Source organism: Poromitra crassiceps (genome assembly GCF_964638095.1).
Source record: "Poromitra crassiceps genome assembly, chromosome: 17".
Lineage (NCBI taxonomy): Eukaryota > Metazoa > Chordata > Actinopteri > Beryciformes > Melamphaidae > Poromitra > Poromitra crassiceps.
The window spans coordinates 36,684,092-36,954,091 of NC_139635.1; the positions used below are offsets into that span (position 1 = coordinate 36,684,092).

General features: G+C 43.2%; 11 protein-coding genes across 13 annotated transcripts in view; 5 read left to right on the forward strand and 6 right to left on the reverse strand.

Moving 5' to 3' along the window:
* LOC310792387 (cytosolic phospholipase A2 zeta-like) overlaps positions 1-21,419 on the reverse strand; it is a gene marked incomplete at both ends in the record, with an annotated part of 42,984 nt that extends 21,565 nt beyond the window's left edge. The window contains 11 exons of the mRNA XM_083654103.1: positions 281-323; positions 448-488; positions 1,615-1,743; positions 10,845-10,981; positions 12,209-12,281; positions 13,365-13,395; positions 13,524-13,564; positions 16,889-17,020; positions 20,051-20,187; positions 20,371-20,443; positions 21,366-21,419. Coding sequence (XP_083510229.1) covers positions 281-323; positions 448-488; positions 1,615-1,743; positions 10,845-10,981; positions 12,209-12,281; positions 13,365-13,395; positions 13,524-13,564; positions 16,889-17,020; positions 20,051-20,187; positions 20,371-20,443; positions 21,366-21,419 — 891 coding nt within the window. The remainder of the gene's footprint in view (positions 1-280; positions 324-447; positions 489-1,614; positions 1,744-10,844; positions 10,982-12,208; positions 12,282-13,364; positions 13,396-13,523; positions 13,565-16,888; positions 17,021-20,050; positions 20,188-20,370; positions 20,444-21,365) is intronic.
* A 12,246-nt stretch (positions 21,420-33,665) lies between these two features.
* LOC310792388 (uncharacterized protein) lies at positions 33,666-62,552 on the forward strand (the record flags this gene model as incomplete). Its single annotated transcript, XM_083654104.1, has 5 exons — positions 33,666-34,069; positions 34,756-34,865; positions 39,122-39,236; positions 41,491-41,725; positions 62,343-62,552. 5 exons carry the CDS (start codon positions 33,666-33,668, stop codon positions 62,550-62,552), a joined length of 1,074 nt encoding a protein of 357 aa, XP_083510230.1.
* A 15,987-nt stretch (positions 62,553-78,539) lies between these two features.
* Positions 78,540-110,220, forward strand: LOC310792389 (cytosolic phospholipase A2 zeta-like). The gene is made up of 21 exons (XM_083654105.1): positions 78,540-78,566; positions 82,621-82,681; positions 85,212-85,284; positions 85,485-85,621; positions 86,866-86,997; positions 88,487-88,527; positions 88,650-88,692; positions 90,847-90,901; positions 95,867-95,994; positions 97,621-97,710; positions 98,062-98,087; positions 98,239-98,377; positions 98,615-98,751; positions 100,953-101,175; positions 102,834-102,951; positions 104,388-104,525; positions 104,673-104,780; positions 105,634-105,813; positions 107,317-107,489; positions 107,812-107,998; positions 109,758-110,220. Exons 2-21 carry the CDS (start codon positions 82,652-82,654, stop codon positions 109,955-109,957), a joined length of 2,358 nt encoding a protein of 785 aa, XP_083510231.1. The 5' UTR covers positions 78,540-78,566; positions 82,621-82,651; the 3' UTR covers positions 109,958-110,220.
* A 4,717-nt stretch (positions 110,221-114,937) lies between these two features.
* mplkip (M-phase specific PLK1 interacting protein) lies at positions 114,938-117,203 on the reverse strand. Its single transcript, XM_083653750.1, has 3 exons — positions 116,882-117,203; positions 115,916-116,037; positions 114,938-115,476 (listed from the first exon to the last, which is right to left on the reverse strand). The coding sequence occupies exons 1-3, from the start codon at positions 117,144-117,146 to the stop codon at positions 115,348-115,350; spliced, it is 516 nt and encodes a 171-aa protein (XP_083509876.1). The 5' UTR covers positions 117,147-117,203; the 3' UTR covers positions 114,938-115,347.
* Positions 117,204-132,682: 15,479 nt separating this feature from the next.
* Positions 132,683-182,232, forward strand: LOC310792390 (uncharacterized protein; the record flags this gene model as incomplete). The annotated part of the gene is made up of 6 exons (XM_083654106.1): positions 132,683-133,027; positions 134,949-135,104; positions 135,473-135,565; positions 136,991-137,168; positions 181,015-181,108; positions 182,162-182,232. The coding sequence occupies 6 exons, from the start codon at positions 132,683-132,685 to the stop codon at positions 182,175-182,177; spliced, it is 882 nt and encodes a 293-aa protein (XP_083510232.1). The 3' UTR covers positions 182,178-182,232.
* On the forward strand, positions 154,781-175,427 carry LOC310791889 (uncharacterized protein; the record flags this gene model as incomplete). The annotated part of the gene is made up of 10 exons (XM_083653567.1): positions 154,781-154,900; positions 155,054-155,162; positions 155,442-155,505; positions 159,770-159,810; positions 160,059-160,237; positions 161,034-161,123; positions 170,985-171,145; positions 172,543-172,689; positions 172,812-172,916; positions 175,251-175,427. 10 exons carry the CDS (start codon positions 154,781-154,783, stop codon positions 175,297-175,299), a joined length of 1,065 nt encoding a protein of 354 aa, XP_083509693.1. The 3' UTR covers positions 175,300-175,427.
* LOC310791985 (interferon-induced protein with tetratricopeptide repeats 2-like) lies at positions 176,955-179,780 on the reverse strand (the record flags this gene model as incomplete). Its single annotated transcript, XM_083653667.1, has 4 exons — positions 179,648-179,780; positions 178,982-179,150; positions 177,690-178,488; positions 176,955-176,965 (listed from the first exon to the last, which is right to left on the reverse strand). The coding sequence occupies exons 1-4, from the start codon at positions 179,650-179,652 to the stop codon at positions 176,955-176,957; spliced, it is 984 nt and encodes a 327-aa protein (XP_083509793.1). The 5' UTR covers positions 179,653-179,780.
* A 1,979-nt stretch (positions 182,233-184,211) lies between the features above and the next one.
* LOC310791745 (arylsulfatase I-like) lies at positions 184,212-200,774 on the reverse strand. Of its 2 annotated transcripts, none has more exons than XM_083653402.1 (11): positions 200,635-200,774; positions 198,102-198,267; positions 196,741-196,880; positions 195,771-195,920; positions 195,282-195,356; positions 194,884-195,058; positions 193,906-194,142; positions 192,944-193,090; positions 190,417-190,582; positions 187,350-187,918; positions 184,212-186,910 (listed from the first exon to the last, which is right to left on the reverse strand). In XM_083653402.1, exons 2-11 carry the CDS (start codon positions 198,249-198,251, stop codon positions 186,503-186,505), a joined length of 2,217 nt encoding a protein of 738 aa, XP_083509528.1. In that variant the 5' UTR covers positions 198,252-198,267; positions 200,635-200,774; the 3' UTR covers positions 184,212-186,502. The 2 variants fall into 2 exon arrangements, with proteins under 2 accessions (XP_083509528.1, XP_083509527.1); XM_083653401.1 differs by having other exon boundaries at positions 187,350-187,921.
* A 3,754-nt stretch (positions 200,775-204,528) lies between these two features.
* LOC310791910 (uncharacterized protein) lies at positions 204,529-241,010 on the forward strand. 2 transcript variants are annotated; one of them, XM_083653590.1, is made up of 19 exons: positions 204,529-204,734; positions 206,620-206,675; positions 213,696-213,850; positions 218,445-218,668; positions 222,218-222,433; positions 223,940-224,089; positions 224,955-225,045; positions 226,924-226,997; positions 227,264-227,375; positions 229,748-229,857; positions 232,304-232,420; positions 233,985-234,176; positions 234,829-235,000; positions 236,222-236,372; positions 237,071-237,294; positions 237,659-237,865; positions 238,314-238,399; positions 238,646-238,691; positions 239,884-241,010. In XM_083653590.1, the coding sequence occupies exons 1-18, from the start codon at positions 204,630-204,632 to the stop codon at positions 238,679-238,681; spliced, it is 2,478 nt and encodes an 825-aa protein (XP_083509716.1). In that variant the 5' UTR covers positions 204,529-204,629; the 3' UTR covers positions 238,682-238,691; positions 239,884-241,010. The 2 variants fall into 2 exon arrangements, with proteins under 2 accessions (XP_083509716.1, XP_083509717.1); XM_083653591.1 differs by lacking the exon at positions 223,940-224,089.
* On the reverse strand, positions 240,063-255,580 carry LOC310792391 (uncharacterized protein; the record flags this gene model as incomplete). The annotated part of the gene is made up of 9 exons (XM_083654107.1): positions 240,063-242,716; positions 243,676-243,885; positions 245,014-245,121; positions 246,617-246,741; positions 248,583-248,635; positions 249,297-249,424; positions 250,799-250,937; positions 253,071-253,286; positions 255,552-255,580. The coding sequence occupies 9 exons, from the start codon at positions 255,578-255,580 to the stop codon at positions 242,405-242,407; spliced, it is 1,320 nt and encodes a 439-aa protein (XP_083510233.1). The 3' UTR covers positions 240,063-242,404.
* A 10,489-nt stretch (positions 255,581-266,069) lies between these two features.
* On the reverse strand, positions 266,070-267,059 carry LOC310792393 (uncharacterized protein; the record flags this gene model as incomplete). The annotated part of the gene is made up of 1 exon (XM_083654109.1): positions 266,070-267,059. One exon carries the CDS (start codon positions 267,057-267,059, stop codon positions 266,070-266,072), a length of 990 nt encoding a protein of 329 aa, XP_083510235.1.
* Between the last annotated feature and the right edge of the window lie 2,941 nt (positions 267,060-270,000).

Below are 270,000 nucleotides of genomic sequence, written 5' to 3' on the forward strand. Positions count from 1 at the left end.
ATGGGGAATAACATCATAAAACATGAATACAATTGGGCTCATTTGATCCACAATAGTCTCTTAGGGACCCTAACATATAGAAATATTCAAATAGAATAATAACACATTTATATTTCATGATTTCTATTTATTATTTATTTATTATATTTTATTATTATTTTCTAACAATGCATGGAATCTAATAAATTCCAAGTTTTCTGGGATTTTGGTGCTTTGGGCATAAAGGGGTTAATATCTGACCACCATGACTCCCAGACTAGGCTAACATGAGAAAACTCACCACGAGGATGCCGTTTGAGTGGTATACGTGACTGGTGTCCCCACTACAAAAAGACAAATTAATTTGGTTGGATCTGTTTCTTTAGAGTCCAGAAAGCTATAGAAAAACAAATCACTGTAAATATAGCATAATGTGCATGAAAACAGGAACAAATAAAAACCAATTACCTCTCCTGTAGCTCAAAATCAACCCAGAGTTGACCATTTGTCTGTAGAGAAGAGGGCATCAAAATAATATGTGAATTCTATCCATGTATGTCAAGTAGTTGTTCAAGAACACTGGCTAGATACTTGCCTTGCCACAATAATTTTCATGGAAATTTAATAGGTGCAACAAATAATGACTAACATTTCAACACTAAACGTGTCTTCCTCAGAGTCAAAGGTCAGGTTTGACTCTGAGGAAGACACGTTTAGTGTTGAAACGTTAGTCATTATTTGTTGCACCTATTAAATTTGCTAAAATTGACTGTTTGCTCCAGATCTCATCTCTCAATTGGAATCATTTGTCCCTGGTCTGAGAAGCACCAGTCTGCAACGTTCGTTGGCTGAGGCGCGGATTTTCCCTTTATGTTCTACAATAATTTTCATATTCAGGTCTGTATTCATCTAACTTATCAAAACAGCAGTACAGATCTACTCTGATATCAGATTGAATTGTTAACTCATTACACTCCATTTCCTACCAGATGTGACCAGATATTCTTTTGATATTTCAATTGATAATCCTAAATTGAAAAAAAACAAAAACAAAGAATTATTTCGTTTTTCAGTCTTTTTAATTTTACAACAAAACAAACAAATGAATTTAACACCTTTTGGCTATTATGGGATGATCAGAACAACATCCCAATCACTATTGCTCCCCCCCCCCCTTCTTCCCCCCTGTGCGGACCAAATCAAGTGATAAAACCATTTGAAATGATCACTATCAAAGTTTAACCTGAAGGTTACTACCAAAGTTTGATTTGAAGTGCTGCATATTCAGCAGCTGACTGAGATTACTCTGATATAAAAGAAAAGCTCGATGCTGCTAATAAGTAACTTTTTTGTATCCCAATCCTGTGCCGATTATATCATTTTTTCGACACTTGTACAGTAAGAGGAGCATATTAACATTTTCCGCTGCTTGGGACTTTTCTTGGGGGCAGCTGCTTTCCAAGCAGTGACGACACAGTTCCAAAAGGGGCTAGAGTCAGGTTACGTTATTTACCATCACTAAACTTATTGAATAAATATATCCGAAGAATTACAACTGGTCCCAGATCAATGCTAAATAATATTTAGAATGAAAGCAGATGCTTATTTATTCATATGCCTTCTTGATATTTTCACCTCAGGGTTTGTGGTGAAGACCATGTTCTCCTTCTTCCCTGGGGTGAGGTTGCAAGTGTCAAACATCAGGATGGAAATCTGGTCGTCTCTAATGGTGTCGTCGTCATACAGCTTTAACTCCAGAATATTCTGGAAAGACAGCAGAGGAGCTGACTGTTAAAGGAGAACTTCACCAAAAGACAATGCTGATTTATTTGTGCATAATGATCTCACACATATCAGAAAACATTTTTGCAGACCTTCATTTATTTTGACAGTTATTGAGAGTTGATTTGAGTTAAGTTGATGCCAGTGATGTCATAAACAGGACTGGACTGCAGAGAAAAGGTTTTCTATCGTCGTACAGGCGCTATCGTTTGTGCAGCACTTATGCCATCTTCCCTGCGTCTTATGCTATCGTCTGCCTCCACCATAGGGTTTTGCGTTGGGATCTAAAGCGCAGACACAGGTGTAGGCATGGCCCAGGCGTGTCCGTGCAAAATACTGGCCTTTGCGCGCCTCTTATGCTATCGTCTGCCTCCCGCAAGTGTCATTTTGCACTCTGGCGAAGATACCATCACCATGTTCCGAGCGTAAACACATGTTTGGGCGTCGCCCATGCCAAACCAGGCGTGTCGGCGCTAAATGTTGGCCACAAAGTCCTTGGGCTCTATCGTTGCATCGGCGTATAAACTGCGTTTAGTGCCAGGCGCAGCCTAGATTAGTGGGTGTGGGTGTGCGCACTTGATATCTTGGTGTCGGCGCAACGGGTGGCCTTAATCATTATAACCACGCCTTTTAAACGTAAAATTATGAACTATCTGCTCATTGGGGAACTGCAGTAAACGAATCACATGCTTCACTTTTCAGCTCCAATTCCACGGAGCGATCCAGTCCGGCTTCAGAAAAGCCTTTTATCCCCTCTGTCTGTCTGGCTATTATTCCATATTATTCTCAAACCAATCTAACTGCAGTTTAATTACTGCAAGCATGTAAATACGCTACACTATAGCAAGATCAAAGTGAAAAGAATGTTCTAAACGCATCAGCTAGAAAAATATAGCCTATCATGATGAGATTAATTAGATTGGTGAAAGTTTGTCCAGAATATCTTTTCTCTCCCCTGCTGCACAGGTAGGATGATGCACATAAATATAGCCTACATTATGTAAAGTCATTGCAGAAATGAGTTTTTATTGTAAAACTAAATGTGAAGTAGGGCCAATTTATTGGAGCAGACATCACAGTATAGCACATGACAGTAGAAGCGCGTTACGCTGTCACTTATCTAAATCACATTAAATCGACAAGGGATATATATATGCCCAGGATGACATATATGTTTTACATAGGGTTGTGTTTGGATTTTGCGATTCTATTTTGTCCAATATTGAAATGTTCTACAATAACATGTTGTGGGAACATTACACATTATTTAGATCTATTTCAATGTACCTTTCTATCTATTTAGGCTAATTTCGATGAGATTTATTATCGAAATGGATTAGCCCAATGCATGCTGGGAGATTTCACATGTCTGGCTGTTGCAGGGAAGGCAGGCAGTGAATGTTTGCCCAGAATGATCTCGTTCCTTCACTGCACAGGTAGGATGATGCAATAGCCTCTGAATGTCACGGGCTCAGTCAAAACTGTCATGTTAGAAAAAACTGTCATGTTGTTAAAAATATGTACTCTAGAACAACTTGTTTTTTCTGAGAGAGAGAGAGAGAACCGGCTAACTTTTTTTCAAGCAGTCCGTATTGTGCCTGTCAGACTGATGAGTAAGAGAGAGGGAGTGACACAGAGGAAGGGGCAGAGGGGCGCTTCGCGCAACCAGCGCACTGAATAGGCCTGGTTTTCAAAAGCGCAAAGCGCTAAATTTACGCCAGGTGGGAAGATATCATTAGGCCGGTATTTAAGGCCGAAACGCCCATTCTCGCCCATTCTGGGACTGCGCCACGCCCATTCCGCCTAAAGCGCATTTGGCGGCCTACCATGTTGATATCTTCCCGAGGCAGGCGCAAGGCACGTTTTTTTGCGTTTAAGGCCAGTTTTTGCGCCGAATGCCTGTGGGAGAATAGGGCCCCTTGTGTGCGTGCAATTTTAAGGCCACCTAATAGCAGGTCTTAGCGCTAAAAACCCCACTGCGCTAGAGCACACACAGTGGTCTCTGCGCAGTAAAGTGCAACTTCTGGCTTGGATACATTATGCACGCCATAGATGTCCCTCTCTCTCCAAACCCCACACGTGCACACACTCCCCCCCTCAGAAAAAACACACACCTTGATTTAAAATTTTTAATTAGTTTGTCATGGTTTTATTAGGCTACATAATTCCCGACCATACAGGTCTGTGGTGTTGTTAGGTGTATAACGTTAGGGTTGTACTACAACCCGGGTTTTACGAGTGAGAACGAGAGCTCTCACTCTAGTGCCTAGTTCGCTGCGCACGCAGCCCTATGGAAGACTGTCATTTTGCTCTGAAAAATTACTTTTCATTAAAACCGACCACCCACCCGTAGGTGGCGTGGTGCCCCCCTGGGGCTGACGTGGCCACCCACCTCACCCACTTGACTACGTCACGTCCTGTCAGCCCCAGGGTCCGCCACTCATTTCTTCCAGCCAGCTGAGATCCGACGCACCCAACGACGCATCAACGCAGCAAGGCTGGGTAGTGAGAGCTCTCGTTCTCACTCGTAAATCCCGGGTTGTAGTACAACCCTAACGTTTTACTTCGTTTCGAACTCAAGCTCTCACTCTAGTGCCTAAAGGGGGAATTATGCTCACCCTGCCGTGAAGGGCGCGTGGGTGGAGCGAGGGGCGGGCGCGTCAAATGACGTAAATTTGTTGGGCGTGGTTATTCGCTAGCTCCTTCGGGCACTCGCGTGGTGCGACATTTTTTCCTCACAGCGCGAGCAGCGCACGGCTTCTCTCCAAACATGTCCGCTTTCGAGCCACTGAGCCCTGAACACTGAGCTGTGTTTTCGCCACATTTCTTGACCCATGTGGTAGGCTATAAACTTAGATTTGCAACTGTTCGTTTTTAGTCATTTCACCAAGTAAATGTGTTGTGTTGAGAGCATTATTGAGAGAGATTAAAAGCAGCACAGAGTAGTAGGCTATCAGGGCTGAGAAGTAAAAACGGCTTTCAGTAAAAACAAGTTTGGTGAGTCCTTCATGTGCTGATGTGCGGTCGTTTGAGAGTGAAAGCGCATTCAGTACTGCACAGAGTTTCATTGCGACTTTTCACGGGCTGTTCTCACCATTGTACAATACATGCTGATCACTTTCTGAGTATAATGGCATCGCCCCCAGCGCGAGGTCTACACGGTGACTCGCGGAGACTCGCGGGGCCCCACCCCCACGGAGCTTTGCTCGAGTATAAGAACACCTTAATTCAAGTCAATGTGACTGCACCGAGAGGGCAATCAGGTCACCAACTCTCTTTCCTGACGACAAGGCCAGCAGCAGTGCGGTCTTTAAGGACAGAACCTTTAAATCGGCGGAGTTCAAGGGCTCAAACGGATGACCCGTCCAGCACCGTAACCAGGTCCCATTTGGGAAAAACGCACCGCGACGGCGGGCGCAGTTTACGCGCCCCCTTCATGAAGCGCGAGACCAAAGGGCACGCCCCCACGGGGCTCCCTTCAATTCCCATGTGGCAAGCAGAAATCGCGGCTACGTACACCTTAAGCGACTGCGGGGACTGACCCGCGTCAAGCAGGCTCTGAAGGAAACAGAGAACTGGTCGCACACTGCAGTTCACTGGATCCACACCCTTACTTGTGCACCAACGCGAAAAGACCTGCCACTTGTACGTGTACTGAGTGCGGGTCGAAGCAGCCCTAGCACTCTGAATAGTGCATACCACATTATCGGGCAAGCCCTGGGCTAGCAACTGGTCCCGTTCAGGAGCCAGACTGCTAGCTTCCACCTGCCTGGGGAGGGGTGCAACACCTCCCCCTCTGCCTGGGATAGGAGATCGGCCCGTACCGGTAACGCCCAGGGCGGGCCCTGCGCCAGGGAGACCAGGTCCCAAACCATGTCTGCCTGGGCCAGAACGGGGCCACTAGAATGAGCCGGAGGCGCTGTTCCTTCACCCCTGTCCAACACCTGACGGATCAGGGGGATCGGTGGAAACGCATAGAGCCCCTCCCGTGGCCACGCGTTCGCTAGTGCGTCGTGTCCCAACGGGGGGCTGTCCTCCTGGATCGAGAACCACAATGGGCAGTGCGTCGCGCGCCACGATGCGAAGAGATCGACGCGGGCACGACCGAACCTGGCCCAAATCTGTTCCACCACCTGAGGGTGGAGGCACCACTCTGTATGACGGGGATAGCCTCGAGACAGCAGGTCGGCGCCGTAATTCAGCCGTCCCGGCAGATAAACCGCCGACACTGACAGGAGACGGGGATACGCCCACAGGTGAATCCCTGAAGTAAGCCTTCCCTAGGAAGGAGAACCTCAGGTATTTCCTGTGCCTCTTGACCACGTGGACATGGAAGAATGCATCTTTCAGATCCACGGAAGTAAAGAAATCCCCCTGTCTCAACGCGTTGAACAGGCGGGGAAAAGAGAGCATTCGGAACGGGAACTTCCTCAGTGTCTTGTTGAGACGCCGAAGGTCCAGAATTGGACGCATGGAGCCGTCCTTCTTGGGCACGACAAAGTACCTGTGGTAGAAACCCGAGCGCACATCTGCCGTGGGAACCGAGCGAATCGCCCCTTTGGCGAGGAGCGAAATAACCTCCTTGTGGAGTATGTCCATGGACTCCCCTTCCACGGCCGAATCGGGGATCCCGTCGAACCTGGGCGGGGGCCTGGCAAATTGCAGGGCGTATCCCTTCTGGAGGGTGTGCCGTAACCATGGGGATGGGGAACATAGACGCTCCCAGGCATCGAGCCTGTTGGACAAAGATGGTCTCTTGTGGCCAAAGTGGGCGGAACCCGCCCCCTTGGTCATGAGTATATTGTTGGGCACCGGGACCTGACCCGGTACCCTGGTGGGGGAAGAAAATGGGGGGGGCAGGACGTAAGAGGCTATGCCCCCTTGTCGGTTTCTTACGCAGGCTCCGCCTACTGACGTGCCCTGTGAGCGTGTCGAACCGACGTAACCCCCCCGCCGTGCGGCTTTCGCAGGCTGGGGGGACCAAGGAGGCAACGTTCTCTTTCGACCGCCGCACGCGGACTTGTCCGCTCGTGCGGTCCCCAGGAGAGCTCCCGACCAACAATGGGCCCATGGCACCATTGATGGTGGGCTTGTCCCAGGGGCCTCTTGATGGCGGGTATGAGACCCTGGGAGAGCTCCCGACCGAACTCGGGCCCTGGGCACCGAGGACGGTGGGCTTGTACCTAAAGCTACAAGCCGAAGGCTGGCTCTGAGGCCAAGCCTTGGCGAGCTGCCGTCCCCACCGGGCGTACCGCACCAGCGAGTGACGGGCTGGGCAGGTCCCTGCTGAGTCCCGGACCGAAGTTGAGCGCTGAGCTCCAACGACGGTGGGCTCATAGCCCCCCCCCCCCTTCCCCAAGGAGGTGACTAAGTACGGGACTGGTCACCCGCTCCCCGCGCACCCCCTCGCTTTGGGGGGCGGGGGCCGCGTACCCTGGCCTGCCGTGGGACCCAGGACGGGCCCACTGCGGCTGGGGCGCCTCCATTACAGGTGCCCTAGGCTGTGGGGCTCGTATCCGCGGGCGTGGCTCGCGGCGCTGGAGCCCCCGGAGGGCGACTCTGCGCGCGCGCTTGCACCTGAAACCGTCCTCCCCTTTCCGCCTAGGCATGAGGGTACTGACCGCCACAGAGTCCCGCTGCCGCTTCTCCAACCACTGGGCCAAATCCTCCACGGAAGGACTGAACAGGCCCTCCGGAGAGATCTGGACCCCCAGCAGCCTCCTCTTATCCTGCTCCGGGAGCTGGGTGAGGTTCAGCCACAGGTGACGGTGAGTCAGAACGGAGAAGGCCATGACCTGACCGCTGTTCTGCGCCAGCCCCGCCGACTGTACCAGGAATTAGCTGGAGTTATACCGTGTAAGCTAACTAGCAGTAGCTTGCAACGGTGAAGATAGCTGGAGTGCTACAACACTAGATGCTAGCTGCACTGAGCAAACTAGCTAACTATCTACCTAACGTTACTCTAGCCGGAGTCCAGCTGGAGTAACGCGCGCGCTCTTACACAAGTAGCTGGCGCCTAAAAGTACCTAGCACACGGACGCTAACCGCACGGGTGCACGCTAGCTTATCTGCAACAAACTGGGCTAATTAGCCTATTCTTGTGCTACAGTACCAAGCTATTTCGCACGTATGCAACCTAGCCTTAACAGTTTTGAGCGCGGACCTTAGCCAGCCCTCAAGCCGATACACGCTACCCCAGCCGGGGAAACGTTTCACATGAGCTACACGGCGGTAGCTATTATACAGTTAACTGTAAGAAGACACTCTTAGCTTTTAGATGACTTGATCCGACGCCGCTGGTGAAGAGAACAGGTTCGGGTCCCCGAAGCCTGCTTTACCTCGTCCACGCAAACCTCTTCAAGGTGGGCAAGTTTAGACGGAACGAGCCTATTTTCTAGAGCTATGTTAGAGCGCTAACTTTGAGTTAACAACGGAGCTTTAGAAGACACGTCCTCTCACTGGCTGGAAGAAGCGATGAGTGGCAGACCCTGGGGCTGACAGGACGTGACGTAGTCACGTGGGTGAGGTGGGTGGCCACGTCAGCCCCAGGGGGGCACCACGCCACCTACGGGTGGGTGGTCGGTTTTAATGAAAAGTAATTTTTCGGAGCAAAATAACAGTCTTCCATATGGCTGCGTGCGCAGCGAACTAGGCACTAGAGTGAGAGCTTGAGTTTGAAACGAAGTAAAACAGTAGATTACTTTTGAGAAAGTTGTGTTGGCCAGTACAGTAACCTCTTTCCCTGCAATTGCACGCATGCAAGACCAGCTTCTCCACAACACGAATGGCGTGACCGCAGTCAATAGCTTAACCCAAGTGGACAATTCTGCTATTGAAATAGGCTACAATTAAATTCTCACACATCCCTACCCAATTAAAGAAACAATTATTTGTATGTGTGTATTTAGCCTATATGAACGAAACATCTAATTACAGTAAGCGCACGCTTTGGGACATAATAACACCATGGGGATATCCACTGCGTAACTACGCGGCAGCCCTTTGATGTGTTTCAAATGGAATATCGTTTATGGATATTGAATCTGAACTTGTTCATTATTGGGGGGGGTTTTCACTTGCCCAGAATTGCCTTCCCCCAGATGGATTCTTTTCACTGTCATTGTAGCATTGTGCTTTAGAAAACTATTGGCCTGCTTGTCATGTAGCCTATCAAGTCTACCTTTATCTCTAATTCCCCTTGCCCTATGTGTCATTCAGTTAAAGCACCCTGCACTCAACGTGTTGGAAGCTGCGTCTCATCCGCCAGCCTGTCGGGCCCGGCGCCACGAGGGGGCCTAAGGGGGCTTAGCCCCCTCAGTTCAATTTTCTGCCCCCTCACTTAAAAAAAAATAAAAGAATAGTTCATCTATAAAGGCCAGTTAGGCAATGTTTGTACCTGACATGTTTCGGCTGCTGTTTGTGCAGTCTTCATCAAATTTGATCAGTTTAAGTTGATGTAGGCTACCCCCTGTAAACATAGCTCTGTTGTTTCAGAATTGGCAGGAAAGCGCTATTTGCTGTGCTTTGGTTGTCACAAGGTGTCAGAGATGTAGCTATTTATTAAATTTGAACCTCACTGCATGTTGTAGTGATCATGACGTGATTAAAACAGACACACACACACACACGCACACACGCACACACACACACACACACACACACACACACACACACACACACACACACACACACACACACACACAGAGAAATCAGCTGCACCCAAGCACACAGCATGCCATGAGCAGAAAGATGGAGACAATGCATCTGATCACTTAATTTCTTTAATTTAATGAACCTGGCACTGACTGGCTATTATTTTGTTTATTTTTTTGTCGATTTTTGCAGCAATTGTTTATTCTATGACTTTTCATATAGACATATATGTTCAGAGTGCTCCAGACAGGTCCCGCATTTCACGTTATGCAAAGCTCAGCTCTATTAATGCCTTAATCTGCTGCTGTGAAATAAATGTTTTATTTGATTTTGAATAGTAGTCTTTCTGGTGTTGTTATTGCGCTTTTCAGAGGTTATTGTGGTTAAAAAGTCCAGAAATAGGCATAGCGGGTATATAACCTATGTTTTACGATATAAAAATATCATAAAAAAAAAAAAAAAAAAAAAAAATCAGCCCCCTCCCCAGTTATAACTGCCCCCTCAGTCATTTCAGCCTGGCGCCGGCCCTGCAGCCTGTCACAGACGTGACGCTGTGGCTAAGCTGTGGCTAAGGGGGATGGACATGATCACACCTGTGAATACTTTTGGGCATAAACACGCCTATATGGAGGTTTGCGCTGAGGTGACGCCAAGCGCAGCGGGGCAACACAGCCACTATTAGCATTGCACGCGGCGCTATTCAGGCGCGAAACGTGTGCGAACGCAAAATCCAATGCGATATTTCATTTTAAAGCTTTTATCGGCCGATACCGATGATGTGCCGATATCATCATGCATCCCTAGTTATTACTTTGTAATATATATTTCACATTGACTAAATGTTAGTATACGGTTGTAATATCTATTTCACATTGACTGAATGTCAGTATATAGTTACTTTGTAATATCCATTTCACATTGACTAAATGTCAGTATACAGTTACTTTGTAATATCCATTTCACATTGACTAAATGTCAGTATACTGTTACTTTGTAATATCCATTTCACATTGACTAAATGTCAGTATACAGTTACTTTGTAATATCCATTTCACATTGACTAAATGTCAGTATACAGTTACTTTGTAATATCCATTTCACATTGACTAAATGTCAGTATATACTTTGTAATATCCATTTCACATTGACTAAATGTCAGTATATACTTTGTAATATCCATTTCACATTGACTAAATGTCAGTATATACTTTGTAATATCCATTTCACATTGACTGAATGTCAGTATATACTTTGTAATATCCATTTCACATTGACTAAATGTCAGTATATACTTTGTAATATCCATTTCACATTGACTAAATGTCAGTATATACTTTGTAATATCCATTTCACATTGACTAAATGTCAGTATACAGTTACTTTGTAATATCCATTTCACATTGACTGAATGTCAGATACAGTGGGCTTACTTTCACGTTGCTGGGGAGCTGGAAGTGAAACGTTTCATTCCACACTGGGTTTTTGCTGTCCGACACCACTTTTGTCTGGTAGGTCTTTGCTGATGCCGTTGGGAGGCGCAGGGTGACATAGCAGTCTGATTCAGAGACTGTAGTGAAACAGGGGGGAAAACAGGGACAGCAGTATAAGTTATGCAACACAACACTGACAAACACTCCTTGGGGCCCTATCTTCCGACAGGCGGGCGCTATCCCCTAATAGCGCTTGCGCACCTGTTTGCGCGTGCCTTAAGGCAGGGAAGATAGCAGTCCGCCTTGCGCTGTCCGCCAGGTGTTATGCCGGGTTTTGCACCCCAGCGCCGGCAGCATCCTGCACCTCACGGGAGCATATTGTAATGATTTATACAGAAATGTAACTGTTTAAAAGTGATATAATTGTCTGGTAGACGTGACCTCCCTGATTTCTAAGTTAAAACAGCCCCGAAATATGTTGGGGATGCAATTCTCGGCGGGCATGCGGAAACGTTCACGGCACCTGTCGCAGACGCAAATTAGAGCCGTGCATCTGTGCGCCCAAATACCTGCGCAAACGGGATTTGGGCGGTCTTAACTACCAGAATTATTCACAGGCGTGGCCAGGCAATGCTGGGCATTACATCAATCAAAACCAATCAGATTCCCGTCTCGCAATGGCTGTTTGCACGAGGCATGCAATATGCTGTAATTATCTGCATGCGTAATAGTGTACTCACTCGTGCGAGGACAGAGAGAGCTTATTGACAGATCATCTGATGTGCCAACGACCCTCCGGGCTATGAAGGTAAATAGCCTATGTCCATTGTCCAACAAGTTTTCTCAATTAATTTCCCTCTTTGCGATGTGATAAAAGTTTCTCAGTGAGTTATAGTTGATTGCCTCACTGAATTATCTGCTAATACCCAATTTTAGCAGCATAATTTGATGTCTAGGCTGTGTGTAATGACATCTCCAAAAGGAATTCTACTTTGCACTGCATGGAGATGCGGGTGCGCTGCCAGCGCAGAGAGGTATTTGCGCGTAAGAGGCCCTTTTCAAAGCTCTTAGTGCAAAGTAATTGCGCGCTCCTGACGATAGGGTAATGCCATCTATCCCACATTTTAGCGCTGAAACGCCTGCTTTGCCATGTGGCAGCCAATGCCCAGTACAATTATCACAGGCATGCGCTTGTGTCCACCACCAATTTGCATTGTGCACAGCGTTAAACGAGCGCAAACGCTAAATTAGCGCTTTTGGGAAGATAGGGCCCCTTGTATCCAATGAATATGAAAAGGTGCTATAATGGACTGAGTGAAAATGATTTAAAAAGTGACAATGTGAAGCATTAACTATATACTTACAGTAATCTTTCTTTGGAATGTTTGATGCTTTTAATATGGTGATACTCAAGGCCGAGGCGGAGATATGCTCTTTCTGTTGAATGAGGCAAAACAAGGAATCATGTCTTGTAATCCTCCATGTACCTGGAATATGTAGTTTACAGAGTCTGGCTTTGGATTTTGAAGCTACATTCCCACATAGCAGGGGCCAACTCTGTGTATAACTAACTGAAATCCCTTAGTGCCTATATTCTGAGCCAACGGCTATTTCTCTGGATGATCCAGAGAAAGAAAACGTGGGGTGGCGCCAGGGGTGCCATCGGGAGTACAGGGAGTTTTCCCGGTGGGCCGCTGGAGAATTGGGCTGGCCGCACACAGAAAAAAAAGAAGAAAAAAAGAAAAAATATATATATATTATATATAATAAGCGTCAGACTAATGGCTCAACACTTTTATGACTTTTAGACGTGATTTTTTTAATGTGATTTAAAAAAAACACTTCAAAAGTCATAAAAGTGATTCATATTTTGAAGATTATCCTGCTGAACACAAATTACCACTCCCATAAACTTTTGTTAACCACAAACCTTATTGTATGCATTTAAGCGAAATCCCCATTCTAAAACCCTATTCACTTTCCCCCTGAGGATCCAACATGTCCAGGACTTCCGGAAGCCTTCCGCCTACAAAAATACGTGATCCCTGTGGTACTCTAGTTAGGTTTACTATACAGTAAACCTAATGAGATCATCTAGCAGCGCCCTAGTTGATGAAAAGGTGAACTGTTGATCTTATTAGCAAATCTAGGTAAATTTCAGACTTGAAAGCAGTGTCCTGTCTTGTCTATGGTGAAATGCAAATGACCTATAGAGTCATATGATCAAATGTTTCATGTCCTCTTTAACTTTGGAGCGTTGTTTAGCCCCTTTAGCTACAGTAGCATGACCTGCCTTGTACCAAACGATGCCTTAATTCTTCAAGTTTCATATGATACCATATCACTCTAGCTTTGAAACTGAGCCCACTACAGCCCCTGAAAGGGGTGATATTCATTAATTTGGAATCAAATACTGTACATTGTACATAACCTCCTTTATGAATAAACATAAACATGAATAAACACACAACAAACAAATTTGGTACATTTGATTTGTATATTTTGCATGAGAGAACTCACCATGAGGCTAGGTTGAGGACTGGGGTCACTACTGTATAAAAAGACAAATTATTTTTGTTGGATCGAGTTCAGAAAGCTATAGAAAAACTAAACACTGTAAATATTATAATAGTATAATAATTTACATGAAAACAGGAATACATAAATAAAACCAATTACCACTCCTGTAGCTCAAAATCAACCCAGAGTTGACCATTTGTCTATAGAGAAGAGGGCAGGGAAATAATGTGTGAATTCTATCCATGTACAGTATGTCAAGTAGTTGTTCAAGAACACTGGCTAGATAGTTGCCTTGCCACAATCATTTTCATATTCAGGTCTGTACTCATCAAACTTATCAAAACAGCAGTACGGATCCAACCTGGGCCCTATACCACGAATGTTGTATAAGAAGATCCAGGATCTGTCCCTTGATCTGTTTGTCTAAACCAGATAAGCTCGTTTGTAGTTAACTTGTACTACGAACGTTGATTGCCACTCGTTAACTCGAACCAGGTTTTTCTAATCAAGCTGAGAGCTCGTGCACATGAAAATGCCCGTGCACTGGAGCTCGTGCCCGCAAAAGAGGCGTGGTTTTTAACAACTGCCAATCACAATGCAATATGGACTGCCCCAACTCCTACAGCGCCAGACACGTCTATTTCCTCATTGAATGAAACCGCAAATAAAAATCCGCTTGGATATTATTACTGTTCCCGAATGACTGTCTAAAGTGACCACTTTTATCCACACCAGTAATTTCTTTGAACAGCGGTTTCTACCTCCACGTAGGCTATCTACAGCAGCTCAATTCACTCTCTCAATAAACTCAAAACCGGCATGTCTTTTGTGGAAGCAATGTGTAATCTATCTCAGTCCAAAATCCGTATGTATAGACCATTTAGGCTCAATGAATAATAATGATCTCATGATGTGTTTAGTCGCACTGATTGAATAATTCCTATAGGCTAATCAATAAAAAAAGAATGATAATAAAATAAAAAAATGCTTCTGAACTGAATCAACACGGTACGTTGCGGGCATAGATTTCATTTATAAAAAATAGCCTATTTTGTGGTCACATATATAGGCTATTGTTAGCAGAGTCGCATATCTCCATATTTCATATAATGATGCTGGAAATATGAAGTTCAATCACATCATACAGGCCAAAAGCAACACAGTTGCAGCTGCAAAATGCAGGAGTAGCCTAGATATGAATCATCTTAATATGGGATTGCCATGTGTGCAGGTGATCCCATATTAAATTGCTTAGATGTAGTAGGCTATTCTAGCATGTATGACCATTTCAATTCCAACCCAACGTCAGTCTCAGCTCCGTTGCGCACACGGCACCGTGCGCTTTGGAGACGTTTATGTAACCTTTTTATGCCGGTTTAGTGATATTTCTCCACTCACTATTCAGCTGCAATCGATCAGCGGGGTCAAACAACGTATCTAGGCTACTTGAGAGCACAAAAATGAATATTTAAGCAATATAGCATGAGAGCTAGTGCGTTGTGGCAAATATATCCCGCTGATCAGTTGTTATCCCACGAGGCCTCGTGGGATAACAACTGATCAGCGGGATATATGCCACAACACATGCTGCTCGTGTGCTATATTGCTTTTATAAAACGGTTTCCAAGTATGATAATATAAATATAATAATAATACTATAAGTCCGACTGGCATGGTATTCTGATAGAGTCAGTTGAAACACTACTGTAAGGCGGGACCTCTAGCAAGAAGATAGACGTGCGGGTGATTTGATTGGATCGTTCTGGAGACTGAAGTTGACATTGGCCAATCCTGGCGCTTGCTGAGAAGCTGAGAGCTTTCTGGAAAGCCCAACAGGCAGCTCGAGCGCAGCGCTGCATCCTCAGCGCTTGCTGAGAAGCTGAGTGCTTTCTGCAAACCCCGACACCAACTAACGTTACGGGGTTAAATGCGGGGTTAAATGCGGGGTTAACAGCCTTTTTTTTGCAAAGAAGACATTAGCCCGCATCTATTCTTGTAAAGTTGTAAAGTTGTAAAGTTATAAGCGAAGATCGATTCACAAGGATCTGACAGCTGTCTCCGCCATTTGTTTTTTTTTAGGTAACCAAAGGCTTTTAGTAAGAGAGTTGCCATGGCAACCAATAACCCATGGCCATGGGTTATTGGAGTGGGTTATTGGATGTATACAATGGCTGTGAACCAATCAGATTGCTTCATTTGAGAGAGCCGTTTTATAAATAAAAACATATTCCAAAGTGGTAAGTAGGGCCTAATTAAAATGTAGCCTGCAACAAGTGCAAGGCTTTAGTAGTTGATTAATTCAACAGGAGCCTTTTTTTTTTCTTTTTTCTTTTTTCTTTTTCATTTGAATGCAATGTATTTCTCATATGGGGACCATGTGAATGGTGACTCGCTGTTTCCAGAGAGCTGATTGATAAGCAGGTGGGTCTTTCATGGGTTTTGATCTTATCCCCGACACTATACATGAAAGCCCCAGACGCGAAAAAGCGTAGGGCGATGCAAACCATCTGTGGCACAGACAGGGCATGGCTACGGAGGGTCACGTTAGCAAGATAGGGCTGCACAAATATCTTAATCCGTCACTGGAGAAGCGATATCTCTCGTACAGATAATCCTCTGAATGATCAAATGGATCCTGCCGGTCGCGAAACACTCTTTCTCTCCTCAGAGCCCCCCTTATTACAATTCGTGCTCCTTCCTCGATGGGAAACTCGTCCAGAAAGGGGTTGGCCATTTTTCCAAACTGCTGATTCGATTGGTTCGTGGGCGGTGCATTTAAGGTCTAATCCTTGCAACTTAACCTGCTGCAGACCAGGTTAAGTGTGAAGCATAAGTTGCTATGGAAATATATGTCGGTAAGAAGTTAACTAGCTTTGTAGCACGGCCAAACCAGGGTTAAAAGTTACCTCGCTAAACCACTAATCGAGCTTCGTGGTACAGGGCTCTGATATCAGATTGAATTGTTAACTTGTTACACTCCCTTTCCTACCAGATATTACCAGATGTTACCAGATTTTTTTTTATATATCAATTGATAATCCAAAATTGAAAAATTAAAAAATTATTGGTTTTTCAGTTTTTTCATTTTACAACAAAACAAAGAAACAAACGGGACCCCCCAGCCCCCCCAATTGTTAATTTTTAATCAAAGAAATGAAATTATTGTCAGAAAACCCCCCACAGAAGGGTATATTAAAGTTATTTATTAGCAGCATCGAGCCCCAGCGGACCTAATCAAGGAACCTTTCTGCTTTGGTGAGAGCCTTTGAAATGTCTCTGTGACACTTGTAAGTATTCTCGTATTAACATTTTCCGCTGCTTGGGACTTTTCTAGGGGGGAGCTGCTTACCAAGCAGTGATGACACAGTTCCAAAAGGGGCTAGAGTCAGGTTACGTTATTTACCATCAATAAACTTATTCAATAAATAAATCTGAAGAAGTACAACTGGTCCCAGATCAATGCTAAATATGCTTAGAATGACAGCAGATGCTTATTTATTCATATGCTTTCTTGATATTTTCACCTCAGGGTTTGTGGTGAAGACCTTGTTCTCCTTCTTCCCTAGGGTGAGGTTGCAAATGTCAAACATCAGCGTGGAAATCAGGTCGTCGCTCTTCATGGTGTCCTCGTCATACAGCTTTAACTCCAGAATATTCTGGAAAGACAGCAGAGGAGCTCACTGTTACAGGAGAACACCAAAAAACAATGCTGATTTATTTTGCAAATGATCTCACACATATTCGAAAACTGTAAACATTTTTTGCAGACCTTCATTTAGTTTGACAGTTATTGAGAGTTGTTTTGAGTTAGGTTGATGCCAGTGATGTCATCAAACAGGACTGAACTGTCACACAACTGCACACTGTTTTCTTTCGACGACGTGAGGTAGGCTGGCTCATCCAAGACACAGCGTCACTAAGCACAGGGTGCCATCTGTCATGTTGTGCCAAAAAGTGATTGCCGCTGTATTGCGCACATTATATAATGTTACATCTAATGTTGCTTTGATCTGGTTCAAACACACAATAGCAAAGACCTTTTGTGAGACTTTAGCCTCTCTTGTATTAACTGAATCAAGTTGTGTAAAACCCAAGTGTGAGGGAGGACTGGCCTTACCCCTGGTTCTCACTATACAAAATTATATACGGTTGTTACTGGGGAATTAGTCTCTTAGAACAGACGGTTGGCTCTCGCAATTTGTAAATGCTTCCACCTAAACGTCTGTAATTCGAGCACGCAAAACTTGCTCAAAATGGAAAGAGAAGCTCAAAGAAAAAAATTAGTGATGATAGGGGGATGTCCCTTATGCTATGCCTAAAGGCAGTTGACTGGAGAAATACAAGCCCGCCTAAAGGCGGGACATCCGCTCGTATTTCTCCACTCGCCTGCATCGGTTCGAACTTCCTCCGGTCTTGGCACGCCTCCAATTTGCGCCTGCGCCTGGTGTTATGCCGAATACTGCATCCCCACCGAGATTTGCATCCCCACCATATCCATATTTTAGGGCTGTTTTAACTTAAAAACAGGGAAGTCACGTCTACCCAGACAATTATATAATTTTTAAACAGTTAAGTTTCTGTATAAATCATTACAATATGCTCCCGTGAAGCGGGGATGCGTTTGGCGGCGGGGGTGCAAAACTCAGCATAACACCTGGAACACAAATTGACACTTGCGCAAGGCAGACTGCTATCGTCCCTTCCTTAGGAGGCAGGGGAGATAGCATAAGGTGCGCAAACCAGTGCGTAAGCGATAGCTCCTGTATGACGATAGGGGCCCAAGTCTCTCCTGTAGTGGAATTAACACATTATTATGCCTACTCTTATCGTGATGGCCCACTGGCAGATGCAGACATAAATACAATGCTTTTCAAAATGTACACAAGTAAGAAAACTACTTCAACTTAGGTTATGTAAAACATGTCATATTTGGGCATAATTAAAGCAGCAGAAATGCTCGTTTTGGTCCAATGCAATATTTCATTAGCCTTTATCGGCCGATACCGATGATGTGCCGATATCATCGTGCATCCCTAGTTGTTACTTTGTAATATCCATTTCACATTGACTAAATGTCAGTATATCAGTATACAGTTACTTTGTAATATCCATTTCACATTGACTAAATGTCAGTATAGTTACTTTGTAATATCCATTTCACATTGACTAAATGTCAGTATAGTTACTTTGTAATATCCATTTCACATTGACTAAATGTCAGTATGCAGTTACTTTGTAATATATATTTCACATTGACTAAATGTCAGTATAGTTACTTTGTAATATCCATTTCACATTGACTAAATGTCAGTATGCAGTTACTTTGTAATATCCATTTCACATTGACTAAATGTCAGTATAGTTACTTTGTAATATCCATTTCACATTGACTAAATGTCAGTATGCAGTTACTTTGTAATATCCATTTCACATTGACTAAATGTCAGTGTGCAGTTACTTTGTAATATCCATTTCACATTGACTAAATGTCAGTATACAGTTACTTTGTAATATCCATTTCACATTGACTAAATGTCAGTATACAGTTACTTTGTAATATCCATTTCACATTGACTAAATGTCAGTATACAGTTACTTTGTAATATATATTTCACATTGACTAAATGTCAGTATAGTTACTTTGTAATATCCATTTCACATTGACTGAATGTCAGTATATAGTTACTTTGTAATATCCATTTCACATTGACTAAATGTCAGTATACAGTTACTAATATCCATTTCACATTGACTAAATGTCAGTATACACACAGTTACTTTGTATTATAAAATGGCTCTCTCAAATCAAGCAATCTGATTGGTTCACAGCCATTGTATAATTCCAGTAACCGAGTTCAATAACCCATGGCCATGGGTTATTGGTTGCCATGGCAACTCTCTTACTAAAAGGCAGCGCTGCACTCGAGCCAAACAGCTTTCTCCTGATCTGCTGTATGGAGGGTCACTAGTCGGACGCATGATGGCGCAACTCTCTTACTAAAAGTACCTCAAAAACAAAATGGCGGAGACAGCTTTTCAGATCCTTGTGAATCGATCTTCGCTTATAACTTTACTAATACTTCGCAGAAAATGATGTTTTGTACAAGAATAGACGCGGGCTAATGTCTTAACCCCTCTCTCGCGCGCCCTCACTCTTAACCCCGCATTTCTAAATAAGACGTAACGTTACTTGGTGTGGGCATATGGCTCTGGTGTCGGGCTTTGTAAAAAGTCCAGGCAAGCGCCAGGATTGGCCAATGTCGACTTCAGTCTCCAGAACGATCCAATCAAATCACCCGCACGTCTATCTTCTTGCTAGAGGTCCCGCCTTACAGTAGTGTTTCAACTGACTCTCAGAATACCATGCCAGTCGGACTTATAGTGTTATTATTATTATATTATTATACTTGGAACCCTTTTATAAAAGCAATATAGCACTCGAGCAGCGTGTGTTGTGGAATATATCCCCCTGCTCAGTTGTTATCCCACTCGGCCGATCAGGGGGATATATTCACCACAACACACTTGCTCTCGTGATATATTGCTTAAATATCCATTTCACATTGACTAATTGTCAGTATACAGTTACTTTGTAATATCCATTTCACATTGACTAAATGTCAGTATACAGTTACTTTGTAATATCCATTTCACATTTTCTAAATGTCAGTATACAGTGGGCTCACTTTCACGTTGCTGGCGACCCGGAAGTGAAACGTTTCATTCCACACTGGGTTTTTGCTGTCCGGCACCACTTTTGTCTGGTAGGTCTTTCCCGATGCCGTGGGGAGACGCAGGGTGACATAGCAGTCTGATTCAGAGACTGTAGTGAAACAGGGGGGAAAACAGGGACAGCAGTATAAGTTATGCAACACAACACTCCTTAAGCTTGTATCCCATGAATACACTATAATTAACTGAGTGAAAATTATTTAAAAAAGTGACAATATTTCAATGTTTTTAATTGTTTTTGTTTAAGAGCAAGTGATGCATTAGCTATACTTACAGTAATCTAGCGAGGGGATGATTGATGCTTTTACTATGGTGATACTCAATGCCCAGGCGGAGATATGCTCTTCCTGTTGAATGAGGCAAAACAAGGAATCATGTCTTGTAATCCTCCATGTACCTGGAATATGTAGTTTACAGAGTCTGGCTTTGGATTTTGAAGCTACATTCCCACATAGCAGGGGCCAACTCTGTGTATAACTAACTGAAATCCCTTAGTACCTATATTCTGAGCCATAGCCAAACGGCTATTTCTCTGGATGATCCAGAGAAAGAAAACGTGGGGTGGCGCCAGGGGCGCCATCAGGAGGACAGGGAGTTTTCCCGGTGGGCCGCTGGAGAATTGGGCTGGCCGCACACAGAAAAAAAAGAAGAAAAAAAGAAAATATATATATATATATTGCGTCAGACTAATATATATATATATATATATATATATATATATATTGGTATTGGAATGGTATAATGTGGTTTTGTGCTGCTGGATTGACTGTGGTGATGTTTATTGGCTCACCTTTGTCTTGTTTTCATGTAAAGTGTCTTTGAGCACTCAGAAAAACGCTATATAAGTCCTATCTATTATTATTATTATTACCTGGAATATGTTGTTTACAGAGTCTGGCTTTGAATTTTCAAGCTACATTCCCAAATAGTGGCACATGTGTATAACTGAGTGTGAAATCCCTTATTGCCTTTATTCTGAGCCATAGCCAAGCGGCTAGTTTCTCTGGTCTCACCAACTCCGTAAGACATGCTTCTAAATATATTTTTTGCTATTTCCAATATGAAGTTCTAATGGAGGGTCAGTCAGGAAGACTATAATCTGCACTTTACTCAGTTCACTTCTTATTTCTCCACCCATTCAAATCTGCTCACATGCTAAAAATAAGCCTCTCAACTTCCGGGATTCAATTGAATAATCAACTGTATGCCGCCTGGTCTCTTTTAACCAATAGCATAGTGTCACATCACCTCTCACATCACATCTCTCACTTGCTGGCGGCGTGTCTGCGACTGTGTTCCCATGCTTTGAAGCGCAGCACCCATACCGTCTATGTTAAAATAATTACAAAATACGTAACCAAAATTTACAAAAATATGTAACTGTTTTCCTTTAATGTCGATACAAAGGATCACGGTGCCGGGTATATGTGCCGACAGCCCGCAATGCCGATAGCCCACAAGCAGAACCAGCTGAGCGAGGCGGTGTGCAGCGTGTCGGTGGACCGGCTGGAGCTAACCTCTCCCATCCCCCACGCCTAAACCTAACCTCTCCCAGCCCCCACGCCTAAACCTAACCTCCCCCAGACCCTAACCCTAACCTCTCCCACCCCCGACGCCTAAACCTAACCTCTCCCACCCCCACGCCTAAACCTAACCTCCCCCAGACCCTAACCCTAACCTCTCCCACCCCCCACGCCTAAACCTAAGCTCTCCTACACCTAACCCTAAACCTAACCTCCCCCAGACCCTAACCCTAAACCTAAAATCTCCCACCCTCCACGCCTAAACTTAACCTCTCCCAACCCCACGCCTAAACCTAACCCCCCCAGACCCTAAACCTAACCTCTCCCTCCCCCCACACCTAAACCTAACGTCGGTCGGACGTTTGGCGAGTTGGGAGTGAGAATGTGTTAGGCTGTCAGCATTGTGGGCTGTCGGCACTGCAGGTGGTCGGCATAGCAAACGGACCCCAGAATCACTATGTTGAAACATGCATTTCATAACTCAATATTTGCAAAGATCGTGGTTTCTCCTCTTGCAGGGCAATCACTGTCATGCAGAGCCTGTACCCCGCTGCCTCGGCTCAGAGGCCAGGGAGCCGCGGTGAAAATGTGAACTACATGTATTGAACTACATAGTTTAACTACATTTTGCAGTATAGCTTGATGGTAGTTCAACTACATTCGGTAACGCTTTAGAATACAGCCCGCAAATAAGCATGTAGTTATAGTATAACAACAGGGTTTAGGGCTGTAGTTATAGTCTAACTACGGGGTTTAAGGAGTGAATTAATACTTTAACTAGAGCGTAACAAGATCTGTACTTATAGTCTAACTACGGGGTCGCGGGATGTATTATGAAGCAGGGGACCAATGTTTGTACTTATAGGCTAATTACGGGGTACCACACTGTACTTACAGGGTAACTACAGGGTTTAAGGAGTGTAGTTATAGTATAACTACGGGGTTTAAGGAGTGTAGTTATAGTATAACAACAGGGTTTAAGGAGTGTAGTTATACTATAACTACACTCCTTAAACCCTGTTGTTATACTATATAAGTACAGTGTGGTATCCCGTAATTAGCCTATAAGTACAAACATTGGTCCCCTGCTTCATAATACAGCAACCGCGACCCCATAGTTAGACTATAAGTACAGATCTTGTTACCCTCTAGTTAAAGTATTAATTCACTCCTTAAACCCCGTAGTTATACTATAACTACACTCCTTAAACCCCGTAGTTATACTATAAGTACAGATCTTGTTACCCTCTAGTTAAAGTATTAATTCACTCCTTAAACCCCGTAGTTATACTATAACTACACTCCTTAAACCCCGTAGTTATACCATAAGTACAGATCTTGTTACCCTCTAGTTAAAGTATTAATTCACTCCTTAAACCCCGTAGTTAAACTATAACTACAGCCCTAAACCCCGTTGTTATACTATAACTACATGCTTATTTGCGGGCTGTATTCTAAAGCGTTACCCTACATTCATATTTGTGTAGTGAGTCAAGTAGTTAAATTACTTTTTTGTCATTTTTGAGTATTTTAACTCCTCAAACTACGAACATAATAAATAATAAATAAAATAATAAATAAAATGAAAGGAATATATATACATGTTTATTTAATTTGACCATTAATGTTGAACCAGAACCCCCTTTGACAGGACTGCCCCTTTTTCTTTCATCCTGATCGCTTTGAAGGCAGCATAAAGTGCCAAAGGCCACGATGGTGCACTTCTACACCCCCGTCGTTGAGTCCATCCTCACCTCCTCCATCACCGTCTGGTATGCTGCTGCCACTCTCAAAGACATCAACAGACTTCAGCGCATCATCCGCTGCACTGAGAGGATAATCGGATGCAACCTGCCATCCCTCCAGGACCTGCATGCAGCCAGGACACTAAAGCGGTCTTGCAAGATCATGGCTGACCCCTCCCACCCTGGCCACAAACTCTTTAAGACACTCACCCACGACAAGAGACTGAGGTCTGCCAAGACCAGAACCACCCGCCACAAGACCAGCTTCTTCCCAACCACCATCAGCCTCACCAACAAGGCCCGGAAACCCCTTCCACCAAGGGCCTCACCAACAACCCCCCCCCCCCCACACACACACACACACACACACACACACACACACACACAAACTCACTACCTCCTCCTAAACAGGGGCGGTTCTAGGCCTTTTTTGGGTGGGCTTTAGCTTGTAAAATGTGATTTTACAAGAGGCATTCAAGTGATATCTGAACCAGTTTTCAATTGATTTCTCCCCACAAAAGTCATCTCTCGAATAGGCTATATAGCCTTATGGAGCACATGATATATCTTATTGCATTTTCAGATTTTTCACGATTCAAATTTTTCACGAGGAAAAGAAACGATTCAACTTTTACTTGTTTACTCACCAATTTGGCTCGCTTCCAAATAATTCAGCCACTACGTCCATTCATAAAAGAGACAACTCTCCAATGTTTTTAATTTGGACTGCAGTACCCATTTCAAACGCTGGTGTCATTATTTTGCAGAGGATTTACATAATAGTTCCTTTAAATACATAAATAAATGACAACTGTGAAGGATCAGCCGCGGTATTCGTAATAGTGAATGGTTAGGCAATGATTGTGTACTGTAACTCCTTTGGTCATTACAGTGAGATGGGTTGGGCCTTGGTTGAGAACAGATCTTATGCAGAACTCTCTCTCTGGACCCGACCGACTTTAATGCTCCTAAAAAAGGAAGTGGATCGAGGAGGAGGGACACGAGAAATGGGTGAACTGAGAAGAAAAGGTAAGTACCTCAGATGTATTATATACAGTATATGTATAGGTGGGAAGTTCTGATGGGTGGAGTGATTGGTTGGTAGAATGGCACTCTACCACCTAGTTGTGCCCTAAGGAGCTGCAGGTATTTAAAGATGGTGTAGTGGTATAGGTGGCATATAGAACATAATAGAATGTCTCCTGCCAAACCTCTGCAATCAACCCCATAAAATGTTGCCCCAATATCAAGATGAATTCTGTGAGGACTGTAGCAATTTACCTGGGAACTGCGGGTATGTCCTTCTGCCATGTTTTGAGGATTGATCGAAGTCAGCTCTGTCCTGTACAAAGAATTGACATGTTCAGTACCCACAAGATATTTAAGTATAGTAGTACTGTAGTAGTAGTAGTAGTAGTAGTAGTAGTAGTAGTAGTAGTAGTAGTGTAAATAAATGTGCATTAAGGGCTGACATACGCCTGTGTCATTTACAACTTTTTATCAGACATATTCTCGGTTATAAGTATTACGAAACCGTGAGCGAAATGGTAGGCAAATGCTGCTTTCTATTTAATGTTCCATGAATCCGGTCTCATACAGGCACAGAACGTACGTGCTAGCTGCTCGTCAGAACGTACAGTACGTGCTATCTGCTCGTCTGAACGCACAGTATACGTGCTAGCTGCTCGTCAGAACGTACAGTACGTGCTAGCTGCTCGTCAGAACGTACAGTACGTGCTAGCTGCTCGTCAGAACGTACAGTACATGCTACAGTAGCTGCTCGTCAGAACGTACAGTACATGCTAGCTGCTCGTCAGAACGTACAGTACATGCTACAGTAGCTGCTCGTCAGAACGTACAGTACATGCTAGCTGCTCGTCAGAACGTACAGTACGTGCTAGCTGCCCGTCGGCTGCTGTGTTTGCGGTGTGTTCAAATGCAACTTATTGGCCGTGACACAGGAGACGTGAGGTGAAGCATCAGTTGGCATTTAGTTGCCGGGAGTCCTTTCAAGTGTTTTCAGTGCACCTTAAAGCTGAGAAAATGTGTTTTGGGTTTAGTTACCCTTTACGTTATAAACACAGGAGAGAAAACAATTTATATTTGGATCAGCAGATTTTCTTTCTCACATGCCTCTCAGGGCTTCCATAGTTTAATTTCTATGGATAAACCCCACGATAAACACAGTCAATGACAATTCTTACTAAATGTTTTGTGTGTACAAAGACGTTTAAAGGTTTGAAGTGAATGGCTTACAATAGTGGGGCAGCTTAGCTAAATATTCCATAGCAATTGTGCATTTTGCAATAAAAGCATATCATTTGGTACACGTATAATAGCCAAAGGCATTCCAAAAATATTGATATGGGGTGGGCACCCCCCCCCCCTTTTTTTTGCAGCCACAGACTGGCAGCCTATGGAAAGTGCAATAAAGTTGTGTAGACTAATCTGATATGGATGTTATTGGTGTCAAATCATGCATGTACTTCTTTTTTTTTACGATTCAAATTTGGAACTTTAGAATTGGTTATTTTTACCTCACAATTCAAGACGTTAAGTTTGGGCAGTTACATCATTTTGAGTCTTCAATTGTGAGATAGAAAGCTTCTGAGCAGTTCTAAAGTTCCAAATTTGAATTCTCATCATAAGAAATGTCTGATTTGATTTGACAGAAGATCATCCATAGGCTGAAGCCGCAAAAAATCTGTCTTTTTTAATTCATGATCAATTAATATCAAATCAAATTATTTTTGGAATGGCTTTGGCAATTATATGCTTTTATCGCAAAATGCACAATTGTTATGGTTAACTGCCCCACTACAACACTAAATAGTCATTCCTTACTTTTTTAAATTGCAGATATGTGGAATACTTTCATTAATAATTCTCATCAAACTTTTGAACACCCTGAACATAGATCAACAATCTGCATAAATAAAAACTTACCTGCAGTCAGACGTTACCTGTTAGTGGTGCAGATAGCCTACTTGTCTCTCGGATCACAGTGGTACAGAGGGTTTGAGAGAAGTCTCTGTGTGGCTTAGAGAGTAAGTACAGTCATTTATCTTTATAGGAACATGAGACTGCAGGTGAGACCCGCCTCTTCATGCTAGATTCCACCCACAAGCCAGCTCTTCCAGTCATTACATGACAGTGACCAGTCCACACTGGTGTCATTTACACTAGCGACATGTCCCCACCACTTTTTAAATGACCCATTTTGAACCCATCACTTTTTAAAAGCATGCAGCAAGAAATGTTAACTAATAAAATGAATTGTCCAAAGTAATGTAGCCTACTGCGTCGGGGTCAGGAGATGGCAAGTTAGTCAAGACACTCATCTCATGGATGTTTATTGAGGCTAGGTGATAGGTAAAATTTTAATCATATTAGCCTTTATTTGGACAATCACTAGTTATTAATATATTCATATACATTTTCATTTAAGTTACATTTACCCAGGGGGTTCCTCCGTATATAACCCCCCACTAAAAACATGCAGAAGATCAGATCGTCATCGTCATCCGACCAGTGACGACAACATCCGAAGTTGGTCGCCCGGCGCTGTACGAGAAAGCGACCACTGCTCCTGGCCTGCCCCCCGGAGGAAAGGACATGCCTGGAGGGGTTAAATGCAGAGGACACTTTTCACCAGCCACCGTCAGCATGAGTGTGTTGTGGCCGCATGCATATATTGTGGTGTTCGTGTGACAATAAAAGACGGGCTTGTCCGTTACGAGAGTTTTTTTTTTTTAGATAACCTGTGTACATACACAGACAGACATCATATTTAGATAACCCGTGTACATACACAGACAGACAGACATCATATTTAGATAACCTGTACCTTACATGTGCAGCTCCTATCTCACAACCGTGCCACGGTGCCCTCTACAGGGCCAGAATAACAGATAGGTTGAGTCTACAGAGTAGCCTTCAAGTGTGCGTCAAGACTGATGTAATCTGATGTGTGTCCTATAAGTATGTCTGAATTTCTGTTTAATGTATGTAAGCCTGTGTATCCATTCGTGAATATACATGTAAGAGTGCATCTCTTGGCCAAGATATATGTCAAATACATCATATCAGATGACTTCTTCTGACTCTTGGCTCCATCTTTTGATCACAAGTGGTTTTCTTCAAGTGGTTCACTGTTTACCGGCTTTTGGCTGTCAATTTCTACAACACTAGGGAAAAGGGACCATAGAAGGATAGGAAGGTGGTAGAGAGTCAGCATTCGAGGGGTGGCTAGGGGGAGTGGCTAGGGGGATAAGCGGGCATGGTGCCATAAAGCTGAATGGCCACACCACTGTGCCATATGGGCATAAAGAGTTGCGCTTGTTATTTAGCTGTGGCATCATATTATTGGAGGTGGAAACACTGACTGAATTGTAACTAATATTTTCTAAAATATTGACAAAGAATATATAGACCACCCTATGTGTTACCTATCTGCTAGTTACCAAGACAAACTGTGCTGTTGTGGAGTGTGCAGGAAGGATGAGGCGATAAGCTGTATCCAACGGGATTTATTCCAACACTCCACTAAATACATTTACATGTTATGCATGTGGCTAACAACATGTTTGCTTGTAGCTTGCTGAACAGGACTGAGCTACCCCGGAAACTACGGCAACTCTCAAGGTACGCAAGGCGCGTTCACTAAACCTCTTGAAGGGCCCGCGGCAACAAGGTGAATGTATCTTAGTCTCTAGTGGTACCGCCACACAGTTTAAGGAAGCTATGGGGAAATATAGAGATGAGTAGAGAAAATGCCATGACAATGTTTGGCCTGTTTGATAAACATCTGGTCATGATGACACTGTCATTCCATTGACGACAACAGGAAGGAGGGAAAGGTGCACTGCTCATTGTAGCATGAAATCAGTCATGAAGCTGTGCAGATAAACCCTCTCAGTGTGTCTGAGGGCAGGTGTGCAGATAAACCCTCTCAGTGTGTCTGAGAGCACGTGTGCAGATAAACCCTCGCAGTGTGTCTGAGGGCAGGTGTGCAGATAAACCCTCTGTGTGTATGAGGGCAGGTATGCAGATAAACCCTCTCAGTGTGTCTGAGAGCATGTATGCAGATAAACCCTCGCAGTGTGTCTGAGGTCATGTATGCAGATAAACCCTCGCAGTGTGTCTGAGGGCAGGTATGCAGATAAACCCTCGCAGTGTGTCTGAGGGCAGGTATGCAGATAAACCCTTGCAGTGTGTCTGAGGGCAGGTATGCAGATAAACCCTCGCAGTGTGTCTGAGGGCATGTATGCAGATAAACCCTCGCAGTGTGTCTGAGGGCAGGTATGCAGATAAACCCTCTCAGTGTGTCTGAGGGCATGTATGCAGATAAACCCTCGCAGTGTGTCTGAGGGCAGGTATGCAGATAAACCCTTGCAGTGTGTCTGAGGGCAGGTATGCAGATAAACCCTCGCAGTGTGTCTGAGGGCAGGTATGCAGATAAACCCTTGCAGTGTGTCTGAGGGCAGGTATGCAGATAAACCCTTGCAGTGTGTCTGAGGGCATGTATGCAGATAAACCCTCGCAGTGTGTCTGAGGGCAGGTATGCAGATAAACCCGCACAGTGTGTCTGAGGGCAGGTATGCAGATAAACCCTCTCAGTGTGTCTGAGGGCAGGTATGCAGATAAACCCTTGCAGTGTGTCTGAGCGCACGTGTGCAGATAAACCCTTGCAGTGTGTCTGAGCGCACGTGTGCAGATAAACCCTCTCAGTGTGTCTGAGGGCAGGTATGCAGATAAACCCTTGCAGTGTGTCTGAGCGCACGTGTGCAGATAAACCCTCTCAGTGTGTCTGAGGGCAGGTATGCAGATAAACCCTTGCAGTGTGTCTGAGGGCAGGTATGCAGATAAACCCTTGCAGTGTGTCTGAGGGCAGGTATGCAGATAAACCCGCACAGTGTGTCTGAGGGCAGGTGTGCAGATAAACCCTCTCAGTGTGTCTGAGGGCAGGTATGCAGATAAACCCTTGCAGTGTGTCTGAGGGCAGGTATGCAGATAAACCCTTGCAGTGTGTCTGAGAGCACGTGTGCAGATAAACCTTCGTAGTGTGTCTGAGGGCAGGTGTGCAGATAAACCCTCGCAGTGTGTCTGAGGGCAGGTATGCAGATAAACCCTTGCAGTGTGTGTAAGGGCAGGTGTGCAGATAAACCCTTGCAGTGTGTCTGAGGGCAGGTATACAGATAAACCCTTACAGGGTGTTTGAGGGCAGGTGTGCAGATAAACCCTCGCAGTGTGTTTGAGGGCAGGTGTGCAGATAAACCCTTGCAGTGTGTTTGAGGGCAGGTGTGCAGATAAACCCTTGCAGTGTGTTTGAGGGCAGGTATGCAGATAAACCCTTGCAGTGTGTTTGAGGGCATGTATGCAGATAAACCCTTGCAGTGTGTTTGAGGGCAGGTATGCAGATAAACCCTTGCAGTGTGTTTGAGGGCAGGTATGCAGATAGACCCCTGCAGTGTGTTTGAGGGCACGTGTGCAGATAAACCCTCTAGTGATTCTAGTAATCTAGTGATTTATGACCCCATCACTGTATGTGACATCATCAGTGATTTGTGACATCATCAGCTATGCCTTAGACTGTGTCTTGTTTTGGATGTGTGTATACACCCTGTTTGTTTTTACAAAGACACATTTCCATTAACAAGGTCAACACAGACTGGACAAACAATTTTGGAGGCGATCAGAGCGAACGGCCCATCTTGCATCTCTGGACAGACAGACAGACAGACACGCCTCAAATTATAGTAGTAGGATTCGAACACTATTAAACTTAAAAGATGCCTTCCAACATGTTTTAAAATGTATAAAGACTATAGCCTACTTTGATTAATAATTTGTGTGATATGGTTTTTCCACAAAAAGGCACACATAATGCGTGGAAGCGAGATGAGAGAAACAGACGTTACATTGTTTTTGTCTGTCGTGCATTAAAACTAAAGTAACTAGCCTGTTTTGAAAATGTAAAGAGTAAACTACAGATATTTGTGTTAAAATGTAGGGAGTAAAAGTAAAAAGTCAGAAAGATAAATACTCAGTAAAGTACAGATACCTGAAATGGCAGCGGCTAAAATGCCAAACTAGAGGCTTCAAAATAAGAGTGCACAAATCAGTGGGTGACGTCACACTAGAGGTTATTCTCTACCCGAACCCGAGACCGGCATTCCCGGAATTTCCCCTCCATTCCTCCGGGCTCATCTTGAATCTTGATTAGATTTTTTTTTTTTTTACAGTAAGAGACAGATGTGCTTGTTTTTTATTTGTATTTGTAATTATTTTGTTATAATTGGGGTAATATTGTGTGATGAACAGAATATTATATGACTTTAAAGATTGTAACCAGAACCTTATCAATCACTGACTGAATAGACAAGACAGATCAGTCGGGTTGGGTCGGGCTTGTTTTTTTGGGGCCTGATCTAAGCTCTAGACTACAACAATGGGAGGGGGCACCGGTGAGTTTGAAGATGTGATGTCACCTGCGCTATATAAACAGCTGTTTACAGTTGTTCTTCTGCCTCTCGAGACCGCGGCCCAGCTGTGATCACCAAAGAGACGTTTTGTGCTGAAATTCCAGGACAATTGTAGCTCACGAATGGGCTACTAGCCAGGCCTCTGATCCAGGTGTATTTGTGATCCGATCCAGTCTACAACCACTTCTTTTGAGCTTGTTTGCATAGACCTGGTTGCTTGATACTCTCGCGAGATCTGGCAACACTGGTTGCACCGAAAGGACGTCTGGCTGGGGCCCAAAAGCAAGAGCAAGGCACCACTGACTGACCCTACAGTATACGCACAAGGAAGGATAACTTTGGAAAGGCAACGACTCTCCAAGTAAGGCTGAATCATCTGGGCAGAATGAGATTAGTTGTATTGTTGCAAAAACAAAAAGGTAAATTTCTTCATCCAATCAGCAGTGCACTACTACAGTCAGTACGTTTACATAACACTTTAAAAAAATCGAATTATTGCGTTAGTCTGCCTAAAGCCGGAGTTTTGAAATACATGTAAACATGTTAGCTCGACCGAAATCGAAGTTATAAAAGTCTGACTAACACACCCAGATAATGCAATTGGGAGTTGATTTACTCCTGCGGCGATCAGCGCATGCGCTAAAGTTCCCGTGCCAGGCTTTGATCCGGAAGTCGAACAGCGTGTAAAACGCATAAAACGTAAACAGAGGGTGCATCTCAAGAGAGGGTGCATCTCAAAACACCAAAGACGATGGGATTTCAAGCAAGACTGCCTCTTCTGAATATTCTGACACTTCATTTTTCAGACAGAAAGAAATTAAACTTGTTCAAGACCCGTCTCTGTCTCAGCAACACACTCTCGCGAGATTTGGCAACAGGAACTATATGTTAGTGGCCAGGGAGCGATATAGCTAAAGCTAAAGAAGTTTGTTTGCTGTAGTAGTAGCTAAATCTGTAGCTAGATTTTTTCTTTTATGGAATATCTTAACTGTATTGAAATAACAAGGGGCAGCTTTGTGTATATGTGTGGGTTATGTGGAGTTTGGGAACTATCACGATCTCTATTTCAAGTTAGCTTGCTAGGTAGCACTAACCCCTGCTTGAAGAAGAAAACAAGTCGGGGCGGGGGGGAGTAACGAGACTTGGGGAGAGGTGACCATTCCATCAATAAATTGATTTCCCACCCGTGCTATATACTGGGACAGGACAGTAGTCCGAGTAAATAATCAAGCTATAGCTCAACTTAACTGTGCATGTAAACGTACTGACTGTAGTGCATACTGATTATATTAAAGCAGCTACGAGCAACTTTTTCGATTGTTATTAAACAGTATAAATTTAATATCAATGCATCACATCTTACCTCTAATAGTCGACGAGACCAAAGCCGTGTGTATCTGAGATTGCTCCCTTAGGTGATTATTAAGTCTATAGTCTGTCTAAACTCGCGCCAACAGGGGGCTCTCTAGAGCGACCAGACCGGGTAACCCGGAAGTGAAACGCGGAAGTGAAACCAGGAAGTGAAATGCAGCTGCCTTTTTACGCCGTTTGCGCTGCCTAGCAACATAACATAAACAATGTGAACGCCACGCATACTCGCGGGAACATCTCTCGTTATATTCTAACAGGTTTTTTGGAAGTTATTTTGTGGTTATGGCCGAAGTGGCTGCTGCAAACCGTTTCATTTCAATTCCTGATCTGCCCTGGCTACAGACACACTAACACTGGCCGATTCACTCGGGGTTCAAGCGAGACTACTCTGCGTTGGTATCGTCGACTATTAGAGGTAAGATGTGATGCATTGATATTAAATTTATACTGTTTAATAACAATCGAAAAAGTTGCTCGTAGCTGCTTTAAGTATTTGCCTTTTGTAGAATGATTAAGGATGATTGTGATTATCTTCTTTGTTCATTGATTTGTGATTACCACTGAGTAGATCAGCCCCTAGACCAGTGGTTCCCAAACTGTGGTACGTGTACCCTATGGTGTACATGTCATGGAGGTAATACAGGGGGAACTTGTGAGAAAGGAGAAAATGTAAAAATGTAAGAATAAATCATGAACATGGATAAAACGTTAATAAATCTCCTCAGGATTCACTAATTGCAACTCTTTCACACCAGTTCTTATTTTGTAATGTTATCTATTCTTCAAAATGTGGGTTATCATTCATTCATTGCATCATATGCAAGGAGACATATGTGTTTTTCAACCTTACTGTGTATCTAAATTTCTGGCTTGAGTTGTATTGATTGTTACTTTTGCTCTTGTTAGTGCAATAAATCTAGGCCTAATTCATTGATACAGCGGAATCTACTTATTGTCTTTCATTTGTCCGTTGAAGCCATCCTCTGCTAAAGAATTCACATGTATATATAAGCAAGTTACCATTATAATAGAGAAACTAGAGAAATTGAAATGCCAAATTTGAAATACAATTTTGTGAGACTGATTTAATAATACCCAATGGTGCAATGCATCATCATAATAGCCTAATAACCTATTCTTCCGCTAAGTATAGTCCTAATTATTGTACAAAAGTAGGCAAACCATCAGTGGAATTTGAATTGAGCTGGTAAACAATGCGTCAGTAATGCGCGATGATTTCCAGTTATGTGGCCACATATTTCATCCAATCAGGAACGGATAAGGCTTATAATCAGAGTTTGATAAGAAGACTCGAAGAATCAAAGTTTGATAAGACGTGACAGTGACAGGCTATTTATTTGGTTAGCCCATTCTCCATCTTAAATAAACAGCTGTTCAAACCATTGATATGTTTTACAATAAAATGCTTTGCAGTTCCTTCTGGTCATGCAGCCGGTGATCCGTCGGTACCGTCCCTCAGACAAGGATGCAGTGCTGACCCTGTACAGCGATGGGATTCTGGAGTACATTGGTCCATGTTTTCACAAAGCCATGACCAGCCCTCTCTACCTCGGCATCACCCTGGGTCTCTGTGCTGCAGGCTACTTCCTGGGCTCTGTGTTGGTGGCCCTGGTGTCAGTAGGAGGGTGGGTGAGCCTGGTCTACTACTGCTGCCACGAGCTGTATGCCCGCTATCTCAGGGTCAGACTCCAGACAGACATGCGGGACATCCCAGGGAACTACCTGACCAGACCGGACGACTGCTTCTGGGTGGCTGAAGCCCAGGTCAATGGGACGTCCCAGGTCGTGGGTATGGTGGCCATAGTGGCCAAACAGAACGGGAAGCAAAGGTCAGTAGTGTAATGAGAATAGAGTACCACAGGCGTATTTTTGTAGTCAGAAGGCGGAAGTCCCGGACTTCCTGGATCTTACGGGGAAAAGTCAATGGGGTTTTAGAATGGAGATTTCACTTAAATGCATAAGGTCTGTGGTTAACACAAGTGTATGGGAGTGGTAATTTGGGATCAGCAGGATAATCTTCACAAACGTGAATCACTTAGATTATCCTGCTTATTTTATGCAGAGGTAGAGAGGGATAATCTTCACACAAACGTGAATCACTTGGATTATCCTGCTGAACCCAAAGCTAAACTTTTGTTCACCACAGACCTTATTTTATGCATTTAAGTCCCCATTCTAATTAAAACCGCATTGACTTTTCCCCCCTAAGATCCAGGAAGTCTGGGACTTCCGCCTTCCGACTACAAAAATACACCATCCCTGCGGTACTCTATGTCCTTCTCAAGTAGAAGTCCTGTTACTTTGGTAGCAGCAAAAGTACCAAAGTAAAAATCTGCATTTGTAGTGAAAGTAGGTGAAATATAGCTACTAATTTACATACTAAGTAAGTTACTGATTTAAAGTGACATATGATGGGGGGCAGGGAGGGGGTGGGATAATCACCGTGGGGGGACATATTAGATAATACACATACCGTAATGATTTAATGTCATTGGTTATTCTACTCTTGGGAAAGGTGCGGGGAGCTGTTCAGGATGTCTGTCTGGCCGGGGTGCCGGCGGAGCGGCCTGGGCTCCAGGCTGACCCAGACGGCGGTGGACTTCTGCAGAGAGCGAGGCTTCTCCAGTGTGACCCTGGAGACCAGCAATCCACTGACCGCCGCTGAGGCGCTCTACCAGAAGATGGGATTCACCCCCTAGCCTCCACATTTCCCATTTTCCCCCCACCCTCGCCCTAATCCGGGCCCGTATCCTACTCCCTCCCTCCACCCTAGACCCTACCTCTACCCTCTGTCCTCCCCCCTCTCTCTCATTCCCCCTGCTCTTCTTCCCCTGCTCTCCTTCCCCTGCACCTCTACTCTCTGTCCTCCCCCCTCTCTCACATTCCCCCTGCTCTCCTTCCCCTGCACCCTCCCACCTCTCCTTCTCTGTTCTCTCCTCCTCCACATTTCCCATTTTCTCCCCACCCTCGCCCTAATCCGGGCCCGTATCCTACTCCCTCCCTCCACCCTAGACCCTACTCTACCCTAGACTCTACTCTACCTCCCCTGTACCCTTCCACCTCTCCTTCTCTGTTCTCTCCTCCTCTCTGTCCTCTCCCCTCTCTCACATTCCCACTGCTCTCCTTCCCATCGCCCTAGCCACCTGTCGTCACCCTAGGCCATCTACCCGCTACTCCATCTACTGTCTGACACCCCGGGCTCTTCACCACCACCGACCCCTATCCTCATCATCCTGGTCACCTGCCTGCCTAAGGGAAGGGGGGGACCGCCCCCCCCCCCCCCCCCCCCCCCCCCCCCAGCCTCATCACCTCCAACTCCTATCCTCCCCTCCCCTTAATCACCACCTCCGACTCCTATCCTCCCCTCCCCTCCTCTTAATCCATGTCACCAACGCGGACTCATGGATTCCTCAGATCATCCTCATGGAACTCCCAATCTTGTTACCCTTTTTGTCACCTAGCTAATTAACTAGTATTCTCTAAACCTACGAACACTTAAAGACTGCATTTTCTATTTCTTTTTGGACTCTACTTTTTAGATTTTCAACTCCCTTCCCTGATCTTAGGATAATTTAAAAATTACATTTTTATATCCCTTCTGTTGGACTCTTTTTTACATTTTCAATTTTCTGTTCTCTTGTACATTTTATTTCCATAATAAACCATTCACAGAGTTTCATTATCGGAAACTCTGTGCATGGTTTAGCCCGGCATCTCTCGGCCTGTCTCGGAGGGGAGTCCCCAGATGGGGGTCCGCTGCTGTGGCCTGGTGGGTGGGCCCGTCCCCCGCGTGGCCTGCTCTCACGCTCTCAGTCACTATGCTGGTGGCTGGGGGCTGGGGGGGCGGGTCGCGTGGGGGCTGGGTCCGCCTGGGCCGCAGCAATTGGCCCCTAGCACAACGACCTCACAAGGTTCCTCCTCAGCCAAGTCACTGGGGCAATCCATGCGGCGATCCATATGGTGGAAAGGTTTTCTTGCGTTCACTGGGGGTGAGGGGGTGCCGCTGTGTCCCGGCCTGGCCTTCCCTCCCACGCCATATGTGGGCGGGGGCCGGGTCGGGGGGCATCGGTGCTCTTCATCACTGGTCGAGGGCTGCCGGTTGGTTTAGAACAGCTTAGGTAGGCGATAGATTAGCTACAGCCTAAGGCTGACCTGTTAGTGTTCAGGCTAAAATCAGACTAGAGCAGGGTAGGATAGGCCAGATTAGGCTGTAGATTAGCTAGATACTATGTCCCAGTTAGCTCTGGTTAATGCTTAGAGTAGTCAGTTGTCTGATCTTCTCCCCCCCCCCTCTCTTTCCCCCTTTCCCCGCTTCTTCCCTTCTTCCCCCTTCTTGTTCTCCTCTCTTTCCATGCTCTTTCCTCCCCCACATCCCACCGCCCCCCCTCCCTTCTCCTGCTCTCTCCTCATTCTCCCCCCCCTCTGCTCCTTCTCCTCTTCTCCCCTATTTTCCTGAATCCCTGCCACTTCCTGCTCTCCCTTCTCTCACATTCCCCCTGCTCTCCTTCCCCTGCACCCTCCCACCTCTCCTTCTCTGCCTCTCTGTCCTCCCCCCTCTCTCACATTCCCCCTGCTCTCCTTCCCCTGCACCCTCCCACCTCTCCTTCTCTGTCCTCTCCTCCTCCACATTTCCCATTTTCCCCCCACCCTCGCCCTAATCCGGGCCCGTATCCTACTCCCTCCCTCCACCCTAGACCCTACCTCTACCCTCTGTCCTCCCCCCTCTCTCTCATTCCCCCTGCTCTTCTTCCCCTGCTCTCCTTCCCCTGCACCTCTACTCTCTGTCCTCCCCCCTCTCTCACATTCCCCCTGCTCTCCTTCCCCTGCACCCTCCCACCTCTCCTTCTCTGTTCTCTCCTCCTCCACATTTCCCATTTTCTCCCCACCCTCGCCCTAATCCGGGCCCGTATCCTACTCCCTCCCTCCACCCTAGACCCTACTCTACCCTAGACTCTACTCTACCTCCCCTGTACCCTTCCACCTCTCCTTCTCTGTTCTCTCCTCCTCTCTGTCCTCTCCCCTCTCTCACATTCCCACTGCTCTCCTTCCCCTGCGCCCTCCCACCTCTCCTTCTCTGTTCTCTCCTCCTCTCTGCCCTCTCCTCCCTCTCACATTCCCCCTGCTCTCCCTCCCCTGCACCCTCTCCTTCTCTGTTCTCTCCTCCTCCACATTTCCCATTTCTCCCCACCCTCGCCCTAATCCAGGCCCGTATCCTACTCCCTCCCCTCCCCCAACCCTAGACCCTACCCCTACCCTGGCTCTCCCTCCCCTGCACCCTCATCTCTCCTCCCCTGTTCTCTCCTCCTCCACATTTCCTATTTTCTCCCCACCTCCCCCCTCTCCTCCCTCCCTCCCTCCACCCTAGACCCTACCTCTACTCTACCTCCCCTGTACCCTTCCACCTCTCCTTCTCTGTTCTCTCCTCCTCTCTGTCCTCTCCCCTCTCTCACATTCCCACTGCTCTCCTTCCCCTGCGCCCTCCCACCTCTCCACATTTCCTATTTTCTCCCCACCTCCCCCCTCTCCTCCCTCTCCCTCCCTCCTCCACTCTCCTGCTTTCTTCAAATGTTCAAATGTTATCTTTATTCTGTATATTCTTGTTACTGTGTGTTAGCTAGAATCAGCTAGACATACTTTCTGTGAAGCCCTCTGAGACATGCTTGTGAATTAGGGCTATATAAATAAACTTGACTTGACTTGACCCCTGTCCAATCACACACCACAAAGGCGGCTCCTCATTGGCTGATAATGTTGGCCAGGGTCAGGATTCTGAAAATGGAAAAACGCATACACCCCTAAAAAAAAGGTGTGTGTGTGTGTGTGTGTGTGTGTGTGTGTGTGTATAATATATATATAACAACAATATATAACAACAACAATATAAATATACATAACTTATGTAAAAGAAACACACAGGTAGGTGTCGGCGAGAGCTTAGAAAACAATATATTGGCATAAAAAAACTGTATATTGACACAGTTACTACAGTGCTCTTTCCGGAAATGTCCACTGTAGAGCATATTGTATTATATTATATAATACTAAACTATGACTGTACATTGTAAGTACAAATTGTGCAAAGTGGACATAGTGTATACGTGTGCAATGTGCATGAGCAATATGTGGGTTTAATAGTGTCATTATAGGAGGGGAGGAGAGAGGGAGAGGTAGTAGGGAGAGAAGGAGTCCCCTCTCTCTCCATGTACAGGAGTTATTGTTTGTATATGGTTATTGCAGTGGTGGGCATGACAGACCTCCTGTAACGGTCTTTACTGCAGGGGAGCTGATGGAGCCTCTGACTGAAAACACTGTTGTCCAGCCAGTATGTTGGGTAGGGGGTGTGTTGTGTCATCCATTATCTTGGGCAGATTTTGCAACATCCTCCTCTCCACCAGAGGCCAAGATATAAGATATATGTCAAGATATAAGCTATGTCATGAATTGTTTTTCAGATATTAACATTTGTTTGGCACAACTCATACTAGTTAACTGCCGTGGGGTTCCGCATTTCTGGGTGGCTGTGACATCACGCTGATTCATCCTATAGAGGAAGGAGAAGAGGCCCCAAAGTGTCACAACTCATTTATCAAACAATCTCCTTTCTTTGTTAATTCATCTCATCCAGCCTTCCTCTTTTTAAATTCAACTCTTCTGCTCCAAACTATTTTGAATAGTATGCAGTGGTTCCCAACCATTTTTGTCTTATGTACCCCTTGAGCTGTTTTGCCATGCCAATAGTACCCCCTCACTCATGGCTGTTGATGATGCTTCTAAATTTGTTCTATAACTTTTAGTGTAATATGCAGATGTACAAGTAAATCCATACAAAATATATTTCTCACTCTCGCTCTCTAAACTCCACTCCATCATGAGCAATCCAGCTCACCCACTCCATGCCCTGGAGGTGGTTCAGCCGAGCACCTTCAGTCGTAGGCTGATCCCACCCAAGTGCAGGACTGAACGTTACAGGAAGTCCTTCCTGTTAGCTGCCATCAGGTTGTTTAATCAACACATCAAATAATGTCTCTATATCCTGTGCATATATGCACTTCCCTGCACTTTAGATAACTGTGCAATGTACCGGGGTATGTTTTTACTGTGTGTGCGCGTGCGCGTGTGCTTGTGTGTGTGTGTGTGTGTGTGTGTGTGTGTGTGTGTGTGTGTGTGGGGGGGGGGGGGGGGGTGTTGCTGCTTATATTATATTTTTATCTTGTTGGCCAGCGGTGCCTGTTCTTTATCTAGATACTGTAAGTCACTTTATGCAAAAAAATTGCACTTTAGTATAACATTATTATTGCTGCACCTTTTTCTTTTTCTTAGTACTTGATACTTTTTGTGTGCCTTGCTACATGTTTCAATGTCCTCATGTTTTGTCCTGTTTTTGTCCTGACATGTTGAATGTAGCTGCATTACGTGACACATGAATTTCCTGCAAAGGATCAATAAAGTATCTATCTATCTACTTTGTAGAAGATATATAATTAAAATAATTTAGCTGAAAATGTTGTCTTGGTGTGGCAACCACCACCCATCTCAAACTGACACAAACACTTTCATTGCGGTTTCACCCAACCATGATCCTGTTATTTCAGGAAGGGGGGAGAGATCAATCAATGAGATTATTTAGGTAGGCTACTTGCCAGAGATGAGTTGAGAGCTGGCTGGGAGATCAAACAAACTTACCAGCATACAGCCAGAATTGACTAGCATCTGGGTGGTGGCTGCTGGTGATTTGCCAGTCTCAAAACATCCCCATCATCTCATTTGCCTGTCTGGGTTCACCAGATAGGCTACAGTTAGGTGACACCACCTATTTAAAGATGTAGTTCCTTGAATAGCCACTTGAGGCTGGCTCCAAAAGGGAGTCCTTCCCCGTTCTTTCGAGCACAATTGAAAAAATGGCTGAAAGCTGTGTGTAAGTGAACACTTAGACACACGCTGCACTTTGTAGCACACACACACACACACACACGCACGATTACACACTCACTAGTACGCACACACAACATATACGCAACCTTTCACTTATCCATAACACGTACATACTCCTACACACATACACACTCACACGCACACACTAACACACAACTTTGTAAATTGTTTATGGCTTTTCTATGCACTTTTAATGCTCTTAATGCACTTTGTTTTTAATGCACTTTGTCTCCTGTGTTGTTGCTCCGTTTTTATATTCTTGTTCTTGTTCTTGTTTTATGTCTAATCTCTGTGCATGGCTCCACAGTTGGTCGATTTCTGTTGGTCCAGTTTCTGTTGTGTAGGGCAATAGAATAAGATTCAGGATTATCTTTAATAGCCACAGTAAGTAATCAGATTACAAATGAGGAAATTGACTTTGTGCAAGTATGCAGCAGTCACATCATATAGTAGAAGACCAAGCAAGACAGAAAAACAATCACAAATTATAAAGTGCAAAATATAAAGTCCTTTAAAGTGACATATAGGGGTGTCACAATATATCGTCCCACGAAATTTCGCGATAGTAAAACGTCACGATATGTATCGTTGAGATGAAATCTCATATCGTGAAAAAAAAAAATTTTTTTTTTTTTTTTTTTTTTTTTTTTCAAAAGTAGACAAAGAAACATCTTTGTTTGTTGAAGTTCAATGTGTGGAAAGTAGTTCAGTTGAACAAGTCTCTGAAGAGACACATGAGAAGTTATACAGGAGAGAAACCATTCAATTGAGTTTCTGGCAAAACTGTTTACTTGACAGGAAAAACTGAAGATGCATAAAAAATAGACTAAGAAAAGTCTTGTTGTTTGAGTTTGAAGAAAAACTGAAGATGCATAATGAGAATTTATACTGCTGAGAAACCTTTTAGTTCAAAGTAAATCTAAGTGACGCTGTAACTCATTCTATTTCAAGATAAGCCTTATCTCCAATCTCATGTTTTTTCTAGTTGTTATTGTAATAACAATTTCCCACAACAGCATGTTTTGTATTTGTGCATTTCAAATAAAATACTACTTTTCCAGTCATATATTGTCATTATTCAAGTTTAAAAAAATATTGTTAAAATCGTATCGTATCGTATCGTTATCGTGAACCCAGTATCGTGATACGTATCGTATCGTGAACTGAGTGTATCGTGACACCCCTAGTGACATATGATGGGGGGCAGGGAGGGGGTGGGATAATCACCGTGGGTCCGTGGGGGGACATATTAGATAATACACATACCGTAATTACATATTGTGATTTAATGTCATTGGTTATTCTATTCTTGGGAAAGGTGCGGGGAGCTGTTCAGGATGTCTGTCTGGCCGGGGGGCCGGCGGAGCGGCCTGGGCTCCAGGCTGACCCAGACGGCGGTAGACTTCTGCAGAGAGCGAGGCTTCTCCAGTGTGACCCTGGAGACCAGCAATCCACTGACCGCCGCTGAGGCGCTCTACCAGAAGATGGGATTCACCGCTGTCCAATCACACACCACAAAGGCGGCTCCTCATTGGCTGATAATGTTGGCCAGGGTCAGGATTCTGAAAATGGAAAAACACGCATACACCCCTAAAAAAAAGGTGTGTGTGTGTGTGTGTGTGTGTGTGTGTGTGTGTGTGTGTGTGTGTGTGAGTGTGAGTGTGAGTGTGTGTGTGTGTGTGTGTGTGTGTGTGTGTGTGTGTGAGTGTGTGTGTGTGTGTGTGTGTGTGTGTGTGTGAGTGTGCGTGTGCGTGTGCGTGTGTGTATATATATATATAACAACGATATATAACAACAACAATATAAATATACATAACTTATGTAAAAAAAACACAGGTAGGTGTCGGCGAGAGCTTAGAAAACAATATATTGGCATAAAAAAACAGTATATTGACACAGTTACTACAGTGCTCTTTCCGGAAAGGTCCACTGTAGAGCATATTGTATTATATTATATAATACTAAACTATGACTGTACATTGTAAGTACAAATTGTGCAAAGTGGACATAGTGTATACGTGTGCAATGTGCATGAGCAATATGTGGGTTTAATAGTGTCATTATAGGAGGGGAGGAGAGAGGGAGAGGTAGTAGGGAGAGAAGGAGTCTCCTCTCTCTACAGGAGTTATTGTTTGTATATGGTTATTGCGGTGGGCATGACAGACCTCCTGTAACGGTCTTTACTGCAGGGGAGCTGATGGAGCCTCTGACTGAAAACACTCGTCCAGCCAGTATGTTGGGTAGGGGGTGTGTTGTGTCATCCATTATTTTGGGCAGCTTTTGCAACATCCTCTTCTCCATCAGAGGCCAAGATATAAAGATATATGTCAAGATTTAAGCTATGTCATGAATTGTTTTTCAGATATTAACGTTTGTTTGGCACAACTCATACTGGTCAACTGCCGCGGGGTTCCGCATTTCTGGGTGGCTGTGACATCACGCTGATTCATCCTATAGAGGAAGGAGAAGAGGCCCCAAAGTGTCACAACTCATTTATCAAACAATCTCCTTTCTTTGTTAATTCATCTCATCCAGCCTTCCTCTTTTTAAATTCAACTCTTCTGCTCGAAACTATATTGAATAGCATATCAGTGGTCAGTGGTTCCCAACCTTTTTTGTCTTATGTACCCCTTGAGCTGTTTTTCCATGCCAATAGTACCCCCTCACTCATGGCTGTTGATGATGCTTCTAAATTTGTTCTATAACTTTTAGTGTAATATGCAGATGTACAAGTAAATCCATACAAAATATATTTCTCACTGAACTGCTGGCGTGTGGGCATGGCCTCCTTTTTCCTTTTGTAACCAGGCTCCCCTAAACCTCAATCTGGTGCAACAGAAACTAGATGTTTTAGAGCCATTTATCAGTAATGTAACAGTTGACACCTGTCGGGGGGAACTACTTGTGGCATGCATGTGCCATTTTAACAATAGGCTTATGTTATGAAATGACTTTTGAAATTATTATTTTTTCATCATTTTGGAAATAAATTGTGATCCCAAATCTTTCCAAGTACCCCCTGCAAACTGTTCAAGTACCCCTATGGGGTACACGTACCCCTGGTTGGGAATCACTGCTTTAAGGGATCAGTTCATCCCAGGCCTGGGCAAGAGACGCGGTGACCCTGTGAAGAGGCTCTGGGTTATGGGCCCGCTTAGCCGCATAACGTGACGCCGCTTTATACTGTACTCCGTACTGAGGACAGGAGAAGTGCCGACAGGAACCTTGGGAGTTTGAGTATTTCATGACATGTTTTACTTCCCAGGTGCGCTGGATTTGCGTTGATCACTGACAGCCGCCATCTCCGTGTGACTGCATGTGTTTTGCTCGCCACGTGCAAGCGGTGCACCATGTTAGTAAGATCAAACACACCCTGCTGTAAATTCAGCGCAGGCTGTGCAAAGACTGCTTCTAAACGGTTGTTTCACGCAAGCAGTATCATTTTAACAGCGCCGGTGTTCCGGCTAAATTACTGGCACTGGGCGGACGATCATATCTTCGGATCTACAATCGGAGGTTGGATACGGGTAGGAGAGCTTTTTGAACAGCCTTGTCCACCTATTGAGGATTCTACAAGATTTTTGCAGTGCAACTAAACGCAACGTGCAATGAAATGACCTGACCCAAGTTTGAAGTAATTTTTTTTATAATTAACTTGTTGGTTTTGGATTTATTTCGCTTCAAGAGCACATTTTTGTTCTTGTGTGACCCTCAAAACAGGCTTTGAGAATCCCAGGCCACTTACTGATACTTATGGTTAAATGAACCCACTCATATTCTGGTTTATTTCAAGAAAAACATTTTGGCTAGTGGCAATTCTAATTGGCTGGTAACTTTATAATCTAGCAGCCATATTGGCAGGTGGTAAAAAATAGAAGTTAATTTCAAACCCTGCAGGGAGAGCAGCGGTGACATAGGAGTGAATGAGAAAAGGATCAAATATTGGTGGTTAAGACTGAATGACATCACAACTGTTCATTTAAAATGAGTTATTCCTCTAAATCTGGCTTCAAATGCCCCCACCCTTCGGCCCTCAGCAAAATGTGGCCCTTGGTGAAAAGTAATTGGGGACCCCTGCTGTAAGGTGTGTGCACATGCTTATCCAGATGCTGTAAGGTGTGTGCTCATGCTTATCCAGATGCTGTAAGGTGTGTGCTCATGCTTATCCAGCTGCTGTAAGGTGTGTGCTCATGCTTATCCAGATGCTGTAAGGTGTGTGCTCATGCTTATCCAGATGCTGTAAGGTGTGTGCTCATGCTTATCCAGATGCTGTAAGGTGTGTGCTCATGCTTATCCAGATGCTGTAAGGTGTGTGCACATGCTTATCCAGATGCTGTAAGGTGTGTGCTCATGCTTATCCAGATGCTGTAAGGTGTGTGCTCATGCTTATCCAGATGTAGTCATCATGTGATGATCTTCCAGTGGGTCTTCTCTCCTCCTCTCTGGCTGCTACTTGTTAAGAGAGCCATTTCTCAGTTTATGTTTGGCTGACACCTAGTGGAGGTTAGTGACCAAGACCATGTCAGACCTAGAGCACCTAATCGAGCCTAAAATAGGTGACAGTGCAGGGCTGGCGAGAAAATAATGCCAGAGGGATATTGATTTTCAACCATATAATACTATCTCCCTGACGACTCCATAGTATCTTGATATAAAATTATGTTATATTTAGAACCACTCACAGTAAAAAGGGGGCCACTAACGAGCCACTGTGGGCGAGAGCATGCAGTGTGATGGATGAGATGACCGGAGAGAGAGGGACAAAGACAAACAGAGACATGGAGACACAGCCAGACACAGAGGGAACCGGGAGGGGGGGGGGGGGGGGGGGGGGGGGGGAGCTGAACTCAGATCAGGGGACCAAGAGCTCAGGGGGCCCATAACCCAGAGCCTCTTCACACGGTCACCGCGTCTCTTGCCCAGGCCTGGGATGAACTGATCCCTTAAAGCAGTGATTCCCAACCAGGGGTATGTGTACCGCATAGCGGTACTTGAACAGTTTGCAGGGGGTACTTGGAAAGATTTGGGATCACAATTAATTTCCAAAATGATGGAAAAAAGTCATTTCATAACATAAGCCCATTGTTAAAATGGCACGTGCACGCCACAAGTAGTTCCCCCCCCCGACACGTGTCAACTGTTACATTACTGGTTTGTTTACCAAAATGCTGCTCGGCTGATCCCTCGTATCTGCTTCTCATCATCCTCAGGATATTATGACACACACTGCCTGCCTGGGCGCACAGATATCACATGGACACACACACGCACTCACGCACGCACACACACACACACACAGACACACACACTCACGCACGCACGCACGCGCACACACACACACACACACACACACACACTCACGCACGCACCCACACACACGCGCGCGCGCACACACACACACACACACACACACACACACACACACACACACACACACACACACACACACACACACACACACACTCAGTCTCAGTATCAAGTCCCAAGTAATTAAATGCTTTGAGAAACTAGTGAGAGGAGTTGGTGTCAAAAACCCCAAATCTCAAGCATTGTTCAAACATTCGGAGAGCACATGCAAAACTGCTTTTTATAGATTTTTCATCTGCTTTTAATGATCGAGCCGCCCAAAATTTTGATAATAAACGTAATGCAAATTTTGATCTAATTTGAATGTGGTGGGATGGATTTTCAACTTTTTAACCCAGAGAGCCCAGAGGGTACAGTCAATGGCTGCTATGGAGGTTCGATCTGGGCTGGGCCCAACTCCACTGAAGGGAGGCACGGCGGGAAGTACGGCTTCGGCCGTTACGATCAAGTTTTCCCTCCCAGACCCGTCTGTGCTACAGTATGTCTGGGTTTGAGCCTGGCTCAGGTCTCGTAGCTCGCGATGATACAGGCACACTGTCAGGTGTGTGAAGGAGGTCCCTTCCCTCTCTGGTGTTGACCAGCGCCTCCTGAAATGTCACTGAAGTCTCAAACATGAGCCTGAACAAACTCTCGAAAGAACTCTGACTGGACCGTTGAGCTGGTCCTACTTATAGCTATATCCTATTCTGAGTATATGACATCACTGGTGATGTCATAACTCATCTCGCACATCCCATTGTGATTTCACCGGAGATGGCGACATTCCCCTATTGTAATGGCGCCGATGATGTCATAGATGTCATACTTGACATCTATGACATCATCGGCAAGGACCTCACATCTGTCATGATGTCACGAAGCCTCCGAAACAGCTGCCTCTCTGAACTGTTTGTATCCTAGTCTACTGGATCTCCACAGGGGTGTGTTCTGTCGGCCCTGTTATATAACGTGTACAAAAACGACTGGTGGAGCCAGGACAAAAACGGAGACATTGAGAGGTTTGCTGACAATTCTGTTGTCGTCACTCGTCAGCTTAGGCTACTGGAGGAGCAGGCAATGGTCTAGTTGTTGATGTTGTGCATGGTGTGATATAGCAATGTAACAAAAACCAAGGAGATGTCCATTGATTTTAGTCACAAAAAAACTGGGTCCTATACATACACCACCATCAAGGGCCAGGTGGTAGAGATACATACTGTATACCATAAGTATCTGGGAAATTGTCATTGACAGCAAACTGTGCTTTAACACAAAATACTGATGTCTCATGTACTGAGAGGTGTTCCAATGTTGAAGACACTAATGACCATGTTTTACAAATCTTTTATTCAGTCAGTGTTGTTTCTTTCTATGATGTGTTGTGAAAAGGAAAAACCTTCTTACTGCATGCAGCAAGGTTATATACTTCATCAGGCTGGTCTGCCCCAATTATTCAATAGACCAACTCTGCAGAAAGCTCATGCCATCCTTATTGATGTTGTCCCACTCTACACTCAGAGTTCCAGACTCTCCCTCAGGTACCCGTTTCAAGGTACCGAGGATTAAAACGCTTAAATGATTAAAGGATTAAGGATTAAAACGCTTAAATGATTAAAGGATTAAGGGATAATTGATTAAAATGATTAAAATGAATAATTGGTTCAGTCAATCACAGGTAAGTACAGTACTTTGTAGAAGATTAATAATATATAATTAAAATAATTTACCTGAAAATGTTGTCTTGGTGTGGCAACCACCACCCATCTCAGACTGACACAAACACTTTCATTGCGGTTTCACCCAACCATGATCCTGTTATTTCAGGAAGGGGGGAGAGATCAATCAATGAGATTATTTAGGTAGGCTACTTGCCAGAGATGAGTTGAGAGCTGACTGGGAGATCAAACAAACTTACCAGCATATAGACGGTTTTAACTTGACAACAAAAACATTCTAAATTGAACCCCCACTCACTTCCTGTTGCAGTGTTTGCTATGGACATAAAAGAAAAAAAACATTCAAGTGCAGGACTGACCATTCTGTGAAAACCTTCTATACAGCTGAGCGGCGAAAACAAAAGTAACGATGTCGAGTGAATATTTCTGCAGTTTGCCGAATGCTGAGAAAAAGGAAGTGCTGTGGGGTTGAGCTCTGGTGAAAACCGTCTATACAGCCAGAATTGACCAGCATCTGGGTGGTGGCTGCTGGTGATTTGCCAGTCTCAAAACATCCCCATCATCTCATTTGCCTGTCTGGGTTCACCAAGGCTACAGTTAGGTGACACCACCGATATGCTGCGGAAGCAATATTTAAAGCTGTAGTTCCTTGAATGGCCACTTGAGGCTGGCTCCAAAAGGGAGTCCTTCCCCCTTCACCCCAAGTTTAAATGCATGACTTTACGGGCGTCTGGGTAGTGTTAGCGGTTAGTCTCGCTTGCCAGCCTCCCCTCCCTTCCGTGAGAGGAGTCTGGCAGTGCTGGTCTCCATTCTGGAATTGCGAGGAGAAAAAAATGCTCTGTTTGGTTTAACCAATCACACTCGTCTTGGACGTTTCCAACAATCCAAATATTCGTCAAAACTTCAGCCATTTTCAGCGTGTAGCAACGAGCTAGCATGTACAGTAGGTTTCTGCGGTTAGCTTGCTAGCTATAGTTAGAGTTGTTGTTTTCACTTCGGTGGCGGGGGAGGACATTTACAGCAACACACAGGGAGGAGGGAGCGGAGGCTGCTCTGATTGACATGGTCGGAGCCAATGACAGAGCTTGTAAGCGGGAAGCGGAAATCCGGCAGCAACTGAAATGGTCGCCTCCATTGGGAGAGCAGAGAGTATGCAGGGAGGACTTATGCCAGCAGCCTGTTTCCATGCAGCCAGACTCCTCTCACGGAAGAGAGGGGAGGCTGGTAAGCGAGACTATGTAGACTATAGGTAGATTCCCTGCCGACCAACATGAGGGTCGCAGGTTCGCTCCCCGTGTTACTTCCGGCTTGGTCGGGCGTCCATACAGGCACATATTGGCTGTGTCTGCGGGTGGGAAGCCAGATTAAGGGTATGTCATGTGGCTATATGCACTTTTTGCCCAAGAATTTCCCCCAGGGGACAATAACGTGTATCTCATCATCATCTCATCTCAATTATGTGTCCTGGTCACTGCAGTAGTGCCTCCTCTGGTCGGTTAGGGCACCTGTTCGGGGCGGAAGGGAACTGGTGGGAATAGCGTGATCCTCCCACGTGCTACGTCCTGCCGGTGAAGCTCCCCGCTGTCTGGTGAAAAGATGCGGCTGGCAACTGTGCATGTGTCGGAGGAAGCATGGTGCTAGTCTACAGCTCTCCCCAGATTGGCAGAGGGGGTGGAGCAGCGACCGGGGCAGCAGGGGGAAATTGGACAAGTACAATTGGGGAGAAAATGGGGGCAATCAGAAAAAATTATAATAATAAAAAAATGCCTGACTTTACAACAGGATTAAGCATGTTTACAGCCTGTTTCAAAACATGTTTTTTCACCTTTCACCAATTTCCCCTTTCATAACAACTGTACCTTGGTGAATTTTTATATAACTTATATAACTGTTATACCGTTTAGAGTAAAATAGTCATAGAAAATCCAGTCCAGTGATTGTGCGGCTTGCCGATGACAGACCAATAGCAGGCGGAGCTGCGGCTCTGGGAAAACACATGATCTTGTAACGTCTGGCACGTCTTGCATGAGAACCCCAAGATGGCGACGGCCACAGTAGGCTTCCAAACGGGAGTCTAAAAACCAATGGGTGATGTCAGGCTGTGCCGTGCCATTGGAAACTAGAAGGGCACTGGGGGAGCGCAGACCTTTTAAAGACGACATGAAACATTTGATATGAATCTAGTTGCATTTCCCCTCAGACAAGACAAGACACTGCTTTCAAGTCAGAAATGTACCTAGATTTGCTAGAAAGATGAACAACCTTTCACCTTTTCGCCAACTAGGGCACTGTTTGATGATGTCACTATAGGTTGAAAAAAGCCAAAAGTCTTTCAATTAATTCGATTTTTCTTGTGATCCAACACATCACACATAGCCTACACTTATACTTGTATATACTATACAAGGACTAACACAAATTGAATGGAATAACAATTGCCACGATTTTGCGTCACTCCATCCGTGGCTGTACCCCATCTAGCCACAACCCAGGTATGCCTGCCCTTGCGGTTGCCACACGACGCACATGGATTAGCCCTGGTTTACGTTCAGTAAAAGAGCATAGCCAGTCATTAATGTTTGCCTGCTGGACATTACACGTACATACATTGGCTTAATAAATAAAAACTACCGGTTCTCTGAGCTGAGTTCCAGCTCTTAGGAGATTCAGGGTTCCCAACAGCAGGCTGAAGCATTATAAACAGTCATTTCTGCCTACAGTACAGTATGTCCATTAAGCTCCTAAACAGTAACATGTAAATGATGGCCACCATGAGGCTTGTGCAATACAGTATGTCACCTTGTGCAAGAGGTCACCTTACTGTATCATGTGCAACATGTCGCTTGTGCAATATGTGGTCATGAGGGTTGTGCAATGTGTCTGGGGTTGTCTTGAAATGGAAATAATGGTGGGGGGTGAATAGAGGACTTATATTAACAATCACATAACTGCAATTGCTTCAACTTCAACCATTTACCCATTATTATGATTAACACAAGCAAACAAACAAACCTGAATTTGATCAGTTTTTGCATTTTTGCCCGTAGCCTATTCCTAGATTATCATTCAAGAATTGTTTTTGGGGCGTTGCAAAACAGACGTTTCTCATTCTTAATAAAACAGCTGTATTTTTAAGGAAAAAAAACAATAAACAGTAGTGGAAATGGTATTTTGATATAGGCCTACCGGTAATGCAACTTCGCATCTACTCATTACATTTTCTTTAAATAGTGCAAACAGCAACGTTACATATTATTTTGAATAGATACAAACCTACATACTAATACAAACCTTGTATTATGAAAGTTTAAATCATTAGTGCAAAATCAATTTAGATTTCAGATGAAATCTTCTGAACACAACAAAAACAAATGGCATGCTACATTTGTATAGATACAATGGGTGCGTTCGTAAATCCACACTGACGCCCGACACTGAAATGAGAGTGTATGAGAAGGTAGGGTACATTAACAACAGTGCTCCCAATTTACGATCGGTCCAGTTTGGTACTTTCACCAAAACAACAACGGAACCATCCCGATAAATAATGTCAACCGCCTTGAAGTCTTGGTCCAAAATTCTAAATGTTATTCTTTCCCTTTGTTATTGTCATCTGTGGTTATTTGCATAAAAACAGACAGTTTGATTAGGAAATTATTGTATCTTTATTTAAATATGTGCAAAAAAAATCAGTTACTTGACAAAGTAACTAGTATAATATTACTCAAGAAGGCGAAGGTGATCGGATGCAACCTGCCATCCCTTCAGGACCTGCATGCATCCAGAACGCTGAAGCGGTCTCTTAAGATCATGGCCGACCCCTCCCAGCCTGGCAATGAGCTGTTCAAAACACTCCCCAGGAAGTGAGTTTTGTTTATAGATTACCTCACGGAAAAATGCAATTTCCTCCGCAACCGTGCAACAGATTTCAAAATGGAGACCACCATTGAACTGAGCGTACATTCTAGATCCATAGCGTTTAGTCTCTCAGGGGCGTTTCAGAATTTGTTAAAAAAATGTCTACAATGAACTGTCAATGAGCACCACTTGAACTCATGAAGAGCGACATGGCAAGCACCACCACATCAGCTGCAGGGAACAAGTAAGCCCACATAAACCTCTTAAAAGATCATCAGACATGTTTCCTTTAGCTTTCCTGTTTAGCTACATACAGTAGCCTATTCCCTGTCTCTCAGTCTCTTCTAAAATGACAATGAAAGTTTTGCTGTGCTTACCAAATTGCTTTATTCTGCATGTTGTGATAAAAACAGTTGCACTATCTATTGGCAGTGGTTACAGTTGGAACACGTTTTGTGGTGCATCCAGGTTGACCCTTTTCTCACATTGTAGGCTACATGATAGAGCATTCTGTTTTATCATGTACTGTGTATAATCTCTCTCTCTCTTTTTAATCATTGTCTGTGAGCTTCTGTAAAGCCTGCTGGTTCTCATTATAAACATTTTTTGTAACAGTAATTAACCTTGATCCATAAACTCAAACTATGCCATGTTGGGTCCTTGAATTTGAAGGAATTTGGACTGGAACGTCCTTGAATTTGATGTTTAAGAAAGGGCGGGATTGTATGTTTTCAATTAAGCTTCCTCCTCTTCTCTTTTTCACTGGGCTTTCTTTCTAATCTTGTGATTTAGCCAGAAAAATAAAACGTTCTTTGGTTCAGTCCACTGAGTTTTAACAATGAGATTATTTCTGCCTCCAGACCATCGACTACAGTAGCTGCCTCCTAGAAATATTTGTACAACTAAACTCCAACAGGTCCACCCAGGTGGGGTCCACCTGCTATGCCGACCACCCGCAGTGCCGACAGCCCGCAATGCCAACGTTAGGTTTAGGCGTGGGGGGTGGGAGAGGTTAAGTTTAGGGTTAGGGTCTGTGGGAGGTTAGGTTTAGGCGTGGGGGGTGGGAGAGGTTAGGTTTAGGGTTAGGGTCTGCGGGAGGTTAGGTTTAGGCATGGGGGGAGAGGTTAGGTTTAGGCGTGGGGGCTGGGAGAGGTTAGCTCCAGCCAGTCCCCCGACACGCTGCACACCGCCTCGCTCAGCTGGTTCTGCTTGTGGGCTATCGGCATTGTGGACTGTCGGCAGTGGCACTGCGTTCTGTGGCACATAGACACGGCGTAGTCTACTTGCCAGAGATGAGTTGAGAGTTGGCTGGGAAATCAAACAAACTTCAGTCCAAGAAATGATGCGCTCAACTCAGTAGCCTAATAAATAATTTGGGTGCTGGCCCAACAAAACATGAAAAGTCCAATGGAACTGCCAGCACTCACAGGTTAAGTTTCAAAGGGATTTGAATCCGCACAGCAGCAGTACAACACAGATGCCTTTTCAGCCTGTGGCTTTGATCAGTTTTAAATGAGAGAATGGGTGTGAGCCCATGTAAGAAGGCAAAACCAGGGAATGCATCCAGCTGGCACAGATCAATTAGGCAATCAGAATACATACAATTACAAAAAATTAAATATCATAATATGGAGATGGCACATATGAGAACCAGTAACCCTGAAAAGGCCAGAAGAAGCAATAATATGATATTTTTTAAGCGGGTATGGTACTGGGATCTCAAATGGCCCATATCTCTACATAAGGACACTGTACAACACAGAGGTGGACCTCCCCTAGACAATAAATCCCCATAGGAAGGATAATTAGATAGAACCCCTAATAGAAAAAAAAACATATAAAATCACTATACAAAAAACTGTAATAAAGTTAAAAGGCACTCATCAAGTAACCCATGTCCTACAAAAGACCCATATACAGTGTAAGATCACAAGGCATAGTTATCCAGACCCAAGGGGAATGCACAAAAATAGAGTAGCCTATGAGTGATGGACAACCACCTTTCACAAGACGCTAATAAACCACGTAGCCTATATAAACCAAAATGAATCATAATAGTCGGAAGTGACCAATCTGAGGAACTAGAGAGGAGGATTTGAGAGACAAGCCAGAATACGATAGCAAGACCATAGAGAAAGTTAATTCATAAAAAAAACAAGACAAAAGTAATTTTTCATTTAAGCCTCTAGGATGTTCGGTTTGTAAGTAATGGATCCAGAACGCTTCTCTTTGGAGAAGTTTCTTTTCTCTATCTTCACCCCTCATCAGAGGACCCACGGACTCACATACTGTAGCCTATATTATAGGCTATGTACTGCTGCTGTGCGGATTAAAATCCTTTTGAAACTTAACCTCTGAGTGCTGCCAGTTCCATTGGACTTTTCAGATCAAACAAACTTACCAGCCTACAGCCAGAATTGACTAGCGTCTGGCTGGGGGCTGTTGGTGATTTGCCAGTCTGAAAACAACACCCATCATCTCATTTGCCTCTCTGGGTTCACCAGGTACAGTTAGGTGACACCACCTACTGCCACGGAAGCAATATTTAAAGCTGTAGTTCCTTGAGTTCCTCCACACTTGTGTGTGTGTGTGTGTGTGTGTGTGTGTGTGTGTGTGTGTGTGTGTGTGTGTGTGTGTGTGTGTGTGTGTGTGTGTGTGTGTGTGTGTGTGTGTGTGTGTGTGTGTGTGTGAGAGAGAGAGAGAGAGAGAGAGATAGAGAGGTTTGTTGTAGAGCACTTGTTGCTGTAACTTGGTATCTAGCTGCTGCAGCGTGAACTATGGGTATAATGAGCCCACAGCACAGACCCAGCCAATATCACCAGCAGAAGCCACTGCATACAGTGGCAATAAAAGTGAGTCGGATTCAAAATAAACAAATGCAAAGGTCACTAGAACATGGATCAGATTAATGTTATTCCCCCTTAGAGAGCTTTTCGGTACAGTGCACATGATGATTTCTGTTGACACAAGATAAACTCATGAAAAGGTCAACATAGAACATGGATCAGATGAATGTTATTCACCCTGAGAGAGCTTTTCGGTATAGTCTTGCTGGCCAGCCTCCCCTCCCTTCCGTGAGAGGAGTCTGGCGGCGCAGGTCTCCATAGTGGGATTGCGATGGGCGGCGCTTGGCGGCAGTGTCCTTGGAAAATAGTTTCCAACAATCCAATTTGCCATTTTCAGCGTGTAACAATGAGCTAGCATGTAGGTTTCTGCCGTTAGCTTGCTAGCTAGTTAGCGTTGTTGTATTCACTGAGGCGGCAGGGCACTATTTACAGTGACACACAGGGAGAAGGGAGCGGAAGCCGCTCTGATTGACATGGTCGGAGCCAATGACAGAGCTTGTAATAAGCCGGGAGCGGACATCCGGCAGCGACTGAAACAGTCGCTCCGATGGGGAGCAGCTGTAGAGCAGGGGAGGGCTTATCCCAGTTGCCTGTTTCCGTGCAGCCAGACGACTCTCACGGAAGGGAGGGGAGGCTGGCCAGCGAGACTAGCTTTTCGGTAACCCTTTCTATGAAGGTCATGTCCATAATGTATTATGAGCACATTCATTATAATGCATTTATAAGGCTTAATAAAACAAATGTTTATGTCTATAATTATAATTATAACAAGGTTTATAAAGTATTATAAGTGGTGGACATAATGTATTATAAGTTCAGCATTCATAATGCTTTATACCTCCGTGCCAAACTGACAAGTGTTTGAAAGAATAATCTTTTTTGTTTTACACTTTACTTGCAGCCAGCAAGTACTGCTCATAAGTCCTCATAACTGTGTTATAGTATGTATTATACAATTGCTAATAACCTTATAGACCAAATCACAATGTGTGTTTACAGTAACGTCCCGGTAGGCAACGCCTGGGTCACATAGATACAATTTTAAGAAAATGTTACGTTTAAAACGCATGTTTGATGTTTTCATATCTCATTAGTTAACAACACTTTCACTAATGTTAGTTTGGAGACCTAATTTACCTGTTGGGCCACAGAATTAAAAAAAATACAGCTTGAGTTCACACAAAACTAGCAGTTAGTCTGACCAGCGGTGAGATGTCACTGTTGGGGAGATTTGGTTTATCAACACTATACATAAAATAAGCACAGCCAAACATCAGATAGGTTGGATCACCGTGTTTAACTAGGGTATATTATCTTTAACGTTACAATTACGGCTGAAAATGACAACAGAAATAAACAATAAACAAGTGTGTGATATCTCCACAATTTAAATCAATCGGCAGATGTCTACTCGGAAGTACCTGTTGTCAACGCAACGTCGCGGTGATTCGCTCTATAGTGCTATCACTTTACTTAAAACTCACAAAGTGGTGCTATAGCGTATTATTGATGTTTATTATAATATATTACATTACATGTAGGTTGCCATGCATGATTATAAAAAATTTAAAAGAGTTGTATAAAGGCTTATAAATGCATTATAATGTAGGCCTATTTTGAACATGCTCATAATGCATTATAGACATGACCTTAATAGAAAGCGTTACCACCTTTTCTTTCATAGATTAATTGAAATGCACAAGTGTCCTCATCACTGGTGAAATCTTAATTTTGTGCAAAATTAACATTGATTAGAATGTATCAACTCTATACAAATCAACAGCTCCTTAGAGATTCAGATTCAGATTTTTATTTCGCCCCCCACACACACAAACAGTCGACATGTGGATCAACATCAAAAACACAATTGTGTGGAGTGCCAGGTCTCCCAAGAAGCTACTTAAAGCTTATAGCGGGAGCCTGTGCAGGAAGACTTAGAGTAAAACTTAAATACAAGTTACTGCGTACAGTATAACACAACAACAATAACACACGACAGTCAGCAGACAACAAAACAAACAAAACAAATGAGAGAGAAATGCTGCAGTTCTCAACAACTATCTTCATGTCCTCTGGCTCGCCGCCAATGTCTCATAACAACTGTCAGCGCTAAACCTCTGAGAACATTAGTCCATTGGCAAAAGGCCAAAATTGCACTTGTCAAGGTTTCTAATCAACAATTTTGAAAAGGTGCATCTATGATATTTTGGCATGATAACCATTGCTTAATGATAGCTTAGTCACAGTAATTAGCTCATGAAGTTCACCACCTACAATAAATTGGATTATAGATGCTGATGCATGTCCTATTTAGGCTTATTTTCAGATCCTTAAGTCATGTTTTATATTAATATGTTTGATATCGTTTTCAAGGCTAGCCTCTTAGCCTTCATTCAAACCCAGTTGTGAGTCTGTCTGACAAATAAAGAGGTCACATGAGACCCTAAAAAATATTAGAAGATCAAACTAATTGTTTATTTTTTCTTTTTTTGGCAAAAGGTAAGACTGTGTTTTATATACATTTAGAAACCACCTTCCTATCCGTAGCTACTGCCCCTTTCCCCTAGTCCCTCCCTGCCCCCCCCCCCCCCCCCCCACCCATATCCCCCAACACCCAAGCAACTCCCCCTACCCACCTCTCGAAACCCGACTACTCTCTTCCTATCCCTAGCTATGGCCCCTATTCCCTAGCCTCACTAAACGTCCACTTAGGCTACGTTACTTAGCACAATGCACATTTGTTTCTTCTAATCTATACTGTATTTACATTGCATTGTATGGGTCCCCAAATGAGCTATTGTGCCCTCCCACATGCAAGCCATGTCACTTTGGCCTTTTTTGTAATATTAATACTCTCTCGTAACGGACAAGCCCGTCTTTTATTGTCACACGAACACCACAATACATGCATGCGGCCACAACACACTCATGCTGATGGTGGCCGGTGAAAAGTGTCCTCTGCATTTAACCCATCCAGGCATGTCCTTTCCTCCGAGGCGCAGGCCAGGCAGGCCCGGTTCTACGGGGGTGCAAAAGCATGCATTGCACCCTTATTTTAATTGTCTGCATGCTCAGTTGAAAAGTAAAAAAAAAAAAAAAAAAAAAAAAAATTTTTTTTTTTTTTTAAATAAATGCTACAGCTGCACACTTACTGTTTAAACTTGAATTATCGTTGTTGTTTTTCTTTGTTCTTTGATGTGATTTTATGGCTTTTTGGCACCTATATGTAACCTTTTAAGGTTGAGATAATTGTATTATCATTATATGGTCCAAATATTTCAGTAAAGCACTTGAAACACTTGAAATATTCTTGCTTGGGTGGTATCATTCTACTTGAAATGATGGTCAAATGCATTATTTTTAGTAAAATAACATGTCAAATTTTTCGGGCGGCCGGCCTTCGGCCGGCCACCCGAGTGGGCCCGGCCTTCGGCCGGGCATCTGCACCCCTTCCTATCTTGGATGCACCCTTAGTCATCTGGTTCTGGAACCGGCCCTGAGGCCAGGAGCAGTGGTCGCTTTCTCGTACAGCGCCCGGGGACCAACTTCGGATGTTGTCGTCACTGGTCAGATGACGATGACGATCTGATCTTCTGCATGTTTTTAGGGGGGTACGGGGAGAACATGCAAACTCCACACAGAGAGAAAGGCCCTTACGACGAGATAACCCACCTGGGCAGTAGGCACTGAAGATATGGGGGGGAACTAATAGTGAAGTGATGATCTTGGGTATCTATTCTATTTCAAATAGCCTGTTTTCGCTTTCACCAATGTGTAACAACGTGCCCGGTGCACACAGTGCTGTGTGGTGTGTGTGTGTGTGTATGTGTATGTGTGAGCGAGAGAGAGAGCTCAGACCTGGCTATATTTTGTATAGTGGGAGTGCACAGTGCATTGTGTGTGAAAGCCTTCTGCAGCATGTTTTGAAATTGGAGTTGCGTTGGTGTCTGCATGTTGGTTGTTGGCCGCGGTTTGTAATTGCCCTCCCATTCGATTTGTTCTGTAGCCCTGTGCTTTCTTATTGTGGAAATAAGCCTTTCTTAAGCACTCTCATTTGTTAAACATTTCTTGGTGCATGCTTTTAAAAAGTGATGGGGTCAAAACTGCTCATTTTAAAAAGAGGTGGGCACATGTCCACTGCAGGGTCCAGCCCGCTCTCACTCCGACAGCGTAGTATATCACCGCTCTGTGCATTGGAGGTCACGCGCCCCGGTACCTTGTTTTGTATTGTGGAATGCACCGGCGGACCGTTACAAAGCACTCTACACCTGTTGGGGTCAGGCAAAGGTCAAGTTACGCCGTGGGGCTGGTGCTGCCCTTCCAAGGGGGACCCTATCCCTCTCCCTGGATATGGGTTAGGGTCTCCCGGGGAAGGCTTGGGGGAGACCCTTCCCCTGGATGAGGTGAGTGCCGCAAATTTCTACGGCAGAAATGATGCCTCATTGCCCGTTCGCTCGAGTTGAAAGTTTTCAATTTTGCCGAATAATGAAGGGAGGGGGGGGGGGGGGGGTTGCACCTTGTTGTTGTCACAACTGTCGTTTGTGGCATTAACGGCATGTATGTCACAGATGTCATGCCAGTGGTTTGATTTGTTTTCAATTTTATGCCTCCGGAGATCCCACGCTCATGGTCTCAATTGTGCAACACATCAAATATTTAGTGCAGTGGCGTAGCCAGACTTGGCACATTGGGTGTGCCACAGAAAGAGAGGGTCTGCGGCCGCTGGCAAAAAAAAATTGTGCCTTTTCAAGCCAGATTTAGAGGGAAAATGGCGACATCTAGTGGACAAAAAAAATCACTACATAGTGCCTTTAAGATAGGACGTGGAGGATGCGTCTCCTTCACATCAGTGCTGAAATGGCGGCAAGGCTGGCAAAATACAGCATCAACTTTAATGCTGTACTCTATAGCCAACTGTATCTGTTGTACCATTTAGCTGCACCTACGTTTTCCAAAGAGTGTTCTAGTCGGGAAAAACGCAAGTTTGGTTGGCATGCAGGTTCGTCTACTGCAGAGAGATCTGTAGCGTCAGTGTCCTCTGGCTCTGCACAAACCTCCGGTGTGTTGTTGGCTGCGTTCGGTGTGTTGTTGGCTGCGTTCCCCGCTGTTAACGTCATTGTTTCGGCTGCATCATCTTCTTCATCATCGTCTGTCTCTTCTCCACTGTACACCACTGTTACGGCCACCTTTGAAAAGGCTCGCTTGGAGACCAATAACACATAAAAGAAGGAGTCAAAGAACAAGTTTGCCAAAAAAGCGAGTCTTTTTATTTTCCAACTCAAAAATTAGCTCTCAAGAAAAACCAAAACAACAAAGGGGTCAGGTGGGACAGCCAAACAGAACAAAAGAGCGGGCACACACTGGCCGACACACGGCCGGCGGACCAGGCACCACCCTAAACTACAAAACATAACAAACTCAACTGTAGAAACAAAGCCGCGAAAACTAAACCACCATACCCACCTTTCCCAAAGTAAAGAAAGGATAAATCAAAGAAAGTAAATCAAAGTACCAAAACAAACCAGGTACATGCTGCTGCCACCAGCATGTAGAGGTGTTGAGCTGAGAGAGGGAGAGAGAATGACTGAAGCTGCCACTATTTATGAATGAGCTCTATGATTAACAGATGAGGATCAGCTGAGTCCAGGCATAAGCAATGCCACTGGAATGGAGATGAGGATCAGCTGAGCCAGGCATGAGCAGCAGAGTGGGATCAGCTTAGCAACCAGGCCTTAGCAACCAGGGCAGGACAACTAAGTGGAGCAGAGAGAACAATGTTAGGATTGAGAAACATACAATAAGGGGGAGCGCATCACAACCACCAATACAGGTGCGGGAACGGGTGCACTACAATCCGCACTTGTTGAGGGGGAGGGTGACGACGAGTCATCTTCTTCCTCGTCGTCAATGCGACGTTTCTTGCCTTTGCCGAAAAAGCTTAAAAGCGAGCTGTGTTTCATGTCTTCTTGATTTGGCGCTGCTGCTGCTGCTGTGCGTGTATTTGTTTACTTTATGTGGACGACAGCTTAACTAGTTTCCCATGATGCTCCGGGGCACATAGGTCAGCGGACAGTTGGACACTTAAGCATGACAGCTGATGTGTTTTGCAGACAAACAAAAAACTTTTTTTTACCCCATTTTTTGGGGGTGTGCCAGCTGCCTGTCTGGGTGGCATTTGCACACCCAGGCGCACCCATGGCTACGCGCCTGATTTAGTGTGATAGAGCAAACAGGCGTGGTATTTCCTATCATGCCGCTTTAAATCACTCTTCTGTGCCAAAATCACACGGTGCCCCATCTATGTGCCGACAGGCCGCAGTGCCGACAGCCCGCAAGCAGAACCAGCTGAGCGAGGCGGCGTGCAGCGTGTCGGTGGACCGGCTGGAGCTAACCTCTCCCACCCCCCACACCTAAACCTCAGGGCCGCGGGAAGTAGGGGTGCTGCAGTTTTTTTTTTTTTTTTTTTTTTTTTTTACAAATGTAATTACTAAAAATATTTTGCAGTGCACTATGTTCCTTTCTTGTTTAAGAATGTTTCGGGAAATTATTGCATTATTGATATACTGAAAATGTCGCCTATTTAAATAGAATTATCAACAATAACAATCAAGGAAGTTACATGCTTGTAGGCTAGAGAAGAAGAAGAAGCGCGCATGCACGGACATGTTGTGTTGAACCAACCAACACCTACTTGTTCAATGAATAACTTCATTGTTGATTGTTATTGTTCATTGTTCATTGTTGACAGTTAGTGTGCGGTAACAGTAATCAAAACAGTTGCACCATAATATGGTGCAACTGTTTTGATTACTGTTTTGGTTTGGTTTGGTTTGATTACTGATTTTGATTACCGCACACTAACTGTCTGAGTTGCTGAAGTCATCGTTGTTGGTCATCGTTCCTGAGAAAATGCATTGTGCAAGGAGGACGGTGTGTAATAGTATTATTATTTCATTAGAAGTTAACACAATTACAGAATATTACTCATTATTATTTAATTCACAAGAAGTTAACACAATTACAGAATATTATTCCTTCTTATTTCTTTCACAAGAAGTTAACACAATTACAGAATGTAGTCCTAAGACTGTTTTGATCAAAGTGTCACTGTTATCTCTCTACAATACAAAAAGTCATGGAAATGTGGGAACCCTGTGGGAGTTGTAGGCCTATTAGTACGGTCTGTGTTAAGCAGATATTTAGTGTTTTTATGCAAATAACCACTATAGATGACAATAACAAAGGAAAATAATAACATTTCAAATTTTGGATTGTTTACACTGACTGCAAGGCAGTTGAAATTATTTTTCGGGATGGTTCCGGGGTGGCAATGTCATTCTGCTGCTGCTGTTGTTTTCTTTGGTGAAAGTAAAGCAAAAGTAGTGTAATAAGTAACGAGTTACTCTACACAGACAGTAATATTGTAAAGTAACTTATTACTTTCAAATGAAAGTAACTAGTAATGTGTAGTATATTACATTTTGAAAGTAACTTGCCCACCACTGGTAGAGGATGGGTCAAATGCAGAGGATGAGGATCAATAATTATTGATCCATGGGGATCAATAAAAGATAACTTATGGCTGAGAGTGAGAGAGAGCATTCATCGTAGATCGAGTGGAGAGAGCGAGAAAGTGTGTAAGAGAGAGAGAAATGAGAGAAATACCTCCTTTACTTCACACTTCAAACTTGTATTCAGTACAATTATGAAAGATGTGAGAGGCCTGCTTCCCACCACCAATATTCTATCCTATCCTATTCTGTCAGCAGGCATGGGAAACGTACACACATTCTTTACTTAAGTAGAAGTACAGTTGTGTAAAAAAAAGACTGAAAGTACTGATTCAACTTGTTTACCTGTTGCTTGTTAGCCTGTTGTTGTAGCAGGCAGCGGCGTTGTTAAACATTGTGCTAAATATAGAATTTGAGATTTTCCTTTTGTCTTTTTTTGTGCTGCAGATTTCTACTTCTACGTCAAATAAATTATAATACACCTGTAGACTGCCGTCAAAAGTGCCACAACTGGCAATTGTCAGACCATACATTTTACATTCATCTTATTTTGAAAAAAACAAAAAACAGTGACAGGAAGTCTTGTCCTGAGACCAGCTACTACCATTTATATACTGAGAAGAACGTTCTTAATGTTATTATTGTCATACAGAAACATAGTTTGTATTGTATAGCTTCGTTTAAATGCTTAGTCTATTGTTTTTAATGGGCAAAATAATAATTTCTCGGTGGCTTCTGTGTGCGCTCTACATGTGCAGAATCATTCTTTTACTTTGAAAATCATCCGCCGGAAGTCTTATATTCATTAACGAGACGTAGCTAGTTGACGCTCGTTCAGTGGTTGCTGTAAACATCTCGGCATCTTTCAGCAGCATGTTGAAACGCTGTTTCCCTGATCTCTGGCCCCCTGTTTTCAGTGCACTCCTGCACCAGACAGACGGAAACCGCTGTTTACATGTCTCGGTGGCTGTCATGCGCGAGAGAAGCCACGTGATGGGCCAGAACACCAGTGGCCTGGAACAGCAGGCGGAAGCAGTCCAGGTGGTGGCGGGCGGCACTGACGTAGAGAGGAGACCTCTTAAGGGTGTGAACCTGATGAGTTCCTGCAGTATGTCCAGACTTCCATCCAGGGCAGCACGGTAGAACAGGGTACAGTATCTGGGGGACACCTCGGCATTCCGAAATGTCGGCACCCCGAAATACCGGCATTCCCACAAAATTGTCGGAATGGAGATCTGTCTCGCCATTGCGAAAGAACCCTAACCCTAACCCTAACCCTAACCCGGGGGACCGGCTGGAGCTAACCTCTCCCAGCCCCCACGTCTAAACCTACCCTCCCCCAGACCCTAACCCTAAACCTAACCTCTCCCACCCCCCACGCCTAAGCCTAACCCAGAGTCCTGCACCGGGTCGGGGTTCCGCGGGGCCCCGCCGGGTACCCGCAAAAAAATGCGGGGGGCGGGTGTTATTTTGTCTTCATTTTATTTGCGGGTTCGGATCTGGGTAGAATAAACAACATGCGGCCCGGGTCGCGGGTGTTGTATAATATATGTATTTTTATATAACGAATATATGTATTTTTATTTACTTTTTATATAACGATAATAATTCAGTCAGTGTGTAACTTCATGTTTTGTCTGAGTCTGACCTGACGTCTTTGACCTCAATCATTTCCGCTGGTCCTTTCCTTCCGGGTCAGCTCTCCCTCGCTCCGGTCAGGTATAAACAGAAATGACCTAGACCTATGCTAGCTAGCTTGTTGCATTGCATGACAGCTAGCGCCAGCAAGGCTAGCATGTTTCCTTTAGCTGCTGGCTGGCCTGCTGGCACTGGCACCAGTGACAAAACACCGTCAATGTGCTTAATTGTAAATAACGTTATGCAATGCCTGCCGAGTCCGACTGCACTGACCACCGTTGTTGGCTCTCGTCAGTGACTCGGCCAGAAAAGACCGCTATTCGCTTCCTGTGTGAATTGTGAAACGATCGCAGTTACTTTGGTTGTGTTCACTTAAAAAAAAATGATATATGCGGAAGCGGAGTGGGGCGCGGGTCTCATGTCTGCGGGGCGGGGTGGGTTGCGGTACTGATTGATCATATGAGCGGGTTCGCGGAGCGGGGTCGGTACTGCACGTCGCGGGGCCGGGCGGTACCGGGTCTTGAAAATCAGACCCGCGCAGGACTCTGGCCTAACCTCCCCCAGAACCTAACCCTAAACCTAACCTCTCCCACCCCTGTAAGCTAAATAACTCAATATACTATGTCGGAATGGCGGACCTAATATCTTTCGCAATGGCGAAACGTTTTTTGGAGATAAAAAGTGCCGCCTCTCCGAAAGCATAGAAGTCAATGATCGGAATGCCGACACTTCGGAATGGCGAGATGACCCCCAGTATCTGCATATGGGCCGCTTCTTCTGTTGGGGTCGGCCCCGGCTTCCAGGAGGGTCCAGACACAGTCCAGGTGACTGATGAGCATGTTCCAGTAGAGAGGTGTGTAGGTTAGTCCATCAGCTCTACATGGGCTCCCTGGGTGATCAGGTAGGTCACACAGGAAGCACGATGCCACGTGGCTGTGAACACCAGCGGGGTCAATGGTAGAGGCTCACCGACCACCACTCATTCATCCATCTTCTGAAGCGGTCTTCCTGCAGCAGGGTCCTCAGTTTGTCCAGATCTCCTGTGTTGGCGGCATAGTGGAGCGGCCTGTCGTCATGGCCTGCTGGAGCATACATTCCATCAGGTCTGTCACCTTACCTCACCAACTATGTGTGTATTCACCTTATTCCGGGACCTATGTTTCCCATGATTCTCAGCGGTTGCCGGTTGTCGACTTCCTGTTTAAAAGATTTGCACTAGGAAGGAGGTGCGCGCCGCTGTCAAAGAGTGGGAACGTTTGGCTTATTTGATCCGAAATGGCTAAAAATAGTAACGTTGTGTGGTTGCATAGCGGCGATATTTTACAAAAACGAGGTGAATGTCAATTCACTGGTTAACGTATGGGCTCATTTTAGCCGAAATGGCTAAAAATATTATGTGGTTGCATAGCGGCCGCTTTTGTTTTGAAGGCTAAACGTCCAAACCGGAACTCTTATTGTTTGGTCATTGAACGGAGCTTTAGCGGTCTCTCTCTTTCAAGATTCAAGATAATGTCACTCCGTTGTACAATTATGCACGTGCAAAATTATTGTGCTGGGAGGCTCCATTACAAGACATAGGTAGGTACAAAGTCACAATTATATTATGATTATTTTCAGTCTCTTTCGCAGAAACAGGCAACCGGCAGCTGGAAACAGGGAGGGAGGGAAGCGCCCACTGTCTCACTGAATAGGCTGTGTCTCAAACGGAGGGCATTATGAAGAGACTGAAGTGTGTGTTGGACATTATGACATTATAACATCATGACATTATGACATCATAACATTACTAGGCCCTGCAGCTCGCGCGAGCGCTCGCCCTCCAGATTTCCATACGAGAAATTGAGCGTGCGCAGGTACCGCGTGTGCAGGTACCAGGAATGTTGTAAAACCTTGTTCGGAAGCACGCATAAAATAGCTCCAAAGTTGGTGAAGTGTGGCATGACTAACGGGTGACCTCTCACATCAAGATATCGACTCGCAAAGCCCTGTGGGAAACACTGTGACCTCACTCATTCCTGAACCCTGGCTATAATGGCCCTGGTAATCACCATGGAAGACATAACACATCCATGGTATTATTAAAATGAGTGGTTTTGAGTTTGAGCGGCTGTACACAGATCGCCTTTTTTTTTTATGATTCTGTGTTTATTACAGAAATGAGCAAACCCACATGGCTAAATGCAGATGTCTTTTGCTCCAGGGTCAAAGTCGGTCCTCTTCCTTGGGAAGTGTTGACTCTTATGATTGGAGAGGTAGACTGTCGCTGAAATGCAACGTTCTGGAAACCCTGCTGGCAAAAGCGCTTACAGATGGGGACCAGGGGCCTCTCCATGGGGACAGGCATGCAGCACTGGGTCTTTATGGGCCTGTAAAAGACAAGCAGAGACAGACTTCAGACACTTTTTACTTGCAAACAGCAGCTCACGCCACGCAGGGACCCCAGAAAGATGGAGGTGTCTGTACAGGTGCCTGTGCGGCAGAGGGCGGGGACAAGTCTACCCACATGGTCGCCATTTCCTTTCTTGCTCCAGGGGAGTCCTGTTCTCCTCTGCAGTATCCATCAAATATTCAATGAGCAGCATGGCTTTCATTATAGAGCTGAGTTAATTGGCAAAATGCATAATGGGTTTCTCTGGCACTCTCAAGGGGCTTCAGAGAAAATACTATCTCCATAAAGGCATTGATACATAAGATCAGTGAGGTATGTCTATGATCAAAGCAGTGCAATTGTTCCCAATCAACACCTATATTTGTTGTTTGCAGCCTTCAGTCTTCAATGGGCTATCCAGTCTGTAACTGGCCCTTGGCTTGTGTAAACAGGAGGCAGAGAGTCTCAAACTGATGCTCCACGGGTTTATTGGATCTTACTTCACACCGTAGTAGACACCGTGAAAACTATAAAACATACAATACAAAAATCAACATATAGTTCCCACATCGAATTAAACTGTACAATAATTTATTAAGCTAGTTAAAATCACTATCAAAATACACAATTTATTTAGCTAAAATTTGACTACTAAAACACAAATGTATTAAGGGCACAAGTAGGCCTAGTTTACATGCTGACAAACTAAATTCAATACATTGTCTACAAAACTAGGCCAACATACTTTACATTAAATTCATACACAAGAATGACAAATCAATACATCTCAATGAATCTTTGCCAAACCACTTGACCAAAACAAATGAAGTACATTCACACTTACAAATTGTGGCCTGCTGATATCAAACAAATTGATTGAGCATACCTCATTCCGCTCACCAAGGGTGTTAATCGAGGGTTTGCAGATGCATCTTGGACATCATATTGGCACACTGACAAATCAAACAGTAAATGTCACCATCAAACTTGAAACAAACAACTCAACTGCAATCAAAACTTCAAATTAGCTATAGCCTACTACATACCTCCAAGGATTTACATTTTGTTTCTTTCTGGTCTTCCTTCTAGTATGTTTCAGTCTCTCAAACTCATGTGCTCTCTAGCTTTTGCCATCACCACACTAATGAGGCCACCCAAAACAGGTGGTGATGTAGGCCTATAGAAAACAGGGTTTCCCAGTCACCTGACATGACATAAAGGGGCAATACTATACCCCTTGTTGGCCATTTTGTGGAGTTTTACAGGTAAATATGTTAACAAAATAACTCTTTATAATGTGAAAGTACAAATTACAAAAAGGGAACCAAAATCAAACAATAGGAGTTTAGCAGGCAGTTACACTCCCCCCAAATCCCAATATGAACAACCTCAGCTAATTAGTCATATGGGATTTCCAGACATGTCTGACCGCTTTAAGGTTTAATCAATCTGAGGGGACAGTGTGCTGTGTTGTAGCGTGTTGTATGGCTACTGTCGGAAACCTCAATCCTGTCTTATCTCCTGATCTAGAAAAACAAATACATAACACAGATGATATAAATACGCCTAGAAATAGAAGTGGACAAACTTTTAATAGAAATCAGTTAACTATTGTGGAGAAAATAGACGGTGTATCTAAATATCAAAAACCTCAACGACAACACTCTCCTTGGCAGTCCACTAGGTGAGGGATGGAGAAAGCCTTTCCCTCTGCCACTCTATTCACCTTTCTGAAATCAGAAGACCTCCACAGATTGTGAGTCAGTTTACTGACTCCAATAAGCCAGATCCAGTCCAGCACTTCTTGCCTCCATGGTTTCTTACGTGGAGGGAAGCAGTGCAGGTTCTCTTTCTCAAACTCTGCAAAGGTCTTGTTGGGCAGTCTAGTGCTTTCTGTCTTGGGAGGAAAATGTGCCACTTCTGACTCTTTACTTTCCTGAGGTAACACACTCACTGCACAAACCACTGCCTCAGGCTTTGAGACTAAGCCTAGAGCACCTGCGTTGAAAACACACTGCACTGCTTTCTGCTCCTTCTCTAGGTTGAGCTCCACAGCCCCCACTGCAGTTTCAGACTGCTGATCATCTACCTTGTCTGTAGTGCTAGACTTTCCTCTTAACTTAAAACTGTCAGAATGACTCTGAGTCTCTAGCTGAAGTTCTTCAGCCTGTTCATCTAGTAGTTTAGGTGGACCAAGCTCCTTGTGTCCAACTACACACTCAACCGAACTGAAATCTACAGCCTCTGTCACCACAGGTAAGGGTTGAAAAGAGACACCTGCAAAGGCCCTTCCTGACTCACCTACAGACTTAGGCTTCACAACCCGGACCAGAGTGCAGCCCATCTCCTGATTGGCCTCAGACTCTTGCTGTCCTACTGCTTCACCTACCTGACCGGACACTGTTGACTGAGTGATGACAGCTTCGGCCTGCCCACTAGAGGGCTCTTCTATCTTCTCAGCCTGTCTTTCCTCAACTTGGTCACTGCAGTCCTTGTGGACAATTTCCTTTCGTTTAGTCACAAGGGCTACAGCCTCCTCGGTCAGGGCTGTACATGCCTCCATTTTCGCCACGATATCCGGAGTGCCGGCCTGGTTCCGTAAAATGGACTCGTACTCAAGATCTACTATGTCATGTGTGGTGCAAATGTCATGTTCGATTTTAACAAGATCGTCTGGAGAACAGTAGGCTCTCAACTTTGTCCTGCTCCCTTTTGCTGCCTGTTTCCAGGAGTCATACGCCTTATAAAATGCTAGTTTGTGCCTTTTGGCCTTCTGATACTCCATCTCTCGACCCTTCTCCGTCAATGTTCTTGGCTTGTACCTTTGTGTGTCGAGGGGTTTGCTTGTTCCCTCTGCATATAGTGACATTTTGTTTGGTTGACTGGTTTGACTATTCAACAATGACCTTTGACAATAATGTGTAGTATGTCTGGCATAAACGAACCTCTATGAGTAGAGACTTTAACCTTATACGATGCGATAGCCTACTACTCTAGCCAGACACTAACAAAACACATTTAAACCCAAATAATCTTTAGCACAAACCAGGCTCGATATGAATGTCATAAACATGGGGGTTACAGAAGCTTGAACTGAACCATTTCAACCAAGACCTCTTGACAGGTTCCAGTATTCACCATTTATGAAAACATTAACATAATATTCACGATACCATAGGACCTTGTTATCAATAATTGCTTTGAACTTCCCATTTTAGTAAACGCCATGATGCTTAAAATTCAAAGCACTGAAACCAGAAACATTCAAACCACAAAGTGCGTGTGCATAGATCTCTTTATGATATCTTTTGTTGAGTCTCTTCATCTGTGGGGCATGAAATTCAGTTCTTGCCTGACATTTGAGTGTAGGTAGGTTGGCTTCGGCTTCGTTGATAGGGATGATGACAGGCCGGGTGGATGTCTGACGTGTTGAGTTCTCTCCCAGGGTGAGTTTTCACTGTAACTGGCCCTTGGCTTGTGTAAACAGGAGGCAGAGAGTCTCAAACTGATGCTCCACGGGTTTATTGGATCTTACTTCACACCGTAGTAGACACCGTGAAAACTATAAAACATACAATACAAAAATCAACATATAGTTCCCACATCGAATTAAACTGTACAATAATTTATTAAGCTAGTTAAAATCACTATCAAAATACACAATTTATTTAGCTAAAATTTGACTACTAAAACACAAATGTATTAAGGGCACAAGTAGGCCTAGTTTACATGCTGACAAACTAAATTCAATACATTGTCTACAAAACTAGGCCAACATACTTTACATTAAATTCATACACAAGAATGACAAATCAATACATCTCAATGAATCTTTGCCAAACCACTTGACCAAAACAAATGAAGTACATTCACACTTACAAATTGTGGCCTGCTGATATCAAACAAATTGATTGAGCATACCTCATTCCGCTCACCAAGGGTGTTAATCGAGGGTTTGCAGATGCATCTTGGACATCATATTGGCACACTGACAAATCAAACAGTAAATGTCACCATCAAACTTGAAACAAACAACTCAACTGCAATCAAAACTTCAAATTAGCTATAGCCTACTACATACCTCCAAGGATTTACATTTTGTTTCTTTCTGGTCTTCCTTCTAGTATGTTTCAGTCTCTCAAACTCATGTGCTCTCTAGCTTTTGCCATCACCACACTAATGAGGCCACCCAAAACAGGTGGTGATGTAGGCCTATAGAAAACAGGGTTTCCCAGTCACCTGACATGACATAAAGGGGCAATACTATACCCCTTGTTGGCCATTTTGTGGAGTTTTACAGGTAAATATGTTAACAAAATAACTCTTTATAATGTGAAAGTACAAATTACAAAAAGGGAACCAAAATCAAACAATAGGAGTTTAGCAGGCAGTTACACAGTCTAAATGGGGAGGTTTACGATGTCCCGAACCAAGCAAGGCAAACCTCCCTTTTCACTGTGAGTCTTTGCAAATATACACTGCAACCCGTGCATCAATAGAAGCAATTATTTAGTGGCTAAATTCCCAATGTAATAAAATCTGCCCAGTCCTTGAATAAAAAATGGTTGCTGAGTAACTTGGATAGTCACTATATTATAGTCTGATATATCCTTATTTATCATATTGCAATATTGTTTGGGCCAGTACATATCCTTATTCTCTTCAGAAAATCCTGCTAATTCAAAAGAAATTTCTTAGACTGGCTACATCATCAAATCGTTTTGAGCCATCTGTTCAGGCAACTAAACATATTGTCAATCTTCGATATAAACGTATATCAGACTACTGTTTTTATGTATAAATGTATGCACCAAGAATTATTTTTACCTACTGTCTTTTATAATTTCTTTGTACTGAACTCTAATGTTCACTCATATCCAACCAGACAATCACATAACATTCACCTTCCATTTTCCCGCACAAATTTAGGTCAATTTAACATTAGGTATAGAGGTCCATCCTTATGGAATACCACCCCCCCTTCAATCAGAACCTGTCAATCATTGCCTATTCTTAAATCAAGAATGAAAAAAACCCTGTTAAATCAATAACATCTCTTATCTGCATACATGTTTTTATCTCTTCTTCTTTACTTTCTTTTCTTTCTTTTTGTTCGTTAAATTTTAATTTTATTTCATACTTACTGATTTTATTTCTACTTATGATGTTATACAAGTAGAGGCCTCGTATAGACCCTTGCGGGTCTCCTGACTCTACTTTGCACATTTATTGTCGTGTTGATAACTATCAGTATTTTTTGTATGTTTGAATATGTGCTAAATAAACAATAAACAATAAACAATAAAACAATAGTGTAGCCTATAGCTTTGAGTCTGGGCTGATATTAAGATGGTGTTTCTATGTATTATTATGTATTTCTATTATTTGTGGCCGGTGTGTGCGCATGCGCCACCGGTACGGCAACCATTTTAGGGCATCCTCCTACCTCAGAGTATTGGCTATCATTCCTCAGACTAAGCATTGTCAGCTCTTGTGTATCACAGTTACACTGCATCACGTGTGCTCTGAAACGCCTTCAGTCCTCACACGAAAACGGCGTCATTCCTCCAGCAACATGCCTCACTTATCACTCAAACTAGCTGTCAGTCTGCTGATTTTATTCTTGATTGATCTGTTATGTGCATTGTATGTTATATGTAATGTATGTCCTGTGTTTTAAGACCAGGGACCATGTTGGAAATAAGTGTCTGCACTTTCACATGTATATCCCTTGGATATTGCTGTCTTATAACCCATAATAAAATCAATCGATCAATCAATCACCTAACTTTATGTTTGTGGTAATAGCAAAGGCATGTCTTTGTGAAACAAAAAAGTGTTTGCAGTTTATAGTGTAAACAGGCATGACATTTGGGATTACAGAATAGCCTACTAGTATTGTTCCTGATGTTTATATGTTTGGTATGTCTCATATCGTTGTTTAGGTCTATATTTAGAAGCTAGACTTATAATAAACATGATATACGGCTATTTATTTTTTATTTATTTTAACAGTTAACACATTCACTGCCAGCTGTTTTTTTTTTTTACTGTAGGTAGGTTCTGCCAGAGGGGTTTTTTGAGGATTCTGGCTCATCTTTCAAGACCTGAGGATTCTTTTCTGCTAAGATTTTGTGAACACAAAATATCTAAAAAGAACTAATAGAATGTGTGCTTTCTCTGTCTAAAAGAGTTAGTTTGTAGAGTTAGTAGTTATGTAGGCATTAGCACTTGAATACAGCATGGTTTCAGCGTCTGAAAATTTATTCTGAGATAAATGGCTTTTTGTGAAATTCGATAGAACAGTCACTTTAACCATTCATTTTTGGCATCAGTAAGACGTCAGACATCTAAACAATAGTTTTGAACAGTAATTTCCTCCATAACAGCAGGAAACACCCCTCTCCTTCAAACTCCTCCCTCCGTGTGTGTTCTTCTTGGCTGCAGCGGGCGTGTCACAAGCTCGTTTCTGTTGCTGCTGTAACCTCGCGTCACCAGGCTCACTGCTTTGCTGCTGCTGCTGCCTGTCTGCTGGCGGCCGCTGGCCAAGTCTGGATGAGCTCGCTCGTTTCTTGGAGTTTCGGTTGAGAGCTTTGATGAAGCTTTTGCGATTCTGGTCATATTTATGCTGCGTGTTTCAAAGTGTGTTCCACCCGTAATCTATTATGCAAATTTGCAATCCCGCACCGCCAGCAATCAGCGCGAAAACGAAAGCGTTTTCGGCAATCCATGTTCATGAGAATGGCTTCCTCACACTGCTTTTTGCTTGCCTTCCTCTAGTCAGGAGAGCACTGTCGCCACTTAGTGGGTCGGTGGAATGGGTTGTACACCTTCGGTGGCTCCAATATTTATATAAGAGATGTAAAAGGGTTAGATGCACATCCCACGGTCAAAAAAAAAAAAATCATTTTTTTAACGTATTAATACGTCATTGGCAGTCAACCGTTGGATTTTTTTTGACGGATTAATACGTCATTGGCAGTGAACGTGTTAAAAACACAGTTAGTGACGGACAAGCCCGTCTTTTATTGTCACACAGTCACACACCAACACATGCATGCGGCCACAAACACACTCATGCTGACGGTGGCCGGTGAAATTTGTCCTCTGCATTTGACCCATCCTGGCTTGTCCTTTCCTCCGGGGGGGGGGGGGGGGGGGGGGCAGGCCAGGAACAGTGATCGCTTTTTCTTTCCAGCGCCCGGGGACCAACTTCGGATGTTGTCGTCACTGGTCGGATGACGATCTTCTGCATGTTTTTAGTGGGGGGTTATGTACGGCGGGGTTACATGCTGCCACTCCGACGTGCTGCCACTCCGACGTTCTGCCACTCCGAAATATCGGCACTCCGAAAGGGGGTCTATATTCCCCGTTTTTCACTAACCTCTCCCAACCCCCACGCCAAACCTAACCTCCCCCTATGCCTAAACCTAACCTCCCCCAGACCCTAACCCAAAACCTAACCTCTCCCACCCCCACGCCTAAACCTAAGGTCGGCATTGCGGCTTCTAAGGTGAACGACCGCCAGTCCGAATGATGGAAGTTAACGTTCGGAGTGGCAGCATGTCGGAAAGGCAAAGGAACCCCGTACGGCGGAACCCCCTGGGGAGCATGGGGAGAACATGCAAACTCCACACAGAAAGGCCCTTTCGACGAGATAACCCACCTGGGCAGTAGGCACTGAAGATATGGGGGGGACACAACTCCAGCGCCCACAGCGTCCCAGGCGAGAATCGAACTCAGGACCTTCTAGCTGTGAGGCGACAGCGCTACCGACTGCGCCACCGTGCGCCAAACAAATGATCTTCAAATTCTCCTCTGTGGTATTCTGGTTTCAATTAGTCTGACTGCCGGAAGGAAATCCCTTTCCGTTCCCTACAAGCTCTGCCATTGGCTCCGACCGGCTCTGACCATTTCAGTCAGAGCGGGAAGGGATTTCCTCAAATGCCTCAGCTGAGGCATTTACTATTTATTATTACTGAAAATTACACGTTTTCACGAAGATTTAGATTGTGCAATAAAGCAGGCCTGCTTGGATCTTTCGGTGGATGGTTGTAAAGATAACAGAGCCTTTTTCCCGGCTAGACCAGAGTGAGAGTAAGAGCAGCCAGACTCTCCTGCGTCTGTACAGCGCAAAACAGCGCTATTCTGGCAAGCAAGACTAGGTTTCAATTGCTCCCAGAGATGTTGTCGCATGTGTCTTTGACCATAGTGGTTTGGGGTGGACACCCCCAAACGAAAACTCGAGGCAATTGTCACAAACGTAGTTAGCTAATGTTACATTAGCGGTTTGTCACCAACACTTATGATGGTTTTTGTTGCTTTGTTTTTGTAACCTTGTTGGGGGGAAAAACCCAGTGATGTGTTTTAAACAGCTAAACAGCCTAATGGCTATGTATCTGCTTCAGGCAATCTCTGCTTTGTCCACAGCTGTCTGTTTCTGTTGTGCATGTCTGACAACAGTGTTAGCCAATCAGCGCCCGTGATTGGATTTTCAACCGGAGAAAAAGCTTTTCCACATGACGATGCCAGACCAAGACCAAGAACAGCCAAATCCACAACTGTGGAGTGGGCGTGGCTTCAAAGGTCTGGTAAAGGCCCTTTACCCTCTGGCTGTGTTATTATGGAACCCTCCGTGGTTCCGGCAAAACCACGCCCTGTGCCCGCCTACGCACCAGTCAAGCGCCGGGATTGGCCAGGAGCGAGTCTTTTGTTCCCTTTTGACAGCTCTTGTGGCCTTGTGGTTTGAGTGTCCGCCCTGAGACTGGGAGGTTGTGAGTTCGATCCCCGGCCGAGTCATACCAAAGACTATAAAAATGGGACCCATTGCCTCCCTGCTTGGCACTCTGCATCAAAGGGTTGGAATTGGGGGGTTAGATCACCAAATGATTCCCGAGCGCGGCACTGCTGCTGCTCACCGCTCCCCCAGGGGATGGGTCAAATGCGGAGAACAAATTTCGCACACTCAGGTGTGTGAGAATCGTTGGGACTTTACCTTTACCTTTGCCTCTTGACAGCTCGAATCTCCCACACCACAAACGCTTATTTACGCTTGTGAAACAAATGTTTAGTGTCAATATAAATCATAGGCAGCATGAGGGCATCACGCTTGGACAAAAGCACATAAACAGCTCGACTTACTATATAAGATAAGAAAGGCCACATCTGGCCATGAAATAAAATATTAAATTATGATCCATAATATGCTCAGAATTATTATAATTATCGCTGGTATGGCCAAATTGAGAGAGCGCAAATTTTCCGTTCCTTCTTCACAAAGAATGTTCACCTCTATTCGGTCAAGGCAGCCAGCGTGCAGGTCTCCATGCACTGCGCATTCCACAACAAAACAACACCAAGCGATCTATGGTTGTGGCCGGTGGTAGATGCTTTCCATAACACACAGTCAGAATGTAGGCTATTCTGTTGCACACTGAATGTATTCTGTTACACACTGTTAATGAGTTAATTGTAGCAATATACAAATTCATATTGTCGCTTGTAGCATACAAATCGGGGCGGGGTTAGCTATTTGCTAACCCCGCCCCTCACGCCGAGTGTCCTGACTTTGACATCTTATGATCCCAGGCTACAGTGTGAAAAATACATTCATATGTACCCTCCACACACACACGCACACGCACGCGCACACGCACACGCACGCACGCACACGCACGCGCACACGCACACACACACACGCACACGCACGCGCACACGCACACGCACACGCAAACGCACGCACACACACACACACACACACACACACATTTGAAATATTTATTTATGTCCACATAAAGACAAGTATGCAAAGGACATAAACAGTAATAGTGTAGTCAAATGCTGGGAGTCAGTCAGTTACATGAGTGCCTAGACGGCAACCACAATAATGCATACACATAAGAAACACACAGGATGATAACATGGCAGGTTGATATATACACATACAGTTATACTGTAATGCAAGATAGCGGTCAGTATCCACTTTATGGGTACAAAAAGCAGCACCTCCTCCATATTGAGCGGCTGCCAATAATAGTAAATATTGAACAATATCTCACTAACTGCTTGGCCCTTCTCTTTGGGAGACCAGCCATCTGAAGGGCTCTCACAACCAGCTTATTTACGTGACCAAGGCTGCCAAATATGAAAACTAAAAGTTTACACCTGTAGCCCAGCTGTGAAATGGTCTGTTCTAGCTGTTGCTATTTCATCATCTTGGTTAGAAAGGCCTCCTCTAGGCTGCGGTCAAAGATACAGCCAACCTCTAGAACAAACACCTCTCTACGATTTTCATTGACAACAACAACATCAGGTGTACAGCTGGAATATTCAAGAACACATCTGAATCGTCACTACACAGACTGAACATGCAATAGAATGTTTAAAAAGGGATATTGAAGACCCGAAAATAGAAGAGATATCTTTTGATATCAGATCCACTAATCTGTCATGCCTATATATGTAAAGCATTGTGTATGCATGGCAACCATTTAAAATGTGAGCCATGGTTTCAGTTATCTGTTCATGACCATGATCTATACAGTGAGGAGCATGACTGTCAGGAAGCCAGATGGAAAGATTGAGCTTGGTTGGTAAAACCTGCAGTCTTGCTTTTAGAGTGAAGCTGATAATGCTCTCATCCAGAGCAACACTTTTAAACAGTGCATGAGAAACAGAGTGATCTGCTGCAGGGAGACATGCAAGTTTCCCTTGGAGTTTTAACTCAGTCCAGTGTTGTCGTTGTCTTTGTTGTTGCGCCCTCATGAGGTGACCCTGGGCATTTCGTCAGAGGGAGTTGATGAGCTACTCCACAGATATTCACGGTTGCTCTCACAGAGATACTGGGGTCAGATATAACCTCTTCAGAGACATTCACTGCCTCTGAGATAGGCCCCGCCCACTCCAGGGCAACTTCACACCATCGACCTTCATATATATCTCAATGCTTCACACCAGCCACATAAATCATTCAGGTTAGGCCACTCAGACCACACGACAAAGCCAGGGGAGCGACTGTCCAGCTTTCCGCTGGGTTTTGTCTTGAATCCCAGGAAGTTAGGATCCGACCCAGAAAAAACAATAAACAGTAGTGCAAACGGTATTTTGATATGGCCTACCGGTAATGCAACTTTGTATCGACTCATTCAATTTTCTTTTAACAGTGCAAACAGCAATGTTACATATTCTCCTGCTTTAGGAACCCACTAGATGGCGCCCTGAGGCCCATCAGTGGGCCACGGCTCAGTGGTTGAGAAACCCTGTCTAACATGCAGAATATATAAGGAGAAAATTAACTTTTCATCATTGTAAAGTCACAACATAGTGAAGATGATATTAATGTGATGTGTGTAGTTCTTCATAGATCTACTAGCCTCTTCATTTTGCTCTCAGAGTGCACCAGATTAATGCATTTTAGTTTAAAATGTGTGTTTTTTCAGGGGGGGCACAGCCCCCTGAATCATCATTTAATAACATTAGTGTTGCCAAATTTCACTCATCATATCAGATTATTGTTGAGAGACCCTTTCATATGGGTAGATTAAAGAGGACATGAAACATTTGATCATGTGACTCTAGTTCATTTCAATTCAATTCAATTCAACTTTATTTAAAGTGTAAAATCACCAGAACATGGTCTCGAAACACTTTACAAGCAAGGCATCACACAACAGCACATTTTGAAATGAATGTAAAAATAGATATGCAAACAGAATATGAGTTAGAACGTAGGGCTGATTCAAGCATAGGGAAATAGAAAAATAGCCATGATACAAGATAGAAGAGAATAAGGAACAGGAAATAGAAAACTAATAAATAGCCACCATTATCATTTGCATTTCACCTCAGACAAGACAGCAGACTGCTTTCAAGTCTGACATTTACATAGATTTGCTAGAAAGATTGACAACATTTCAGCTTTTCGCCAACTAGGGTGCTGTTTGATGATGTCACTAGGTTGCAGGGCCGGTTCCAGAACAAGATGACTAGGGATGCATCCTAGATAGGAAGGGGTGCACATGCACGGGCCGACCCGGGTGGCCGGCCGAAAAATTTGACATGTTATTTTACTAAAAATAATGCATTTTACCATCATTTCAAGTAGAATGATCAGCCAAGCAAGAATATTTCAAGTGTTTCAAGTGCTTTACTGAAATATTTGGACCATATAATGATAATACAATGATCTCAATCTTAAAAAAGCCAAAAAGCCATAAATTCACCTCAAAGAACAAAGAAAAACAACAATTATAATTCAAGTTTAAACAGTAAGTGTGCAGCTGCAGCATTTATAAAAAAAAATAATAATAAAAAAAAAAAATAAGGATGCAAATAAGGGTGCAATGCGTGCTTTTGCACCCCTGTAAAATCGGGCCTGCTAGGTTGACTGTACAGTACCGTACTGTACCGTACAGTACAGTCAACCTAGTGATGTCATGTAGTGGCACCCTAGTTGGTGCAAAAAGTGAAATGTTATTTATCTTTCTAGCAAATCTATGTAAATTGACTTGAAAGCAGTCTGCTGTCTTGTCTGAGGTCAAATGCAAATGAACTACAGTCACATGATCAAATGTTTCATGTCCTCTTGTTGCCAAATTTCACTCATCATATCAGATTATTGTTGAGAGACCCTTTCATATGGGTAGATTAAGCTACATGAGGTGCAATATGTAGATGGGGCATTTTCATCAAATGTATTTTCTTTGGCATCATATAAACTATGTACATTTTTAAACCTTATAATTTGATTCTCTAAGTTCTGTGATGAAAGAATAATCTTAAATACTCTACCCCCCACCCCTTTAAATTGACAATTCACATGCGGGGCCTTTTGTGTGTGCAAATCAATTCTTTTCAATGTGAGCAGCTTTAGCCTCAAAGCCTGAAATGACATGTGTTGACTGATGACTGTCATGAAATGACTGGAAGGTGGAATGGAATGGAATGGAATGTGGGTGGAATTGCATGGAGAGGTGGGTTCTCACCTGCGGGCTCATGTTCCTATTGGATAAGAGGAAAACTAATGTTCCTATTGGATGAAAGAGAAATGACTGTACTGTGTGTACTCTCTCTAAGTCACACAGAAACTTCTCTCAAACCCTCTGTCTTGTACCACTGTGATCTGAGAGACAAGTAGGCTGCACCACTACCAGGTAATGTCTGATTGCAGTTAAGAAAGGATTTATGTTATTTCTGTTTTTGGTGGTAGCCAAAAAAAATACTGGAATGGAAATCTTGTCTAGTTTTCAAAAATGGCTGTATGAAATAATTTAAATTATTAATATGGAAAACGTAGGTGACAGAAAAACAAATTCTGAAAAAAGATTCTCCAAGATCTGGGGACCTTTTAGAGACCAATTGGAAAATATGTGACTATCTTCTTGAAATAGTTGGGCCTATATTGTCTCCAATGTCATTGTCGCTATTGTTATTTGTTATTATTATTGTTGTTGTTGTTGTTGTTGTTGTTGTTGTTATGTTTTGTTATTGTTATTCTAAAACCTCCAAACTGCAAAATGCCTATGCTACTTATAGTCTATAATTAGTAGAGATGCACAATTTTTTGTTTGTTTTTTGCCAAAATCCAATGTGCATAATGTTTTTCAACTCTTTTGGCCGATTGCCAGGGGGTGCCTTGCATTTTTTTCTTCCGCACCTGCTTTTGAGGGGCACCTGCTTTTGAGGGCCACCTGCTTTTGAGGGGCACCTGGTTTTGAGGGGCACCTGCTTTTTAGGGGCACCTGCTTTTTAGGGGCACCTGGTTTTGAGGGGCACCTGCTTTTTAGGGGCACCTGGTTTTGAGGGGCACCTTGTTTTGAGGGGCATCAGGTCTCTCGTGTAGCATTTGGCAAATTGTTGTGCCTACTCTTGGCGTGGTGGCCCACTGGCCATTTCAGAGGGAATGCAGTGTTTTGTTTTTTTATTGCAAAGCAGTGGGTTTTTTTTTAAGGAGGGGGTAGAATGCCCATGCTATGTGCTTGTTGAGGAAAGATCTTATTTGAAATGTTTTCATCTAAGCAGAGGGGGGCCTTGGGCTATAGGTATGACAGTGTGTGTGTTTACATTCTTCACTGGCCGTCCGCTTCCCTCCGCTCCACATGACATGCTCCAACATGAGCCTCGAGTTGGGACATTGTCGGGGACAGCTAGACCGGCATCACCGGCATCACCTCCCGTTCCCTCCATAGACTCCAGATGGTCCAAAACTCAGCTGCCCGCCTGCTCACTCACACCCGGTCCCGCGATCACATCACCCCTGTCCTCCACTCTCTCCACTGGCTCCCCGTCAAGCAACGCATCGACTTCAAATTACTCCTCCTCACCTTCAAAGCCCTCCACAGCCTAGCCCCCCCCTACCTGACTGACCTCCTCATCCCCCATCGCCCCTCCCGTACACTCCGATCCTCTTCTACTGCCACCCTCATCATCCCCCCATCCAGACTCAAAACCTTTGTTGACCGTGCTCCCCACTCCCCACTTTCAAAACCCGACTTCAAACCTACCTGTTCTCCCAAGCTTACAACCTCCCCTACCCCTGACCACCTCCTCCAAACCATCACCCTCCGCCCCCCCCATCCCCCCCTCCCCCTCCCTCCTGTTATCTTCCTCCCCTCTGCTTCTCCATACAACCTTGCCCTGAACCGCCACTGTTATTTGTATCTGTTCCCTGTAACTGTTGCCTGTTGCCTGTATCTGTTGCCTGTTACCTGTATCTGTTGCCTGTTTCTGTTCCCTGTTGCTTGTCTTTTGTTTCTCTGTTAAGCATATTTGGGTCTTGAAAAGCGCTATATAAAATAAATGAATTATTATTATTATTATTATTAGACATACATAGCCTACTCGAATGTCAGCTTGACGAGGGAGCAGCCCCGGCTACAGCCCACTACAGTATAGGGGGCGTTGGAATTCCAGGAGGGGGCGGCGACAACGTAACGCACTATTCCCAGCTTGAAAAACATGAGCAGACCAGTTGCCTTATCTAGGCATCAAGTCAGCCGTTTTACTCGCGATTACAGACCCGTTAATAGAGACGTGTAATTGTGCCTTTTATGCCAATATAACGCTCTTCCAAAGAGCCTCTCCTCTTTGAGATCATTACAGACAAGTAGACAAACACTGCCACCAAGTGCCAGCTTTACAACAATAGGCCGTATAGTTAATAGACAAACTATAAACACACTAACACAGCCTGACAGCCACCAAGTATGTGCCTGCTTTAACGCTCCTTTTCAACAATTACAGACAGTATAGACGCTACTGACACCCCCGCGGGAACATAGCCTAATTATGTTGTCCCACCTGGCTGCGTGGAGAGACCCGGCCGGCCGCTCAGAGTGCAGGCTGCCCCGTTGCTGTCCATGGTGCTGACAGTAGGCTATAGACAAGCTACAGACACAGCCACAAAGACGTGCCTGCTTACCAATATTTAAATTAAAACCATTCATAACAACAATAACAGCATGTGTACCAGCAGCGCAAACATCAAACAACAATGCAATAAATAGAATAACCAGCCTCTTACCTGTAGGCCTAGTAGTCTGTAGTAGGCTGTAGAAATAACAATCCAGCAAACAGACAGCATGTTGTGAAGCCAAAAACAACAGAACACACTAGTGACTGAACAATGTGATCGAGCCCGGGTAGCCCACCTGACGCCAGCTGCTGCAGCTGCCTCCAGGCTGCTCGCCAGCCTCGCCAGGCTCGCCTTCTTCCTCAAACTCACGGTCACGGGCCCGTGACAGTGGGGCCGCGGCGGTGTTCTTCTTTAACCATTTTCTAATGTCCATGGCGGCGAAATAACTCAAAAAGTGCGGATATGGTTCTCTTCTCTAGTGGGTCTCCAGTAGCCTAGCCTAATCAACTAGCCTACAACAAGAGGCGGTTTCCCCGAGGAAGTAAAGCGGTGCCGTCTATATAGCCAATCAGACTTGCGCAATACTATGACATAGTCAGCGACACTAGACATTTCCTAACCTCGCGTCACCAGGCTCTTCTCGGCGAGAAAGAGCCTGGCTCCCGCCCACAATTGATTTTGTCACCCTACTGGTTCCGGCCTAGAGCCCGCCCTAGACCGGATGGCAGCGTTTCTAGCTCGTCAACTTTCACGTTAACTTGACAATTTGACCCAAGTATCAGAACGGCAAACAACAAAACAAAAGATGGACGTACCGAAGTTCTTTTAGAAACATTGCGGATTCACAATCTCACATCTTTTAAGCCAATACAGAAGCTTTGCATCAGACAATTAATCGAGGGAAGAGACATCAAGCTAACAGCAACACAGATGTTTTTTGGCGCACTGCCTTCCGGTGTTCATTCTGGTTCCGTGGTTTACGCCCCATGACAAAAAGCGGGGTGGAAGGTGCCCAGACTAGACATTTCCCTAGGTAGCAGACACTGCTCGCCGACACTTGAAAGTGTCGAGTCAAGTCCTCATTTCTGTCGGCGACCGTTTCAAAAGTGTCTGCAGACAAAGCATAAATTGGGCTTTACAGTTGTCCAATGCTGCCTCAAAACCCATCTCTTCTCCACCGCCTTCACCTTCACATTTTTGGAAGCGGCATGCCAGCCACGGCGTAGCCCTAAAACGGCCTAAAACGGCCTTCTTCAGCATCACACGCTGAAGAAGGCCGTTAGGCTGAAACGTCCATGTGTTGTACCTGGTGAAAAGCTGGAATAAACCTGACGAAAGGACATTTTTGTGTGCTGGCTCTCCTTCTCCTACCAAGCATACAACAGTAACCTGTCAGAACAACCCCGGGCCTGCAGACATAGGGCTTTCATGTCTGACCATAAATTATGCTTTAGTGTTTCATAACAATGTATCAAGTTCAAACTGAATGAAACCAATGTAACTTTTTATAAGCCAGTTATTTTGTCCTACATTAGTTATCAACTACCGTAGGTGATGTGATAAAAGTGACTCAGTGTTTACGTGTTTTTGTCTACTGCCATGTCGTTTCTTGTCTTCATAATTCTCAACCTCACACTCGGGGTACAAACTAATTTCCACCTTACACATTACTGTGTGTATTATATTTACAAAGCACTAAACCACTGGCAGCCTTACAGAGTCAACAAATGATATTGTATTTAATGTATCCTCTTCAAACTCAATACACATTCATTGATACTACTACTACTACTACTACTATTACTACTACTTAAGTATCTTGTGAGTACTGAACATGTCAATTCTTTGTACAGGACATAGCTGACTTCTGTCAATCCTCAAAACATGGCAGAGGGAATTACCTGCAGTTGCAAGGTAAATTGCTACAGTCCTCACAGAATTCATATTGATATTGGGGCAGCTTTTTATGGTATTCATGAGTGAGATTTGGGAGGAGAGACATGTTCTACATCCTAGTATACTTCCTTGACTACTATGTAATTTAATTTTGTTTATTTAGGTAGAGGTTCCCTATAAGCCCCCTGGGCTTTTTACCTCTCCCTGCACAGTATACCTTTGTATTGTACAGTTGTCATTGCTGTGTATATTTTATTGTCTTGTTTTTTACTGTGCGAATAAATAAACTAAACTAAACTATGCATGCCACCTATACCACCACACTATGTTTAAATACTAGCAGCTCCTTAGGGCACAATCTAGGCCGGCGGTAGAGTGCCATTCTACCAATCAATCACTCAACCCATCAGAACTTCCCACCTTTAGAATATCTTGCCTTTTCTTCTCAGTTCACCTATTACTTGTGTGCCTCCTCCTCCACTGCCTAATGTTTTAGCTGCATTACAGTCAGTTGCCCCTCTTTCTTGTATATAGTGAACTGTACAGATCATATACAGTAGCATATATATATATATATATATATATATATATATATATATATATACATACATACACACACACACACACACACACACACACACATATGTACTGTATACACATACGTATATTATATAGCCTTATAGATATACACATGCACACATATATACACCCAAGCAATTACACATACACACATCATCATCACACAGTAATCATATGTACTAATAAACATACACAATCATAAATCCAAACACGTACGGTGTGTGTGTGTGTGTGTGTGTGTGTGTGTGTGTGTGTATATATATATATATACATACACACACACACATATATATATATATATATATATATATATATATATATATATATATATATATATATATATATATATATATATATATATATATGCGCAATATACATAGACATATATGCACACACATACACACACTACACATATCGGAAGCAAGAGCATGTCGACTCAAAACCAGAAGAAATACCTTTTTTAAGCATGTGAAATTATGTAATGGTTCATATGTTTGGGGGTAATTTATTCCAGTCTGAAGGGGCTTTAATCATAAATGCTCTCTTTCAAATTGTTTTCCTAACTGCAGGAATGGAGAAATAGAATTGTGAAGAGTGTCTTAGCTGATATGTTGATGAGTAGGGAACCAAAAACTGCTGTAAATAATGTGGATAATTAAAATGTATACATTTAAAAATGAGTTGCAGCCAGTGAATATCTTCTTATACTGAATGGGAGCCACTTGAGTGAATTGTACATTGTACACTACAGTGATGAGTGGTCAAGGAACATCCGAGTGAAAATCTACAGAGGTTATTGTATGCTGTGTTCATTGGTTGAAGGTTAGTTTTGGATGTGTTTTGATAAACAACATCAGCATAATCAAAGATAGGTGAAATAATTTGAGCGGTAGTAGCAGTAGTTTGAGTTTTGCATTAAAATCAGATTGAAGGGCAGCTTGAATTTGTGGCAAGTATAAATGACAGTATCATCTGCATAAAGCTGAACAGAAGAGTTAGAGCAGATTAAAGGTAGATCATTTATAAAAATAGAAAAAAGAAGTTGACCTAGCCTCGAGCCCTGAGGTACACCTCTTTGTTGAACAAATAAGTCAGATTTACTCCCTTGAACAACAACACATTGTGTAGATAAGAATCGAACCAAAGTAATACACTTAGAGATAGCCCAACTGCATAGAGCTTATCTAAAAGTAAATAATGATCAACCAAATCAAAGGTCTTTTTGATATAACTAAAAATAGCACCTGTGAGATTACCAGTATCGGATGAGGAGAACACATCATTGGTGAGTTTTAAAAGTGCAGTAGTTGTTGAATGATTAGGTCTGAATCCTGATTGAAATGGCAATATAGAATGCTATTAATCTTAAGATAATTAGACAATTAAATTAAAAAATAACTTTTTCAAATATTTTGGCAAAAGAAGAGATTATAGATATGGGTCTATAATTAGTGGGATGAAGAATGTCACCACCTTTGTGAAGTGCAGTGATGCGTGAACACTTCCAGATAGCTGGCAACTCACAGGTAAATAAAGACATAAATAAATCAGCAAGTGGATACATGAGTACATGACCGGCTAATTTGATATACTTTATCTCGATCCCATCCAGTCCAGCACCACTGTTTGAGCTTAGTTGTTTAATTGCAATTAAGACAGTCGGTGTTATATTCTTAAAGGAGAAAGTACTTTGGCAGGGTGGAGTGTGATTCATACTGTCAGTGTAAGGAGAGTCAGATAATAGATCAGAGCAGAATAATGTTACTTTGAAATATGTATCACCTTGTAAAATACATACAATTTTCTTAACAAAAGCTTGGCTATGGCTCCAAATAAAGGCAATAAAGGATTTCACACACATACACACACATACAGTGGGCCCCTGCTATGGGGCCCTATGTGGGAATGTGGCTTGAAAATACAAAGCAAGACAGACAAACATGATTCCTTGTTTTGCCTCATTCAACAGAAAGAGCATATCTACGCCCGGGCCTTGAGTATCACCATAGTAAAAGCAGAAAAAGTTGTCTCCCAGGATTACTGTAAGTATAGCTAATGCATCACATGCATCTTTAAGAAAAAATAACTACAAAACTGAAATCTTGTCACTTTTTTAAATCATTTTCACTCAGTCTATTATAGATCCTTTTCATATTCATGCGACACAAGGAGTGTTTGTCAGTGTTGTGTTGCATAACTTATACTGCTGTCCCTGTTGTTTTTATCCCCTGTTTCAATGCAGTCTCTGAATCAGACTGCTATGTCACTCTGCGTCTCCCCACGGCATCAGCAAAGACCTACCAGACAAAAATCGTGACGAACAGCGCAAACCCAGTGTGGAATGAAACGTTTCACTTCCGGGTCGCCAGCAACGTGAAAGTGAGGCCACTATACTGACATTTAGTCAACTAGTGCAGCGCCCGTTCCCCTCCCTCTCCTTTCCCCATTCACACATCATGCTTCACCCCTCACCCTCGTCACCCCTTTCCCCCCGATTGGTCAAATTGCATGGAATTGAATTCAATGAAGTTGATGGGACGAACGAGTCTTGAGATAAACCACTTTTAGTGTTGCCAGTACATGGCGCTATGATCATGTGCATCTCCGAATTGCACGAAATGTGGCACTGCACTCCGTCGGGTACCCAGCAGCGCACTCCCCACATTTGAAGTCAACCAGAGGAACTGTTCTGAGTGATAAACCGCTTTTTGTGTTGCCAATAGGTGGTGCTATAACTATGCGCGTGTCCGAATTGCCGAAAAATTCGGCACTGCACTGTCGGGTTCCCAGCATCACACCTGCCAAGTTTGAAATCGATCTGACGAACGGTTCTCGAGATAAACTGCTTTTGGTGTTGCCAGTAGGTGGCGCTGTGCCAAATTGCACGGAATTTGGCGCTGCACTCTGTCGGGTTCCCAGCAGTGCACTCCCCAAGTTTGAAGTCGATTGGATGAACAGTTCTTGAGATAAACAGTGTTTTGTGTGGCCAGTAGGTGGCACTATGCAGAATTCCACGAAATTCGGCGCTGCACTCTGTCGGGTGGCCAGCAGCACATCCACCAAGTTTCAAGTCGATTGAATGAACGGTTCTCGAGATGTAGCACTTTTTGTGTTGCCTATATAGGTGGCGCTATGCCAAATTGCATGAAATTCGGCACGGCACTCTGTGGCATTCCCAGCAGCGCACTCCCAACTTTCAAGTCAATCGGACGAACGGTTCTCGAGATAAACCGCTTTTTTGTTGCCAGTAGGTGGCGCTATAACTATGCGCAGAGATGGGCACAAATGGATCGAAAATTATTTGGACACGCCCACAATTAGCGCTGTGCGCGGCGCTATTCATCCGCAAAACAGCCGCTAACACAAAATTACCGCCTTTGCGACGATAGAGCCCTATGCTCCTTATTTTGTTGCCCTCTGGGGGGTGGTATGGAGCTGTTACAGCAACTTAGAATGTGTGCAAAATGTCCTTTATACCAAATGTATTCAGCTTACTACACACCTCTCAATAACTGTAAAACTGAATGAAGGTCTGCAAAACGGTTTACAGTTTTTGGATATGTGTGAGATCATGTGCAAATTAAGTTCTCCTTTAACAGTGAGCTCCTCTGCTGTCTTTCCAGAATATGCTGGAGTTAAAGCTGTATGACGAGGACTTCATGGATTATGACGACCTGACTGCCACGCTGATGTTTGACATTCGCAACCTCACCCTAGGAAAGAAGGAGAACAAGGTCTTCACCATAAACCCGAAGGTGAAAATACCAATAAGCTAAAGTATATTAATAAATAAGCATCTGCTGTAATTCTGAGCATATTGGAATAACATTGATCTGGGACCAGTTGTACTTCTTCAGACATATTTATTGAATAAGTTTAGTGATGGTAAATAACGTAACCTGAGTCATGATTTGTACTTGCCTGGAACCAGACCTTTCAATCTGCCCACTCCACTGAGTTGAGTTTTGATTGCTTCTGGTCTGGCATCGTGACATGCAACAGCGATTTCCTAAGTTGTCCAATGAGCTCCAAAAGGGGGACTAATGATTAGCCAATCAGTGTCAATAAACAGCACAACAGGCAGGACTAACACCGTTGTCAAGTTGTTATCACATGCATCGGACGATTAAACGTACAGATTACTTTGAAATCCGAACAGCACTCTGATTTGAAGACGTTTATTCAAAGGGGAGATTGGTAAGACTTTACGTACTGTACCACAAAAACGGGCGTAGTTACCAAGGAACAAGTGAGAAACTAACTGCTAGTTAATGAAGAGTTAACAGGGACTTCCTGGATTACTCTGAACAAAAATGGTAATGAATGGTAAGGTAATCAGGAAGAAATAATGGATTCCCTAGTAACAACTCAGTTGTATAGCATACTTTACTTAAAGGGCACAATAATGCTAAGTAGTGATAAGATAATCATGAAGAAACAATGCATTGACTAGTAGCCACTCAGTATGATGCTCTACTTTACTTGAAGGGGCACAAAAACAGTAACTAATGGCAATCTAATCAGTAAATAATGATGTATTCCTAGTAGCCACTCAGTAGGATGCACTACATTGAGATGACGCAAAAATAGTACGGTAACTACTATAGGCGTAATAAGTTAGTAATGATTTGTTATTGTTTACATGACATTTAGTACTTTATTCAGAGCTCACCAGGAATGATACAGAGTAACTACACCCAAACCCAAATTTTTGGTGAGGTCTGACACCTAATGGTGAAAAATACGGTACTGAACTGGCCTTCTCTTATTGGCTGGTCTCTGTGACAGCTGATGTCACCACCTGTTGTACTCTAAAGAGGGTGACATCACAGGTCACAGAGACCAGCCAATAGCAGGTCAGTTCAATCAGTACCCTACTTTTCACCATTAGGTGTCAGGCTTTGCCACATATTTAGGTTGGGGGAAGTAACCCCCCCCCCCCCCAGGAATTGTTGGATACTGGCTCATTAAGATGTTCTTTTAACTTATACTTGAGTCATTCAGGAACTCCCTGTTAATTCAATTAACTCGCAGTAAATTTCTGACTTGTTCCTTGGTAACTATGCCCGTGTTTGTGGTGCAATAATGTAAAGCGTTACTGGGAGATTTGTTTTGAGAAGTTTGATTAATACAGACCTGAATATGAAAATGATTGTGGCAAGGCTTCTATCATTGCCCATGTTCTTTGCTCATACTGTACATGGATACAATTCACACATTATTTTCATGCCCTCTTTTCTATAGACTAATGGTCAACTCTTTGTTGATTTTGAGCTACATGAGAGGTAATTGACTTTTGTATGTTGCTATTTTCATGCAAATGTTACATGTTACAGTCATTTGTTTTTCTATAGCTTTTTGGACACTAAACATACAGATGCAACAAAAATAATTTGTCTTTCTATAGTGGGGACTCCAGTCATGAATACCTCTCAAACGGCATCCTCGTGGTAAGTTTTCTCATGTAGGATGCATGACAGCACAAACACCCAAATAAAGACACTGGGAACCAACATGAAAGTAGAGTTCAGAGAAGGATTATGCAAGGGTCAGAAACATTAACAATCTCTCTTTATTCCCGCTAGGACTTACTTGATTGAGACACTACACATTTAATTATGATGACACAAAGCATTATAGTTCATCTGAAACTGATTACCATCATTATCTACTGAGGCGCGTGTCAATCGAAACTCTATTGAAGTTTGTACAGCCACCACAGATTATGTTGCACGAGCTGAGGAATTTGATGAATATTCTATGCTTTATTCAGAGCTGGAAAAAGATGCCTACCTTCTGTGGACATATTTCCAATGATAAATCGTTATAGAATAGTATTTGATTGTGAAACCTTACTGTCACTGATTGACCAAATGTCTGAGATATTATGGGCGCGAGAAGGGCTGATAATAGCCTTTGTCATGTAAAGCATTTGGGTCAGAGAAGGTTAATGTGTTATCCATGACGCATCCACTGCGTCATGTGGAGTTATGTCAGATGACTGGTCTGAGGATATTGTTAGACATAGAGGGAGCCAATCATATTGGCACACCCTTGTATGGTCACTTTAAGAGGATCGTTTAGCTATAGACCAAATCAGCGGGATGTTTACATTTACTTCCGGGTACCCCTGAGGTCCACACATTATAATGGCGGTGGACGGCACAAACTGACATGTTGAAGACAAAAACAGACAAAGAAGACAAAAATGGTTCGTCCGTGTTGTGTTGTTGTTTTATATCATTCATAACAACACTTTCACTAACGTTAGTGGAGACCAGACTAGCTAATTTACCTGTTGGACCAGACTAGAGTAGACTTGAAGCTAAATTAAATTGACCTGGCGTCAGTAGCTCTGTCTGTACCAGGCTCTTTCTCGCCGAGAAGAGCCTGGTGACGCGAGGGTACTCTGTCTGTAACGTAAAAAAACAGCGAGTTTGACAGACAAACAAACTTTATTAGCTAGCTAACACTACATAAAACAAACACAGAAGAAAGGCTAGATACGTCGGACAAGCATGTTTACCAACCGTTTAACCATTTAAATTGAAAGTAGTCGGCCGAAAACAACGAGAGGGTTTGACAGCATTTATATGACAACACGCACATTTAAACCTGCCGCCTTTCCCAAGTGGTACCCGGAAGTAAATTTGTTTACATGGTGACGTCACGGTGATTTGGTCTATATAAGACTGTGGAACGATGATCAAGACAGACACACATCTAACCTGAAGCGAAGCTATGTAGGGAGCTAGCATATTATGGGGCTTAGCTTATTAGCATACGGGAACTAACCTCATTAGCATATAGTAATGCATAACTTGTAACTGTTATGATCGAATAAACGTTCAGGTATTGCAACACTGTCTGACCTTATTTAGGCATAGCATTAACCTATTGTAGGAATCCACGACACTTCATTTTAATCGTTTGAGAGAAGGCTGAGATGGGACTACTAACCTGATGGTCCTAGTGTTAAATCAATTATGAAGATAAATGAAAAATAAGTACTGGTACTGTAGGTCTCACGGCCAGTGCTTCTAGACTTTAACAATAACATTAACATTATCATCAGGCTTTGTTGTCCAGGAATTTCTAGCAAACATGACATAATAAGTGGCTCTCATCAAACGGAGGCAATAGCTCACTTGGTTAGCAGACTTAAGTAGCTCGGCCGTTGTATCTCTCCGGCGGTGATGAGCACTACGCTACGCTGCTCGTTTATATCCATATACCACATAACAATACAAGACGCCTACAAACAGGTAACGTTACATTATATCAAACTAAAGAGCACACTGTGACAAACGGTCACGTCTGTCTTCTGTATGAATCACATGATAAGGGAAGCGCTAACACTGCCTCTATAAGGACATTTGCATCACGTACGACCTCAGCTTCGCCTCCCTCTGATGGACAGCCAGAAGTACCAATCGTACACAAGCAGGACCGTGACACTATGAAGTGGTCATTTCTGAACATCAAGCTGCCTCATGACACCATACTTACTTATGACTTGTGCAGACAATAATTGTGCATTTTGAGCATACCTTACTTTGATTACAATAACCAGAATAACTGATTTCTCTTTGTGCCTCGATCAGGCTGCTCCATACGCTGTTTTGGATATCATGGCAAGCGACAAGCTAACCAGTGAAAGTATGTGCTATCAATGTTAACATTTATTTCACAATTCTGTCCACTTCAATGAGTCATACTGGAGGCACTCGAGAGAGCGTATACTTCTGCCAACCCTATGCAATTGTTAAAATGTGCCAGTTCAGAAGTTGCATTGTCACCAAAAGTTAATTATTTCTTCCATGCCACATTATCAACTTGTTGATTGGGCCAATATTGGAGGCTCTGCCTCCTCTTATGTCTGCTGATAGGGACACAATGTTTGATGTTATGTGAATCTGTTTAAAAGTTATGCTTTTGTTGTTGTCTTTTATGAGAAGTCGTGCCCCTTCAGAATCAGAATCAGAAAGACTTTAATGATCCCCGGGGGCAGTGGCGGACTGCATAATTGGGCACGTCGGGCAAATGCCCGGTGGCCTGGCCTGGCCTGGCCTGCGGAAAAAAAAAGAAAAAAAAAAAGAAAAAAAAAATTGCAGGCCAGGCCAGGCCACTCACTGAACAGCAGGCCAGGCGCCGCCTACTGGTTTACTAGTGGTTTTATTACTTTATTCAGGTTTAAAGTGGGTGCATCTCATTGTAAAATTAGACTTGGCCCAAATTGGGCTTCAAACGGCCCAAATTGGGCTTCAAACGGCCCAAATCGGGCTTCAAACAGCCCAAATCTGGCTTTAAACGACCCAAATCTGGCTTCAAACGGCCCAAATTGGGCTTCAAATGCCCCAAATTGAGCTTCAAACGCCCCAAATTTTTCACGCACGTTGGCCCGTATCGGCCTGGCCTGCTTGGTATCTAATGCCCGGCCTGAATTATGATCCCAGTCCGCCCCTGCCCGGGGGGAAATTGGAAGTTTGCAGTTGCTCGCACTCAGGCATGAAATATCCACATAACACAACATAGGATAACACAGTCTCACACAGTATCTCCCTAAACGTAAAAAACAGTCAATAAAATAAAATACAATAAAATAAAATACAATAAAATAAAATAGGGTCAATGGGATAGTAAAAGTAAGTAGAATTGTAGAATAGCTTTTGGGGCATGTTAGCCGGCTCTTCGTTGCCCCATGACCAACATTTCCACAATTATTTTTGAATTTTGTCTTTCAGTTCTTTTGTGTGCAAGTAAATACAAGTCAAATGGGTAAAGTGTGTAGTGGTGTGGCCATTCTTACGTCACTTTAGGCAATGTTTTGGGGGTACCTCAACAACACGGCTAATTGTTTTCAACATGAAAAAAGGTCCTACGCGTAATCTTAACCCTACTCCTACCCCCCTACCTACCCCTCCAATCCCGACTCTCTACGACCTTCTTATACCTAGGTATGTCCCCTATTCCCTTCACACCCCCACCCCACCACTCACATCCCCATAGCCACTCCCTTACCCACCCCTCCACTCACATCCCCATAGCCACTCCCTTACCCACCCCACCACTCACATCCCCATAGCCACTCCCTTACCCACCCCTCCACTCACATCCCCATAGCCACTCCCTTACCCACCCCACCACTCACATCCCCATAGCCACTCCCTTACCCACCCCACCACTCACATCCCCATAGCCACTCCCTTACCCACCCCACCACTCACATCCCCATATCCACTCCCTTACCCACCCCACCACTCACATCCCCATATCCACTCCCTTACCCACCCCACCACTCACATCCCCATAGCCACTCCCTTACCCACCCCACCACTCACATCCCCATAGCCACTCCCTTACCCACCCCACCACTCACATCCCCATAGCCACTCCCTTACCCACCCCTCGAACCCCGAGTCTCTACGACCTGCCTATCCCTAGCTATGGCTATATGGCTATATTCCCTAGCCCCGCCCCTTCACTAAGTGAGTGAGTGTCCTGACTTTGGTGTCTTCTGCCCCCCGGCCTGGCCTGCTGTCAGCGCAGTGGGATTTTTTTTATCTGACCCTATGCACTGCCTCCTACTGTATGTCCTGTCGGACTAGAACTTAGCTTTATGGAACTTCTCTCCTGACTATACTGTACATGCGTGGGTTGTACAGTACATTGCTTTGGATAAACCCCTCTGCCAAATGGGAAATTGAATTGTAATTATAAAATAAAAAAGTGTTTTTCTGGCTAAAATCTAGTTCACACAGGTCTTTTTGGCATTGCAACATATTGCAACATCATTTGGTCATCAGATGAATAAATGCAACACTTAAAGACCGCAAATGGATTCTGTGATATTGAGGTATCTGGATCAAAATGATTTGTGGAAACTAACTAAAAATCGGCAAGATCAGTCTGATGTTGGATTTTTGACATTCTCACCATCTGCTGAACAGATGATGACAGAAAGGCTACAGTACCCAGAGGCAACCAAGATCGACTAGGGCTCCATCCGAATAGTCACTACTCCTAACTCCTTTTCCTACCTTTTCCTTGACCTCGCCGGAAGTAAAACACGCAATGTTTCTCCCCTCCCACGTAGGCTACAACCCTTGTACCCCGCTAGTCCATCTGATGGATATTTCCTACAGTCGCGTATGGGCCGTTTCGACATTTTTTGCTTAAATGGTCTGAAATTAAGGCTAGGTATTTTTTTGGGGGTATTTGACAAAAATCAATCATATATATCATCTTTCTACGATCCTAAGACCTTGTTTCAAAAATACTCCTCAATTTACTGTTAGTCCATCTGATGGACCCATTGACTTCCATTGAAAACACTCTATTGGTACTCCCAGCAAATTTTAACAAAATTAATTAATTTCATTTGTTTCAGCGGGCATCCTGGACCAAATACCTTGAAATTTGACCTTAATATCTAACCTTGGAGTTGATAGAAAATTTGGGGGAGTTACATGGTCTCAAAGTCCATTGCATAGTTGTCCCATTGGTTTCAATGTTAACTCATTAAGTGCCATAGACGACCTAACTCGTCTTACATAATCCAGCGCTTAAGTGCCAAGGACGGACTAACTCGTCTTACATAAAGATTTTTTTTTTTTGACAGTGGGACATCAATCAACCCCTTTTACATCTTCGAGATAACTATTTGGAGCAAGAGCATGTGTGTAATCTATTTTACCGACCACTAAGTGGCGACAGAGACCGAGAGAAGTCACAGCCACGGGACCCAAAAGCCACAAAAGCAGCCGCCTCGGACACACACACACAGAACGGACAGAGATCCCTTCCCCCCAGAGCCGCGCAGCAACGCGCGAACACACACACACACACACACACACACACACACACACACACACACACACACACACCGCGGAAGCAAGCCATTCAAGGAAATGGCGACGCGATTTTACAGTAATCCATTTCAGACTCGTCTTGCCCGACAGGCAAGCAGGCAGGCAGGCACGCAGACAGACAGGCAGGCAGCACAACGCGCTTCTGACACGCCCGCTGAAGCCAGGAGGAAGGAGGAGAAGACACACGGAGGGAGGAGTTTGAATGAGAGGGGTGTTTCCTGTTGTTATGGAGGAAATTACTGTTCAAAACTATTGTTTAGAATGTCTGACGGTCTTACTGATGCCAAAAATGAATGGTTAAAGTGACTGTTTCACAAAAAGCCATTTATCTCTGAATAAATTTCCAGACGCTGAAACCATGCTGTACTCAACGGCTAATATCTACATAACTACTAACTCTGCAAACTAACTCTTTTAGACAGAGAAAGCACACATTCTATTAGTTATTTTTAGATGATTGATGTTCATGAATTCTTAACAGAAAAGAATCCTCGGCTGTTCTAAAATGAGCCAGAATCGTCAAAAACACCCCTGGCACAACTTACCTACAGGAATGAAAACATGGCTGGCATTCAATGTGTTAATTTAGCACAAAAATAACTTTTTTTTTTTACTCCCAGCAAATTTTTCAAAAAATCATTATTTCCTTGATGTTACACATCTCACCTTGACTCAAGCGGTTAAAATTGTAGTTTCTACTGTGTTTGGCTATTTCCCCATATTCCCCCAGTTTTGGCATAGCAATCAATTCCATACAGTTTACATGAAATGTAAAAAAAACGGATTCCTATGCCAAAGATGGGAAAATATTAGAAAACTGAATTTGACAGTCCACACTACTGATTTGAAGCCTTTAGACCAGGATGGATGCTGGACTAAAGCTCGTTTGTGTGTTTTGGGGAAAATGGCTGGAAGTCCAAAACATGCGCTTTTTGGATTTTTGGCTCAAAATATGAAAAAATATTATTTTTACAAAAAATCACAAAAAATACAAAAACTCACTGATGATGTCACAATGTCTGTGAAATCATCAGTAATGTCATCAGTGACATATTATTGACCAAAAATCATCTCATGACATCACTGATGATGTCATAGGCTAGTGATGTCATAGGTATTGTGACATCATTCCTGCCAATCTTTGACACTAGGCATCTTGCAGTGGTGACTTTTGTAAAACACCCCAACCTGCCCATAATATCAGACCCAAATCCAGTTTGTCTTTATGGACAGGGGGGGAAAAAAAATCACTTTTTTTTTTTACTGTACACTGGCATTTGAGGGGCTAAAATTCGAATAGGTATGAAATGTTGGTATGAGGTATTAGGGAAGAAGTTACCAATGAATTATAAACAGTCAAAAATTAAAAAATTTAAATTAATATTTATAAATTAGTACAGTATTCCCGTTAAGGTCCATCAGATGGATTAACAGTAAATTGAGGATTCCGCGTAATTGGGGTACAAGGGTTAAGCTGCTCCTACTTGCTAAAACATGAATGTTTCTTGAAGCTTAATAATGTAGCCTACATGTGGGGCAAAAACAAAAACAAAACAAAAAAACACTGCATGTTTTACTTCCGGTGAGGTCAAGGAAAAGGAGTTAGGAGTGACTATTCGTATTCAGCCATGCAATTAGCCCATATACAGTGTTTGCTTGTGTGTGCTCACGTGTGACTCATCGCTGCGATAGCATAGCTTTCATCAGTATTTATAGCGCCATTCATATGTTGCACATTTGCTTCTTTTCACAGAGGTTCAGGACATGGTGTTTAAAATAAAGGGCGCCTTTCAAGAAGATGTTAAACTTCCGAGTCCCAATGAAGAAAAACGGATTCGCTTCCATATCAACAAGCTCCTGGAGACAGACGTAGGAGTGGCGGTGAGGTTTAACTCTTACCTTGGCACATTTTTAGGCACCAATACTGTTCAATGAGTGGTGGTTTCTCTCATGGGTCCGCCTTCAGCGATGTATGTATGTATGTATGTATGTATGTATGTATATGTACTGTATGTATGTATGCATGTACTGTATGTATGTATGTATGTATGTATGTATGTATATGTATGTATGTATGCATGTACTGTATGTATGTATGTATGTATGTATGTATGTGTGTGTGACAGTGTGTATGTATGTATGTACTGTATGTATGTATGTATGTACTGTATGTATGTATGCATGCATGTATGCATGCATGTACTGTATGTATGCATGTACTGTATGTATGTATTTGTACTGTATGTATGTATGCATGTATGCATGCATGTATAGATAGTTGTTCTGAATTATATTAATTGAATAAAGAAATGTGTTTAATCTTAACTGTCTCTTTTCCTGCCTGTATGAAATGATTGACCTTGTTTGGCACACATTACTAAATTCAAGAGACTGAGAACTAATCGTAAAGTGTTGGGTTTTATAATTCAACAGAATAGATTACAAATTTAAGGGTACATATACTTTGAAACACAGGTCACAAGTACACTGATCCAGTTTTCTTCCTCAAAACTTTTTATACTTCGACATCTTTTGTTACACAATTAAAATAATGTAAATGCAAATCTTTTGTTTTGTTTGTTCATGCTCAAATCATTCTGGGAGGGAAATAGCAAATAGGTGCCACCCCCTCCCAAACACACACACACACACACACACACACACACACTTGTTTACTAAAATATGTAGCCAGACCCCACGTCTATGGGACCTGCGGCAATATGGGACCTGCGTTTAATTGCACAAAATTCTTGCTCAGCAAAGATTGGAAATAGTATCCAATTGTTTATTTTAAACCAGTATGAATATTACTTGGATAACAAATACAGTATAGAGATCTGGTCTGACTGTGCCACCTGCTATTTGGTGTGTGTTTTTCAGTACAGTAAATGTCACATGCTGCTGGAGCTGTGCGAAAAAGATGAACGCTGGCAGAAAAAAAATAACGATACCCACAATTCTCAAACGAGTTATTGAACTAAACCTGTCGGATTTAGTGTAAACAAATCAGCAGAAACTAATAGAAAAAGCTGAGAATAAAGATGTGTTTCCACTTGAAAGAACGCATCACTCAGCCTTTCTGTCTTTAATTATGCGCCATAATTACCCACCTCTCGCATTCACTGTAGTTGAGCCGACCATGTCAAACCACACCACAGTTTCATCCATGGCTATGATCTCCCTCGCCTGTATCTTCGTCTCAATCATCCGTGTTGAAAATCTGGCAAAATTCACCAGCTTCTCGGTGAAGTGCGTCCAAATGCCCCCAAACTAGCTCGAAATGCCTTTTCAGGCTGTTTGGAGCGAGAATAATTGGCTTTTGCCTTTATTGTGCACTCTTCTGCACAATTTGGTGTAAAAAGAACTGTCAAATTGGTGTAAAAAGAACCGTCAAATTGAGACCCGCGTTTATTTACCAAAATATGTAGCCAGACCCCGCATCTATAAGGGACCTGCGGCAATATGGGACTTGGCTTTTAATTGACGTTTCTCTTTTCTGTGTTGTAGTCTTCAGAGGAGGATCCTGTGCTATCTCCCGTCAAACTCCAGCAAGTACCTGCTAAAGAAAAGGTCACAGTGTCTCTGCCTCTTGGTCAGGTAGCCTACAACTCATCCTGTTTGTATGAGGTCGGGTGCTTGTTCACACACTGTGAGGAACTTGGTTCACGGGTCGCTCTCTTCTGACTGAGCGAGGGTGAGGCCAGAGACTCTGCAGTGGTCTGCAGCAACAATATTTTTTTAACAGGCAAAAAGTTATGTTTCTCTGGTCACTCACATCTATAGGGAATGAATCGACTAAGGTGACTTTGTTGGTCGTGTTGCTCATAGTGTGAAAGCACAGTGGTTGTAATTTGAATCATTATCTGGTAATGATAATCAATAATAATGATTATCATGATTATCAGACTCGAGGCACTTGAATAATAATGTGGCATTTTCCCATCACAGGACAAAATGGAGTTCGACCTAGAAAGGTAAAGTGTTCCCTTCCTTCATTCCGTATCTAGCCACTCATACTCCATGAGTGAAAGTGTGTGTGTGTGTGTGCGTGTGCGTGTGCATGTGTGTGCATGTGTGTGCACTCTCTTACCTTAATACTCTTGGTTTTCCATTGAAAATCCATAGCACCGAGGAAGATCTTGCACTGCGTTTGGATTTTGACATCCCAACACAAGAGAAAGAATTTCTAGAAAAGAGGAAAGTCGTGGTGGGACAGGCTTTGCAGAAGCTGCTTGGTCTCAGCTCTCCTCCTGGACCCAAAAAAGTACAGTGTACAGTACACTTCTTCTTCTTCTGAATAAATAAATAAATGAATAAATAAATAAATGAATAAATAAATAAATAAATAAATAAATAAATAAATAAATAAATAAATAAATAAATAAATAAATAAATAAATAAATAAATAAATAAATGTATATTAGACAATATTTGAAGAGTCTTGCTGCCTGGCCAAACATATGATCATGTCCATTTAAACATATATTTGTCCTCTGCCCAGGTGCCTGTAATAGCTATGGTGGGTTCAGGAGGCGGGACCAGAGCGATGACAGGCCTGTTTGGCAGTCTGAGGGGGCTGCAGCAAATAGGCGTCGTGGACGCAGCCACTTACATCACTGGTGTGTCCGGTTCCACATGGTGAGTCACAGTGCGGTGTCACAGTCTTGCTTATCGGTAAGCTCATTAAGAACTTGATATGGACGTCGTCTTCAGGTGTTTGTAGGCTATGTAAACTGTGAATGCAAAAGAAACGGCTTGTGTACATTATGATGTTGGTCTCTTGCTCCAGAAAATACATGTTTGCTGACTTTGCGCTGTTTCATTTAAATAATGAGGGAAGCAGAACAGGGTTGCAGGGCAATGAAGACTTTCAGACCATCTGCACTAGACCTGTTTGTGCATTTGATCATATCAGGGCTCATTCGCAGTGGTGGAAATGGCCAGGTTTTACTGTGGGAACCCTATGGTGGCTCATCAGTTTTCCTCTCCACTGCATTCTGTCTCTTCAGTTCTCCTCTCCTCTCTGTAAAAGACAAATGACAGACGATGAGAAATAATAGTTAATATTAATAGACCTATTTTAGGCTACCAAATTAACTCTTTATTATGCACTGGAATTCCGATATTAACATGAAATAAATGTAACTTTTAAAGGAGTCGGGTGACACTGCATCGTCTCTCCTGTTCTCCTTCCTCTCCACTGCATTCTGTCTCCTCAGTTCTCCTCTCCTCTCTATTTAAAGGCAAATGACAGACAATGATCAGGCTACTAAACAAACTCTTCATTATGTATCAGAATTCTGATATTAACATGAAATAAATGTATATATTTACCTTTTAAAAAGAGGGGATTTACCATGGATTTACACAGCATCTTCTTCAGGCGCGGACTGCATAATCGGGCACGTCGGGCAAATGCCCGGTGGCCTGGCCTGACCTGGCCTGGCCTGGCCCGCAAAAAAAATAAATAAAAAATAATAATTGGTGCCCGCAGTCAGGCCACTCACTGAACAGCAGGCCAGGTGCCGCCTACTGGTTTACTAGTGGTTTTATTACTTTATTAGTTAGTCTGAAGTAATAATTACACTTCAGGGTTAAAGTGGGTACATCTCATTGTAAAATTGGCCCAAATTGGGCTTCAAACGGCCCAAATCTGGCTTCAAACGGCCCAAATTGGGCTTCAAACGGCCCAAATCTGGCTTCAAACGACCCAAATTGGGCTTCAAACGGCCCAAATTGGGCTTCAAGCGGCCCAAATTTTTCGCCCGTCGCCGGCACGCGCGTCGGCCCGTATCGGCCTGGCCTGCTTGGTATCTACGTAATGCTCGGCCTGAATTATGATTCCAGTCCGCCCCTGATCTTCTTCATCGCTGTGCTCTCCTCTACTCTCCACTGCATTCCGTCTCCTACGTTCTCCTCTCCACTGCATTCTGTCTCCTCAGTTGGAGGTGTTCCCATGTGCCCCCCCCACTCCATTTCCACCACTGCCTGTTGGCTGCTGCACAGAGCGCTGTTGGCTTGTTTAGCCTATTGAAAATGTGTCAAAATTGCACCAAATCCAACACTGCACATCCTTGGGTCCCCAGCAATAGAGAGGCAAAGTGAACGTCACTTCCTGCTTCAGCACTGTACCAGAGATTTTCTTCCGCAATTTATTTTCCCATAGACATTTTGTAAAATGCTTATAAAAATAGGTTCAGCTATATTTAGAATCGGGGGAGACCATAGAACATTTCACTCAGACCAAAACTAAAAAAAAAGACAGAAATAATATTTTCTTTAAACCCGCATTTTTTTACATTCTGGTCCGAGTGAAATGTTATGCGATCTCTCCTGTTTCAAAATATATCTGAACCGTTTGATTTGAACAAGTAAAACTATTTTTACAAGCATTTTATGAAATGTCTATGGGAAAATAAATGGCGGATGAAAATCTCTGGTACAGTGCTGAACTAGCAAGATGCTAACTTCTGGATTGGACTACTGCGGTAGTCTATACACCCGCCAAGATGATTGGACGGACTGTTCTCGAGATATGCGAAGGACACACACGCATGCACGCACGCACACACACGCACACACACACACACACGCGCACGCACGCACGCACGCACGCACGCACGCACACACACACACACACACACACACACACACACACACACACACACACACACACACACACACACACACACACACACACACACACACACACACATTTCTGGAATTAGTAGATAGATAGTTGTACTTCAAACAGGCAGCACCACTATTTTGTACATATGTCCTGTTTTTAAATCATTCTAACTCTTATCGCTCTCTGTAATTCATCCCCATATGAACAGGTGTATGGGTAGCCTGTATCAGCAAGCCGATTGGTCGCAGCAGGACTTAAACAGTGCCATCACAGCAATGGAGGGGAAGATAAGCAAGAGCTTCTTGAGTTCCTTTTCCTATGAAAAACTGCAATACTACCATGAGGAAATGAACAAGAAAGAGACGGAGGGTCACATTGTGTCACTCGTTGATATGTGGGGCCTGGTTGTTGAACATCTGATCTTTGAGGAGGTAAAGAACGAGTGCTACACTTTCTTTGACCGTCGCATTAGATAGATCTCCACAAGTTTGTGCATCCGGTGCAGCGGTAGATTCCCTGCCTACCAACCCGAGGGTTGCAGGTTCGAGCCCCCATGTTACCTCCGGCTTGGTCGGGCGTCAAGACAGGCACAATTGTCTGTGTCTGTGGGTGGGAAGCCGGATTAAGGGTATGTGTCCCGGTCACTCCTCTGGTCGATCGGGGCGCCGGTGAGGGGAATTGGGGGGATTTAGCGTGATCCGTCACGAGTGACTAAGCTAATTACCATAACAGCACATATAATTGACAAAAATCTCGAAATAATTATAGAGCATTTACCCTAATGAGAAAAGGAGCAAATATTGATGGTTAAAACTAATGACATCCCAACAGTCAAAATTAGATATTCCTCTAAATCTGGCTTCAAACGACCAACATTTCCTTTATCGCAAAATAACTGGAGGCTAAATGACGTCACATCCATTTAGTTAGCGTTCCATTTGCAGAAAACTTGAGCTGGGAAGTTCACTGTTCATTGGTCAGATCCAGTCGCTAGCCAGGCTAGCCAGTTAACAGTTGATAACATGGCATTTCACGGCATTTTGAGCATGCAAACACTGCAGCAACATGTCCACGCAGATAGAAGGTAGTGCTGTGTGTACAGCTGATTTAGTGATACACAAACAAAACAAGTGCTAAACAACATTACTATGATTATAACTACTGTTGTTGGCAGCACAGCCATCTTGGATTTTTGAGGTCGGGGCTGCTGAGGCTCCTACGAGTTTGGAATGGGAAATACCAGCTCTGGTGACGTCAATGTCCCAGCTCATGACCTTTGAAGTCGTAAGATTACCAGTTCCCAGTTATAAAGGAATGCACGATTAGTCCCAGTCCGACCCTGCTATAGTCTACAACTCTCCCCAGATCGGCAGAGCGGGTGGAACAATGACCGGGACAGCAGGGGAAATATATATATATATATATATATATATATATATATATATATATATATATATATATATATATATATATACACACACACATAATATATAATTAATAAGCTTCAAATAATTTGCGCACTTAAACTTGTGGAGATCTTTTATATATACACACATATGAATATATATATATATATATATATATATATCTATATATATATATATATATATATATATATATATCTATATATATATATATATATATATATATATATATTCATATGTGTGTATATATAAAAGATCTCCACAAGTTTAAGTGCGCAAATTATTTGAAGCTTATTAATTATATATTATGTGTGTGTGTATATATATATATATATATATATATATATATATATATACATATATATATATATATATATACATATATACATATATGAATATATATATATATATATATATATATATATATATATATATATATATATATATATACACTGTATATATATATATATTTATGAAAGATCTCCACAAGTTTAAGTGCGCAAATAATTTGAAGCCGAAATATTGTGCATCTTGGTTCCAGTTATTCTGGATTAATGTAGTCTTTGGTTTGATATTTTGTCATCGAAAACTGGATGATTTTGTTGTTGATGGTTTTGCACAATAAATGTTCCCCCCATCACTGTTGTGAAATTTTATCTTCATAGAAAACCACCAGTACCCTGTCTGAGCAGCAGAAGGCAGTGGCTGACGGCCAAAACCCTCTTCCCATATACACAGCTGTCAATATGAAGGATGAGTTGAAGGGCCGTGAAATTGAAGCTGGTAAAGAGCCTATAGGGATTTTCTTTCATCTGTGTTTTTGTGTCATCCAACGTAAAGGGAAACAGCTGATACTTTACTTGATTTTATTCTGGCAATTCCTGAACTTCTTTTGTGTAAGATGATTGAGGCCCAAGGATGCCGTATAGCCTACAGCAGGGGTCTTCAAGATTTTTCAGCCCAAGGACTATATATATATATATATATATCCCCGCATTTTTCGGGGGCACGCCTGTTTTGACATGTGGCACGCCTACCCGATGCAAGCCCAGTATGAACGGGCAAAGAGGTATTAGCGTGGCAAGGAGAATACGACTGCGCTTAAGCACGCCCCCATTTTGGTGTTAAACACACGCAAACGCTAAAATACCGCTTTTACAATGATAGGGCCCTGTATGTTTACCCATTAAAATTTGGCCGGAGACAGACCGGAAGGAAGTTCAATGGTATTCGACCAATCACGGCAGATGTAAACACAGAGACAGTCCGCATGTCTGGGAACGCCCATACAGGCTCTAGGATTGCCCACAATAGACGCTGGGGTAGCCTGGGGGCGGAGTCAGGGTGGGGTAAATTCCCCCGTTCTATCCATTCAGCAAAGTTAGAATTTAGCTGATAGCCCAGCCCAGGCAGACACGATCGGGGATTTAACCACCGCAGTAAACGCACATCTGAGCAGACGTCTTGTGTTCTGCTCTAGAACCCCCAAACCTGTAGTTTAGAGCCGCAGCACCGTCTGAGCGGATGTTCAGCCTCGAGCGGACGTCCTGCATTTAGGCGGAACATCCATTTTTGACCTATCCCCTCTATAAAGTACAGACATACTTGCGTGGACCAACATGTCTCCCCTCTATAAAGTACAGACATACTTGCGTGGGCCAACATGTCTTCCCTCTATAAAGTACAGACATACTTGCGTGGGCCAACATGTCTTCCCTCTATAAAGTACAGACATACTTGCGTGGACCAACATGTCTTCCCTCTATAAAGTACAGACATACTTGCGTGGACCAACATGTCTTCCCTCTATAAAGTACAGACATACTTGCGTGGACCAACATGTCTCCCCTCTATAAAGTACAGACATACTTGCGTGGACCAACATGTCTCCCCTCTATAAAGTACAGACATACTTGCGTGGGCCAACATGTCTCCCCTCTATAAAGTACAGACATACTTGCGTGGGCCAACATGTCTTCCCTCTATAAAGTACAGACATACTTGCGTGGGCCAACATGTCTTCCCTCTATAAAGTACAGACATACTTGCGTGGGCCAACATGTCTCCCCTCTATAACATACTTGCGTGGGCCAACATGTCTCCCCTCTATAAAGTACAGACATACTTGCGGGGGCCAACGTTCATAAACCATAACTGAAAATGCATATTGTGGAGGAATAAGGATTCATTTTGTTTACCCCTTTGAATCTTGTTTTCAGAATGGTGTGAGTTTACCCCCTATGAGGTCGGCATATCAAAGTATGGGGCATTTGTACCAGCCGAGGACATTGGAAGTCAGTTCTTCCTTGGTCGTATGATCAAGAAAGTAATTGAACCCCGCATCCCTTTTCTGATGGGTGAGAACATGACAGCTAATTCATACATACACTTCCTGTTATGTCAATAATTATGCATGGTTTTGCACAGTACTACAATATTAATACAATCCACATTAATTAAATCTCATCTTGTACATTCTCATTGTCTCATTTCGACATTATCAGGGATATGGAGCAGTGCCTTCTCTGTCAGCATGACCCAAATATGGCAGTTTGCTACAGGTAGCAAGCCCTCCTGGACTCCTTTCACAGGAGCTGATATCAACGACATAGGTACAGCACATTCATAATGCACTGAGACATACAATTACACTAAAAAGATATGAAAATGGCAACAACAATCACTACAAGACTATTACAGAATGACAATTATATACAGTAGGCCTATAACTGAACTTGTTTGGCTTCAGTACCCCCTTTCCCTGATTTCTGAATCCAAGTACCCCTTTTACCCGACGACAACATTTTGCTTAGAAAACTGGAAGAGAAAACTTTAGCATATGATGGGTTTAAAAGAATGATAACCCACCGTTTGAAGAATATAACATTACAAAATAAGAAATGGAGTGAAATAGTTGCAATTAGTGGCCCTTATTTCCATTATTTACAAGTTTTCATTTCCCCCTTTCTCTCAAGTAGGGCAAGTCAAGTCAACTTAACTTTATTTGCCCTATAGCCCTAATTCACAAGCATGTCTCAGAGGAGTTCACAGAAAATATGTCTAGCTAAATCTAGCTGACACAACAGTAGCAATTACAGTAGTAATAACAACAAGATTGAACAATCATGCGATAGAGAAAGGCAGAGACAAAGGGAGAAAAGGGGGGTGGATTGTGGGGGAGGAGAGAACAGGGAAGGGAGGAGATGGGGAGGGAACATGGGAATGTGGGGAGTGGGACGCATGTATACCTGTTTGGGAACCACTGCTCTAGGATTTGTGACACAATTGTCATGCAGCATATTCTGAATCACAGACTTGGGAAAACAGTAACATCCAGAGTTGAGTTGAGAGCAGAGTTGATATTTCCAATTAGTAGCACTAATTAGTAGCACTGACTGACTATGTTTGCTGAAAGACCTGCTGAATTAGATGTACCGGTATGTTGTTTTTGTGTTTCTTTGACAGAGCTTGATGATGAACCATCAGCCATGGAGACAAGTGTTGTAAACCCAGACGCAGGTGTGTCCAACTGGCTGACTAGTTACATGAACAATCGTCCAGTCGTTGCTGAGGTGTACAACTTCATGCGTGGGCTCTTCCTGCATTCCGACTACAATAAAAACAACAACTTCCAGGCCTGGAAAGGTGGGCCCCTCTTGCTGTTAATGATGTGTAGTAGTGATGCGCGGGTCAGGGTTTTTTAAGCCACGCACCAACCCAACCCGTCGTCGGAGCCAGTTCGCACCACCCGGCCCGTTAAAATATCTGAAAACGCCCAACCCAACAGCCCGCAAACGACCAATTTAATGTGATATGTCTCCGGACTCCGGTCTCTCTCTCTCTCTCTCTCTCTCTCTCTCTCTCTCTTTCTCTCTCTCTCTCTCTCTCTCTCTCTCTCACACACAGACACACACATGAAAAAACGATGCAGATGTTTCTGCACCCAAGATTGAGTTTGATTATAGAAAAGAAGTGTATTAAATAGTTGAGTAAGTTTTCCAGTGGTATACCACTACTGTATAGGCTATAGCCTATACAATAAATGTAATCCTCTGAATATGACACTCTTGTCAGTGTCCAGTGTGGTGGACCACGGGACCATTCTAGTGTGAAAAGACGTCCAGGAGGCATGGAGGTCCAGATGATCCTCCCCCAAAAGGCTCCTCCCCTTGGGGCATGATTTGTGATCGTTTCCCTCTTGCTCATCCTCAGCTGAACGCTTCCTGGAGGTCTTTTCACACTAAAACGGTCCCATGGTCCAGCCCAGTGAGTGGCAAAATTAAATGTAAAAAGAAAAAAATCTAAATGGTAAGTCTAATTATAAAACGGCTCTCTCAAATCAAGCAATCTGATTGGTTCACAGCCATTGGATAAATCCAGTAACCCACTCCAATAACCCATGGCCATGGGTTATTGAGTTGCCATGGCAACTCTCTTACTAAAAGGCTTTGGTTACCTCAAATGACAATGTAGAAAAAACAAATGGCGGAGACAGCTGTCAGATCCTTGTGAATCGAACTTCGCTTATAACTTTACTAATACTTCGCAGAAAATTATGTTTTGTACAAGAATAGACGCGGGCTAATGTCTTCTTTGCCAAAAAAAGGCTGTTAACCCCGCATTTAACCCCGCATTTAACCCCGTAACGTTAGTTGGTGTCGGGCTTTGCAGAAAGCTCTCGGCTTCTCAGTAAGCGCTGAGAATGCAGCGCTGAGAATGCAGCGCTGCGCTCGAGCTGCGTGTCGGGCTTTCCAGAAAGCTCTCAGCTTCTCAGCAAGCGCCAGGATTGGCCAATGTCAACTTCAGTCTCCAGAACGATCCAATCAAATCACCCGCACGTTCTTGCAGTCCCGCCTTACAGTAGTGTTTCAACTGACTCTATCAGAATGACATGCCAGTCGGACTTATAGTATTATTATTATTATTATATTATCATACTTGGAAACCGTTTTATAAAAGCAATATAGCACTCGAGCAGCGTGTGTTGTGGCATATATCCCGCTGCTCAGCAGTTATCCCACTCGGCCTGCGGCCTCGTGGGATAACAGCTGATCAGCGGGATATATTTGCCACAACACACTGGCTCTCATGCTATATTGCTTAAATATATCATCTTCTCTGTGTTAACATTCTTCATCTGCTGATCAGACACACATCCAGATCACTTCCCAAACAAGCTGACACCAGCTGACGGCAGACTTCGACTCGTGGATGCCGGTCATGCCATCAACATCGGCTGTGCTCCTGTTTTGCGGCCAGAAAGAGAAGTGGATCTCATCATATCCCTCAGTTATTCATGGGAGCCAGGCCATCACTTGAGGGTAAATAGAATGATATAGTAGAATAGATGCTCATTTGATTAGAGCACAAACAGAATATAGTTCCCGTATTTTTTCATGAAGAAAAATTATATTTTTTCATCCATATAGGGTGTGATATTTACTAGTTTCCTTTAAACACCACTATCAGCTAAAATAAATCCATATCCTGCACATGTGCAAAGTTACTTAATTCTTCATTCAGTGAATGTTTGGCAAATGCTATTTTGGTGTCCAATCTTTAGATAAGCACTTTATATTAGCGTTATATTACTCTCAAAAAGAACATTTTACTGTATTAATGTGACCACGTGCACTTTTGCAGGTCATATCGAAGACAGCTAAGTACTGTAACGATCACCAGATCCCCTTCCCGGACGCTGACTTTGCCAGTCTGGAGAAAGAACCTGCTAAAGAGTTCTACATCTTTGAGGATAAGGAGAATCCCAAGGCCCCGATAGTGCTTCATTTTCCACTCGTCAATGACACTTACAAAAAGTTCAAGGCCCCTGGTAAGCTGCTGGTTGGATCTGCTGCAATTGCAGCAGTGCTGTTTCCTTTAAGATACTTTTATTTAGCTCTTTTACCTCTTAAAAGGAAGAATATGGGGAAAAGCTGATGAGGCTTTCGTATTTTTTATTGCTTACACTCATCCAGTTATTTTTGAAGTGAAGGGGAACTATAGTAACTTGGCTGGGAACCTGACTAATCTGCTATCTCATATTTTATTATATACAGATTTCCACCTGTCCTGAAAACGGTCAGGCAGCGGCCAATCACAACCGTTTATATAGTAGGAGGAGGGGCGCCATTGCAGCAATAGAATCAGTGCTACAGTACATCCCACATTCCTTGGTTCTGATTGGTTGTATGTCTAACTAATTGCATCCAGAGGCATTCTGGTCTGTGCCCACTGCCCAGTGATTGATTGATTGATGAACGCCCCCTGGAAATCAAAGTCAGTTGGTTGGCCTAAGGCAGTGGTTCTCAAAGTTATTTGGGTTCAGTACGCCCCTTTCCCTGATTTCTGACTCCCAAGTACCCCCGTTATCCGACTACATTCCCCCCCCCCCCGATTTGTTATCCCATTTTTATCCCCCATTAGTGCTAATTTAACTTATTTATCCTGGTTGCTGCTCCACCCTCTGCCGATCTGGGGAGAGCCGAAACTGGCTCCATGCTTCCTCCGAGACATGGGCAGTTAGCCAGCCGCTTCTTTTCACCTGACAGAGGAAGCTTCGTCGGTAGGACATAGCACGTGGGAGGTTCACGCTATTCCAACCAGTTCCCCTCCCTCTGAACAGGCGCCCTTAACGACCAGAGGAGGAACCACATTAGCAACCAGGATATTGCATGTTTTGGTGAAGGGGGTTCCTATATGAAGGAAACCCCCGGGAGGCACGGGGAGAACATGCAAGCTCCACACAGAAAGGCCCTTTTGACGACCCCACCCAGGCGGTGGGCACTCGAGGACATGCGGACGGGCACGCATTCCTTCGGCGCTCACAGCGTCCCAGGTGGGAATCGAACCCAGGACCTTCGAGCTGTGAGGCGACAGCGCTTACCACTGCACCACCGTCCCCCCCGACTACAACATTTTGCTTAGAAAACTATAAGAGAAAACTATAGCATGTGATGCAATGAATGAAGGATAACCCACCTTTTGAAGAATATAACATTACAAAACAAGAAATTGAGTGAAACAGTTGCAATTAGTGCCTCCTTATTTTACCGTTTCATTTATTTTCATGATTTATTCATACACTCTTCCATTTTCCCCTTTCTGTCAAGTACCCGCTGTATTACCTCCACATACCCCTAGGAGTACGCATACCCAAGTTTGGGAATCACTGGCCTAAGGATTTGCTTTTTGCAGCAGGTCCTGAGCAATACACCCGCCAAGTGTGAAGTAGATCGGATAACGGTTCTTGACATATACAGACAGACAGACAGAGTTGTTGCGGCTCTGTTAACTTGTTTATTCAAAGTTGATTAATATTGAACGTCTCACGCGTCCCAATTGCACCAAATCTTGACACTGTACGTCCCTGGCTCCCCAGCAATACACCTACCCAGTGTGAGGTCGATCGGACGACTGGGTTGAACCATAGAAGCAATTTACGGCCTTCCATTGGTTGATGAAATGAAATGCTGAAATTCTACTGAAATAAAAGCCTCTGCCAAATGGGAATGTGTAAATGTAACAGCTTGCTTATGGAGATATACAGCGCAGTGTTAATTTAACACATTTCTTTTCATATGATTATACAGGCGTGCCTCGGGTGGGTGAGGCAGAGCTAAAAGCCGGGGAGGTCGATGTGAGCAGCAGCAGCTCTCCATACCTGACCAAACACCTGACCCTCTCCAAAGAGCATTTCCGGGCCCTGGTGGACCTAATGACGTATAACGTCCTCAACAACAAGGACAACATCCTGGAGGCTGTCCGCAAGGCCCTGGAGAGGAAGGCATAAAGGAGGCGTCGTGGGAGGAAAATGACGAAGCATGCCATTAAAGGGATTCAAAATAGCCGAGCATAAGGATTGAAGTGAATTATAATATGTAATAATACAATACTCTTAAGAGTCATACTGTTAGCCTAGTATAATCACTGTGTAAAACATATAATTTGTTTTGACAGATGTCAGTGATCTCGATTTCCAACAAACACCCATTTTGCTTTGTGAAGGGCCATTTTGAAGCCTGGAGAATTTGGTTTAGGCCATGTTGTTTTTTTTATTTTTTGCCAGAGGCCAAGGGTGGAATTGGGGTTGTCTGCAGAGTCGCAGCGCTGCCTACTATTGGCCAATAATTGCCGACCTGTCAATCACTATGAAATCAACCCTGTTAGACATCCAAATCACCATATCAACACACATTAGAATAAGTGAAATTAGGTGCTAGGAATCCATCTTGCCAGGCTTCAAGTTATGCGTTTGTGGTGTTTCAGACCAATTAGTGTCCTATGAGGAACTATGGCAGCTTGCTGACTTCCTGGTTGTCCATCGTATCTGATGATGACCATCTTCTCCTATTTGTGGGTCCTTTGGTGAATAAAGAGGTCGGGGACTCTGGTAGCAGAAGATACCTGCACAGAGATGCTTTTTAAAGTGGCATGGAGGGTGCACCTCTCCAACGCCACTGACTTGGTTGCAGAGGAGATGATTCTGATGGCAAGGGGGACCCTAGACGACCGGCACCTCCTCACAACTGCAGGAGGCTGCTGGAAATCCAGGCGTGATGATAGACAGATGGTTCATCCAATCACCTGCCAAGCACTTTGTTGAAAGTGCAGTGCCTGCCCTTTTTCAAACAGCGTCCAAGGATTCACATCTTTCTCAGATTATTGTAAAACTGCATTCAGCGACTTAATCACTTTGCTGAAGTGATAATATGTTAAGACAAGAATTTTAAGGCTAATTATTCTTATATGATTAGTTACTGTTGTTTTGGAAGCAATACTATAGACCCCCAGGTCCGATTTTAGCCTGCTACATTAGGGTGGGCTGGTAGGGGGCAACTTTGGCGGTAGGTTGCCAGAGGTACACTAAATTGTTCCAGTAGGAGTCAGCCACCTACTTGTGACAGGTTGACAGATATGGGAAGATGTCATTATACTGTTTATGTTTACTATGGGGGACCAACAACTTATTTTATTTACCTTATTGCACTGACAGATCATTTTATAATTTTACTAGTTTCAAATATTTGGGTTTTCAGGATGATATAACTTGTCGCAGAACATCTATTTTGGTTTATTTGGTAAAAGTGGAACTGTAGGCTATTCCTTCTGGTTTTCTTCATTGTTCATGATTTTGTGGAAAGCATTCACTATCGACAGTCAGTTGGAACAGTTGACAGTTGAGACAAGTACTTTGGTGTGTGAGAATGCACTACACGATTCTCGCCACAAGGCGGTACCTGTGAACAAGTGGCGATCGACTGTTGTAAACGGGATAGAAGAAGTAGTCTTGAATAACTAACACAGTCTGTAGCTAACACAGCAGTTGTCAAGCAGCAGAGAATGTGCAGCCAGACAGAGAAAAGTCCAGAAATCTGCCTGAAATCTCTAGCTGCAACATACTGAATCTTTTCCATTGGTTGGGGGTGAAAAGAAACATATTGTAGGCGGAGTTCCCGGCATGCTCTGGGGTAGATGTGTTTATTAATGCGCTTTGGGAGGTTAGTTAAAGGACTTCCTGTTCTATATGCGTGACATTAGTTATCTGCAAGGTTATGTGTCGACTAATAGTGGTCTTCTGCATGTTAATTACATTGCTTCACAATGTTGAAATGTTAGCACCATTGGTGAGTCAGGTGGGCAGTTCATTGACCCCCTCTGAGATGCTGTGTGTGGGTGAGTGTGTTCTAATGCAATAAACAGTATTTCCTGTAGTCTTGTGTTGTATGGGGCATAGGATCTGCTAATAAAATGGAGATTATCTCTGTCTGCCTGTGCTTGTTGCATTTTTTTTCTTCACTTTTGATTGGGTGGGCAAGACTCATGTCTTAGTGGGCATTGCCCACCGCAACCATAATCCCCCCCACCATATCTGAACCCTAACCCTAACCAAGGGGCTACCAGTGCCCAAACCCAACCCCCTTTCCCCAATGCCCAAACCTAAGCCCCCTCACTCCCCTGTGAATGACCCCAACCCCAAGGCGTAACTTGACCTTTGCCTCCCCCTAACCAGGTGCACAGTGCTTGTTTAGCGGTACTTGGGTGGGCATATTGTATTTGCCCACAAGGGTACCATGCGCGTTACATCCAGTGCACAAGGTGTGACAGCGCGGTCATATATTACGCGCTCGGAATGAGAATCTGTTGATAGTTGTGTGTGAAAACTGTGGAAATGTCCAGTGGCCGGGTGAGGACTGACCTTAAATTATAAACTGCCACCCATTTCCCAATGAATGGCCGATTGGGAAAGATTATCTGAAAAATTAGATTAGCCTTTATTGTCTGCCTTAGGAGAAATTTGTCTTGGGCATTCAACAGAAAACTAACTGCAAAGACAAGGGGTCCTCACCCCAGGTCAGGCCAAGCTGGGCTACATACGGTCATAATGAAATTGGCTAATTTGACGATTATTGATTGATTATGACAAATCGTAAGGGAGGAGATAGATGGTTAGAAACATTATAAAAAGTTTTGACAGATAACTGTTGGATTTACTTTTCTGTTTGGATTGCACTCTGTACATTCTGTTTTTGCTTTGGGATTCTGCCTTTTGGATACTGAGGGTTTTTACCAAAAGATACCTGTTTTTGAAAATTAACTCTTCATTTTTATATTAACCTGGAAATAAAATTTGGAAAAGTCATATTTCAAAATCTTGTTTTCCAAGCCTGGAAAAGTCATGGAATTAGTCAAATCCTTGAAAGTTTTGGAAAAGTCATGGAATTTTGTTGTGTGTAATGTAGCGCTGGGACAATATGCTTATCTCCCGATTCTATACTATCACGATAGTTGGGTGCCATATGTGATTCTTAACACATTCACTGCCAGCCTTTTTTTTTTACTGTAGGTAGGTTCTGCCAGAGGGTTTTTTTGAGGATTCTGGCTCATTTTACAAGAGCCGAGGATTATTTTCTGCTTGGACTTTGTGAACATAAAGTTCACAAAAGTACTAATAGAATGTGTGCTTTCTCTGTCTAAAAGAGTTAGTTTGTACAGTTAGTAGTTATGTAGATATTAGCCGTTGAGTACAGCATGGTTTCAGCGTCTGAGAGTGAAAGCTGAGATAATCGCAGTTTTGTGAAATTCAATCAAACAGGCAGAACAGTCACTTTAACCATTTATTTTTGGCATCAGTGAGAGATCAGACATCTAAAGAATATAGTTCTGAACGCCCTCTCCTTCAAACTCCTCCCTCCGTGGGCGTGTCTGGTGGCTTTCAGCCTGCGTTTGTCACAAGCGAGTGTTCTGCTGCTGCTGCTGCGAGTTTGAGCAGCCTCCCTCCCTGGCAGCGAGTGTGGATAGGGCTCACTTGTTTCTTGGGTTTGAGAGCTTTGATGAAGCTTTGTGCGATTCTAGGCTTTATGCTGCGTGTTTCAAAGTGTGTTTTCCACCCAGTCTATTTTTGGAATCCCCCACCGCCAGCTCCCAGCGCGATAATGCGCGAAAGTGAAAGCGTTTTCACCAATCCATTTTACAGTAGAGAATGGTTTCCTCGCGCGTTACCCTACAGTTTTGGCTCTGCTTTTCCTAGTGTGGAGAGCACTGTCGCCACTTAGTGGGTCCGTGGAATGGGTTGTACACGTTCGCTGACTCCAATATTTTTATAGGAGAGGTGGGGAGCGTTGATCCACGTCCCACCGTCAAAAAAAAAAAAAAAAAATTTAAGCCGAGATAACTCGTCTTTGGCAGTGAACCGTTGGATTCTGTAAGCCGAGATAACTCGTCAATGGCAGTGAACGTGTTAAGTATTGCGAGTTGATTTTTTTTTTGTGTGATTTTCTTCATTGGGAAAAAGTTTAAAGATACATTTATAGAGACTGTATAATATGAGTCATATTTCCAAAAAACAATGCACATCACGTCAGTCAGTTTTCCTGACTATTTCAGCAGCAGGTCTGCTCAGGTTGGCCCAGGTGATTGGCCAGCCATTACAATAGCCATTACCAATCCCCCCCCCCCCCCCCCCCCCCCCATCAACAACAAAAGCAGTTGACTGGCTGAAACTGTATAACAATAGCCAATTAAACCATGCTAATCACCCCCAAACACTTGAAAACCAACAGAAGTCTGGTTTACTGCAGTGTTAGATTTTTAGATTAAAAAAAAGCCCAAATGCTGAAAACAGTTATCAGACCTTTTTTCTTCTTTCCTCTACCTAGTCTACCATTAATCACAACCTCTGATTTATCTGGTGACCCTTTGGAGGTGCCCGACCCTATAAGTTGGGAACTTAAAACTAGATAACTATAAAGCTAAAGTAGTTCAAGCTAAATTTAGCTCCACCTCCAGCAGCAGCTACAACAGTAACATGCTGCTTAGCCTACTGATGCTTCATTATTAATAATAGATTGTCATATATAATAAAATATCTGGGGTCTTGGGGTCCACCCTCATGAGATTCTGAGCGTCAGACGCTTCATTTCATGCATTCTGATTAATTTTTCTGCATCACTTTCAAAGTCCTCTGCTACTCTCAACATGAATGTAAAGGAAATAAAGAGTCAATGACAATCTAATTACTATATAAAGCGGATTACGCAGACAGAAATGAGTGTGATATTTCAAGTAAAGTACAGTTGCATTATTAAGGGTTAAACTGACTGAAATCAGTCTATAGACCGAGCTGCAATACTTTAACAACCTCAATAAACTGCCAGATGAATCATCACAACTGATGAGGCTGTGGGCAGACGTCTGACAACATGTTAATGTGATGTAAAAGGCGCGACGGGAACATGTGACGATATGAGAGAAATCACAACATGGATGACAGTTAAAACAAAGACTTAGAAATTTTAATTTCCAAAAATAAGAAAACCTCTTTTCTGTGCTGATGTGAAAACAGTGAGTTTGACAAAAGAAAACGTTTCCTTAGCAGAAAGTGTGAAATCTAAAAGACATTAAGATCCTCTGTATTAAAAACAAGTACAAGAGATGGGATCCATGTTACAAAACATGTCGGAACACTTTACAAAATGTACACATAATTTGTGTACCGTATTTTAACGAAATTACTATGTACAGATACATAACTACCAAAATAAAATTTACTGACATCTTAAGTCAAGGATTTTCCCTTGGATTTTTATGGAATATTCCATCTGTCCTGATGAGAATAAAAAAAAAACTTTAAATTCATTGCTGGTGAATTTTCCCACGACAATTAAAAAAACGGAGCTGTCCTCATTGTCCTCTGTGCGTGCCGGAGGCAGGCTCTGTGGCTGGCTGCAGACCGGCCCACGGGTCCTGCAGCATGGCCGGGCTGAAGTACTTCTCCACGCCGTCGCCTCGGGGCGAGCTGTGCGCCGCATTCTGGAAGAACAGCAGTCACTGGATATCAACCTCACTATCTACACAAGTACAAACCTTACTTCTGAATCCTTACGATCTACTCTTCAATTCGCCATCTATCCAGTTCACCAAGCAGCAACTTTTATAAATGGTTCAATTTGGTTTTAGAAACGAGAGAGCCAGCTATGCAAGTTTAAATTATACAGATATAATTGCCATTTGGTTTATTGGATCTACGCCGAATTGAAGCATCGATCAGATTGGTGTATGTCTTAGGTCATGTGTTTTACGAGCTATATTTACAGTCTATGGTTACGAGCTGTATCTGGCTGCCGATAATAGTTTGGTGACAAATCTACCACATGCGAGAGAATGCATCACGGAGACTAGAAGAAGCCACCAGAGTCTGTACAGCATGCCGACCAGAACACGGAAAACCTCCAGACAAACACGACTTTACCTGGAAGCCATGTGGTGACGCCGGGCCGTGGGACCGCCTGAAGCCGTCCGGTCTGCGCCGCATCTTCCCCCCGGACCCGCCGTAACCTCTGTTACCAGCACCTCCCGGAGAGTCTCCATAACCTAGATAGATAGGTATTTTAGTAATGTTACACTCCTCAATGATCGGGTCAAACAAAGCAACACACACACACACACACACACACACACAGAACTACTTAAGGACCACTCACCAAGTTTGTTAACTACTGAAACCGCAAACAATCTTGGGTAATAAAAGGAAAGGATTTGTTTTTAAACCATTACTGCACTTTTCTATGAATAGTGGGCTATTTTATTTGTTGGTTTATGTATGACCTGTGAGCAAGTGGGGACTTTTTGTTGTTGTTACAATGTAAAACTCAATTGAGTGTCATTTTTGCTGGCATGGCAATGTTTAATTATATTATTATTTTGTTATAATTTCACATGTGCATTGTCTTCATTCCTCTCCCTAGGGCAGTGGTTCTCAAAGTGGGGTCCAGGGACGCACAGGGGTCCTTGAGTCTGTAATCGAACATTTAGAAACTAAAATCTTATCAGATGGGGGTCCCTGGGACAACATTTTATCAGACGGGCGTTCATGGGTCCTTGACCTGAAAACGTTTGAGAACCACTGCCCTGGGCTATCTTTGCTGTATTTCAACTAACTACTTCCAGTGTGAAGTAACTAGTTTGTAGCTTGCAAAGGAGCAGCTATGCTTTCAAAGTAGCTTCCCGCCATAGCCTATTTAGATCATAGAGGACTCATAAATGAACGTCTTCTAGTGAGAATGAAGTGGCAAGTTTTGGCACATTCTTGGATACAATATTTACCTAACGCTAAAGCTAAAACCACACAGTCTCAGACACAAATAGTCGTAACGTTAACACAGTACTCATTCAAAAGTGCAACGTGGTTTGAAAGTTGCGAAAATAAAAAACGAACCTCTGTTAATGTTACCACCGAAACCCCCCGGAGAGTCTCCATAACCCCTGGTACCGAAACCTCTTGGAGAACCAGGAGAGTAGCCAGGAGAGTAGCCAGGGGAATAGCCTGGGGAACATCCAGGGGAACCTCTGGGAGAACCCGGGCCATAGCCTCCATATCTCGGGCCGCCAGAAGGAGAGCGACCTCCAGGAAAAGCCCAGGCGGGAGAAGGGAACCTGCCTCCGGGGCTCGGCTGTCTGACCGGAGCTCCTCCTCGGTACATGTTGAACCGTCCTGCTGCCTGCCTGGGGGAACTGAAAACAACAAACACTCCGGAGCCTAAAACGCTGAACACGTTGACCCCGGAACCGGAAACCCATAGTGACATTCTTCTTCTTCATTTTATTTTCATGGCGGCTGAAACAGCGGTGGCGTCGCCTAGTGGTCGATAAATAATACTATGTCTATGATAGAAACACAAAGTAAATGAATACTGGAAAGCAACTAAATAAAATTATTCGAATGCGGTAGGCTACTGCAGAACAATTTTGAGGTACTTACATTACATGAAACACAAACTATCAATTAAAATATTATTTTAATTGATAGTTTGATTTTTTTGATAGTTTTGATAGTTTAATCTGATAAGATTTTGCCCCAGGGTTTCCCCATCTTTTTCTCTCTTTTTTTTACAGAAAGTGTACGAAACCCATGACCAAAACATTCATACGTTCTGTCATTGTATTACTTATGGATGGTAATGTTATAGTGCAAATAAAGTATCCCCATTTTTGCTGCGGACCCCCTGCAACACGTACCCTAGGACCCCATTTTGAGAACCACATGACAATTTCATGCTGCAGCTGAACACCAGACCATAGATACCCCTGCATTTGAGAGGATCAACTAAACCATGTTTGGGAACAGTGGAAAGTAGGGCGCTGTTGAGGTAGGACTTTACTTGAGTGAGACTTTTCCTCCACTACATTTCAGGGGAATGTAGGCTGCTTTTTACTCCAACAGACTATCTGTCATGTTTTGAATGAGTGTCTCATTCAGCTATAAGCTTTCGGCTTTAGTGATGGCAGTCTACTTTTGTGGAATAATAGCCTACTCATTTCATTGAAAGCACATCAACTAGATTTCTCTGCGTTTCGGTTGCGTCCATGTACTGTTGCGTCTGACGTTGCCTCTGACGTCACCACGTTGTCGACGTCTTCCTGTTTTCCACGTTTTTGAGCCACCAATTGTCTGTGTGACTTTCGAAAGGACGGTAAATGTAATGCAAGACAAATTTATATATTTTTTGTTAATCTAAGATATAATGTAATATGTTAGATTGGTCCACATGAATTGTTTAAATTATGTTGCTTAACGTTAAGTAGTAAACTGACTGGTTCAAACCAGCTAACGCTTATGCTAACCTACCTCAGTTTGCTGGTTTAGTGGAAAAAAGTGTTGTTCTAGTAGCCCGGGGGGGGCCCCGGGGGGGTTATAGGTTTTGTTCAATCCACTGATTATGCGCAACACTCATGGTAACTTATGGACATAGTAACATTAATAGCTATTAAAATCACTAGCGTTAGCATAAGTTATAACATTGCTAGCATGTTGCTAGCCCATGAACTTTTCATCACAGCCAGTTGGTAACATAAAGGTGAAAAAAAACATAAAGGTGACGTTATAGTTCGCTCGCTGTCGGACAGGTTAGTAATTTGCGGACGGTACTCTCGGGTTTATTACGCTACATTAACTGAAAGTTGTGTAGTGGCTTATTAGCACATTAGCGCAGCAAAATTGAGCTGGCTACCCAGTAAACAAGCCCATGCGGGCAGGCAATGTGGCCAGCCCATCCACACAAACCCACACGGCCGCACATGAACTGTGTTGTGTGTTTATGGTCACGCGAGGCATAGTGGCGCAGTCGCCAGCAGATGGCGCGCTAGCTCCGAGCATGCACAGACAGAGGTGTTTATGGTCAGGGCGATAGGGGAGCCTCTGATGCTTGGAGACAACAGCATGTTTCTTTTGACTTGATTGTTTATATAGAAAAGAAGCATGGCAACACTATCTGTTATCTTTCATAATTAAACATTTGAAACAATTTTATATAGCATAATTCCACACTCAAATGTCCATGACTTAAGATCATTTTGTACTAAAAAAAAAGTTGCACTGTTAGTTACAGTGCATTATTAACCTTATAGCAGTACTTTATAAACAAGGAATAAGTAGGCAGATAAGCAGAGTAGCCTACCTAACTTGACAATCCTGAACTAAACTTGTAAGAGGGTAGGCTAATTGAAATGAATCCATTTAAATCTAAATTGAAGCTAGTGAATGCTACCTTTAGAAATGGTTGTTGTGTATTGAGACAGTGTTGAGTGAGAAAAGGACGTTAAAAGTGGCAGTGAAACCATTAGGTGCAGTTTCACTCAAATCACCTCAAGCACGAGTGTGAATCACAAAACTTGTTTTTGCTGAATGTAAAAAAGGCTCGTACAGAGTTTGGTAAATAGTCGTTTACGCCACATGAATGAGAACCGCAAAACCTGTTTTCACCTAATGTAATGCTGAATGTTCTCAGTTCTCAGCCTTATGGCATGGAATGAGCTCCAAAAGGAGTTGAAATTACAGAAGCTCACTGAGTGTTTTTAAAACAATGATTAAAAAAGGTAGGGGAATTACACACAGGCTCAGGGTGGACTGGAGAGGAGGAGAGAGGGTACAGCATGGCGTGCCAGTCTCGTGCACGCACAGACAGGAGGAGAGAGGGTGCATGGCATGCCAGTCTCGTGCACGCACAGACAGGAGGAGAGAGGGTACAGCATGGCATGCCAGTCTCGTGCACGCACAGACAGGAGGAGAGAGGGTACAGCATGGCATGCCAGTCTCGTGCACGCACTGACAGGAGGAGAGAGGGTGCATGGCATGCCAGTCTCGTGCACGCACTGACAGGAGGAGAGAGGGTACAGCATGGCATGCCAGTCTCGTGCACACACAGACAGGAGGAGAGAGGGTGCATGGCATGCCAGTCTCGTGCACGCACAGACAGGAGGAGAGAGGGTACAGCATGGCATGCCAGTCTCGTGCACGCACTGACAGGAGGAGAGAGGGTGCATGGCATGCCAGTCTCGTGCACACACAGACAGGAGGAGAGAGGGTGCATGGCATGCCAGTCTTGTGCACACACTGACAGGAGGAGAGAGGGTGCATGGCATGCCAGTCTCGTGCACGCACTGACAGGAGGAGAGAGGGTGCATGGCATGCCAGTCTCGTGCACGCACTGACAGGAGGAGAGAGGGTGCATGGCATGCCAGTCTCGTGCACGCACTGACAGGAGGAGAGAGGGTGCATGGCATGCCAGTCTCGTACACGCACGGACAGGAGGAGAGAGGGTTCCCGCATGGTGTGCCAGTCTCGTGCACGCACAGACAGGAGGAGAGAGGGTACAGCATGGCATGCCAGTCTCGTGCACGCACTGACAGGAGGAGAGAGGGTGCATGGCATGCCAGTCTCGTGCACACACAGACAGGAGGAGAGAGGGTGCATGGCATGCCAGTCTCGTGCACACACTGACAGGAGGAGAGAGGGTGCATGGCATGCCAGTCTCGTGCACGCACTGACAGGAGGAGAGAGGGTGCATGGCATGCCAGTCTCGTGCACGCACTGACAGGAGGAGAGAGGGTGCATGGCATGCCAGTCTCGTACACGCACGGACAGGAGGAGAGAGGGTTCCCGCATGGTGTGCCAGTCTCGTGCACGCACTGACAGGAGGGGAGAGGATACCGCATGGTGTGCCAGTCTCGTGCACGCACGGACATGCGTCCGTCTGCTGACCCAAACAAACCAAATGTGGCGGTGTGTGGGAGATGCAGCGGCAAGACTCCCGTCGTGTTTTTACGTTGGAGATTATGGAGTCCACGATAAATGCTCGCTGTGTGTGTAAAAGCACCACAGTTATAACTGGCTAGTTGGCTAACATATTGGCTAACATATCACAGATTGGCTGAAGAATTTGTTATTCTGTTCCAGGTCCAAAATGTCTGAATTTTTAATGCATTGTGATGAAGAGGACTTGGAGCCATCACAGCAAGAGGATCCTGAAGTCGATGAACATCTCAAACCTCCGATCCGCCCGGATATCGTTACTCAATCTGAATGTGAGATGATGGCTTCTGTGATGCAAAGTATCACTAAGTGCAGTGTTTCTTCCAGTGTGTGTTACAGTCACCATCCTGTGGTGTTCAGAGGATGAGGCACTGCGGATTCAGTTTTGTAAAGAACATATTACGATTATTATTAATTTTTTTTTTTAGAAGGTTACACGTTGGGTAGCAGTTTAACACACACCTGCCGGCCAATCACAAAGGAGTATTCACCCAGACAGACCATGGTATAATTTTGAATGAATATTCCATACCGCTAGCTGCAGCTAATGATACAATGATATTTTAACAGGAATATTTCATATAGCTTGAGCTAGTCTGCCAGCATTTATTTTACACCGTGATTTTGCAACGTTTGGCTTACATTCAAGAACAAAACCGCCCGTTGAATTGCTTATTTTCTTTTTCCTTGGTGCGAAAATGCTTCTTTACAACTCAACGTTTCCAAAACGATAGAGGTTTGTATTGATTTTAGACGTCCCGCCCCCTGTTCCCCAGAGCAGTATTGTCAACGGTCAGCCTGTCGACATAGTGACAGACTACAAATATCTGGGTACGGTAATTGACAGCAAGCTGAAGTTTGATCTTGAATCTTGAATCTTTGTGTGTGTGTGTGTTTTCTTTCAGCTAACAACCAAAGTAACAGTAAGCGTAGCCCTCCACCTCTCCAGAGAATCACTGAAAGAAGACCAGGGACAACATTCCAGTCTCTCTTTCCTCAGGCTCCCAACGGCTCAGCACAGGGATTGCTACCATTGGCTTTACCTGGGAAGATGGTGAGTGGCATGAATACTGCACCAGTGTAGCAACAATAACTCTTTTAACCTCTTTTCTAATGAGAACAATAATGTGTATAAAGCACTAATTCCTGCTAATGTGTTGTAAATAGCTTTGTCTTGTAATGTAGGTTAACGGTAATGTTGTTGTTCCTCAGCCTGTCATAGGCTCAGCACAAGGATTGCCGCCATTGAGTTTACCTGGGAAACCACCTGAGAAAGCAGTCCCACAGGTGACCCTGGTGAAGGAAGATGTTGATGATGAACCCATCTTCGTTGGTGAGCTCAGTATGGTTGCAGCACCTCCATTTCCAACATGGACACCATTTCCATATTTGTTTATGTATAATAACTAAGTCATGTGGGCAGACTTTTTGAAATGAGTGCATTATTGACCTAGATCGCTTCAGTCTTCTCCCACATGGCCCTACTGCACTAAACCAAGGGTTCCCTAGACTCAGCTCTCAGTCTTAATCCGTTTCACTACCTTAAGACTGAGAATATTATTATTTAAATCTTTTCATAACGTTAGGTGGTGCTGTTGGAAGCCTTGCATCGGAGAACCAATCATGAGTTCCAAGTTTGTTGATGTCTGTCGCATTTGCGGAGAAACATATTAATCACTTAGAAACAAACATAACCTGTTAATAGGACGTGTTTCATCCGGCCCCGGCGGCTAGAGGTCTTTCCCCCAGCGATAAGCCCGACTCCCGAGGCTAACGTTACAGAGCCTGCTGATGACTTCACAGTAGCAAGCGGACCACTTCTGGGTAGGAAGGGAGGAGGTATAAACTCTCTTTGCAGCACATCAGTGTCTTGCTCTATATTGGAACTATGAAACATTGCATTGCCGCTACCAAATAATATTTGAATAATAAATGTAGTCGTGTCTGCTGCCGGCCGTTCTCACCGGGCTTGAAGAGACAGATTTTGACAATGAAATTCCCAGACGTTTGGTGGTTAGGTAGCCGCTCACCAAATGTCTGGAAACCGAGACTAAGGGTTCCCAAACCTTTCAGCCCCCGACCCCCCAATATAACAGTGCCAGAGGCTCGCGACCCCCAATATCTGCGGAGGCGCGATGTGCGATCCAGCACATCGCGCTTCCTCAGCTGTTGCCAAAGAACTTGCAAAGAACTGACACTCAACAGGTCAACCCACCCCAACACACAGCTAATCCGCAATTTTGGACAGACTAGGCGACACAGTCAGCCTCCGGCTAATGTTTTTCAGGCCAAAATGGCGGCAGCACTGCTTCCATAACTACACTAATACCCAGAGTGCCTTGCGCCAAGAAAGACGAGCAGTCAGGAATCTGGGTGGAGGAGGAGGGGGGGGGGGGGTTCTGTTTACTAAAGTGAATGTTTTCTAATACATATACATAATTACATCAATCACCTACAGACTTTTCAAACAGATTAGATTGCATGATGATGTTTTCTTTGTTGTGTTTGTGAGGGCAAGACTTTCTAGTATTCTAGTTTCTAGTATAATATTTTCTTTGTTTTGTTTTTTACCCCTAAAATAATAACATTTTACATCAGCTACAACACTGATCAGATCCAATTGTATATAGGCTATCTATAAATCTATCTATATATAGATGATGTATTATACATTACAACATGTCAAATTAGATAATATACCGGTAATACAATTAAGAGAATATATGATCATATAATATGATATTTAGGTGATTGATTAAAAGACACAAAAACATATTTGATTTTAAGGTGTAGCCTACACCAACACACAACATCATCCTGCAATGAAATGTGTTTGACAAGTATCCTTCATACTTTTGCCACTAGCAGCCATTAACAATGCCACTGCCTGCTACAGCGAAGAGGTTCGTCAACACTTTTCGGCGCTGGCCCTGTGCTAGCTTTTGACCTAGCCTTGTTAAATTGTTTTTCACACATTTTGTAGTTCACACATTCTTTAGGCCAATTCCACACATTCTGGAAATCATCTCGCGACCCACCCAGTGCTGTCCCGTGACCCCCCTGGGGGTCCCGACCCCCACTTTGGGAACCACTGCACCAAACAAGCCTGTTTTTACCACTGACAGGATCAGATTATTCCATCATCACATTATTATAGGCTGAAGCAATCTAAGTCAATACTGCACCAATTCCCCCCAAAAGAATCTGCTCACATGACTTTACATAAACAAATATGAAAATAAGGTCCAGGTTGAAAAATATCAAAATTCTCCTTTCAAGGAACATGTTGGTTTGTTTCTCAAACGTCTCAAATGTCAGATCCACCAGGATATTGTTACTCAATCCACAGGATGTCATCAAACCGGCAGGTCAAAAACACATTAAGATCTCCCACTTAACGATTATTCTCAAAAATGATAATCAGTCTAAGCAAACTGATGATTGCTATGAAGTTCCCGGACAAGTAGCATTTGAATCAAAGGCTGCAAAAGGAGCAATATTGTGCTCAAATTGATCTCTGTAGATTTGAATTCAGTACCGCAGATGAATATTGTGATCATGAATATTGCGGTGGCAACCTTTAATTGGGGACACATGGACACAGATTTCTTTATCGAATTCTTGAAAGAAGAAAAAAGGTGGAAAAAAAACTATATGAAATATTCTCTGACATGCAACTTGACCAGCTGACCAGATGATTCAATGATATTTTAACAGGAATATTTCATATCTAGCTTGAACTAGTCTGCCAGCAATTAGCTTGAACTAGTCTGCCAGAATTTGTTTGATGCCAAATGCAAGCTTGATCTTGCAACGTTTGGCTTACATCCAAGAACAAAACCACCTGTTGAATTGAATAGAATTTTCTGTGTGTGTGTCTGTCTGTCTGTATGTATGTATGTCTGTCTGTCTGTCCGTCCGTCCGTCCTTTCAGCTAACATCCAAAGTAACAGTAAGCCTAGCCCCCCACCTCTTCAGAGAAACACTGCAGGGAGACCAGGGGTACAGCTTCGTGGTCCTCAGCCTGCCAGTGGCCCAGCAAACATATTTGTGCCATTGACTTTACCTGGGAAGGCGGTAAGTACCATGAATACTGCACCACCAGTATAACAATAACTCCACAGACTGTTAGTGTGAATAACCAGGTGCTGTTATTATTGCTTTACCCCTTTTTTAATGAGAACAAGTCTAATGAATGAGGTGAATAAAGCAATGATTCCTGCTAATGTGGTTCAAGGACGTGTTGTAAATAGCGTGTCGTTGTAATGTAATGTACGTTATTGGTAGTATTGTTGATACAGGTACGTTGAAATATTCACTCTAAAGTTTTCCTAGGGCTTGCTCGTGATACCTCCACAATTATCAAGCAGCAGCCAGTTCATCACCTGTCTTGGTAAACAGTTACCCCCTGGAACTTCATTCACAATACTACCAGGTAAAACTGAGGATAGCTCTGCCTTTTTTTTCTCTAATTTCTTTTGTCATGACATAGAAAACCTTTTCTCTTTTTCTTTTTCTGCTACTGGAATGCGTGGGTGGCAGAGCTCAGTTTACGTATGGATTTCTGTCAAACGTCATTTGTTCGTTTTCCATTTCCTTTTTTGTATTATGTTTTTCTTGTCTTTTTACCGCTAATAATAGATCCTCTTATCCATTATCGGACCTGTCAAACCTGTACGCATTTTGACATCTAAGCATTCTGGTACGATTTGTCACTCAAAACTATGCAAAAAGCTGGTGACGGCTGTGACTTCAATTGTGCGAATGTCTGTTTATTATTATTAGGCTGTTTTAAATTCTGTTCCATGAAGAACTAGCCTTATATTAAAGCTTTTTAATGAAGAAGAGTGCCTTGGAATCTCCTTTGATTCTGTTTATTATTATTGGAACAATCCAAAACAGAATAAGACTCCATAATAACCTCAAAGGTACTGCATTTAGTATAAACAACATATGCTCCAAAAATATGCTGAAATCATATCATATGGCAAACTCAAGCCCAACAAGCATCAACAGCAATGTGGGCATATTGAAAGGCAAGTGATAGGCTATTCAAAACCAGATAACTCAATGATCATCATCCTACAATGTGTTCAGATTTTTTGAAGGGGTGTTGTGTGAGGTACTAATGGATAGTCAGTGTATTACCTACAGTAGATGGTTGTGTGAGGTACTTATGGATAGTCAGTGTATTACCTACAGTAGATGGTTGTGTGAGGTACTTATGGATAGTCAGTGTATTACCTGCAGTAGATGTTGTATGAGGTACTTATGGATAGTCAGTGTATTACCTACAGTAGATGTTGTATGAGGTACTTATGGATAGTCAGTGTATTACCTGCAGTAGATGTTGTGTGAGGTACTTATGGATAGTCAGTGTATTACCTGCAGTAGATGTTGTATGAGGTACTTATGGATAGTCAGTGTATTACCTACAGTAGATGGTTGTGTGAGGTACTAATGGATAGTCAGTGTGTTACCTACAGTAGATGGTTGTGTGAGGTACTAATGGATAGTCAGTGTATTACCTACAGTAGATGGTTGTGTGAGGTACTAATGGATAGTCAGTGTATTACCTGCAGTAGATGGTTGTGTGAGGTACTAATGGATAGTCAGTGTATTACCTACAGTAGATGGTTGTGTGAGGTACTAATGGATAGTCAGTGTGTTACCTACAGTAGATGGTTGTGTGAGGTACTAATGGATAGTCAGTGTATTACCTACAGTAGATGTTGTATGAGGTACTTATGGATAGTCAGTGTATTACCTACAGTAGATGGTTGTGTGCGGTACTAATGGATAGTCAGTGTGTTACCTACAGTAGATGGTTGTGTGAGGTACTAATGGATAGTCAGTGTGTTACCTACAGTAGATGGTTGTGTGAGGTACTAATGGAGAGTCAGTGTATTACCTACAGTAGATGGTTGTGTGAGGTACTAATGGAGAGTCAGTGTGTTACCTACAGTAGATGGTTGTGTGAGGTACTAATGGATAGTCAGTGTATTACCTACAGTAGATGGTTGTGTGAGGTACTAATGGATAGTCAGTGTGTTACCTACAGTAGATGGTTGTGTGAGGTACTAATGGATAGTCAGTGTATTACCTGCAGTATATGTTGTGTGAGGTACTAATGGATAGTCAGTGTGTTACCTACAGTAGATGGTTGTATGAGGTACTTATGGATAGTCAGTGTATTACCTGCAGTAGATGGTTGTGTGAGGTACTAATGGATAGTCAGTGTATTACCTACAGTAGATGGTTGTGTGAGGTACTAATGGATAGTCAGTGTATTACCTACAGTAGATGGTTGTGTGAGGTACTAATGGATAGTCAGTGTATTACCTACAGTAGATGGTTGTGTGAGGTACTTATGGATAGTCAGTGTATTACCTGCAGTAGATGTTGTATGAGGTACTTATGGATAGTCAGTGTATTACCTACAGTAGATGTTGTATGAGGTACTAATGGATAGTCAGTGTATTACCTTCAGTAGATGTTGTATGAGGTACTTATGGATAGTCGGTGTATTACCTACAGTAGATGTTGTATGAGGTACTTATGCATAGTCAGTGTATTACCTGCAGTAGATGGTTCTACCTGTAGTAGATGGCCTCAGAGTCTTGCCATAATTCAACACCATCTAACCAGCTACAACCCGATCCGTTTATCAAGATATTTTCTTTGCCCTGTGAAGGCCAACAGCAGGGATTAAAAAAACGGATGTAGTGTGCACCTGCTTTACGATAACTGAACTTCAATCAACTGGCAAGTGACAAATTATTATTATATTATAATAATAATAATAACTATTATATTATTAAAAATGTATTTTCTTGGTTTTCACACAGCATTACCACAATTACAGGACAGTGCAGCAAAAAGGATCAAGTTTGACTTGGGTATGTTTCCATTAAGAGGGGAAATGATTTGATTGTTTTATAATCTATTACTGTATAAGCCAACCTCTTGATGAAGCACGGCCTTATCATAGTTGCTACTATGCTGTGGTTGATTGTTTATTGAAACATGTCTATTGAATTTCAGCAGCACCAGCGAGAGTGGTTGATCTAATGTTGGTGGAAAATGCGCAGAAGAAATTTCTCAACAAGTCCAAGGAATTCCTTCCACAGCAACACATGAAACCTCAGGTGAGTGAAAACCTTGTTCATCTGCTCAATATTTAGCACAATTTACAATAAATATACATCAAGTTTCTGTTGTCCATAAAAGTTGTATTATGGATTTGTATTTTATCTATTTCTTCATTTGTTTATTTATTACCTCTGCCAAGGAGGTATTACGGGAAAAACTACTGGGCCGATTTTCACAAAACATGGTGGGAAGGTGTAGCAGGGGCCAAGGAAGAACCCATTACATTTTGGTGCAGATCCGGGCCGGGGCGGGGCGGGGCAAGGCTAGGGAAAAGGTGCTGTAACTAGGGATAGGAAGGTCCAGACCCATACAATAGAAGAGTTATGACTCTGTGTGAGAGGAGGCTGGCAAGTGAGACTACCGCTGGTGCCACTCTCTTACTAGATTGCTCTGGGAAGGTCATAGAGAGTCAGGATTTGAGGCGTGGGTAGGGGGAGTGGCTATGTGTATCTGGATGGTGGAAGGGGCGTGGTCAGCAAAGTGGGCAGGGCCATGGAAAAGGTGCTGTAACTAGGGATAGGAAGGGCCAGAGCCAGAGAGTCGGGATTTGAGGCGTGGGTAGGGGGAGTGGCTAGGTGTATCTGGATGGTGGGAGGGGGCGTGGTAAGGAAAGGGGCGGGGCTAGGGAAAAGCGGTCATAGCTAGGGATTGGAAGGTCGGAGAGAGTCGGGATACGAGGGGTGGGTAGGAGGAGTTGCTGGGGGGATGTGGGTGAATCAGGGTTAGGGTTCTGATCCGACTCACAATATGTGCGTATTTTTATTAACTGAAAAATTTGATCTAGGTTGACTAAGATTGGTCGACTGTTAGGGCGCAGCTCTATAAATTAACCATGTGAATAATCTACCTACAAGAACTGATCACCCCACAAACCTCCACCCGCACCCTCAGATCTGCCAACAACTTGCTCCTCTGGGTCCCCAGCACCAAGCTCCGCACTATGGGCGACCGTGCCTTCTGCGCGCCTTTGGAACAGTCTTCCAACCCACCTAAGAGCAGCACAGACTCTCAAATCTTTTCAAGACAGGCCTATAAACCTTTTTATTTAGGAAGGCTTTCTCGTGCTAACTATTACTAGTTGTACTGACTGCTGTTATGTTTTTAACTCTGTATCATTCTGAGATTCTCTGTGAATGAAAAGTGTGGTACAAATAAAATGAATTATTATTATTATTACAATAAAGAAATTATCCTACTCCAGGGAAGTAGACACCCCAGTCAGAAGTAGGGTTGGACGATGTCTACCAACTTGAATCATCACGATATCCAGGGCAAACATCGACGATAGACGATGGCATCGTTGTTGGGGGGGTGCGGGTGCGGCAGCAGCAGTGGAGTAATGGAGTAGTGATGGTTGTTGTAGGCCAGTGGTTCCCAAACTTTTTAAAGTCATGTACCCCCTGGAGCATTCAACCTCCTGTCGTGTACCCCCTAGACCTCCACAGACGGGCAACTCTCATATGATGTTAAATATGAAGACATGACAGTGTTTTTAACAATTTTGCTGTTTATTCAGCCTCATAAAAAGTCCTCTTAACAAATGACATGTACATTTCCTCAAGCACAATATGAATGACTTCTCTGGAAAAGTTATACATAAAATATGAAAAAAATATCCTCATAACAGACATGCATAATACCTAAAGCACAAACTTCTCTGGAAAAGTCTCAAATAAAATATGGAAAAAAGGGTTCTCTCATAACAACTGACATGCACAATACCTCAAGCACAGTATGAATGACTTCTACGGAAAAGTTATCAAATATGGAAAAAGGTTTTCTCTTCATTCAGCCTTGTAAAAAGCCCTCTCATAACACAGGGATGCAAACAAATTCGCTTTTTTTTTTTTAAAGGTGACACACACACACACACACACACACACACTAGGGCAGGAACAAACAACTCAAATCTTTAAGAGCCCTATTTTGGGATTTAAAAAAGGTGACTGTCACCTAAATGTGACTACTTTGCATCTCTGATAACACGTGACATGCACATCAGCTAAGTACAAATGACTTCTCTGGAAAAAATACAGAAAATACAAATGAATAGACTTTTCACCACAGACTAATGTGAGGGGTGTGCTTGACTTGATGCACATAACTCTGCACTTTTGGGTTGAATGGGAGACAGTTTCAGTCTCAAATCATTTTCCACACACAGTTTGTGCCTGAACTTAGTTTTCATGCCAGTGAGGGCTGAAAAGCCACTCTCACACATATATGTTGTTGCAAAGGGCATTATGGTCTTAACAGCACGATGTGCCAGGGCAGGATACTCTGTGCACAGTGCACTCCAAAAGTCTGGCAGTGGCTTGTGGTTAAACTCCACTTTTACAGCCCTGTTTGTAGATATTTCAATTAGACTCTCCTGCTCTGAGGTTGGCAAGTGGCATGAAGAGGATCCAGAGAACGGATTACGAATCCAGTTGTTTGTGTTGTCTGTTTTGGGAAAGTACCTGTGTAATTGCACAGCCAGCTCACTGAGGTGTGTTTTTATGTTGCGTTTGACACTGTCAGTAAGCCTGAGTTCATTTGCACACAAAACGTCATGCAGTGATGGCAAGACTTGTATGTTGTCCTTGTCAACACAGTCAGACCAGAGCTCTAGCTTTTTAATCATTGCCTCAACTTTATCCTGCACATTATGGTTGCTGAGAGGCCCTGTAATCCTAGATTCAGTTCATTCAGGCGAGAGAAAAAACGTTGCATGAGTTGTGCGACAGTACGTTTGCACATACAACACATTGGGGTTTAGGGGCGTCCTTACTCCCAATACAAGTGAAGCCCATAGTAATGTAGTTCTCGTCATATTTGCGCTTTTTTTTAGCGTTAACTTCCTTGTCTCCTCTGGACTTTCCTCGGACATCTTGGGCTTCGGGCACGGATTCACCATCACTTTGACCAGCGCAAGCGCCCGTGTTGACACTAGTAGCTGCGAGGCTAGCACCGCTAACGCTACTGTTTGCTCTGCTAAACATCGCTCCACTTGAGGCCCTGGATCTGCTTTGGACCGCCGGGACTCGGCCTTCACCTGCTGTGCTGTTTTGAAAGCTCCCGTGGACATGGGACGAGGTCTTTTAGCGTTCCTTTTCAGCCAATTCTCCATGGCTAGGCTACAGGTCTCCATTCACTTTCAGCGTTTTGCACGGCACAGCTGTAGTCTGCTTTGACGTCTCATCACCCCTTTCCTCCGCCTCTCATTGGCTAATACTCGTTACATTCGTTGGTAGAGCCAATCAGAGGCAGAGTAGGGCGGGTCTAATCAGAATGCCGGTGTGTGTGTGTGTGTGTGGCGGGTCATATGTGTGGGTTTAACTTTGCCGGAGGGGGGGAGAGGGGGGGTCAGATTTATTTTGGCGTACCCCCTGTAGTACCTCCACGTACCCCTAGGGGTACGCGTACCCCAGTTTGGGAACCACTGTTGTAGGCTATTACGATGGTTATACTATTTAATATTGCGGTTATTAGATTCTATAATACTGTAATACTTCTAAAGGTGTGACTTTTAACTGCAGAATTGTGTCTGTAAAGTCCCTTCTAAACATGCAGTGAAATCTGGATTATTACCAGCTGCTAGCCAGTCGGCCTGCATGTTTAGAAACAATTATCCGCTTTGTGCGCACTCCCGCGAGTGAGGATCATTACCATCTGAGCCCCTAGTATAGGGTGCGGAATTGCGGATCGCTGGCAGTGCGGCTGCGGTTTAAGAGTGTGTGAATAAGTAGCAGTAGATAATGATGCTTCAGCATGGGTTTGTAAATGTGTTGCTTGCTTTTGTCCGTGGGGCGCCAGACATTTATGCAATGCACACGGCTCTTAACTGGGGGGGGGGGGGTTCTGACAGACATCACGATGTTACGATGGTGGCAGCTGAGACCATCGGCTGTGCCAGACATTGTCCATCGCCCCACCCCTAGTCAGAAGTTACGGTAGTCAATGGTACACCTAGAAGGGATTTGCCTCACATGTGGAAGCTTACTAACCGTGCGTGTGCTGTTTTCTCAGACTGCCATGGCTAGATCGACACCTGCAAGACTGAAGGTGATTTTGGGAAAGAGCAACATTGAAAAACTGACTCTTCCAAATGGCATACCAAAGTCACTAGATGACCTTCTCAGCGAGATAAAGACTACCTTTGGGTTAAATGGCAACTTCAGAGTGCAATACATGGACAAAGACTTTGGAAACGACTTCTTCAATCTGAATTCTACCACTGATCTTAAGGATTTGGGGACAATCAGGGTGATCCACCAGCAAGCCAATCAACCTTTGTTCAATGACCAGGTGATCCACCAGCAAACAACTCAACCTTTGATCAATGGCCAGGTGATCCACCAGCAAACCAATCCACCTTCGATCAGTGCCGTTGAGACCGCATCATCTCATTGTCCTTCACTTGAGTCTGATGACTGTGTTTCATTGGCATCAGATGACACAGGAATCGTCTCAACCCCCGAGTCTGTGTCATCTCGAACACAACAGTGGCCACAAGACTTTCCAATTCCCCGATTTTCATATGACACTGAGCTGCGGCTAGAGAAGGCAAATGCCGAGTACCACGTGAGCCAAAAAATGTTGTTTGTCCTCCCCCGACTGAAGTCTGATATCCTGACGAGACTAGCAGAAGAGATTTACAAATACAAGGCCTACCCACAGGATGCGCATTTATGCACAGTTGCAGAGGCCTTAATCAAAAAGCATCCTTGTTTGAAAGAACGCGGCTGTGGCTCATACAATAGCTGCCACGGTTGGAAACAGCGACTCAAGCACAAGATGGCAAACTACAGGGTTCTGCTCAAAATGCAGGGGTGTCCAGAGCTGTCAATCAACTCCCTGAAATGCAAGGCTGATACGGATACACACCCGCGTAAAAAAGTGAAGAGGCCAAAACGAGGTGAAGTCAACTTTTATCCATCCATCCCTTTCGGTGCGACTCCGGAAAGTCTGGAGAAAGACAGACTAGAACTTCTGACAGACATCGGGGAAGGGAACATCGAAGGGTTCATCGCAGACAAAATGGCTCGCACGTTTGCCTACAGACGACAGGAGGTGGTAGACCAACAGCCCAGCATTCAGGACTTCTGGAACCGATGGCCTGCACTTTTCCAACAGAAAGAGGTAATTGTACTGGAGTGATCAAAGTCTGTTATCTTTGGTTTTGCTACAGTGAGGTTTAGGTTTTTTGAATTGGTCATCGTTTTGTGTGGTGGAGATTAAGGCCCCGTTTGTATGGAGAGAGAGAAGAGAGAGAATGTTCTTGGCATAAAATGTCAAACTTTTTGTTGCGGCTTGGCCTTTCAATGCGCGTTCATACGACCACGTTGTGATAACGATCCTCATGCAGACAGATCCACAAAAACACTGCCAGCTCCTGTCTGCAGCACCGCACTGTAAGGCTATGCCAGGTTGTGCCACACGTTTAAGTTTGGTCTTTAATTGAATTAAGTAGGGATGCATCGATATGAAAATTTTGGCCGATGCCGATAACCGATATTAACATTGCTGTTATGGCCAATAACCGATATTTACCGATGTCGATATGATCTGTATAAAACCACATTTTTATGATCATCACATTTTGTACATACTGAAAAACACATGTTAACACTGAATTTGAAAAAGTTATGCATTTCTTTATTTGCAAAGCCTTTGGAAAAGCCCATAAATCATAGATTTACTGCATTATTTCATATCAATGTGAAGAATTTGGCTGATAATGATAACCGATATTAACATTGCAACATCTGACCGATACCGATATGACCGATATGTTAAAAAATGACTAACATCGGCCGATACCGATATGATTGCCGATATATCGTGCATCCCTAGAATTAAGTCAGTTGGCCTGCATGTTCTCAGTTTTGGTAGGCTAAGCATGTCTGGTTTGTCTAATTAGTTCTCGTCAAAAGGTCAATGTAGGGAAATAAGGCTTGATGAAGAAAACAAAAGCCTGAATATCTTATGTCAGGAGGAGTGCAGAAACTACTCAAGTTTATACACTCGAGTAGTTTGTGTATATCTGTTTATACTATAAACTTGGCCGTGATATACAGTAGGCTACCATAGCATGCACTGCTTCAATCAAACGTAATGTTATTATTCATGCCATGTCAGTTCAGTTGCGGTTTTCCATATCTGCAGTCTAGCCTACTCTACAAATTCTGAAAACCCACAATATCTATTCACTATAGGCCAAACTGTAAAGGGCTGTTGGATCAGCGGTGCACTGCGCTATCTCATTTTGGCCATACCGGCGATAAACACTTTCCAAACACTCCAAACAGCGAAGTTTGTGTTCAGCAAGATCATCTACACAAATGAGGACCCACTTTTATGACTTTTGAAGTGTTTTCTCACATGTACCATGTAAGGCTCAGTACTTCCTCCAGCGACACAGGTTCGAACCTGGCCTGCGGTCATTTGCTGCATGCCCTCCCCTGTCTCTCTCCCACCCTTCCTGTCTCTCTCTACACACTGTCAAATAAAGCAGAAATGCCTAAATAAATTATCTTAAAAGTGGTCCTCATTTGTGAAGATTATCTTGCTGAACACAAACATCACCGTTTCATAAATTTTGTTAACCACACACCTTATTTCATGCATTTAACCATAATCCCCATGCAAAAATCCCATTCACTTTTACTTGTAAGATCCAGGAAGTGCAGGGGCTTCTGCGCAAGCCTACAAAGATGCGTCATCCCACGGTACTCTATAGAGAGCCAAAGTCGACTTCACTTCCTGCTTCAGCATGCGTACCACCAAGAGATTTTCATCAGCCATTTATTTTCCCATAGGCATTTTGTAAAATGTTCATAAAAAATAGTTTTACTCGGTCAAAATCAAATGATTCGGCTATATTTAGAAACAAGAGAGACCACAGAAGATTTCACTCAGACCAAAATGTAAAAACAAACAAAAAACAGCAAATTAAAAAAACAACTGACGCCGTTAAAACAGATTGTACACAGGCTACGGCCAGTTTGATTCCATTTAATTCAGGAAACCATATTCACTGTCATTTGTGTTTTTGTTTGAGATCAATGCAGAGTTCCAGAGGCTCGTGGCTGTTTCTCTTGAGGAGACGTTCTTGGCCCAGTTAGACATACACTCAATGCAGCTGATCACACTCATCCGTGCCAAAGGAGGAACACCACGAGAAAAGATTACTGACATCATGGTCACCTTGGACCAGGTAAATATCAAAGGTTTCTGTCATCATCTGAGTTTCCTTGGTAGCTAAAAGGGGTTTCTATCATCTTCTGAATTTCCTTGGTAGCTAAAAGGGGTGTCACAGTTTATCTGTATCCTCTATAGATACATTAACATGGGCAGACCAATACTGACTGACTGTCTTTATATGCAGGGCCCCTTTTCAGCTGCTCAAAAGCTACACCACTGAGCTCACAACCTTTTTTTCTTTTCTTTGTATATGAAATTCTGGCATCATAAATGTCCATCTGTTTTTAAATAAAGCAAGTGTGGAGTTTAGCTGTAAGAGTAAGGACTTAGTCTTCAGGGATTTGGAAAAAAATAAAATGAATCAAGATGATGTTGTCCTAGGCTTGTGACATTCATATTCGGAGGGAGTGTATCCTGAAAGCCCTCATCGTCTTCCTGGGAGAAGATCCAGATGACCTGATCAAAGAATATCTTGTAAGTTTCAATAATTCGCATGTCAGCACATCTTGCCAAAGGGGCACAGACACAAAATATTCTGGATTTAAAGTCATCTGTAAAAAGCTGATTTTCCCAACTGTAATAGCCTAACACCTAGAGCCTGGTTGTACGCTAGTGCGCGCACATGCGCGTGTGTGTTTGTTCAATTTCATATTCCACTAAAGAACATGAGGGTGACTTTATGAATATAATTCTTTTACAGTCTCAGTATGTCCACACACATTTTTATCAATGAAAATTATTCCCACTGTGTCCTATAATTTGTTTTTCTTGAGAGAAAAACTCAGTTATCTCAGGTGTTTCTTTCCTATAGCCATGTGTTGAAAATATCTGCAGGAAATATTCATGCTTATCATCATCATCATTATCATCATCATCATCAACATAATTAGGTATATTGTCTATATCTTCTTGTTAAAATATGATTAAATATTATTATTATTTTCACCTATCTCTAGGTTATATTAGCCTACATTTTGGCGTTTATATTCTAATGTTATAGGCTATCCTTTCCCTGCTAAATCATATTCCCACTTCTGGTGTTTAACAATCTTTCCCCAGGGGGATCATATAGTTTCATGTTACCTTATCGCAGAAGTTTTCAAAGTGGGAGGTGGGCCTCCCCAGATGGGCTCCAAACAGTTTCAGGGTAGGCTCAGTGAATGGAAGTGAAAAATATTACATAAATTCAATCAAATCAAAAGGAGATCACCAGGAATTGGGCAAATCTAAGCGGGGGCGGGGACTGTTCCTATTTTTGTCCGAGGGGAGGCCCTCAGTTTCAGACTTTGACAGGCCTTATCCAAATCTTCTGATCTATTAAAAAATTAAATAATAATAATAAATCGCTTTCTACATTCGGGAGCTGCACCACCATGATCCTGCTCACTCAGAAATATTAGGTTATAATCTCCAATATTATAGGAATTATGTTCCATCAGTGCAATCATGAGTGATCAAGATATTTATTCATGTGTTTTGACCACATTTCTTGACCCATGTGGTAAACTTTGATTTCTAACTGTTCGTTTTTATTCATTTCAAGTAATGTGCTGTGTTGAGAGAGAGATTTAGGCCTATTTACATTCAATAAAAACAAGATTGGCGATTCTATTCATGTGCTGATACGATCGTTTGAGAGTGAAACCGCAGTCTACTGAACATAATGGCATTCCATTGACTTTTAATTGAGTTTCATTGACTTCATCATGGGCCATTCACTGTACTATGTAAACAGCGGTGCTATGTAAACAGCAGAGTATGAACACCTCGGCCCGAGCGCGGAGTGCGCTCCCGGTTTGCAGAGCTCCGCCTCGCGCTGCCCGCCTGGAGTGTGTCCCGGGCTTAAGAGTGCAAAGTGATGGCAGTGATGTTTTGTGTGTGTGTCGTACCCTTCTGTAGGAGTCTCGAGCAGATGATGCTGTGAGCGAACTGGAGGAGCTCACCATGGCGGTGTTTGTCATTCGGAGGGATGGGGCAGGACGCCAGGAGCCAGCGAACGACATTGGCATTGTCATTGGGGGCGTGGCGGTGTTGCATGAACTGACTTCAGTGGCCTCAGCTTGTGCCCTGCTTCTAGGTTTGATATATGCACTCAACCTACCTTATCCAAAACCTCTTCATTACACATTTGAGGTGTTCCAGAAAATCATCATGCAGCTTGAGCAGCACAAGATGAACCCCAAAGTCCAAAATCTGTATGGCAAACTCCACAGCTCACTGTAATGACACTTATCAGCGTTTCCACGGGTCCTTGAAATCCTTGAAAGTTTGTGAATTTGAGGTGGGGGGGGAATCAAGGCCTTAAACGCTTTTGAAAATAGCCATGAATAGACAGACATGCTGTCTGCATGTGTGTCTACCACCGTTTTTACATTAGAGCTGTGAATCTTCACTGGCCTCACGATTCGATTCGATTTTGATTAATCTGTCAACGATTCGATTCGATTCCACGATGCATCATGGAATCGAATTGAATACAGCTCAAAGTATTGCAGCTCCAAGTATCACATCCTCAATTTTCTATATTATTACTGCACATGGCTACTTTTTCATCAATTAATACAAGCAGTCAGATAAATATCAAGTCCCTTTTTTACTTAGAAAGTGCTTTAAAATCTGAATGTCAACAGAAATTGAAACCTAACCAATTCAGCGATTATCTGTCAACAATCCGATTCTGCATCGCGACACCTCCACATCGCGATGCATCGATTAAACGGTTAACTTTGACACCCCTACTTTACATCCTTATTTCATGTGCCACCTGCCTTGAGAAAGTATGACAGTCAGATGTGTGCATGAGTGATTGAAGTCACATGTGTGCATGAGTGATTGAGGTCACGTGTGCATATGAGTGATTGAAGTCGAATGGTGCAGCTTAAACAGCAGCAAGCAAAAATGATTTGTGTTGCAACAACAGTAATTAACCTTTAAGCCATGTTGTCCTTGAATTACGTAGAAGGAATTGGGCCTGGAAAGTTATTTAATTTTATGTTTAAAGTTGAGGTGAAATGACCCCCCCCCCCACCCCCCCCCTATTTTAGATCACATCCCAGGGTATGCAGTCTACCTATTTAATAATGTATGCAAAAAGAATGACAAAAATCCAATTTATTTCGTTTTTCACATTTTTTCGCATCAAAAGTTCATTTTTCAGAATTTCATTTATAACTGTAATCTACAGTTTGCTGACGTGATTCAGTACTATCAAATTTCTACCCCATTTCAACCAATCATATCACGACATGACAGCGCCTGTCAGTCAATCTTCATTGCGAGCCACGGCTAGAACATTCTGAGCAGGCAAGATGGCTGTCGAGTGCCTGTAACGTGGGCAGACTTTTCTAGCCCATAAGTGTTAATATACTTGTCCAATAAGTATGTGACATACAAAATAAAATGAATGGTAATGTCTTCATTTAATGTAGGATGCAAAGACATGTAACTGGCTTGTTACTCACATTCCAGGAATATCGTTATTTAACCGCGGCCCGTCGGGCATTTCAAGGCGGGCAGCAGAGCCTTTGAAACAGCAGCCCGCACGGAGGCAACCTGTTGCCCGGTTATCTGCGGATCCCACTCGCATAGGGGCAGAACACACTGAATCCCACTGGATTTGGAGGCAGAACACGCCATACAAGCGCCAGGATTGGCCAACGTCAAATCCAGTCCCCAGAACGGTCAAATCAAATGATCCACACGCTATGTCCCGCATTTCTACCCTGTTCCAGTCAAAGCAATGTTTGTTTCCACTCGGATACGTCATCACAGACCCTGAGATGTGGTTTCAGCTCGTCTTTAAGAAGGTGTGGGATCCCTGTATAATGTGTTGATCCAAAAGCTGTTTCCCCTGGAAGCCCAAATCCACAATAACCTCCTAACTGTGTAATTTATGCTCTTATGTACTATGAAAGCATCAAAAAGTATTAGAAATTAGTTTAAATCCAAATTCGAAATATTGTCATTTAAGTTTTTGTAAGCTTTCCTGATATTGAGTTTGGATTGGGCATGGTTATGCTCAAGATTTATTACGCAATAAATTCTGCAAACCAATCATAAGCTAATCCACGTCAGTTGTCAGTTGTTGAGCGAAAAAGAAACTGAAGCAACAAAACCTCTCTGCACTGAGTGGAGTCAAACTAGCACACGGCTGCTCAGAGCTGTATGGTGGAGAGATGCAGGTGATTTGTGGTGTGTGAAGCCCACGTTTTCGTTTTTATTGTGAAGAATAAATAAAATCTCACAAATCCTCAACCCTCTCACTAGACACAACACAACGCAGAACGAGAGCTGCTACACTAGCATGTAGCATTAGCTAGCTAGAGAAAATGTCCCGTTGTGAAGCTAGCTGTGAAGCTAGCGTTAATTTTCGCTACATTTAAAGGAGAATTTCGGTTTTTTTGAACCTGGATCCATCTCCTGGCATTAATTATGATTTGGCCACTCACCAGGCGATCTCCGCGGTGTTTCTGGCCGTCCTAGCGTTGTTTTGACATCAATAGCGTCCAAGTCAGTTGTAAAATGGAGCTGACTTGGGGCCAAGTGTGAGCCTGTCTTTCCTGCATCTAAATAGCTATTTTTATTCCCGTTTTCTCCAAATATCGTCAAAATCTGATCCCTCAAGAATCACCACAGTGATATTTCGCCAAAGGCTGTTTCCTGGAGTCCCACAGGGATCAAATTACCTCAAACGTGATCTCGGTCACCAAGTCTCGTGAAGTCCCGCGATACTTTCCTGTCGACTGGCCAAGTACAGGAGGACGCTTTGCGGTGGTGGTTTTAGCGCAACCTATGTGGGGTTTGGCAAAACCTTCGTTATTTTCGAATCCCACATAGGTTATAGGTTAACGCTAGGACGGCCAGAAACGCCACGGAGATCGCCTGGTGAGTGGCCAAATCATAATTAATGCCAGGAGATGGATCCAGGTTCAAAAAAACCGAAATTCTCCTTTAACTCCATTGAGTTATTCTAAACTAAAAGGCAAGCATTAGCGATCTTGAGAGGACGATGAAACTTAATGCTCTCTAGTTCACGGACACTTGTACAATATAGGAAGTTCGCTTCCATTTCAAAATCACAATTTAAATCATTAATGGAGTTCAACATAGCGAAAATTTGCATCACTGCTAGCAGGACAGAAACCAGAGGCCAGAGGCCAGAGGCAGCAGCCAGTGAGATCTACCGTAAACACAATTTGCCACGCCCACACTGTCTATAGAAATGGTCTAAACAGAAAAACTAGCTGTTTTTGAACTAGGTTTTCTAATAGTTACGAATGTTTATTTTCACTCAGATTTTTGTGGATGATTAATGTGACACTCAATGTTGATATCATGTATTTTTACTATTTCAAGCCACATGTCCAGAGGCTTTAATAGTATAGTTTTTTTGTTTTTGTTTTTTACATCTTCTATCTCTATATAATAAAGTAAAAAAAAACAAATTTGAGTCTATGACTTTCCTTTCAGCCACCATAACATTTGAATGAAGACAGTATTTTAGTTATACAGTAAAGACAAATAAACCGGATGGACAAACCCTGTCTTTATTTCATCACAGACGACACACCACGCATGCACAGACATGCACAGCAGCCAGTAGACACACACACACACATGCAATTGGAGGCGCTGTGAAATTTGTCCTCCACGTTTGACCCATCCTGGCTCGTCGTCCGGTCAGGCCAGGAGCGGTGGGCAGCTGCAGTGAAGCACCTGGGTCTTCCAACTTGCAATGGAATGCAACATTTGTCACGGTCACCTTTTTCACCCCTGATGTGTTTGCACCCCAGAAATGTATTTAAAAACACCAGCCGTATTTATTTATTTGTTTGTTTGTTTATTTATTTATATGTATTGTCTGTGTGTTTGATACACTTGGGTTATCATTGTCACTGCTTCATTGTTAAACAAAAGTCACACCCGCAGGTGTTGAAGTAAGCGGCGCAGGTTTGCAGCAGGTCCCACCCTGCCTTCTCCTCCAACACCCCCCAACCGCACCCCCCGACACTATGCACCAGGGTAGGAAATTAACTTTTTTTAATGGCTCTTTTTAGTGCCTATGGAAAAATGACCATAACCAAGATACACCATGCCTTACCGGCACTGTCCGCACAGTTTACAGTGAGCTACAGTCGTGAAGTTAGTATCGCCATAGAATGGACGGTAATGGTACAGCTGTTAAAAATCCGCCAAAACACATCTCACGGCGCCAAAATACATGTACTTCGGTTACTCACTACACGATGAAATATTAATCCAAAATGCACATAATCAGTCTTTTTGGAAGGAAAAGAGGTCGGTGGCCATGTTTGGAAAGTAGTGCCAGCTACCTCTTTTCCTTCCAAAAAGACCGATTATGTGCATTTTGGATTAATTGGATTATAGTGCAGCGACCAGGACACGTACCCTTAATCTGGCTTCCCACCCGCAGACACAGCCAATCGTGGCTGTATGGACGCCCCGACCAAACCGGAGGTAACACGGGGGTGCGAACCTGCGACCCTCGTGTTGGTAGGCAGGGAATCTACCGCTACACTACCTGTTTTACTAGTACTAGTTTTAATTTCACTGCGCAGCTGTGCTTGTGTGAGTGGCGTGCGTCTCTGTCCTGAGTGCTGACCATGGTGCTGCTGACCTATAATAATAATAATAATAATGATGATGTTGATTTAGACTTGTGGCATGATGTGTTTTGGTTGTGGACTGGCTGGTTATTGTTCGCTATATTGATTAATCTGTGAGTTTATGTGTAAATTGGCTCAGCCTGTTGTGTGTCAATTTTCATGTTGGAGCAGAGGGAGTTAATCTGAGCAAGGTGTAGGCTACATCAGAGGATGAACGCCGGTAGCACGCCTCTGTCTGCTTCCTGTTATATTCAAAGCAGTAGATAATGGCTGGGTTGCGGTTAAACCTCATGCTAAAGCTGTATCCACCCAACACTTCCTTAATATCACATTGGAGAAACATTTCAACCAAATGTTTTCACTTTCATGACAAAGGATAGATACATTATGAAATCCACAGGGGGGGGGGGGGGGGGGGTGTAATACCAGAAAGGAAAGGGGGGGGGGGGGGGGGCATACAAATCATAACCAAAACTACAGTAAATTATCAAAACAAACTAATAACACAAAACATCAGCTCAGTTTCTGACAAGGCAGAAGTTATGTAACCTTGCAATGCAGCTGGATTGGCACGAGATCAAGTTATGGGGAAATACTAGGGGTGTCACGATACACTCAGTTCACGATACGATACGTATCACGATACTGGGTTCACGATAACGATACGATACGATACGATTTTAACAATATTTTTTTAAACTTGAATAATGACAATATATGACTGGAAAAGTAGTATTTTATTTGAAATGCACAAATACAAAACATGCTGTTGTGGGAAATTGTTATTACAATAACAACTAGAAAAAACATGAGATTGGAGATAAGGCTTATCTTGAAATAGAATGAGTTACACCGTCACTTAGATTTACTTTGAACTAAAAGGTTTCTCAGCAGTATAAATTCTCATTATGCATCTTCAGTTTTTCTTCAAACTCAAACAAGACTTTTCTTAGTCTATTTTTTATGCATCTTCAGTTTTTCCTGTCAAGTAAACAGTTTTGCCAGAAACTCAATTGAATGGTTTCTCTCCTGTATAACTTCTCATGTGTCTCTTCAGAGACTTGTTCAACTGAACTACTTTCCACACATTGAACTTCAACAAACAAAGACGTTTCTTTGTCTACTTTTGAATTTTTTTTTTTTTTTTTTTTTTTTTTCACGATATGAGATTTCATCTCAACGATACATATCGTGACGTTTTACTATCGCGAAATTTCGTGGGACGATATATTGTGACACCCCTAGGAAATACCATATAAAGTTATATGAGCTGTAATACCTTAATATTATAATTAACAATCGTGATGATCATGGATATTAAAGTCATGTATATCCTATCGATTAATTACCTCTTTGGCAGGGAGGTCATGTTTTTGTCCCGGCTTGTTCGGGCAGGATATCTCAAAAAGTTATGAATACCCAGGGGCCAAAGAGCGTTTTACAGACATGGAATGTTATAAAAGGCTGACACCCAGAAATGATATCTAGGACCCTAGATCAGGGATACTCAACTTGCTTTGCCCGGGGGCCACTTTCGTGAAATGATAGAAGGCTAGGGGCCAGTTAATAAACAATCAATATACATTTTTCTGTAGCGGATTGTAGGTTTTTGGGGTGTCAGCCGGAGTTTAGTCTGACAATTTTGTGCACACCGGATAGTTAGGTTAAGTTAGTTAGGTTAAGTACATACATAAGTGCCTGGGTAGCGAGCAGATGGCGGTATTTGACAATTTAGCAGCTAAATCATAGATTATTGAAAGATATTCCAGAGTACTGAAATACTATAACAGAAGTGGAGTATTGGCCAGAATGACATGACTATTTGGACACTTATTCAGCGGGTATCTTGCATGTTGCGTTCAGGTGCACTGTGAAATCCCCCCCACCCCTTTTTTTTTGTGCAATTCCATCGCGGGCCACACAGTAGATAGTGCCTCATCAGTTGAGTATCACTGCCCTAGATCAGGAACCTACTCGACCTGATGATGAAATTGTATGTTTAAATATGGGAAAAAAATCTCTCTCTCTCTCTCTCTCTCTCTCTCTCTCTCTCTCTCTCTCTCTCTCTCTCTCTCTCTCTCTCTCTCTCTCTCTCTCTCTCTCTCTCTTCACCCACCCACCCAGCCTGGTTGGTTCTGACACTGCGCCTCACACACACGCTCTGCAAACTAAGGTAATGTACATGCTATTCTTATATTGTATTTTACATAGCCTGGAAATATGCAAACAAGGCTGAATTTTTATATATTTTCAAGAAGATAAAACTGAAATATTATTGTGGAAAATGTCTGTTTTTGCTGATCACATAGCTGTAGTAACAGTGATCAATTATTCGAAACAAAACTCTTGCGTTCCACACGAATACCTTCTTTTCAAGGTTCAAGGGGTTTTATTGTCATTTTTTCCCTATCAATCATCATCAGTATATACAATGGGAGCTAGGGCTCTGTCTGTCTGTTTCTGTTTCTCTGTCCCACTGTGATTGTCCTACTGTGATGTCATAAATACCACTGTGATGTTAAGTTTAGATTACTTCAGCTTTGTGTTTTGTTTTGCATGCATTGATTTTGTTTTTACCGGTAGTTCTTTGTGGCTGGCATTGACACCTCGTGAGTGTGTGTGTGTGTGTGTGTGTGTGTGTGTGTGTGTGTGTGTGTGTGTGTGTGTGTGTGTGTGTGTGTGTGTGTGTGTGTCTGTTTATGTCTGTGATAAAAGAAAAGCTCCACATTTCAGCAATAGGCTAGATATTTAATCCCAAATGGGCTGCAACAACAAAGATATCAGTGACATTCTTAGTGTTAAGTCCTGTTTGGATGTTTTATAGTTTTGTCCTTGATAATTCCTTAATTTGAAGATTTGGTTGTACTTGTTATTTTGTTGTACCACTCAGTGACACAGCAACCTGGTCTGCAGAGCTCCATATCAAAGTCATACTACTGTATGTCTGTAACAATGAAAGTCCCACACCACCATAACCACAGAGGATGTGCTTCTATCTGCAGTTGTAGGTGTCTGCTTGTTGCAAGCATTGTAACAAGCATTGTGGTCACAAAAAAGTAATTGTTTAATGCCATGAGCAGTTTGAGCTTCAGTTTATTTACTTTATTAGCTAACTTTTCTCAAACCCATATATAGCCTATACTAAATTACATCTTCAGAATAATCTTCCCTTTGTTTCCAAACTTCACCTAATATAAAATAATGTTAATAACAATAAACTACCAAGTTTTGGGAGGTAGGAACCTTCCGGTCACAAGCTCGCTTCTCTAACCGTGGGGCCACCACTGCCCCTATTATGGGTGTCTACGCCCCAGATTAGAGTAGTTTCTGGTAGTATTAGTACTAGAAGAGCGGCCCACCGCAAAGTCTCCCGGTAGTCCCAATGGCCAGTCCATCCCTGAATAGCGGAGGCTATTCGAAAGTACGTGTCAGGCATCTAGTCAAGAGAAAACCTTTCCACAAGCATCAACTCAATCAGTTCATTTTTCACTCTTCTGAAAAGATCTCTCACCCTTAAAGATCTCTCACCCTTACAGTTAATAACAGTCAGGTTTAAGAAAACCCTGACTTGTAAGATAAGAGGGTGAGAGATCTTTAAAATGTACAAAACTTTCTTACAGTGTGTGTGTGTGTGTGTGTGTGTGTGTGGGGGGGGGGGGGGGGGGGGGGGTAGTTGATCTGAGGTCAGCCATATTCTCATTGGGGGCTGAGCACCCCTGAAGGTTTGATCCTAAAAACGCTGTGGCTGCTACCTTACTTCCCAACTCGTTTTAGATGAGGAGCCTGACTTTTGATCATTTAGACTTTGATGATAGTAGTAAGAGTGTATTTTTTTCACAGTAAACTCTAGCCAAATCTAATCATTATTTCCATGTACATCTGACAATAAAATAAATCTCATTAAATGTCCTCATTGAATTTTTTTCTACTCTGAATGATGAATAACACTCATTGCTATCTCCAGGCACAGTTACGCAAGTTATAGATTAAAAATCTATCCTCAGACAGAAATACTAATGGCACATTGGGTGTCTTGTGTGATGGCATTTTCACACATTATGTTATATTGTGATAAAATTGTATATATTATGTTGGCATTTTAATGTAATCATATATATACGGTATGTAATAAGGCTTAAATATGCCCTGTCTGCAATTTGTCTCAGACAGTGTGGGTTAAAGTGTGAAAAGCAATTGACGTCATTACCGTGGAACGGCATTTTGACAGTTACAGTAGGCCAAGCTTAACCAAGATGAGAGTTTCTGGCTGACAGGAAGAATGAATGTGGTTTTACTGCTCATTCGTCACTTCACAGTGTGATGCACCACAAGAAAGTGTGATCCGCTATCCGGGTAACTTAATCCATTTGGATATTTTTCAAGAAATAACAAATTGCTGAAACGTTATATAAATTAGCTTTTATCTTTATTCAAGATTCATTTTAATAACCATAGTGAGTTATCATATTACAAACGAGGAATGTGACTTAGTGCGGTAAGCAGCGCAGCGATCACATCAATAGCAGAAGATGGAGCAAACCGAAAATCTCAAATTTATCATACTTTGCTGAACTTATCATCTTTAGTTTTGTGCTCTTGTTTCCTAGAGATTCTAAAATGGAGAGTGCTTTCACTCAATCTGCGATCAACGGCACAATAAATGGCACAGTTCCTGACGATGACTACGACTACTATGATGGTGTTGATATCATAAAAATAAGTCACTCCAGACATGCGGGTATATATATATACTGTATATATATATATATATATATATATATATATATATATATATATATATATATATATATATACAGTATATATATATAAAGAAAATAGAGGAAATAGTTCCTACATTAAACTGCTGCACAACAAGGTCTGTGGATTGTCTTGAGTAACAGGGTCATGATTTCTGGAAAATGACATTGCTGTTGAGTTTTTCTTTTGGGGGGGCCCTTTGAACACCACAAGCTGAGTGCCATCCAGTTCCATTGTATTGAGAGAAGGCAGAAATCTCTATGCCCGATTTCTCTAAAACTGTAAAACTTAAGGTGCACAAAGCACCTTAAGGTAAGATTTGCCTTAGAGTCCGAGTTAAGGTGTCCATAAAATAGAATCGGCTGCACATAACACCCTTAAATCTTGTGCTTATGTTTTCAAGATTTAAGGGTGTTTTGTGCAACCAATTTTATTGGTTAACTCGGACTCTAAAGAAAATCTTAACTTAAGGTGCTTTGTGCAACCGGCCCCAGGCAACTAACACAAAACAATCTAGATGGATAAATAGCACTACAGGTGAGAGGAAAAATATGTATTTTGGATTTTAGGGTGAGCTGTCCCTTTAAGGCCAATTCAAATGAAAGCAACGCCCATTGAAAGAACACGGCTTATTTCACTGCACTGTGGTCAATGACATTGATTTTCAGTCTGGAAATATTTAGAAAATGTGGCATCACAAATGATTGCAGAATGATTCATCTGCCAGCAGCAGAGCAATGTGTTGAGAGAAAAGTTTTATCAGTGTGATAGCATCAAAATTGTACAAGATGCAGTTATGAAAATTTACAGGTGTGTACTTGACATAAAAATGAAGGTGGAGTTCTAAGTGATCCGAGCAAGTCGTGGCTGGTGTCAGGCCCGGTTCCAGAACAAAATTCTTTGGGGTGCAAATAAGTTTCGAAAAATGGTCTCACTACAATGAAATGCTACTATGGGGACTAACATCACACATGAATACAATTGGGCTCATTGAATCCAAGAGTCTCAGCTTTCATACCCAATTTATGCAATTCCAAGACTATTTAGGGACCCCGGTATGCAGAAATATTCAAGATCCTAGATTCACTTTAATAGCCACAGTAAGTAATTAGATTACAAATGAGGACTTTTACTTTGTGCAAGTATGCAGCGCAGTGCTCATATCAATACTAGAGACGAAGCAATACAGAAAAACAATCTCACATTTTAAAGTGTCAAAAATAAAGTCCTTTTTATAAGCATTAGCAGAATTACTAACACGTGTTCGACGGGATCCGTCCTCTAAGATGACGAGCGTGACAAAAATGTTGATGGGTGGTAAAAACAAAATGAAAGAAGAAAATCTTCATTAGTAACATCTCTCCTCCCCTGAGGTACCAACATTTCAGTCCTACTCAGAATTTTAAAGAAATAATTATACAGTTTCATATAGAAATACATTTTCTCTTGAATTGAGAACTACTGAACTAGAATACAGGGGGAACATGCAGAAAACACCCAGAGAAAACCCAAATTGAAAGGAAAAAGGGGAAGTGTGCACGGAGCTTTGGTGGTGAATAATATACCCCTGTGCAGATATGTGACCTATATCATCATGGGTGGAAGTAACGAATTACAGCTACTCACGTTACTGTAATATAAGTTGTTTTTTTGGGTACTTGTACTTTTAACAGTCATTTTTTCAAGTCTGTAATTCTACTCTGGATGGGTTGCACTATGTAATCTACTTCGCTACTTTTAAAATCATAATTCGCTACTGAGTATAATCTTGGCAATCCAACCTCAGGTTTCCTTATGACTTCAGTTCTTTCCTCAAATAACCAACACGAGACAAACCCATTCTAAAAAGTCTTTATGTGGAGAGAACTATTTTAAAAATGCAGCTCTTCCCAAGCTGGCAATAACAAATTGGTCTTCGGTTTTGTCACTGTTGAGTTGGAGGAAATTTTATTGCAGAGAGGCAAGAGTTGATATGGGAGAGGGGTGGGTTGCGGGGGGATTTGGTGCTGAGGGAGATCTGGGTGTCATCGGCATAGCAGTGGAAGTTGAGGTTGAAATGGCGGAGGATCTGACCGAGGGGGAGGATATAGATGATGAAGAGGAGTGGGCCGAGGGCAGAAGTTTGGGGCACACCTTGTGTGACTGTGGAGGGGACAGAGGAATGATTGTGGAGGGAAATTAAGTGAGAAGAAGTGTCTTGGCCAGGACTCCCTGGTAAAAGAGATTCTGAATCTCAATGGGAATAATCCTGGTTAAATAAAGGTTAAGGAAAAATGAAATGAGAACGGTTGGAGAGGTAGGTCTCAAGCCAGCTGAGTGTGGTGCCTGTCTTTGAGTTGGGAAAGCAAGATGTTATGGCTCAGGGTATCAAAGTCTGCACTCAGGTCGAGGAGGATAAGAATGCTGGGGGACCCGGTGTCGTCAGAAGTGAGCAGGTCATTGAAGACGGGTGCAGATGTTAATAGGAAGCAATTTGAAATTTGACAATAACAATTTTCTCTTTCCAGGCTATGTTATAATTAAACATTGTAAAAGCCTATAGAGGCTGGGAAGATTATTATGATTTCACTAAAAAGATAAGCAAGATTAATCAGAAAGATTAAGACAATAAGTATACAGTTTCGTATAGAAATACATTTTCTCTTGAATTGAGAACTACTGAACTAGAAGGCAGGGGGAACATGCAAAACACACCCAGAGAACAGCCAAAATGAAACCAAAAAGGGGAAGTGTGCACGGTGATGGATGCACCCACTTGCCATAGAGACACTGCGGAGCACGTCATCAAACCACACCCAAAACGGGGGAAAACAAAAACTCCCCCCCAATCCTGGCGTTCTCTTATGTCGTGTGCATGGTTGCTTGTTGCACACAAAGATCATATATACAGATATGCCATGTATATTAGCATACATACTGTGTGTATATGTATATATATGCATACATACTGTCTGTTTTTGTTGAATTGTTTACACACCATGCAAGATTGTTGTTTTTAGTGTCTTATAAGCCCATGTGGGCTGGACACCCTGTGTGCATGACACTTGAATTAAATATCTATCTATCTACAGAAGATGAACACTCCAACTTCCTTGACAGCTAGATCCACATTTTTCTTCTCGCCAATTCTCAATGGCTTCCTTGTTTTGCTCGGGAGTACAAAAAAACTTTAATTTGCGATTTTTTTCCATTTGTTGTCTGCGCAGCCCACCACACACAACAGCTTTTAGCCATGTTTAATTCAAGGATAATGACGTTGGTATTTGGGAGTGAATGGAGCGCTTTCCCCCGTTATGGACATGGCCTATTTCATGCAGGGTCTCTATAGTGTGTCCATTAGTTTGATAGTGTGCCACAGTGTATCTGTTTTGTAGGTGTATTTTGTTTTTGTGTACTGAGTGATTGTCTTGTACCTCCAACCTAATTGATTTCAGCATCATTTCACAGTTAATTTGGCATAATGACAGAATAGTGTATATAAAGAGTGATTAACTCACCTTTGTAATTGGTCCCTCATGAATCCCTGGTCCCTCATGGGAATCCTGGACATGTTTAAAAACACTCTAAAATCTGTTCTTATAGAACAATGTCATTGCATGTGAAATGTGCGATTGTCAAGTTTCTTTTTAGCCCTTCTTTTTAGCCTTTAATCCTTGTAGTCTGTGTTTGCTTATTGTATTTCTGTCTGTATTCTGTGATGTTATTTGTCCCTGTTTGTATTCTTGTTTTTTTTTTTTTTTTTACATGAAACCTTTTATTTTGCTGTCCATCTTGACCAGGACTCCCTGGCAGAAGAGATATTGTATCTCAATGGGACCTTCCTGGTTAAATAAAGGATAAATAAATAAATAAAAAATTACATGTAAATACTTGATCTCTATACTAATAATTTGGCTTATTCAGTAGGCTATATTACAATTACCCATTTCCATTTGAGCTATTACAGGGTTTCTGCACATTTCCCAAAGTCATTATCAATTTTAATTACTCAACTTTATAATTACCAATTCATTTCCCACTTTATAATTAGCTAAATGCCCAGTCTCATAGTAGTGCCTAACTACTTCCTGTTTCCAACTGGTCTGGTCGTCCTCCGTGGCGCTATTACCCCTAATAAAATTGGTTATGGAACATTCATTTTCCATGGTTATTGGTTAGTTTGTGTTATATTATTCTACTTAATTTTATTGACACCACACAATAATTTGCAATTTTTCAATAGACAGTTGGACAGTTGTCAGGTGTCCGCGAGATCAACCAAACCAACAATATCACACAAAAACACACAACCTATTCTATTCATTGAGCTCATTACCTATGATGTATCAATTGAACTCTTCATCCAATGAATTCTTCCATCTTCTCCCCTCCTCTGAAAATCGACCTCCAGATTTTCACTCCACTGTATCTCTGTACAACAGACAAGCACACACATAGTTTACATCTCTTAAAGCTGGGATTTAAGTCATATTCACTTTTAAGCTACTTTTATCTAACTTAACTATTGTTGCTTCACCAGTCTAAGTTATGTCATGAAGTCTATTACATTTATTTCATTACCCTCCTATGTTATTCTCATCTGCTCCTTATTTTATTTGAGTATTGTTTATCTATTTGTGGTATTCTACTTGACTATTTTGGAAAATGTGCTTATTTTCTTCCCTAGTAATATTTCCTTTTGATTTATTTGTAACAAGTAGTAGTTGACTGTCTTTCTGCTCTGACAATTGTTGGGCATAAACAAAAGTATCTATAACTGTAAACAGATAAATACCCCCCCTCCCCCAGCTATTTACTTAACACTAACAATTGATAGTTAAACTGCTTTAGGCCTGATTTAAGGTATAGTTATGTCTTAGATTGTATATTGCTACACATAGTCTAATCCCTCAGCTTTTTAGCTTTCAATCAATATTATGATAAACAAAGTAGTATTATAGACTCCATTTTGATTTCAATCAATCCTATCATTTTGCGTCCATTGTGGGCGTTTACCTGAAATGATTTGGCAAATATTTGACCTTTCTTTTATAGCTTACCATTTTTCTGGTACCTGTAGAAGGAACTTTATTACAGACTAGCTAATATACTTTCAGTATAGTATCAATAGGATTTCATGTATGACTAATCAGCCGCGAGAAGATTAACCCATTTTTATGGTTCTGGAAACACTTGAGTCCTTTGATGAAGAGGCTTTTGAGTATCATCTCTCTGTGTAAGCAAACACAATTGTAATTCATATTTTGTTTGTCAAGCCCTCTGACTCAGCAAGCCGCCCACCTGCCGCTCTCCAGTCAACTGCCGCCCACTCTCTTGGCCTTCTTTTTGAAATTCAGATTGCAAACGCAAGTTAAGACTTGATCAATTATGTTGGCTTCAAACGAATGTCTCCCCTTCCTGTAATAAAATTCCATGTTATTTGCACCCTTTTTGAAGGCTTCAAAGAGAAATTTGCATTAGATAACCAACCAACCAGATGTAGATTTACCAGCTCCTGGGCTGCCATTAGTTCACTTCCCTAGTCTTTCGAACGGGTTTCCGGCACCATCTGTAGTGACAAATTTAGTTTAACCTTAAATAAGTCCAATATACTAGTATCAAAAGTTGTAACAATTTACATAAAAAAAGTCTATACGAATGCGGGCCATTACAACCATTATCTACCTATAATAGAATATCTATGTAAGTATATATCATCATCAGTATATAAAAGGGAGCTCGGGCTCTGTCTGTTTCTCTGTCCCACTGATGACATCATCAGTGAGGTCATAAATTCACACACACACACACACACACCTGGAGGTGAACAAGCTCAAAACTGTAGACAGGCAGGAGGTATTTTGGAAAATATGGGGCCCCTACATGATTGCAATAGCGGATGATTAACTAATGATAACGAGTTGATGCTTACCCTGTGTAGTATTATTATTATTCTTTATTATTATTGATATTATTTTTGTTGTTTTTGTCTTGAGTGGTTTGTTGGTTTATGTCTTGGTGTTCTATAATGTTGCAGTTATATCCTTGAAAAGCAACAAAAAGTGAATCACAAAAATGTTTTAATATGCAGTCAATTTACTTACCTCTCTTTTTGTCTGTGTGTGTGTGTGTGTGTGTGTGTGTGTGTGTGTAGGTAGATGATGGTGTGTGTGTTGGGCCCTGTCCTCCTGTCCGTCCTGCTGACTGGGACAGCTTCCCTCAGTTCATGTAAGAGTCTCGTCTGTTGAGCGTGTTGTGAAGTTATTTGTACTACACTACTAGTACATGACTAGAGCCACGGATGCTCACCGACGTCCGAGACACTGCAGACGACCGATTATTGGCTGTTTGTGTCGCGGGTTTTATTTTGAGGCGGTTGGCATACCAGACTGTCCTGATGATCAACCTCCTCTGAAGTGATGAAAACAGAGACACCAAACCAGAGTTATTATAGTTTTGTATTATTCGTGAGGTTTTCTTTTTTATTTCGTTTTTAATTTTTGTTTTCGGGCCCCATGAAAAGATGATATGTTGGGCCCCACCACCACAGGCCACGCCAACCCTGCACAATTGCTGTAACCACACACCTCCAGAACTAATTGAACCATTCAAAGCTTTAAATCACTCTACGTTCTGCAGGCTAGTTGCAACTTTCTTGCAGGCCAATAATTACTGTATGCTATACTGACAGTGAGCTGTCAAAATATAACCTAGTGCGGACAATGCATGCAACATTCTGCATACAGTGGCATTCAATATTTGATTGTAGACAGATACATGTACCCAGTGGTGTAGTGCAGGGTATACAGTACGCGAGTATACGGCGTATCCCCACTTATTTTTCAGCCGGCTTTGCTTATAGCCACTTCTACCATCAGATTCCACCAGGAAGCATTGTGTTACGACTGTGAGACACTGGTACTGGTGGCAGCCTGTGTCTATCAGACGCAGCACGGCATGCTCCTGAAGCCTCCCCGAGGCAGCTCTCCGCTAAGTTGAGCAATTATGCGCTGCGCATGCCAATAGAGCAGGCGAGGCCACGCAGCAGCCGAGCTGCGGGCGACTGCGTATGCGAGCTGCAGGTCCAGCTCGGCGAGCTGCAGGGCGGACGAGGTGCTATATATATATCATTAATGAACAACTTAAAATAAATATTACTTAAATAATATACATTAGCCTCTGCAAATAAAATAAATGATTATCATCTAAAGAATGATATAACAAACAAGATAATAAAATCAGCAGCAGATTTTTAAAATAAATATACAACAAACAAAAAATAAACAGAACTGAATCTTGCAGAATATTGACGCAAATTACAACCTGCAGTTGCATATCACCACCACTAGATGTATAGTAACGACCATTTCAGTCTGCATCAAATACATAGAGACATACAGTACCTTCGCCATCTGACTTGAATGTATTATTTTAATATTACCTGTTAACATTGGGAGCCACTCAATGGTTCAAAGTGTCCAGCATCCAATACAGACTATACAGGCTGATTTTGTTTCATATAATGATCATTATGTTGAAATAATAATTAGTGTTTGAATTCTTATCGTTGAAAAGGATTTAATCATCTTTAATCGTCGTCTTTTTTTCATGACTTGTGAATTCCCTCATTCACACATCATGCTCTCCCACTCTTCACCTCCCATCCTCCCCCTGCTTGCACCGCTCCCCCAATTCGTCGAATTGCAGAAAATTCGAAGTCCAAGTTTGAAGTCGATCGGATGAAGGGTTCTCGAGATAAACCTTTTTTTGCGTTGCCAGTAGGTGGTGCTATGACTATGCGCGTATCCGAATTGCACGAAATTCACAAACTTGCTGTATTCTATCGCGCTCTTAACACTATCATCATGTAGGCTGGTAGTTGTAGTCATGTCATCAGTCAGTGGATTAAAGCGAGGTGAAGTGAAACTGAACTGTTTCTCCAGTGCTGGACGTGTGTCTGTCGACCACTTCATGCCCCGAGAGGTGGCTCCTGTCTGGGCAGAGATGCTTCGCCTTCTACCCCGTCTGGAGCTCCTGGAGCGCGGCTGAGGTACACACACACACACACACACACACACACAGACACACGCACGCACACAAAAAGAAAATAGGCAATTCAACTGGAGGTTTTGTTCTTGAAGTCATTTTTTGCAACTCCAAGTCAAGTCTCAAGTCTTTGAGCACAAGTCTCAAGTCTCACGTAAGTGTGCCTTGCTGTAAGTGTGTTTTGTGTAATATGATTAAAAGTAAGTGAGTGTGTGTGTGTGTGTGTGTGCGTGCGTGCGTGCGTGTGTGTGTGTGTGTGTGTGTGTGTGGTTGTCAGTCTATGTGCTCTCAGGCAGGCAGTAACCTGGCGTCGCTTCACACAGCAGAAGAGGTGCAGTTTGTCCGCCAGATGACCAACACACAGACTCCTGTCTGGCTGGGAGGATACCAGGCACCACAGGTAGGTGTGTGTGTGTGTGTGTGCGTGTGTGTGTGCGTGCGTGCGTGCGTGCGTGCGTGTGTGCATATTTGTGTTTTTATTGGTGAGAGAACTATTATTCTCTGTGTCTCTCTCCCGTTCTCCCTCTCTTCCTCTCTCTCTCTCTCTCTGCAGGGTGACTATTGGTTTTGGAGTGACGGCTCACCCTTCACATACAACAGCTGGGCCAATCAGAGGTCTGGAAACTCCACAGAGGGCAGGGCTTGCATGGAGATGACGCAAAGTAAAATAATTGGATTGGTGAACGGACGGACGGACGCATGGACGGACGGATGGATGATTATAGTGGGATCATTGTTTTCCTCGTGTGTGTGTGTGTGTGTGTGTGTGAGAGAGAGAGGGTTATTATAATAAACTCAAACTAAGACAAAAACAAGGCGTTCAAATCAAACTGAAATTAACATAAACTAATTAACTAAATTTGAACTATCTTGTTGATTAAAATACATGTATTTTTTTTCCTTTTTGCTTATTACCACATGTTTGCCATGTGTGTGTTCAGGTGGAGAGCTGAATGACGCCCCGTGTGGAGAGTTGAGCTTCTACGTCTGCTCATCCACAGCCAGGTAAAACTCTTCAGAATGAAAAGCGTGAACGTAAAGTGCGTGGCAGCGCTTAACGTATCACACAAAAACAAATCAGTAGTATTAATTGTATGGGCTATATATATATTTTTTTTTTAGTCTTAGTCTTAGCCCTGTGTCAAATGTCCTTCTTAGTTTTTGTCAGATTTAGTCAACTTGTTCTATTTAGTCAAGTTTTAATAAACTAAAAGTCTGAGTATTTTATTCTCATCTTAATCAAAGAAAACCATAACTATTTTAGTCTAGTTTTAGTCAATGAAAGCAGTTGACATTTTAGTCTAGTTTTAGTCATCAGATTAAGGTGAACCTGTCTGCTAGGGCCCTATGTAATTATCCCCCCCACCCAAATCCCACACTGCACTACTTTTTTATCAAGTGCTTCAATTTACACAGTCAAAACAATAAAAAAAATACTACGGCCACAAAGTCCTGAATCAATTCTCGTGTTGAATCTGCTGATGCGCTTGCAATGGTCATTTGAAGCAGTGTTGCCAACTCTTCCAAGGAAATTAGCTATTGCTGACTGCTCGCCCGTGCCAGTGTCGGCGTACGCCGGTAGCAATGACGAGTAGACTCTATTTACAGTCCCTGCTCAGCCCGCAGCTGAGGGAAGAAGGGAGGGAGGCTGGCTGCACTGTGTGGAAAGCTCTCAGACCTCTCTGGATTAACCTTAGTACATTTTGTACAATGCTTCATACACATTTAACACCCTTTAGCTAATCCTGGGCGGGGTCTGTTGTAACTGTGATCTCTGTAAATGTGTTTTTAATACAGCTAAATGTCGGCTACATCTCAGCACAGGCAACTGAACTGCTGCATTGGGGGGGGGGGGGGGGCAGTCTATAATTAGTGTTAATTTTGTCGTCCATTTTCTTAATTTAGTCTTAGTCCTGTGTCAAATGTCCTTGTTAGTTTTTATCGTATTTGTCAACCTCATCCTGTTTTTTATTGGTCAAGTTTTAGTCGACTAAAAGTCTGAGGATATTAGTCTCGTCTTAGTCAAAGAAACTAAAATGAGCATTTTAGACTCGTCTTAGTCATGGGAAAAAAGGTAGTCAACAAGCATGTTTTTATTAACAAAATTAACACTAAGAAGCAGAGAGGAACAGAAGGAGTTCCCAGCATGTTCCATTTTGGTTATCACATCTGCTTTACACACACAAGGTCCTGGGTTTGAGCCCCAGTGGAACCATCAGTTTGGCAACATGTTGCTAGAGAACATTTCCTTGTTCTCACTTGTTTATTTGACCAAACTTGTCTGTGGATTTCCTCTTATGTATATGGAAGAGGAGTAGAGCCACATGTGAACAGTTTATACAAGTTCTGAGTTTGAAGTCAGAATTCAGGGGGTGGGGGGGAGTCAGAATTCTTAGAATAACAACAAGAGCAGCACTTGGCGACGGCGGCAGGGAAAAGAGCCGTTTAACGGGCAAGAAAACGTTGTGAACCAAGACTAAAAGTGGTGCCTCATCTTTGACAGGGTTTCCCCGGGCCTTGATCGTTCAGAGGTTCTGGATTTAAAGGGACAGTTCACCCCAAAATCTAAAATACAGATTTTTCCTCTTACCGGTAGTGCTATTTAACTGTAAATGTGAATGTCAGTATAGGACAAGGCTACCTCTAATCTTTTGTTATTTGTGATTGAATATTATGTAACATCATTTCCACCATTGTCTGATTTCTATCCCTTTTATGTCCAATTATTCCTTATTTTGTTTTATATATTTTACTTTTGTATAATAATACAAAAAAAAATCAATGCTGTTTTGGAGATATCAGCCCTAGAGATGTCGGGTGTCGGCCGATATCGACTGACTGAGATGCCAGCAGCAGCTAGCTAGCGGGTGTAGTTTGGTTGAAATAAAATACTTTCCACATGAAACTCTCACATTATTTTGAATAACTGGGTCATGATTTCTGGAGAAAGACATTGCTGTTTTATTTATTTATTGGAGCTTTGAGCACCACAAGCCGAGTGCCATCCATCGAGTTCCATTGTATTTGAGAGAAGGCAGAGATCTCTATACAGCCGATATCTCCAAAACTCAACAACTCACACCAAAACAATCTAGCACTACAGGTAAGAGGTACAAACTTGGTATTTTCATTTGGGGGTGAACTGTCCCTTTAAATGTGTTTTACTGAAGCACAATATGACAACTTGATTAGGTTAATTTTGTCTTCTTTTAAATTATGTTTTTAGTTTTCTTATTTCCAGACAAATTAGTAGAGTATGATGTTATTTTACCTGCTGACTGTTTCGGCTGTAACTACAGCCTTCTTCAGAGCTGTCATCTGGCGGTTGGGCCGGGAACCCTATGTTGACAGGTTTCCCGGCCCAACCAGCTGATAAGACACGTCATCACCAGGAAGTCAGATGACAGCTCTGAAGAAGGCTGTAGTTACAGAAGAAACCGTTACTAGAAAACTAGTAAATATCAGCTGATGTGTATGTGAAACAAATATTTCATACTGCATGAAATATTGTGATGTTTGCAAAGTATTGTGATATAGGATTAAAAAAATCAGGTAGCAGCACGCCAAAAATTGAGATGCAAGACTTTAGATTTCCATTTTATTTTTTTATTGAGGGTTAACGCGTTTCGGCACATGTGCCTTCATCAGAGCATCATACAGAGTGGTAGGATTAGCCTCCTTTTTAAAATGCAGGTAAAACAGAAACAATCATCCCACCTGTGTAGGGGGAGGTACTTCCTTACAATCAATTAGGACACAGAGCACAGACAGAGAGCACAGGAATACATTTCAATAACAGTGGTGCATTCTCAGACTATATTCTATGAAAATATCACATTTCTTCTGGAGTTCAGAAGCAATTGGGTCAGACAACAGTACAGATCAGGCATCAAGAGCAGCAAGCTGTATGGGTCACATTAAAACAACCCAAACAAACAGGAGAGCAAAAATAAACATGAGAAAACTAACCAGCCACCTAATTTATAAGAAAGGTCGAAATGTAAAGTCGTCATTAAGTCCCTTAGGTTGCATACTATTCAGTTGGTAAATCCAAAACATCTCTCTCTGTGACAGCAGCTTGGGGAGGTTTCCCCCTCTAGGTGGCGCAGTGACTTGTTCTAACCCAACAAACCGGAGGGTGGATGGCGAGCCATGGTTTGCTTCAAGATAATGTTTTGCCATAGCATATTCTACATTTCCTGTGCGTATTGCACTTTTGTGTTCAGAGATCCGTAGTTTCAGACACCTTTTTGTTTGTCCAACACTTTGCCACAGGGGCAAGTAAGCATATACACTACATTGGTGGAGATGCAATCAATGAAGCCTTTATGTTTAAATTTTTTACCAGTAAGTGGATGTGTAAAGAACTTACAATCAGAGGTATTATTACATTGAGCACACCGGCCGCATCGGTAATTGCCTTTGAGTGACAGCCAAGTGGCACGTTCAGGGTTACAGGAGGAGTGGACCAGTGTGTCCCTGAGAGTTGGAGCTCTTCTGTATGTAAAAAGAGGAGAGTTAGTAAATACATTGTTCAGCATGGGTTCCATTTGTAAAATTGGCCAATGTTTCATGACTATTTGTTTTATTTGGTTGGAGCAGTGGTTATAGTCTGTGATGAAGCACAGTCTTGGAGAGTCTGTGTCCTGATTATGTTTATTTAATAAGTTGCTCCTTGGGGTTTGTTGGGCACGAGTCATGGTTGGATTGATAATGTCTCTGGGGTAGCCTCTGTCTAGGAACCGACCCCTCATGTCGGTAGCCTGGGTGTTGAATTCCTCGAGTGAGGAGCAATTTCGTCTCAAACGAAGGAATTGACCTGTTGGGATATTTCGTTTTAAATGGCTTGGATGATTAGATTTATAATGCAAAATGGTATTTCGTTCCATTGGTTTTCGATAAATTGTAGTTTGGATTTTATTGTCCAGGTCCTTAAAAATTGTTACGTCCAGGAAGTTAACAGATGTAGTAGGGCTGCTGTCTGAGGAAGGTTGTGGTCTGATTCAGATAGGAAACAAACTCCTGAAGGTCATCTAGGTCTGATTCATAGAAGCAAATGATGTCATCGATATAGCGTTTCCACAGTTTAATGTTGGAGACAAAACAATTCTTGTCGCTAAACACACAATTGGCTTCCCAGTCTCCAACTACAATGTTGGCATAGCTTGTGATATAGGGATAGTGAATGTTATCAGATATCAGCCCAAGCATTCTACTCATTAACTTGAATATTAACTGCTTATGTCTGATCTATTTGCTCTATCTCCAGTTGCACTTTGTCCCCAGGCAACAAGAGACCATTTGACACAGGTGAGAGTCTAGTAAAATACTATGTTATCAACTAAGCCAGAAGCTTAACACACTAATTTCTCCTCATCTCTCCTCTCTGTCCGAACCGACACACACACACACACACACACACACACACACACACACACACACACACACACACACACACACACACACACACACACACACACACACACACACACACACACACACACACACACACACACACACACACACACACACACACACACACACACACACACACACAGTGCTCCCGGGGCAGAGTGTGTCTACGGTGCTGTGGGGGGAGAGTGACTCGGTGGCGGAGGAGATTGTGCGCTTGCCCCTCCTGCTGGAGCTGCGGTCCGGCCGGCTGTCTGAGCGCTGCTACGCCCGCTTCAGCCTGCAGGAGGCGCTCTACCTCACCCACGTCAGCAGCTCTCTGCAGGTCAGACCAACGGCCTGCTCCTCTCTCTCTCTCTCTCTCTCTCTCTCTCTCTTTGTCTTTCTGTTGTTCTCTCTCTCGCTCTTTCTCAGGTGTCAGTCAGTCTTTATGGTGTTTTAGTTTCGATGTTTTTTCTTGTCCTTCTAGAATCACGCGGAAAAGATCTAGCTAAAAAGTGGTCTAGCTGATCTGTGCGGAGCCCAGGAGTGGCCACTGGGAGAAAAAATTAATATTGTGTTGTGCCCACGATTTAGTGTAGGTAACGTGCACGAGATACAATTTGTTCCCTCGATTTCCTCTTTACATGCACGCAAATTGCCAAAATGTGCCCTCGAAATAGTGATATTGTGCACTCGATATAATACAGGTGCTCTTCACCAGTGCGTGACTTAGTGATTTGGGGGCCCTAGACAAAGGCAAGCCTGAGGCCCCCATAGAATCCAACGCCCCCCCCCCCCCCCCGCGCGCGCGTGCGCGCTACATGGGTAGCTTTGCTGATTTTATTTTCTCTCACTAGTGATGCAGTCGCATGTAAAATTAGCTAAAAGTCAAATGACTCAAGGTGGAATAGCCCACTGTAGCCTGAATGAGTAGGAGGGAGCTGACAGGGTTTTAATATGTATTTATTTGATTAAGAATAAGTTTACATTTTGTTCTTATCTCCTGTGGGGCCCTCTGGCTGCCGAGGCCCAAGGCAGTCGCCTACCTTTGCCTATCTGTCCACCACTGGTTGTCAATGGGATGTTTTTCTTGTGTACTAGACTGGAATAACCTGGACTGAACCGGTTTCCTCCCCCAGGCGCTGATCAGCAGTGTTCAGGGACCACAGGACATCAGAGCACTGCTGCTGGACACACAGCAATACTACAAGTCGTGCAGCAGGGACCAGGTGAGACTATAGGGCTCCCATGTTGTCCTTATTGAAACCAGACAGCGTCTCCAGTCTTAACAGTTTTGGCCCCGCTCCTGCACACGCCGCTGCAAGCCTGCAGACTCTCTTTGATGCTTCTCAACGCTCTCTTTTCGATCACAAGCTTGTTTTAAATTCCGACAAGACCAAATCAATGCGGTTCTCACGGTCCCCTAGTGTCCAGAATAGTTTTTGTATTCGCACACTCCAACGTGAGCAAATCATTGAAATGGTTCGTTCCTATGAATATCTTGGCATTTGGCTGGACACTAAATTGTCTTTTCAGGCCCATGTGGAACACCTCACCAAGAAGCTGAGGAGAAAATGTGGTTTTCTTTACAGGAATAAAGTCTTGCTTTTCATTCTGTACTATAAAGTCCATTGTACAGTCGCTAATAATGTCTGTTTTCGATTACGGCGATGTTGCGTACATGCCTGCCTCGGCTCACCCACCATCTTGAAGCCTCTTGATGCGGTGTATCGCAGCGCCCTGCGTTTTGTAACGGGTGATGGAATTCTTACGCACCGCTGTAGGCTATTTTGTATGATAAGGTGGGCTGGCCCTCTCTGACGGTTCGAAGGGAGCAACACTGTCTTTTACTCATTTATTTATAAAGCCCTCACATTACACAGTTTATTCTGCGCGTGAAGACGGAATTGGGAAATACCGCTTTTTCATTTGACGCCCCTGATAAATGGAATAGGCTCCGAAACACTCAAATTGGAGCGATTGGTGTCTTTAGAGTCTAGAGTGCTCCTTGAGGGTGTGTGTGTGTGTGTGTGTGTGTGTGTGTGTGTGTGCGCGCGCGCGCTCGTGCGTGCGTTTGTGTGTGTGTGTACCCTGCATGTTTTACTGGATGTGCTTTTATCTTCTTGTTTTGTTTGTCTATATCTGTTTGTTTGTAATTCTGCAACGTCTGTAAATGTTTTTATTGTAACAGGGCTCCCTTGAAAATGAGAGCATGCTCTCAAGGGCCTTACCCCTGTATAAATAAAGTTTAAATAAATAAATAGGCCTAAATAAATGAATTTGATCTGAAAGGCTAGCATTAGATCAGTGGTTCTCAAACTTTTTTGGCTTTAATACCCCCTTTCCCTGATTTCTGAAGTACCCCCCTACTAGTCTGACTGGGTGGAAGCAGCATGGTGGACTTAGAAATACACCGAAATACAACAAAAACAAAACAAAGCATGTGCATTCGTGAAAAACCCTGCAAGAGTTCATTCTATATGAGACTGTTCTGGCTCCATAGGACTCCCGGGACATCCCCCTATCATCGCTCATTATTTTCCCTGAGCTTCCCTTTCTGTTTTGACCAAGTTTTCCGTGCTCGAATTACAGACGTTTAGGTGGAAGCATTTAGAAATTGCGAGAGCCAACCGTCTGTTTTAAGAGACTACCAATCAAGGGAGCAGGTACAGACACATTCAAGAAAAACAGCAACTATGCAAACTACAATCTAGAGTCTGTTATAGGCAAACATTTGCATTATTTACATAACATGGAAATTTCTCTTTGGCATAAAAGACAACACATCTGTTGTCTTTGCATTCAGTTACTGTAACTGCTTAATGTAATCAGTAGGCCTGTCTGCTCCACTGTCTTGCTTTCTTTTTCCTCATCCTCTTTTTTTAAACCTCGAGATAACTTCTTCATTTTTCTTCATTCACTTTCAATTCAAGGGAAAGTATGCAAGTGAAAGCTGTAGCACTTTGGAGCAGGCCTGCTTGACTGAGGTCTATATACAGAGGCAAAGTGACCGCCTATACTTCCTGCTTCATCACTGTACCAGAGATTTTCATCTGCCATTTATTTTCCCATTGATATTTTGTAAAATGTTTATAAAAATTGTTTTCCTTCATCAAACCAAATGGTTCAGATATATTTAGAAACAGGAGAGACCACATAACATTTAACTTGGACCAAAATGTAAAGAAATTGCGGATTTAAAGAAAATATTTTTTCTGTGTAGTCTTTTTAAGTTTTTGTCCGAGTGAAATGTTCCCGATTCTAAATATAGCTGAACCGTTTGGTTTGACCAAGTAAAACTATTTTTACAAGCATTTTACGAAATGTCTATGGGAAAATAAATGGCGGATAAAAATCTCTGGTACAGTGCTGAAGCAGGAAGTAGGCGGTCACTTTGGCTCTCTATTCACTGTAGCTTATTGCTTCCACACTCCACATCTGTGCATATTTGTTTGTGTCTATCCGTGTGTGAGCTGCGTGAATGCGCACGCGCATGTGTGTGTGTGTGTGTGTGTGTGCGCGTGCATGCGTGCGGGTGCAGCTCATAAATCTATATATTTTGGGCTGAGACTCAACTTCCTCCAGTTGTTTCTTCTTTATTTTAGGGCAGTGAAATTGGATATTGTTAGCGCTGGGCTAACATGCATTGGTGTCCGCTCCAAAGTGCTTTCACTTTCAAAAAGAACTCCAAAATGTGCTGTTTCCCCAGCCTGTTTACAGCCTGAGGGCCAGAGTTCATGTTTCCAGTACTTTTCCATCCACCCAGTTAGTTTCAGTTTCAGTGAAAGTGAAACTTCAGTGAAGTTTTCTGCCCAGCAACAGAGGTCAGGACCTTCTGCTGAAGATGGCCTTGAGTAGCTCACGGGGGCCTGGCTGACACCGATCTCATGTCAGGGGGCCCCAGAGGGGCTGGGCTTCACCTTTAAAGGGGCCATATTATGCATTTCTTAATTTTGTATCATAGATATGTTGTTACAATCTTGGGTGGTCATATTAAACGTAGGCTAAGCTTCAAATAAATAGGTGAAGGTGTTTGAATGTTAGCTCCATGAACCCCCCCTCCCCCCCATGAAGTCTCGTAGACGAGATGGTACGGGATTTGTGCGAGAGCCATAGTCCTAGGTGACGTCAGGTAGGACTTGTTACCCTGGTGATGCCAAGCATAGCCCGGGCCGGCGGCGCGCGCGCGCCCTGGCCTTCACCCGTCCGTCCGCCCCTCCCTTCCCTGTTCTGACATTGCTCCAGTACACTGCCCACAGTAATGCTGCTAGTTTCCACTTGTCTTGGCCGTATCTGCCTTTCACTTTATTTGTGTTTATCTGAGTATCTACTGTAGTATTTCCTGATAGAAGTTCTGGTTAAAAGCTGTAGCGTTAGCTGTAAGCAGTGCCCAGTCATTTAAAGTCAGTGAGTTTTCTTGTTGCCTTGCCAACCTAACCCCGCGTCACCAGGCTCTCTCCAACCTGGCTGTCTGGGACTAACACTAACACAACAGTAGTTTCATGGAATAACGGATTCCAGACCGCAAAAACAAGGAGACGACTTGGAAGTGAGCCAGGATGTAGGACTTAGTTGATAAGTTCTGAAAATGTGTCTCATTCCAGCATCGGTTGTGTACCAATGTGCTGCTAGGAAGCGCTAACGTTACTTACCAGCTAAGTAACGTTAGCACTTGCTATATGTTAGCCTAGCAGCACCGCTGCCTTTCGACATATCGTAATGAACAACCGATATCGCGTTAATAGCTGGAATGACGAAGGCACACATTTTCAGAACTTGTAAGCATTTGGGAAGTTAGCTAACTATAGTAGCTACATTAGGTGTTATTTTGTTCAGTTGTGGCTTGAATGTGACGATGTTGATTAGTGTGAAGCTCCCCGGGCAGGCTGCGGTAAGAGAATCCCTGCTTGGCCAGCCGCCGAAGGAAATGTCCTGGCGCAGCCCAGCCCTAGCAGAGCTGTTGACAGCTAGGGTGATGTTGATATATCAATTGATAGCTTGCTTGTTACGTCCAAGTCACGTCATCGATGGTCAAATTCGTTTGACAATCCGTTGCTCGTTGATATAACGCTAATTGTTTTACAACTACCAAATTTAGTAGCCAAAGCAGAGATGGCCTGTCTGATAGATAGATAGATAGATAGATAGATAGATAGATAGATAGATAGATAGATAGATAGATACTGAGATAAATACTGAGATAGATAGAGTAGATAGACAGATAGACAGACAGACAGACAGACAGACAGACAGATGATATAGTTAGCTTCCTGCTTCAGCACTGTACCAGAGATTTTCATCTGCCATTTATTTCCCCATAGCCATTTCGTAAAATGCTTATGAAAGTATTTTCACTTGTTCAAACCAAACGGTTCAGCTAACGCTATAATCGAGAGAGACCATAGAACATTTCACTCGGACCAAAACTTAAAAAAACATCGAAAAAATATTTTCTTTAAACCCGCATTTGTTTAACGTTTTGGTCCCAGTGAAATGTTATGCGATCTCTCCTGTTTCTAAATATATCTGTACCGTTTGGTTTGAACCAGTAAAACTATTTTTATACGCAACGTTTTGTTTGACTTGTTTTTGTTTTGATGACTGAGGGGTTGGATGTTTTACAGTGTAAGATCTGTTCAAACTCTCTCTCCCTTCCTCTCACTCGCCCCTCTCTCTCCAATTCATTTGAATAAGCTTTGCATGACAGATGTTGATCTCATCTTTTTCCTCTTCGACTTGATTTGTATCAGTGATACAGGTAGGCTAGCGTGTGCCCGCAAAGCGCCTGGCTGGCTTTCTGCAAAAGTTGTAAACAGAGCTGGTTTGACAGTTGACAGCTGAGAGCCGGCTTCTGTCAGCTGACAACATCAGCAGATCTCCGAAAATGACTGATTTCTAAATAGCTGTTATATTGTGTTACTCTGTTATCTCATTACTGCTGCTATATCATGCACCTTATCACTGTACATACAGTATCTTATTACTCTGACAGTCACTTATCTGCAAACCTTGTCAACACAAAGCTCACTTACTACTGCTACCTTTGATGCACCCTGACCTTGTACATATTTTGTAAACAGCAAACTTTAGGCTACTTCACCTATAGTCTGTTTATACTCTGTTAATACTGTTTATCTGTTAAAAGTATCTATATCTCTTCATATCTGAATCCTTTTATAACATTTTATAATCTCTTTAGATCCTTTATATCATATTTGTTTATGTCTTGTTCGACTACGTGTCCAAACTTCACAACATGTCACTTTTGTGTGTGTCTTTGTACATTCTGTAATATTTTGAGTGTTTGGCAGGACCGTCCACTCACAATATAGGACCATATATGGTGTTCTCCTGTTCGCTCCGCCGGCCATTTCAGTCGGTGCCGGATGGAAATCCCATTCCGCTCCGCTCTGCTGCTGCTGTACGTGTTGAATCTGCTGAGCTCAAATGCCTGCGCACCTGCCTTTGAAACAATAACAAGAGCAGCGCTATCCGTTAGCTCGTTGCTACATGCTGAAAACGATTGATGTGGATTATGCAATGAAGCAGCCTGCATGGTACGTTCGGGGGATGGCTGTAAACAGCCTTTTTCCCCTCTAGTCCACAATAGAAAGCGTCCCCAGCCAGACTCTCCCAGCCCCTTTGCTGGGAGAGTCTACAGACTACAACATGACTTTCTTATGGGACTCCGGTGAATGGAGCTGTAAAGCTAACGTTAGCTGAGCTGTGAAGTTATTGGAGCTTTGAATGACTATAGGCATCTCGATTTCTAGGCTCGCCCGTCCTGCAGCTCGCCAAGCTGGCCCTGCAGCTCGCATTCGCAGCTCGGCCGCTGCGCTGCCTTGCCCGCAGCTCGGCCGCTGTGTGGCCTTGCCTGCCCTATTGTCGTGTGACAAGTCACTGATTGTCATTTATGACATCACTGATGTCACAATTCCTATGTATGACATCACTGATATCAGTCACTGATGATGTCACTGATGAGGTCATCAGTGACATCATCACTGAACTATAGCCTTGTGTGTGTGAGTAATTCACTGATGTAATTTATGACATCACTGATGATGTCATCAAAGCAGTGGGACAGAGAAACAGACAGAGCCCAGACAGTCGTGTCACTGTATGAAAATGAAGATGTCTAAAGTCCAGAAGCTGAGAGCGGTGGTGAAACAGCTACTAACTGCGACTGTTGAAGAGATATTTGGCCTGTTTGAAAGAACGATAGCAGAGTACGAGGAGGAAGCTGCTCGTTCTAAAGAGGAGATCGACCGACAAGGAAAACTGCTGGATGCTGTGCTGTTACACAGAGAAGCCTCGCATCCAGACCTCCAGCAGCTGCTGTTGGTCATTAAAGAAGAGGTTCCCGCTGAGCAGCAGGAGTGGAGCCCCAGTCTGGACCAGGAGGACCCAGAGCCCCCACACAACGAGGAACAGGAGGAACTCTGGATCAGTCAGGAGGACCCAGACACCCCACACATTAAAGAGGAACAGGAGGAACTGTGGACCAGTCAGGAGGGAGATCAGCTTCAAGGGCTGGAGGAGGCTAATATCACCCAGCTCCCATTCACCGCTGTTCCTGTGAAGAGTGAAGATGAGGAAGAGAAACCTCAGTCCTCACAGTTTCATCAAAGTCAAACTGAGGAGAACAGAGAGGCAGAGCCTCTTGCCAGCAGCTCAACTGAACAGATGAAGCTGGTGGAAGCTGGTGGTGGCAAGACTTCAGACTCTTCTGAACCTGAGAATGAACACAGTGCTGAAGAATGGATGGAAACTAGTGAACCTCAGTCAGGTTTAGACTCAAGTCAAGTTCTTGGCAAGAGACATTTGAGTTGCTCAGTTTGTAGTAAAAGCTTTGGTCATAAATCACACTTGAAAAGACACATGATAGTGCACACAGGTGAGAAACAATGTATTTGCTCAATCTGTGGTAAAGGTTTTGGTCAAAAAGGACATTTGAAGTCACACATGATAGTCCACACAGGTGAGAAACAATGTATTTGCTCAATCTGTGGTAAAGGCTTTGGTATTCAAAGAAACTTGAAGAGACACATGGTAGTCCACACAGGTGAGAAGCAATTTAATTGCTCAGTCTGTGGTAAAGGTTTTGGTCAAAAACAACAGTTGCAGTCACACACGATAGTCCACACAGGTGAGAGACAATTTAATTGCTCAGTCTGTGGTAAAGGTTTTGGTGTTCAACGAAACTTGAAGAGACACATGATAGTCCACACAGGAGAGAAACCATTTTAACGATCTGTCTGGTAAAGGTCTTGGTCAAAAAGGACAGTTGAACATACATATGATTAATCCACACAGGAGAGTAAACATTGAATTGCTTGAGTGTTTTATAGTTTAGAACAGGGCTTTTCAAAGTCTGAGACTGTGGGCCTCCCCTCAGATGAAGCTTGAGATGTGCTACCCTTTCATTTTTTATTTTATTTTTACATTGTATTTTATACTCTCTGATTGTCTGGCCCTCACTTGCTTTGCGCAGGATGCAGCATTGGCACATTTGAATGTATAAAGACATCTTAGACAAGTTACACCGCTACATCTGCTCCAAGTTTACGGCGGTACGCAACTCCTACCTACAGCCTCAGATCCTACAGCCTCAGATCAGATCCAGCACTTGGCTCCGTTTTGAGGTGCCAAGTGTGAGGACTGAGCCTGGAAGGAGGACCCTCTCATATTTGGCCCTTGATCCTGGAACGAACGGACCTACAAGTTCCACTTAAACTGGATCCTCTTATGTCTTTGGCTAGCTTCAAACATAACATCACAGTGGTCCTCACCATTAGCTGCTCCTGTCGAAATGTGTGATTTAGAACGCTATATCTTCTGTAATGTGCTTTTGTGTTTGTAATGCCCCCCCCGTCCCCCCCTTTCTTCAATTTTAAATAATTGTTTTCCATGTTGTAAGTATTGTCTTTGTCATGCCCCTGACGTGTGATATTTGCTGCCTTCTTGGCCAGGTCCGCATTATAAAAGAGATTTATGTCTCAATTGCTTTTTATCTGGTTAATAAACATTAAATACATTTTACTAGTGTCTGAATTCTCAACTGTTACACACACCATTAGGCATAGGCCAGTGATGCCTAACCAGTAGATCAGGATCTACTGGTAGATCTCCGCATTATAAAAGAGATTTATGTCTCAATTGCTTTTTATCTGGTTAATAAAAATTACCGTAAATACATTTTACTAGTGTCTGAATTCTCAACTGTTACACACACCATTAGGCATAGGCCAGTGATGCCTAACCAGTAGATCAGGATCTACTGGTAGATCTCAGGGTGCTTACCGGTAGATCACGAAAATCATTTTTGGATAATGAGTATAACTTTGTAGTGTCAGTGTCTCGCATTCAACCAGTCAGTCCGTACATGTTTTCTTTTGCAAACTGACAATTTAAATATACATTAACAAATAGGCCGACTGTTTATTATTCATTTATTATCGCTTATCATTGAAATTACAGACAGCATTTCATTTATGGTAATGTCTACTACCCACACGATAGATCTCGTGCTGTTGAAAAATGTAAAAGTAGATCTGAAATGTAAAAATGTTGGGCACCCCATGGCATAGGCTATACTGTATACTCTGTCTATATACAGTATTTTGCCAACATGTTGGAATTTACAGTTAGTTGAATGAGTTACTTTAGGCTATTAATGAATCTTGAATCTTGAATTAACTTCAGTCTCGCTTTCAGTGTTTTGGGGGGTAATTGTATTGATCACGCTGTAAGAAAACGACAACACGAAATCAACATGGGACCAATAACCACTAATGCAAACTGTGCAGCCTGGTCAGAATGTATCGGCGTAGGCGTAGCCTACATCCAGCTATAGTGTGTTGCTGTGGTGTGTGGGCTAATGTTGGTGCTTGGTTCAACATTAGGAATGTTGATAGATTTGCATGGGAAGCCTGAAAAACATAAAGCCTGCTGCCATCACCCAATATTGTTTGACATCAGGAGGTTTTCCTCCATATCACTTCGTACTTTTTTTTGCCAGCATGGATGTGAAGCAGGTCTTAAATTGCATTCATAACTGTCTTAAAATGTCTGGAATGTAACTTGTTGAAACCTGCAGAAACCCTGTTTTAACAGTTAGACGTACCAGACTTTTATTACTGTGGGAACTGCAGCAATTCAGAGAGACACTCAGGAGACTGGAAACTCAAGTGAAAGCAGATTGAATTGTTGATCAAGTCAGAACAGCAGCTTACAGACGAACACAGTCTGCAACAAGTTTTCTTTTTCTTTTTAAGCTCTCCCACCCAAGGCGATATAGCACGCACAAGTCCTTGGAGGAATATACACCAGGGGTTTTCAAAGTGGGAGGTGGGCCTCCAGGAAAGCTCCAAGCAGTTTCAGGGGAGGCTCGGTGAATGGAAGTGAATATGACATTATTACATTAGATAGCAAAAGGAGATCACATGAGAATGAGATGCAGTAGTTTTCGGGAATTTGTCAGTTTATCCCACTTTGGTAGAATCAGAAACAAATGTCTTGAAGTACCGTATGTCAAACAGCAACATCAGGCTGTCTCAGGCTCAATTGTTTGAGTGTCTATGATGATCAAATAGCATAATCATGATAGACATCCAGGAATTGAGCGAGGGGGGGCGCCTTTTTCCAAGCTTTGTCTGGGGGGAGGCCCACCGTCTCAGACTTTGAAAACCTCTGATATACACTAAGCATAAAAAGTAACCTTCTAACTAAAACATTTAGTCTGTCTATCATCGTTCTGACCTTGGAGATAATGAAGCAGCTGGGAAAGTTGGTGGAACGCAGCAGCTGTTGGGCCTGCATCAGTATGACACTTAAGTTGAGGCTTTTAAAGGGACAATAGGAATCAATCTAATCAATGAGCAATGACTAATCAATAAACCAATCAACACTGAGAATTCCCACCATAATTACCATAAACCTTGAAGAGGGGGGGGGGTTACAAAAAGTACCTAGCCTAATGAAAAAGAGAAGAATAATTGAACATGTTGTAGCGATTTCTTTACCATCTACCACCGTTGGCTTGTCTATAGCTCAGTATTGCAATATTGTCTGTCTGCTCTCCCCTCCAGTCTCTCCTCCTCGGGGCGTCTCCCTCCCGCTCGGTGCGTCTCTCCCTCCAGTCTTTCCACTCGGTGGTTCTGGACGATCCGGTCTACTGGCTGGTGGTTCTGTCCGTCCGTGCCCGGCTCCGCTCCTTCCTGGCCCGGGAGCTATCCTCTCTGGAGAAAAGGTACCACCAGGACGTTGTGCTGCTTTAAAGGTCCACTTGCTGTCAAGCAGGACTCCCCCTAGCCTTGCCTGCCTCTGTGATGATAAAGGAGTTGGATGGTCTATCAAAACAGGGTGAAAGTATCGAAACACACGGTCACCAGCTACAGTAAATCCACACAATCCATATTAGAAAAGCAACTTTTGTGTCGCAAAGGTTCACTCATTATCATTTGTATAAGAAATAATAGACTAACAAAGTGTTGTAATTTTTTTCAAAGCGGTAGAGTGGTTGTCATTGTTTTCCCTACCTGTAGCCGCCGGGCCACGGCGTCTCACGTTTCACTCTTGAAACGGTTAGCCAATTGGAACAGAGGGTCGTTAATATTAATGAGTGATATAGAAAATGTATATCACATTAGCCTCTTTATTCAGACAGTAGTTAATGTCCTCACATACATTTCATTAGTCATACTTAGGCCAACACACACACACACACACACACACACACACACACACACACACACACACACACACACACACAGGACAGCCTTCTGAGCTGATTGAATAAAGGGACAAATTCTATATAAAAGGGATAGTTTATATTTTTTTGATGTGGGGTTGTATGAGGTACTTGCATACAGTCAGTCAGTGTACTACATGCAGTAGAATGCAGCTGGCGCGGTCCCAGTTTGGAGAAATGAAGACCGGCCGCATCAGTCAAGTAGAGCTGTGGCTCAGTGGTTAGCACTGTTGCCTCACAGCAAGAAGGTCCCAGGTTCAAACCCCGGTCCATCCCAGGTCCTTTCTGTGTGGAGTTTGCATGTTTTCCCCGTGTTTGTGTGGGTTTCCTCCCACCATCAAAGACATGTATGTTAGGGTTAAGACTCCTGTCAGTGCCCCTGACCAAGGCACTGGCAAAATAACTGGAGTTGGTCCCCGGGCGCTGCACAGCGGCTGCCCACTGCTCCTAGTTCTAGGAAGGTCCCTAGTCGACTAGAGGATGGGTCAAATGCAGACGATGAATTTCCCCCTGGGGATAAATGAAGGATAACTTAACCTAACTGTCTGCTGAGTGTGAACGGGCCATGAGCAAAAATGCAAAATCAACAGAAGAAATACATAAATGTTTCCATACTGCTCACATGGCGTAAGTCTCCACAAGCCCTGACATGAAGTTGACATGAAAAGACATAATTTACACCCTGTTTTTAGCTGAAATCTTCAATGTGTGTACTATGACGCCCTGTTTTCAGAGTGGAATTGTTTTGGGGAGCAGAGGCCATTTCTGTATCCGCCGGAAACGGCAACTGCCGTTTCTGCTGTTTACCGGATGACCAGATGCCCAGCTTTTTACTAGATGTTGCTCAATTAATTACGGCAAAAGTATAATTTGCCTCTAACCCTCTAACTCCCCAGGTCAGAGCCAGGCCCAGAGCCCAGCCAGGGACTCTCCTCCAGCTCTGACCCAGACTGGGAGCCCAGCTCTCGGCCGGAGCCGGACTCCAGCAGCCTGTTCCAGCAGTGGATCAGAGATGGCCTGGAGGAGGAGGCCTGGGCACACAGGTACGTACACACACACACACACATACACATGCGCACATGCACACACACACACAACGCCAAAGCAAATAGTCAAACCCAAAGTTTTTTTTTTAATCAAAAAAACGTGTGTGTGTATTTGACAGGTACACGGAGGTGATAGACAAATACCAGGATCAGATTGACTTGTTTAAAGCCATCAACCTATTCAGAGAACACATGGTCAACCAGAAGAGTCTCTACCGGGCTGAGTGAGTCTGTCTGTCTGTCTGTCTGCCTGCCTGCCTGTCTGTCTGCCTGCCTGCCTGCCTGTCTGCCTGTCTGCCTGTCTGCCTGCCTGCCTGCCTGTCTGCCTGCCTGCCTGCCTGCCTGCCTGTCTGTCTGCCTGCCTGTCTGTCTGCCTGCCTGCCTGTCTGTCTGCCTGTCTGCCTGTCTGCCTGCCTGCCTGCCTGTCTGCCTGCCTGCCTGCCTGCCTGTCTGTCTGCCTGCCTGCCTGCCTGTCTGCCTGCCTGTCTGCCTGTCTGTCTGCCTGCCTGCCTGCCTGCCTGCCTGTCTGTCTGCCTGTCTGTCTGTCTGTCTGTCTACGTGCCTGCCTGCCTGTCTGTCTGTCTGTCTGTCTATCTGTCTGTCTGTCTGTCTGCCTGTCTGTCTGTCTGTCTGTCTGTCTATCTGTCTGTCTGTCTATCTGTCTGTCTGTCTGCCTGTCTGTCTGTCTGTCTGTCTGTCTATCTGTCTGTCTGTCTGTCTGTCTGTCTGTCTGTCTGTCTACGTGCCTGCCTGTCTGTCAGACATCAATAAGATGTCTGACAGACAGCCAGCGGCCGTTAAGCTGGGCTCAGATTACAGGAGTTTTGAAATCCTAACCGATTTTGAAATCAGGTTGCATCACGAACTGAAGAGAAACAACCGATTTTCTTCTCTAAAATCGCAAACATGGCGGTGCATCACACACTACAAGATATTAAGATGATCTCACCTGACGGAGCTTCTGTATGCCACAACTCACGTGACCATGGAGAGGCAGGAGGCAGGTGTTTATGAACATGGAGGCAGAACAGCTGATCTGGTGTGTGCAGTAGGCAGAACAGCTGATCTGGTGTGTGCAGTAGGCAGAACAGCTGATCTGGTGTGTGCAGTAGGCAGAACAGCTGATCTGGTGTGTGCAGTAGGCAGAACAGCTGATCTGGTGTGTGCAGTAGGCAGAACAGCTGATCTGGTGTGAGCAGTAGGCAGAACAGCTGATCTGGTGTGTGCAGTAGGCAGAACAGCTGATCTGGTGTGTGCAGTAGGCAGAACAGCTGATCTGGTGTGTGCAGTAGGTGCAGTAGTTTGCCAAAGAAAAGTGAAGGCCAGATGAGTTTGGACAAGGAAATAGCCGGAGAGACAAACATAGACAAATCAAGCTGTCTGTTCTGGAGGACCGGAAGTGAGAATTTAACCATCAGTTTTAATATCCGTTTGCTATAGCTTAACGTTGTATCGCTAACCTCGTGCTAAAGTGCTAAGAGGTTTACCGTTGCTAGGCACTGTCCAGGCGGGGGCGTTAATGTTGTATTATACAGTGTTGAAAGGCATATAATGACGTGACGTGACCGTGCAGAGACTCACAAATATCATGGTTGGGAGTTATCGGGGCAGCTCCGGATGCATCTTGGAACAGTTTGGGAGGGTTCTGATTCTACACAGCTCACACAGCTTTCGGTACCGACCAGGGCTTGGGTCCTCCGATTCTCGGGAGGGGCAGATCGTGGATAAGTCGGTGAAAAAAACGTCTGTAATTTGAGCCCGGCATTGTCAACAGTAGGGTTTAATATTTCCCCCGAAAATGAGACATGTATATGTTGTATCCCGGGAACAGAGGCATCTGTCCAACACTGGTTGCAGCCTGTTGTATCTTCTTCTTCTCTGGTTAACTGGCAGAGTGCTGTAGAAAAGAGGCAGACTAATATAATTAAGCAATATCACACGAGAGGGAGTGCATTGTTGGCTAATATTGGCACTGCTGTGATTCGGTCGCAGGCACGAGGCCGCAGGCCGAGTGCTGAAGATAATCACAGCAGTGCCAATATTAGACAACAATGCACGACCTCGAGTGTGATATTGCTTTTATACAACAGTTCTATTAAACAAAGCTGATTAAAAAAATGACAAAAAACTGAGAAAATAGATGATTTCTGTATTTATTCCTCCGCCAACAAAAATAGTCCCCTCAGCTTTCTGCTTTGCTGAAAATGTAGCCTAATCAGCCTAATTAACTGCAGGCTGTCTACTTTACTACTGTCTACTCTACAGCTGTGAAGCGTTTTGTTGATTAGGGCAGCTGTGAAGCGGAGTGATCTACACACAGTGAAGCGCCAGTGCATTATCGTGAAATATAGGCACTCGTAGGATCCCTCTTGTCCAATCAAATTGCTCGGCCGGAACTACCTGTTGTATAAAACAACAACAATGTAAATTGTTTCACAGTTCTGTTATAATAGAGCCTTTAAATTGTGTGTGTGTGTGTGTGTGTGTGTGTGTGTGTGTGTGTGTGTGTGTGTGTGTGTGTGTGTGTGTGTGTGTGTGTGTGTGTGTGTGTGTTGCAGGTCCTGTGTCTCAGAGGAGGATGAAGAGGAGATCAGGACAGGTGGCTGAAGCTGAATCACCAATCAGTCAGACAGATACACACATGCACATGCACACCGTTTACACAACCAGGAAAAACAAATTCTAATTCTGCTGACCAAAATGAATCTTTGTCTTTCATATTCCATATATGTAATAATGAACTTCAAACAACACATTCTTAGAAACTCCACTCTGAACACACAGTTCTCTGCCGTAATTTCAGATTGTTATATTTTTTCTCAGTCTAGAACACACACACACACACACACACACACACACACACACACACACACACACACACACATGACATCAGTTCATGAAGTCTGTGATATTATAATAGAGATTAAAGTGATTGCTATTTTTGTAGCAGACAAAATGTGGGCATTTTGTGTCAAAATGTGAGAGATCTAACACCAAAACTCAGAGTTATAGAGACTAAGACCAAATGTGTTAGAACCACCCCTGGTCTCCCCTTTTGTATGGAAGAAAAGAAAGTCAAGAGAATACTATTGATATGTAGTTTGTAACTACCTACAGTACATGAGTCATGTGTTCATGGGACGTTTTATTGACTCAAAATCGATTCAACCACAATAAAGTCACTGTACAGAAATCAAGGTTCACATTTCAAGATTACTTTGCTATATTTGAGGTATACAGATAGGTACAGAAGAAGTGAAACATAACAAACTTCAGGCTTTATTGAATACATAATGCCGCTACAGGTATTCTGTTACCACCCCCGTGAATACAATGTACAATGTCAATATTCAATTCATATAGAAAAAGGAAAAGATAATCCGCACACTGTTTTTGAAGCTCCCACTGTGAGTTTTTAATTACAAAAATGCAACGTTTCGACCCTCACGGGTCTTCGTCAGGCAGTACAAAGAACAAGCTCTCTGTTGGCATAACCTCATATGACAGGTGATGACAGACACCTGTGATCATTACAAAATACATAATTGTTGACACAGTAGGTCTCTCAACAAGAACAAAACTTTTTTTATAAAGATCACATAATAACAGAGGTAAACAAGTTCTAAAATACCTGATACAAAAGGGATACAAAAAGAAGTAAAACATGCAGGTGAATATTATTGTCCCTATCTATACCAATAAGAAAACCAAAGAAATGTAAAAGCATAGTATGGCAGGCCAAGGTAGGTTCAGGCAGGGTTTGAACCCAGGACTCCCAGGTGAGAGTCATATGTGCTAACCACATGACCAAAGAGCCAGGCTCATGTGTAGAATGGCCGGGGTGCATACTTGTAAAGATGGCACTGTCAGGCTATAATAAAGTTAAAACATCACAGGAATGGCTTGACATCTAGTTCTTCATTGAGGCCATACGGAGCCAACGTGTTGAGTGTATATATGTGAAAAGCTTCACGTTGTAAAAGCCGTTGTTCGTGGTCACCTCCTCTAGGGGGCTTTTCAACCTTCTCTATCCCGATCGATCCCGATGTACCGGAGTGAGGAGATGCTGTGTCCTGCTTGTTTGAAGTGGACTGCAACAGGGTTACGTTCATCACCGCATCTGATGTTGCTGCGATGCTCGCTAATCCTAGTGCGGAGGGCTCTAGACGTTCCATTTCAAAAAAACTCTGCTATCAACTTTTGAAATAATTGACCTGCTTCAGTACAAGGCATAAACACCGTGAATGTCTTTAAACATTCTCTCAAGACTCATCTGGAAAAACAAGGTGATGACTAGAGAGTAATTGCAACACCGTCCCTGAGATATTGTATATTTCATGTATCATTTATATATATATTTTCTTTCTTTTATAAAGTGCAGACATGTTGAAGTTTTGATATTTGAAGGACCACAGTGAAAATGTGTATAGGCTTTTAGTTTTTAACTTTTAGCTACTTTACTGGGCTCTTGGATCATTTTGCTTTGATTCATATAAAATGTAAAATGTTCAAATTTAAAATGTTAATATTTTATTGTAATCTGTAATGTATTTTTTTTTTTTTTTTCCTGATCCGAAATAAACTAAATGCAAATTATAATTTTTCCAGAAAGTCTTGTATTTCTCCACACACATTTTGGTCCATCTGCTCGTTTCTCACAATGGATTTCAAAATTGTGATGCTCTTCTTCCTATATTCGGATGGTTGTGGTATTTCTGCTACCTTCCTGTGATACTTTATTGCATCTTTTTTAATTATTGGAGTGTGGCGCTCTGGATGATGATAATGTAGAAATTGTGCATATCCGTTGTAAAGAAACTGTAACTCGGCAGCCTCCAGGTTGTTTTCTAGCAATAGCAATTCCTTGTACATCTGGTCGGCTTGTGCCTCGTTGTGAAACGCATATAGACTTGCTAAGGCTAATTTTGTCTGTAGTGAAGTGTGAGGGTAAAGAGAGATCACTTCTTTGTGAAGACAGATTGCTCTGTCCATGATACTTTGACTGGTTTCGGCCCAGGATTTATAGATCTTCCATTTGTAGCAGGTTGCAACGCAGCTTTTCAGATAGCGTTCATCTGGATGTCTTTCTAAAGCCTGATTTGCTAAAGCAACGGCCTCATCAATATTAACGGCCTCATCGTTAGTTAAATATTCTCTGTAAAGTCTTAGTAATGGTCTGATACCACTGTCGCTGCTCACAGGCTTTTCCAAAACCCTTTCAGCCAACCTGCGTGCTTCATCTTCAATTGCTCTACCATCTTTGGCAAGTCTCCCAAGGTAAAGAACAGCAAGGTACATATTGTCTGGATCGTGTTCCTTGGCATCTTCCAATTTCTTCATCATCTCAGCCTCTTCCTCGGGGGTGCGGTTGTCCACAGCACTCTCTAATGCAAGGAGGTGGCTAGTGCACCACTCCACCCTGTCCGGTTCCATGCTGATGGCTCTCTGGAAGTATTCTATAGCCTCCCACTTTCTGTCTGGGCTGAACTCCTTCAGAGTCCACGCTTTTTCAGCATAGATGTCTGGATGGAGTTCACCATGCGGTGGAGACGGGTATCTCAGTAGCAGGTTCTCTATCTTTGCCACATAAGACTGACTTTCCACTTGCTCTCCCAGATGATGGTGCAGCCAAGCCAGGTTCCCATAGTTCACCAACAACCAGGGACCCAGCTCGTCTGAAAGCGTGCTTCTAATCTGGCGAAAGGCCTCTGTTGCCTTCATCAAGCACGGCAGAGCGTCCTCTGTAGTGGAACCCAGGGTGCCATCTTGAGAGGCCATCTGGTAGTGCATGTATCCCTGCAGGTTGGGCAATATGGCAAAAATATCATATCACAATTTTTTTCTTCAGGCAGGATTCCGATCCACGATCGTATCACAATTCTTGTTCATGTAGGTTAAAGACTATTTTGTAAGTTACTTAACAATTAGGGCTGAGCGATATGGCTAAATGTTAATTTCAAAGCCACGTGAGATGTCACAAGCACTTTTATTCAAACAGAACTGATGAAAATAAAATACAAAGACAGGGTTTCCTTCCCTGAATATTGGCTTTCACAAAATATTTACACAGTGAGATTTTTTATATTTAATCATCAGTAATGTGGATATAATGACTAAGTGGGTATTAAGGCAAATAATTGGAATAGCTATACAGTCTTCAGAAAATTACATCACTTTACTGTAATGCAACCTTTAAGACATATGCCATATCATGATATTACGATATCTAAAATCTAACTAGTCTCATATCACAATTTCAATATAATATCGCTATATTTCCCAGCCCTACCTGCAGGTTGTAAATGTGCCCCAGCCACAGGCATCCCTCGTCAGTGCCAATGTCCTCCAGGTTATCCCTGAGCAGCAGAAGCTTTGGGATGCTGTGGTCTAGCTTCCATGTGAAGTGGCATTGCAGTTGCTCCAGTTTGGCCCCCAGTGTTGTCTGACTTTGCGCAGCACTGATAGATAATGGAAAGAAAACATTGAGACAGTTAAAAATCCATATAAAATGTGTGAAGATTAAAATCGGTCGCAATGCTTTTTTCACTTTTTCTGTTACAACGAAAAAGGAAATATGCATTAAAGTTTGTGTTTTGCAGGTATACCCTACCTCCGAAATAAGTTTTTTTTTATAAAGAAAAAATACAACAAAATACAGTATTTTGTGTTTTTTTGTCTAAGAAATAATGAAAGGAATCTTTTTCTGTCATCATTTGTCTGCAATCTCATTTTGTAAAAAAAAGAAAATCATATTGTGAACTCTGTAAGGGGAATCGCATCGAATTGTGACTTGAGTGCATCAATAATCCCTAGTTAACCTTGTAATATGTGCTCTGTGGTGCAATACAGAAATGTCTCTAAAATAGGTGATTCAGTTCAAATTACATTTTTCTTATAAAGCTGATATCAATGATAGAATTATGCCAAATATACATTCAGCAAGTAGGCTACTTACCTCATCTTAACCCTCCTTGTCAACTGTATTGGTGACTAAAAAGAAGTAACCAAGGCACTCTTGTAGGTGAAAAAAGTTAAAAAGCCTTTATTGTGTGGCTAATGCGTAGTAGCAAGAATTAAAAACACATTGCGTTGCGGCACACAGGCCTTCATCAGGGTGACAAAGGGAAAAACTGCAATGCAAACATATATAAGGTGTGGCATAACATTTGCATAATAAATTGAGCTGACAGGAAGGAGTCGGCAGTAACTCCAGCAGTGACATAATGGAAAAGAACGCCTTGTACAAACCTATCACTCATTTCAGAGGTACAACTTGTAAAAACAACAAACACTTGCATCCCCAAAAGAAGAAGAAAGAAAGCAGCACAACAAAGCAATTTACAAGAAAGGAGAGTAATCAATCTCCTCATTGAGGCCTGGATAGGTCATGGCCTTGAGTTTGAAAATCCAAAAAGTTTCTCGTAAGAGTCTTTTGAGTCTTTTTAAGAGACATGCCTGCTCTAATTACAGTAGTTTTGGGGAATTGTACTGTTTTCCCACCAGGACCAGAAACTAAAAATGACTTCAGACAGACACTTTTTCATGTAGGCTATGTAGTATGTCAAACAGCAATATCAGGCTATCTTGGCTTAAATAATTGTTGAGTGTTTATGGGATCAAATAACCATGATCCAATATAGGCATCTAGGAATTGAGTGGGGGGGCACCTTTTTCCAAGTTTTGTCTGGCCCAGTCTCAGAGTTTGAAAACGCCTCATCTAGACAATAGCCTCCACTGCAGCATTTGAGCAAACTCATACAATTGAGTCTGATAGCATGGACAACATGATTTGGAGCACTTTGGGTGGACACTAGTCTGGGCACCTTTCACCCCGCTTTTTGTCATGGGGCGTAAACCACGGAAGCAGTCTTTTCAGCGTTTTCCACCCATTGAGGATTCGAACGCTGTGTGACGATGACTGCTGTACGAGAATATTATCGGAGTACAGTAGCAGCGTCACATTATGGGGCTACTGTAGGCCTAGCCCTAGTTGAAGCAACCAAGCACACTAACATAATATGGAAGTGAGAACAGTAGCAGCGACACGTTATGGGGCTAGGCCTACAGCTGCTACTACTACTATTTAGAATAATGGTTACTCGCCCCCCCCCCCTCCAGATAATTTTGTCTTTTCTAGTCTTCTGCTTATTGTCTTAACTTGTACCACTGTTCCTTCAGAGGTTGTAGTTGTCATAGACTGTGTTGCATAGTTGATTGCTCTATTGCTGACAAAAATGTGTTATTGTAAGTCGCTTTGGATAAAAGCGTCTGCCAAATGACGTAATGTAATCTTGTCTCTTGTCTTGTCATATTTTCCATTAGACCCAAGACATCACCACAACACACACTGCTGTCCTCCTGCAATGTCTGCCCTGTATCTTGGAGATGTTCCGGAGAGTTCTTCCTCAGCTGCTCTGTAAGTATAGTCATTCATAATGATCACATTATGTGCATCGTACACTGTACATCAGGACTTTTTCAGATCTCGGCTTCAGTTCAGAGTTCTCAGGAGAAAAACAGACTATCCAAAGTAATACACTGGAACACCCATTCAGTCTGCACATTTGTTACAGGTGGTGACTGACGTTTCGGCAGGTGTCTGTCTCCCTCAAATCTTTTTCACAGTCTTCTATAAAGTTTTTTCAAAATGATCTCTCCAATTGTACTTGTCCAATTCCCCCTGCTCTGCTGGTCATTGCTCCACCCCCTCTGCTGATCTGGGAAGAGCTGTAGACTAGCACAAGCACATGTGCAGTAGCCATCCGCTTCTTACGTGACAGCGAGGTGTTTCACCGGCAGGATGTAGCGCGTGGGAGGATCACACTATTCCCTCCAGTTAGGAACACCTGACCAAGCTGGAAGTACCACTGCCGGGAATTGAACCCAGGACTTTGCGGTGATTTGACCCCAGACAGTCAGTCTTTTTGACTGAAAATGACAGACACCTGCCGAAACGTCAGGCACCCCCTTCAATAAACCCCCTACAGACTGAGTGCTCCGGATAGTCTGTTTAAGCAAATCTAATAAAGTCCCACTCTCTCTCAGGAGGTGAATCTAAAGTTGCAGCATCAGAGTGGCCTTGCTGACTTAAAAGTCAAAGTCATTATATGGGCGAGTTTATATTTGATTCTGTCTGAGTCTATTTGCATCTTCCTGTTTGTCTGTCTATGTATGTAATATTTGTCTGTCTCTGTTTGTCTGTCTGGTTGTCTCTGTTTGTCCACTAGGGATGGGCATTTTAAGTAATTTAAATACTTGAGTACTCTCGCTCTATTATGAACGAGTAATCGCGTACTCACATGGGGAGGGGGGGTTAACCACGTGGGGGGTGGTTGATTAACGATAAGCCGTGTCACACACTCAAAAATCGTTATTACCTGAAATGAAACGATCCCGTCATATTTATTGTCTCCTTTGGATCATTAAGTTTAATCTGATGGAATATTTTGTTTGATTCTCTCTGTCTCAGACTAGGATCAGGCTGAAGCTGACATGGTTGAGCACAAGGAGGAACTAGTTGAGGGGGGAGCAAGGCGCTGAGGACGGCATGGACCTGGACCACGGCCCCTCCACCGTGCCGGTACCTGCACCCGACGAGCCGCCACCGGTCAAAAGAAAATGAGGGCGACCCCCAAAGAACCCCCACAAACCTCCCCCCACCAAGTTTGGCAGGGTGACTACCGCCAAGCCCTCCACTATTCGTGGTTCGTACAAAGGCTTGAAAGTTTTGAAAATGCTTAAATATAACAGTCATGTGTTCAAGGTTAGGAATATGCTTGACTTTGAATATGCTCCTTGAAAAGTGCTTGATATTCAACATAATCATCTACACAGTCACTCAGTGAACCAAAAATATTTTAATAGTCATAATTTTATTGTCTCCTGGCGGCTCACACAAGACGCAGAGTAGACAGCAGAGTAGGCCGGAGCTAGATTGACTGACATGGGCTCCGAAATCAAAAGGGGCATTTTTCCATTCTGCTCAGCTCCACGTCATGAGGGTGACAATCTTCTCTCAGCACTCTAAAGTGCTTGAATTTTACTCCTAAAAAGCTAGAACACTGCTGGCATGTAAAATAAGAGGTTGCTTTCATGACTGTGAACATTTACCATAGATAATGTGGTCAACACATTTTTCTGAAGTTTACAGACCCATGATGCTACTGCATGTTTCTGCAAATGGTGATGAGATTATCCACACCAGTATGAAGACTGTTTAATAACGATTACTTTTTCTGTTCATCTGACCGCCTGTAGGCAATGTGTACCTTGCCTGATGTTCTGCTTATCTGGCTGCTGTTGAGAGGTCTCTGCCTGCATCACCTGTGGTTCATTGGACTGTTGCTGTGAGAGTTCTCCTGCCTGCATCATTCATTGGACTGTTGCTGTGAGAGTTCTCCTGCCTGCATCATTCATTGGACTGTTGCTGTGGAGGCCTATGCTAATCTGCTGTTCATCGGGTGGATGTTGAGAGACATTTCATGCCCGTGCTACGCTGCTGATCACTGCCCGTGTGTAAGACATTGAGACGACACAGAGCAAGCTTGCCAACTCACCAGGAAATGACACTGTGAGTCTTCTTTTTGGGGGGGAAATGGTCTGCCATCACTGTAGAAAATGTCTTCAAACCTCTTCAATTGTTATCTGAGCTTCTCAATTCTGATGTTTAACAATCATGTGCTGTAGTTTCCCCCACTACTGTTTCTATGTTCTAACAGTCTAGGTTTTACATTTTTTGAAAGGTTATTTTATTTAAAAAGAAAATATGCTCTTGGGTCCTTGAATTGGGCCTTCTTGTTCAGCTGCTAAAATAAAAATAAAAATGCTGAAAATAAGAATGCTTCTGGTGCCTTAATTTAAGACAAATTCACTTATTTTCATTAATAGGCTATGCTGTTTGAAGAAATTGTGTCTTATTGTAAGCTTTTTTGAGCTAATTATGCAGCTTAGATTTAAGATAGAAATTCTCAAAGTCAGCTTAATCAAGAAACCAAAAACGCAATTTAAGGAAATCTTTCTTAAATAACACAGTTTTCATGGCTTGTATTAAGCAGAACTTGCTTAAATTTAAGCATTTTTGTCTAGTTTTAAGGCCCAGTATGGTCTTTCAGTGGCTAGAATTTTTTTGCTAGTTTTAAGAATTTCTTGTCAAGCAAAATTTGCTCACCCCATTGGCAGAATTTTTTGCTTGATATAAGAAAAATTGTCTAGATTTAAGACTATTTTGCTTGTTTTAAGTAGGGCTGTTTTTGCAGTGCAGAGGTAGGCTATGACTATAAAGACAGTAAAAACCTAGCTGATCACCAAACACACAGGATGTGGCTCTCTCAAGTCAATTCATACTGTTATTACAGAGTGGCCACACAGGGGCCGAGGCGTATATAAGAGGGTGTGCCTGTCCGTCCATCTGTCTGTCTGTATGTATGTCCCCCGAAAGAAAGAAAGAAAGAAAGAGTTAATAAGTGGCAGTCGCCCATGATAAATAACAAGAATAGAGTCCCGGCAAATGCTGCTCCCACAGTTTAATTGTTATCACAAGAAAGTGACGTTATGGGGCAAAGCCCTTCCTCAGACATGAGACAAGTGCAAAAGGCACACACAGGGAAGGCTCTTGAGAGCAAGCTCTCATTTTCAAGAGCGCCCTGTTACAATGAACATATACAAGGGTTTACAGACAGACAAGATAAGAGCAATAAGAACAAATGATAATCAGCTAAAACATGTGCATTCCTCGTGCAGTGTGCTCTCAAGGAGTACTCTAAATGATGTGAGTGATGATGTGAGTGTAAGAGACACATGCTACAAAATACAAGCTAACAAGAGTAACAGCTTTTTGTTAGCACTAAGCCTGTCATCACAACAAATAACTACAGTACATTCAGTGCAAAAAATCTCCATCATAACATTCATTTAATCTTCTGTTCAGTCTTAAAATAATATTAATATTAAATATATTATTAAAATAATATCTGCAGTGGGGTGAGATGATTTCAGTTACTTTAATATAACACAATTCATCTTGTTTCATGAGTTTCCAAAAAGTGGCAATAAACTGAAGTAGGGGAGATCCGAATTACAAGCTGATTGTTATTATAACAATACATTAAATTACAACAAGATGATCTCACTCCACGAGCACAAAATAAGATTTCAATAAAATAAGGTTTTGGGCGTCCGGGTAGTGCAGCGGTAGATTCCCTGCCTACCAACACGAGGGTCACAGGTTCGAGCCCCCTTGTTACCTGCGACTTGGTCGGGCGTCCATACAGGCACAATTGGCTGTGTCTGCGGGTGGGAAGCCGGATTAAAGGCATGTGTCCTGGTCGCTGCACTAGCGCCTCCTCTGGTCAGTGGGGCGCCTGTTCAGGGGGAGGGTAACCGGGGGGAATAACATGATCCTCCCATGCACTAAATCCTGCCGGTGAAACCCCTCGCTGTCAGGTGAAAATAAGCGGTTGCAACTGCACATGTATCGGAGGAAGCATGTGCCATAGTCTACATACAACTTTCCCCGGATCAGCAGCGGGGGTGGAGCAGCAGCAGGGTAAATTGGCCAAGTACAATTGGGGAGAAAGAAAACTTGATAAAAAAAAGTATTTCAGGGCTCAATAAAAGTTAAAATGACTTGTTAAGATAGAGGTTTCTGCAATGTTCACAGTATGAATGATGTTGCAGTGAGTGAAGTTCATAGACTCATACAGAAAAGATACTTGTGCTGGAGATACATTCAAACAACCACAGTATCAAAACAAGTCCTGGAGACTCCTCACTGAAGACGTGCAAATCACAAACTCCTTACAGTCTATTTTGTCTCGTTTTGTCTTGTTTGTGAACATCAGAGATAAGAAAGAAAAATATGTCGTACTTAGAGTGGAGATTATCTCTCAACAATTGACAGTTGCAGATATGATGCATGTCATTGCATTAAGTAAACATAAATTTCAAGGCCCCAAATTGGGATTTTTAAGTATATGAATTATATGTGTAAACATAGAAAGAAAGTCTGTATCGCTTCACACGTACATTCTTGAACACAATGGCTTTCAGATAGAAAATAGTCTCTTTGCAACTTTCTGATTCAATCCCAACTCAACGTATTGGTCCATTTTGCTTAATGTTAAGAAACGATAAAAAAACTTAAAACATTTACAGTGTCAAAATACATTTAGATGTCACACAGACAGTGTCAGTCCTCGCAAGAACTCGGTCAAATTGTGAGTGAAAAGCAACATAATAACGGAGAAACACAGTGGATACAGACTTTCTGATGTCACCAAATGCTGTAACTCAGGTGGTGTGAAGACTGTTATAGCAGTAATAACCTTTAGGAAGAGTTAGAAAAACACCTAGGAATGTAACAAGTGGCATATTAAAGCCATTGGAATGGCGCACAGCTTGCTTTAGGAAAATGGGGGTGGGGGGGAATAGCATGATCATTCCATGCGCTACGTCCTGCCGGTGAAACCCCTCGCTGTCAGGTGAAAAGAAGAGGCTGGCGACTGGCTGCACATGTATCAGAGGAAGCATGTGCTAGTCTACATCTCTCGCCAGATTGGCAGAGGGGGTGGAGAAACTTGTGGGACAGCAGGGGGAATTGGCCAAGTACAATTGGGGAGAAAATGGTAGAAAAATCCGTAAAAAAAACTTGATCCGCCCCAAAAAATGGGGGGATCAACTACTACTTTTTCTAGTCTCTGACACATCCATCACAAGTAGTTTTATTAAGTTATAGCAACCAAAGTGTTCCTCAAAGGGCTTCACAAACAAAAAAAACATAGATTTTTTTCATGGTGGAGAACTTCCACGTGTCTCAAATCCGATTGGCCATCATCTTGGTGTTGAGTTTCATAAAGAAGGACTTGAGCTTACACAGCGTGCACTTCTTCCTCTTCTTCTTCTTGCTCTTCCTGTTTTTATACACGCCTCTGTACCTCTCCTCCCCGTCCTCCTCGTCCTCCTGGGCCCAGGGCACCCAGGCGCCCCCGTGGTGGTGGGGGTTGGCCCTGGGGTCGTCGGGGGGGAAGTGCACGGGCACGGCCGTGCGGTTGTACGCCGCCAGGCGGCCCAGCAGGCGCTGGACCACGTCGGGCCGGCGCTCCGCCTCGTCCTGCCGCTCGCACGGGTCGGCCGTGATGTTGAACAGCCACACGCTCTTCTGGGAGGCGGCAGACAGGGGGCGCTCCAGGTTCCACCAGCGGCCGGGCAGAGTGCTGAGAACCTGGGGGGGAGGGGGGAGGGACTGGATGTTGCTCATGCAGCTCGTCACAGGGAGAGTTTTGTTCATAGACTGTACTCAAGGGGTGTTCAAAGTCTGAGACTGTGGGCCTCCCTCCAGACAAAGCTGAGAAAAAGGCGCCCCCCTCTTGCTCAACTCCTGGATGCCTATGAGATCATGATTATGTTATTTGATCCCATAGGCATCCACCAACTGAGCCAAGATGGCCTGATATTGCTGTTTGACATACTTCAGACTACACCAAATACATACAAAGGTCTGTATGAAGGCATTTATTTGTTTCTGACACTTTCTTATTCATTCCTGTGAACTTGCATAGATTCTTGTGAATCTTTAAAGCGAGTCTTATTTGATGTTGGTGCTAACAGATATGAACTTAAGTCCCTGAAAAATAAAATCTGGTTTGTTAGTGTTACAGTACCTGTGGGGGGATCCAGTCTCCGTGTCCTGGGTCTCCTGTCAGCAGCTTCCAGTCGCCAACTCTGATAGCAGCCTGGACCGATGTGTCCCATACCGGCTGGGACATCTGGAGCTGGACCTGGGGCGTGGGCTGGGATGTGGCTTTAGGCTGGGGCCGGGATTTGGGCGGCCTTCCTGACTGTAACAGGTCTCGGTGTTGAGATACGCTCCGCCTGGACTTGGACTTTAATGTTGACTGGATCTGAGCTCGGGGTTTGGGCCGGGCCGGTCCCGTCAGCGACAGGTTCCCACTGGACCGGGACTTGAAACGTGGCTTGTTCTGGGACAGAGGCTGGCGCTGAGAGTAGACCTGGGCCTTGGACGTGGGTTTGGGCTTGGACTTCGGGAGGGGTTTGAGCTTGCGTTTGGGAAAGGACCTGGATTTGGGCTTGGGTTTGGGAAGGTACTGAAAGGTCCGGGGTTTCTTGGTGGTCTTTGAATTGGACGTCAACTTCTTCTGCTTCTGTTTCTCCTTCTGGGCCTTGCTCTTGGGCTTCTTGGAGGCCGGACCTGAGCCTCTTGTTGTGGAAACTGCTGAGGCAAGGGGGGAAATATCTGAGTAAATGCAAGGGCATACAACGTATACACAGTCTGTTTACTGTGTGTTTGTTAAGACTAGAGAATAATCTTTGTTGTTGTGATGCGTTTCCCTATCTCTTACTTCCTCCCTTTACTGCCCCAGCCCCCATTTTCTTCCCAGGGGCCTTTGTGAGAAAAATGAACTCCTAGAAGATCTGCTCTCTCAGCTCCTCGTTAGCTTCTGGTCCACAGTAGCGCTAAAGGTGGAAACAACGAGGCGACCCAGGGCTTTGTTGGCTGAGACCAAGGTTCAGTGAGCTTACGTTGTTCACTCCAACTCCTTTCTACAGTACCTCCACTTCCATCTACAGGAGGCCCAGTATGGCTTTTCAGGCAGTCGTTTCAAAACTCTTTGGCTTTTTGGCAACCCCCCCAACAATGAATGTACTGTATTCACCTTATGTAGCCACGCCCATTTGACCCGGTCGTGTGGTCGTGTGACGACTTCCAGCAAAAAAGAAAATGGAAAGTGGCTCGAGCTGCGCTCGGAGGAGAGAAAACCATCTGAAGCTTTCTTTGTTGGAGTCCAGGTATGTTTTACAAGAAAGTGCTCGTCATTGTCGATGATAACGTTATCTGACCTGGCTAACAGTGAATACTCGCTTGCTTGCTGTGTACCGAGCTCAAAGTAGTAGGCTACATTCTTTGTTTTACCCCCTGGACTGTCCGCTACAAAAACAACTCACTTCTTTGACATTCTTTTATATTTCGCTCCGTGACCGCCGGAAGTGTTAACATGACCCCCGAAGAATTTGGCCCACCCCCGCATCTGAACATAAGGTGAATAATGTGAGTACAATGATTATACCCTCTCACAAGCCCCTGCTGCAAGGCTACACATAAAATAGTGAAGTGTGACAACCAAAAAATATTTTCTATTTTCCTTTTTAAGCCATTTTATGGTAACCTTGCTTGCAAGATGGATAACCTCGCGAGGTCAAAAGAGATTCTCTCGACGTAGTGAAATGTAATGTGGAGCTAAACCGTCCATCTGGCAGCGTCAGGTTAATTTTATGGTGTCTCACTTGGTAGAGCGCATACCATTAAGGCTTAGCCCCCGTTCACACAGGACGCCGAAGCAACGCTCAACCTAAGCTCTACCTACGCTGAACCCACAAGTTTCAGTTAGGCGTCCTTGTTAACAGGCGAAGCCGTTCACACCACCCACGCGCGTGTCACGCTGAAGCCACGCCGAAGCCACGCTCACGCCTTGCTCAAGCGATCGTTCAGGATTCACGCCTATTTTCCAAGCGTGCCGCGTGAAGCTTGAAGCTGCCAGGCATGAAGTCAATGGGAGTTATGGGCAGGTTGAAGGCGCACCGAGTAGGCGCTGAGAGGAAAAGAGAAGGCTTCTTGTGTGAACGGTTAGGCGTCTGTTCAGCTTGTGCCTGCTTCAAGCTTCAGTTCTGCCTACGTTCGGCGTCCTGTGTGAACAAGGGCTTAGTCCTTCCCGCAGCCGGCCTGGGTTCGAATCCAACCCGTGGCCCTTTGCTGCATGTCTTCCCCTCTCTCTCTCTCCCTGCTTTCCTCTCTATACACTGTCCTGTCTACTAAAGGTGAAACAATAGAAAATCTTTATACCATGGTCTGGGTGAACACTCGATCCTGATTGGCTGCAGGATGTACATTTAAGTAGTTCCAGTCAAACTGTCTGTTCAGCGTTCTAAATTAATGTGCTTGCTACTAGTATGAGCCTAGATCTAAAAATGAGTAATACAACAGTGTGGACTCCTGCAGTGCCACATGAACACCACAGGATGGCGATGTAGCCTAACGCACAAACTGCAAGAAGCCCTCTGAGCTTACTGATAGCCTACTTTCACATAAGCAATGATCTCACATCCCATCCACTGTCGTTAGTCAACTCACTACTTCACACCTCCACGTCGTCCATTAATTTGTGATAATGGACACCTTGTTATTAATTAATTAATTAACCCTTACTCAAGCCATCATTTAATCAATTACTGAAAGAAGCTGTGATACTTTAAAAATTGCATTTCTTCTTCTTCTCCAGATTCCACCTGCTCCCCCCACTCGCACCGTCCCTCCAAATCATCTCACGATCTCCTGGGGGGCCCTGAGCCCCAGGTTGAGAACCACAGTTTCAGGGGATGATTTTTTGTGATGACACACACACACACACACACACACACACACACACACACACACACACACGCGCGCGCACATACACACACACACACACACACACACACACACGGTCTTTGCCTTTTGTAAAGGTGGGGTGAAGTGTGACAGCTTGTTTTTACACAGGGCAGGAGACATCTTGTTTTGTGGTTGTGTCTATAAGTCGATGGCGGGCGCCAACAAAAGCTCAAACACGCTCTACCCTCACTCAGCCTTTGGAAAGACCGACTTTGTTGGCAAACAGCGATCGAACATAACAACATCTGGGACGAATGTCCTATTTAGACGCTTTCAGTCGTTACCCGCGCCTCCCTTCTTCCTCTTGGGGGGAGTGTCCTTGTGGTCCTGCGCCGAGGCTGGAGGAGGAGCTTTGTGCAGAGGGTCGATGTTGTGAAGGATCTCCTGACGGGGCGACTCCTTCCCCTCGCTGATGGTGTCCCACACATCAAACCCATCCAGCCCCTGGCTCTGAGAGGGGGAGAGGAACACAGATAGCACAAAGACAAGTCATAATGCAGTGTTGGGCAGTAATATATTACCCAGTAATATTATTGCTGTAATACATTACTTTCCCCAGAGTAATTTAAAGGATTACAATTTCCAAAACAGTAACAATATTAGTTACTAATCCAAGTAACTTCAACTTACTGCGTTATAGTTACTAATCGGTGGCGGTGGCACACTTCTAAAGCGAGGTGTGGCGATCGGTCTGGCTATGCGTTGCCATAACACAATTACTTTTACAGGTAAATAAATCAAAAGTATGCAGTTTGGCTGATTGTTGACTCCTCCTGTAAGGTTAATTATCGTTCCAATAAAGTGGATTCAGTTCTAACAGGAGCTGGTGAAACAGGTTGCAGCTCCGTCACTTTTTAGGAAGGGGAGGTAGCGAAAGTAATATAGTAATGTAAACGAGTAACGTAACTAAATACTTTTGATACCAACTTACCAAGAAATAAGTAATTTTATTACTTTTTAAAGGAGTAATAAGTAATGAGTAACCTATTACATTTCCTGAGTAACTTGCCTGACACTGGTGATATGTAGGGTTTCTGTTATGTTTCTGCTCCAATGTTGCCATGGCAACAACTTCCTCTACATTCATCACAGAGCAATCAAACCATTATAAACTCCTTTGAATCCTTTTGTCATGGTGGCTGTCCAGGCCCAGGCAGTGTGTCTTGATTGTAGCTGGCTTATCTGCTTTGGAAATGTAAAGTCTCTGGCGAGTCCAGCCAATAAAGCTCTCTGGGAGATGTTGACAGAAAGGAGGATTAACTTGCCAATAAAAATAAATGATGCGCTTGGACCAAAGCCTCTAGGGGCCAGTGTTTAGACATAACTCACTTATCACAAGAAGTCAAGAGCAGTTCTATATCTACGTAATAATGACATGAAGACAGGTTTACAGTAGCACTGCAACCTGCCAGAAATAAAATGTAGGGCAGAGACCGGGATAGATGTACTGTAGAAGGAAAGTCATTTTCAAGCCGATCTACAACAGCAACACATATGTAGCCTACATAGAATAAGTGGGAAAGACAGTATTCAACTTTGAGTGCTGCAGTGTGTTCTATCAGAGTCTAATGTTAGGTGAGGCAGCTAGAAAAACACACATGACATGAATTGGGTGGACTCTTCTCTAAGCACCTCTAAGTACCATGACTGTGTGGATGTACTATGTAGCTTGGGTGGCCCTAGTGAGTGAAAAATGAACCCTTACAGCAGTAAACTGTTCAGCGATGGACTCACTGATAATGCCTTCCCTATGGTAGAACTTTATTTTATTTGGCATTAATTTAACCAGGTTGTCCCAATGGGTTCAAAAGCGGCTATCTGGTCTATTTTTGCCGGATCCGCTTGTTGCGTCTGACAAGATTACATGGGTGAGAGTCTGTCCCAGCAGCCGTACCAGAGCCGGACTGCATCTGGACATTGGGCGTGACAAACATAACAGTTATAATAAACAAATAAAATACAACAATGGACACAGGCAAAAACACATTCAAAAGCAGGGAAGCAAAAATAGTAATGTGTTCAGATTACCGGCTCCAAAGACACTGAAGTCATTCATTTTCAATAGCCGGGAACATGATGCTACAAATGTGTCGGGCGAGCACAGCTACAAACTGAAGTGCAGCTTTTACCACGCTCTGATGATGTGGTGAAGTGCGAACCAATCAGAGTAGAGGGAAGATACAGAGATATATATGTTATCATTTACTTAAATTATTTCAATTAACAAGAAGACATTATTAGCCAAATCAATTTAAAACAACACAAAAAGAAAGCTATGACAGTAGGCTATAGGGGTGTCACCCCCCCCCCCCCCCCCAAAAAAAAACCAAACAAACAAACAAAATCGATTCATGTAAGAATCAGGATTCTTATCTTCCAAAATTCAAAATCCCAATACACAAATTGCATTTTACACGAACATAATCTTACTGCTGATACCATGATTTGCTACACCACCTTTCTTAGCATACAGTGGACTGGAGTAGATCCTGAATTGTACTGAATTGAGAATCGATTTTGCATTGGGAATAGTTTTGAATCGAAAATAGATTTTGAATCGAATCGTGAGCTCAGGAATCAGAATCGAATCGTGAGATACCGAAAGATTCACACCCCAGTAGGCTATGACATTTAGTTGGTGCACACAATGAAATGACAATATGAACTATCAACGACCACCAACACTTTTCCGCTTGGCGACACCAGCTTGGTACACCAGTCCATTTGGTAGCTTTTGTTGTCGGTAGTCTGAACGTACCATAAGGATTCACTGCAGGGGTCGTACTGTACTGTAAGTGCTGAGTGACTGACCTGGCTGATGTTGCCCCCGGCCAGGCCCACCAGTGTGGGGAACCAGTCTGTGATGTGCAGCAGCGCTCTGGAGACCCGCCTCCTGCGCCTCAGCAGCGGGCTGTGGACGAACGCCACGCCGCGCATTCCACCCTCCCAGTACGTCCCCTGAGAAGCAGCAACAGGTCCGGTTACAGTCTGCCTGCCTGGAACCCCCTTAGCTGCCAGTGGGGGTTCTCTCTGGGATTCCTAGTTTATTCAATTTCTCTCTTTGTTAAGCCTGGTTTCTCACGTGTCACTTTTTTTTTTATTACTTATAAGTCTTAGTTATCTTGTTCCTTTGTACAACAACAACAAATTGTTATTGAGAGATTTTTCCTTGTTCATGCTCTCATATCCAAGGCTGAGATCGCTGGAGACCACAGGGAAAAGGTATTATAGGCTTACACTCCCATACAATGCAAAAATAAATGTTTCACCTAAAGTTCTCAAACTACATAACTAAATATCTAAAGGCACTTACAGATAATTGTACTTGTTTAATGAATGAATAAATAAATAAGATAACGGTTCAAGAGGTTTACTTGAAACACAAAATATGTACACACAAGCAGGATTTCCTCAATTCTTCTTAAATTGGAGGGGGGGGGGGATACACCAAGACAAGTCAAATCACTGCTGCAGTAAGATAATGACACAATGTTCTGAAATGCAAAAGAGAAGGTTTCAAGGTCTGAATAAGATAAAGTTCAAACAAACTGGCACTCAGCCAGTAGCGAGCACACTCACCGGTGTACAATTTCGGTGCACGGCAAAGGAGAATACTCCTGGTACAACCTGGTGAAACTGGAATAAATCTAACAAAAGGACATTTTGTGTGCTGGCTCTCCTTCTCCTACTGAATAAGATAAAGACACTTGTTGAGATGGGTTTTTCTTTACAAATTGCATGAAAATGCTGCACAAATAAAAAGTCCTCGGTACCTTGCGGCCCCTTAGCGGCCAGTTGCTGCCGCCTGTGAAGGGCTGGGCTCCGTTGTCGGTGGAGTAGATGATGACGCTGTTGCGGTAGTATCCTAGCTTCCTGAGGGCGTAGGTGACGTTGCGGACCGCCTCGTCCACCGTGGACACCATGGCGGCAAACTTCCTCCTGGCGACGTTGGCCATGTGGCGGTACGGGTAGATGTACGACTTCGGGGGCTGCAGAGGGGTGTGCACCGCCTGGGCCACAACAGGAGCAGATTTAGAAAAGTAATCTTTCTGTAGGACTTCATCTTTGACTGTTTTAGGATGTGTCATTCGCCACCTTTATTCACAGCCACAGAACTCTAGTTCTGGGAAGTCCCAAGGTTCCTGTGATGCAACATCTACTTCATTTGATGTAAGGTTGCAGCCACAAAAGAATGGCATGTTGGGTTTGAATATTTCACTCAGTATAAGCAGCTATAGCTTCAATGAATATAGATGTGACACTTTTTTTTAAGAGGAAATTTAAGGTGAAACTCAGGGTGCCAGAGGTTAAAGTTCAGTGTGTCAGCTGTGATTTGAGGGTATCAGCAGCTATGTTGGTTGGACTGATTAGTAGTATGGAATGACAATTGTTTAAAATGAAAAATCCAACACAAGGGTTGCAGGTTCGAGCCCCCGTGTTACTTTTGGCTTGGTCGGGAGTCCATACAGCCACAATTGGCCGTGTCTGTGGGTGGGAAGCCGGATTTAAGGGTATGTGTCCTGGTTGCTGCGCTAGTGCCTCCTCTGATCGGGGTGCCTGTTCGGGAGGAGGGGAACTCGGGGGAATAGCGTGATCCTCCCACGTGCTACGTCCTGCTGGTGAAACTCCTCGCTGTCAGATGAAAAGAAGCACCAGGCGACTGCACATGTATCGGAGGAAGCATGGTGCTAGTCTACAACTCTCCCCAGATCGGCAACTGGGACAGCAGGGGAAGTGGCTGTGGGTCATACCTGTAGGGAGAGCAGCAGGAACAGAGGCCTGGCTGTGGGGGAGTGAGCCTCCAGGATCTTGCGGACGCGGTGTGTGTAGAGCAGGGTGGAGTAACGGCCCTCCTGCCCCCACGCCACGCCCTCGTCCTCGTGGAGATCATACCCACACAACCCCGGGCCGTCACATGACCCATAGCTGGAGACGGGTGGACAGACAGACAGACAGACAGACAGACAGACAGACAGACAGACAGACAGACAGACAGACAGACAGACAGACAGACAGACAGGCAGGCAGGCAGACAGACAGACAGACAGACAGACAGACAGACAGACAGACAGACAACAAGTGATGCACAGATAAAGTGATGTGATCAGTCAACTTGTAAATTGTGATAATAATAATGATACGCTCTTACCTGTAGTAATCAACGCTGCCGGTCAAAGAACCAAAGAAACTGTCAAAACCTTTTCTGGTAGGCAGGCAAGCTTTCCTGGAGGAGAGGTTAGAGAGAGAACACAATTCAGATTTGTGAATTGATTACCAATATTAGAACCTTTAATAATACAGCACTTGTATACACACAAGATAAGATAGAAGAAATAACTTAAAATGTGAAAATTGAAGAAACAAAATAATGTGGATATAATCTGGTTAGGATAAAGACCCTGGAATAAAATGATGATACCTTGCCAATAACATACCAACACAAACAATATAATATATTGGTGCCATATTCCTTTGATTAGCCTTTCCTTGGACCTCGGTCCATCATCATCATCATCAACATCTTCAACCGCTTATCCGCTTAGCTTATACTTCCATTGTGAAGTGGTTGGTAGCTTCCTAAGCTATGCTTTCAAAGTAGCTTCCCTAACACTGATGCTAGTCCATGTATGAAACGCACCTGTAGAAGCCCAGGTGCCACTTGCCCACCATGTGCGTGGCATAGCCGGCCTGCTGCAGCCTCTGGGGCAGCGTGTCCAGGTGAGCGGGCAGACAGCTGGGCTGGCTGGGCCGGATGATGGAGTGCTGCAGGCCCGTGTGGATCTGGTACCTGAGGAAACACAGTAGTAGAAAATAACTATACGCACAATTGACTGTGGGTGCTGGGCTAGATGCAGTACATGGTTAAAAAGGTAGAGCCCACACATCGAGGTATATTTAGACTTCTTTATGAATGTGACAACAAGATGTTTCTTCGTCTTGTCAAATTTAATCCCTCCCTTTCATTCCTTATATAGACTTGTCACCTGATGAATGATGCCACTCACAGGGTAGACACAGGTGACACTCCTCTCAGGTATCAGGCACAAATTTGTTACAATTAAGCAGATAAATTACAGATATCCAGAGAGCATACTTACATAGTCGCAATGTCCATACAAAAAATACAGATACAATTGGAAAAATTGATCTGATTTTTTGTCTCTTAAACCCTATATGTAGCTGACATAGTACGTCAGATATGGCTGTAAAGCTAAGACTCTTGTGGTTCTAATGAGCCCAATTTCATTCAGATATCTTGATGATGAGAAGTCAAGGGACCCCTTTGAAAATAGTTATGCCAGCATAAGCTAGCATAACATGGTTGGTAGCTACGTGTTTGTCTTGATGTCTAGTTTTTACCAATACCCGAATCTTGAAAATTGAGAGCGCCATCAAAGCGTCATCAAACAGGGACTCGCAGCCCACACATTTTCTGAGCTTCAACTTGAAAATAATTTAAAAAGGGCGCTTGCGACCCATGACCCAGTGGTTGAGAAACAGTGTGCTAAACAATACGTATCATCCATAGTTAATGCAGACGGTGTCTCTCTTCGCTGTCCTTGTGGCACAGGGACAGGTGACAGAGACAGGGACAGGGAGTGTGGTACCTGCCGGTGATGAGCTGGCTGCGGGATGGCGTGCAGATGGGCTGGACGTAGTAGTTCTCCAGCTTCACACCCTCTGCCGCCAGCTTGTCCAGCGTGGGAGTCTGGATGGACGGGTTGTGGTAGCCGATGTCGTTGTAGCCCTGTGTCAGGGGGGGGGGGGGGGGGGGCATGACGGAGCACTGTTAGTACCTGATCAGTCAGTCAGTCAGTCAATAAAATCTTACATTGTCTTCCCTGATACAAGTGAAAGGATGGCTGTTTTTAGAGATGAGTTTTAATGCTTCATTGCTTCATGTAACCTGTTTCTGTAGTTGCATCATGTAGTTGTATCATGAAACAAGGTTATTCAGTTTATCTCAGACTCTTGAATTAAGTGAAGAGGAATCAATCTATTAACATCAATCCCCCGCTTAAATTAACTATTATACCTTACAATTTTTTTTTTTAATATATATAAATTTAAATTACCCCCAGCCCCCCCTCACCTTGTGGTGCATTTTGCATAAAAAAGAAAAGAAAAAAGTTGCTCCCAGAATTTGATCCATGACAGATTATTAAAGGTACAGTTCACCCATAAATGAAAATTCTATCATCATGGACTCCCCCTCATGCCAGTTGAAAAGGCCTCCACACAGGGAGGTTGCCAGCACAAGTCCAGAGAAACCAGTCACCACTGAACTGACTCCAGCCACTGAATAATTATCAATATCTGTGGTAAGATGAGTCACTCCTGCCTGGAGCCAAACAAGTGACGATCATCCAAACTTCTGATTAGAAACACACACACACACACACACACACACACACTCTCTCTCTCTCTCTCCCCCACCCTCTCTCTCTTTTTCTTTTTCATGTTTATGGGAAATGCGTGCCTCATGTCAATTTTTTAGGGCAAATAAAACAAAAGAAACAAATAAAGTAATGCCTTGAAAGAATCCATTTTTAAAAGGCGGTAACTGTATTCAGAATACCACCAATTTAAACTATAACTGTAATGGAATACAGTTACTCATATTTTGTATTTTAAACGCATGTATTCTGTTACTCCCCAACCCTGTACACACACTCCACAGCTGCTAAGCCAGTGGACACATGCATTTCTGTTACTAACTATGTGAGGACCTTCACCAACTATAGTCCTTCCCCAACACTCACCCTAATCCTTATTTTAGGCTTACACTCAAGTCCTCACCCTTAAATGATCCCCTGAAGAGGTGAGGTGCGGAAAAATGTCCTCATCTTTTGATCCTTGTGAGGACATTTGGTCCCCATTAAGTACTGAAATGCAAGAAAACACTCTCTCTCTCTCTCTCTCTCTCACACACACACACACACACACACACATGTGCGCGCACACACACCTGGTCGTCTATGAGTATAAATATGATGTGTGGCTGGCTCTTGTCCTGGTTGTTTGCGTGCGGCTGGTCTTGTATGTGGTTGGGGGTGGAGCGCTGTGCAGACAGGCTGAGCAGAGCACCCAGCACACACACACTCACAGCGGCCTGCATCTTCAGGGTGGGGTCCCTGAGAACACACACGACAGACAGGAGGGGTACTGAGCTGTAGCACACAAACAGGCTTGGGGAGTAATGGATTACTGTACATGTAACTGGATTATGTAATCAGAGTACAAAAAAGTAACTGTTACAGGAAAAAAAGAGGTAATCAAGATTACAGTTACATTTAGCAGAAATTTGGATTACTATCAGGATTACAATTTGATAGAGCAGAGGAGTCGGCGAGCACAGGGCTGTTAAAGTGTCAATGATAATGGCAATATGTCCAATCAACACGAGGCTACTGGCTGATAAGAGAAAATAAATATGATTAGAAACCAGATAATATCAGTCTATGTAATCCAAAAATGGAAATATTATTGTTATTGCATTATTATTAATGAGTAACAGGCGACACTAGATAGATTGGCTGAAAGCCTGCTGTAACCAACACGTATAAGGTCTGTAATGAGTATTACAGCTGTTTTTTGGGGGGGAAATGTCCCGAACTCCAGTAGTCAAATGCAGGAAATTTCTTCAAAAGTAATCTGAAAGTAACAGAAACTAATCAGTTACATTACGTTAATATTGTTGTGATACTTGGATTACGTTACTGATTAAAGATTTTAACGGGTATCTAGTAATTGTATCAGATTACATTTTGAAAGTAACCCTCCCAAGTCCCAACCCTACACACAGACGTTTGAGTCGACACAAATTCACACAGGCATGCAGCCAGTGGAGAAGTCAGACCCATAAAACCACACATGAGACGGACTGGCCAAGTTGGAAGCCGCTACTGTTTGAAATACAGCTCTGTGTAGGGCAGTGGTTCTCAACGTGGGGTGCGGGGACCAACAGGGGTTCTTGAGGACATTCCAGGGGATCCCCAGAAAACTGATGAATTGTTCAACTTTAGCATTATTTAATTTACTTGAAAGTGATACAATTAGAGAATGGTAGGGAGAATGACTGTTTGATCATCTGTTACCTCTCGACCTACAAACATAGACAGTCATCCATCATAGTAACCCATGCTATGACCTGTGACACATTTACAATCATGATCACAACTAAGTCTATGTATTACAAAAATATCAATTTTATCCCTGAGAGATGGCAGATAGAGGTGGCGTGTCTGTGTGTTGTGTGTGTGTGTGTGTGTGTGTGTGTGTGTGTGTGTGTGTTTGTGTGTGTGTGTGTGTGTGTGTGTGTGTGTGTGTGTGTGTGTGTGTTGTGTGCGCATCTGGCAGTTTTGAATAATAGTTGTGTGAATCTGCATAATTATTAAGAACTTCAAGAAATAATTTTAAATTAAATATTGCATGATTGCATTTATACGCTGCATTCATTACTGATCCAATATGTCTTAATTTAAATTTTGCATATTTGTGTAATAAAAAAAAAGGAAAACAACCAAATCTAAAGGAAACTTCACTGTCTGCTCTGTATAATAAATCACCAAAATTATGGAAACATTTTATTTTCATTTGTTGGCTGCCAAGGCCAGCACACACAAGGGGCCAGTAAAGCTCTGTGGGGGGGAAATGTTATGTTGGACCCTGCTAAAACCAGTTTTTTGTATCATAAGATTACAAAGCACTGTATGGTTTACTGTGCTTAAAACACAAAGGGAAGAGTTGATACTTTGAGGCAGTCAGTTATGACGGATTGTTATTAAGCCTACTTATTACCTGCATGTTGTTTTTGGATTTGGCCTAGTTTGCCTGAAAATGAAACAGCAATAAATTACACATTTATTGCTGCTTCGCCCTTTAAAATTGAAGAGTCACCATCATAAACAACCTGTACTGTATATATAATGATGTAAGATCTCTCTCAACTAAACAATTCCCACTTTTCAGAGTCAGGCAGCTGCAATTTGAGATACACCTTGTGGAAGGGACTAAAATCAGGACACACACACACACACACACACACACACACACACACACACACACACACACACACACACACACACACACACACACACACACACACACACACACACACACACACACAATTTGTTCAACTCTCTTGTATAGCAGGCCTCTGATAGCCAAGAGTTTGTTAGATTAGACAAGTACTGACTGGTCCTGAATGAATCTGGTTTGATTAAGCCTTAGTACATTCACGTTCAATCTGACTGAGCATCACTGGCAATGGCTGTGTTAGTATCAATCATAGTAGCAGCATATCTAACATTATGTTATTAATTGTTTTTTAACAAACAAAAAAAAGTTGACTAACAGCTAGGCTATATATCTCAGCAGTTCCATGTTATTTAAATGTAATACATTCCTAGGTGAATAGCCTACATCCCTCGAATTATCCAAAGGTACCCAGACCATAAAGCTGTAGTATTATTTTACATTCCAGGCCTATAAATCAATACCTCGATCAAAGATCAATAGGTCCTCTCCTCTCCTCCCCTCTCTCTGGCTGGTGTTGCTCAGTTCATTCTTCTCTCTCGGGGTTTTCTTGGCCTTGGAGAAAGTTTAGTTTGCAGGAAGTTTGCAGGAGAAGCCGCATGTCCTCAAGTTTCCACAAACCCTTCCTTCTCCAGCTCCAGCCTGTGCGTGTGTGTGTCCACTCCACACACTCCCCGACAAATATGATTACAGACAAGCTGGACACAATAACACAAGGAAACTACCGGTCGTACATTTCAAAATAAAAGCTCTGTTGACTTTTTAGTATTATTATAGCAGTTAGCACAGAAGTTGTGTTGTGAACTACAGTCTCTATGTAGGTGGCGCTGTTGGCGCCGCTCACCAAACGTCTGGGAGCCGAGACTACAATTGTCCCGCCTACCCCATTCACAGTTTTACTTTTATTTTGAAGGCTAAAACGCTTAACTTCCGCTGTGTGCTTATCTCTGGGAATCTTGACGCAGCAAAACAATACTTTACATAAAGCCCCCAGCCCCATAACACAATTTGTTTAGCGGCTATACGTTATTTTCATATGCCCTTGCATTGTCTTGGAATTTTTACAAACTCCTTGCTCCGTCGTCATCCAATAACCGTTGGAGTACAGTCTGACTCAGACTGTCTGAGTTACTGTTCAGTGTTCATTCATCATGAGCAGGAGCAGCAGCCAGCTGGCAGTCGTTCTCCAGCGCAAACCAGGAATTTCTGTCTTTACGCAATGATTGCAAAGCTGCGTCAAGTTAGCCAGAGGTAACAGGATAAAACCGGAAACAGGTTGGTTTGTCATAAAATAATGCCCCATTTCTTTTGTAGGACTGAACGAAGGATTTCACGGTTCAAAGGTCAGGACGCACGTCTTCATTTGCAGCTAGTGCCACATCAGTGGAAGCTAGTTTAACTTCAGTGCTAGCTAGTGGAACTTCAGTCAGTGGCACATCAGTGGCAGCTAGTGGCACTTCAGTAGCTAGCACATCGGTGGTAGCTAGTGGAACTTCAGTCAGTTCGTGGTACATCAGTTGCAGCTAGTGGAACTTCAGTTGCAGTTAGTGGAACTTCAGTAGCACATCAGTGGCAGATAGTGGCATGTCAGTGCGACCTAGTGGGACGTCAGTGGCAGCTAGTGGCAGTCACGTCAGTGGCGCTAAAGCTAGTGGCATGTTAGTTGCATTTAGTGAGAAACTTCAGTAGCATGAATGGCACATCAGTGGCAGCTATATAGTCATACTTCAGTGACAGCTAGTGGAACTTCAGTGGAAGCTTGTGGAACATCAGTGGCAGCTAGTGGCACATCAGTGGCAGCTAGTGGCACTTCAGTAGCAGCTAGTGACACTTCAGTAGCAGCTAGTGGAACTTCAGCGACACGTCAGTGGGAGCTAGTGGAACTTCAGTGAACCTAGTGGGACTTCAGTGGCAGTTAGTGGAACTTCAGTGGAAGCTAGTGGAAATTCAGTGGAAGCTAGTGACACTTCAGTGGCAGATAGTGGAACTTCAGTGGCAGGTAGTGGAACTTCAGTGGCAGTTAGTGGGACTTCAGTGGCAGTTAGTGGAACTTCAGTGGAAGCTAGTGGAAATTCAGTGGAAGCTAGTGACACTTCAGTGGCAGATAGTGGAACTTCAGTGGCAGGTAGTGGAACTTCAGTGGAAGCTAGTGGAACATCAGTGGCAGCTATGTCAGTGGGACCTAGTGGAACTTCAGTGGCAGCTAGTGACACTTCAGTGGAAGCTAGTGGAACTTCAGTGGGACCTAGTGGCACTTCAGTGGCACGTCAGCGGAAGCTAGTGACACTTCAGTGGAAGCTAGTGACACATCAGTGGCAGCTAGTGGCACGTCAGTGACAGCTAGTGTCACTTCAGTGGAAGGTAGTGGAACTTCAGTGGAAGCTAGTGGCACTCGAGTGGAAGCTAGTGCCACAGTGACATCAGTGGAAGCTAGTGACACTTCAGTGGAAGGTAGTGGAACTTCAGTGGCAGTTAGTGGAACTTCAGTGGAAGCTAGTGGGACTTCAGTGGCAGCTAGTGGCACTATAGCACACCAGCGGTATATCATCAGCTATAGATTAGGTGAGGATACCTGATATTCCCTGCTGATTTTACACACATTGGTTATAGGTCCTCTGTGTAGGCTATATTTCTGGCAGCTATAGCCTATATTGTCATAGATATACCTGATTAAATCAGTTTTATTTTCAGAATTGTTGCTTTTGCCTTTTAAGGCTTTTATTTTGAAAGCAATGACAAGAAGATATTTTTGTCTCTTATTCTGGCTAGTATGTATGGATGGATGGACAGACAGACAGACAGACAGACAGACAGACAGACAGACAGACAGACAGACAGACAGACAGTGGTTAGACCTATTTAAAATAGCTGCACTCAAATTAGGCAGAAAATATAAAAGCACACTGGAATGAATGAAAACCCGTTCCTGCCAAGGCGCATTAGTGTTATAACTCCCTCCAGTTCCTGCTGAAGTCAAAAGGTCTTCTTCACATTTGTCTCACATATCTTCTCTGCTTCAATAGCCCAAATCCCCTGTGGAGAGCCGGCCCGGCCCGGAGGCGCGTCCCGCTCCAAGTTTCCAACCAACCAAGACAGTGAAACAGTGGGAGACAAGTGATTTATTGAGGCATGATTTATGGAGAGCCTATAGCCCTAGGGCAAAAGATGGAATTATTTCGCCAGGCATTAGGCTATGGTTCCCTTATGAAAAATATCTATTGTATTCATACCATAAATTATATATACTGATACAATTATCACGGGGAAACTATAAATCCCTATAGAAATATTATAGTGTAATCATGATATATAAAATATCATACAGTACAAGGTCACTATAACTCACTATTGACCATAGACACGCACTGTAAATTATTATAGGTTATTAGAGGAATATTATAGAGGTACGATGGGAGGCGCATAGGCTCACTCGGTTTCCACAGACATTTTAAATCCTTATAGGATATAAAAATACCATCTGTAAACTCCCCAGTGTTCACCATGACACTATAGGATTATGGAATAATTGTGTCTAGTGGGTAATGCCATACAGTCCATGGTAATGCCTTATTATCCTGCTCTATATTTGCCAATAAAATAAAGATAAATAAAGATTCAAGTTCATATTATAACTGCTTATTGACTGAATTAATGTCCTGCACTGGAAATATATAACTGCTGTGTTATCTATGTGTTATTGGAACTAAGAAGAATTCACATAACAACTGTGATTTATGAAGACCCACCAATAAGAAATTCTATAATTTTCCTGACATATATTGTGTATCGGTGCTCAATAGTATAGGCGTGGGCCAATATTAGGTAATTTGAACATTTTCTTGTTTAACTTGTTTTAAATCTCCAACAGTTACAATAGATTATTATTATTATTATTATCATCATTATTATTATTATTATTATTATTGGGACAATTTTTTCTTATCTCACATCTATCTCACATGGGAACCCTTGGAGTACTGTATTAATAGTTTTACACCCAATATTCCTCAAATATCTTCTCCTCCTATGGCAGGCCTATCGCTAATAATATTCCTACAATATTCCTATAGTATATTACATACATATTACATAACATTATTTGATATAGCCCCTTCTAAAAGTTACAACAATGCAGTTACAACTGCAGTTGTTCACAAGGGATTCGATTATTTTTTCAAATTTCCGCTTAACAGATTTTTTTCACGCGACAGAAGATGCTTTTGTAGTCGCTCGTCAAAAAAAAAAAAAAAAACTCCACTTCCCATGTTGCATTTCGAGGGGGGCGTAGCAGTCAGCCAGTCAGCGCTCGCCTCGCGCTGTGCCTGTGCTCGTGGTGAGTGCAAGTGGCATAGCGAGGATGAACTGAGCTGTAATAACTGGTCACTGTGGTCAATAATAATCACATTTAGTCCAGTGTGTTCCTCCCCGTGCTGTGAGTCTCTCTCTGTGTGTAGGCAGCATGGCCTCTGCAGAAGACGACGCGCTGCTATTTCTAATCTACCAGCATCTGAAGGTGAGCGGCTACCAGAAAGCTGCCAACGCGTTGAAAAAACACGTTACTCAGGTAAGAAGACAAAGAGAGTTAAACTCTCTGTCAACATTTCTTAACCGCCCTGACAACAGTCAACACACCACATCGTCTACTCCAGAGTAGAAACAGTAAAACATGGTTTAAACGTGAGTTTATTGTTATCTCTTGCAGGGGCATGCGTGCTGCCTCGTTATATAAAGGCATTAATTAAATATAAAGCTGCATTTATGGTGTGTGAGAGGCGTGTTTTGCTCCTGGGTGAATGGCAGTGTTATTCAGTGTGTTTGGGGAAGTGTGTGTAAAGCACATGTCTCGCTGTACCAGCGTGCAGGGGGGAAAGAACATTGTGTTACAGAGGCTGCATGGTCGTAAACAGTAGAGCTGCAGGCCTGAAAACACACCAGTACACTGAAACACCATGCAAAAACATATTACACTCTCACAATGTCATCACAGAGTACAGAGGAATCCTCCAGAGATTATGTATTTATTTGATCTGTGTATGGATGTAGTGGAAAGAGTATAATATGACCTACATTATATAATGTCCTATTCAAGTATAGTAGGCTACTGTTTGCTTTGCTGATATTCTAATTAAGTAATGTTAGAAGTAAAAGTAGCTAAGGTTACTGGTGGGGGGGACAAATCTACAAGTACATGTAGCTCAGTTAAAATGTAGGCCTACTTAGAAAGTTAGAAAGGTGTTGTTACATGTGATGACCGAGTTCAAACTAGATTATTTTAATAAAAAATACACAAAGTGCACAAACTAATTTCAAATTACTATTCTGTTCTTTGTTAACTGACTGTTCACTGCAAAGTGCAAAGTGCAATGCAATTTGTCTTTTATGTGGCAGAGTTTCTGATGCATACTGTATGTAGGCTACAGCCTCCGAATCTGTCCTCTAATGCATGTGATTTAAAATGTAGTGAAATAGGCTACTACAACAACAACAAGTAAAAGTAAAATGACTGACTTTGAAAAACTACTAAATTACAGTATAACACGAGTAGTATTAGCAACTTCTTGGATGTAGACATCACTCAGCTAGACACTCTACTATCTTTGCTAAGGTGCTGGAGATCAACATGTATCAAAAAGTGGATGAACAAACCTCCCTCCCCCTTAGGTCCATGACCATGCCAGTTTCTTTATTTAATAACCAAACTCTCTGTCTATTTGACATCATGCCCTCCACATTATTACTGTATCTTCATCAAAACTCAATAAAAACTTCTAAATTGCTCATCATGTTGTCATGCTCACTCTTACTTTTCCACTATAAAAGGTGTTATTTCCTATGAAGCCTCTATACAAGTTCGTCCTACTTACTGCTTACTTACTTAGCCGTGGGGTTTCAGCCGTGGAGAAGCATGTGCTTGTTCAGCATGGTGAAGGTATTTTGCCAGGTTTTAGGCTGAGACCTAAAAATAGCACCCTGGAATGCGCTGCAGGAATTCCTCAAGGGACACGAATGGTCTTTAAAATGGCCTGAAGACGTTTCAATGTCCTCCAGCAAATGCTCTGCAAATCCAAACCTCTCTCTCTCTCTCTCTCCAAGGGGGAGATTTCCTCCAGCGAGGCACATGCTCTTCTAAAGTTGTGCACCCTGGAAATGATCATCTTCTCCCAGAAGAACTTTAAATGCAAAGTCACATGTTCTCATTGTTTTCAGTTTCCTTGGTTGGATGAATTCATGTTCTGGACCGTATGCCAGTAAAGTGGTAGCATTCTTGAACCATAGGAAATTTGATATTTCTTGCCGACTTCCATATTTAGTAGCTTTACTGTGTGTGTGTGTGTGTGTGTGTGTGTGTGTGTGTGTGTGTGTGTGTGTGTGTGTGTGTGTGTGTGTGTGTGTGTGTGTGTGTGTGTGTGTGTGTGTGTGTGTGTGTGTGTGTGTGTGTGTGTGTGTAGGTGGAGACACCAGAAGAGCGCTCCAACCTGCATGATATCTACACCGGCTGGATCAAGTGAGTGAGATCAGATCGATGACGCTGTGCAGAACAAGAAGTCTCGACAAGAGTCTTTGGTTTGCTTTAAGCTTTGAGCTTTTATGTGTGTTTTTGGGCGGCAGCAGTTTTCAGTTAGTTTTGAGTGAGCACACCGTCAACTGCATTCACCATATATATATATATATAGTTATTGTTATAACATGTGGCACATTTACATCACTAACTAGTAATAATAATAATGAGGTAATTCTGGCACTTTACCCTGGAAAAAATAGCAGAATGTACATGGATCTTTATAGAATACACAAAAATGGCACAAATGACACACAACTTTCACACTAATAAACACAGGGTTCACGCAGATAATGTCATTTTGAATAGTTTGGGAATTTGAAGAAATGTCTAGCAAAGTTTGGAAAATGTTGTGGTTCAGGTCCGATACACACATAATTCTAGCTTTTATGTTGTTGTAGAGCCCCTTTGAGTCCACAGTTTGTGTTCATGTGAAGAATAGTGTTCAGATAGAGCGATGCTCTTATTACGCAGCTACTGTCAGCATGCATTATCAAATACCTAATGTACCAAAATCACACCCCCAATTAAATACGATTCCAATACACAAGGTCCCCTGTAAATTGTACAAGAAACCCTCTAACCTGGTGCATTATTAAAATATTAATGTTTACAGATCTTTACAAGATCTCGTTGCGTTAAGAACCAAACCACGTGAGTCCAACGGGGTTAAAGCTTCAAGCATCTTTGGGAAAAGGCATTATATTAAAAGATCGATAATGGGATTTATGAATCAATATCAGTTCTTTCAAATGAATATCGATTCGATATCGATATATCAATTTTATTTGAACCCAGCCCTAGTTAGCAGGGGCAAGAACACAGGACAAAATCTTTAAAACAAATCAAGGTCTGGACACAGTTTTATCTAAGTGTGTAGGAACCCTGTAAACTGTAGAAACACAAATACACACCAGTATAATAGAGACTAGTTACTACTTCATATTGGACAACACCATCAAACACATGTAATGGTTGCACTTGAAGCATTTCCCACTGACTACTGTACAGAGAGCTGAGTGAAGTGTGTTCCTTGCTGTGTTTGGAGAGTGTTTCACAGAGCGGGAGATATTCCTTTGTTCTCCTGCTCACTCACATCAGGTCACTGTGTGGTCAGACAGGGCTCTGGCACACTGGGGGAGCTCTGGTCACTTTATGGTCTGGGGCCCCAGACCATAAAGCTGGGTACCTTTGGATCATTCGAGGGATGTATTCATCTAGGAATGTATTGAATGTATAACATGGAATTGCTGAGCTATCCGTCAACTTTGCTGTTTTGTTTTCGGAGTTAAAAACCAATTGATAGGAACTTCCGGTGGAGCCATGCCTGAGGCGGTCGCATAGTTAAGTGCTCTGTCTCAATCGGTATCAAATTCACCCCCAAACTTGAAAAATTCAATAAACAAACTACTTCGAGTAAGAAATGAGTGGAAGGGGAAGGAATAGAAAAGAAAAGAAACCCAAAAACAAGGTAACTGAAGCTTGTACGTCGAAAAATAGCGAAATGGCCACTTCTGAGAATGGCGTGGGCGTGCTAGCCGAAAAACAGGGAGAAGGCCCTCTTAGCACCGGAGGTGAGCTGCTCAACGAAATGCTGTCTATCTCCAAAGAACTCCGAGAATTCAAGAAAGATATGTACTCGGCCTTCTCCGAACTTAAGGGGGAAATAAAGAAAGACCTGAAAGAGGAGATAACAACGCTGAAAGTCGAACTCTATCAGAAGCTAACGGAGGTCGGGGAAATACTCAACACCCAGGGCCAGGCTATTTCCGCGGCGGAGGAGCGGATTGCGGTGATGGAAGAGAGCGGGTCAGTAACCAAAGAAGCTATGATATCGCTGCTCAAAGAACAACGCAGGCTACGGGAAAAGGTGACGGACCTGGAAAGTAGGTCGAGACGAAATAATATCCGGATATACGGGATACGGGAAGAGGCCGAGGGTGACTCGGTGATTACTTTCGTGGAGAACTTGCTGAGTACGGAGCTCACATTACCCGAAGGTATGTCTCTTCAAATCCAACGCGCACACCGAGCGCTGGCGAGAAAACCAGGACCCGATGTCAATCCTAGATCCATCGTTGTAAACTTCCTGCAGTTTGAAGTTAAGGAATCAATCCTGAAGCTGGCTTGGAAGAAGAAAATCCAAATCAACAATAAACAGATTTACTTTGACCACGACTACGCCTACGAAGTGATGGAGAAGCGCCGTGCCTACGGGGGAATCAAAAAAGCTCTCAAGGAAAGAGGGATCCGATTCCAAACACCGTTCACGAGGATCCGAATCCACTGGAGCACCGGGCCGAAGACCTACGAGGACGCGCAGGATGCCACACGTGAGATGAATGAGAGGGGATTCCACCTGGTCGCTCCGAGAGGGGACACGAGCTCTTCCATGGAGGATCGTATACAGAAGGCGTTTCCATGGCAACGGAGGGAAGAGAGGATCAGAGGGGGCCGAATGGAGACGAGAGTGAAGGAAAAGTTACAGCCGTTCAGGAGGGCAGAGTCGCAGGAGTAAAAGGAGAATGGGAAGAACACAAAAGAACTGTACGTAAACGAGGGAAGTAAATTAGAGGACATTTCCTATTCTATTTTATTTTACATTTTATTTTAATTAAAGGAAGATCTGCTTTAGTTACCTACTGACTATAAATAAGTATAATAATTTAGGAAACTATTATTTTGGATTACCGATTGACCAGACAAGCATGTTTCATCTATGTTGGACTTATCTAGAGGTCATGGAATGTACAAGCATTCCTCCACTAGGGGGGGCCCCCACCATTTGGGGGGGTTTTTCCCTCCACCCACCAACAGGGACTATAGAGGGACCATAGTCCCCCTGCTCAGGGAAGTTTCTGTTATTTCTTATTGTTTTTTGTTACTCAAAGGGGAGATCTGGTTTTGTTTTTCATATACGATTCCTACAAGTAGGAAGGACATTCTCATACATAGCAACGCACCCAATTCCAAAACGATGAATGTACGCACCACATGGTTTATGTGATTTCGCTAAATGTAAATGGGCTTCGTAACCCAGTTAAACAAAAAAGAACCTTGGCAAAACTGAAGAGAGAGAATATTGATATCGCCCTGATTCAGGAGACACACATGTCAGGGGTAGAATATGAAAAGCTCAGAAGACAAGGATTTAAGTATGTGTTCCACGCTTCAAATGGGAATAGGCACACAAGAGGGGTAGCAATATTGATTTCGGGTAGAATAATGTATGAACACATAACAACTATAAAGGACAAAGAAGGAAGATTCATATTGATAAAGGGTAAAATTGAGGGTCATTTGTTTACTATCTATAATGTGTACGTTCCACCTGGCTCAGAGTCAGATTTCTATGTACAAATATTGGATAAGATTGCGGCAGAAGCACAGGGAACTTTTTTGTGTGGAGGTGACTTCAATATTACTCTGAATCCTCATATTGATTCATCAGGACTGAGATCAGGCCAATCCAAAAAAACTACAAGGAAAATAAACTCAATAATATCTGAGCTGGGGCTGATCGACGTTTGGAGGCAACGTAACGCATCAGTTAAGGATTATACCTTTTTTTCATCTCCTCACTCAACATATTCGAGAATCGATTATTTCCTAATGTTTGGGTCAGATAGCAGTAAGGTGCAAGATTGCCATATTGGAACGATGGATCTCTCGGATCACTGCCCAGTGTATTTGTCCCTAACAGCAGCTTCTGAGAGGAAGTTTACATACTGGAGATTTAACTCCAACATATTGAATGAACAGAATATTGAAAGGTTTACGAAGGAGATATCAGACTACATAGAATTTAATGACAATGGAGAGGTGAGTCCGCCAGTGCTTTGGGACGCCTGTAAGGCGGTAATGAGGGGAAAGGTGATTGCAGTAACATCATTTATTAAGAAGGCGAGAGCCGAAAAACTTAACACTCTGCAGGGGGAATTGAAAGTATTGGAATTTGAGCATAAGACAACAATTGACCCTAAGATTAAAATAGAGATAAAAAAGATAAAAAATAAAATTGAAGAAATATGTACACAGGAAATTCAAAAAAAGATGTTATACACTAAACAGAAATACTATGAAGGTGGTAGCAAATATTCAAAACTGTTGGCCTACAAACTTAGAAAACAACAGGCAGATAGCATGATATACAAGATAAAGGATCCAAGAACTAATGTTCTTCATTATCAGATGAGGGAAATTAAAAACTGTTTTAAAGAATATTATGAGAAGCTATATACACAACCCCAGGTTGATAATGATCAGAAAATGGAGTCTATGCTCGAATCTCTAAATTTGCCAACCCTTACAGAAGCCCAAAATGAGTCACTGATCCAACAGATATCACAAGAAGAAATATATTCAGCTATAGCTAGATTGAAGGCAGGCAAGTCCCCTGGCACTGACGGATTCACTACAGAGTGGTACAAGGGCCTGAAGGGGGCCCTGACACCTATTCTGTTGAAAACATTTAATTGGGTCCTGAAAGAAGGGGAAACTCCGGATTCATGGAAGGAGGCAATTATCTCGGTTATACCTAAAGGAGGGAAAGACAAATCGGAATGTGCGAATTATAGGCCAATTAGTGTACTGAACCTTGATTATAAACTGTTTACGTCAATTATTGCCAAGAGGCTGGAAAAAATTCTACCAGAAATAATCAACTTAGATCAAACTGGGTTTATTCTGTCACGTCAGACTCACGATAGTATCAGGAGGTCCCTGCAGGTTATTAGACATATAGATCTAAATAAAATACAAGCTATGCTTATAAGTTTAGACGCTGAAAAAGCTTTTGACTCGGTTAGGTGGAAATTCTTATTTAAAGTTATGGAAAGGTTCGGTTTTGATCAGGTCATTATTAAGACATTAGAAGCCTTGTATGACAAGCCATCAGCCAGATTAAAGATCAATGGTGAGCTAACTGACTCTTTTTTGCTTGAGAGGTCTACGAGACAGGGCTGTCCGGTCAGTCCTTTGTTATTCGCAATTTTTGTCGAACCATTGGCACAATGGATTAGACAGAATAACTCGATTAGGGGAATAGAAATGGCTGCCGGGGAACAAAAGCTAGCATTATTTGCAGACGATATTCTCGTGTACCTCTCAAGCCCAACAGACTCTCTCCCAGCCTTGATGGCGGTGCTTAAAGAATATGGGTCATACTCAGGCTATAAAGTCAATGAACGAAAAACTCAGATCCTGAATATAAATTATAATCCTCCTCATAGTCTTCGATCCAAATACCAAATGTGCTGGGATAAGTCATCAGCGGCCCAGATCCGGCCACTAGTGGGCTGGTGTACTCCAAGTTATAACTCCCGGTGGAAAGAGATTGAAGGCTCAATGAGTGAGAGAATTCCAGTTAATACGTTGATAGGGGACCCCTCATCGACTGATTTCCTGTCGGATCCCAATAATCCTTTGGTAATTAGCTCTCTTAAAACATGGAAGGAAATAATTAGAAAACATCATTTGAAAGATAGGGCGACAATATTCAAGTGGTTTGCATACGATTCGAATTTTATTCCCAGTAGATATGACTCAACGTTTAGAAATTGGGCTCCTAGTGGCCTTACAGCACATTGTACTCTCTTGAACCAAGGTAGAGTGTATAGCTTCCAGGACCTCAAAGTAAAATTTAACTTGCAGGATCAGGATCACTTTAGATATATACAAATCAGGAACTTTATAGATAAGACATTCCCGAAAAATGATCGAGCAATGGGAATGGAAATCCTTGGTATCTTCCAGAATGCATACGATGATGGTAGTTACAGGAAGATGGTATCTAGGTTGTATATGGCTCTTCAAAGTCTAAAAGGTGACCATACTATGAATATTAAGGAAAGATGGGAAGCAGAGGGAAACTCCACGATATCTCCAGAAGATTGGACCAGAATATGTGGTCAGCAATGGAAAATGACGAGTTCACCATCCTGGAGGGAATTTAGTTGGAAAAATGTGATTAGATACTTCTGTACTCCAGCGCAAAAATCTAAATTCTCTCACCAATCTGAATGTTGGAGGTCATGTGGAAATACAATGGCAAACCATTTCCATATCTTTTGGAGTTGTCCCTCTGTGGTTCCATTTTGGAAGAAAGTACATGAGGTCCTGGAGGCGGTTTTTAGGATGGAAATTCTTTTTGATTTTAAAATACTGTACTTGGGAGATATAGAAGAGTTGCATTGTGTGAAACGAGATGAATATATGTTGAGAGTGATGTTAGTGGCTAGCAAAAAGGCTGTGACTAGAAAATGGCTAAAGCAAGAGGTACCAACTGTGAATGAATGGATAGATCTAATCCACTCGATATATGTAATGGAGAGAGTAACATTTAGACTAAGAGCTCAAGTTGATTCCTTTGAAAACAAATGGTCGAAGTGGCTTGCCTATGTATCGGATATAAGACCTGACTTTGTATAGCTGAGAAGAAACAAGGTGGTGTGTGTAAATGGGTACCGTAAATGCTTATAATTGAAAATTGTATGTGGGTGCGAATGAATGAATGATTATGTGAATGTAGATGAGTACAAGATTGAATGGTTAAACATCCTCCCCTGTCTTTTTGTTCGTTTTTGTTCGTTTAGTTTATTTATGTTTTGTGCTGTTGTCTGTACAGTATTGTTTTGTTTGTCATTGAGAAAAATAACAATAAAAAGTAAATGACAAAAAAAAAAAAAAAAAACCAATTGATAAAACATAATGTTAGATATGCTGCTACTAATATTGATAGTAACACAGCCGTTGCCAGTGATGCTCAGTCAGATTGAACGTGATGTACTAAGGCTGAATCAAACCAGATTCATTCAGGACCAGTCAGTACTTGTCTAATCTAACAAACTCTTGGCTATCAGAGGCCTGCTATACAAGAGAGTTGAACAAATTGTGTGTGTGTGTGTGTGTGTGTGTGTGTGTGTGTGTGTGTGTGTGTGTGTGTGTGTGTGCGTGTGTGTGTCCTAGGCTATGCTCTCTTGCCCACGATGCCAAGCAGGAAACAGAAGTGGACTCCACCACTCTGAAGAAGAAGAGCATCAAGCCAGACCCTGGCACCAGTGAAGAAGAAGACACGGAACCCAAGATGGAAGATGAAGAGGTGGATGCTAAGCCTCCAGTCGGTACGTCTTCACTCTTCACTGTTTTTCTGTCTTCACTGTTTATGTGTGTCTGCCCGTCGGGTAAAAATAGCCCCAAATCTGCCTCTTTACCAACATGCACGTAAACAGAGAGATGAAAGCTAAACACATTTGATGTACAGTTGGGTCTGCCAAGTGGCTAATCTTCGGTTCCGATGACATCACCAAGAAGCCCTTTCCCACCCACAGTCAGTCTAAAGGTGCGTTCACACCGACCTATTAAAGTTTTTCACTGGCATCGAGTTTACATACAAAGTCATATTCGCCCGGGAGAAAAATCAGGGCGAAAGGGCGAAAATTCGCTCATCGCCCGAGATGAAATATCCCAACTCGAGCGAAATTCCGCTGGCAACAGTCGCTTGCTGCTCAACGCCGATTGGCTGCCGTAACCCCGGAAGTGGCTGCAGTAAACACCGGTGCGTGAAACTAAAATGGTCCGGCTAGCCGTGGAGCAAACTCTTCTCTTGGCCTTGCTAAATGCTAGGTCACTAGCAAACAAAACCTTCCTACTGAATGACTTCTTCACTTCCCGTGAACTGGATTTGATGCTCCTGACAGAGACTTGGCTCCATGCTGGTGAGTGTACACTGGGGCTGCACGATATATCGTTTACACATCGTCATCGCAATGTGCGCATGCGCGATAGTCACATCGCAGGACGTGCGATGTCAAAAGCAAATTAACTCGTTATGTTGCTTGATAAACTCTCACTTTAGGGGTAGCCTACTGAGTGAAATGAGGTTATCTCAAAGGAGAGAGACGCCCCGCTACTGTACTCACTCATTTAGTGCTTAGCTTCAACACAACAAACATGCACAGAGACCTAAATTGAATTATTTTTGCTTATGTTGCTTATGTTGCGTTGCTGACAGTAGCCCGTCTGTAAACAATGTGATTGCGGAGGCGGACTTGTCCACAGTTTGCAGCGCACTCGCATACAGCAGGCTGGCTGCTGTAACTCAACATGTCCGTGGAGTGGAGATAGGCTATTTACTCTTGAAACACCAAAAAGCAAGACCGCAACTTACAGTATAATGACACGAAGGCTAAAGTGATTACTGAGAAGTTGTCCGTGTATCACTGCGGCTGTATCTCCCCCTCAGTCTTTGATGTTGCATCACATGATAGCAGTAACGTTACGGTAGAGTTAATCATAGACATAGCGACTTATTTACACAAAACATGTCAGTGAAAATAAAAAAAGAAGAGACATATCTGGGCAATTAAATGTATATTTATTACTTTTCACGAATGAATTGTTTGTCACCGGTCGGCTGCATGTGAATCCTCGTCTCTCTGTACTGCCAGCCTTGCGCTCAAAAACCGGAACTCCGCAGATGCGGAGTGTACCACTTGGTCGTTTCTGGAGGGGGTTTCCGGGGGGTCAGACCAAGTGTGTAAAGTGGCAGGGGTGTTTCATTGTTGATTTATTGAAACGTTAGAAGAACGAAAGAAGTTGAAACCATTGATTGTAATCAATGAAATCTAATGTTTTTCTGCAAATAGCATCATTGGGAGGTAGATTCTGGCACTCAATATTAGGGGTGGGCAATATATCAATTGTATATCAATATTGTGATATGAGACTATATGGTCTTAGATGTTGGATATGGTAATATGGTGATACAGCATATTGTCTTTCCCTGGTTTTAAAGGCTGCATTACACTAAGTGAAGTGTAGGCTAGTGACATTTTAAAGTAGAATGTCATAACTCACTCACTTTTTCATGTATGTAGCCTAAGTCAGGGAAATCCATTGGTCAAAATGTGTATGCACCCTGATAGATGACACTCTGAGGCCTACAGTAGGCGACAGCCCAGTGGTTGAGAAACATTAAAATACCTAATTTCCCCTCCAAAATCAGATGGACTCCTCTACAAAATCATCCCAATCATTCTAGAAGTATTCTTTTCTTTAACACTTTGAGTGCCACGGCCCTTGGGCAAAAGGTGCTGTACTGTGCCACATAGGCCGCAATGCATTTTAAAACAGTCATATAATTTCTTTAATAATTACTATGTAAACACTGAACACGCACAAATAACGATGAGACTCTCTTCTATCACCTGCAAAAAAAAGTTTATTGATCCCATTTTCCGTTCTTTAGTTATGAGCCGGAGAAGATAGCTTGATTTAGCCAAAAACAGCAATTTTTTTCTTGAAGCTGAGATAATGAGCCTTTTGTGAAATTAAACATTTCAAGCACATCATTGACTCTGAAGCTAATATTTTCTGATATAATGACACCTCAAAAATAATTTCCTTCAATAAAAGAGTGAAAACAAAGGAATTTTGTTTGGCCAAATAATATGTTTTAGCTGCAACCAGCAGCGCTGGCCCCTGCGTGCGCAGACCCTACACCTTCATGCTGGTCTTGATTTACTGCTGGTGGGCATCAGATAGCCTATTCTAGCTTGTTTGCTCTCTGTGCATCGAGCCTGCTGCAGTCTGTTGTATGCTGTAGTGTCCTGCGTGCCCCACCTCCCCCCCCCCCCCCCGTTGTGGGAGGAGTGTCTCTCTGCTCGGCTCTGCTGTGAGTGCGTTTGCTCTGCGTGTGCTCAGCACTGAAAAGTCCGCGACATCCAGCTTTTTTACAGCCGCGTGTATTCTTCCAGTTGAGAATAATAACAACTCCACGGCTGATCATGCGAATGGGCTGTTGCAGCGGACACGGAGGTGCTCAATTGTGACAGCAGATTGGCTGCTGCAGGGGCACAGCTAACGTTATGCTTCAATGAAGCAGCTGCATACGGACGGATGCGATGCGATTTCCTTTTCCCCAACGACTTCTTCTGTGTGTTTTACTCCACTTTCTCTCATCTGGAGTGCGCTGTCGCCACCTAAGGGTTCTGTAAAATAGGTTAGACACATTCAATAGCTGTCATATTGTAAGAGGCGATGTAAGAGGCATAGATCGACACCCCCCCCGTCAAAAAAACAATTTCGAGTTATTGACGCCATTTGGCGTTGCTGGCAGCCTACGGTAAATTTCTAATGACGCCATATGGCGTCGCTGGCACTCAATGTGTTAAAATAGAGCTATTCTGGTAATCTGGTGAAAATCTGTATTTTTTCATATCGCAATATATATCGCAGGGGCGGGGAATATCGCAATGTCAGTTTTTTCCAATATCGTGCAGCCCTAGTGTACACTGTTCTCCATGCTGGTGAGTGTACACCGTTCTCCATGCTGGTGAGTGTACACCGTTCTCCATGCTGGTGAGTGTACACTGTTCTCCATGCTGGTGAGTGTACACCGTTCTCCATGCTGGTGAGTGTACACTGTTCTCCATGCTGGTGAGTGTACACCGTTCTCCATGCTGGTGAGTGTACACCGTTCTCCATGCTGGTGAGTGTACACTGTTCTCCATGCTGGTGAGTGTACACTGTTCTCCATGCTGGTGAGTGTACACCGTTCTCCATGCTGGTGAGTGTACACTGTTCTCCATGCTGGTGAGTGTACACCGTTCTCCATGCTGGTGAGTGTACACCGTTCTCCATGCTGGTGAGTGTACACTGTTCTCCATGCTGGTGGTGAGTGTACACCGTTCTCCATGCTGGTGAGTGTACACTGTTCTCCATGCTGCTGGTGAGTGTACACTGTTCTCCATGCTGCTGGTGAGTGTACACTGTTCTCCATGCTGGTGGTGAGTGTACACCGTTCTCCATGCTGGTGGTGAGTGTACACCGTTCTCCATGCTGGTGAGTGTACTGTACACCGTTCTCAGAACTTCTTCCTCCCGACTACATTTTTCAGCTCCCCCCGGTCCAAACTAGTCTTGAGAATTGTGCCTGTTGACGAGCGATTTAAACACAGCGACGGAGCGATTGCAAAGGGTTGAATCGAGCGACAGGGAGAAAAATAAATATCTCGGTGTGAACACAGCTTAAGCGTCGCTCGCCAGCTGATTCCCGACTCTTGAGACTCTTGATTAGAGGCACGTCTGCCAGAATTCTGGGGGCGTAGTTAGTTAGTAGTCTCGCTAGCCAGCCTCCCCTCCCTTCCGTCCGAGGAGTCTGGCGGCGCAGGTCTCCATAGTGGGATTGCGATGGGCGGCGCTTAGCGGCAGTGCCCTTGGAAAATAGTTTCAAACAATCCAACTTGCCGTTTTCAGCGTGTAGCAACGAGCTAGCGTGTAGATTTCTGCCGTTAGCTTGCTAGCTAGTTAGCGTTGTTGTTTTCACTGCGGCGGCAGGGCACTATTTACAGCGACACACAGGGAGGAGGGAGCGGAAGCCGCTCTGATTGACATGGTCGGAGCCAATGACAGAGTTCGTAATAAGCCGGGAGCGGACATCCGGCTGCCACTGAAACAGTCGCTCAAATGGGAGAGCAGAGTAGAGCAGGGGAGGGTTTATCCCAGTTATGGAGACCTGCGGCGCCAGACTCCTCGGACGGAAGGGAAAGGAGGCTGGCCAGCGAGAGTAGTTAGTTAGTGACTTTGATTTTATTTCAGTTTATGACAATGTTTTTGAACATCTAGTTTCCATCTTAGTTTCAGTTTATTAAAGGCACCTTGGCACTACTGACTCATTTCCAACTAAACCATTAAGTCTTTACTTTGCTTTATTCAGATTCTCTCCCTCCAGCTGAAGAGCCCCAGACGGCTGCAGCCGAGTCATCCAGCACAGAGCTTCCCTCCCTGGGGAAAGATGCCGAGAGCCTCCCTGACCAAACCCTGGATCCTGGAGCCCAAACCAAACCCAAAGCAGCAGGGTCGGACAGCGAGAGCTCCGACTCCTCTGACACTGAAGAAGAGAAAGAAGAGAAAGAGGAGGAGGCAGAAACAAAGATAGAGGTGAGGAGAGGAGAGGAGAGGAGGAGCAGTACCTAATCATCGTTGCAGTAATGAAATCGGGGTGGGTATTTAGGATAAGCCAGAAAGTTAGGCCCCAGACCCCCACGGCCCGTGAGCACCTGGGTTCCTGGTTTTTACAGTGTGCCCCACACCGTTGTCAGTAGGGCTCATTGACGGCTTTTACAATCGTGTTGAATTGGTGTTGGTGAGAGAAATCACTCTGATTGGCTGGTGGTCAGCACAAAACTTTCTTCTCATTTTTCAACTGCATCTCATCTGATCATTCCAATACACGATTATTTTCACAACGACGTGACCTTCAGGAAAGCCCCTTGAGCCTGTCGCTGTATGATTTCACTGTCCAAAAAGTCAGTGACTACTAGTCACGACTAGTGAGCACTCTCAACAAAAAGTTTCAAAAGCTACGGTGCAAGGCGCAAACAATATACAGAAAGACAGAAAAACCAGCACCCAAAATAAATCCTTTTGGTTTTTTTAATGCCTTCAAAGCAGCAGTCAAACAATGGACGTTTCGGCACAAGCCTGACAATGCTGAGGAAGGCTTGTGCCGAAACGTCCATTGTTTGACTGCTGCTTTGAAGGCATTAAAAAACCCAAAAGGATTTATTTTGAGTGCTGTATGATTTCACCCATTTAGTGCGTCTTCGGTTGTAGTCTTTGCCGTGTGTTGTTCACGTGCCACTTTTTGACCCCGACACACACAGGCAACATGAGGCGACGCAACAGTCGGCCGTTGTTGCTGCTCATTCTTTGACGTTGGTTTGGTGTATCTGGGCCCTTACAGTAAAGAAGAGATGCATGGATAACCCTCTCATGTCAGCAAAGGGTAAAAAAGGCCCCATATTTTTGAAATATCTTTCAATTGGAGGAAGGAGGACTGAACCACCCTCTTAAATTGGTCATCAAAAGAGGGGTTGGAGTCAAATAATTATGCCCAGATTTCTAGCAGCAGGCTTTACATGGCTGGGCAGATTACAGAGATAACCATGAAGCATCGTGATGTAATTACTTGGGCCAACCAAAACCATCTCAGAATTGTTTTCATTTCATATCTGAGACACAAACCTTAAGTCACTTGGTTTTATCAGAATGCAGTTTTTGGTATCATATTCTGCGTAGCAATGGAAAGAAATGTTTGTGAATAATATGACCAAAGAGAGAAAACGCCAAGGGGCCAAGGATTGGCACGGTGGCTCGGTGGCTCAGTGGTAGAGCTGTCGCCTCACAGTCAGAAGGTCCTGAGTTCGATTCTCGCCTGGGACACTGGGCGCTGTGGTTGTGTTCCCCCCCATATCTTCAGTGCCTACTGCCCAGGTGGGGTATCTCGTCGTAAGGGCCTTTCTGTCTGTGTGGAGTTTGCATGTTCTCCCCGTACCCCCCAGGGGGTTCCTCCGTATATAACCCCCCCACTAAAAACATGCAGAAGATCAGATCGTCATCGTCATCCGACCAGTGACGACAACATCCGAAGTTGGTCCCCGGGCGCTGTACGAGAAAGCGACCACTGCTCCTGGCCTGCCCCCCGGAGGAAAGGACATGCCTGGATGGGTTAAATGCAGAGGACACTTTTCACCGGCCACCGTCAGCATGAGTGTGTTGTGGCCGCATGCATGTATTGTGGTGTTCGTGTGACAATAAAAGACGGGGCTTGTCCCGTTACGAGAGAGAGATTGATTCCTGGGGGACACCACAGAAAAAGACGAAGCATTCCGTACCACAATTTAAGCTGGGCAATATTAGTGATGCCAACCCAATTTTCAGGGCATTCAAGTGGAATTACATGATCAGTAGTGTCAAATGCTTTGCTAAGAGCTCAAATAATTAATTAGCAACTTAAACCGAGTCAGTTCTTCTGCTGTGACCTTTAAAACTTGACTGACAGGTACAGCTTGAGACTAAAAGTAAAGTCTTTGAGCCACAAGCAGTTTTACCCTCTCAGTTTGAGCTTGATTCAGGGTGAGTGCTGTAATATTACCCCCACAAAACACACACACACACACACACACACACACACACACACACACACACATAACTGTTGCCCAGTCACTGTAATAATGTGTGGGTAGATAGACACTGATGGCAGTGTTATTATATAGCCTGTGTTATTATATACCCTACTTGTGAAACACACACAGACACATTGGATGTCTGCCTGTCTGCCCTCTATCTGTTAGTCTGTTCTGTTGTCATTGTATGCAAGATGTGTGTGTGTGCGTGTGTGTGTGTGTGTGTGTGTGTGTGTGTATATCTGAGTCTGTATTCTTTTATGCTGGGCCCAGTGATCCGATGGACAGTGATAGGTGTTGGCATTATCTTAATCTCCTGAGCTAAACTGTGTGTGTGTGTGTGTGTGTGTGTGTGTGTGTGTGTGTGTGTGTGTGTGTGTGTGTGCGTGCGTGCGTCTGTGTGCGTGTGTCTGTTTGTTTAGGGTTTCCGGTGTAGAGTGGATGTCTGGCATCGTGGTGGAGTGTGTTTGGTCGTCCAGTTGAGTGCAGCCCAGAGAACACTGCATATAGTGAAGGCTTGTGTGTGTGTTGAGAATCTCCTCGCTCGCACAACCTCTCTTCAAAACAAGGGTCCATGTTGTTACCTGGAGCATGCGCAGTCGGCGCGCTTGCTATGCGTACAGTCTGGGCGCCGTGGGCGGTCACAAATTGTGGGCTGCACACGGATGACCGCATAGCGGTCCCCACAGACCCTTGTGGACAGGACGGATGACATTTACATCATGCGGACCAAATCTGACTTATGAATTTCGCTTAATGGTAAATTGTGTAATAACTACAATGTGGGCACCCAAAGTCTATCAGTCTGCTGACTAATGAGACTCGGACAAACGGACGATATTCTGGGGTTTCCGGTGTTAACCAGACGTCCGCGCCAAGACGTCCACTTCCATGTGTTGCGGATATTGTTTTACAGTCCGATTGACACGAGAAGGAGTTGGAGTCGAGATAACTGCATATGAGACGTCGTCGGACTGTAAACAACGACGGAAGCGTAAGTCATGACACGGGACACTAAAAACATCCTCTATTATCCTTCATGCCTGGAAATGGCGGTACTGTAGTAGTTGTAGGTCTGATGCTCTATGGCGAGGTTGGAGCCTGTGAAAATATAACGGTGAGTGGAGTGGTGGTGTGGTCGGGAAATGCGCATGCGTGGAACGCCAGACCACCACTGGCTCACATGCATAGGTTAATACAATAACAATACAATAAGCCAAACATATTGGGTTGGACATCATTGTCCCTTAGCCTATATGTAATTTGCTGGTGTCCTTTTTTGTGTTCTGTTGGGAATAGTCTGTTTTTGCCAACTTTTTGTTTCTTTGGTCTGGTTGTTAAATTGGTCTAAAACCCAAATCCAGGTAGCAGTGAAAAGGTGTTAAGAAGTTTTACATTTGGCTTTTGGAAACGTGTGGATTCCCTAAATTCCGTGGCAAAGTTAGCAAAGCTTAGCAGTAGAAAGCTACCAATAGTTAGCCTCGTTAGCTTTACTAAATGCAGACTTCTACATGTTTTGCAGTCAGCTCCTGCCGATGCGCCTCACGAGGTAAAGAGCTCCAGCTCTGACTCCTCGGACTCAGACTCAGAGGCTCCAGCCGTGGACCCCGTCCAGGAGGCCTCCAGCCTCGTCCAGCCCAGCCAGGACACCTCTGATCAGGCCCCGGCCCAACTCCAGGCCCCCGCTCCAGCTCAGGCCTCCAGCTCAGAGAGTGAGGACGAAGACGAGCCGGAGCAGGTTAGTGACCCAAGGCTTATTTAAATTATTTTAGTGAACTCGCCACCTATTTTAAATAATTCTGACATGCTACAAACAAAAAAAGACCATTGTCACATTCGCCAGGGAGACGAGCAGTGTCTTGCTCAAGGACACTTTGACAGGACACATGGCTGCCGCTGGCATTGAACCTGAGACCCTCCAGTGATGGGATGGTCTTTCTAAACATTAGGCTACCTCTCAATTTATCACTGCTGATTGTTTGTGAATATGTTAGTTTACTTTACAAAGAAATAGGTTTACATGCTGGAATTTGACAGCTGATGTTGCCTTGCTTATCGACAAGCACACATTCCCCATTGAGCATAATTGAACACCTTTTCTGAATTGTAGGTGTCCACTGGTAAATTTGGCACGCATTCCATCCACTGAGCAGCAATTGAAACCTCCCCACCCACATCACCCCCTCTGCACATCTGAAACCTATTTTGTTGAGCATTGTGACTGGCATTGCAAGCAACACCGCAAGCCTCATAGTATTCTGATATGTGAATTTTTACAGTCTGTTATTGGCAGGGAAAACGCTTTTGTGATGCTGCTAAATAGCGTTAGCATCAAGCCACTTGGCCTCTCAAAGTATCCGAGACCCAGACTGTGAGGCCCTGCTAGATGCTCCAACAAAACGTAAAGAAGAGAAACATTAAACCAGGGGTCAGCAACCTATGGCACGGGGGCCACCTCTGGCACGCGAAGGGTTAACCACTGGCACAGCAGCGCACAGCAGCAATAAGTGCGCAATTGAGATTTTTTGTCAAATGACCTACTTCACAGCCATTTGCAATTGTGCGGCATGTTATGTTATTTAGGATATTTACGGTAGTGACCCACTCTCTGCCTCTGATTGGTTGCCTTCCATGGAAGCAGCAGAGCAATGCCACTATCTTACTTGATTGCTCGGCTGCTGCAATAGAAGGCAACCAATCAGAGGCAGAGAGTGGGTCACTACCGTAAATATCCTATATACATGGCTCTGGGCACTTTGGGCAGCAGAAAGCAGATGAAAAATGTCAGCGCCGAAGACAGAGAAGGACCGTGCTGTGTATATTGTATAGTGCTTTACTTCAATGTCCTGATTTTTGAAGGAACAACGTTAAATTTTGATGTGCGAGTCATTAATCTTGGTGTGGCACACTGATTGACAAGCTAAATTGAAAATGGCACTTCATATCAAAAAGGTTGCCGACCCCTGCATTAAACTAATCCCAACCACTGTGTATTCTGTTTTTTTTAGACAAGATTTGTAACCTTTTTGCGCAAGTTGCCATCGTCTTAATTGGCTATCGGGCTGCGCAACGAATAAAAAGTTGTGCCGAAACAGAAATTAAGTAACAGTTACTTTCTACATGCATTTGAATTCTTATTATAATCACAAAACTGAGCAAAAAAAAGAGAGAATATATATTGTTATTGTTTGGGTTCCAATACCATCCAGCGTTAATTAGTTTAGTGCTCCATTTCCTTCTCTAGGAGCCAGAAGCTGCCATGGAGGCTTCTGAGGTCGCAGCTGAAACCTCTGCATCAGAGCAGACAGCTGTCAATCAAACAGAGGCCACACCTCTCTGCAGTCAGGAGGCCAATAAAGGAGATTCCTCAGAAAGTGAGGACAGTCCAGCAGAGGTGAAGTATTTTTCTTCAGCGCTCCTGGCTGGGACTTTTGTCTAATGCACAGTGGATTGGGACATTTGTAAATGTTTCTATTACATTTACAAAAGTAAAAGTACATAAAAGGAGCATAGGATTCACACTGCAGGCCTTCATGCCCAGTTCCAAATTGCTTCACATGTCTTAATTTATTTAAGACGTGTGTTACCACCGACTTGGTTGGTTGTCCCAGCATGCTTTGCAAGGTGATGAGCAGCGTGTTCAGTACAAAGTGAATGGGCAGCAGCGAGAGCCTGCATCAAACGTCGTCAAAGTGCGGCTGCACCGTGATTAGAAGATGTCTGTGTCAACAACACACAACAAATCAACCAAACTGGGACACTTTCAGCTGCTGTGTGAAGAAGGGCTGCAACTAACAATTAATTTAATTATTGATTAATCTGTCGATTATTTTCTCAACTAATCGATTAGTCGTTTGATCCAATTATAAAATGTCACAAAATTTTGAAAAATGTCGATCACTATTTTCCCAGAGCCCAAGATGACATCCTTAAATGTCTTCTTTTGTCCAAACAACCCACAGATAATCCGATTACTGTCATAGTAAACTAAGAAACCACAAAATATTGACATTTAAGAAGCTGGAATGAGAGACGGTTACCGGTAGTATTTTTTACTTGAAAATGATTCTAAAATGATTCATGGATTATAAAAACAATTACAGATCAATTTTCTGTCGATCGGCTAATCGACTAATCGTTGCAGTGTGAACGCAGTCAAAGTATCCCAGTCACCCGTCCACCTCCTTGAGGACAGACCTTCAGCCTGCTAGGTGCTGGAGACTGTTGTTAACCTGTTGACTCCTCCTCCCCCCGCACAGAAACCCAGCCAGGCCACTCCCACCACCTCGGAAGTGGCAGCTCAGGAGACCAATGAGCAGCCAGCGGCGAGTGAAGACCCTCCCCCCGAAGGTAGGAACAGCCAATCGATGTACGGAACCAGGCCGTTCTTTAAATATTATGTATGGCATCTTGTCTGTCTCTTTCACACTATACTGACAAGACTCACAAGGCGTTGTGAAGAAACAGAGGCTTCTATTGAGGGAGGGAACATCAATACAGTTTGTGTTTTCACATTTCAAAGCTATTAAATAATAAATATAAACCACATGATTATGTCTTATCCAGTCATATGACAATTAAATGATCCATGAGAGAGTGCTGGACAGTCAGAAAGGTCTTTTCACACACAATTATAACTTTTTTTTACTGTAATAATATTGTAGATTTTATTATCGATTTTTTATTAAATATACATTATATATTTATTTCATTAATTAGCCATTAAAGCGTTCAAGGAAAAGGGAACACAATTTGAAATGCACTACTTTTAAATGTTGACTATTATCAATATCATAGTAGTGTGTTAAGTCAGTGGTTCTCAAAATGGGGTGCGGGGACCCCCGGGGTTCCTTGCGGGGGTTGCAGGGGCTCCCCAGCAAAAAGTGGGATAATTTATTTTCATCCATAAGTAACACAATGACAGAATGTATGACTATTCTGGTCATGGGTTTCATACACCTTCTGTAATAAAACATCTAAAAGCTAAAATCGTATCAGATGGGGGACCCTGGCTGGGACAAAACCTGAGAAGTCTTGCGGCAGGTGCGTAGTTGGACTAGATGCCCTTAGAAGAAGACGACACCCGTGCACTATCTTCACTTGCTGTGTGTCATCTTCTTCTATGTTTAGGGGTCTTTGGAGTGAAAAGGTTCGAGAACCACTGTGTTAAGTGATTGCCCCCTTTTACACTGGACTTTTTTCTTTTATCTTTTCTCCAAACAACACAGTTACAGAAAATAAAGTAATGCTTAAGGTTTAACAGACCTGGAGGCGGTTGGACTCTGTGCCAGAACCTGTAAAGACGTTTGAAGGATCCCTGGCAAGGCCAGTGAGGCTCTGCAGCTGTGTGGACAGGCCTTCTCCAGTTTGGCAGGCGCCTGTGTAACCCCATTTAAGCAGTGTGTGAAACCTGTCAACGCTTTCTTAGCAAACTGGAACAGCAACTAGTGTGAGAACTACAACATCCAGAACACAACCACCTTATCCAACAAGTACAATAAAGACACAGGACATTATTTTGTGACATTGGTGTGTAGAGAGACAACTTATGAGTTTTTAAGACACTGATACCAGCTCAGGTATCGGGGCACTCAATCTAAAATGACACCATGGAAAATAACTGAAAGAATATATAATAGCCTATAATGATAAGAAATAACTTAACTTAACACTTAAACTATTTAAAGGGATATAAAGATCAAATACACTTTGTTATAGTTTGTTTTCCCATCAAAGAGCCGTTGATAGTGCCTTGGAGGAAGGAAGGGGGAACAGATATGACACACAGTGTTTCCGGTAGGACACATTTTGCTGACGCACAACTTGGCCAGCTCTTTCTCACATGCTGGAAGGAACCAACTTTGTTCCTACAAACAGAGCTTCTGATAACTTTAAGTCAGCTGGAAGTCCGAACTGCAACGTTTGACTGTTTTACTGTGACGGATTGTATTCAGTCCCAGAAAAGGTATTAATTCCCTTTGATTTCATGAACTTAAAACTTAGCAAAATAGCTTAGCTTAACGTTAGCAAAATACTCCAGCTAAAGTGAAATGAAATGAGGAGGAGGAGAAATGCTTTTGTAAAGAAGATTGGCTATGTTGTGGACAAAAACTCAAGTGTATCTCGAAATGTATAAATGTCAAGTTGGGTGAATTAGTTATTTGTGTGCCAGCTATTAAAGATATTAAATTGATAATGTGTAATTATAACATTTAGTTTTTCTCTCAGACCCTGAAGGGGACTCTGCCTCTGAAAGTGCAAAGGAGGAGGAGGAGGAGGTCGAAGAAGAGGAGAAATCTAAGGTAGCTACCATCTAAATATGTCAATTTTATTATAGCACATTTCATACACAGGTAAGATTAATCTGCTTCACGTTAAAATAAACGACAAAAATAGTGCCAAGAAATGCATAAGGAAATACAATACACATATAAAATACATAAGTAGTAAGTACGTAGTAATACACACGTTTTTGGACATAAACTGATCTTGAGGCCTCTTAGTAATGCTTGGGAATTTACATACAAATGGTAATAAATCAGCCTGTGTCTATAAATTGTGTCTCCAGGGGCCAGAGGGAGGAGACATCGCCCCCTTGCTGAAAGCAGAGGACCAGATGGTGACATCAACAACCCCAGAGGACCGTGGAGGCGCTGCTGACCCCCCCGTCACTGAGACCGGTAACATAGGACTTTTGTGTTTGTGATTTATTAGGCAGCATGGTGGCTCAGTGAGTAGGGGGTCTGCGCTCAAAACTGGAGGATGAGGGCTCAATCCCCTGTGTCGGCAGGCTTCCACCCTGCTGAAGTGCCCTTGAGCAAGACACTGAATCACTACCAGCTCATAGATTAGTCACACATGGGCAAAATACAGCCCGCGGGCCGAATGCGGCCCGCGGGCGCCACCTGTGTGGCCCGCGATGGAATTGCAAAAAAAAAATATATACGGTATATATATTTTTTTTACACACACAGTGCACCTGATACGCGCTGAATAAGTGTCCAAATGTTCATGTCATATTCTGGGCAATACTCCACTTCTGTTATAGCATTTCAGTCTAGAATATGGAATATCTTTCAATAATCTTTATGACTAAAAGGCTACATTGAAGTAGAAATTTAAATAACTCAAATAACTCATTGGTTTTGGATTTATTTAGCTTCAAGACTGCATTTTTGTTCGTGTGACCCTCAACACAGGCTTTGATCATCCCGGGACACTTACTGATACTTATGCTTAAATTAACCCACTCATATTCTGATTTATTTCAAGCTAGTGGAAATTCTAATTGGCTGGTAACTTTAAAATCTAGCAGCCATATTGGCAGGTGGTCAAAAAAGTTAATTTCAAGCCCTGAGAGCAGGTGGTGACATAGGAGTGAGTGAGAAAAGGATCAAATATTGGTGGTTAAGACTGAATAATGACATCACAACTGTTAATTTAAAATGAGTTATTCCTCTAAACCTGGCTTCAAATGCACCACATTTTTCACGCTGGCGCCATTCGGCCCTCAGCAAAACCTGGTAGCGAGGACATTTTTTGTGGCCCTCTCTATCATCAAAGTTACCCATCCATGGGTTACGGCATGACAATATTTGTTCGGCCCCCGACAACAATCTGGGTTTCTCATGTGGACCCCCATGAAAAATAATTGCCCACCCCTGGATTAGTATCACATGATTATTATGAGAAGCCCGTTTTTAGGGCTGGTAAAAATTACAACTAGACGGTACTGTGTAGCGTGCATACATAATGTCCATGCCCATTGCCACGCGCCCTTTTGGTCAGTGAGAGTGGAAAGTTAATCAGTTCTCAGTTGGCCCATGACCAACCTTTCTGCCCAGTTTCGTGCAAAATCCATTCATAACCTTTTGAGATATCCTGCAGACAGTCAGAAAGGGGAGGAAACATTACCTCCCGCCGACTCAGTTGGCTGGGCTCCAAGACATATTGTCCAGCTGAAAACCGTCTGTACCATCCTTCACTGATGCAAAACTTATGTAGCCATCCTTAATTTATGTAGACTTTGAGTTCAAAATCTAAAGTTCTACTGAGTGGCTCCACGTGTCTCATGAAGGGGATTTGGTAACTCGGTGTTAATTTAAATATGAATGTGTAGAAGAGTCCCACACAGTGTTCTACAGCTTATTGCAAAACTAACATTTTGGTTAAAGATGTTTGATCCTGAGAGTTAGTTTGAACCAATTAAGGTAAACGTTAGTTTTGTAATAAACTGTGGATGAGCAGGAAACGTATCTCATCTTCTAATGAACTTTATTCTAATCATAGTCACCTGTGCTGAAACCTACAGAACGTGCAAATGGTCAAAAAAATATTACCGTAGTCTCGCTGGCCAGCCTCCTCTGCCTTCCATCCGAGAAGTCTGGCGCCGCAGGTCTCCATAGTGGGATTGCGATGGGCGGGGCTTAGCGGCAGTGCCCTTGGAAAATAGTTTTCAACAATCCAACTTGCTGTTTTCAGTGTGTAGGTTTCTGCCATTAGCTTGCTAGCTAGTTAGCGTTGTTGTTTTCACTGAGGCGGCAGGGTACTATTTACAGCGACACACAGGGAGGAGGGAGCGGAAGCCGCTCTGATTGACATGGTCGGAGCCAATGACAGAGTTTGTAATAAGCCGGGAGCGGACATCCGGCTGCCACCGAAACAGTCAGTCCAATGGGAGAGCAGCTGTAGAGCAGGGGAGGGTTTATCCATGTTGCCTGTTTCCGTGGCGCCAGACTCCTCGGACGGAAGGGAGAGGAGGCTGGCCAGCGAGACTACAAAAATATAAATGTATAATAACCAGAGATCACCACTCAAACTGGTGCTGAAACGATAATAAGAATTGAATTGAATTGAACAATATTTGTTATTTATTCTAAAACACTTTTTATGAAAAAACAAAACGAAAACTTTTTATGAAAGCAAATAAGCCCCTCAAGGCTGTGTCATGTGATACCAAGCTGTATCCTGATTCATGTTATGTGTTTTTAAATGTGTCAAGAAAAGAAAAAGAATGAGTTGTGTTATTCTATTTTATTCTATTGTGTTGTAGCAGAGAAGATGGTGGCAGCTGCAGACGTGGACATCATCCTCAACATCGAAGTGGAAGCTCCCAAAACCCCAAAGGGCAAGAAGAGGAAGAAGAGAATGGGTGTGGAGACGGTAGGGCTGAACAATATGGCCAAAATCTATATCACAATATACTCCTTCATATCAGTCTATACAATAATTATTATATTACTCAATTAACGTGGTAACACTATAACGGCCACAGGTCACAATGGATGTCTGCACCTACCTGTACAAACATGTCTGCATGAAGCGTTTTTAATTGAATTAACCGGATGGACAAGCCCGTCTTTATTTGTCACAGACACACATCAATGCATGCACACATTGGCTAGTTCACACACGCATGCACGCACGCTAGAGATGCGCGGATGAGCTTTTATGCCATCCTAATCTGCGTGTATGCATGAGCCGTCCGCCCGCCATAAATGCGCGCAAATTATTTCATACTATTTATAGATCCGCGCCCGCCATGCACCCGACGCTATAAACGTTATAAAACGGTATAAATGGAGCGAACTTACGGTTTCTGCTGCCGTTGGTGCGATCGCTGCAGTCCAAGACTCCAAATAAACTTCCATGCTGTATTATATCCAGTCCACCACTTGCCCTCATGCAGCTTACTCGGCTAACGCTATAGCTTTAAGTTTAGTTTACTTGATTGCCTCATTGTATGGGAAAATACGAACGCGTCTTCTCTTCAAACGCGTCTTCAGCGGAGATTCCTTTTTGAGGGTGACTGTGACATCATTGACCATATATGGACGAAAAGTGTAGCCTTGCGACCTAGCACATGGCTGTTGTTGTGTTTACGGCCGTGGGTCCTTTGGGGGATTTACAATAGGCGACTAAGAATGTGCCTGATGAAAAATGTAGCTTAAAATACGTTCATAGACTAGAGAACGTAATTAATATTATTTTTCCTCATTAATGAACTAATTAATGTTTCAACCGCCTGCAACCCATCCGCTATTAATCAGAATGTTTATTTTTATGATCTGGGGCGGGATATCCGCGGTCAGCGCGGTTATAACTGCGGCCCGCGCATCACTAACGCACACGCTTCAGAGGCACTGTGAAATGTGTCCTCCGCGTTTGACCTATCTTAGCGCGCGCGCGCGCGGGGGGGTCTGTGTGGTTACTATGGTAATGACGGAGCAGGGGTAATCTGCTGTGTATGGGGCTGTTCACACATAACGTTGGCATTTTTGCATGGAAAAAGCGCTGCCTGGAGCATTTTTTGTGAGGAGAGGAACTGACTGATATTAGGTGAGGTGACGGTAAGCTAACGTCTAAAGCCTACCTCAGACAGTATCTCCGATGGTTGGTTGGATGGATGGCATTAGCACTTAGACAATAGTGTTGTGAAACAAGCGAAGGCTCATTTCCAATACATGTCCATTTTCTGAATGTCCAGTATCATCCATTTTACTTTATGATCACAGTTACACTAACGTAAATCCACGGATTACAAGGTCCGGTGTTCTGCCAAAAAGTGAAAACTGACCACTGACCAGTGTGATTAACGTTACAGCTGCAGCTAGCGTTAAATCACCATGAAGCGATTGTCTCCCAAAAAGCTATTCTTTCTCCACATTTCTTGTGACTAACGTTATGGGAAGCGACAGTGTAGTCAGTAAACTAGTGCAAAGTATTGAATGAGTTTTACCGGGCGTGCACTATGAAGAAGCGTGCTGTCTGTCTCCTTCGGGAGCATATCTCCAGCCACCATTTTCGGGATGAGCTGGAAAACTTCCGGTTAAAACTTTCAAAATAATGTTACTTAAACAAACGTAAATAGCTTATTGATGCACGTTGGAGGAGAAAATGGTATTTCAACAAACAAAGCATCAAACTTGCAACAAGCAACAAACTTGTATCCAAATACTCGTTGTGATGTTATATGGCGTGAAACTGTGGCTGTAACGGATTACTCAAAATAAATAAGGTTACGTTACAATAAGCGTTTTATTTTTGAAAGCAACAAAGCGGATGACGTACTTGTACATTCTGGCTGACTTGACGCCCGTGCAGTTCATGCTGCCAGATCCACACGATGCATGCGTAGATTTAGACCATTTTTAAATGGGTGGGGAGTGGAGCGAGTACCCGAACAGCGGAAACGTTACTCGAGTACTGATGTTATGAACGAGTACTCGAGTACCCAAGTACTCCCGCCCATCCCTAGTGGGCAGCTGCAGTGAAGCGCCCGGGAACCAACTTCTCCCTACTACCGCTGGTCAGATGACTTCTGCAGACAACTTCTGCATGTTTTTAGTGGGGGTTCATATATGGAGGAAACCCCAGGGGAGCATGGGGAGAACATCCAAACTCCACACAGAAAGGCCCTTTCACGCAAGATAACCCACCTGTGCGCACCAGACACGCAATGCATGGGGAGACATACCCCCAGTGTCAACAGCGTCCCAGGTGAGAATGGAACCCAGGACCTTCATGCTGTGAGGCGAGAGGCCACTGCGCCACCAATCTTTATAGCGATATATATTGATATTGATTTATTGTCCCCCCCCCCCCCTAGGAGACGGCCATTACAGATACACCCACTGTAGATACACCTTCCGATACTCCTACCACCAAGAGTGCCAAGAAGAAGAAGAGAGACAAGAAGAGACAGGAGGCAGCAGAGGACGAGGAGGTAGGCCTGTCACCAGAACTACTGTTTGCTGGTCGATATTATTATATTATTATATCGACCAACTGGTGTACTTGTTACCCAAAACACCAGTCCCCGTCACATATTGTCCCAGAAATAATTGTGATAAACGATATTATTGTCATTTGAAGACAATGTTTTGCCACTGATATGACAATATAATAGCATAATAATGCAAGTACACCTTTTCAAATAGCAATTAACTTTTAATTCTTAACCCTCTAGACCCTAGTTCCTCATTGCGCGGCTCGCGAGACGATGGCGGCTCTCGAAGCTTTAGTTGGCGGCTCTAAGAAATTGCATATTTTTTTTATTTTTTTTTAAGATTTCCCCCCCCCTGCTCTCCCCAAAATGTCAATAAACCTTTATGGCATATTATTACAATACAACAATACTGGTGTTGACAGTAATATAAGTTGCCAAATCATTCAAAACAATAAGCATTTTGCTTTTAGGAGTATTGTGCCAGCATGCAGCGCTGTTCCAAAATGTGTCAACGTGTGTCGTTGCCTGGGAAACACACATCCCATAATACAACTGTTCGCATCGCATCCCATAATAGTATGATGATACTTGGGATGCCATTGCGAACATAGATGTGAACAGGTTAGATAAAACTTCAGCGTCGCCAGCGACGGCCCCCACCGTTGCGATCGGGGTACGTTTCGAAATCCCTCCAGGCCTGAAAAATGTTCTAGGGGAAACTGGTATATGTGTGTGTGTGTGTGTGTGTGTGTGTGTGTGTGTGTGTGTGTGTGTGTGTGTGTGTGTGTGTGTGGAAAACAATAAAACAAAAAAATTGTAGGCAGATGTGCTTGGTTGGGGTGGCTTTTGGTGTTTTGCGGTAAAAGTGGCTCTCCTATTGACGTTGTCCTGCCAGTGCGGCTCTCATCGAAGAAATAGTGAGGATCACTGCTCTAGACCCCCGTGGAATTCTAGAATGTTGCTGCAATTCACTGGGAATTCTCACATAAGGGCATGTGTCCACATAGCGTTTCTCTGTGTTTTTTGATGTGGAAAAAGCGCAGCCGAAGAGCGGATGATGTTCTTGTGGAACATGTCTGGTATCCATACTGCTTTTAAGATCAATTCAATTATTACAACGTCCTATTTCTCCACCACCGGCACTTTGACTTTCTCCATATTGTTGTTACTATGGACGCTATGGGAAACGCCATCGTCACATCGCCCGGCGCTTCTCAGCTTTTAAAAGCGCTCCGCTCGGAGGGGGAAAAAAACTACGGCTGCAACATTTTTCTGGAGTGGCTGCCTTTTGTGCACCTTGTGCCTCCCGTTACTTTTAATGATTAGCGGTCAGAAAGAAAGAAAAACGCTATGTGGAGAGACACAGCCTGACTCAGCAAAATGACGGTTCTCAAGTAACACGTTTTCTTCACCTGTTTCACTGTGTGTGTGTGTGTGCGTGTGTGTGTGTGTGTGTGTGTGTGTGTGTGTGTGTGTGTGTGTGTGTGTGTGTCCATATCTGTGTGTGCGCGCGCGTGCGTCCATATCTTACGATAAGTGGAATAACTGATTATTGTGACAGGCCTGCGAGGAGGAGCAGAAGAAGGATGAAGAGGAGGAGCCTCAGGTGACTCCGCCACAGAAGAAGAAGGCCAAGAAGAGGAAGATAGAGGTGGAGGAAGAGGAGGAGCCTGCTGTCACTCTGCCAGAGAAGAAAACCAAGAAGAAGAAGAAAAAGGGCCAAGAGGTAGAGGAGGAGAGAGAGGAGGCGGAGGTAAGGATGCACCTTAATGGTATATAATAATTTATATTGATCGGTATCGGCTATATATAGCCGATAAATATTGGCTATAATAACATCTATACAAAATGAGTTGTTTACAAGGAAAACTTTGGATACCTTTAAGCATAAAATGACATAGGGGCTAGTCTGATATGCCTTTTGTCATGGTGTTTTATCCGCAGACTAAGCAGCCACAGGCTTTCTGTTCTATAAAAGCCTTTACTTTTATATTGAGTCATGCACTTTACTACTAATAACCTGTATTTAATACATTGACATATCTGATTTGACAGCATTTAATTTGAATTCTTAGGAAACATGCTCTATAAAAGCCAAATTATGTTTGTGATTTTTTTAATCTACTTCACTAGAAAAAAATTAATTAATATTTGAAGAGACAGAACTGTACTTTTGTTTTTGTTGCGTTAACAACAGTGATGTCAGTAAGATTTGGTGAGGTCAGAGCTATGGAATATTACATCATCCATCTTTGCTCACTACATCTTAGCCTTTCTTAACCTCAGCTGTGTCTCAGGTTATTTTTTTAAATACAACAATGTGAAATTATCAGGTATCATATCGGTATAAGAAGCAGGTAATTATCGGTTATCGGATGAAAAAAAAATCTATATTGTGTCCCTAGGTGGAGGAGGAGGAGAAAGAGCCAGAGCCTCCCGTGACGCCAGCGACACAGGAGAAGAAGAAAAAGACAAAGAAGAAGAAGCAGGCTGGAGGACAGGGGAATGAGGAGATGCAGTCTGATGGAGCAGCAGCAGGGAGCGACCAAGACACACAAGAGAAACAGGAGGCCACAGGTACAGAGAGAGAGAGGGAGTCTCTGTTCATTCAGAAATTATGACGGTAGCATCACAGTTCTATTCAGGAGTTGGAATGTTACCCAGCTCTAAGCAATCTAAGCAGAATTGAATTGGAATGACAGAAAACATTATAGCCGTTTGTCTCAACTCGCTAAACATTATACATCAAACATGAAATAAAAGACAGACAAATCAAATACATTCAATCATAATGTATGTATTATTAGGGATGCACGATATAACGACAATCATAATTGGTATCGGTTGTTGTTAGTCGTTTTTTAACATAATCGGTGTTTGATGAGCAAAATAACAGCAATGTTAATATCAGTTATCGTTAGCGGGCAAAATATTCATACTGAGGGGGAAATTCTGTAAATCTATGATTTATGGGCTTTTCCAAATGTTTTGGGGAAAATAATGAAATCTTTTCAAATTCACAGTGTTACACGTGTTTTTCACTATGTACAAAATGTGATTATCATAGAAACTTGTCTTTATACAGATCATATCGACATCGGTAAAGTATACAGACGTAGCAATGGCGGAGTTATCAGTTCCCTGTGAATAACGGCACATTAATGAACCGTTCTCACCTAGTTCTGTTGACACGACCGAGTTGTAAGTTTAGAAAGACGAGCGGTTATTGGCAGCCATTGCTTCTTCAGAGCTCGGGACCTCCAATATGGCCTCCATAGCGTGTGTTACTCCACCTGAAAGCCCTCATAGTAGAGTGCAGTGTCGTAGTCAACTCACTACATCTTGAGTCCGAGTCGAGTCTCGAGTCCCCAGTGTTCGAGTCCAAGTCACAGAAGAAGAGTCTGAGTCTGCAGTTACTGAATATGAGCATGAATTCACATGCAGGTAGCTAAATTATAGCCTGTAAAAAAAGAAAAGAAAAGAAAAAGTCTTTATGAATTAACACATCCGAGTCCTCTTCTCCAACTTCCGAGTCTGAATGCATGAAGGCTCAAGTCTGAGTCCTGGACTCGAGTACTACAACATGGTGTGTCAGAGTGTCAGTTGAAACAGCTGGTAAATTAACAGCTCTGTTTTAATGGCTTGTGTGGCGTCAACAGCAAACAGCATCTCAAACTGTAAAGAGGCATTCTCTGTTTTTGCATTTTTTATACTTCTGTTCTGTCCAAGACAACTTGGTATCAGCTCATTGTTTGCTTGGTAATGAGCTGCTGTTGGTTTGTTCCTGGGCTCCTCCAGACAGTGGCGCTGAGCTCTCCTCAGCCGCGAAGAAACACCGTAACAGGATTAAACTGAGCAAGAAGAAGAGAGTGAAGATTCAGAAAGACATGGAGACTCCAAACCAGACCGACACTCCAGCAGCTACCAAGAAGCAGAGAGGGAGAAAGAAGTCAGTGGAGTCACTTATTTCACTCATATGCCATGTTTAAAACTATACTTTATATATATGATGTTATTACTCTATTATTAGTAGCCTGTTTTATTGAAGATTAGATGAAACTTTGATGATCATCATGGGGAAATTGGGTCGTTGCTGCAGTAAATAAAAATAGAATATAGCAAATGGTGGTTATTGACCAACAATTTCAACATGATGTTTAGTTAGGAAAAAAATGAATGGCAGGATTATTAACGTGTACAACATAACAGCAGTAGGGCTTATTAGACTAACAAACTAGAAGTGCACTGGGAGAGCGCCAAGGCAAATAGTTCACTCTAAAATTGAATGGGTTCTTACTTTGCCCATTGCTTTTCATGAAAATTGGGTTAGTAGTTTTCCCTGCTAACGAACAAACGGTACTGAAAAACATAACCTCCTTGATGGAGGTGGAGGTAAACATTTGACATGAATGTAGTATGAAATATTTGTTAACATTCTAAGTATATAGTATAAAAGTGAGAAGGATATGGGGATATGAAAAAAAAGTGTATTTACAGCAAATATACTGTACATGAAGTATACATGAATTCACAAGTATTAAGACAGAAGTCTACAGAAGGCCATAAATACTTCGCACTGATATACAAACTCTACATGAAAACATTTGACCAATGAGAAATATCACCGCAACAATTTTGATTTTCCAGGAAGAAGCCGATCCAGGAAGCGGACTCGGAGGTGACAACGCCTCGAGGCAAACGGGCCAAAAGAGGCGCCCCCGAGACCGCCCAGGACGAAACACCACAGAAGAAGAAGAGAAAGAAGGCGAAAGTAAACGGCGAACAAGAAGAGAATGAAGAAAACCAGACTCCCATGACCAAGACAGGGAAGAAGAAGAAGAAGGGTTTGGCGGTAGGAGAGGAGAATGACGGTAGGGCTGGGCGATATATAATCTAATATTATATCGATAATGTGATATGAGACTTAGATTTTGGATATGGTGATGTGGCATAAGTGTTGTCTTTTCCTGGTTTTAAAGGCTGCATTACAGTAAAGTGATGTCATTTTCTGAACTTACCAGACTGTTCTAGCTGGTCTATTATTTGCCTTTACCCACTTAGTCATTATATCCACATTACTGTGTAAATATTTTGTGAAAGCACCGATATTCCTTTCATTTTGTGACAGCTCACATGTGGCTTTGACTTACAACTGAACATTGTAGAAAATACAGAGATATATATCGTGTATCGCCGTTCAGTCTAAAAATAAGATTTTTGGTCCATATCACCCAGCACTAGATGGCGGTGCGGTGAAGGACCAGAGCCCTGAGCCTCCTGAGGACGTCCCGTCTCCACCGCCCAGCCAGGAGAAAAAGAAGAAGAAGAAGAAGAAGGCTGGTAAAGGCCAGGAGACGATTGAACAAGATGGCGACACGGAGATCGAAGTCTCAACTCCCGCTGTCGTCGCTGCAGTCCAAGAGACGCCTGCTAAGAAAAACAGTAAGAGAGCTTGGGCTGCAGAAATGTAGGGTTTTATTTGACTTTTGCTTAGTGGAAAGGTATGCTTCTCTAGGTCTTGTGTTGAATATTGCCCATTTATACCATGGTCGGGGTGAGTACTCTTTGATTGGCCGGCAGGTGTGAGTCATAACCTTTTAACGCACACGTTGATTGGCTCAAGTTTAGCCGCCGTTCTAAATGAATCCGCTACCCAACCTGTAACCTTCTAAAAAAAAAAATCTGAATATCTTATTTACAACACTGAGCTTGCAGTGGCTCTTCCTAAGAACACCACAGGATGGCGACGGTAACACGCACTGCAACTCAACACTGCCCCCTCAGCAAGATGGCGTTGAGTGTAATTTAATTTGATGCTTCAATGATTTCTTGGGTTTTCACCTTCTGATGCTTTGAGATTCATGTGATGCATGCTGCTTGGTGTTTGCAGAGAAGAACAGACTAAAGGAGAAGCTGGAAGAGACAATACCCATAGAATCTGTTACAGACACACCCACACCACCGGCTGCTGCTAAGGTACATTACAACACACACAGCACACACACACACACACACACAGCTAAAGTCAGATAAAGTGCTACATTGCGGATGCGTACACTCCTTCATTAACATAAAATATAAGAAGTTTAATTTACAACTAAATTATTAGAGTTTAATTGTAAATGGCTTGTTAGGTATCTCTTCATGTCAAACATGGTGCTAATTTGTGCCATTTGTAAATGGTGCCCCATCCTCGCCTTATTAATTTTCTTATGTTTCTAGAAAAAGAAGTCTACCAAAAAGAAAATCCTCTCGTGATTAAATCTGGGTAAGTATTTAATCATTATTACTTTTCTGCTATATTGATTGAAAGATTAAAAAGTATTTGAATGTATCTAAACGGCAGCAACAAACTCCATGAAGCCTTAATGCGATGTGTTGGCTGGATGCTGTTGTGCTGCTGTAGATGCTTTACAGATGGAAGTATTAAAAAAAGGATGATGATAAAGGATCTGAAGCATGTCAGTGTGCAGTGGAGTGGTTTCATCATCAGCACTATTAGGACTATTTTTCAGGCATGCAAACTGGTTAGGGGGGGAAAAGGTGAGGAGAACTCATTCTGGGGGGATAAAAATAATCAACAAACGGTTGCCATACCTTGAAAAAACAGTTGTTACTGTTTCTGAATGAATTTTTTTTCTTCTAAAGTGAAGAAAAACATCCCATCTTTTAGCCATACAGAGAACGCAGGGGGTTTGGGGGATTCCAAAAGCCAATAGTATTCTCCGCCTGGCCAGGAGTGTAGTGAAAGCAATGACTATCACTAGACTTGCACGGTCTACGGTCAGATGGCACTCCAAATATTGCCACTAGAGGGCATGGCTGTATTAAAAAGAGACCAACTTTTGCTATGCATGTCATGTTTCATCTATCATTCTGACCCCACCTCTTGCTGGAACTCAGATCCCCTCCATGACTTTTTACGTTGTCTACTCATCATGACATGCCACAGTAAAAAATATTTTCAAAATAGTTGTTTTTTTACTTCAGCAGATCTAACGTTAGCAGATTGAAATCTGAAGTGACACCAAAGCAGCTAGCGACAGCATGAATCATACTCACTATTTTGGATTCAAAACGGTGAATTTCACCGAAAGGTGACAAGTTTGCACGCCTGAAATTATTCTTGCTTTACCAGCACATGAGGACTGCTGTTCACAGATAATCTCTAAGCTATGATTTAAAAATAAGAATACTGAGTTGGGCATTTTTTCAATCCAGTTCAACTCAAACTGTATTGTCCCCCCGAAGGGAAATTTCCTGTAAAACACAATAAAACACATAATAACAAATCTCCACAGCATATACCATATTGTTCTATAGTGTGCACTGTAAAAGGTTACTCATCAGTGCAAAAATACAAAGTTCTCATTCAGGCAATTCCCATGAAGTTTAATAAAATTAGGTTAAATGAGGATTTTTATTTATTTCCCCCCCCCCCCCCCCCCCCCCCCCCCCAGTGACTTCTCTCATCTGGTGTTGGACGTCGGTAGAGGATCATGGTCTCGTCTCTGGGACCTGAAAGCCATAAAGCAACAGGACCATCTCCACAGTGTTAGTGCCTTTTCTCCTGCTCTGTCAGCTTGGATGGAGGTCCTCACAGACAGATGGACATTTCTGTTTGTGTTTCAGATGCATCTAAAGCTGTGCTGGGCAGTTTACATGTTCAGAACTCTCAAATCCCACCAGCAGATTGGAGTTTTAGTGATAGACATATCTCAGAGGCAGGTGTAATCTCAGTGGTTGAGTTAAACTAGAGTAGAGAACTACCGAGTTTTTCCAGAGTGAAAGCCAATTAACTGGTAAACCTGAATGGCATAGAAGGAAATCTGGTCAGAATATAAATGGCGATGACTCTCACCTCCTGTTTTCTTCACTGGGCTTCAGTCTAATATTACTTGGTCAGAAAAACTGTGATTGTTTCCAGCCTCTGTGGTTTAATTCAACCAATCAGTTAATTAAACAGAAACAATCTACTTGGTTGAGTTAAACCTCGTTGAGCTGCTTGTAGAACTAAAACTCTCAACTGCACCTCATTAAAAGTGAAAAACTATGAAGGGAAACTTCAACATTTTTTTATATATTATTTTTACATTTAATTCATTTAACACTGAATATTTTTGAATTCATCTCCTTTCCTTCCCAAAACAGCAAAGAAAGAGCAATTTAAACCATATACGAGTAAAATAATAAAAGCATAGACATTGCTCTGACAATCGGTCAGTCAGCATCCAACCATTTTTAAGATTAACGCCACTTTCATTTTTGCTGTTCACTTTAAGGGAACAACAGGCTGTGAAAATCTACAAAAATACCCAGGATTTAGATTTTCTGTCTCAGTAAATCGTGGCTTAATCGATCTTGATAGTTTAGCTGTTTTATAATGTGTTTAAGCTGTAAGGTATAAAACTAGATTGTTCAAGTTTCTAGTGATAATAACATGTTACATGTGATTAATGGTTTTCAGTTTTACTTGTCAGTCTTAAAGCTGTGAAGTTTCTTTTTGTTGTTGTTGGGGAAACGGTGATGTTTACACTGTTTTTGTTTGTTGACTATTTTTCCTACTCATCCCACAAACTTTGAACTATGCACCTAATAAAATACCATTGCTGAGGTCAGAGGGGAATTTCACTGAGTTTCACTTACCGGTACTTGAATATTTGTTTCCTGTCTCATTGAATGACATCACATTTGTTTGTGAAACGGTTGTAACAGGTTTACCCCAAATTGCTTTACAAAGGAGACAAATACAGACAAACAAGACCAAGCACATCCCAAAACAAGATGGTGCCATATGCTATTATATTCCTTCTTTTGGAGGCAATGTATTTTCTAAAATGACAATAGTGACTAGTAACTGACAGAAAAGTTACTGGCGAGGAAAAGATGATTACAAACACATTTTTAGTGTGGAGTACAGAGGTTTCCAAACTTTTTTGGCTTGTGACCCCACTTTGACCTCATAAACCTCTAGTGACCCCAGACATTCACAACACAGACCATGCTTTGCTTGGACTTTGAAGAACTTCCCAAGTGAAGACTGAAAAGCCCTGACAGGAAAGACCACCGTGTCAGACTCAGTGGCGCAGAGTTTTCACAGCTGCATGACCGTTTTGAGGTTGTGCGTTTGAGTTCAGTTGGAGAGTTTTGAAAGTGGACACGTAGACGAAAGACTGCAAAGCTCTGAGAAAACCTGTCTTAAGAAGTGTGAGAGGTGGGGGGGGGGGACTGTCCAGCCCTCTTCATCAGCTTATCGATATCAGTGTTCAAACCACTGATGATAAAGAAACATCACTACTGGTGTCTTACAGTCAGCAGCTTATACTTTTTAACATTTCTGAAGACAGAGTCTGATGCAGGGATTTAACCAACAACCTTCTCCACCACATCCATATGTTTATCTGGGTGAGCTACAGCACACTTCCTCTGGCAAAGAGTTGGGCAATATTATGGACGAAAAATCATATCTTGGTATTTTTAGGCTGCACGCTCACAAGTCATTTATGCAAGTTCAAGTCAAGTCTTTGAGGTAGAGTCCAAGGCAAGTCTCAAGTGTTTGAACTAGAGTCCACGTTGAGGCTCAAGTCTTTGAGTCCAAGTCAAAGCTCAAGTCTTTGAGCTAGAGTCCAGTCAAGTCTCAAGTCTATGGTCACAAGTCCAAGTCAAGTCTCTTATGGGTGAGCGTTCTATCATCTGCTGCATGCCGTCCGGTCTGCTTAGAACACTGCATAGTTTAGCTACTAAGGAATTCAAAGCATGTACTGTATGATCCTCACTCCTTTATCTATTAGCATACACATACAGTAGCAGCATTGATTAGTTGACATTATTATTAGTAGACATTTCCTTAATGTTAATGCACCAAAAAATACAAAAATTAAGATTGTTCACGAGTCCCAAATCTGGAGTCAGAGTTCAGTCTCATGTCACTGTGTGTGCAACTTAAGTCCAAGTCCCCATCTCGGCCTCCTCTCCTGCGCGTCACTCCCTCAGCTCCCACTGTGAGTCGCTGACGAGCCTGTAGTTGAGTTTCCTGTAGTCTTGTGGGTGGAGGCGTCTCTGCCGCCACACCTCCTCGTACAGGCTGCGTGTGACGGGGGCGAGCGGGGGGAAGTGGGCGCGACGGGCGAGTGCGTCGCAGTAACTCCACTGGTCGTCAGACAGCTTCAGCAGGTGGCGCTGTTCCACGCCTCGCTCCGCACGCTCCCTCTGCTCCCCACGCACCGAAGCCTCCATGTCAGCCCGTGACGGGAGAGACACGGAGCCGTCCAGCACGCCCAGAGCAAACTGCACCTGAGGGGGGCAGACCAGACTGTATAAAACAGGGATCGCACGGACGGTCATGGAAAACCTGGTAAATACTAAATGAACATCATGCTGTATTGAAGAAGACTTGAAACTAGCGATTGAGACCATAAACTCATCAGGAAGGTGTTGACTGAGGTCATGAATCCTAAGCCATATAAAGTATAAACGGGCGAGTTTCATAACCACCCCTACAGTTGTCATGAACAGTGAAATTAGAGTACCAGAGTCACGGCCTCTTCCAGGTTCAGCATCCGTACCAAGGTATTTAATCAGCCATTAATTTTTCCATAGACATTTCGTAAAATGCTTATAAGAATTGTTTTAGTTGGTCAAACCAAATGATTTCGCTTTATTTAGAATCAGGAGAGACCATAGACATAGAACATTTCACTCGGACCAAAACAAAACAACAATAAAATAAACCAGATTTATTTTTGTGTGTGTCTGCGGTCTGAGTGAAATGTTATAAGGTTATGCATCGTACCACCTACGTATTTGTAGAGCTCTAGCTTAAAGAGCTCACGAGAAAAACAAACACGCTCGTCAAACACGGTACCGTCGGGTCCGTTGGGGATATTATTATTTTTCGGGGTGCTGAGATGAAAGTTAGGTCTGCTTGAGCACCGCCCAAAAGATTCTAAAATCGCCACTGACTCGGATCATCGGGTTTACGCAAGTAAGCGTAAGTTCTTGTTCCCAAACAGAGTCTGGGCCAGAAAGTGTCTATGGAACAGTACACATCTTAAAAGGTTAAAGGATAAATGCATAGTAAATATCAGCAGGTTTCTGAATGGTAGAGAATTAAACAAATCTTGAAGGGAAGCTTCAAATCTTTGAATATGAAGGTGTCTCTTTTTCTGAATCACACACACAGACGTGCAGCTGTTCATGTCATTATGGAGTTATTTCTGCGTCATCATCATCATAACAGCGCCTCTGCTCACCTGGCAGTGGAAGTTGGGGAAGGGGCAGATGATCTTGCAGATGCCGATGATAAAGAGCGAGGGAAAGGCGGGCGGCATGATGTGACAGTAGAGTGGCGTCACCAGGTGGTCCCGGACCTCCAGGCCGAGCTGCCCCGGCCGGAGGAAGCGGTAGGTGAATCTGTATCCTGTGCAGAGCAGCAGAACTTCGGCCGCGCCCCACGAGCCGTCCTGCAACCACAGACGCCAAGTTTCATCTTACAAATCAGAAATGAGTCATCAGTCTGTTAGCAGCGTTCCTGCACAATGACAATTTCAAAATCCAGAACTTTATTTGTAAGATAGTCTTCTGCCCAATCCCATTTCTTATTTGTACCCCTACCCCTCGTTTTCGAGTGCCCCCTCGCTTTGCCCCTTGCCCTTCAAAACAGTCACAAGGGGTAGGGGTTGAAATGGGATACCACTCATTATGTCATAATTTTGCCAAACTGGCATAATAAAGCTATTTCTGGTACAAACAGATTGAATGAACGCTGCAGATTCAGATACAGTATTTTGTCATATTATTCATTCATATTTCCACAAATTAAATAATGAAATTCCTGAGACATACTATACTACAACTATTTAAATTCAGGAGATAACTGTTGTACAAAAGGTTTTATTAAACAATATACTATTTTATTAGTTGCCTGGTTTGCTCAGGAGTGACTGGAAAACATGATTATAACATAGTAGGCTATAGTAGGATAATATTCAAATTTACGTTGATATTGTTCATATCCTGGTTTTCAGACATGTAAAATGCCAACATTTTATTCTGGTCATTGGGTTATGACCAGGAGATGTAACCATCCCATTTACAGGGTTTTCGCTGGGTTAAAATATGTTAAAATAGTTGCAAATAACGGACCAAAACGTCAAAAAAAGAAGTGAATATCTTCCTTTAATGTAGATACAAAGGACCGCTGGATGGCATTATTGAAACACGCATTTCAAAACGCTATTAGCAAAGATTGCTATGTGTCTCTCATGGATCTCTCCCTCCTCCAGACTGTCCCCGCTCTCTGCACTGGGCGTAGCCGCACGCAGACAGCCTGCCTCGGCTGACAGTCGCACCGGGAGCCGGGGAGATTCCCTGGACGTCCCCGGCACAAATAGCGATGCGATCTTCTCCTGAAATCCTGCCACAAACTAATTCCACACATCCACAGTCTTTTGTATCTATATTAAACTCGGATATTCACATTTGTTTGTAACTTTTTTTTAACCTGTTCCTACTTGTGAACAGGCAAAACGGATGGTTAAGGGCTAAGTGGTAGGCGCAAAGGGTGTATTGGGATTGGGCCTTCGTTTCACCTGGAAGCGCAGGCGGCCGTCTTCCTCGACCGCAATGACTGCAGCGGCTTGTTGAATCCCAGCGGGAAGAGGGAAGGGCAGGGGAGGATTTCTGTGACTCAGAGTCACCTAGACAGAGACAGAGAGAGGGGGGGGGGACATTTTCCTTTTAAAGTTGCTCTGTGTATCATTTTCCCATCAACAGATCATCAGCAGTCACCAGTATTAATAATAAATCATCAGCAGACACCACTATTAATATATTCATATTAAATAATACTGTATTACTATAGTTTGTTCTAGTGTTTCTCCACATTAAAGGGGCTGACACACTGGGGAGAACTAGAAGGCAACGAAGGCTGACTGTTGCGTCGCCTCACGTCGCCTTTTTCGGAGCCAAAAAGTTGCACTTGAACACACCGCAAAGACGACAGCCGACGGTCAACTAGCACGTACAGTACGTTCCGCGCCTGCGTGCGAGCTAGGACTGCAGATATACAAACCAGATAGCCTAGCTGAAACAAAGCAGTGTTTGCCAACCATTTTCACACCACTCTTGCGCACTACTTAGATGGTTTCCTAATATAGCTACTTCTAATCGGGAATTAGAAAGTTGCAAATGCCACTGGTGTTATTATCTTTTGCTTGTGGAAGAAGAAAGGAAGAGGTGTCTCCTTTTACTATTCAACCATCTTGAAAATGACCCCTTTCCGGAATTTTCATTTTGGTAGACTACCGTAGTATGTTATTTAACATGCACATTAGTACCAGAATCCATTGAAAAAACTTGGGAAGTTTCCTGATGATATCAGTTAAAAATCTTACCCTATTCACCGGAATTTGGGGCCCCCTCTTGGATTTGTCAATAAATAATTAACTGATGGTAATTTTAGACACCAAAACCACCTTTCTAGGTTGAATAGTAATTGTGATAGGGGCGGCTTTAGCTCAGGAGGTAGAGCGAGTCGGCCAATGACGCAAGGGTTGGCGGTTCGATCCCCGCTCCCTCCCAGCTGCCGTCGTTGTGTCCTTGGGCAAGACACCTAACCCTCCTTGCTCCCGATGGTGTGGAAAGCGCTATATAAATGCAGGCCATTTGAGATAAACCATTTTAAGCTCCATCTCAGACACCATCTTGAAAATGACCCCTTTCCTGAATTGTCCTTTTGCTAAACTTTTAGTATGTTATTTAACATGCCCAATGGCAACAGAATCCATTGACAAACCTTTTCTATCAATTTGTTCTCGGTTAGGTGTTTTTTTCCACAGATTTACTGGCCTATATCTGTTGGCCGGTTTGTTGACAATGAGCGAGATTTTGGCTTCTAAAATCACGTTTGTCACGGAGATATGACCAGAACAGTATGGCCGCTACTTCCATTTTTATCGCAGGCAAAGAGTATACTGCAGACAAGATGAGAAGCTGTTCTGCTTATTTTACAACAGCGCATGCAGTCATTATGTTGCAGTGGAACATGAGTGGAACAATCTTCGGTTCTTATCAATCTAAGCTCTTTGGCACAAATGCTTTCATCGAACATCAACGGTGAAACAGGTAGAAAAAACTGACTGGAGGGGGCGGGGCTTTCAACTGGCCTTTCCAACCAGTTTGCTGTTTTGGTACCTGGGCGTCGACTCCGGCCAGTTCAAAAGAAATGTCGATTCCTGACGCTGCAGCTCCCAAAACCACCACAGAGCGTCCCGAGAAAGGCTCCGGGTATTTGTAAGAGTGACTGTGCAGCACCGTGCCTACAGACAGACAGGTAGACAGACAGACAGACAGACAGAGAGAGAGATAGACTTTAAATAAGCAACATTTTGAGGGAAACAAAAACAGGAGCACATTTCTGACTAAACACGCAGCAAAGCCACTGTCAAAAAGCACCATGCATAAATGCTAACAGCTAAACTAACCTTACCTGCTGAGGAATCACCAATCTCACTTTAATAATAATAATAATAATAATAGTAATAATTAATTTATTTTATATAGCACTTTTCATTGACCCAAAGATGCTAACAATATGAGTACCGGTACACAGAAAACAAGATAACAATCAACAGGCAACAGACACAAATAATAATTACATCAATCAGGGATATTATGGAAACAGAGAGGAGGGAGGGAGTGTGTGGGAGACACTTTTGACAGATCTTTCAGCTGCTGAAGGTCACATGTCCCACAACGTCAAGTGAAGAAGCAGGTAGTTTACTGCTTTAACAACATCTCGCTTGATCAATTATGAGAAAATCTGAACGAATGGGAAGAGGCTGAGCGCTGCTTTAGAGCTACCGGTAGTTAAAGAAGGCAAAGCTCCAGCAACTGGCAACCTCTAGTGGCTGAAAAATTAAGTCAATGTTCCTCGAATGGCCATTTTGAGGCTGGCTCCAAAAGCCAATCAATCCCCATAGACACCCATGTTAAAATGCCCGACTTTAGAGCAGAAATAAACATGTTTACAGCCTGGTAAAAACAAAAACACGGTTATAGCTAATTTCACCATTATAGCTAATTTTTATGTAACTCACCTGTTTATACAGTCGATGGCTACAAAAAGAAGTCTGACTGTTTAGAAGTCAATGGGAAAATGACCAGAATTCTCACTTGATTTATTACCTCAGTAAACACTGTCCGAATAATGAGTTTATGATCTCAATCACTAGTGTCAAGTATTCTTCACTACAGCATGATCATAAAAAAACTATGGTCCCATTCCGAGTAAAATATATGATAAAACAGACTATGTTTTGGGACGTGATTGACAGGTCGCCTGTCCAGTGACCGTGCAGCAAAAAAAAAAGAAAAAAATATTGCCACGGTCAAAAAGTCAAACTCGATGCTTCAAAACGGGAGTCCACAAACCAATGGGTGATGTCACGATGGCTACGTCCATATTTTATACAGTCTGTAGAGTGCCTAAGTCACGCCCTCTTCCGGGTTGCCCATGGGCCCTAGCCTAGGTAAACCCAGCCCCCACGTGACCTGCTCTCTCAGTTCCCAGAGCAGGTCACGTGGGGGATGGGTTTACCCAGGCTACATGGGCCCTAGGGAGGGAAATTCCCCCATTCATTTTTTTCCCCATAGATGTTTCTTGAAATGCTTATAAAAAGAGTTTTACGTGGACAAACCAACCGATTCAGCTATATTCAGAATCACGAGAGACCATAGAACATTTCACTCTGACCAACATCCGCAGAGTGAAATGTTCTCTATTGTCTCTCATGATTCTGAATATAGCTGAATCACTTGGTTTGTCCAAGTAAAACTCTTTTTAAAAGGATTTTCTGAAATGTCAATGGAAAAATGACTAAGGAATTCAAGTTCCAGTAGGGAGTGGGTGGAGCTTAGTTCAGGACGGGAATTTCACAACAACTTCAGAAAAGCGGTGAAAACAGCTGGAATGAGACGTGAGATATGAGCAGATGGTCCGACTCAAAAACGACAGCAGCTGGACTGGATGGTAAATCCATGTTGTTTCATACCGTTAGCTCATGCTAACAGGCAGCTACTTCAGGTTTTACATGTTGTGTTTGTATCTTATGTATGGAGCATTTTAGAAGTAGTAAACAGATGAATTAGTTAATTGTACCTTTGAAGTTCTCTATCCCCGGGATGTTTGGGATGTACGGGTCAGAGTAATGTCTGATGAGGGAGCAGAGAGAAGATCAGGGTCAGGACATCTACACCAGTGGTTCTCAACCTGGGGGTCGGAACCCACAGGGGGCTGTGGGGTGATTTATGGGATGGGGAGGGGGGGATATTTGTAACTTTACAAATGTATTACTATGTGCATGTTTTCAGATTTTTCTCAAAACATTTTTCCCCTTGAGAAATACTGAATAGGATTAAAAGTTACTTTATTTACTAATACAAAATTCAAATAGAAATAATATAAACTATTCAAAAAGAGGAAAAATTATGCAGGTGAAATACAAATGTCACAATGTCTATGACATCATCAGTGACATCATCAGATCTCCGACTTGTAAAATAATGAATTGAACGGTTGTGGAGGTCGGAAATTTGGGTATCATTTCAGAGCTCCGGTTTGTCAGAGTTGACGTCACCAAAGTGACCTAATTTGAGGTGTAATGTGTTGATATTGTTTATATTTCGCTCTGATTATAGCAATTTGTTGAATTCAACCGCTATTTTACTAATGAAATGAGTTAGCTGTGTATGTTTTTTTTTAACCCAGACTTAAAAACAGTGTGAATTCAATGATGTCGGAAGTCGGAAATCTCGAGTTGAAACTTCCAAGTTCCGCAGCATGAATTCAGATGAGTCTGGGCGTCCGTCTCACCCACTGCAGACGAAGACTGAGTCGAAGGTCTCTGTCTTCTGAGAGCCCGTCTCATTGGACGACGTCACCTCCCACGTCATCCTCGTCTCCGTGATGACAGGCGTCACATCCTTCACCACTGTGTTGAACTGCCACACCGGACAGGAAAGATTGATTGATTTAATTTGATTACATTCACTTCGACCCCAAACTTCTGGTCTCCAATGTTCACGTCCACAGTGGAATTTGATCATTTCCTTTACAGTACTACCAGCTGAGCCAAGCACAAATTCATTGATTTCCCCCCAACTCGGTCAAGCTATGAAGCTACAGAGCAAGTTTTTCTCAACATCCTTTTTTAGTCATTGGTCACAAGGGGTTGCTGTTTTTGTATTTGAAAATGATAAAATGAGTAACCCTATGTGACTAATGACTAAATATAGTAGGCCTATGTTACAGAAAAGGCTGTATCAAAAACTATGAGTTATATCAAATGCTTGGTATCATCGGATTCAAAAGAACTTCACTTTCAATAATATATGCACTGTGCAGTGATCCAGTGTAAATCTGATATTTGGCATGTCAAATCAATCTTAAACTTTTTTCTTTTTGCATTTTTTTAGGCATTGAAATATGTGAAATCAAAAATTTTGATTTTGGGGGTCATCTGAGTACTGAGTACTACCACCGCAGAGACCCGGGTTCACTTCCGGGCAGCGGTACTTCCAGCTTGGTCAGACGTTCCTACAGACACAATTGGCCGTGTCTGCGGGTGGGAAGCCAGTGGGGTTTGAGTCTCGGTCGCTGCACTAGTGGCTCCTCTGGTCGGTCGGTGCGCCTGTTCGGGGGGGAGGGGAACTGGGGGGAATAGCATGATCCTCCCACGTGCTACGCTATGCCGGTGAAACTCCTCGCTGTCAGGTGAAAAGAAGCAGCTGGTAACTGCACATGTATCGGAGGAAGCATGTGCTAGTCTACAAGTCGCCCCAGATCGGCAGAGGGGGTGGAGCCATGACCGGGACAGCAGGGGGAATTGGCTAAGTACAATTGGTGTCATTGATGGCAAATTTCTGTGGGGCTTTTCCTTAACATACTAAATATACAGTGGGCCTAGTCGTTAATTGGTTGAAACTAATGAACTGGATCAACATATTTGGGATCAAGTATTTACTGAACTTTGGGAAGTAATCAGTTCCTTTAATCCCAACCACTGGTGAATATAACAATTCTAAATATACTCAAGGCAGAGACAATTCAATAATAGAGACACTGCACTCCAGGCTCCGCCAATAGTAAGAAATGGAACTCGTGGTGATCAGCTTGTGATTGGCTGGCTGTCAATGGTATGAAACTTCATTGGCTGAGTGGGTGTGGCAGTAGAGAAACCTACATGACACAGATATACGGGGAGTGACTGGAAGTTGCAGTGTCTCTATATTGAAACGTCTCTGCTCAAGGTTATAGTTTGCCTGCCAAGTCCAAATCAAGCTGCGGCCCGGAGCCCCAGCGGGTGGACGGGTTACCCGGACGTGTGGCCCGATGCCGTGGCTCCGGCAGTAACTCTCAAGGTAGCGCTGCACTTCCTGGTGGGGCAGGAAGCTGGGCTGCTGGGGGTCAAAGGGGAAGTCAGGGAACATCATCACCTCTTTGGGCAGGTTGGTCCTGAGGGGAGGAAGGGGGGGGCGGGGGGGGGGGGGGGCTAAATCATTTCTCTTGTTTGTTCATTATTGTGCACAAATTGCAGGAGTAAAATCTGAAATACTCTGAGTTTACATAATGGTTAAAAAGTACATTGTTGTTGGTAGCTTCAATAAAAGAAATAGAAACACTGATTGAGTAGGAGTATATAAAACACTTGCAGGTATTGTGAAGAATCTGTCAATATCTTTGATGTGTAAAATTTTAAATCGCATTAGCTTTTATTTAGACAATCAGTAGTTAATGTATTCATATACATTTTCATTTAAGTTACACATAGTTTTAGATGCATACACAGACAAACAAACACAAGATTCAGATAACCTGTAGCCTACATTTGCAGTTCCTCTCTATCTCCCACTGTGCCCTGTACAGGGCCAGAATAACAGATAGGTTGTCTACTAGAGTTGCCTTCAAAATGTATCTCAACAGATGTCATCTGATACGTGCCCTATAAGTATCTTTGACTTTCTGTTCATTGCATGTAAATTACCTGTTTATCCATTTGTGAATATACAAGAGTGCATCTCTTGGCCAAGATCTATGTTAATACAACATTTAAGATGACTTCTAACCACTCCTGGCTCAGTTTTTGATCACAAGTGGTTTTCTTCAAGTGGTTCACTGTAAAGGTAAAGTCCCAACGAGCAGCAGCAGTGCCGTGCTCGGGAATCATTTGGTGATCTAACCCCCCAATTCCAACCCTTTGATGCTGAGTGCCAAGCAGGGAGGCAATGGGTCCCATTTGTATAGTCTTTGGTATGACTTGGCCCGGGGATCGAACTCACAACCTCCCAGTCTCAGGGCGGACACTCAAACCACAAGGCCACTGTTTACCTTTTGGCTGTTAAATTCCATTCTACAACAATCTTTATCTAATTTTATAGTTGCAATAAAATCTAAATAAACCGGCACAACAAATTGAGACCTCAAATTAACTCTTTCCCCACTACTGACGAGATTTTATGTCACTTACAGTATGACATGATGTGGGGCAACTGTGGCTCAGGAGTTAGAGCGCTTTGGATAAAAGAAGTCGGTGGTTCGATCCCCAGCTCCTCCAGTCTGCACGCTGAAGTGTCCTTGGTAGGCTTGGGGGGGATGGACGATGTCGGGCACAGCCGATGGTCTCAGCCCCCACCGTCGTAACATCGTGATGTCTAGTATAAGAGCCGTGTGCGGCGCGCATTGCATAAATGTCTGGGTGCGCCGCGGGGAAAAGCCAGCAACACAGTCTCATTCACACTCTCGCAGACACAATTCTGCAGTTAATCTAATAACAGCAATATTAAATAGTATAACCATCCCCCCCCCACCAATAATGATGCCATCGTCTATCATCGATTTGCTTCCCTGGACATCGTGATGATTCAAGTTGGTAGACATCGCTCAACCCTAGTCCTTGGGCAAGATACTGAACCCCAAATTTCTCACGATGGTTGTGCCAGCTTGCCGCCGTAACTGTGTGTGAATGTGGGCATTGTAAAGCTCTTTGGATAAAAGCACTAGAAATGCAGTTAATTGATCCTGAGTCCTGACACGCTTCCCTGCCATTGACAGAATTGTCCGAAATGTCCTAGATGTCGGCGTTACACCGAAATCTGTGACCACAGAGGGGCGCTGATGCAAATGTTCTGCTGATTTCGATGTAACACTGGACAGTATCTGCCCTCAGAGACAATGGATTCGGTTCCTTGAAAATGACTCTTTTACAAAAATGCAGTTTTCTCAGATTTGTGTCTGAAAATGACCGTTTTTGATGAAAATGACCTACATTCAAGTGTTAGTAAAAAAAAAAAACGAATGAAACTAGAATATTTTTTTCTGTTCTTTTGATGTATTCATTACATATTCATATAACAATATATTCTGTGGGTCTTGAAAGATTAGTGAAAATGATCAAAACCGCTGGTGGTAGCTGGCGGGGAAAGAGTTATTATAATTGAGACATTTGCAGACACTCTGGTTTGGAGTAAAAGTGTCCTCCAGATGGCAAATGTTTAATATTGACTGTGTCTCTCTCACTCACTCACTCACTCACTCCCACACACACGCGCGCGCACACACACACACACACACACACGGTCCCATCTGTACCTGAGGTTTCTGTACATGCTGCTGTGTATGGGCAGGCCGTTGTCATGGTTCCCGACGCGCTCGTCGTACGCCCAGGTCCCACCCAGGCGCCCGCTCAGCTCGTACAGGACGGGCGCGGCGAAGGTCCCGGGACGCGCCAGGAGGTGCCGGGCGGCGCACAGCCCGGCCGCCCCGGCACCCACCACCGCCACCCGCAGGCCACCCAGCCTCACCCGCCTGTCAGAGAGACACACACTGGAGTTAAGACTGTCCTCGTCGCAGAGATCCTCACAAGTCATTTTTTGCAAATCCCCATCAAGTCTCAAGTCTATGGTCACAAGTCCAAGTCAAGTCTCAAGTCGCTTATGGATGAGCGTTCTATCATCTGCTGCATGCCATCCATGTTTGGAACACTGCAGCTAAAACTAAGGAATTCAAAGTATGTACTGTATTATCCTCACTCCTTTATCTATTAGCATACAGCAGGGGTGTCCAAACCTTTTTGAATGGGGGCCAGATTAGATCATGTGAAATCACCGGGGGGCCGGCCAGCTGCTTCTCACATCATATGGGTTATAAAAAATAAATCACAAAACAATACAATTGTACTACAGTCTAAGGATTTTGTTTAACATCTGAAAACATCAGTTCTGCCTGTGTTGTTCCTTCCTACTTGGTGCTTGTCTACAAACTGTATGATAGTGCTCTCATCGTTAAATGCTAATTGAACTTGCGTGATTAACTAATACTGTGTGGAGGAGGGCCACATACTGTATAGTATATTTTGAGAGACAAGCAGAGGGCCACTTAAGATCGATCAAAGGGGCCGGACTTTGGACATGCCTGGCTGGCATACAGTATCAGCATTGACGAGCTAGATGACATTATTGTTAGTAGACATTTCCTTATTCTCCTTATCCTCTCCTTAATGCATACAACCAGATTCTTCACGAGTCCCAAATCTCGAGCCTAAAGGTCCTTACACATCAAGAGCGATGCGAATATACGGCACGAAATTGCGATGCGAGTTTTGACCCACCTGTCAATCACAGCCACAGATGTGTACACGTCGGAAGCGAATTTCTGAAAAATCGACCGTGGTTCGAAAAAATAAACACCGCAATAACGCTCCGCGAAACTTCGCTGTTGGTATGCACGGTTGCATTGACTGATATAGGTTCGGAAAATATTATTGACGTGCGAATTAATCGCACGAAAAAAACGTGCTCGGTGTGTAAGGACCTTGAGTCAAGTCTCCAGTCTTTTGTGGACGAGTCTCAAGTCAAGAGACTCAAGTCCCTGTGTGAGTTTAGACTGTCCTCACTGGCCTGCAACACATGCTTTCACTGACCTTGTTCTTCAGACTAAAACTAATGTGTCCTCTCTGTGAAGAGGCAGGCTATACAGTAACTCATGTAATCTCTGTGAAGACACAGGCTCAGTAACTACTGCAGCAGACTTTGCCCCACAGACTCAACACGGCAGCCTGACTGACTCCAGGTCCAGGATGTGCAGACGACTGCTCTGAGTCTAGGCAGCAAGGCAGGTAGCCTATATGTAGTATAGCCACTTATTTTTCAGTCGGCAATGAGTATATATACCACTTAGTCCCCATATAGCCTAGTGTAAGTAGTATTACTACAGTACCTAACAGGGCAAGGAGAGTGAAGGAATAGAGTACCACAGGGACGACTTATTTTTTTGTAGGCGGAAGGAGGAATTTTACAGGGAAAAGTGAATGGGGTTTTAGAATGGGGATTTCACTTAAATGCATAAAATAAGGTCTGTGGTTAACAAAAGTTTATGAGAGTGGTATAATTTGGATTCAGCAGGATAATCTTCACGAACGTGAATCACTTTTATGCCTTTTGAAGCCGTTTTCTAAAATAAATTGTAAAAAATCCTGCTGAACCAAAATTACCACTCCCATAAACTTTCGTTAACCACAGACCTTATTGGGTGCATTTAAGTGAAATCCTCATTCTAAAAGCCCATTGACTTTTCCCCGTAATATCCAACATGCTATTGCTGTAGTAGCTTTTTAGAGAAATAATTCAGTGGTGCAGCCAGCCACGGGTGTTAGTGGTAAATACGGAGGTGGGTAAACTATCCACGGTGAGTAGTTTACCCACCTTGTTTCCCCTCATTGATTTATAGCCTACAGGTGATCTGGAAATAGGTGATTCAACTCTCTCTGCCTCATTTAAAAGAGGTGGGTAAAACTTGTGTTTACTCTCAACTACGCCCTTGAGTGCAGCCTATCTATTAGGCTATATTTGAGTTAACATTATAGTCTTTTAAAAACTCTCCAGACAGACCTTCTGTAACTTCTAAATACAGTATGCATGTACTGGTCTGTTTAACAGAGAGCATTGACTTAGAGTAGCCATATCCAAGCGCCACCAACACACCACTGGGCTTTAGGTCAACTAACTATATAGGCTGAAATATTAATGAAGTCTGGCTCTACAATATGCTTGGAATAATTAGCAAGCTAGTTACCGAGAACTGTCAGCGCTGTCTCCGTCCATCACACCTCTGCTAGCGCAGGACACCTCTCTGGAAACACTCGTTTTGTGGCATTTGCCCCGGATTACGTCAAAAGGGGGCGGTATGCGAGAGCAAGTTCACGTTGTTGATCACCTTTGGAGAAGGGTCTATTGAATTGATAACCAATCATAAACACAATACCGCCTGATCAGTTATTATTATTATTATCAGACTATTATCCAATATAAAGGCAGGGACAAATTGCATAATCGTGATTAAATCAACTCATTAATCCCATCAAGTCAATGTCAAACAACAGGATTCCCACGGAATTAAATAATGCGAAATGGTAACTGTCTGCATGTAACCTAACCAAGTTATCTTTAAACCAGAGATAACTTGGTTATACGTTTTAACAGCATGATCAGCAAAATCGTGACAATTTACTCCACAGTTGGTGTGCGGATCAGACCACCAAAACTGGTGATGTAAGTAACGTTGTTTAACAAATCGGTTTCTGACAAGTTTTCAGTGTAAACACACTGTCAGAGCGAGACACTTTCCGAACGAGCACCAAACTCCATTCAAAAATGCGACCGTTTTGTGACTATCGATAAAGCAATACACTTTATGCGGCGTTCTGAAACTTCACCAGCCTGAAGCCTCAGTTCGGCACAGATCGGGACCACCAAGCAGCACGCATTCCAACAAAATGAACGTTTATGAGGACTGGTTTGTTTGGAGTCAGTATAGCCGCAAAACGCGACTATTTCACTCGAGTACCTCTCCCATCATAGTCGCGCTCGCCCGACCCCTTTATCGAGGGAAAGTTGCACATTTAGCGATCTACAAGCTTCAAACATGCACCAATCACTAATATAAACTACGCACCTTGTTGCCACGGATGTTGTCGAGCAGGCCGCGCTGAGGCCGCGCTTTGTTAACTCGTATTTTAAGAAAGTTTGGGTTATTTGTGTGTCCGGAAACATTATTTTCCCTTCTCCAACGACTCTTCTTCTTTTTTGCTGCTCACCGGTTCAACTGCTCAACTGCGCCACCGCATCATGGGGTATTACATCATGTGTCAAGTATGGGGTTTGCCCTGTGTCGTTCTGTCAGTCACAGGTTTCTGTGACGGTGGCGCAGTTGAGCAGTTGAACCGGTGAGCAGCAAAAAAGAAGAAGAGTCGTTGGAGAAGGGAAAATAATGTTTCCGGACACACAAATAACCCAAACTTTCTTAAAATACGAGTTAACAAAGCGCGGCCTCAGCGCGGCCTGCTCGACAACATCCGTGGCAACAAGGTGCGTAGTTTATATTAGTGATTGGTGCATGTTTGAAGCTTGTAGATCGCTAAATGTGCAACTTTCCCTCGATAAAGGGGTCGGGCGAGCGCGACTATGATGGGAGAGGTACTCGAGTGAAATAGTCGCGTTTTGCGGCTAGAGTCAGTACTGTATTCCTATCCTCTTCCATCGAGAGGAAGTCACGTTGACGAGCAGAGTGAAGTAGATTTAGCTGTGGACACCGGACTGAAAGGTGTTTCGTGAAGAGAAATTAATACTCACACACACAGTCACACGGTCAGCCGAGATGTTTACCAAAACCGACCAGTCGACCACCGTCTTCTTCTGATGATGATTTATGGCGGTTGGCAAACAGGTTTTTGGTGCATTACTGCCACCTTCTGAATTTTAGCAGTTTCACAGTGTGCAACATGTGAAAACAGAAACTGTGTCCACCCAAAGTGCTCCGGAGGGACCAATTACAAAGGTGAGTTAATCACTCTTTATATAGCCTACACTATTCTGTCATTATGCCAAATGAACTGTGAAATGATGCTGAAATCAATTAGGTTGGAGTAGTGTCCTCTAGAGAGAGAGTGGCGTCAGTGGAGGACCAAAATGCGAGACTCATTAGCCAATCCACGTGCTACTTTTGCATGCTAAAATAAAGCTGATAATGTACAATTCGATTCAAGGGATGAAAAACCCTTTCAGAGTACTACACAAACTGTCTATTTTGCTGCAACTCGACAGTGCTGCTTAACCCAGGTCCTTACTTCCTGGAACTCTTGAGAGTAAAAAAAATTGTCTATTGGAGTGAATGGAGATGTCGGGACTCTTCTATCTATACGGCTCTGGGTTGGAGGTAGACAATCACTCAGTAAACAAAAACAAAATATAGCCTACCTACAAAACAGATACACTGTGGCACACTATCAAACTAATGGACACACTATAGAGACGCTGCCTGAAATAGGCCATGCCCATAACGGGGAAAGCGCTCCATTCACTCCCATATACCAACGTCATTATCCTTGAATTAAACATAGCTAAAAGCTGTTGTGTGGTGGTGGGGGTGTGCAGACAACAAATGTAAAAAAAATCGCAAATTAAAGTTTTTTTGTACTCCCGAGCAAAACAAGGAAGCCATTGAGAATTGGCGAGAAGAAAAATGTGGATCTAGCTGTCAAGGTAGTAAGTTGGAGTGTTCATCTTCTGTAGATAGATAGATATTTAATTCAAGTGTCATGCACACAGGGTGTCCAGCCTTATAAGTCTTATATGTCTAGGCTTATAAGACACTAAAAACAACAATCTTGCATGGTGTGTAAACAATTCAACAAAAACAGACAGTATGTATGCATATATATACATATAGGCTACACACAGTATGTATGCCATATACATGGCATATCTGTAGGCTATATATAATCTTTGTGTGCAAGCAACCATGCACACGACATAAGAGAACGCCAGGATTGGGGGGGGAGTTTTTGTTTCCCCCCGTTTTGGGTGTGGTTTGATGACGTGCTCCGCAGTGTCTCTATGGCAAGTGGGTGCATCCATCACCATGCACACTTCTCCTATTTGGTTTCATTTTGGCTGTTCTCTGGGTGTGTTTTGCATGTTCCCCCTGCCTTCTAGTTCAGTAGTTCTCAATTCAAGAGAAAATGTATTTCTATACGAAACTGTATAATTATTTCCTTAAAATTCTCAGTAGGACTGAAATGTTGGTACCTCAGGGGAGGAGAGATGTTACTAATGAAGATTTTCTTCTTTCATTTTGTTTTTACCACCCATCAACATTTTTGTCACGCTCGTCATCTTAGAGGACGGATCCCGTCGAACACGTGTTAGTAATTCTGCTAATGCTTATAAAAATGACTTTATTTTTGACACTTTAAAATGTGAGATTGTTTTTCTGTATTGCTTTGTCTCTAGTATTGATATGAGCACTGCGCTGCATACTTGCACAAAGTAAAAGTCCTCATTTGTAATCTAATTACTTACTGTGGCTATTAAAGTGAATCTAGGATCTTGAATATTTCTGCATACCGGGGTCCCTAAATAGTCTTGGAATTGCATAAATTGGGTATGAAAGCTGAGACTCTTGGATTCAATGAGCCCAATTGTATTCATGTGTGATGTTAGTCCCCATAGTAGCATTTCATTGTAGTGAGACCATTTTTCGAAACTTATTTGCACCCCAAAGAATTTTGTTCTGGAACCGGGCCTGACACCAGCCACGACTTGCTCGGATCACTTAGAACTCCACCTTCATTTTTATGTCAAGTACACACCTGTAAATTTTCATAACTGCATCTTGTACAATTTTGATGCTATCACACTGATAAAACTTTTCTCTCAACACATTGCTCTGCTGCTGGCAGATGAATCATTCTGCAATCATTTGTGATGCCACATTTTGTAAATATTTCCGGACTGAAAATCAACGTCATTGACCACAGTGCAGTGAAATAAGCCGTGTTCTTTAATGGGCGTTGCTTTCATTTGAATTGGCCTTAAAGGGACAGCTCACCCTAAAATCCAAAATACATATTTTTCCTCTCACCTGTAGTGCTATTTATCCATCTAGATTGTTTTGTGTTAGTTGCCTGGGGCCGGTTGCACAAAGCACCTTAAGTTAAGATTTTCTTTAGAGTCCGAGTTAACCAATAAAATTGGTTGCACAAAACACCCTTAAATCTTCTCCTTAAGGTTAAATATTTGAAGGAAAACATAAGCACAAGATTTAAGGGTGTTATGTGCAGCCGATTCTATTTTATGGACACCTTAACTCGGACTCTAAGGCAAATCTTACCTTAAGGTGCTTTGTGCACCTTAAGTTTTAGAGTTTTAGAGAAATCGGGCATAGAGATTTCTGCCTTCTCTCAATACAATGGAACTGGATGGCACTCAGCTTGTGGTGTTCAAAGGGCCCCCCCAAAAGAAAAACTCAACAGCAATGTCATTTTCCAGAAATCATGACCCTGTTACTCAAGACAATCCACAGACCTTGTTGTGCAGCAGTTTAATGTAGGAACCATTTCCTCTATTTTCTTTATATATATATACTGTATATATATATATATATATATATATACAGTATATATATATACCCGCATGTCTGGAGTGACTTCTTTTTATTGCTAGCCCTGACCCTGACCCTAACCCTAACCCTGACCCTACCCCTAACCTAAAGACACAGCGACATCTAGTGGATTGTTTTTTAGCATAGCATAAAAGGACTGGTATATGGGGCGTGGGGCGAGCAAACACACCCTGTAACCCATAGAAACCACAATCAGAGGAAGACAGCCCAGAGCCCTTTGGCGTAGTGTGGTTCCTATAGGAGCCTACAGGGAAGAAAAGAGAGAGAGAACGAGTGAGGGAGAGAGAGGGACAGGGACAGAGAGAGACAAAGAGAGAGAGAGAGATGACTCAACACATTTTTCAATGATATCAACACCATCATAGTAGTCGTAGTCATCGTCAGGAACTGTGCCATTTATTGTGCCGTTGATCGCAGATTGAGTGAAAGCACTCTCCATTTTAGAATCTCTAGGAAACAAGAGCACAAAACTAAAGATGATAAGTTCAGCAAAGTATGATAAATTTGAGATTTTCGGTTTGCTCCATCTTCTGCTATTGATGTGATCGCTGCGCTGCTTACCGCACTAAGTCACATTCCTAGTTTGTAATATGATAACTCACTATGGTTATTAAAATGAATCTTGAATAAAGATAAAAGCTAATTTCTATAACGTTTCAGCAATTTGTTATTTCTTGAAAAATATCCAAATGGATTAACTTACACGGATAGCGGATCACACTGTGAGGTGACGAATGAGCAGGGAAAACACATTCATTCTTCCTGTCAGCCGGAAACTCTCATCTTGGTTAAGCTTAGCCTACTGTAAATGTCAAAATGCAGTTCCACGATAATGACGTCAATTGCTTTTCACACTTTAACCCACACTGTCTGAGACAAATTGCAGACAGGGCAGATTTAAGCCTTATTCTATATGATTATATTAAAATGCCAACATAATATATACAATTTTATCACAATATAACATAATGTGTGAAAATGCAGACTGTATGTCTATGACATCATCAGTGGGAGAAAAAAAGGCTGAAACAGACAGTTTGCTGACTCATCACTAATGACATCATCACTGATGACATCACGTCACTGATGACTCATCACTGATGACATCATCACTGATGACATCACGTCTCCTTGCGTGTGTGTGACATCACTGACCATGCCTCCTTGTGTGTGTGTGCGCCCTTATGACATCACTTTTGACATCATCACTGATGACATCACATCATTAGCTAATTAGCTTAATTAAAAAATCCGGCTCTGTCAGGTCACCCGCACTGGTGCCCTTTACACCCGCTGAAAGTTTCAGCCCGATCGCACTTGAAACGGCGTAGCTGTGACCGGACACAGAATTTAAACGTACAAACAAACATAAATATCGTCCACATACTACATTTTATATAATCATATATCATCATTGACAGATAGATAGATAGATAGATAGATAGATAGATAGATAGATAGATAGATAGATAGATAGATAGATAGATAGATAGATAGATGTATGTATTTATAAAATTACCACTGTAAAATATTAATTCATTATTTCATTCAGTATCATTATTTTATAGGGAGTGAGAAGGAATTACTTTTTTTTAAACTACATTTACTGTACTGGGAGAAAAAAAACAAGAACTTTTATATATTGATTTGTACTATAAATTAAACTAAAACTAAAACTGTCTGGTAAACTGTCTAAACTAAAATTAGCATCCTCTCCCCGAGCTGCACATCCTGTTGATGCCCATATAGTCAGGTCTGTTCTGAGTAAGCAGCCTTGGTGGTCTGTCAAACACAGAGATGGCCAGCCACAGCCCACGTCAGTACCGCTTAGGTGTTGCATGTGGCTTTGCTTGTTGTTTCCAATGCACTGGTGTGCAAATGAACACAGTGCTGCAAAACCACAAGAAGTGTGGTCTTTGACTGAATTTCAATCATGGAAGACTAACCTCTACACAGCATAGTTTAGAGCACTAGTCCAGGCAAAGTAGCGTTTTACGACAGACTAATTGTAAAATAATTTTTTGCAGCTTAGATCATTTCTATGAGGTGTCCAGAACAACATACTAAAAGTCCTAAGAAATCCTAGTTGAGGAAATGTTAATTTCTCATCAATCCGAGATGTGTGCCAATAAGGCCAGGCACCCCAATGGGGCTATTTTTTTCCTTTACTCCTATCAAAATGAAACTTTACACAATGAAAGTACCCATGAAAAGTAACATTTTTTGTATTACAAGTTTCTTTGAAAATTAATTTTAATATGCACATGAGCTCCACACTAATTGAATATGTCCTCATTTGCATAGGCAGAAACACCATTCATATGTGTGATAAATATATCGGCCCAGTCTTCATCCAATCATACTGCTGCTTTTAGACTGGCCTCTAACCTGAAAACTGCCTGGCTTGGTAGTACCTCAAAAGTTTCAAAAAGTTTCGGTGCAAGGCGCAAACAATATATAGAAGGACAAAAAACCAGCACTCAAAATAAATCCTTTTGGGTTGTTTTAATACCTTCAAGCAGCAGCAGCAGTGACAATGAACGTTTCGGCGTAAGCCTTCCTCAGCATTGTCAACCATGCTGAGGAAGGCTTACGCCGAAACGTTCATTCTCACTGCTGCTGCTGCTTGAAGGTATTAAAACAACCCAAAAGGATTTATTTTGAGTGCTGGTTTTTTGTCCTTCTTACTTGGTAGATATACATTTTCTCTCTGTGCTTATTTTTCTTATCTATTTCAGTTGGTTGTCCACAGAACAAGCAATGCTCTTGAAAATTGAAGTTCTGTTCTGAGCGGAGATTATGTTTGATTTGTGGTTGTTGCAAAGATGGTATTACATTATCACGTACAATATTTTCTGCTTTACAATAGCTGCGGCGGCATTCGATGTGTACTCTGTCTCCAGGAATTGTCACTAAGCTACTTCCACGTTGAGCATTTGCACGGTTCACACCATTGCTGCCTTTTGCTTGTAGAACAACCGATGTGTTTTCATCACTGAATGACTCATTACATATTTTACACTTCTCCATTTCCCCTGTTTACATACATTACACACTGCATAAACAAAAAAAGAAAAGAAAACAGTGTTGTCTAGCAATGAAATTAGGCCCAATAGAATTTGCTAGTGCTAGCAAGCTAACGTTAGTTCGTTTTAGTAGGTTATGCGATGCTACTTCAAGATGAAAAGTAGTTTTTTGACCTTAAGCAAAATGTGTCTACAGTAAAATGTCTAGTTAGAAAGGAGTTGGTAACTTAAAATGTTCCGATTGGGTTTCTAGCCTAGATATTGCTGTTGCTAGCTTCTCATAACACTGCAAAGCTACTTTACAAACGGTGGAAGTCTGATGTGTGGCCCGCCTGGTCTGAAATACTTGCTTACTACAAAAAGAGAAGCAGTTTTGGTGTCTGGCAAAATTATTTAAAGAGCTGGAATGTCTGGAAAGTGTGTCTATCTGGTTTTTCATCTGTCTTCTGTGTGAGAGTGAATCGTTTAGTTGGTAAGAATGACTTCTGCCTGTTATCTCGTAATCTTACCAACAATACCTATTTGTAAATCTACCAGCCCAAAATGTAATCTCACCACGTTACTAATGACTAAGATGACTATTCTGACTTTCTGTCATGTCATTAGGTTAGGCTTGTTCGCAAATAAAAAATAATAATTTAGAAAGCAACTGGAGGCAAGATTGTGCAATCAATTCTTAAGGTCAATATAAGTCTTTTTGTGGCAAGTGACCCAGGTAAGTGTGGCAAGTGACTTCAAATTTATCTTGTTTATGCATAGGTTAACTTACTGAATAGACATGAATGTGTTAGTTATTTGGCCCCTGTTTTACTTGTGACTTTATGGCTTATTGGACAAGTCAATTAGGCCTAGTGTTGAGCTCATTTGCATATTTAAAATAGATTTTTCCAAGAAACTTGTAAAACAAAAAAGTTCCTTTTCATGTATACTTTCACTGTGTGAGGTTTGATTGTGATAGGCTTCATTTTTTCCTTTACTCCTATGCGGGTATATTTTGGGTAGCCTATATTCGATTAGTGTATAGCTCATTTGCATATTCAAATTCATTTTCAAAGAAACTTGTAATACAAAAAATTTTACTTTTCATGGATACTTTCATTGTATTTTATTTTGATAGGAGTAAAGGAAAAAAATAGCCCCATTGGGGTGTATTGTTGTCTGGCCTTACTGGCACACATCTTGGATTGATGAGAATTAAACATATTTCCTCAACTAGGATTTCTTAGGACTTTTAGTATGTTGTTCTGGACACCTCATAGAAATGATCTAAGCTGCAAAAAATTCTTTTACAATTACTTCTATTTTTGGCTCCAAAATGAGTTACTTTGCCTGGACTACACCCCATGCGTACATGCCCCTCGTCATTCAGCGTGTGTAACTCCTTAGTGACATCACTGATGACATCACAATTGCTTGAGTGACATCACTGATGACATCACAATTGCTCGAGTGACATCACGGTGGTGGTGGTGGTATATAGAGCCCTTGCTACTACATCATTACTCACATTTGTGACATCATCCTCAGCTGCTGTTCATCATCACTGGAGCAGTTGCCTCGCCCCACCCCCTCCCCTGATCACCACCAACGTCATAAGTTATAAGGCTGGAAGAAAGCAGCAGCTAATACAAATGGTTGAGTCCAGCACTAAAATAAACACAACACCAGAGGTAACAAAACTAAACCAATACTAAACAGTTAACAAAACAGAGGTTCTGGATGAGAGGAGCACTGCACAGATCAGTTACTGCCTGCCTCTGATCTGCCATCTTCAGACTAGAGCATATAAAGGCTCTGTGTCAATCAGCTGCCAATCTGCAACAGCCTCATCACAGCAGTTCCCAATCTCTGTAGGAAGACAGTCAAAGAGCAACTACCAGGACAACATAGTTCACACACTGAACTGCAAACCCCCACGACAACACAATAAAAGAAACGGCACAGCCGTAACAATATGAACACAACATCCAACATCCTATCATATCGCAGGCATTGTGACATCATCGGTGATGTCATAGACATCGTGACATCATCAGCAGTGACATCATCACATTGTGCAACTCCGGACATCCAGAGAGACGGCTCCAATTATAGTAGTACTACAGAAGACTTCTGGATTTCTATAATAGCTACCATAGAAAATGAAAATGTTGTGCATGCTTCTTTATTATTATATATTATTATATATGCGTCGCAGTGAAGGTATGGCACTATTGGAGCTCTTCGATTGAAGAAAGACACAGTAGTACAGACAGCCGATTTAGTTTAGCCTATCCCGACAGAAGGGACAAAGATTAGCAGTGGGAGGTGTGCATATTTATGATTAAACAGCAAAACAAAATGGGTTAGTCATTTAAAAGTCTTCCAGTTTATCCGCATCGTACAGTCGACAGTCAGAAAGAGACACTTGTTGGGTGCAAAGAGCACATTGAGAAGACGTCAGAAACGTCATTAGAAACATCAGCAGTGACAGAGAGTAAGTGGATGCGTGTTGTAACCTCAGTGCTAAGAGGAATAAGACCTCATGGCTCATGTGAACTCACTCGCACTTGAGAAGAAGCGGTGATGCAGCCATGCTCAATGGAGAACTTGCCTGCTTGAAAGTCAGCATCCACAGTGCTCCCAGAAACGACCTGAACTAACGACCTTGTTTCAATGAAGCAGCTCCGTTATTTTTTTTTATCATCTGGTATGTTATCATGAGCCCACGTTTCAGTAACGCATCCGATGTCTGCATCTAAGGTTTTCAGCAAAAGTTCATATTCATCAGTCTTTTTTATCAGCGATCTCGCGTTACAGAGAGTAAGCTTTGGCATCCGGGTTTGCTCCCGTTCAGATTTTTCAAAGCGTATTTCAGTCAGGACACTCTCCCGCTTCTTCATATGTTTAGGCATCGGTCTGTGTCCTTCTATGATTGTAATTTTCTGCCGTCTGTTCTTACCGGCTTTAGATCCTCTTACCCGACTTCTTTTGCGGATAATCCCGATGCTTTCTAGCGTTTGTTTTATATTCCCATCAGACATCAGTCCTGCCGTGATCGGCCAATCAGAGAGTGCGTCTTTGTCAATGACTGAGAGCAGGTCACTGGGGGATGGGTTTACCCAGGCTAACTGATCATATCGTCCTGCTCGTGGGGCGGGCGGAGCTGCAGGATGGGGGGCCCTCCGGCGGAGTGGTCGTAACGCTCCTCCTCCTCCTCCAGCTCGTCAACCTTCCTCCTCTCCGCCTTGTCCAGCTCGTTGCTCAGCAGGATGTCTTGGGCGGTGGGGGTGGTAGGCACCACGTCGGGGAGCCCCCCCATGGTGAGCGGCTGGTGGTGGTTGTTTTTCTCGGCGTCGAGGCCCTGGTCAGCCGAGCCCTTGCTGTACACATAGATGTCGTTTCCGGCACCCAGGTAACCCTGCTGCTGCCGGCGGTTACGGGTGACGAGGACGGCGATGAGAGCGGCGACTAAGAGCAGGGCCAGCAGGAAGCCAATCACAGCCGCCGCCACCACGCCGGCATTGGATGGGTTCGCTGAGGGCTCTCTGACCATGACGGTGACCTGCTGCTTGCCCACCCCCATGCGGTTCCCCATGCAATCCGCCGACTCACAGCGCGCCACAACCACCGGCTTAGTGCCCGCGACCACTGTCACTGGGGAGGCGGTGTTCCTGGGCTTAGCTAGCATCTGCAGGAAGGTGATGCCCTGCATATTTCCACTGGGATAGGTGTTGTACTCGCAGATGTACTTCCCCTCATCAGTCATCTTAACATCTGTGATCTGGATGGAAGGGCTGGCCAGGTCGGGGGGAGTAGTGTCGAAGCTGACCCGGCCCTTCAGGGGCGAGTCAGGGTACGTGGGCTCAAATTGGGGGATGAACATGGCTATGTTCTTCCTCCCTCCTTGCTTCGGCTCGTAGATCCACGTTATCCTTGTGGGCTGAAGGCCGGTGGCATCAGGGAAGTCACAGCGCAGGTTGACCGACTGGCCGGGATAAGACAACACCTCTGGGTCCACCTCCACCCGCTCTGTCTGCTGCCCTGACATCAATATCGACGTGACCAAGCTGAGCAGTCCGATCATTTTTGTGCAGTCATTCCAATGTCTCGCCATGATTATGGTCCTCCTGAAGGGGGAATTATGCTCACCCTGCCGTGAAGGGCGCGTGGGTGGAGCGAGGGGCGGGCGCGTCAAATGACGTAAATTTGTTGGGCGTGGTTATTCGCTAGCTCCGTCGGGCACTCGCGCGGTGCGACATTTTTTTCCTCACAGCGCGAGCAGCGCACAGCTTCTCTCCAAACATGTCCGCTTTCGAGCCACTGAGCCCTGAACACTGAGCTGTGTTTTCGCCACATTTCTTGACCCATGTGGTAGGCTATAAACAGATTTGCAACTGTTCGTTTTTAGTCATTTCACCAAGTAAATGTGTTGTGTTGAGAGCATTATTGAGAGAGATTAAAAGCAGCACAGAGTAGTAGGCTATCAGGGCTGAGAAGTAAAAACGGCTTTCAGTAAAAACAAGTTTGGTGAGTCCTTCATGTGCTGATGTGCGGTCGTTTGAGAGTGAAAGCGCACTCAGTACTGCACAGAGTTTCATTGCGACTTTTCACGGGCTGTTCTCACCATTGTACAATACATGCTGATCACTTTCTGAGTATAATGGCATCACCCCCAGCGCGAGGTCTGCACGGAGACTCGCGGGGCCCCATCCCCACGGAGCTTTGCTCGAGTATAAGAGCACCTTTATGCAACGACTAGAGAGCTCCAGGGATGACGTATTTTTGTAGGCTGAATGCGGAAGTCCCGAACTTCCTGGTTCTTCACTGTTTCTGTCTATGGGATTTTTGAATGGGTTTTTGGCGCGATGCTTCAAATAATGTCTGTGGGCAACGCAAGTTTAATCAAACGCGAACCAAGGTTCAGCGGGATAATCTTCACACATGAGGACCACTTTCATGAGTTTTGAAGCGTAACTGCGAGCCCTAGAGGTAAAAAGCTCGTGCTAAGCTAATCCAGAACTACACACAGTGTCGCATAGGCGTCCACGCATTGATTGCGAGAGAAAGAATTTCCGCGTTCACTCGTGATGACGTATAATATCCGCGTCGACAGTGTAGTCTCATTTAGCTGTTTGCTAGCTAGCCACCCTTTTAACGGCACATAAAAGCTTCAAAACTCATAAAAGTGGTCTTCGTGTGTTCATGTGGTGTTACTAAACACTGGTTCGCGTTTGATTAAGCCAGCATTGCCCAGAGAGATTATTAGAAGCATCGTGCCAAAAACCCATTCAAAACTCCCATAGGCGAAAACTGTGAAGAACCAGGACTGTTAGCATCGATGATTTCCGGACTCGTTCCTGGAGCTCTCTAACGGAAGCGTGTCCTGCATCGCACAATATTTTTACAAAACTTCTGTTAAAATTGTGCTTCAAACACTGCTACAATGATCATGTCATGTTTCCGTGTACGGCGAAAACGTTAAGTCGAACTTCTTTCTAGCAACATACCATTGAAATAATTTATTTTAGTTGTGTCTTTGATTTACCAGAGTCGGGGAATGGACGCTACCGCTGGCGTCTCAACTGGAAGCTGCTCTTGTCCTGTTACGCACAGCTTACTCTGCGGCTCTGCTGGTTAGCAAGCCAGTGGTTAGCAAGCCAGTAATAGTCAACAAAGAGTGGCTTGTAGTGGTCGCTGAGTCCCATTTTGCTGCATTATTGCCACCTGCTGGCCTTGTTGTGTTTTAGACAAAGCTAGCGTTAGCTAGCTAGCAACTTTAAAGATCAGTAACTCTCGTCGCCCAAGCACCTCTTATGGCTTTCTGTCATCAAAGTCACTTTCCTAAAGTAATTTGACATGTTACCATGCACATATTCATATGAAATTCCACATATTGACACATATAGATGTATAAATTAGTTCCACTTTCACAAAGCGGCGATCCAGCATCTGAAATGCACGCTAAAGTACCGGAAACCACGTCGAGAGACCTCTGACCCGGACGTGACGAAACAGGCGAAGAGGTGTGCGATGCAGGACACCGTGACGCTATATATATCCAGGATAATGATGTCACTGATGACATCACTGATGATGTCACAATTAGAGCCCGACTGATACTGGATTTTTGAGGCCGATGCCGATACCGATATTAGGGAGTAAAAAAATTCCGATACCGATAATATCGGCCGATTTTTTTTTTTTTTTATCAAATGTTTATCCCCCATTAGTGCTAATCCCCCATTAGTGCTAATTTTTTATTTATTTATCCTGGTTGCTGCTCCACCCTCTACCGATCTGGGGAGAGCCGAAAACTGGCTCCATGCTTCCACATGGGCAGTTAGCCAGCCGCTTCTTTTCACCTGACAGGGGAAGCTTCACCGGTAGGACATAGCACGTGGGAGGATCACGCTATTCCAACGAGTTCCCCTCCCTCCGAACAGGCGCCCTTAACGACCAGAGGAGGCACCACATCAGAAACCCTCAAATATCAAACACTTGACAAAGATATGATTGAGTTGACATGAATTGAAATATGTAATGTAGGCAGGATATTTTACAGCTTATTAATAAACTCAATGCAATGAAACAGTAAACTTAACTGGGAATTTAATAATTATAAATAACTAGAAATACAAAAACACAATAGAACAAATAGTTAAGAAAAAATATCAAATATACAGTCTCTCAAAGGATTTCATGCCCACAGACATCAGGGTGACGGGCCTGTAGTCATTAATTGTTTAGGCCTAATTATTTGTAAAGTCACAACACATTAGAGATGTGTGTAGTTCTTCATAGATTTAGCCTCTTCGTTTTGCTCTCAAATGCACCAGGTTGACGAATTTTACTTTAACTCATTGAGTGCCAGCCACTTTTGGAGAACGGACGCTCCCAGTGCCAGAGTTTCAGAGCGTTTTCAGTGATTTCTCGAGGCCCACAGAATATTGTCTGATATTACTATGTAAACACCGAACACGCACAAAGAACGATGAGACTCTATTGTATCAGCAGCAAAAAAAAGTTTATTGATATCATTTTCCGTTCTTTAGTTA

Bases quoted from the DNA above. Each gene is read 5' to 3' on its own strand.
- LOC310791910 (XM_083653590.1), top strand. From the start codon at position 204,630: ATGGCCTCTGCAGAAGACGACGCGCTGCTATTTCTAATCTACCAGCAT. The intron at 222,434-223,939 runs GTTAGTGACCCA...TTCCTTCTCTAG, and splicing joins ACGAAGACGAGCCGGAGCAG to GAGCCAGAAGCTGCCATGGA. The intron at 227,376-229,747 runs GTAACATAGGAC...ATTGTGTTGTAG, and splicing joins CCCCCCCGTCACTGAGACCG to CAGAGAAGATGGTGGCAGCT.
- LOC310792389 (XM_083654105.1), top strand. From the start codon at position 82,652: ATGGCAGAGGGAATTACCTGCAGTTGCAAG. The intron at 98,378-98,614 runs GTACAGTGTACA...TCCTCTGCCCAG, and splicing joins CTCCTCCTGGACCCAAAAAA to GTGCCTGTAATAGCTATGGT. The intron at 104,781-105,633 runs GTACAGCACATT...TTTCTTTGACAG, and splicing joins AGCTGATATCAACGACATAG to AGCTTGATGATGAACCATCA.
- mplkip (XM_083653750.1), bottom strand. From the start codon at position 117,146: ATGTACCGAGGAGGAGCTCCGGTCAGACAGCCGAGCCCCGGAGGCAGG. The intron at 116,038-116,881 runs GTTCGTTTTTTA...CTATCTATCTAG, and splicing joins CGGTGGTAACATTAACAGAG to GTTATGGAGACTCTCCGGGA. The intron at 115,477-115,915 runs GTAAAGTCGTGT...CTGTTCTTCCAG, and splicing joins CGTCACCACATGGCTTCCAG to AATGCGGCGCACAGCTCGCC.
- LOC310791745 (XM_083653401.1), bottom strand. From the start codon at position 198,251: ATGCAGGCCGCTGTGAGTGTGTGTGTGCTGGGTGCTCTGCTCAGCCTG. The intron at 190,583-192,943 runs GTCAGTCACTCA...TCCCCCTCTCAG, and splicing joins CCGGGGGCAACATCAGCCAG to AGCCAGGGGCTGGATGGGTT. The intron at 186,911-187,349 runs GTACTGTAACAC...CCTCCCCCCCAG, and splicing joins GAGACTGGATCCCCCCACAG to GTTCTCAGCACTCTGCCCGG.